Here is a 288,358-nt window from a genome sequence, read left to right on the forward strand (position 1 = left end):
ACGACGCTTTAAAGAGACTTGAGACACGACATACTAACCTAGCAACAATTTCCACGCACACATTGCGTAATATAACCTAACCATGCTTTGGTAATCGGAACTACGCGTTAAAGAGACTTGAGACGCGAAATACTAATCTAGCGTCACTTTTCACGCACACTTTGCGAAAAATAACCTCACCATGCTTATGTAATCGGAACGAAATGTTAAAGAGACTTGCGGCACGATATACTAATCTATTGTCACTTTTCACGCACACTATGGGTTTTATAACCTAACAATGCTTTGGAAATCGGAACGTTATGTTAGAGAGACTTGTAGCGTGACATAAGCATGGAATCGAAACGATGCTTTAAAAGACTTAAGACGCACCACACTAATCTAGCGTCACTTTTTGCGCACACTGCGTAATATAACTTAAGCATGCTTAGGTAATCGTAACAACGCGTTAAAGAGACTTGTGACGCGACATACTAATCTAGCGACACGTTTAACGCGCACTTGGCTTAATATAACATAGCCATGCATTGGTAATCCTGAACGACGCGTTAAAAAGACTTGAGACGCGACATACTAATCAATTGTCACTTTTTAAGCACACTTTGCATAATATAACGTAACCATTCTAAGGTAATCGGAACGACGCATTAAAGAGACTTGAGACGCGACATACTAATCAAGCGTCACTTTTCACGCACACTTTGCGTAATATAACCTAACCATGCTTAGGTAATCGGAACGACGCGTTAGAGAGACTTGAGACGCAACATAAACATTGTAATCAAAATGACGCGTTAAAGAGACTTGAGACACGCCATACTAATCTAGCGTCACGTTTTCCGCAGACTTTGCGTAATATAACCTAACCATGCTTAGGTAATCGGAACGACGCTTTAAAGAGACTTGAGACGCGACATACTAATCTAGCGTCACTTTTCACGCACACTTGGCGTAATATAGCCTAATGATGCTTAGGAGACGCGTTAGAGAGACTTGTGACGCAACATATTAATCTAGTGTCACTTTTCACGCACACTTTGCGTTATATAACTCAGCCATGCTTAGGTAATCAGAACGACGCTTGGTTAGAGAGACTTGTGACGCGACATAAGCATGGTAATAAAAACGACGTGTTAAAGAGACTTGAGACACGCCATACTAATCTAGTGTCACTTTTTACGCAAACTTTGCGTAGTATAACCTAACCATTCTTAGGTACTCGGAATGACACATTAAAGAGACTTGAGATGCGACATACTAATTTAGCGTCACTTTTCACGCACACTTTGCGTAATATAGCCTAATGATGCTTAAATCAGAACGACGCATTAGATAGACTTGTGACGCGACATACTAATCTAGCGACACGTTTAACGCGCACTTGGCGTAATATAACATAGCCATGCATTGGTAATCGGAACGACGCGTTAAAAAGACTTGAGACGCGAAAGACTAATCAATTGTCACTTTTTAAGCACACTTTGCATAATATAACGTAACCATTCTAAGGTAATCGGAACGACGCATTAAAGAGACTTGAGACGCGACATACTAATCAAGCGTCACGTTTCACGCACACTTTGCGTAATATAACCTAACCATGCTTAGGTAATCGGAACGACGCGTTAGAGAGACTTGAGATGCAACATAAACATGGTAATCAAAATGACGCGTTAAAGAGACTTGAGACACGCCATACTAATCTAGGGTCACGTTTTACGCAGACTTTGCGTAATATAACCTAACCATGCTTAGGTAATCGGAACGACGCTTAATAGAGACTTGAGACGCGACATACTAATCTAGCGTCACTTTTCACGCACACTTTGCGTAATATAGCCTAATGATGCTTAGGAGACGCGTTAGAGAGACTTGTGACGCAACATATTAATCTAGTGTCAGTTTTCACGCACACTTTGCGTTATATAACTCAGCCATGCTTTGGTAATCAGAACGACGCTTGGTTAGAGAGACTTGTGATGCGACATAAGCATGGTATTAAAAACGACGTGTTAAAGAGACTTGAGACACGCCATACTAATCTAGCGTCACTTTTTACGCAGACTTTGCATAGTATAACCTGACCATTCTTAGGTACTCGGAATGACACATTAAAGAGACTTGAGATGCGACATACTAATTTAGCGTCACTTTTCACGCACACTTTGCGTAATATAGCCTAATGATGCTTAAATCAGAACGACGCGTTAGATAGACTTGTGACGCGACATACTAATCTAGCGTCACTTTTCACGCGCACTTTGCGTAACATAACCTAAACATGTTTTGGTAATCGGAACACGCGTTAAAGAGACTTGTGACGCGACATAAGCATGGTAATCGAAACGACGTGTTAAAGAGACTTGAGACGCGCCATACTAATCTTGCGTCACTTTTTACACAGACTTTGCATAATATAACATAACCATACTTAGGTAATCGGAACGACGAGTGAAAGAGACTTGAGATGCGACATACTAATCTAGCGTCACTTTTCACGCACACTTTGCGTAATATAATTAAACCATGCTTAGGTAATCGGAACGATGAGTTAAAGAGATTTGAGACGCGACATACTAATCTACCGTTACTTTTCACGCACACTACCTAACCATAATTAGGTAATTGGAAGAACGCGTTAAAGAGACTTGAGACGCGACACACTAATCTAGCGTCACTTTTCCAGCACACTTTCTGTAGTATAACCTAACCATGCTTAGGTAATTGGAACGACGCGCTAAAGAGACTTCAGACGCGTCATACTAATCTAGCGTCACGTTTCACGCACTCTTTTTGTAATATAACCTAACCATGCTTAGGTAATCGGAACACGCGTTAAAGAGACTTGAGACGTGACATTCTAATCGAGCGTCACTTTTGACTCACACTTTGCGTAATATAACCTAACCATGCTTAGATAATCGAACAACGCGTTAAAGAGACTTGATACGCGACATACTAATCCAGCGTAACTTTTCACGCTCACTTTGCGTAAAATAACCGAACCATGCTTAGGTAATCGGAACGACGCATTAAAGAGACTTAAGACGTGACATACTAGTCTAGCGTCACTTTTCACGCACACTTTGCATAATATAACCTAACCATGCTTAGGTAATCGGAACGACGCATTAAAGAGACTTGAGACGCGCCATACTAATCTACCGTCACATTTGCGAGCACACTTTGCGTAATACAACCTAACCATGCTTAGGTAATCGGAACAACGTGTTAAAGAGACTTCAAAAGCGACATATTAATGTAGCGTCCCTTGTTACGCATACTTTGCCTAATATAACCTAACCATGCTTAGCTAATCGGAATGACATGTTAAAAAGACTTGAGAGGCGCCATACTATTTTAGCGTCACTTTTTACGCCAATTTGCGTAATATAACCATACCATGCTTAAGTAATTGGAACGACGCATTAAAGAGACTTGAGACACAACATACTAATCTACCGTCACTATTCACTCACTCTTTGATTAATATAACCTAACCATGCTTAGGTAATCGAAACGATGCGTTAAAGAGACTTGAGAAGCAACATACTAATATATTTTAACTTTTACCGCAAACTTTGAGTAATATAACCTAACCATGCTTTGGTTATCGGAACGACGCATTAGATAGACTTGTAACGCAACATAAGCATGGTAATCGATACGACGCGTTAAAGATACTTGAGACGCGACTTACTAATCGATTGTCACTTTTCACGCACACTTTGCGTAAGATAACCAAACCATATGCTTAGATAATAAGAACGACGCATTAAAGAGACTTCAGACGCGATATACTAATCTATCGTCACTTTTCACGCACTCTCTGCGTAATATTACCAAACCATGCTTAGGTAATCGGAACGACGCATTACAGAGACTTGCGACGCGACATACTAATCTAGCGTACATTTTCACGCACATTTAGCTTATAACCTAACCATGCATAGGTAATCGGAATGAGGTGTTAGAGACACTTGTGACGCGACATACTAATCTAGCGTCACTATTCACGCACTCTTTGCGTAATATAACCTAACCATGCGTAGGTAATTGGAATGAAGCATTAGAGACACTTGAGACGCGACATACTAATCTGGCATCGCTTTTCACGCCCACTTTGCGTAATATAACCTAACCATGCTTCGGTAATCGTAACGATGACTTGTGATGCGACATAAGCATGATAATCGAAACGACGCCTTAAAGAAACTTGAGACGCGACTTACTAATCTAGCGTCACCTTTCACGCACACTTCGCGTAATATAACCTAACCATGCTTAGGTAATCGGAACGAGGCATTAAAGAAACATGAGACGCGACATACTAATATGCTGTCACTTTTCACGCACACTTGCGTAATATAACCAAACTATGCTTAGGTAATCAGAACGATGACTTGTGATGCGACATAAGCATGGTAATCGATACGACGCGTTAAAGAGACTTGAGACACGACTTACTAATCTATTGTTACTTTTCACGCACACTTTGCGTAAGCTAACCTAACCATGCTTTGATAATAAGAACGACGCATTAAAGAGACTTGAGACGCGACATAGTAATCTAGCGTCACTTTTCACGCACTGTCTGCATAATATAACCTAAACATGCTAAGGTAATCGAAACAACACGTTAAAGAGACTTGCGACGTGACATACTAATCGAGCGTCACTTTTCACGCACACTTAGTTTAACATAACCTAACCATGCATAGGTAATCGGAGCGAGGTGTTAGAGAGACTTATAACTTAACCATGGTTAGGTAATCGGAACGAGGCATTAAATACTAATATGCCGTCGCTTTTTAACCATGCTTCGGTAATCGGAATGATGATTTGTGATGCGACATAAGCATGATAATCGAAATGACGCCTTAAAGAGACTTGATATGCGACATACTAATCTAATGTCATTTTTCACGCACACTTTGCGTAGTATAACCTAATGATGCTTAGGAAATCAGAACGACGCGTTAGAGACACTTGAGACACTACATACTAATCTAACGTCACTTTTCACGCACAGTTTGCGTAATAAAACCTATCCATGCTAAGGTAATCGGAACGACGCGTTAAAGAGACTTCTGACGCGATATACTAATCCGGCGCCACTATTCATGCACACTTTGCGTAATATAACCTAACCATGCTTAGGTATTCGGAACGAATCGTTAAATAGACTTGAGACGCGACATACTAATGTACTGTTACTTTTCACGCACACTTTCCGTAACGTAACCTAACCGTCCTTAGGTAATCGGTACAACGTGTTAAAGAGAATTGAGATGCGACATACTAATCTAGCGTCACTTTCCACGCACACTTTGCGTAATATGACCTAACCAAGCATAGGTAATCGTAACAACGTGTTATATAGACGTGTGACTCGACATACAAATTTTTTGTTAATTATCACGCACAGTTTGCGTAACATAACATAACCATGCTTAGGTAATCGAAACGACGCGTTAGAGAGACTTGTGATGCGACATAAGCATGGTAATCGAAACGAGGCGTTAAAAAGACTTGAGATGCGATATACTAATCTACGTCACTTTTCATGCACACTTTGCGTAATATTAACCTCACCATGCTTAGGTAATCGGAACGACGCGTTAAAGAACCTTGAGATGCGAAATACTAATCTAGCGTCACTTTTCACGCACACCTTGCATAATATAACCTAACTTAGATAATCAGAGCAACACATTAAAGAGACTTGAGACGCGATATACTAATCTAACGTCACTTTTTACGCACTTTGTGTAATACCTAACCATGCTTAGAAAATCAGAAACACGTGTTAGAGAGACTTTACACGGTACATACTAATCTAGCGTCACTTTCACGCACACTTCGCGTAATATAACCTAACCATGCTTAGATAATCAGAACGACGCGTTAAAGAGACTTGAGACGCGACATACTAATTTAGCATTACTTTTTACGCACACTTTGTGTAATATAACCTGACCATGCTTAGGAAATCAGAACCACGTGTTAGAGAGACTTTACACATGACATACTAATCTAGCGTCACTTTTCACGCATACTTTACGTAATATAACCTAACCATGCTTGGATAATCGGAACGACGCGTTAAAGAGACTTCAGACGCGACATACTAATCTAGCGTCACCTTTCACGCCAACTTTGGTTAATCTAACCTAACCATGCTTAGATAATCAGAACGACGCGTTAGAGACATTTGTGACGCGACATATGCATGGTAATCGAAACGACGCGTTAAAGAGACTTGAGAGACTTGAAACGCGCCATACTAATCTAGTGTCACTTATTACGCACTCTTTGCGTAATATAACCTAACCATGCTTAGGTAATTGGAACGACGCGTTAAAGAGACTTGAGACGCGACATACTAATCTACCGTAATTTTTCACGCACACTTTGCGTACTATAATCTAACCATGCTTAGGCAATCGGAACGACGCGTTAAAGAGGCTTGAGACGCGACATACTAACCTAGCGACAGTTTTCACACGCACATTGCGTAATATAACCTAACCATGCATAGGTAATCGGAACGACACGTTAACGAGACTTGACATGCGACATACTAATCGAGCGTCACTTTTCACGCACAATTTGCGTAAAATAACCTAACCATGCTTAGGTAATCGGAACGACGTGTTAAAGAGACTTGAGACATACTAACAAATTGTCACTTTTCACGCACATTTTGCGTAATATAACCTAACCATACTTAGTTAATCGGAACGACGTGTTAGAGAGACTTGTAACGTGACATAAGCATGGTACGTGCCATACTAATATAGCGTCATATTTTACGCACACTTTGCGTAATATAACCTAACCATGCTTAAGTAATCGTGACAACGCGTTAAAGAGACTTGTGACGCGACTTACTAATCTAGTGACACTTTTAACGCGCACTTACATAACTATGCTTAGGTAATCGGAACGACATGCTAAAGAGACTTGCGATGCGACATACCTATTGTCACTTTTCACGCACACTATGTGTAATATAACCTAACCATGCTTTGGAAATCAGAACGATGTGTTAGAGAGACTTGTAACGTGACATAAACATGGAATCGAAACGATGCGTTAAAAGGACTTGAGACGCGACACACTAATCTAGCTTCTTTTTACGCACACTGCGTAATATAACATAAGCATGCTTAGGTAATCGTAACAACACGTTAAAGAGACTTGTGACGCGACAAACTAATCTAGCGACACTTCTAATGCGCACTTGACGTAACATAACATATCCAAGCTTTGGAATCGGAACGACGCATTAAAGAGACTTGACACGCGACATACTAATCTATGGTCACATTTCACGCACACTTTGCGTAATATAACTAACCATTCTTAGGTAATCGGAACGACACATTATAGAGACTTGAGAAGCGACATACTAATAAAGCGTCACTTTTCACGCACACTTTGCGTAATATAACTTAACCATGCTTAGATAATAGGAACGACGCGTTTTAGAGACTTGAGACGCGACATAAGCATGGTAATCAAAACGACGCGTTAAAGAGACTTGAGACACGGCATACTAATCTAACGTCATGTTTTACGCAGACTTTGCGTAATATAACCTAACCATGCTTAGGTAATCGGAACGACGCATTAAAGAGACTTGAGACGCGACATACTAATCTAGCATCACTTTTCAAGCACACTTTGCGTAATATAACCTAACAATGCTTAGGTAATCGGAACGACGCGTTAGAGAGACTTGAGACGGGACATAAGCCTGGTAATTAAAACGACGCGTTAAAGAGACTTGAGACGCGACATACTAATTTAGCGTCACTTTTCACGCACACTTTGCGTAATATAGCCTAATGATGCTTAGGTGACGCGCTAGTGAGATTTGTGATGCGACATATTAATCTAGTGTCACTTTTCACGCTCACTTTGCGTAATATAACTCAGCCATGCTAAAGTAATCAGAACGACGCATTAGAGAGACTTGTGACGCGACAGAACCATGGTAATAGAAACGACGCGTTAAAGAGACTTGAGACACGCCATACTAATCTAGTGTCACTTTTTTCACAGACTTTGCGTAATATAACATAACCATGCTTAAGTAATCGGAATGACATATTAAAGAGACTTGAGACGCTACATACTAATTTAGCGTCACTTTCACGCACACTTTGCGTAATATAGCCTAATGATGCTTAGGTAATCAGAACGACGCGTTAGATAGATTTGTGACGCGACATACTAATCTAGTGTCACTTTTCACGCACACTTTGCGTAATATAACCTAACCATGCCTAGGTAATCGGAACAGAGGTTAAAGAGACTTGTGACGCGACATAAGCATGGTAACCGAAACGACGCGTTAAAGAGACTTGAGTCGCGTCATACTAATCTAGCGTCACTTTTTATGCACACTTTGCGTAATATAATTAACTGTGCTTAGGTAATCGGAGCGACGAGTTAAAGTGACTTGAGACGCGACATACTAATCTAGCGTCACTTTTCACGCATACTTTGCGTAATATAACATGCTTAGGTAATCGGAACGAAGAGTTAAAGAGACTTGTGACGCGACATAAGCATGGTAATCGAAACGACACGTTAAAGAGACTTGTGACTCGACATACTAATCTAGCGTTAGTTTTCACGGACACTACCTAACCATGCTTAGGTAATTGGAAAGACGTGTTAAAGAGACTTGTGACGCGACATACTAATCTAGCGTTACTTTTCACGGACACTACCTAACCATGCTTAGGTAATCGGAACGACGCGTTAAGGAGACTTGAGACGCGACATACTAATCCAGCGTAAATTTTCTCGCATACTTTGCGTAAAATAACCTAACCATGCTTAGGTAATCAGAACGACGCGTTAAAAGAGACTTATGACGTGACATACTAGTCTAGCGTCACTTTTCACGCAAACTTTGCGTAATATAACCTAACCATGCTTAGGTAACCGGAACGACGCATTAAAGAGACTTGAGACGCGACATACTAATGTAGCGTCCCTTTTTACGCACACTTTGAGTAATATAACCTAACCATGCTTAGGTAATCAGAATGACACGTTTAAAAGACTTGAGACGCGCCATACTATTTTAGCGTCACTTTTTACGCACACTTTGCGTAAAATAACCTTGCCATGCTTAAGTAATCGGAACGACGCGTTAAAGAGACTTGAGACACGACATACTAATCTACCGTCACTATTCACTCACCCTTTGAGTAATATAACCTAACCATGCTTAGGTAATCGAATCGATGCGTTAAAGAGACTTGAGACGCGACATACTAATCTATTTTCACTTTTACCGCACACTTTGTGTAATATAACCTAACCATGCTTAGGTAATCGGAACGATGCGTTAGATAGGCTTGTGACGCGACATAAGCATGGTCGATACGACGCGTTAAAGAGACTTGAGACGCGACTTACTAGTCTATTGTCACTTTTCACGCACACTTAGCGTCAGATAACCTAACCATGCTTAGATAATAAGAACGACGCATTAAAGAGATTTGAGACGCGACATACTAATCTAGCGTCACTTTTCAAGCAGTCTCTGCGTAATATAACCTAACCATGCTTAGGTAATCGGAACAACGCCTTAGACTTGCGACGCGACATACTAATCTAGCGTCACTATTCACGCACTCTTTGCGTAATATAACCTAACCATGCGTAGGTAATTGGAATGAAGCATTAGAGACACTTGAGACGCGACATACTAATCTGGCATCGCTTTTCACGCCCACTTTGCGTAATATAACCTAACCATGGTTCGGTAATCGTAACGATGACTTGTGATGCGACATAAGCATGATAATCGAAACGACGCCTTAAAGAAACTTGAGACGCGACTTACTAATCTAGCGTCACCTTTCACGCACACTTCGCGTAATATAACCTAACCATGCTTAGGTAATCGGAACGAGGCATTAAAGAGACATGAGACGCGACATACTAATATGCTGTCACTTTTCACGCACACTTGCGTAATATAACCAAACTATGCTTAGGTAATCAGAACGATGACTTGTGATGCGACATAAGCATGGTAATCGATACGACGCGTTAAAGAGACTTGAGACACGACATACTAATCTATTGTTACTTTTCACGCACACTTTGCGTAAGATAACCTAACCATGCTTAGATAATAAGAACGACGCATTAAAGAGACTTGAGACGCGACATACTAATCTAGCGTCACTTTTCACGCACTGTCTGCATAATATAACCTAAACATGCTAAGGTAATCGAAACAACACGTTAAAGAGACTTGCGACGTGACATACTAATCGAGCGTCACTTTTCACGCACACTTAGTTTAACATAACCTAACCATGCATAGGTAATCGGAGCGAGGTGTTAGAGAGACTTATAACTTAACCATGGTTAGGTAATCGGAACGAGGCATTAAATACTAATATGCCGTCACTTTTTAACCATGCTTCGGTAATCGGAATGATGATTTGTGATGCGACATAAGCATGATAATCGAAATGACGCCTTAAAGAGACTTGATATGCGACATACTAATCTAATGTCATTTTTCACGCACACTTTGCGTAGTATAACCTAATGATGCTTAGGAAATCAGAACGACGCGTTAGAGACACTTGAGACACTACATACTAATCTAACGTCACTTTTCACGCACAGTTTGCGTAATAAAACCTATCCATGCTAAGGTAATCGGAACGACGCGTTAAAGAGACTTCTGACGCGATATACTAATCCGGCGCCACTATTCATGCACACTTTGCGTAATATAACCTAACCATGCTTAGGTATTCGGAACGAATCGTTAAATAGACTTGAGACGCGACATACTAATGTACTGTTACTTTTCACGCACACTTTCCGTAACGTAACCTAACCGTCCTTAGGTAATCGGTACAACGTGTTAAAGAGAATTGAGATGCGACATACTAATCTAGCGTCACTTTCCACGCACACTTTGCGTAATATGACCTAACCAAGCATAGGTAATCGTAACAACGTGTTATATAGACGTGTGACTCGACATACAAATTTTTTGTTAATTATCACGCACAGTTTGCGTAACATAACATAACCATGCTTAGGTAATCGAAACGACGCGTTAGAGAGACTTGTGATGCGACATAAGCATGGTAATCGAAACGAGGCGTTAAAAAGACTTGAGATGCGATATACTAATCTACGTCACTTTTCATGCACACTTTGCGTAATATTAACCTCACCATGCTTAGGTAATCGGAACGACGCGTTAAAGAACCTTGAGATGCGAAATACTAATCTAGCGTCACTTTTCACGCACACCTTGCATAATATAACCTAACTTAGATAATCAGAGCAACACATTAAAGAGACTTGAGACGCGATATACTAATCTAACGTCACTTTTTACGCACTTTGTGTAATACCTAACCATGCTTAGAAAATCAGAAACACGTGTTAGAGAGACTTTACACGGTACATACTAATCTAGCGTCACTTTCACGCACACTTCGCGTAATATAACCTAACCATGCTTAGATAATCAGAACGACGCGTAAAAGAGACTTGAGACGCGACATACTAATCTAGCATTACTTTTTACGCACACTTTGTGTAATATAACCTGACCATGCTTAGGAAATCAGAACCACGTGTTAGAGAGACTTTACACATGACATACTAATCTAGCGTCACTTTTCACGCATACTTTACGTAATATAACCTAACCATGCTTGGATAATCGGAACGACGCGTTAAAGAGACTTCAGACGCGACATACTAATCTAGCGTCACCTTTCACGCCAACTTTGGTTAATCTAACCTAACCATGCTTAGATAATCAGAACGACGCGTTAGAGACATTTGTGACGCGACATATGCATGGTAATCGAAACGACGCGTTAAAGAGACTTGAGAGACTTGAAACGCGCCATACTAATCTAGTGTCACTTATTACGCACTCTTTGCGTAATATAACCTAACCATGCTTAGGTAATTGGAACGACGCGTTAAAGAGACTTGAGACGCGACATACTAATCTACCGTAATTTTTCACGCACACTTTGCGTACTATAATCTAACCATGCTTAGGCAATCGGAACGACGGGTTAAAGAGGCTTGAGACGCGACATACTAACCTAGCGACAGTTTTCACACGCACATTGCGTAATATAACCTAACCATGCATAGGTAATCGGAACGACACGTTAACGAGACTTGACATGCGACATACTAATCGAGCGTCACTTTTCACGCACAATTTGCGTAAAATAACCTAACCATGCTTAGGTAATCGGAACGACGTGTTAAAGAGACTTGAGACATACTAACAAATTGTCACTTTTCACGCACATTTTGCGTAATATAACCTAACCATACTTAGTTAATCGGAACGACGTGTTAGAGAGACTTGTAACGTGACATAAGCATGGTACGTGCCATACTAATCTAGCGTCATATTTTACGCACACTTTGCGTAATATAACCTAACCATGCTTAAGTAATCATGACAACGCGTTAAAGAGACTTGTGACGCGACATACTAATCTAGTGACACTTTTAACGCGCACTTACATAACTATGCTTAGGTAATCGGAACGACATGCTAAAGAGACTTGCGATGCGACATACCTATTGTCACTTTTCACGCACACTATGTGTAATATAACCTAACCATGCTTTGGAAATCAGAACGATGTGTTAGAGAGACTTGTAACGTGACATAAACATGGAATCGAAACGATGCGTTAAAAAGACTTGAGACGCGACACACTAATCTAGCTTCTTTTTACGCACACTGCGTAATATAACATAAGCATGCTTAGGTAATCGTAACAACACGTTAAAGAGACTTGTGACGCGACAAACTAATCTAGCGACACTTCTAATGCGCACTTGACGTAACATAACATATCCAAGCTTTGGAAATCGGAACGACGCATTAAAGAGACTTGACACGCGACATACTAATCTATGGTCACATTTCACGCACACTTTGCGTAATATAACTAACCATTCTTAGGTAATCGGAACGACACATTATAGAGACTTGAGAAGCGACATACTAATAAAGCGTCACTTTTCACGCACACTTTGCGTAATATAACTTAACCATGCTTAGATAATAGGAACGACGCGTTTTAGAGACTTGAGACGCGACATAAGCATGGTAATCAAAACGACGCGTTAAAGAGACTTGAGACACGGCATACTAATCTAACGTCATGTTTTACGCAGACTTTGAGTAATGTAACCTAACCATGCTTAGGTAATCGGAACGACGCATTAAAGAGACTTGAGACGCGACATACTAATCTAGCGTCACTTTTCAAGCACACTTTGCGTAATATAACCTAACAATGCTTAGGTAATCGGAACGACGCGTTAGAGAGACTTGAGACGGGACATAAGCCTGGTAATTAAAACGACGCGTTAAAGAGACTTGAGACTCGACATACTAATTTAGCGTCACTTTTCACGCACACTTTGCGTAATATAGCCTAATGATGCTTAGGTGACGCGCTAGTGAGATTTGTGATGCGACATATTAATCTAGTGTCACTTTTCACGCTCACTTTGCGTAATATAACTCAGCCATGCTAAAGTAATCAGAACGACGCATTAGAGAGACTTGTGACGCGACAGAACCATGGTAATAGAAACGACGCGTTAAAGAGACTTGAGACACGCCATACTAATCTAGTGTCACTTTTTTCACAGACTTTGCGTAATATAACATAACCATGCTTAAGTAATCGGAATGACATATTAAAGAGACTTGAGACGCTACATACTAATTTAGCGTCACTTTCACGCACACTTTGCGTAATATAGCCTAATGATGCTTAGGTAATCAGAACGACGCGTTAGATAGACTTGTGACGCGACATACTAATCTAGTGTCACTTTTCACGCACACTTTGCGTAATATAACCTAACCATGCCTAGGTAATCGGAACACAGGTTAAAGAGACTTGTGACGCGACATAAGCATGGTAACCGAAACGACGCGTTAAAGAGACTTGAGTCGCGTCATACTAATCTAGCGTCACTTTTTATGCACACTTTGCGTGATATAATTAACTGTGCTTAGGTAATCGGAGCGACGAGTTAAAGTGTCTTGAGACGCGACATACTAATCTAGCGTCACTTTTCACGCATACTTTGCGTAATATAACATGCTTAGGTAATCGGAACGAAGAGTTAAAGAGACTTATGACGCGACATAAGCATGGTAATCGAAACGACACGTTAAAGAGACTTGTGACTCGATATACTAATCTAGCGTTAGTTTTCACGGACACTACCTAACCATGCTTAGGTAATTGGAAAGACGTGTTAAAGAGACTTGTGACGCGACATACTAATCTAGCGTTACTTTTCACGGACACTACCTAACCATGCTTAGGTAATCGGAACGACGCGTTAACGAGACTTGAGACGCGACATACTAATCCAGCGTAAATTTTCACGCATACTTTGCGTAAAATAACCTAACCATGCTTAGGTAATCAGAACGACGCGTTAAAAGAGACTTATGACGTGACATACTAGTCTAGCGTCACTTTTCACGCAAACTTTGCGTAATATAACCTAACCATGATTAGGTAACCGGAACGACGCATTAAAGAGACTTGAGACGCGACATACTAATGTAGCGTCCCTTTTTACGCACACTTTGAGTAATATAACCTAACCATGCTTAGGTAATCAGAATGACACGTTAAAAAGACTTGAGACGCGCCATACTATTTCAGCGTCACTTTTTACGCACACTTTGCGTAAAATAACCTTGCCATGCTTAAGTAATCGGAACGACGCGTTAAAGAGACTTGAGACACGACATACTAATCTACCGTCACTATTCACTCACCCTTTGAGTAATATAACCTAACCATGCTTAGGTAATCGAATCGATGCGTTAAAGAGACTTGAGACGCGACATACTAATCTATTTTCACTTTTACCGCACACTTTGTGTAATATAACCTAACCATGCTTAGGTAATCGGAACGATGCGTTAGATAGGCTTGTGACGCGACATAAGCATGGTCGATACGACGCGTTAAAGAGACTTGAGTCGCGACTTACTAGTCTATTGTCACTTTTCACGCACACTTTGCGTCAGATAACCTAACCATGCTTAGATAATAAGAACGACGCATTAAAGAGATTTGAGACGCGACATACTAATCTAGCGTCACTTTTCAAGCAGTCTCTGCGTAATATAACCTAACCATGCTTAGGTAATCGGAACAACGCCTTAGACTTGCGACGCGACATACTAATCTAGCGTCACTTTTCACGCACACTTAGCTTAATATAACCTAACCATGAATAGGTAATCGAAACGAGGTGTTAGACCGATTTTTGACGCGACATACTAATCTAGCGTCACTATTAACGCACTCTTTGCGTAATATAACCTAACCATGCTTAGGTAATTGGAACGACACGTTAGAGACACTTGAGACGCGAAATACTAATCTAGCGTCCCTTTTCTCGCACACTTTGCGTAATATAACCTAACCATGCATTGGTAATCGGAATGATTACTTGTTATGCGACATAAGCATGATAATTAAAACGACGCCTTAAAGAGACTTGAGACGCGACATACTAATCAATTGTCATTTTTCACGCACACTTTGCGTAATATAACCTAACCATGCTTAGGTAATCGTAACGACGCATTAAAGACACTTGAGACGCGACTTACTAATCTAGGGTCACCATTAACGCACACTTTGCGTAATATAACCTAACCATGCTTAGGTAATTGGAACGAAGCGTTAAAGAGACTTGAGACGCGACATACTAATATGCCATCACTTTTCACGCACACTTTGCGTAATATAACCTAACCATTAGGTAATCGGAACGATGACTTGTGATGCGACATAAGCATGGTAATCGATACGACGCGTTCTTGAGACTCAACTTACTAATCTATTGCTACTTTTCAAGCACACTTTCCGTAAGATAACCTAACCATGCTTAGATAATTAGAATGACGCATTAAAGAGACTTGAGACGCGACATACTAATCTAGCGTTACTTTTCACGCACTCTCTGCGTAATATGACCTAACCATGCTTAAGTAATCGGAACGACGCGTTAAAGAGACTTGCGACGTAACATACTAATCGAGCATCACTTTTCACGCACACTTAGCTTAACATAACCTAACCATGCATAGGTAATCAGAACGAGATGTTAGAGAGACATATAACTTGACCATGCTTAGGTAATCAGAACGAGGCGTTAAAGAGACTTGAGACGCGACATACTAATATGGCGTCACTTTTAAGGCACACTTTGCGTAATATAACCTAACCATGTTTCGGTAATCAGAATGATCATTTTTGATGCGACATAAGCATGATAATCAAAATGACGCCTTAAAGAGACTTGAGACGCGAAATACTAATCTATTGTCACTTTTCACGCACACTTTGCGTAATATAACCTAACCATGCTTAGATAATCGGAACACGCGTTAAAGCGACTTGCGATGCGACATACTAATCGATTGTCAGTTTTCACGAACACTATGCGTAATATAACCTAACCATGCTTAGGTAATCGGAACGACTCATTAAAAATACTTGAAACGTGCCATACTAATCTAACGTCCCAATTACCTAAGCATGGTTAGGTTATATTACTTAATACAAACTAACCATGCTTAGGTAATTGGAACAATAAATTAAAGAGACTTCAGAAGCGACATATTAATTTACCGTCACTTTTCACGCTTAGGTAATCAGAACGACGCTTTAATGAGACTTGAGACGCGATATACTAATCTAGCGTCACTTTCACGCACACTTTAACAATGCTAGGTAATCGGAACGACTCGTTTAAGAGACTTCTAACGCGACATACTAATCTGGCGTTACTATTCAGGCACACTTTGTGTAATATAACCTAACCATGCTTGGGTAATCGGAACGACGCGTTAAATAGAATTGAGACGCAACATACTAATGTATTGTTACTTTTCACGCACACTTTCCGTAAAGTAACCTAACAATCCTTCGTTAATCAGTACAACACGTTAAAGAGAATTGAGCGCGACATCCTAATCATGCGTCACTTTCCAGACACACTTTGCGTAATATAACCTAACCATGCTTAGGTAATCGGGACGACGCGATAAATAGAAGTGTGATGCGACATACTAATTTATTGTTACTTTTCACGCACAGTTTGCATAATAAAACCTATACATGCTTAGGTAATCGGAACGACGCGTTAAAGAGACTTCTGACGCGAAATACTAATATGGCGTCACTATTCACGTACACTTTGCGTAATATAACCTAACCATGCTTAGGTATTCGGAACGACGCGTTAAAAAGACTTGAGACGCGACATACTAATGTATTGTTACTTTTCATGCACACTTTCTGTGTTAAAGGGAATTGTGACGCGACATACTAATCTAGCGTCACATTCCACGCACACTTTGCGTAATATAACCAAACAATGCTTAGGTAATCGGAACGATGTGTTAAATAGATATGTGATGCGACATACTAATTTACTGTCAATTATCACGCACAGTTTGCGTAATATAACAGAACCATACTTAGGTAATCGAAACGACGCGTTAGAGAGACTTGTGACGCGACATAAGCATGGTAATCGAAACGACGTGTTAAAAAGACTTGAGACGCGACATACTAATCTAGCGTCACTTTTCAAGCACACGTTGCGAAATATAATCTAACCATGCTTAGGTAATCGGAACGACGCGTTAAAGAACATTGAGATGCGACATACTAATCTAGCTTCACTTTTCACGCACACGTTGCGAAATATAACCTAACCATGCTTAGGTAATCGGAACGACGCGTTAAAGAACATTGAGATGCGACATACTAATCTAGCTTCACTTTTCACGCACACCTTGCGTAATATAACCTAGCCATGCTTATATCAGAACAACGCGTTAAAGAGACTTGAGACACAACATACAAATCTAGCGTCACTTTTTACGCACACTTTGTGTAATATAACCTAACCATGCTTAGGAAATCAGAAGAAGGTGTTAGAATTTATACGTGACATACTAATCTAGCGTCACTTTTCACGCACACTTCGCGTAATTTAACCTAACCATGCTTAGATTATCAGAACGACGCGTTAATAAGACTTGAGACGCGACATACTAATCTAGCGTCACTTTTGACGCACACTTTGTGATATATAACCTAACCATGCTTAGAAAATAAGAACCATGTGTTAGAGAGACTTTACACGTGACATACTAATCTAGCGTCACTTTTAACGCACACTTTGCGTAATATAACCTAACCATGCTTAGATAATCAGAACGACGCGTTAAAGAGACTTGAGACGTGACATACTAATCTAGCGTAACTTTTCACGCCCACTTTGTTTAATCTAGCCTAACCATGCTTAGATAATCAGAACGACGCGTTAGAGACAATTGTGATGTGACATAAGTATGGTAATTGATACAACGCGTAAAAGAGACTTGAAATAAGCCATACTAATCTAGTGTCACGTTTTACGCACTCTTTGCGTAATATAACCTAACCATGCTTAGGTAATCGGAACGACGCGTTAAAGAGACTTGAGACGCGACATACTAATCTACCGTAATGTTTCACGCACACTTTGCGTAATATAATCTAACCATGCTTAGGTAATCGGAAAGACGCGTTAAAGAGGCTTGAGACGCGACATACTAACCTAGCAACAGTTTTCACGCACACATTGCCTAATATAACCTAACCATGCATAGGTAATCGAAACGACACATTAAAGAGACTTGAGACGCGACATACTAATCAGCGTCACTTTTCACTCACAATTTGTGTAAAATAACCTAACCTTGCTTAGGTAATCGGAACGACGCATTAAAGAGACTTGAGACACGACAAACTAATCAATTGTCACTTTTCACGCACATTTTGCGTAATATAACATAACCATACTTAGGTAATGGGAACGACGTGTTAGAGAGACTTGTAATATGGTAATCGAAATGACGCGTTAAAGAGACTTGAGACATGCCATACTAATCTAGCATCATATTTTACGCACACTATGCGTAATATAACCTAACCATGCTTAGGTAATCGTAACAACGCGTTAAAAAGACTTGTGACGCGACATACTAATCTAGCGACACTTTTAACGCACACTTCCATAACTATGCTTAGGTAATCGGAACGACGCGTTAAGTAGACTTGAGACGCGACATACTAATCTATTGTGTTCCTTTTCACGCACACTTTGCGTAATATAACCTAACTATGCTTAGTTAATCAGAACAACGCGTTAGAGACACTTGAAAAGACGCGTTAAAGAGATATGAAACGCGCCATACTAATCTAGAGTCACTTTTTACGCACACTTTGCGTAATATAACCTAACCATGCTTAGGTTATCGGAACGATGCGTTAAAGTGACTTGAGACGCACTTACTAATTTAGCGTCACTTGTCACTCACCATGCTTAGGTAATCGGAACGACGCGTTAAAGAGACTTAAGACGCAACATACTAATCTAGCGTCACTATTCACGCACTCTTAATATAACCTAACCATGCGCAGGCAATCGGAAAGACGCGTTAAAGAGACTTGAGATCCAACATACTAATCTATTTTCAATTTTCACGCACACTTTGCATAATATAACATAACCATGCTTGAGTAATTGGTACAACACGTTTGAGACACTTGTGACCTGACATAAGCATTGGTAATCGAAACGACGCGTTAAAGAGACTTGAGACGCGACATACTAAGCTAGCGTCACTTTTCACGCACACTTTACGTAATATAACCTAACCATGCTTAGGTAATCGCAATATGCATTAAAGAGACTTGAGGAGCGACATACTAATCTAGCGTAACTTTTCACCCACACTTTGCGTAAAATAACCTAACCATGCTTAGTTAATCGGAACGACGCGTTAAAGAGACTTAACACGTGACATACTAATCTATTGTCACTTTTCACGCACACTTTGTGTAATATATAAACTAACCATGCGTAGGTAATCAAAACGACGCGTTAGAGACACTTGTGACATGACATAAGCACAATAATCAAAACGACGCGTTAGAGACACTTGTGACGTGACATAAGCACAATAATCAAAACGACGCGTTAAAGAGACTTGAGACACGGCATATTAACCTAGCAATTAGTTTTCACGCACATATTGCGTAATATAACCTAACCATGCTTAGGTAATCGGAATGACGCGTTAAAGAGACTTGATACGCAACATACTAACCTAACAACAGTTTTCACGCACACATTGCGTAATATAACCTAACCATGCTTAGGTAATCGGAGCGACAGGTTAAAGAGACTTGAGACGCGACATTCTAATCTAGCGTCACTTTTTACGCACACTTTGCGTAAAATAACCTAACCATGCCTAGATAATCGGAACGACGCGTTAATGAGACTTGAGACGCGACATACTAATCTAGCAACTCTTTCTACGCACACTTTGCGTAATTTAACATAACCATACTTTGGTAATCGGAACGACGTGTTAGAGAGGCTTGTAACACGACATAAGCATGGTAATTGTAACAACGCGTTAAAAAGACTTGTGACGTGACATACTAATCTAGCGACAGTTTTAACGCGCACTTGGCGTAATATAACATAACCATTCTTAGGTAATCGGAACGACGCGTTAACGAGACTTGTGACGCGGTATTCTAATCTACCGTAATTTTTCACGCACACTTTGCGTACAATAACCTAACCATACTTAGGTAATCGGTACGACACGTTAAAGATACTTGAGATGTGACATACTAATCTAACGTCACTTTTCACGCACACTTTGTGCAATATAACCTAACCATGCTTAGGTAATCGGAACGACGCATTAAAGAGACTTAGGACGCGCCATACTAATCTAAAATCACTTTTCGAGCATATTTTGCGTAATACAACCTAATCATGCTTAGGTAATCGGAACTACGCGTTAAAGAGACTTGAGATGCGACATACTAATGTACCGTCACTTTTAATGCGCACTTGGCGTACTATAACATAACCATTCTTAGGTAATCGGAACGACGAGTTAAAGAGACTTGAGACGCGATATACTAATCTCGCGTAACTTTTCACACACACTTTGCGTAAAATAACCTTACCATGCTCTGGTAATTTGAACGACGCGTTAAAGAGACTTAACACGTGACATACTAATCTATTGTCACTTTTCACGCACACTTTGTGTAATATATAAACTAACCATGCGTAGGTAATCAAAACGACGCGTTAGAGACACTTGTGACATGACATAAGCACAATAATCAAAACGACGCGTTAGAGACACTTGTGACGTGACATAAGCACAATAATCAAAACGACGCGTTAAAGAGACTTGAGACACGGCATATTAACCTAGCAATTAGTTTTCACGCACATATTGCGTAATATAACCTAACCATGCTTAGGTAATCGGAATGACGCGTTAAAGAGACTTGATACGCAACATACTAACCTAACAACAGTTTTCACGCACACATTGCGTAATATAACCTAACCATGCTTAGGTAATCGGAGCGACAGGTTAAAGAGACTTGAGACGCGACATTCTAATCTAGCGTCACTTTTTACACACATTTTGCGTAAAATAACCTAACCATGCCTAGATAATCGGAACGACGCGTTAATGAGACTTGAGACGCGACATACTAATCTAGCAACTCTTTCTACGCACACTTTGCGTAATTTAACATAACCATACTTTGGTAATCGGAACGACGTGTTAGAGAGGCTTGTAACACGACATAAGCATGGTAATTGTAACAACGCGTTAAAAAGACTTGTGACGTGACATACTAATCTAGCGACAGTTTTAACGCGCACTTGGCGTAATATAACATAACCATTCTTAGGTAATCGGAACGACGCGTTAACGAGACTTGTGACGCGGTATTCTAATCTACCGTAATTTTTCACGCACACTTTGCGTACAATAACCTAACCATACTTAGGTAATCGGTACGACACGTTAAAGATACTTGAGATGTGACATACTAATCTAACGTCACTTTTCACGCACACTTTGTGCAATATAACCTAACCATGCTTAGGTAATCGGAACGACGCATTAAAGAGACTTAGGACGCGCCATACTAATCTAAAATCACTTTTCGAGCATATTTTGCGTAATACAACCTAATCATGCTTAGGTAATCGGAACTACGCGTTAAAGAGACTTGAGATGCGACATACTAATGTACCGTCACTTTTAATGCGCACTTGGCGTACTATAACATAACCATTCTTAGGTAATCGGAACGACGAGTTAAAGAGACTTGAGACGCGATATACTAATCTCGCGTAACTTTTCACACACACTTTGTGTAAAATAACCTTACCATGCTCTGGTAATTTGAACGACGCGTTAAAGAGACTTAACACGTGACATACTAATCTATTGTCACTTTTCACGCACACTTTGTGTAATATATAAACTAACCATGCGTAGGTAATCAAAACGACGCGTTAGAGACACTTGTGACATGACATAAGCACAATAATCAAAACGACGCGTTAGAGACACTTGTGACGTGACATAAGCACAATAATCAAAACGACGCGTTAAAGAGACTTGAGACACGGCATATTAACCTAGCAATTAGTTTTCACGCACATATTGCGTAATATAACCTAACCATGCTTAGGTAATCGGAATGATGAGTTAAAGAGACTTGAGACGCGATATACTAATCTCGCGTAACTTTTCACACACACTTTATGTAAAATAACCTTACCATGCTCTGGTAATTTGAACGACACGTTAAAGAGACTAGAGATGTGACATACTAATCTAGCGTCACATTTCACGCACTCTTTTCGTAATATAACCCAACCATGCTTAGGTAATCGAATATGCATTAAAGAGACTTGAGGCGCGACATACTAATCTAGCATAACTTTTCATACACACTTTGCGTAAAATAACCTAACCATGCTTAGGTAATCGGAAAGACGCGTTAAAGAGACTTGAGACCTGACATACTAATCTATTGTCACTTTTCACTCACACTTTGCGCAATATAACCTAACCATACTTAGGTAATCCGAACGATGCGCTAGAGACACTTGTGACGTGACATAAGCACAGTAATCAAAACGACGAGTTAGAGAGACTTGTGACGCAACATACTAATCTAGCGTCATTTTTCACGAACAGTTTGCGTAATATAACTCAACAATCCTTAGGTAATCGAAACGACGCGGTACAGAGACTTGTGACGCGACATAAGCATGGTAATTGAAACGACGCGTTAAAGAGACTTGAGACGCGTCATACTAATCTAACATCACTTTCTACGCAGACTTTGTGTAATATAACCTAACCATGCTTAGGTAATCGGAACGGCGCGTTAAAGAGACTTGAGACGCGACATATTAATCTAGCGTCACTTTTCACGCAAACTTTGCCCAATAGTTACCATGCTTAGGAAATCAAAACGACGCGTTAAAGAGACTTGAGTGGCGACATACTAATCTAGCGAAACTTTTCACGCACGCTTTATGTAATATAACCTAACCATGATTAGGTAATCGGAATATGCATTAAAGAGACTTGAGGCGCCACATACTAATCTAGCGTAACTTTTCACGCACACTTTGCGTAAAATAACCTAGCCATGCTTAGGTAATGGGAACGACGCGTTAAAGAGACTTGAGACGCGACATACTAATCAATTGTCACTTTTCACGCACACTTTGCGTAATATAACCTAACCATGCTTAGGTAATCAGAACGACGGGCTTGAGACACTTGTGACGTGACATAAGCACAGTAATCAAAACGATGCGTTAAAGAGACTTGAAACGCGCCATACTACTCTAGCGTTACAACCTAACAATGATTAGGTAATCGAAACGACGCATTAAAGAGACTTGAGACACGACATACTAACCTAGCAATAGTTTTCACGCACACATTGCGTAATATAACCTAACCATGCTTAGGTAATCGAAACGATGCGTTAAAGAGACATGATACGCGACATACTAATCTAGCAACACTTTTCACGCACACTTTGCGTAATTTAACATAACCTTACTTTGGCAATCGGAACGACGTGTTAAAGAGACTTGCAACGCGACATAAGCATGATAATCGAAATGACGCGTTAAAGAGACTTGAGAGGCACCATAGTCTAGCTTCACTTTTTACGCACACTTGGCGTAATATAACCTAACCATGCTTAGGTAATCGTAACAATGCGTTAAAAAGACTTGTGAGACGACATACTAATCTAGCGACACTTTTAACGCGAACTTGGCGTAATATAATATAACCATTCTTAGGTAATCGGAACGATGCGTTAACGAGACTTGAGACGCGGTATACTAATCTACCGTAATTTTTCGGGCACACTTTGCGTAAAATAACCTAACTGTGCTTAGGTAATCGGAACGACGCGTTAAAGATACTTGAGACGTGACATACTAATCTAGCGTCACTTTTCACGCACACTTTGCGTAATTCAACCAAGGTAATTAAAATGACGCAATAAAGAGACATAGGACGCGCCATACTAATCTAACGTCACTTTTCGAGCACACTTTGCGTAATACAACCTAGACATGCTTAGGTAATCGGAACGACGTGTTAATGAGACTTGAGATGTGACATACTAATGTAGCGTCACTTTAACGCGCACTTGGCGTAATTTAACATAACCATTATTAGGTAATCGTAACGACGCGTTAAAGAGACTTTAGATGCAATATACTAATCTCGCGTAACTTATCACGCACACTTTGTGTAAAACAACCTAATTGCTTATGTAATTTGAACGACACGTTAAAGAGACTAGAGATGTGACATACTAATCTAGCGTCCCTTTTCATGCACTCTTTGCGTAATATAACCTAACCATGCTTTGGTAATCGAAATGATGTGTTAGAGACACTTGAGTCGCGACATAAGCATGATAATTGAAGCGAAGCCTTAAAGAGACTTGAGACGCGACATACTAATCTATTATCACTTTCACGCAGACTTTTCGAAATATAACCTAACCATGCTAAGATACTCGGAACGACGCATTAAAGAAACTTGAGACGTGATACACTAATCTAGCGTCACTTTTCACGCACACTTTGTGTAGTATAACCTAACCATGGTTAGATAATCGGAACGAGGCGTTAAAGAGACTTGAGACGCGAATACTAATATACCGTCACTTTTCACGCACACTTTGCGTAATGTAGCCTAACCATGCTTAGGTAATCGGAACACGCGTTAAAGAGATTTGAGATGCGACATATTAATCTATTGTCACTTTTCACGCACACTATGCGTAGTATAACCTAACCATGCGTAGGTAATCGGAACAACGCATTGAAAATACTTGAGACGTGCCATACTAATCTAACGTCACTTTTCACGCACACTTTGCGCAATACTACCTAACCATGCATAGGTAATCGGAACGACGTATTAAAGAGACTTGAGACGCGACATATTAATCTAGCGTCACTTTTCATGCACACTTTGCGTAACATAATCTAGCGTCACTTTCACGCACATACTTATGTAATCGGAACGACGCGTTAAAGAGATTTCTGACACGACATACTAATTTGGCGTCACTATTCAAGCACACTTTGCGTAATATAACCTAACCATGCTAAGGTAAACGGAACGACGCGCTAAATAGACTTGAAATGCGACATACTAATGTATTGTTACTTTTCTTGCACACTTTCCATAAAGTAATTTAACCATCCTTAGGTAATCGGTGCAACGCGTTAAAGAGAATTGATACGTGACATACTAATCTAGCGTCACTTTCCACGCACACTTTGCGTAATATAACCTAAACATGCTAAGCTAATTGGAACGACGCGTTAACTAGAAGTGTGATCAGAACAACGCGTTAAATATAATTGAGACGCGACATACTTATCTAGCGTACCTTTTCACTCACACTTTGCATATATTATAATCAAACCATGCTTCGGTAATCAGAACGACGCGTTAAATAGACTTGAGACGCGACATACTAATGTATGGTTACATTTCGCGCACACTTTCTATAAAGTAACCTAACCATCCTTAGGTAATCGGTACAACGCGTAAAGAGAATTGAGACGCGACATAAGCATGGAAAGGACGCGTTAAAAAGACTTAAGATGCGACATACTAATCTAGCATCACTTTTCATGCACACGTTGCGTAATATAACCTAACCATGCTTAGGTAATCGAAACGACGCGTTAAATAGACTTGAGACACGACATACTAATCTATTGTCATTTCTCAAGTACACGTTGCGTAATATAACCTAACCATGCGTAGGTAATCGGAACGACGCGTTAGAGAGACTTGTGACGCGACATAGGCATGGTAATCGAAAACGACGCATTACAGAGATTTGAGACGCACAATACTAATTTAGCGTCACTTTTTTGCACACTCTGCGTATAATCTAACCATGCTTAAAAATCGGAACAATGCATTAGAGAGACTTGAGATGCGACGTACTAATCTAGCATCACTTTTCACTCACACTTTGCGTAATATAACCTAGGTTATGCATAGGTAATCGGAACGACGTGTTTAATAGACTTGAGACGCGACCTACTAATCTATTATCATTTTTCACGCACACGTTGCGTAATATATCCGTAGGTAATCGGAACGACGCGTTAGAGAGACTTGTGACACGACATAGGCATGGTAATCGAAAACGACGCGTTACAGAGATTTGAGACGCGTAATACTAATCTAGCATCACTTCTTTTTTTGCACACTTTGCGTAATATAACCTAACCATGCTTAGAAATCGGAACGTCGCATTAGAGAGACTTGTGACGCGACGTACTAATCTAGCTTCACTTTTCAAGCACACTTTTCGTAATATAACCTAACTGTTCTTAGGAAATAGGAACGACGCATTAAATCTACTTGAGACACGACATACTAATTTATTGTTACTTTGCACGCACACTTTGTGTAATATAACCAAACCATGCTTAGAAATCGGAACGACGCGTTAGACTTGTGACGTGACATAAGCATGGTAATTGAAACGACGCGTTTAAAAGACTTGAGACACGACATACTAATCTAGCGTCACTTTTCATGCGAACGTTGCGTAATATAACCTAACAATGCTTAGGTACTCGGAACGACGCGTTAAAGAGCCTTGAGACGCAACATACTAATCTACCGTCAATTTTCACGCACACCTTGCGTAATATATAACCTAACAATGCTTAGATAATCAGAACGACGCGTCAAAGAGACTTGAGACCCGACATACTAATCTGGCGTCACTTTTCACGCACACCTTGCGTAATATAACCTAACCATGCTTAGGTAATCGAAACGACGCGTCAAAGAGTCTTGAGACGCGACATACTAATCTAGCGTCACTTTTCATGCACACCTTCTGACATGACATACTAATCTGGCGTCACTATTCAGACACATTTTGCGTAATATAACCAAACCATGCTTAGATAATCGGAACGACGTGTTAAATAGACTTGAGATGCGACATACAAATGTATTGTTACTTTTCACGCACACTTTTCGTAAAGTAACCTAAGCATCCTTAGGTTATCGTACAACGAGTGAAAGAGAATATAGACGCGACATACTAATCTAGCGTCACATTCCACGCACACTTTGCGTATTATAACCTAACCATGCTTATGTAATTGGAACGACGCGTTAAATAGAAAGGTGATCAGAACAATGCGTTAAAGAGAATTGATACGCGACATATTTGTCAAGCGTAACATTTCATGCACACTTTGCGTAATATAACCTAACCATGCTTAGGTAATCGAAATGACGCTTTAAAAAGACTTGAGACACGACATACTAATCTAGCTTCACTTTCCATGCAAACGTTGCGTAATATAACCTAACCATGCTTAGGTAATCGGAACGACGCGTTAAACAGACATTAGACACGACATACAAATCTATTGTCATTTTTCACACACACGTTGCGTAATATAACCTAACCATGCGTAGGTAATCGGAAAGACGCGTTAGAGAGGCTTGTGACGCGACATAGGCATGGTAATCGAAAACGACGCGTTATAGAGATTTGAGACGCGTAATACTAATCTAGCGTCACTTTTTTTGTGCACACCTTGGCGTAATATAACCTAACCATGCATAGAAATCGGAACGACGCATTAGAGCGACTTGAGACGCGACATACTAATCTAGCGTCATTTTTCACGCACACTTTGCGTAATATAACCTAACCATTCTTAGGAAATAGGAACGACGTGTTAGAGAGACTTGAGACGCGATCTACTAATCTAGCGTCACTTTTTATGAACACTTTGTGTAATATAACCTAACCATACATAGGTAATCGGAACGACGCGATAAAGAGACTTGTGACGCGAGCTAAGAATGGTAATCGAAACGACGCGTTAAAGAGACTTGAGACGCGACATACTAATCTAGCGTCACTTTTCACGCATGCTTAGTTAATCGGAACAACGTGTTAAAGAGAATTGAGACGTGACATACTAATCTAGCGTCACTTTTCACGCACACTTTCCGTAATATAACCTAACCATGCTTAAGTAATCGGAACGACGCGTTAAATCTACTTGAGACACGACATACTAATTTATTGTTTTTTTTCACACACAATTTGTGTAATATAACCTAACTATGCTTAGGAAATCGGAACGACGCGTTAGAGAGACTTGTGATGCGACATAAGCATGGTAATCGAAATGACGCGTTAAAGAGACTTGAGACGCGACATGCTAATCTAGCGTCACTTTTCATGCACACGTTGCGTAATATAACATAAGCATGTTTAAGTATTCGGAACGACGCATTAAGGAGCCTTGAGACGCGACATAATAATCTAGCGTCACTTTTCACGCAGACCTCGCGTAAAAATATAACCTAACCATGCTTAGGTAATCAGAACGACAAGTTAAAGAGACTTGAGACGCGACCTACTAATCTAAAGTCACTTTTCAAGCACAAGTTGTGTAATATAATATAGCCATGCTTAGGTCATCGGAACGACACGTTAAATAGCCTTAAGACGCGACATACTAATCTAGCATCACTTTTCATGCACACCTTGCGTAATATAAGCTAACCATGCTTTGGTAATCGGAACGATGCGTTAAAGAGACTTGAGACGCGACATACTAATCTAGCGTTACTTTTCACGCACACCTTGCGTAATATAACCTAACCATGCTTAGGTAATCCGAACGACACGTTTAAGAAACTTGAGACGCGACATACTAATCTAGCGTCACTTTTCACGCACAATTTGCGTAATATAACCTAACCACTCTTAGGTAATCGAAACGAGTGTTCAATAGACTTGAGATGCGACATACTAATCTAGCGTCACTTCTCACGCACTCTTTGCGTAATATAACCTAACCATGCTTAGGTAATCGGAACGACTCGTTGAAGAGACTTTAGATGCGACATACTAATATCTATTGTTATTTTTCACACACACTTTGCGTCATGTAACCTAACCATGCTTAGGTAATCGGAACGACGCGTTAGAGAGACTTGTGACGCGACATAAGTATGGTAATCGAAACTACGCGTTAAAGAGACGCGTCACTTTTCACGCACACTTTGCGTAATATAACCTAACCATGCTTATGTAATCGAAATGACGCGTTAAAGAGACTTGAGACGCGACATACTAATCTAGCGTCACTTTTCATGCATACGTTGCGTATTATAACCTAACCATGTTTAAGTACTCGGAACGGCGCGTTAAAGAGCCTTGAGACGTGACATAATAATCTAGCGTCACTTTTCACGCAGACCTCGCGTAATATAACCTAACCATGCTTAGGTAATCAGAACGACGCTTTAAAGAGACTTGAGACACGACATACTAATCTAGCTTCACTATTCACGCCTACTTTGCGTAATATTACCTAATTATGCTTAGGTAATCGGAACGACGCGTTAAAGAACCTTGAGACGCGACATACTAATCTAGCGTCACTTTCACGCACACCTTGCGTAATATAAGCTAACCATGCTTACGTAATCCGAACGACGCGTTAAGTAGATTTGAGACGCGACATACTAATTTAGCGCCACTTTTCACGCACACTTTGCGTAATATAACCTAACCATTCTTAGTTAATCAAAACGACGTGTAAACGAGACTTGAGATGCGACATACTAGTCTAGCTTCATTTTTCACGCACTCTTTGCGTAATATAACGTAACCATAATTAGATAATCGGAACGACTCGTTAAAGAGACTTTAGATGCGACATACTAATCTATTGTTACTTTTCACGCACACTTTCCGTAGTATAACCTAACCATGCTTAGGTATTCGGCACGACGCGTTAGAGAGACTTGTGACGCGACTTAAGAAAGGTAATCGAAACGACGCGTTAAAGAGACTTGAGACGCGACATACTAATCTAGCGTCAAATTTAACGCACACTTTACGTAATATAACCTAACCATACTTAGGTAATCGGAACGACGCGTTGAATACACTTGATACGCCACATACTAATCTATTGTCATTTTTCATGCAAACTTTGCGTAATATAACCCAAGCATGCGTCGGTAATCGGAACGACGAGTTAGAGAGACTTTTGACGCGACAAAGGCATGGTAATCGAAACGATGCGTTACAGAGACTTGAAACGCGTAATACTAATTTAGTGTCACTTTTTTCGCACACTTTGCGTAGTATAACCTAACCATGCTTAGGAAATAGGAACAATGCGTTAGAGAGACTTGGACGCGACATACTAATCTAGCGTCACTTTTCTTGAACACTTTGTGTAATATAACCTAACATACTTAGGTAATCTGAATGACGCGTTAAAGAGACTTGTGACACGAGATAAGCATGGTAATCGAAACGACGAGTGAAAGAGACTTGAGTTGCGACATACTAATCTAGCGTCACTTTTCACGTACACTCTACGTAATATAACCTAACCATGGTTAGGTAATTGCAACGACGCGTTAAATCGACTTAATATATAGTTACTTTTCGTGCACACTTTGCGTAATATAACCTAACCATGCTTAGGTAATCGAAACGACGCGTTAAAGAGACTTGAGAGAGGACATACTTATCGAGCGTCAGTTTTCACGCACACTTTTCATAATATAACCTAACCATTCTTGGGTAATCAGAAAGACGCGTTAAAGAGACTTGAGATGCGACATACTAATCCTGCGTCACTTTTCACGCACACCTTGCGTAATATAACCTAACCATTCTTAGGTAATCGGGACGAAGCGTTTAAGAGACTTGAGACGCAACATATAATCTTGCGTTACTTTTCCCGCACACTTTGCGTGATATAACCTACCCATTCTTGGGTAATCGGATCGACGCGTTAAAGAGACTTCAAACGCGACATACTAATCTAGCGTCACTTTTCAAGCACTCTTTGCGTAAAATAACCTAACCATGCTTAGGTAATCGGAACGACGCGTTAAAGAGACTTGTGACGCGCCATACTTATCTAACGTCACTTTTCAGGCACACTTTGCGTAATATAACCTAACCATGCTTAGGTAATCGGAACGGCGCGTTAAACAGACTTGAGACGCGACATACTAATATAGCGTCACTTTTCACAGACGCTTTGCGTAATATAACCTGACCATGCTTAGGTAATCGAAACAATGCGTTAAAGAGAATTGAGACGCGACATACTAATCTAGCGTCACTTTTCACAAACCCTTTGCGTAATATATCCTAACCATGCTTAGGTAATCGGAACGACGCGTGAGAGAGACTTGTGACGCGGCATAAACATGGTAACTAAAACCACGCGTTAAAAGACTTGAGACGCGAAGTACTAAATTGGCGTCACTTTTTACGATGACTTTGCATAATATAACCTAACCATGCTTAGTTAATTGGAACAACGCGTTAAAGAGACTTGAGACACGACATACTAATCTAGCGTCACTTTTTACACACACTTTGCCTTATATAACTTAACCATGCTTAGGTAATCGGAACGACGCCTTAAAAAGACTTGAGACGCGACATACTAATCTAGCATCGCTTTTCACGCCCACCTTGCGTAATATAACCTAACCATGCTTACGTAATCGGAACGACATGTTAAATAGACTTGAGACGCGACATACTAATCTATTGTCATTTTGCACGCACACTTTGCGTAATATAACGTAACCATACTTAGGTAATCGGAACGACGCGTTAAAGAGACTTGTGACGCGACATAAGAATGGTAATTGAAACGACGCGTTAAAGAGACTTGAGACGCGCACTTTGTGTAATATAACTTAAGCATGCTTCGGAAATCTGAACGACGCGCTAAAGAGACTTGAGATGCGACATACTAATCTAGCGTCACTTTTCACGCACACTTTGCGTAATATAACCTAACCATGCTTAGGTAATCGGAACGACGTGTTAAAGAGACTTGAGACGCGACATATTAATCTAGCGTTACTTTTCATGCACGCTTTTGAATCATCCATGAATGATGGGGACCACCGGTTGGCATAATACTCACCTTTATCCGTATTCTTGTCCTTTTCTGAATCGATATCCGTATCCGAGGCTTGCGAAAAACCTGCTATGGGATTAAATTCAGTATCCAATAGATGATTTTCGGAATTGAATCTTGAACTGATGCTTTCTGTTTGTTGATGTTCCGCAGAGGAGAGTATAGTGTTGAACTTGATGAAGAAGGATGATCTGGATGATTTTTTCTCCAAAAATTCTTATCATCTTACATCTTTAAGCAGTAAGCCGGAGGATATGTGTCCCATGGTGCAGCTTATTGATAAGGAGGCCATAACCCTTTAGGGATTACATTATTCTGTTGAAAAATATAATACTGGAACTCTCTCCATTCATTCTCATGCTCATCCATATGTGTGAGTATAGAATAAGAAAAATGTTGGTAGACATGGAATGTTGGACATGTAGTAAAACTATCTGATAGCTTAAGATGAGGACGATGAAGGATAAGGATCGAATAAGGATCTTTTCCAATATGTTTTTCTTTTTCTGGAAAGGCCTTATCTAGATATAGACACCATTGAGGGATGGTTTGAAACCATTTAAGAAAGGTCAAAAGATGAGACTTTTGTTTTTTCCCTTGGAGGACCAGGTGAATTTAACGACAAAGGTGAGGGGGTCGGAAAACGAAAGCTATCGAATAAAGATGGAGGAAAAACCAAAGGAAACAAAGTAACTCCGGAGGCCATTCAAAATCTTCATCTCTTGGGCTTAGATCTAACAAGGTGAATGGTTTGCAGAATGGATATGTAGGATGGATCCCTAGCTCATAAAGGAACCTATGACCATAGTTCCGGACAAGCTCAGTTTGATAGTAGAACAACTATGCTTTAACAAATGTATGTAGCTGTCTCGGAGACATATTATCAAGAACTCCTAGAGGTGGCCGCATCAAAAGAAAATTTGTTGCCGACATGATAGAATTAAATGTATAGATCATCGGAACGACTTGTGACACTTGCTGAGGAGGTCGGCTGAGAAAAATCTGGAATAAGATTTTGATTTCCTTTAATATGTTCTACCATGAAATCAGACTTGCTGAACCATTCACTCCATCGAAGTAGTTGATTGTTAGGAACAATTTTTCTTTTAAAATTGAGCATTTTTGGAAATGAAGAACAATCCATAAGCACTTTGAACTTGTGACCGATCAGATGAAATTCAAACTTCTTGATCCCATATTTGACCGCTAACACTTCTTTAAATGTGGAATGGTCTTGTTCTTCTAACAGAATAGCACCCAAAATTTATCACTGGCATCTGTCTGCAATATTCTGGTTCCTAACTGAGGAATCTGAAGAGGTGGAATTCCTTGTGTGAAGCTTGATTGCTTGTGTTTGTTTGTCAGACCAGAGAGGAGGATTCTTCCTTAATAATTTATATAACGGGGCAGCCTTTTGAATGAAATTTGGAATGAAGTCTCTCAATTAATTAAGGATTGGGATGTTAGTAGTTTGTGCCCTAGGGCCATTTCGTATTTATTCTTGTATAAACAAATCCCATTGGCAATGATATATATGTTTTTATTTGAACTAAGTGTCTCATCAACTAAGTGTTTATTTAATACATATTGTCCTTATCACATTGTGATAGAATCTATTCTTAAGGTAGTAAGAATATGAGTGACAGATTCTATTATACAAGTGATCTAAATTATCGTTCACGATCGATGGGGTCCTACGAATAAGGGCATCGCATTATCCCGAAAAGATCGTCACCTCTGTTTATTCTCCTGATTAGTAAAGAGTTACTAATTATAGGAAGTAGTGAGTCTCATACTACTTGATGGGGATCAGAATAAACATGTGGACACTCAAGGTGTTGAGTGAGTCGAACAAGTGACGCTAGATGACTTATACATGGTAATTCATTAAAGTCAATTTAATGTCATCTAGTTCATAATTGTACATATGTCCTTTGACTTGCGGTAACACTATCTTGTATATAGGTGATTAGAGTTTGATACTCCTTAACTCTAGATCTTTCATGAGCTAGAGCCGCGGGATGTGTTGGCTCTAGTTAGTTGTATATGGAGATAGGGGTTTAACCTAGAAAGGATTCATCACTCTGGATGAACGGAGACAAGATTCTATGCTATCTCAAATTGTTCTTGATGGATGATAAAACCTGCGCAGGTGTATATGACTTACATAGAAAGTTGTTTCTAGTGGAAGTCATATTTATCAAGAATTAGAACTGAGAGATGAGGTCATATGATCAAGACAAACAGTGTTTGACTTAACCGTGACACTAGTCGAGATTGGAATCTTAGATGAAGGGAATTTTGAGTGTACGGTATTATGAACAATGGTTCATAAAGAATGCATCGAAACATTCATCTCTATTTGGGGGTCGTGATATGTTGCTAGACGTCACTCTCGATCTACGAGAATTAATAATTAAATGGGATTTAATTATTTAATATAAGAAAGGCGTTTCTTATGACTCTCGTTGCCATATAGATGTGAACCTAGTTAGTCACACACAATAGAGTGTGCAACCGATTGAGTTTACAAAAGATCGATTTCATATAGATACTAGCATATCTCGGAAATTAATCTAAGATGAAAAACAAGTACAAATTAGGGACTAATTTGTAAGAGTTATAAATTAGTAGGAACCTAATTGTACTATGTCCAAGTTAATTAGGGACTAATTTATAAGAGTTATAAATTAGTAGGAACCTAATTATATTTTAACCAAGTTTTATGATTAAATGGCTTAAGTAATTAATTAGTGTAATTAATGATACTTAAATCATTAATCATAAGCTAATGGAATGATGATGTCATGGTGAAGTAATGAGATAAGGAAATAAGCTTATATGTGATGTCATATGATGACATCACCTATATGATGTCACCTATGTGATGTCACCACATGAAAGGTGTCATGTGGTGGCAACACCTTTGCTTGGTGAGTGACACCTAGCATGCAAGGTGTTGCATTCTTAAGGCATGCTCTAGCCTATAAATAGAGCATGTCCTTGCTCATTTAAACAACACACAACACACATCTCACTACAAAGTTGTAGAGAGAGAAAGCACTTGAAGGAGTTCAAGTATTCATCAATCACGGGAAAAACTTGGCGACGTTTTTCATACATCCGAGCAAGGTAGTGATCGCGGCGAGAGTTTGAGCTTAGGGCTGCTCGGCAAGAGGAACTCTTGCAGGATTACTTCAAGGCGAGGATTCAATCGGACGCATACTCGTGTGGACGAGCTTGAGGTCGCCGTACTTTCGGGACTACAAGAATCGTTGGAGAATCGACATAGGTATTCTTCTTACGATTCCTAGATGCGTGCTTTAATTAATAAATGATACGACGATCCATTTGTTGTTGATATGATCAACTTTAGGATCCGGATTGTTGGAATTTCGATTTTGAATTGAAATATACGATCCGGACCCGCGCCTCCCGCTGCGCCAACATGGGATTCCCTCAAGTTCATTTTCAACTTGACGGGGTCATGTTTAAATCTACACCGTTCATTATAAAATGAACGGCGTAGATTAATTTAATTAAAATTGTATCTTTTTTATCTACACCGTTCATTTTATAATGAACGGTGTAGATCTGAACATGACCCCCTCAAGTTGAAAATGAACTTGAGGGAATCCCAATCCATTAATTAACAATTCCAAGAAATTGTTGAACCTATTTTTGAGAGAGACCTTGATCTGGAAACTTGAGCAATTCAGCAGCAAAATGTTATCCAAGTTGATAAGCACCATCTTTGAAATTCATGCCGAGATACTCCATTTCTGGTTTTCCAATATACATCTTAGTAGGAGACAACATAACTCCAAATTGCTTAGTGATGTCAAAAAAATGTTGGAGTAATTTGTCATGAATGGATGTATCAGAAGAAAACAATAGAATATCATCAATATAAATGAGTGCTGATGGGAGAAGAGGCTCATAAATTTTGACCATGGCTTTTTGGAAATTGGAAGGAGCAACCTTAAGACCAAATGGCATGACTGTCCATTGATAATGATGGTTTGGTATACAGAAGGCTGTTTTATATCTTTACGATCAAACTTAGAGAAAATTCTTGCTCCTGAAAGATAGGTAAAAAGAGAGGAAATCTTTTAAAGAGGAAACTTATCATCTCTAAGAAAGTGGTTTAGAGGTTGATAGTCTATGACAAGTCTTTTTTTTCATCTCATTTGTTCTGACCTTTATTGACATAAAAAGCTTGACATGCCCATTCATACTTAGTGGATTCTATTAGGTTTTGTGAAAGTAGTTGGGCACATTCATCAATGGCTAATGTAAGATCCGAAGGTCACATTCCTGGATGGGTGGCTTTAGTATGATTAATATCTTCATTTTGTTTGAAAGGTAATGAAATGAAGAAATCAGGATTTTTCCAAAGAGGGTTGGGACATTTAGAGAGAAACTCTGTGTGGGAATTGGCGGAACATAGACCTTTTAGAGTTTCTTGAATATCAGAAAAGAATGGAACAACAGAGGGCTGAATTGTGAAAAAAGATGATACCTCTGTATAAGGTTTAAAATACTTCTGGTATTTGATTATATTCGATAAAAGTTGCAGTCCACTGATACCCCAGAAAATGTCAAATCCAAGGACTATGTCTTTGTTTGGAAGAGAAGAACCAAGAACTTGAGTCCATATGTCACCAGGAAAGAACTGGATTTTGATTGGATTCTTCGTTTTCCAGTCTATATAGAAACTCTTTCCATCCGCTGCCCTGAAGTATTCTTTATGGATACCCAATATTGCGGTGGGAGCACATCAGGATTGATGATCGTCTTACGAGCACCAGTATCCATGAAAGCTATGGCCTTGATAGGTCGTGCAAACTTTTTTGGATATATCTGTACGACAACATGTGGAACAGGTTGAGAAGAAGTAGCATAAACATTATCAGCTGGATGCTGGATGGAGAATTGAAGATCATCATCTGAAGGATCGTCGTCGCATCTGCTAATAGCGAATAAACTATGTGGACCAGGCTCATCTTCTTTAGAAAATAAGGATTCAATATCAACATCATCGAGATCAACTGAAGTCATTTGCTGGATTTGCTGAATAAGTTTCGAAGATTTTTTTTCTTTGGTAGGACAACTTTTTGCAAAGTGACCTTCTTTTCCACACAGGAAGCACTTATTTGATTTATTCCTTCCTCGGAACTTCTTCTTCTTAAAATAGCGCCATCTTTTGGAAGATCGTTTATGGAACCTTTTCTGTCCTTTCATCTTGAAGGAATGGCTCTTCTTCTTTGACAGACAAGTGCATGATGTAGAGGAAGAATCACATTTGACCATTAGACCCGGTCTGTTGCATGAGAACTTCATCAATGGATTCTTCTGTCTTGAAAAATACATATTCAAGACCTTTTTCTGTTCACAGAGTTGAGATAAAGCTCTGAGCATAATTTGATAGAGTTCTCCAAGACTAAGATCATTTATCTTCTTATCTGTCTTGTGGATCAGAGTGAACATCTTTGTAGACAGCAATTCTGGCAAAGAGGCTAAAAAGGCTTGCTTTAAATCAGGATTATTGTTGCCAGAAAGACGATAAAATCTCTTAGAGATTCTCTGAAAGTGAATTTCAAGATCTAATTATTGTTAGCTAATCGAAAAACCTCGCTAAAGAGATTTGAGACGCGACATACAAATCTATTGTCACTTTTCACGCGCACTTTGCGTAATATAATCTAACCATGCTTAGGTAATCGAAACGACGCATTAAAGAAACTTGAGACGCGACATACTAAACTAGCGTCACTTTTCACGCACACTTTGCGTAATATAATATAACCATGCTTAGGTAATTGGAACGACGCGTTAGAGAGACTTGTGACGCGACATACTAATCTATCGTCACTTTTTACGTACACTTTGCGTAATATAACCTAACCATGCTTAGGTAATCGGAACAACGCGTTAAAGTCACTTGAGATGTGCCATACTATTTTAGCGTCACTTTGTACTCACACTTTAAGTAATATAACCTAATTATGCTTAGGTAATCGGAACGACGCCTTAAAAAGACTTGAGACGCGACATACTAATCTAGCGTCACTATTCATGCACTCTTTGCGTAATATAACCTAACTATGCTTAGGAAATAGGAACAACGCGTTAAAGAGACTTGAGAAGTGACATACTAATCTATTTTCAATTTTCACGCTCAATTTGCGTTATATAACCTAACCATGCTTAGGTAATCGGAACGACGCATTAAAGAGACTTGTGACGCGACATAAGCATGGTAATCGAATCGACGCGTTAAAGAGACTTGAGACGCGACATACTAATCAAGCGTCACTTTTCACGCACACCTTGTGTAATATAATCTAACCATGCTTAGGTAATGGAAACTACGCATTAAATAGACTTGAGACGCGACATACTAATCTATTGTCATTTTTCACGCACAATTTGCGTAATATAACCTAACCATGCTTAGGTAATCGAAGCGACGCGTTAGAAAGACTTGTGACTCGACATAAGCATGGTAATCAAAACGACGCGTTAAAGATACTCGAGACGGACCATACTAATCTAGCGTCACTTTTTACGCACACTTTGTGTAATATAACCTAACCACGCTTAGGTAATCCGAACGACGCGTTAAAGTGACTTTAGACGCGAGATACTAATCTAGTGTCACTTTTCACGTACACTTTGCATAATATAACCTAACCATGCTTAGATAATAGGGACGATGCTTTAGACGCGACATACTAATCTAGCGTTACTTTTCACGCATGCTTTGCGTAATATAACCTAACCATGCTTAGGTAATCGGAACAACACGATAAAGAGAATTGAGACGCGACATACTAATCTAGCGTCACTTTTCACGCGTGTCCGTAATATAACCTATCCACGCTTAGGTAATAAGAACGACGCGTTAGAGAGCCTTGAGACGCGACATACTAATCTAGCGTCACTTTTCACGTACACTCTGCGTAATATAACCTAACCATGCTTAGGTAATAGGAACGACGCGTTAAATAGACTAGGGACGCGACATACTAATATATTGTCATTTTTCACGAACACTTTGCATAATATAACCTAACCTTGCTTAGGTAATCGGAACGACGCGTTAGAAAGACTTGTGACTCGACATAAGCTTGATAATCGAAACGATGCGTTAAAGAGACTCGAGACGGGCCATACTAATCTAGCGTCACTTTTTACGCACACTTTGTGTAATATAACCTAACCACGCTTAGGTAATCGGAACGACGCGTTAAAGTGACATTAGACGCGACATACTAATCTAGTGTCACTTTTCACGTACACTTTGCATAATATAACCTAACCATGCTTAGATAATCGGAACAACGCTTTAAAAAGACTTGAGACGCGACATATTAATCTAGCGTTACTTTTTACGCACACTTTATGTAATATAACCTAACCATGCTTAGGTAATCGGAACAACGCGATTAAGAGAATTCAGACGCGACATACTAATCTAGCGTCACTTTTCACACACATTTGCGTAATACAACCTAACCATGCTTAGGTAATAAGAACAACGCGTTAGATAGACTTAAGACGCGACATACTAATCTATTGTCATTTTTCACGTACACTGTGCGTAATATAACCTAACCATGCTTAAGAAATTGAAACTACGCGTTAAATAGATTTAAGACGCGATATACTAATCTATTGTCATTTTTCACGCACACTTTGCCTCATATAACCTAACCATGCTTAGGTAATCGGAACGACGCGGTAGAGAGACTTGTGACGCGACATAAGCATGGTAATCGAAACGATGCGTTCAAGAGACTTGAGACGCGCAATATTAATCTAGCGTCACTTTTTACGCATGCTTTGTGTAATATAACATAACCATGCTTAGGAAATTGAAACGACGCATATGGAGACTTGAGACGCGACATACTAGTCTAGTGTCGCTTTTCACGCATGCTTTGCGTAGTATAACCTAACCATGCTTAGGAAATCGGAACGACGTGTTAGAGAGACTTGAGACGCGACGTACTAATCAAACGTCACTTTTCACGCACACTTTGCTTAATATAACCTAACCATGCTTAGGTAATCGAAACGACGTGTTAAAGAGACTTGTGACGCGAGATAAGTATGGTAAGCAAAACGACGCGTTGAAGATTGAGATGAAACATACTAATCTAGCGTCAGTTTTTACGCACACTTTGCGTAATAGAACCTAACCATGCTTAGGTAATCAGAACGACGCGTTAAAGTGATTTAGACTTGACATACTAATCTAGCGTCACGTTTCACGCACACTATGCGTAATAAAACCTAACCATGCTTAGGTAATAGGAACGACGCGTTAAAGAGACTTGAGACGCGACATACGAATCTAGCGTCACTTTTCACGCAAACTTTGCATAATATAACCTTACCATCATGCTTAGGTAATCAAAACGACCCATTAAAGAGCCTTGAGACGTGACATACTAATCTAGTGTTACTTTTCTCGCACACTTTGTGTAATATAACCTAACCATTTAGTGATAATCGGAACGACGCGTTAAAGAAACTTGGGACACGACATACTAATCTTGCGTCACTTTTCACGCACTCTTTGAGTAATATAACCTAAGCATAAGCGTAATCGGAACGACGCGTTAAATAGACTTGAGACGAGACATACTAATTTATTGTCATTTTTCACGCACACTTTGCGTAACCCAACCATGCTAAGGTAATCGGAACGACGCGTTATATAGACTTGCGACACGACATACTAATCTAGCGTCACTTTTCACGCACACTTTGCGTAATATAACCTAACCATGCTTAGTTAATCGAAACGACGCTTTAAAGAGACTTGAGACGAAACATATTAATCTAGCGTCAGTTTTTACGCACAATTTGCGTAATATAACATAACCATGCTTAGGTAATCGGAATGACACATTAAAGAGACTTCTGGACATACTAATCGAGCGTCACTTTTCACGCATATTATGCGTAGTATTACCTAACCATGCTTAGATAATCGTAATGGCGCGTTAAAGAGACTTGAGACACGACATACTAATCTATTGATCCTTTTCACGCACACTTTGCGTACAATAACCTAACCATGCATAGGTAATCGGAACGACGCATTAAAAGAGCCTTAAGATGCGACATACTAATCTATTTTTACTTTTCACGCACACTTTGCGTAATATAACCTAACCATGTTTAGGTAATCAGAACGACGAGTTAAAGAGACTTGAGACGCGACATACTAATCTATTGATCCTTTGCACGCACACTTTTGCGTACTATAATCTAACCATGTTTAGGTAATTGGAACGACGTGTTAGAGATACTTTTGATGCGACGTAAGCATGGTAATCGAAACGACGCATTATAGAGACTTGAGACGCGACATACTAATCTAGCGTCACTTTTCATGCAAACTTAGCGTAATATAACCTAACCATGCTTTGGTAATCAGAACGACGCATTAAAGCGCATTGAGACGCGACATACTAATCTAGCGTCACTTTTCACGCACACCTTGCGTAATATAACCTAACTATGCTTAGGTAATAGGAACGACGCGTGAGATAGACGTGAGACGCGACATACTAATTCTATTGTCATTTTTCACGCACGCTTTGCGTAATATAACCTAACCATGCTTAGGTAATCGGAACGGCTCGATAGAAAGACTTGTGACTTGACATAAGTATGGTAATCGAAACGACGCGTTAAAGAGACTCGAGCCGAGCCATACTAATCTAGCACCAGTTATTACGCACACGTTGTGTAATATAACCTAACCATGCTTAGGTAATCGGATCGACGCATTAAAGAGACTTTAGACGCAACATACTATTCTAGATTAACTTTTCATGCACACTTTGCGTATTATAACCTAACCATGCTTAGGTAATCGGAACAACGCGTAAAAGAGACTTGAGACGCGACATACTAATAGCGTCACCTTTCACGCACGCTTTGCATAATATAGCCTAACTTAGGTAATCGGAACAACGCGATAAAGAGAATTGAGACGCGACATACTAATCTATTGTCACTTTTCACGCACACTTTGCGTAATATAACCTAACCATGCTTAAGTAATCGGAACGATGCGTTAAAGAGACTTGAGACGTGACATACTAATCTATTGTTACTTTTCACGCACACTTTGCATACTATGACCTAACCATGCTTAGGTAGTCGGAACGACGCGTTAGAGAGGCTTGTGATGCGACATATGCATGGTAATCGAAACGACTCGTAAAAGAGACTTGAGACGCGATATACTAATCTACCGTCGCTTTTCATGCCAACTTTGCATAATATAACCTCATCATGCTTAAGGTAATCGGAACGACGCATTAAAGAGCCATGAGACGCAACATACTAATCTAGCGTCACTACCTAACGGAACGACGCGTTAAAGAGACTTGAGACAGGACATACCAATCTAGCGTTACTTTTCTCGCACACTTTACGTAAATCAAACAATTCTTGGGTAATCGGAACGACAAGTTAAGAGACTTGAGACGCGACATACTAATCTAGTGTCATTTTTCACGCACTTTTGGCGTAATATAACATAACCATGCATAGGTAATCGGAACGACGCGTTTAAAGAGTCTTGAGACGCGACATACTAATCTAGCGTCACTTTTCACGGACACTTTGCTTAATATAACCTAACCATGCTTAGAAAATCGGAATGACGCGTTCGATAGACTTAAGACACGACATACTAATCAATTGTCATTTTTCACACATACTTTGCATAATAATATAACCTAACCATACTGAAGTAATTGGAACAAGGCGTTAAATAGACTTGAGACGCGACATACTAATCTATTGTCATTTTTCACGCACACTTTGCGTAATATAACCTAACCAGGCTTAGGTAATCGGAACGACACGTTAGAGAGACTTGTCACGTGACATAAGCATGGTAATCGAAACGACGCGTTAAAGAGACTTGAGATGCACCATATTATTCTAGCGTCACTTTGTACGCACACTTTGCGTAATATATCATACCCATGCTTAGGAAATCGGAACGACGCTTTAGAGAGACTTGACATGCGACATACTAATCTAGCGTCACATTTCACGCACACTTTGCATAAAATAACCAAACCATGCTTAGGAAATAATAACGACGCATTAGAGAGACTTGAGATGCGACATACTAATATAACGTCACTTTTCACGCACACTTTGCATAATGTAACCAAACCATGATTAGGTAATCGGAACGATGCGTTTAAGAGACTTGTGACGCGAGATAAGCATGGTAATCGAAACGACGCGTTAAAGAACTTGAGAGAAAACATACTAATCTAGCTACAGTTTATACGCACACTTTGTGTAATATAGCCTAACCATGCTGAGGTAATCGGAACGACGCGTTAAAGAGACTTGAGACTCTGGACATACTAATCTAGCGTCACTTTTCACGCACACTTTGCGTAATATACCCTAACCATGCTTAGGTAATAGAACGATGCGTTAAAGAGACTGGAGACGCGACATACTAATGTATTGATACTTTTCACGCACAGTTTGCGTACTATAACTTAACCATGCTTAGGTAATTGATAGGAGTAAAATACTCCTATATTTAGAGTGCTATTCCGTATGCTTTTGTATGTTTTCACCTCGCTTTTCTATGAAAATGTATACCTTATAGCGTGTGTGTATGTTTCAGAGAATCAAGAGCATTGCGGAGTGTTTTGAGGCCAAAAGAGTGAACAATCGTCAAAAGCGAAAGTCGAGTGTGAAAGACGGAATCGAGCGAAAAGTTCCTCCCCTTCCCAGAGGGTGTCTCGACCACTTTTAGAAGCATCTCGATTCGAGACACCAAGGAAGCCAAGGTAGTAGCTTTTCTCATGTTTGTCTCGAATCGAGACAACTCCTTAAGTTGCAAGTCTCGATTCGAGACAAGAGAAAAAGAAGGACTTCAGATTTTTGCTCAACACTTGCACATGGTTTCCTCATTTGGCCAAGCACCCTTTTATGAATTGTCTCCTATTTCCTCCTTTGTAAATACTATATAAACACTTTTATCTCTTTTTAGGTTAAGTGTGATGTGATAGAGAATCATAGTCACCCTTCATTACTGTAGCAACAACTTTTCTCTCAAATTATTAGTATTGTTCTTATTGTTCTTACTATTTTTAGTAATAGATTATCATAGTTCTTTGTGTTCTTAAGGTTTAATTCCAGATTTTGCTACTTTGGGAAAGATCCTTTAATACAAGTTTTAGTTTATTTATTGAAGCTTCATTATCTAGTTCATGCTTTTAAGGTTCATTTATTATTCCAAGGTACTTAATCTTTACTCTATGCTTAATCTTTGTTATTGTTTAATTAGTTGTGTTATGATGATGGTTAGTTGCTAGACCCTTTGTTTAGGGGTTGTTATGATTGTCATGTTGCTTTGATAGGTGATTAAGGTTAGGGTTGTGGATTGAGTTGGTAGTTGTGCTCCTTGGACCTAGTGCTTAGATTAAAGTGATCTCTTAATCTATGATTTATGATTTAATTATGAGGGCGAGAGCTAACTAATTAGATTATACCTAAGGGAGTACAAGGTTTAATCCTAGATGCACAAGCGTGATTTAGGATTATCTCGGTTGTGAAGTTTGCTTGATTAGTTGACTTGATTAGTTCTATCGAATTCTATGAGCACGAGAGTGGATTAGATTTCAGTTTTGTTAATCAAGATTCGACTCGTTCACTTCCGGCTCGAGAGAGCGGAATTAGTTCCGTAGAATAGCTTGACCCGGCCTAGAATCCAATTATCTTGACCCGAACCACTTAGTTATTACTTTGGCATGACTAGCAACCTCTAAGCTTTTACTCTTATTAATTTAAATCTTGTGTTAATTAGTTGATTGTGTAGTCAATTGTTTTAATCAAGTAGCGTGTTTAATTAATAGTTTGTTTGTGTGTTCCTTTTAATCGAAACCATAACCAATCTTTCTATTGCTTTCCGAATTGAATTTCACAATCAATTTCCTTCACTTTAAACCTCTAGTCCTTGTGGGTTCGACCTCGACTTGTCGAGTACTACGAGTTGGCTTTTTGCTAACAAGTTTTTGGCGCCGTTGCCGGGGACTAGGTTGCGTTTAATTGATTGAAAGTATTTTGAAATTCGGTCGAGTTAGCGTTATTTTCTGTTTTTACTTTTTGTTGTTCCTCTAGCGTGTTTTTGTGATTTACGCTCGGTTCTCTTGCTTTTGTTGGTTTAGGAAATTGCCTTTTGTGTATGCATAACACACGACGCGCCAATCTTCCACTAGAACCTTTTCAAGAGGATCTCGGTAGTTACGAAAGAGGCGTGAGAAGAAGAGCCCGGATTCCTTTAGTTATGGAGGGTGACGGGCATGATTATGAGGTAGAAGAAGGATTCAATCCTCTAGAGAACGAAGGGGAACAACAATATCCACCCCCTCCTCCACTTGATGATGTGAATCAACAAAGGCAACAAGAGCGACCAAGGGATGTTCGCCCTCGGGTGCAACCGCAAGTGCAAAATCAACCGACGCAAACTTTGGGCGAGTTCATCTTGCCGGATGTGGATAATGCCACATTCGGATGTTTCACTATGCCGGTTCAAGCGGCGACTTTTGAGATCAAGCCTAGTACTATCCAACTCTTGGAGAACCGTTGTGCTTTTTATGGGTTGAAACATGAGGATCCAAATGCACAAATAGCCAAGTTTTTGGGTGTTCTTAACACGTTCAAGCTTCATGGGATAACCGCGGACCAAATCAAGCTCCGGATGTTCCCATTCTCCTTGAGGGATAAAGTGAGTTTGTGGCTCCAATCTCTACCCACCGAATCGATCCATACTTGGCGAGAGTTAGCTCAAGCTTTTCTTAACAAGTACTTCCCACATGGCAAGACAACAAAGCTCACCAAAGACATTCTCGAGTTTGTGCAATTCGACGGGGAGTCGCTCTATGAAGCATGGGAGCATTTTAAGGACTTACAAAGGAGTGTCCCCCATCATAAGCTTAACAAGGAGCATGTGATTCAAATTTTTTATGACGCAACGAATGTCACCACTAGAGCCACTATCGATGCGGCTTCGGGTGGGTCTTTGATGCAAAAGACGCATGAAGAGGCTCTTGAGTTGGTAGAAAAGTTGGCCATGGTTAGTAGCACATGGGGGCCCATGGATAGAAGGGCACCGGCTAGTCAAAAGTTGGTAATGACGCTTGACCAAGTTCGAGAGATGGAGGCTATCAAGGAGAAAAATGCTTCACTCCAAGCACAATTGGATGCTTTGAAGAAACAAGTTGCACCTAGAAATGCGCCGGTGGCTTATGTTCAAGTCGGTTGTGAGTTTTGTGGTGATTTCAACCATTCGGGGGGAGAATGCCTAGTCACGGGGCAAGCTTTGAGTGAGCAAGTGAACTACATTGGGGGTCAACGGCAAGATAATGATCCTTATTCTAACACTTACAATCCGGGGTGGAGAAACCATCCTAACTTCGGGTGGAGGAATAATGAAGGGCAAGGCAATGCTCAAGGGTCTAATCAAGCGGGTTCAAGCTTTCAAGGTCCAAATAGACCTCCACAACAACAAGGTCACTATCAAGGCAACCCAAACCATGGGAACAATTATGGTGGTAGACAGCAACACCCTCCCGGGTTCCAACAACCAAGGAATACGGATGAGGGAAATGTGATGGCAAGGATGATGGAGAAGTTAGAAAAGATGGAGCTTGAGAATAGACAACTTCACAAGAATCAAGCCGCTACTAACCAAATCCTTGAGACTCAAATCTCCCAACTTGGCCTAGCCCTTCAAGGTAGACCTCAAGGGGGATTGCCCTCTACAACGGAGAACAACCCAAGGGAGCACCTTAAAGCGGTAGAGTTTCGAAGTGGGAGAAACTTGGAAAAATCCAATGGTAAGAAGCATGTTGTTGAGGAGGATGAGCCTCAAGTGGTTGTTGACATAGGAAGCTCAAGTCAAGACCCACCTAGTGCTTGTGAGGAGGTGACTATTGAGGTTGAAGAACCATATGTGAGACCGCCGCCTCCTCCACCATTTGTACCACCGGTCCAGTTCCCAAGCCGCTTGAGGAAAGCTCAAGGGAATGAAAAGTTTCATAAGTTCCTTGAGATCTTCAAGAAATTGCAAATTAACCTTAGCTTGGCGGATGCGCTTCGAGAGATGCCATAATATGCCAAGTTCTTGAAGGACATCATTACCAACAAAAGAAGTTGGGATAGTGGCGCAACGATTCCCATTCCGGAAGTGTGTAGCTCCATTATTTTGAATGACTTACCGGCTAAGTTGAAGGATCCAGGGAGTTTTTCTATACCTTGTACTATAGGAAACATGAGTTCAATAAATTGCTTATGTGATCTTGGTGCTAGTATTAATCTTATGCCTCTAACTCTTTTCAGGACTTTATGTGGCGATCAAACCGTGAAGAGCACCTCGATGGTACTCCAACTAGCGGATCATTCATTGAAGAGGCCATATGGGATTGTTGAGGATGTTCTTGTGAAAGTGGATAAGTTCATATTCCCGGTCGATTCTGTTATCTTGGATTATGCGGTGGATAAGGAATGCCCAATGATCCTAGGGCGGCCCTTTATGAACACCGTGAGAGCTTTGATTGATGTGCATGGTGGAAAATTGACTTTGCGAATCGACGAAGAAACGGTTGAGTTTGATATGAAGAAGGTCATGAGGGGTACCATCGAGGAGGAAGATTGCATGAGGGTCGATTTGGTTGATGAACTTGTTAGGGATATACTTGAAGCAAGTATGGAAGTGTTTAATCAAGACGGATCAAGAAAATTTCAGCTTCTGGGTTCCCTAGATGAGTGTCTCGATTCGAGACACCCTACTTATGAGTGTGTCTCGATTCGAGACACTACAAAGAAGCAAACAGTAGCTTCTGAAGGACTTGTCTCGAATCGAGACAATCCCATAAATATATTGTCTCGAATCGAGACAAGACCAAAAGAGGGGGAATCACGTTTTTCTGAAATTTCGAAGGTCACGTTCCATTCCGAAGAGTTTGTTGATGAGTTGTCCGAAGAAGACGAGCCCGAACAAGAGAATTTGAGCAAGAACGAGGGAGTTACTCCTCCTTCCTCCGTTGTGCCTCCTATTGTGGAAATGAAGCCCTTGCCGACACATCTCCGGTACACCTTTGTTGGAAAAAACAACACTCTTCCGATCATCATTTCCAACAAACTATCGGCGGCTCAAGAGAAACAAGTAGTGCAAGTGGTGAAGAGTAATGTGCTAGCCATGGGGTGGCAAATTTCCGACATCTGAGGGATAAGTCCTCAAATGGTAATGCATAAAATCCACTTGGAAGATGAATCTAAGAAATGTACACAAAGGCAAAGGAGGTTGAACCCGAACATGAAGGAGGTTGTGCACAAGGAAATAGTGAAGCTTCAAGACGCCGGGATTATATATCCGATTTCGGATAGTGGTTGGGTTAGTCTGGTTCAATGCGTACCTAAGAAGGGAGGAATGACAGTTGTGGAAAACGACAAGGGGGAATAAATCTCTACAAGAACGGTCACCGGATGGAGAGTTTGTATCAACTACCGGAGATTGAATGCGGAGACTCGCAAGGACCACTATCCCCTACCGTTCATTGATCAAATGCTCGAAAGAGTAGCGGATCACAAGTATTATTGTTTTCTCGATGGATACTCTGGCTACAACCAAATTTTGATCTTTCCAGACGACCAAGAGAAAACGGCATTCACTTGCCCCTACGGTACTTTTGCTTATAGACGGATGCCCTTTGGATTGTGCAATGCCCCCGCGACCTTCCAACGATGTATGACCTCGATCTTCAACAATATGGTAGAAGACATAATGGAGGTATTAATGGATGATTTTTCTGTTTTTGGTGATTCGTTTGATGATTGTTTGGCCAACCTTGAGCGTGTGTTGGCAAGATGTGAGGAGACCAACTTGGTGCTTAATTGGGAGAAATGCCATTTTATGGTGGAAGAGGGAATTGTACTTGGGCATAAGATCTTGGAAGCGGGCATTGAGGTTGATAGAGCGAAGACGGAGGTTATTGAGAAATTAGTTGCTCCGGTCACGGTTAAAGGAGTCCAGGCATTCTTGGGCCATGCGGGTTTCCATCGCCGGTTCATCAAGGACTTCTCGTCTATTGCACGGCCATTGACAAGTTTGCTAGTGAAGGATGCGCCGTTTGAGTTCACAAGGGAGTGTCACGTTGCTTTTGAGAAACTAAAGGAGGCGCTTGTAACCGCTCCTATTATTACATCTCCGAATTGGAATCTTCCTTTCGAGCTCATGTGTGATGCAAGAGACCAAGCTTTGGGATGCGTATTGGGACAACGGAAGGACAAGCGAGTGTATGTGCTCTATTATGCGAGCCGGACAATGGCGGGAGCGCAATTCAATTACACTACCACCGAAAAGGAGATGTTGGCGGTAGTCTTTGCCTTGGATAAATTTCGACAATACTTGCTTGGATCCAAGTGTATCATCTACACCGATCATGCCGCTTTGAAATACCTGTTCACCAAGCAAGATGCCAAGCCAAGACTCATCTGATGGATCCTCCTAATGCAAGAATTCGATATTGAGATTCGGGATAAGAAGGGCATGGAGAATGTGGTAGCGGACCATTTGTCAAGATTCGAGAATCCGGAGCCAATTCCTATCGGTATGGAAATCAACGAGTGGTTTCCGGACGAAACACTTATGGTGATCCGGGAAATGGAAACTCCATGGTATGCCGATATTGCTAATTTTCTCTCATCTAAGGAAATGCCTCTGGATTTGACACACCATCAAAGGAAGAAGTTCCTTTCCGATGCTAAGAGGTTTCTTTGGGATGAACCTTATTTGTTTAAGGAATGTGGAGACGGAATGTTGAGGCGATGTGGTGCTTTGAAGGAAATGATGCCCATCTTGGAAGCTTGTCATACATCCGATTACGCCGGTCACTACGGAGTGGCGAGGACCGCCGCTAAGGTGTTGGAGAGCGGATTCTTTTGGCCTACCTTATTCCGGGATGCCAAAGACTTTGTGAGCCATTGTGATAGGTGCCAACGGGTTGGGAACATTTCCAAAAGGGATGAGATGCCATTAACTTCCGTACAAGAGGTAGAGATCTTCGATGTTTGGGGGATTGACTTCATGGGTCCTTTTCCGATGTCGCATGGGAACCTATACATTTTAGTCGGCGTGTGCTATGTGTCGAAATGGGTGGAAGCGGAAGCTCTACCTACCAATGATGCCAAAGTAGTTTTGAAGTTCCTTAAGAGGTTGATGAATAGGTTCGGTACCCCACGAGTTATGATTAGCAACGGTGGATCCAATTTTTGTAACCGGCTATTCGATGCCTTATTGAAAAAGTACAATGTGTATCACCGGGTGGCTACCCCCTATCATCCGCAAACAAGTGGGCAAGTTGAGGTCTCTAACCAGGAGTTGAAGCGGATATTAGAGAAGACGGTGAATGGCACTCGAAAGGATTGGAGTTTGAAGCTTGACGATGCATTGTGGGCATATCGCACGACATTCAAAACGCCACTAGGTATGACCCCTTATCGCATTGTGTATGGGAAAGCATGCCATTTACCCTTGGAATTAGAGCACCGAGCTTATTGGGCAATTAAAAAGTTGAATTTTGATCTTAAAGCGGCGGGGGAAAAACGCTTATTGCAATTGAATGAATTGGAGGAATTTCGGTTTTTAGCATATGAAAATGCGAAGCTCTATAAGGAGAAGACCAAGCGTTGGCATGACGCCCACATTTCCCCTAAAAATTTTGAGGTAGGAGCTTACGTTTTGGTGTACAATTCGCGGTTGAGACTATTTCCGGGCAAGCTTAAGTCTCGATGGGGTGGGCCATATAGAATTCGGAGTGTGGCGAATCATGGTGCCATCGAGTTGGAGAATCAAGGAGGGGAAACGTTTAAGGTCAACAGACACCGTTGCAAGCCTTGCTTGGGGCCTTTGATGGATCAAATTGGGGAGCAATGTTATCTCGACCCCGCTACTTGAGTTCACCATGTGACGGTCAAGCTTCCGACCTTAAACAAGCGCACTTGGGAGGCATTCCCAGGAGGTTCGATTTTATTGCTTTCTTTATTTTTCGTTGGTTTTCATTATTTGTTTTTCATCTTGTTTTCTTTTGGAATTTGATGTTTGTTATTTTTACATGTTTTGTTCAAGATAACACGTGGTGTGTTCGGTTTTTGGATGTGTAGGAGTTAGGGCAAAGTAATTCTCCGGAAAAACCAAGGTCCCTCAAGACAAGAGGAACAGATTTTTCAGTTTCCTCTTGTCTCGAATCGAGAAAAGCCTCTTAGGAAGCTGTCTCGATTCGAGACAGAGTGAGGAAACTAATCTGTTCCTCAGATTAGGGTGTCTCGAATCGAGACACCTCACTTACAAGGGTGTCTCGATTCGAGACATGCTTATTAAAAAGAGGGGCTTTGTTTTTTCTCATTGGTTCTTCATTGTTTCAATTGGATTGATGACGTGGCGCGATCCTAGCCTTTTAAGATTCAAAAATTTGACATGGATCACCAACTTTTAACACATCTTGGCCATTCAATCCATTGCTTTGAATTTAGCCATAAAAAGGACCCCATCACTTCATCTTCTCCATCATTAGTTTCCAAAATTAGAAAACCTCCATATCCAAAAGCTTCATTCTCTTTCATCTAGCCAAAGCTTCCACCACCTCTAGCCACCACATAGTCCGGCCAAACTCAAAACCGAAACCACTCTCGGACACCCTTTACGCCACTCTAGCCATGTCACGAGTTACACGATCAAAGACCGACGCGCAAACATCGAACTTACCACCACCGGAGGTTGAACCAACGCTAGGGACCTTCCATTCCAATCGCAAGAAAAGTGCTTCCGGGTCCAACGTTTTCGGAGTTAACACTCCGGGGGTTCTTCGACACCGTTTTTTACGCCTTTTGATATCCGTACCTAGGCGGAAGGGAATTTGTTCAAAAGCCTTAAAAAAGAAAGGTATTTCCGTTCCATATAAGATTTGTTGGGAGAGCATGAAGAAGTTGGGAATCCATGGGATTGTAGAACCCTATCTCGCTTGGTTGGACTTCACAAAAATGGAGGCTTCTCCACATGAGTATTTTGAGGACCTTACCTATGAGTTCTTCACCATGATCAAGCCTTCACCAACAAGCGAGACAACTATCACTTTTCGGCTAGGAGGGAAAGAGCGGGAATACACTTTGGCAAACTTGATAAAAGATTTTTCGTTGTGGGATATGGGATTGAAGTTTATGCCGGAAGAATTTGATGACAATTTGGCTTGGAATGGGGCATCGGGTAAAGCGCCGTTTCATAGCCACAATGCGAAGCTCAATGAAGTGAGGGATATCGGTGTCGTAGTCTTGCTCAAGTGGTATGCTCACTCCTATGCCGGGCGCCATGAGTCCAACAAGGTAACACGATCAGATTTGCTAATTCTTCGGGTACTTAAGGATCAAACCAACCCGGATGTGCAAGTTAATGTGGGCTACCGGTTCATGAAGATTTTATTAGAAGCTCCTGAGAAGAAGAAGAAAATCGGCCATGGTTGGTTTGTGATGCACTTGGCAAGAAAAGACCCCGAGTTTGATGAAAGCACATACAAGTTGTTGCCTCCAAGGATGATCAATGTGGACCATCTCTCACATGGGGGCTATGCAAGGAAACAACGGGTTGTTGGAAAATACTTGCAAGATCATTGGGAAGATACCCATCCCGGCGTTCCTTTCCCTAGAGCGGGTGGGTGTGAGCCAAGAGAAGAGCCCATTCCGAGGCGGCCAAAGGAGCAACCTAGAAGAAAAGATAAGCATATGGCCGGCACTAGTGCCGAAGGTGGAGAAGAATTCGCGGGTGTTCCGGAGGGAGTCCGATGGGAGCAACCGGCTCCTTATGATTTCGAAGCGGCTCATAAGGCATTTGTGGAGGAACAAAGGAAAATGTGGAAGAGGATGGAGTACAAACAAGACCGCACGCATGCTAGGCTAAGGAGGCACGAACAAAAAGTTCAATAATTTTACAATGCTCAAGGCGGTCCACGGTTTCCGTCTCCAACTCCATCGCCCGAGCCACCCGAGTTCGATTGAACTCTAAGATTTGCTTTCTCCAACTCTAACTCATGCAATTTTCTGTTTTATTTCATTGCAATGTGGACATGGCATTGAAATAGTGTGAGGAGGGTTGAAAAGTGAGTGTGTTAGAGTTTTATTTGTGTTATCTTTATTGCTTTCTTGTGTTAGGATTGTTTAGTTTATTTTCTTGCAAGCTTTGTTATTTTGATAAGTGTTTAGGTTGTAGTGTTGCCTAGCACTAATCTCTTGTCTTGAAATCATGTTTATGGAAATGAGAATTTATGCAATTTTCGAAAATTTGTCAACAATTAGCATCTCTCGGTTTATGAATGTCTAAATGCTTTTGTCTAGTTTAAGCAATTTATGGTTGATGCTTGCTTAATGAAATGCAACGGAATTCGACATGTTTAGTTGGCATTAGGGCGAGTATGTAATGGTGTGATTTTTGGGCATGATCGAGGTACTTGATTCGGATTCATGATATGTGCCTTAAATTGAAATTTTTTGTGTCACTTTGAATATGAGCATATTTTGGCATGAATTCATAGAATTTAAGCATTTGAGCAAGACACCACTTTTTATGTGAGCATTTTGAGCCTAATTGATTATTGTGAGTATCGTTTTGTCCGGAATTTCTAGAATTTGCTCGGTGTCCATTCGAGATTGCATTGTTGAATGATTGATGATTAGATGAGTATGGCATTAGGTATAACTATTTCTAGAGACCACTTTAAACTCTAGAAACACAAGTTTGGGCCTATATCTTTGTTGATATGACCGTATTCACGCACTAATCCCGTTCTTCCATTTCCACTTTAAACACCCGAACTTGACTTGAGAACTAGTGTGAGGAGGATGCGGTAGTAGCTTGATGAAAAGAGAGTTTGAACTTGAATTTAAAAGAGAAATTCTATGCCTAGAAAGTTAGAAGAGAAAGCAAAATACAAAAAGAAAAAGAAAAAGAATAAAATAAAGAGAAAAAAAAGAAAAAATACAAAAAAATAGAAAAAGAAAAGAAAAGAAAAATAAAGGCATTAGAATGAAATAAGGGTCAAAAGGAGTTCAAGTGTGCTAAATTCCAAGCTAGCGCAAGTGTTTGATAATTAATGTTTTATCTAGTTCCAAGTCAAGTTTTAGCATAAATATCAACTTCGACCTACCCCAACCCTTGGCCACGTTGCAACCCGGAAAAGTCCATATGATAATTATCGATCACCGAGCTAAGTAGTGGAGTTTAGGACTATGAGCAAACATATGGGAATTCCGTGTTTTGTGTGCTTTACTTCTTTGACTTAAACACTTGCGTGTGAGAGCGAAATCTTGTGAGAAATATTTGCTTGTGTTTAATACTTATAAGTGATTGCCATTGTGTTCATGTTCTAAGATTGAACAAATGCTCTCATGTCCCTTAAGTGATAGTACTCTCGTGATTGCCGTTTGAAATGTTTGTTAATGTGCGGCTTGTCTTGATGCCGGCTAAATATGTCTTGTCTATTGCATTCTTCATTTGTTTGCATGAAACATGAGTTGTTGACACTAGACGATTGCATTTGCATCTTCATCGGTAGGGAGTATATTTGTTGACAAGTAGTCGGTTTTTGCTAAGTTCTTGATTCCTAGTTGTTAAGTGAGTCTTGTTCTTACTTGAGGACAAGCAAGAGTTTAGTGTGAGGAGGTTTGATAGGAGTAAAATACTCCTATATTTAGAGTGCTATTCCGTATGCTTTTGTATGTTTTCACCTCGCTTTTCTATGAAAATGTATACCTTATAGCGTGTTTGTATGTTTCAGAGAATCAAGAGCATTGCGGAGTGTTTTGAGGCCAAAAGAGTGAAGAATCGTCAAAAGCGGAAGTCGAGTGCGAAAGACGGAATCGAGCGAAAAGTTCCTCCCCTTCCCAGAGGGTGTCTCGGATCGAGACACCCCACTTTTAGAAGCATCTCGATTCGAGAAACCAAGGAAGCCAAGGCAGTAGCTTTTCTCATGTTTGTCTCGAATCGAGACAACTCCTTAAGTTGCAAGTCTTGATTCGAGACAAGAGAAAAAGAAGGACTTCAGATTTTTGCTCAACACTTGCACATGGTTTCCTCATTTGGCCAAGCACCCTTTTATGAATTGTCTCCTATTTCCTCCTTTGTAAACACTATATAAACACTTTTATATCTTTTTAGGTTAAGTGTGATGTGATAGAGAATCATAGTCACCCTTCATTACTGTAGCAACAACTGTTCTGTCAAATTATTAGTATTGTTCTTATTGTTCTTACTATTTTTAGTAATAGATCATCATAGTTCTTTGTGTTCTTAAGTTTAATTCCAGATTTTGCTACTTTGGGAAAGATCCTTTAATACAAGTTTTAGTTTATTTATTGAAGCTTCATTATCTAGTTCATGCTTTTAAGGTTCATTTATTATTCCAAGGTACTTAATCTTTACTCTATGCTTAATCTTTGTTATTGTTTAATTAGTTGTGTTATGATGATGGTTAGTGGCTAGACCCTTTGTTTAGGGGTTGTTATGATTGCCATGTTGCTTTGATAGGTGATTAGGGTTAGGGTTGTGGATTGAGTTGGTAGTTGTGCTCCTTGGACCTAGTGTTTAGATTAAAGTGATCTCTTAATCTATGATTTGTGATTTAATTAGGAGGGCGAGAGCTAACTAATTAGATTATACCTAAGGGAGTACAAGGTTTAATCCTAGATGCACTAGCGTGATTTAGGATTATCTCGGTTGTGAAGTTTGCTTGATTAGTTGACTTGATTAGTTCTATCGAATTCTATGAGCACGAGAGTGGATTAGATTTCGGTTTTGTTAGTCAAGATTCAACTCGTTCACTTCCGGCTCGAGAGAGCGGAATTGGTTCCGTAGAATAGCTTGACCCGGCCTAGAATTCAATTACCTTGACCTGAACCACTTAGTTATTACTTTGGCATGACTAGCAACCTCTAAGCTTTTACTCTTATTAATTTAAATCTAGTGTTAATTAGTTGATTGTGTAGTCAATTGTTTTAATCAAGTAGCGTGTTTAATTAATAGTTTGTTTGTGTGTTCCTTTTAATTGAAACCAAAACCAATATTTCTATTGCTTTCCGAATTGAATTTCACAATCAATTTCCTTCACTATAAACCTCTAGTCCTTGTGGGTTCGACCTCGACTTGTCGAGTACTACGAGTTGGCTTTTTGCTAACAGTAATCGGAATGACGCGTTAGAGAGACATGTTACGTGACATACTAATCTAGTGTGAATTTTAACGCACACTTTGCGTAATATAATCTAACCATGCTTAGGTAATCGGAATTACGCGTTAAAGAGACCTGTGACGCGACATACTACTAATCTAGCGTTACTTTTAACGCACACTTTGCGTTATATAATCTAACCATGCTTACGTAATCGGAACGATGCGTTAAAGAGACTTGTGACGTGACATACTTATCTAGCGTCTCTTTTCACGCACACATTGCATAATATAACCTAACTATGCATAGGTAATCAGAACGACGTGTTAAAGAGACTTGTGATGCGACATAATAATCTAGCGTCATTTTTGACCTATTGCTTAGGTAATCGGAACGACGCGTTAAAGAGACTTGGGACGCGGCATACTACTAATCTAGAGTCACTTTTGATGCACACTTTGCGTTATATAATCGATACCATGCCTAGGTAATCGGAACAACTCGTTAAAAAGACTTTTGAAGCAACTTACTAATCTAGCATCACTTTTCACGCACACTTTGCGTAATATAATCTAACAATGCATAGTTAATCAGAACAACGCGTTAAACTTGTGATGTGACATACTACTAATCTAGCGTCACTTTTAACGCACACTTTGTGTTATATAATCGAACCATGCTTAAGTAATCGGAACGACGCATTAAAGAGACTTGAGACTCGACTTACTAATCTAGCTTCACTTTTAACACACACTTTGCGTTATATAACCTAACCATGCTTAGGTAATCGGAACTATGCGTTAAAGAGACTTAAGACGCGACATACTAATCTAGCGTCACTTATATTGCGCACTTTGTGTTATTCACGAACACATTGCGTAATATAACCTAACCATGCTTAGGTAATCGGAATGACGCATTAAAGAGACTTGATACGCGACATACTAACCTAGCAACAGTTTTCACGCACACATTGCGTAATATAACCTAACCATGCTTAGGTAATCGGAGCGACGGGTTAAAGAGACTTGAGACGCGACATTTTAATCTAGCGTCCATTTTCACGCAGATTTTGCGTAAAATAACCTAACCATGCCTAGGTAATCGGAATGACGCGCTAAAGAGACTTGAGATTCGACATAGTAATCTAGCAACACTTTTCACGCACACTTTGCGTAATATAACATAACCATACTTTGGTAATGGGAACGACTTGTTAGAGAGACTTATAACACGACATAAGAATGGTAATCAAAACGACGCGTAAAAGAGACTTGAGAGGCGCCATACTAATTTAGCGTAACTTTTTACGCACACTTGGCGTAATATAACCTAACCATGCTTAGGTTATCGGAACGACGCGTTAAAGTGACTTGAGACGCGCCATACTAATTTAGTGTCACTTTTAACGCGCACTTGGCGTAATATAACATAACCATTCTTAGGTAATCAGAACGACACGTTAACGAGACTTGAGACGCAATATACTAATCTACCATAATTTTTCACGCACACTTTGCGTAAAAGAACCTACCCATGCTTAGGTAATCGGAATGACGCGCTAAAGATACTTGAGACGTGACATACTAATCTAGCGTCAGTTTTCATGCACACTTTGCGTAATACAACCTAACCATGCTTAGGTAATCGGAACGACGCATTAAAGAGACTTAGGACGCGCCATACTAATGAAACGTCACTTTTCGAGCACACTTTGCGTAATACAACCTAACCATGCTTAGGTAATCGGAACTACGCGTTAAAGAAACTTGAGATGCGACATATTAATGTAGTGTCACTTTTAACGCGCGCTTGGCGTACTATAACATAACCATTCTTAGGTAATCGGAACGACGCGCTAAAGAGACTTAAGATGCGATATACTAATCTCGCGTAACTTTTCACGCACACTTTGTGTAAAATAACCTAACCATGCTTAGGTAACTGGAACGAAACGTTAAACAGACTAGAGATGTGACATACTAATCTAGCGTCACTTTTGACGCACTCTTTTCGTAATATAACCTAACCATGATGAGGTAATCGGTATATGCATTAAAGAGACTTGAGCCGCGACATACTAATCTAGCGTAACTTTTCACGCACACTTTTCGTAAAATAACCTAACCATGCTTAGGTAATCGGAACGACGCGTTAAAGAGACTTGAGACGCGACATACTAATATATTGTCAATTTTCACGCACACTTTGCGTAATATAACCTAACCATGCTTAGGTAATCAGAACGACGCATTAGAAACACTTGTGACGTGACATAAGCACAGTAATCAAAATGACGCGTTAAAGAGACTTGAAACGCGCCATACAAATCTAGCGTCACTTTTACGCACAGTTTGCGTAATACAACCTAATAATGATTAGGTAATTGGAACGACGTTTTAAAGAGAATTGAGAAACGACATACAAACCTAGCAATAGTTTGCACGCACACATTGCATAGTATAACCTAACCATGCCTTGGTAATCGGAACGACGCGTTAAAGAGAGTTGATACGCGACATACTAACCTAGCAACAGTTTTCACGCACACATTGCGTAATATAACCTAACCATGCTTAGGTAATTGGAGCAACTCGTTAAAGAGACTTAAGACGCGGCATACTAATCGAGCGTCACTTTTCATGCACACTTTGCGTAAAATAGCCTAACCATGCTTAGGTAATCGGAATGACGCGGTAAAGAGACTTGAGACACGACATACTAATCTAGCTACACTTTTCACGCATACTTTTCATAAAATAACCTAACCATGCTTTAGTAATCGGAACGACGCGTTAGAGAAACTTATGATGCGACATACTAATCTAGCGTCACTTTTCACGCACACTTTGCGTAATATAACTCAACCATCCTTATCTAATCGGAACGACGCGGTAGATACACTTGTGACGCGACATAAGCATGGTTATTGAAACGACTTGTTAAAGAGACTTGAGACGCGCCATACTAATCTAACATCACTTTCTACGCAGACTTTTTCTAATATAACCTTACCAGGGTTAGGTAATCGAAACGACGCGTTAAAGAGACTTGAGATGCGACATACTAATCTAGAGTCACTTTTCACGCAAACTTTGCCTAATAGTCACCATGCTTAAAAAATCGAAACGACGTGTTAAAGAGACTTGAGCGGCGACATACTAATCTAGCGCCACTTTTCACGCATACTTTACGTAATATAACCTAACCATACTTAGGTAATCGGAACGACGGGTTAGATACACTTGTGATGTGACATAAGCACAGTAATCAAAACGACGCGTTAAAGATACTTGAAACGCGCCATACTAATCTAGCATCACTTTTACGCACACTTTGAGTAATATAACCTAACAATGATTAGGTAATCGGAACGACGCATTAAATAGACTTGAGACACGACATACTAACCTAGCAATAGTTTTCACGCACACATTGCGTAATATAACCTAACCATTCTTTGGTAATTAGACGACGCGTTAAAGAGACTTGATACGCGACAAAGTAAACTAGCAATAGTTTTCACGGACACATTGCGTAATATAACCTAACCATGCTTAGGTAATCGGAGCAACGCGTTAAGGAGACTTAGGACGCGACATTCTAATCTAGTGTCACTTTTCACGCACACTTTGCGTAAAATAACCCAACCATGCCTAGGTAATCGGAACGACGCGTTAAAGAGACTTGAGACGCGACATACTAATCTAGCAACACTTTTCACGCAAACTTTGCATAATTTAACATAACCATACTTTGGTGATCCGAACGACGTGTTAGAGAGACTTGTAACGCTAAGCAAGGTAATCGAAACGACGTATTAAAGAGACTTGAGAGGCGCTATAGTCTAGTGTCACTTTTTACACACACTTGGCGTAATATAACCTAACCATGCTTAGGTAATCGTAACAACACGTTAAAAAGACTTATGACATGACATACTAATCTAGCGACACTTTTAACGCGCACTTGACGTAAAATAACATAACCATTCTTAGGTAATCGGAATGACGCGTTAACGAGACTTGAGACGCGATATAATAATCTACCGTAATTTTTCACGCACACTTTGCCTAAAATAACCTAGCCATGCTTATGTAATCGGAACGACGCGTTAAAGATACTTGAGAGGTGACATACTAATATAGCGTCACTTTTCACGCACACTTTGCGTAATACATCCTAATCATGCTTAGGTAATCGGAACGACGCATTAAAGAGACTTAGGACGTGCCATACTAATCTAACGTCACTTTTCGAGCACACTTTGCGTAATACAACCTAGCCATGCTTAGGTAATTTGAACGACGCGTTAACGAGACTTGAGATGCGATATACTAATGTAGCGTCACTTTAACGGGCACATGGCGTAATATAACATAACCATTCTTAGGTACGGAACGACGCGTTAAAGAGACTTGAGACGCGATATACTAATCTCGCGTAACTTATCACGCACACTTTGTGTAAAATAACCTAACCATGCTTAGGTAATTGGAACGACGCGTTAAAGAGACTAGAGATGTGACATACTAATCTAGCGTCACTTTTCACGCACTCTTTTCGTAATATAACCTAACCATGCTTAGGTAATCGGAACGACGCGTTAGAGACATTTGAGACGCGACATAATAATCTAGCATCACTTATCACGCACACTTTGCCTAATATAACCTAACCATGGTTTGATAATCGGAACGATGCGTTAGAGAGATTTGTGATGCGACATAAGCATGATAATCGAAACGAAGCCTTAGAGAGACTTGAGATGCGACATACTAATCTATTGTCACTTTCACGCAGAATTTGCGTAATATAACCTAACACTACTAAGATAATCGGAATGATGCATTAAAGAAACTTGAGACGCCACATACTAATCTAGCGTCACTTTTCACGCACACTTTGTGTAATATAACCTAACCATGCTTAGGTAATTGGAACGAGGCGTTAAAGAGACTTGAGACGCGACATACTAATATACCGTCACTCTTCACGCACACTTTGTGTAATGTAACGTAACCATGCTTAGGTAATCGGAACACGCGTTAAAGAGACTTGAGATGCGACATACTAATCTATTGTCACTTTTCACGCACACTATGCGTAGTATAACGTAACCATGCTTAGCTAATCGGAACAACGAATTGAAAATACTTAAGACACGCCATACTAATCTAACGTCACTTTTCACGCACACTTTGCGCAATACTACCTAACCATGCACAGGTAATCGGAACGGCGCATTAAAGACACTTGAGACGCGACGTATTAATCTAGCGTCGCTTTTCATGCTCACTTTGCGTAACATAATCTAGCGTCACTTTCACGCACATTTTGCGTAATAAAACCTAACCATGCTTAGGTAATCGGAACGACGCGTTAATGAGACTCCTGACACGACATATTAATCTGGCGTCACTATTCAGGCACACTTTGCGTAATATAACCAAACCATGCATAGGTAATCGGAACGACGCGTTAAATAGACTTGAGATGCGTTATACTAATGTATTGTTACTTTTCACGCACACTTTCCGTAAAGTAACCTAACCATCCTTAGGTAATCGAAACAACGTGTTAAAGAGAATTGAGACGTTACATACTAATCTGGCGTCACTTTCCACGCAAACTTTGCGTAATATAACCTAACCATGATAAGGTAATTTGAACGACGCGTTAATTATAAGTGTGATCAGAACAACGCATTAAAGATAATTGAGATGTGACATACTTATCTAGCGTACCTTTTCACGCACACTTTGCATAATATAACCTAACCATGCTTAGGTAATCGGAACGACGTGTTAAATAGTCTTGATACGCGACATACTAATGTATTGTTACATTTCACGCACACTTTCTGTAAAGTAACTTAACCATCCTTAGGTAATCGGTACAACGCGTTAAAGAGAATTGAAACGCGACATAAGCATGGAAACGACGCGTTAAAAAGACTTGAGACACGACATACTAACCTAGGGTCACTTTGCATGCACACGTTGCGTAATATAACCTAACCATGCTTAGGTAATCGAAACGACGTGCTAAATATATTTGAAACGCGACATACTAATCTATTGTCATTTCTCAAGCACATGTTGCGTAGTATGACCTAACCATGCGTAGGTAATCGGAATGACGCGTTAGAGAGACTTGTGACGCGACATAGTCATGGTAATCCAAAACGATGCATTACAGAGATTTAAGACACGTAATACTAATCTAGCGTCACTTTTTTTGCACACTTTGCCTAATATAACCTAACCATGCTTAGAAACCGGAACAACGCATTAGAGAGACTTGAGATGCGACGTACTAATCTAGCATCAGTTTTCACGCACACTTTGCGTAATATAACCTAGGTTATGCTTAGGTAATCGGTACGACGCATTAAATAGACTTGAGATGCGACCTGCTAATCAATTGTCATTTTTGACGCACACGTTGCGTAATATAGCCGTAGGTAATTGGAACGACGCGTTAAAGAGACTTGTGACGCGACATAGGCATGGTAATTGAAAACAACGCGTTACAGAGATTTGAGACGCGTAATACTAATCTAGCGTCACTTTTGTTTGCACACTGCGTAATATAACCTAATCATGCTTAGTAATCGGAACGACGCATTAGAGAGACTTGAGACGCGACATACTGATCTGGCTTTACTTTTGACGCACACTTTGTGTAATATAAATTAATAATTCTTAGGAAATAGGAACGATGCGTTAGACATGTTACACGACATAACCTAACCATGCTTAGGAAATCAAAATGACGCGTTAGACTTGTGACACGACATAAGCATGGTAATCCAAACGACGCGTTAAAAAGACTTGAGACACGACATACTAATCTAGCATCACTTTTCATGCACACGTTGCGTAATATAACCAAACAATGCTTAGGTACTTGGAACGACGCGTTAAAGAGCCTTGAGACGCGGCATACTAATCTAGCGTCACTTTTAACGCACACCTTGCGTAATATATAACCTAACAATGCTTAGGTAATCAGAACGTCGCGTTAAAGAGACTTGAGACGCGACATACTAATCTAGCGTCACTTTTCACGCACACTTTGCGTAATATAACCTAACCATTCTTAGGTAATCGGAACGACACGTTAAAAATCCTTGAGACGCGACATACTAATCTAGCGTCACTTTTCATGCACACCTTCTGACATGACATACTAATCTGGCGTCACTATTCAGGCACACTTTGCGGAATATAACCTAACCATGCTTAGATAATCGGAACGACGCGTTAAAATAGACTTGAGATACAACATACTAATGTATTGTTACTTTTCACGCACACTTTCCGTAAAGTAACCTAAGCATCCTTAGGTAATCGGTACAACGAGTTAAAGAGAATTGAGACGCGACATACTAATCTAGCGTCACTTTCCACGCACACTTTGCGTAATAGAACCTAACCATGCTTAGGTAATTGGAACGACGTGTTAAATAGAAGTGTGATCCGAAAAACGCGTTAAAGTGAATTGAGACGCGGCATACTTATCTAGCGTAACTTTTCACGCACACTTTGAGTAATATAACCTAACCATGCTTAGGTAATCGGAACGACGCGTTAAATAGACTTGAGACGCGACATACTAATGTATTGTTACATTTTACGCACACTTTCTGTAAAGTAACCTAACCATCCTTAGGTAATCGGTACAACGTGTTAAAGAGAATTGAGACGCGACATAAGCATGGAAACGACGCGTTAAAAAGACTTGAGACGCGACTTACTAATCTAGCGTCACTTTTCATGCACATGTTGCGTAATATAACCTAACCATGCTTAGGTAATCGAAACGACGCATTAAATAGACTTGAGACGCGACATACTAATCTATTGTCATTTCTCAAGCACACATTGCGTAATATAACCTAACCATGCGTAGGTAATCGGAACGACGCGTTAGAGAGACTTTAACGCGACATAGGCATGGTAATCCAATACGACGCGTAATTCTAATCTAGTATCACTTTTTTGCACACTTTGCGTAATATAACCTAACCATGTTTAGAAATCGGAACAACGCATTAGAGAGACATGAGATGCGACGTACTAATCTAGCATCACTTTTCACGCACACTTTGTCTAATATAACCTAGGTTATGCTTAGGTAATCGGTACGACGCGTTAAATATACTTGAGACGCGACCTACTAATCAATTTTCATTTTTCACGAACACGTTGCATAATATAACCGTAGGTAATCGGAACGACGCGTTAGAGAGACTTGTGACGCCACATAGGCATGGTAATCGAAAACGATGCGTTACAGAGATTTGAGACGCGTAATACTAATCTAGCGTCACTTTTTTCTGCACACTTTGCGTAATATAACCTAATCATGCTTAGAAATCGGAACGACGCACTAGAGAGACTTGAGACGCAACGTACTAATCTAGCGTCACTTTTCACGCACACTTTGCGTAATATAAATTAACAATTCTTAGGAAATAGGAACGACGCGTTAAATCTACTTGAGACACGACATAATAATTTATTGTTACTATGCACGCACACTTTGTGCAATATAACCTAACCATACTTAGGAAATCGGAACGACGCGTTAGATTTGTGACGCGACATAAGCATGGTAATCGAAACGACGCGTTAAAGAGACTTGAGACACGACCTACTAATCTAGCGTCACTTTTCATGCACACGTTGTGTAATATAACCTAACAATGCTTAGGTCTTCAGAACGACGCGTTAAAGAGCCTTGAAACGTGACATACTAATCTATCGTCACATTTCACGCACACCTTGCGTAATATATAACCTAACAATGCTTAGATAATTAGAATGAGGCGTTAAAGAGACTTGAGACGCGACATACTAATCTAGTGTCACTTTTCACGCACACTTTGCGTAATATAACCTAACCATGCTTAGGTAATCGGAACAACGCGTTATATAGCCTTGAGACGCTACATACTAATCTAGCGTCACTTTTCATGCACACCTTTTGACACGACATACTAATCTAACGTCACTATTCATGCACACTTGGCGTAATATAACCTAACCATGCTTAGATAATCGGAACGACGCGTTAGAGAGGCTTGTGACGTGATATAGGCATGGTAATCGAAAACGACGCATTACAGATATTTGAGACGCGTAATACTAATCTAGCGTCACTTTTTTTTCGCACACTTTGCGTAATATAACCTAACCATGCTTAGAAATCGGAACGACGCATTAGAGTGCCTTAAGACGCCACGTACTAATCTAGCGTCACTTTTCACGCACACTTTGCGTAATATAATCTAACCATTGTTAGGAAATAGGAACGGCGCGTTAGAAAGACTTGAGACGCGACCTACTAATCTAGCGTCACTTTTCATGAACACTTTGTGCAATATAACCTAACCATACATAGGTAATCGGAACGACGCGTTAAAGAGACTTGTGACGCGACATGAGCATGGTAATCGAGATGACGCATTAAAGAGACTTGGACGCGACATACTAATCTAGCGTCACTTTTCGTACACAAGTTGCGTAATATAACCTAAGCATGTACACGGAACGACGGGTTAAAGAGCCTTGAGACGCGACATAATAATCTAGCGTCACTTTTCACGCACACCTCGTGTAATTTAACCTAACCATGCTTAGGTAATCACAACGACGCGTTAAAGAGACTTGAGACCCGACATACTAATCTAGCGTCACTTTTCAAGCACACTTTGTGTAATATAATATAACCATGCTTAGGTAATCGGAACGACACGTTAAATAGCCTTGAGACGCGACATACTAATCTAGCATCACTTTTCATGCACACCTTGTGTAATATAACCTAACCATGCTTTAGTAATCGGAACGACGCGTTAAAGAGACTTGGGATGCGACATACTAATCTAGCGTCACTTTTCACGCACACCTTGCGTAATATAACCTTACCATGCATAGGTAATCTGAACGACGCGTTAAAGAGACTTGAGACGCGACATACTAATCTAGCGTCACTTTTCACGCACTCTTTGCGTAATATAACCTGACCATGCTTAGGTAATCGGAACGACTCGTTAATGAGACTTTAGACGCGACGTACTAATATCTATTGTTACTTTTCACGCATACTTTGCGTCATATAACCTAACCATGCTTCGGTAATCGGAACGACGCGTTAGAGAGACTTGTGACGCGACATAAGCATGGTAATCGATTCTAAGCGTTAAAGAGACTTATAACACGACATACTAATCTAGCGTCACTTTTCACTCACACTTTGCGTAATATAACCTAACCATACTTATGTAATCGGAACGACGCGTTAAATAGACTTGATACTCGACATAGTAATCAATTGTCATTTTCCGCGCACACTTTGCGTAATATAACCTATCTATGCTTAGGTAATTGGAACGACGCGTTAAATAGATTTGAAACGCGACATAGTAATCTATTGTCATTTTTCACACACACGTTGCGTAATATAACCTAACCATGCTTAGGTAATCGGAACGACGCGTTAGAGAGACTGTGACGCGACTTAGGCATGGTAATCGAAACGACGCGTTACAGAGACTTGAGATGCGTAATACTAATCTAGCATAACTTATTTCGCACACTTCGCGTAATATAACCTTACCATGCTTAGAAATCGAAATGACGGATTAGAGAGACTTGAGACGCGACGTACTAAGCTAGCGTCACTTTTCAAGCACACTTTGCGTAATATAACCTAACAATTCTTAGGAAATAGGAGGGACGCGTTAGAGAGCTTGAGACGCGACATACTAATCTGGCGTCAGTATTCATGAAACTTTGCGTAATATAACCTAACCATAAGGGTGATCAGAACGACGCGTTAAAGTTAATTGTGACCCGAGATAAGCATGGTAATCGAAACGACGAGTTAAAGAGACTTGAGAAGCGACATACTAATCTAATGTCACTTTCCATGCACACTTTTCGTAATATAACCTAACCATAATTAGTTAATAGGATTAACACGTTAAAGAGAATTGAGACGCCACATACTAAGCTAGCGTCACTTTTCACGCTCACTTTGCGTAATATAACCTAACCATGATTAGGTAATTGTAACGACGCGTTAAATCTACTTGAGACACGACTTACTAATTTATTGTTACTTTTAACGCACACTTTGTGTAATATAACCTAACCATGGTTAGGTAATCGAAACAACGCGTTAGAGAGACTTGTAACGCGACATATGCATGGTAATCGAAACAACGCATTAAAGATACTTGAGACACGACATACTAATCTAGCGTCACTTTTCAAGCACACGTTGCGTAATATAACCTAACCATGCTTAGGTACTCAGAACGACGCGTTAGAGAGCCTTGTTACGCAACATAAGCATGGTAATCGAATCGACGCGTTAAAGAGACTTGAGATGCGCCATACTAATCTAGCGTGAGTTTTTACGCACACCTTGCGTAATATAACCTAACTATGCTTAGGTAATTGTAACAACGCGTTAAAGAGAATTGAGACGCGACATACTAATCTAGTGTCACTTTCACGCACACTTTGCGTAATATAACCTAACCATGCTTAGGTAATCAGAACGACGCGTTAAAGAGACTTGAGACGCGACATACTAATCTAGCTTCACTCTTCACGCACACTTTGCGTAATATAACCTAATCATGCTTAGGTAATCGGAACAACGCGTTAAACAGCCTTGAGACGCGACATACTAGTCTAGCGTCAATTTTCACGCACTCTTTGCGTAACATAACCTAACCATGATTAGTTAATCGGAACGACTCGTTATACTAATCTATTGTTACTTTTCATGCACAGTTTGCGTAATATAACCTACCCATGCTTAGGTATTCAGAACGACGCGTTAGAGAGACTTGTGACGCGACTTAACAAAGGTAATCGAAACGACGCGTTAAAGAGACTTGAAACGCGACATATTAATCTAGCGTCACGTTTAACGCACACTTTGCTTAATATAACCTAACCATGATTAGGTAATTGGAACGACGCGTTAGAGAGACTTTTCACGCGACATAGGCACGGTAATTGCAACGACGCGTTACAGAGACTTGAAACGCGTAATACTAATTTAGTGTCACATTTTTTCGCACACTTTGGGTAATATAACCTAACTATGCTTAGGAAATAGGAACAATGCGTTAGAGAGACTTGAAACGCAACATACTAATCTAGCGTCACTTTTCTTGAACACTTCGCGTAATATAACCAAACCATACATAGGTAATCAGAATGACGCATTACAGAGACTTGTGACGCGAGATAAGCATGGTAATCGAAACAACACGTGAAAGAGACTTGAGACGCGACATACTAATCTAGCGTCACTTTTCACGCACACTTTTCGTAATATAATCAAACCATGCTTAGTTAATCAGAACAACGCGATAAAGAGAATTGAGATGCGACATACTAATCTAGCTTCATTTTTCACGTACACTTTACGTAATATAACCTAACCAGGGTTAGGTAATTGCAACGGCGCGCAAAATCGACTTGAGACACGACATACTAATTTATAGTCACTTTTCGTGCACACTTTGTGTAACATAACCAAACCATGCTTAGGTAATCGAAACGACGCGTTAAAGAGACTTGAGACACGACAAACTTATCTAGCGTCAGTTTTCATGCACACTTTTCATAATATAACCTAACCATGCTTAGGTAATAGGAATGACGCATTAAAGAGCCTTGAGACACTACATACTAATCTAGCGTTACACTTTCCACGCACACCTTGCGTAATATAACCTAAAAAAGCTTAGCTAATTAGAACGACGCGTTAAAGAGACTTGAGACGCAACATACTAATCTTGCGTTACTTTTCTCGCACACTTTGCATAATATAGCCTACCCATTCTTGGGTAATTAGAACGACGCGTTAAAGAGACTTGAAGCGCGACCTACTAATCTAGCGTCACTTTTCAAGCACTCTTTGCATAATATAACCTAACCATGCTTAGGTAATCGGAACAACGCGTTAAAGAGACTTGTGATGCGACATACTTATCTAGCGTCACTTTTCATGCACACTTTTCGTAATATAACCTAACCATGCTTAGGTAATCGGAACGACGCGTTAAACAGACTTGAGAGGCGACATACTAATCTAGAGTCACTTTTCACGCACGCTTTGCGTAATATAACCTAAACATGCTTAGGTAATCGAAACAACGCGTTAAAGAGAATTGAGACGCGACATACTAATCTAGCGTCACTTTTCACAAACCCTTTGTGTAATATATCCCAGCCATGCTTAGGTAATCGGAACGACGCGTGAGAGGGACTTTTGACGCGGCATAAACATGGTAACTAAAACCACGCGTTAAGAGACTTGAGACGCGACATGCTAATCTTGCATCACGTTTTACGCTCATTCTGCATAATATTACCTAACCATGCTTAGTTAATCGGAACGACGCGCTAAAGAGACTTGAGATGCGACATACTAATCTAGCGTCACTTTTCACGCACACTTAGCGTAATATAACCTAACCATGCTTAGGTAATCGGAACGACGCGTTAAAGAGACTTGAGACGCGACATACTAATCTAGCGTCACTTTTCATGCACGCTTTGCTTAGTATAACTTAACCATGCTTAGATAATCGGAACAATGCGATAAAGAGAATTGAGACGCAACATACTCATCTAGCGTCAATTTTCACGCACACTTTTAATAATATAACCTAACCATGCATAGGTAATCGGAACGACGCGTTAAATAGACTTGAGACGCGACATACTAATCTATTGTCACTTTCTTTTTGTTATATAACCTAACCATGCTTAGGTAATCAGAACGACGCGTTAATGAGACTTGAGCTACGACATACTAATCTATTATTACTTTTCACGCACACCTTGCATAATATTACCTAACTATGTTTAGATAATCGGAACGACGCATTAGAGAGACTTGTGACGCGACATAATCATGGTAATAGAAACACGCCATACTAATCTAGCGTCCCTTTTGACCTATACTTTGCATAATATAACCTAACCATGCTTAGGTAATCAGAACGACGCATAAAAGAGCCTTGAGACGCGACATACTAATCAAGCATCACTTTTCAGGCACACCTTGCGTAATATAACCTAACCATGCTTAGGTAATCAGAAGGATGCGTTAAAGAGACTCGAGACACAAAATACTAATCTAGCCTTACTTTTCTTGCAATCTTTGCGTAATATAACCTAACCATTCTTGGGTAATCGGAACAACGCGTTAAAGAGATTTGAGACACGACATACTAATCTAGCGTCACTTTTCACGCACTCTTTGCGTAATATAACCTAACCATGCTTAGGTAATCGGAATGACGCGTTAAGGAGAACGCGACATACTTATCTAGCGTCACTTTTCACGAACACTTTGCGTAATATAACCTAACCATGCTTAGGTAATCGAAACGACGCGTTAAACAGACTTGAGAACGCGACATACTAATCTAGAGTCACTTTTCACGCACGCTTTGCGTAATATAACCTAACCATGCTTAAGTAATCGAAACAACGCGTTAAAGAGATTTGAGACGCGACATATTAATCTAGCGTCACTTTTCACGCACCCTTTGCGTAATATAATCCAACCATGCTTAGGTACTCGGAACGACGCGTTAGAGAGACTAGTTACGCAACATAAGCATGTTAATCGAATCGACGCATTAAAGAGACTTGAGATGCGCCATACTAATCTTGCGTCACTTTTTCTGCACACTTTGCGTAACATAACCTAACCATGCTTAGGTAATTGGAAAGACTAGTTAGAGAGACTTGTGATGCGACATAAGCATGGTAATTAAAACGACGCGTTTACGAGACTTGAGATGCGCCATACTAATCTAGCATCACTTTTTCACGCACACTTAGCGTAATGTAACCTAAACATGCTTAGGTAATCGGAACGACACACTAAAGAGACTTGAGACGCGACATACTAATCTATTGTTACTTTTCACGCACACTTTTTGTAATATAACCTAACCATGCTTAGGCAATCGGAACGACGCGTTAAAGAGACTTTAGACGCGACATGCTAAGCTAGCTCAACTTTTCGTGCACACTTTACGTAATATAACCTAACCATTCTTGGGTAATCGGAACGACGCGTTCAAGAGACTTGAGACGCGACATACAAATGCTGCGTCACTTTTCAAACACTCTTTGCGTAATATAACATAACTATGCATAGGTAATCGAAACGACGCATTAAAGAGCCTTGAGACGCGACATACTAATCGAGTGTCACTTTTCACGCACACCTTGCGTTATATAACCTAACCATGCTTAGCTAATCAGAACGACGCGTTAAAGAGACTTGAGATGTGACAGACAAATAGCGTTACTTTTCTCGCACACTTTGCGTAATATAAATTAATTATTCTTGGGTAATCAGAACGACACGTTCAAGAGACTTGAGACGCGACAGACTAATCTAGCGTCACTTTTCACGCACTCTTTGCGTAATATAATCTAACCATGCTTACGTAATCGAAACGACGCGTTAAAGAGAACGCGACATACTTATCTAGCGTCACATTTCACGCACACTTTGCGTAATATAACCTAACCATGCTTAGGTAATCGGAACGATGCGTTAAAGATACTTGAGACGCGACGTACTAATCTAGCGTCACTTTTCAAGTATGCTTTTTTTTATTATACCCTAATCATGATCTGATAATCGGAACAACGCGATAAAGAGAATTGAGACAGAACATACTAATCTAGCGTCAGTTTTCACGCACACTTTTCATGATATAACCTAACCATTCATAGGTAATCGGAACTACGCGTAAAATAGACTTGAGACGCGACATACTAATCGATCGTCACTTTTCACGCACACTATGCTTAGGTAATTGGAACGACGCGTTAAATAGACATGAGACATGACATACTAATCTATTGTCATTTTTTACGCACACGTTGCGTAATATAACCTAACCATGCTTAGGAAATCGGAACGACTCGTTAGAGAGGCTTGTAACGGGACATACTAATCTAGGGTCACTTTTCACGCATACTTTGCGAAAAATAACCTAACCATGCTTAGGTAATCGGAACGGCGCGCTAAAGAGACTTGAGACGCGACATACTAATCTAGCGTCACTTTTCAAGCACACTTTGTGTAACCTAATCATGCATAGATAATCGGAACAACATGATAAAGAGAATTGAGACGCAACATACTAATCTAGCCTCTTTTTTCACGCACACTTTTCATAATATAACGTAACCATACTCAGGTAATCGGAATGATGAGTTAAATAGACTTGAGACGCGACATACTAATCTATTGTCACTTTTCACGCACACTTTGCATAATATAACCTAACCATTCTTAGGTAATCGGAACGACGCGTTAAAAAGACTTGAGACGGGTTATACTAATCTATTGTTACCTTTCACGCGTCGTTCCGATGGTTAGGTTATTTTACTCAAATTGTGCGTGAAAAGTGACCCTAGATTAGTATGTCACTTCTCAAGTCTCTTTAACGCGTCGTTTCGATTACCTACGCATGGTTAGGTTATATTACGCAATGTGTGTGTGAACACTGTTGCTAGGTTAGTATGTCGTGTCTCAAGTCTCTTTCATGCGTCGTTCCGATTACCTAAGCATGGTTAGGTTATATTACGCAAAATGTACTTTAAAAGTGACGTTTGATTAGTATGTCGCGTCTCAAGTCTCTTTAAATCGTCGGAAAACATGGTTAAGTTATATTACGCAAAGTGTGCTTGAAAAGTGACGTTAGATTAGTATGTCGCGTCTCAAGTCTCTTTAATTCGTCGTTCCGATTACCTAAGCATGGTTAGGTTATATTACGCAAAGAGTGCGTTAATAGTGACGCTAGATTAGTATGGCACATCTCAAGTCTCTCTAACACGCCGTTTCGATTACCTAAGCATGGTTAGGTTATATTACGCAAAGTGTGCGTGAAAAGTAATAATTGATTTATGTCGCATCTCAAGTCTGTTTAACGGGTCGTTATGATTATCTAAACATGGTTAGATTATTTTACGCAAATTGTGCGTGAAAAGTGACGCTAGATTAGTATGTCGCATCTCAAGTCCATTTAACACGTCGTTCTGATTACCTATGCATGGTTAGGTTATATTACGCAAAGTGTGCGTGAAAAGTGACGCTAGATTAGTATGTCGCGTCTCAAGTCCATTTAATGCGTCGTTCCGATTAACTAAGCATGGTTAGGTTATATTACGCAAAGAGTGCGTAAAAAGTGACGCTAGATTAGTATGGCGTGTTTCAAGTCGTTTCGATTACCATGCTTATGTCGCGTCACTAGTGTCTCTAACTCGTCGTTCTGATTACCTAAGCATGGTTGGCTATATTACGCAAAGTGTGCGTGAAAAGTGACAATAAATTAGTATGTCGCGTCATATGTCTCTTTAGCTCGTCGTTCCGATTACCTAAGCATGGCTAGGTTATTTTACGCAAAGTGTGCATGAAAAGTGACGCTAGATTAGTATGTCACGTCTCAAGTCTCTTTAACATGTGTTCCGATTACTTATGCATGGTTAGGTTATATTACGCAAAGTGTGCATGAAAAGTGACGCTAGATTAGTATGTCGCGACTCAAGTCTCTTTAACTGGTCGTTCCGATTACCTAAGCATGGTCAGGTTATATTACGCAAAGTGTGCGTAAAAAGTAACGTTAGATTAGTATGGCGCGTCCCATATCTCTTTAATGCGTCGTTCCGATTACCTAAGCATGGTTAGGTTATACTACGAAAAGGGTGCGTGAAAAGTGACACAAGATTATTATGTCGGGTCTCAAGTCTCTTTATCGCGTCGTTCCGATTACCTAAGCATGGTTATGTTATATTACGCCAAGTGCACGTTAAAAGAGTCGCTAGATTAGTATGTCGCGTCACAAGTCTCTTTAACGAGTCGTTACGATTACCTATGCATGGTTAAGTTATATTACGAAAAGTGTGCGTAAAAAGTGATGCTAGACTAGTATGTCTCGTTTCAAGGCTCTTTAGCGCATCGTTTTGATTACAATGTCTTATGTCACGTTACAAGTCTATCTAACACGTCGTTCCGATTACCAAAGCATGGTTAGGCTATATTACGCAAAGTGTGCGTGAAAATTGACTATAGATTAGTATGTCGTGTCTCAAGTCTCTTTAACGCATCGTTCCGATTACCTAAACATGGCTAGGTTATATTACACAATGTGTGCGTGAAAAGTGACGCAAGAATAGTGTGTCGCGTCTCAAGTCTATGTAACGCGTCGTTCCGATTACCTAAGCATGGTTAGGTTGTTATATGTAAAGTGTGCGTAAAAATTGACAGTAGATTAATATGTTGTGTCTCAAGTCTCTTAAACGCGTCGTTCTGATTACCTAAGCATGGTTAGGTTATATTATGCAACGTGTGCGTGAAAACTGTTGTTAAGTTAGTATGTCGCATCTCAAGTCTCTTTAATGCGTCGTTCCGATTATCTAAGCATGGTTAGGTTATATTAAGAAAAATGTGCGTGAAAAGTGACGCTAGATTAGTATGTCGCATCTCAAGTCTCTTTAATGCGTCGTTCCAATTACAAAAGCATGGCTAGGTTATTTTACGCAAAGAGTGCGTGAAAAGTGACGCTAAATTAGCATGACGCTTCTCCAATCATTTTAACGTGTCGTTCCGATTAGCTAAGCATGGTTAGGTTATATTACGTAAAGTTATAATGTCGCGCATCAAGTCTCTTTTATACGTCGTTCTGATTACCTAAGCATGGTTAGATTATATTACGCAAAGAGTGCGTTAATAGTGACGCTTGATTAGTATGTCGCATCATAAGTCTCTCTAACGCGTCGTTCCAATTACCCATGGTTAGGTTATATTTAGCAAAGTGCGCGTTAAAAATGACGCTAGGTTAGTATGTCGCGTCGCAAGTCTCTCTAACGCGTCGTTCCGATTACCTATGCATGGTTAGGTTATATTACGCAGAGTGTGCGTGAAAAGTGACTCTAGATTAATATGCCACGACTCAAGTCTCTTTAACGCGTCGTTCCGATTACCTAAGCATGGTTTGGCTGTTATACGCAAAGTGTGCGTTAAACGTGACGCTAAATTAGTATGTCGCTTCTTAAGTCTCTTTAACGCATCGTTTCGATTACCTAAGCTGGGTTAGGTTATATTACGCAAAGTGTGCGTAAAACGTGACGCTAGATTAGTACGGTGCGCTTCGATTACCATGCTTATGTCGCTTAACAAGTGTCTCTCACGCGTCGTTCGAATTACCTACGAAAGTGTGCGTGAAAAGTGACGCTAGATTAGTATGTCGCGCCTCAAGTATCTTTAACGTCGTTACGATTACCTAAGCATGGATATGTTATATTACGCCAAGTGCGTGTTAAAACTGTCGCTCGATTAGTATGTCGCGACACAAGTCTCTTTAACGCGTTGTTACGATTACCTAAGCATGGTTAGGTTATATTACGCAAAGTATGCGTAAAAAGTGATGCTAGATTAGTAGGTCGCGTCTTAAGTCTCTTTAACGCGTCGTTATGATTATCTAAGCATGGTTAGGTTATTTTACGCAAATTGTGCGTGAAAAGGGACGCTAGATTAGTATGTCGCGTCCTAAGTCTCTTGAACGCGTTGTTCGGATTACCTAAACATGGCTTGGTTATTTTACACAAAGTGTGCGTGAAAAGTGACGCTAGATTAGTATGTCGCGTCTCAAGTCTCTTTAACGCGTCGTTCCGATGACCTAAGCATGGTTAGGTTATATTGCGCAAAATGTGCGTGAAAAGTGACGCTAAATTAGTATGTCGCATCTCAAGTCTCTTTAACGCGTCGTTCCGATTACCTTAAGAATGGTTATCTCTTTAACGCGTCTTTCCGATTACCTAAGCATGGTTTCGTTGTTAGTAGTATGTGCCCTAGGGCAATTTTTTATTTATACTTGTATAAACAAATCTCATTGGCAATGATATATATGTTTTATTTGAACTAAGTGCCTCATCAACTAAGTGTTTATTTATTGCATATTGTCCTTATCACATTGTGATAGAATCTATTCTTAAGGTGTTGAGAATATGAGTGACAGATTCTATTATACAAGTGATCTAAATAACCGTTCATGATCAATGGGGTCCTGCGAATAAGGGCATCGCATTATCCCGGAAAGATTGTCACCTCTATTTATTCTCCTGATTAGTAAAGAGTTGCTAATTATAGGAAGTAGTGAGTCTCATACTACTTGATGGGGATCAGAATAAACATGTGGACACTCAAGGTGTTGAGTGAGTCGAACAAGTGACGCTAGATGACTTATACATGGTAATTCATTAAAGTCAATTTAATGTCATCTAGTTCATAATTGTACATATGTCCTTTGACTTGCGGTGACACTATCTTGTATATAGGTGATTAGAGTTTGATACTCCTTAACCCTAGATATTTCATGAGCTAGGGCCGCGGGATGTGTTGGCTCTAGTTAGTAGTATATGGAGATAGGGGTTTAACCTAGAAAGGATTCATCACTCTGGATGAACGGAGACAAGATTCTATGCTATCTCAAATTGTTCTTGATGGATGATAAAACCTGCGCAGGTGTATATGACTTACATAGAAAGTTGTTTCTAGTGGAAGTCATATTTATCAAGAATTAGAACTGAGAGATGAGGTCATATAATCAAGACATACAGTGTTTGAATTAACCGTGACACTAGTCGAGATTGGAATCTTAGATGAAGGGAATTTTGAGTGTACGGTAATTATGAACATTGGTTCATAAAGAATGCATCGAAACATTCATATCTATTTGGGGGTCGTGATATGTTGCTAGACGTCACTCACGATCAACGAGAATTAATAATTAATGGGATTTAATTATTTAATATAAGAAAGGCGTTTCTTATAACTCTCGTTGCCATATAGATGTGAACCTAGTTAGTCACACACAATAGGGTGTGCAACCGATTGAGTTTACGAGAGATCGATTTCATATAGATACTAGCATATCTCGGAAATTAATCTAAGATGAAAAACAAGTATAAATTAGGGACTAATTTGTAAGAGTTATAAATTAGTAGGCACCTAATTGTATTTTATCCAAGTTAATGTGATGATGTCATGTGATGATGTCACGATGATGTCACGATGATGTCATGTGATTATGTCACGATGATGTCATGTGATGATGTCACGATGATGTCATACGATGATGTCACGTGATGATGTCATGTGATGATGTCATGTATGTCTCTGTGTGTGACACCTAGCATCCGACGTGTCAGAAGGTGGCAACACCTATGCTTGATGTGTGACACCTAGCATGTGAGGTGTCGAATGGTGGCAACACCTTTGCTTGGCGTGTGACACCTAGCATGTGAGGTGTTGCATTCTTAAGCAAAGCTCTACCCTATAAATAGAGGTTGCCTTTGCTCATTCTAAACACACCACACTTAAGAGAGCATATTTGAAGGAGTTCAAGTAGTCATCAATCACAGAAAAGCTTGGAGAAAGTTTTTCATACAACCCAGCAAAGACGTAATCGAGGCGAGAGTTTGAGCTTAGGGTTGCTCGGCAAGAGAAACTCTTGCAGATTACTTCAAGGCGAGGATTCAATCGCACGCATACTCGTGTGGACGAGCTTGAGGTCGCCGTACTATCGGGACTACAAGAATCGTTGGAGAATCGACATAGGTATTCTTCTTACGGTTTCTAGATGCGTGCTTTAATTACTAGATGATACGACGATCCATTTGTTATTGATATGATCAATTTCTGGATCCGAATTGTTGGAATTCCAATTTCGAATTGAAATATACGATTCGGACCCTCACGTCCTGCTGCACCAACAGTGGTATCGGAGCCACCGTATCAGCAAGTATTAAAGCTTTACGATTGAATGCATGTATTAATAATCATGGACTTAGGAATTATTAATTGGCATGTAATTTATAATTCCGAGGGCTTAGGTCTTGTTTGCAAAAACGAGCAAACGGTATTGTGACATTAATTATATTTGATTAAATTCTGTCTAGGAGATTGGTACTTAAGTGGTCCGCTCGTGACCCTCCAATCTATCCTGGGAATTTTTCTAATGTGATTATTTAACACAATACGTGACTCGCTTGTGCATTATATTGTCATCAACAAAACATGCGGAACAAGTAATAATTTGCTCATTCTTTTATGGCTAAAGAATGAGACCTAGGAAGTCCATGATGATACATGTGTGATTGCATGATTCATTTTAGCTTTAATATGTATGAGATGCATGCTAAAATGTGTTGTGGGCTTAGTGAGACCGGAATAACTTAAAACCCTAAGAAATCTTCCTAAAAGTAAAAAGATTAAGTTTATATTGATTAATCATTAAATTGATTTATCAATGGCTCTCCATTGGAGCAATAAACTAACACGCTTTGAGTTATCATCTTGTCGGCTATGGATACATAGGGGTGAGATGATATCGTCAAGAGATGTTGACGAGTTTATTGTTAAGCATGCGATGTTGCGGGTGTAGTCGATATAATATACGGCGAGAAAGGCAATTAGGCGTACCTGAGTCGTATATTATTCAAATCGATACATCTTAGTTGATTCAATGGGTTAAACTTAACTAATGTGGAAACCCAAGAATAGCATTAAGTACTTGAGGGTGAAAGCATTAGGAGCCGGAAATGATTGAACCTCATATGAGATATGATGAACAAGTAGTTGTTCACTTATATATCATTTTGATCCCAAGAATAGCATTAAGTACTTGAGGGAAAGATAAATGAGTATAAGAATTCAATCACCCGCTTGAATCTTTTTCCAACAAAGATTCACGTTTCCTATTTTGGAAGTGTAGGATTCGAAAAAGATAGTGGGAGGCCATTTTGATAAAGACCAAATCATTATGGTTTAAATATACAAGACAATAATACTAATTAGAAATCTTTGCTTTCTATAGGTTGATAAGATAAGATGAAATCGAATCCGTTAAGTAGCATTCTCGACAATAATCGCTTAGTGGGTCCTAACTTTGTTGATTGGTTAAGAAATCTCAAAATAGTTCTTGCAAGTGAACACATAGCATATGTTCTTGAGACAAATGTTCCGGGACCATTGCCGATTGAGGCACCTCCCGAGGAACATGAGGCATTGCGCAAGTGGAAGTTAGATGACGAACAAGCCAAGTGCTATATGTTGGCATCTATGAATAACGAGTTGCAAAAGCAACACGAGAAATATCCGGGAGCTCGCGAAATATTGTTTCACTTACAAGAGTTGTATGGTGAATCAAGTCGTTTTGCTAGATATGAGATATCTAAGCAATTATTTCGGGCAAAGCACTCCGAAGGAAAGGGTATTGGAGAACATGTGAACATGATGATTCGATGTATCGAACGGCTAGAGGGTCTAGACTTCATCATGGACTTCAATCTCCAAATGGATATGATCCTTCAATCCCTTCCGGAATCATATGGTAATTTCATCACGAATTACTATATGAATCGGATAGAATGTACACTTGCCGAGTTATCAAACATGTTGATAACTGCTGAAAAGAATAATGTTAAGGGAAAGGAAGTTTCTCTTGTGGTTGCTTCTTCTAGTAAGACTAAAAGAAAAAAACTAAGAAGAATGTTTTGAAGGCCCAAAAAGCCATTGCGAAAAAGAAGGGCACCTCAGAGAACAAAGGAAAATGTTTCTTTTGTGAAGGCGAGGGACATTGGAAACGAAATTGCCCCAAGTATTTGGAATCCAAGGGCAAGAACAAGAAGAATGAGAATCCCGGTGAGGGTATGTCAATTTCTTGTTATTTCAATTCCAATAACGATAGCTCGTCCAAAGCTTGGGTATTAGATACCGGAGCTAGTTCTCACATTTGTTCATCCTTACAGGATCTAGTAAATGAGAGGAAGTTGGACAAGGACGAAGTGATCTTGAAGCTTGGAAATAACGCAAGCGTTGCGGCTAAAGCTATAGGATCATCTTTTATTTTGTTGTATAAACATGTTTTGTATTTGAATAATGTTTTGTACTTACCAAACGCTTATAGAAATATCATGTCCATATCTTGTATGACAAGATTAGGGTATGATTTCCTATTTACAAAGGATGTTTATAAAATTATCTATGATAATAAAATCGTTGGTTATGGTTATGTACAAAACGGTCTTTATTGTATAAATGAAGATGTTAGCAATACAAATAATGTTTTAGAAATAAATACCATAAGTGATCAAACCTCGAAACAATTATGGCACTTACGATTAGGACATATTGCGGAAGATAGACTTAACAAGTTGGATAAGATGGGAATCTTGGGCAATCTTGATTCAGCATCAATTTCAACTTGTGAGTCATGTCTTAAAGGCAAAATGACCCGATCACCCTTTGTGGGACAAAGTGGTAGAGCCAAAGATATTTTGGAAATCATACATAGTGATGTATGTGGTCCATTTAAAGAAATGGCACGAGGTGGTTATTTATACTTCATTACCTTCACCGATGATTTATCACGGTATGGGTATGTTGTTCTTATGAAGAACAAGAGTGAAGCTTTTGAAAAATTCAAAGATTTCAAAAATGAAGTAGAAAACCAAATTGGAAAAGGTATTAAAATCCTACGATCTGATCGAGGAGGTGAATACTTGAGTACGGAGTTTGGTACATTCTTAAGAGAATGCGGTATTATTTCCCAACTGACTCCTCCGGGAACACCACAGTTGAATGGTGTATCGGAACGGAGGAAGCGTACATTGTTAGACATGGTACGATCAATGATGAGCTATACTGATTTACCCATTTCATTATGGGGTCATGCACTTCTTAGCGCAAATTATATTCTAAATCGAGTACCAACTAAATCCGCTCCGAGAATACCTTATACGGTATGGTATGGTAAGGAACCAAGTCTTAAGCATATTAAGATTTGGGGATGTTCGGCATATATCAAAAAGTTGATAACCGACAAGTTGGAATCAAGATCAATCATGGGAAGGTTCGTTGGTTATCCTAAAAACAGTTTAGGATATTATTTCTATATTCCGTCAGAGCAAACAATCGTTGTTAGTCGGGATGCCCATTTTCTTGAAAAAGAGTTTATTCAAGAAGGTGGAAAAGGAAGGAATATTGAATTAGATGAGGAGTCATCTAAAAACCAAGAAAATGATACAATGGAGATTGATCAAACCCATAGTGAACCAAAATTAGTAAAATCTACAGAAACACCTCGAAGATCAAGTAGAGTATCTTATCCACCGGAGAGATATGGTTTTCTTCATGATATTCAGGAGTTGTTTATTCATGGAGAAAATGATCAAATTGTTGATCCTTCTACTTATGAAGAAGCTATATGTGATATAGATTCTTCAAGATGGCTTGAAGCTATGAAATCCGAAATGGATTCCATGTACAGTAACCAAGTTTGGGAGCTAGTCGATCCACCCAATGGTATTATACCAATAGGGAACAAATGGATCTTCAAGCGTAAAATTGGTGCTGATGGAAAAGTGGAGACTTTTAAAGCTAGGCTTGTTGCGAAAGGGTTTCGCCAAAGGCAAGGAGTCGATTATAAAGAGACTTTCTCGCCTGTTGCCATGCTTAAGTCCATCCGGATTCTTCTTGCCATAGCTGCACATTTAGATTATGAGGTTTGGCAAATGGATGTCAAAACCGCATTCCTTAATGGATATATTGAGGAAGAAATCTATATGGAACAACCTAAGGGTTTTGAATCCGAAGAAGGTTCCAAGATGTGTAAGCTTAAACGATCCATATATGGATTGAAGCAAGCTTCGAGAAGTTGGAATCGTCGTTTTGATGAAGCTATAAAGAGTTACGAGTTTATCAAAAACGAAGATGAACCATGTGTTTACAAGAAGGTTAGTGGGAGCGCAATCACGTTCCTAGTCTTGTACGTAGATGACATTTTACTAATAGGAAATGATGTCGGTATGTTAACCTCTGTAAAGCTTTGGTTATCCAAAACTTTCTCCATGAAAGACCTCGGAGAAGCAACTTATATTCTCGGTATTAGACTCTATAGAGATAGATCTAAGAGAATAATAGGTCTCTCCCAAAGGCTTTACTTAGAAAAGATATTGAAGAAGTTCAATATGGAAAATTCTAAGAGAGGACTGATTCCCGTTAGGCATGGAATTCACCTTTCAAAGGATATGTCTCCAAAGACATCTGAGGAAAGAGATGAAATGGCAAAGATACCATATGCTTCGGCAATTGGTAGTCTTATGTACGCTATGTTGTGTACCAGGCCGGATATTGCCTATGCGGTTAGTTTAACTAGCCAATATCAATCCAATCCAGGTTCGGAACACTGGATGACTGTTAAGAATATCTTTAAGTACTTGAGAAGGACTAAAGATATGATCTTAACATATGGAGGAGGTGATCTACAAATAGACGGCTTTACAGATTCTGATTTTCAATCAGATATAGACGATCGTAAGTCTATATCCGGATTCGTATTCACATGTAATGGAGGAGCAGTGAGTTGGAAGAGTTCCAAACAAGAAACCACTGCAGATTCCACCACAGAGGCTGAGTATATTGCGGCATCAGATGCTGCAAAGGAAGCTGTTTGGATTAGGAAGTTCGTTTCTGAACTTGGTGTGGTTCCTACCATTGAGTCGGCGGTTCCTCTTTTCTGCGACAACAATGGTGCTATAGCCCAGGCAAAGGAACCCCGGTCTCACCAGAAATCCAAACACATAGAAAGGCGCTATCATATCATCCGAGAGATTGTTGGAAAGGGAGATGTGTCTCTCCAAAAGATAGCATCAGCCGATAACACGGCTGACCCACTGACAAAGCCCATGACCCAGAGTCAATTAGATTTACATCTTGAGAAGATGGGGCTTAGATATAGTAGCCAATGGCACTAGTGCAAGTGGGAGATTGTTAGTAGTATGTGCCCTAGGGCCATTTTTTATTTATACTTGTATAAACAAATCTCATTGGCAATGATATATATGTTTTATTTGAACTAAGTGCCTCATCAACTAAGTGTTTATTTATTGCATATTGTCCTTATCACATTGTGATAGAATCTATTCTTAAGGTGTTGAGAATATGAGTGACAGATTCTATTATACAAGTGATCTAAATAACCGTTCATGATCAATGGGGTCCTGCGAATAAGGGCATCGCATTATCCCGGAAAGATTGTCACCTCTATTTATTCTCCTGATTAGTAAAGAGTTCCTAATTATAGGAAGTAGTGAGTCTCATACTACTTGATGGGGATCAGAATAAACATGTGGATACTCAAGGTGTTGAGTGAGTCGAACAAGTGACGCTAGATGACTTATACATGGTAATTCATTAAAGTCAATTTAATGTCATCTAGTTCATAATTGTACATATGTCCTTTGACTTGCGGTGACACTATCTTGTATATAGGTGATTAGAGTTTGATACTCCTTAACCCTAGATATTTCATGAGCTAGGGCCGCGGGATGTGTTGGCTCTAGTTAGTAGTATATGGAGATAGGGGTTTAACCTAGAAAGGATTCATCACTCTGGATGAACGGAGACAAGATTCTATGCTATCTCAAATTGTTCTTGATGGATGATAAAACCTGCGCAGGTGTATATGACTTACATAGAAAGTTATTTCTAGTGGAAGTCATATTTATCAAGAATTAGAACTGAGAGATGAGGTCATATAATCAAGACATACAGTGTTTGACTTAACCGTGACACTAGTCGAGATTGGAATCTTAGATGAAGGGAATTTTGAGTGTACGGTAATTATGAACATTGGTTCATAAAGAATGCATCGAAACATTCATATCTATTTGGGGGTCGTGATATATTGCTAGACGTCACTCACGATCTACGAGAATTAATAATTAATGGGATTTAATTATTTAATATAAGAAAGGCGTTTCTTATAACTCTCGTTGCCATATAGATGTGAACCTAGTTAGTCACACACAATAGGGTGTGCAACCGATTGAGTTTACGAGAGATCGATTTCATATAGATACTAGCATATCTCGGAAATTAATCTAAGATGAAAAACAAGTATAAATTAGGGACTAATTTGTAAGAGTTATAAATTAGTAGGCACCTAATTGTATTTTATCCAAGTTAATGTGATGATGTCATGTGATGATGTCACGATGATGTCACGATGATGTCATGTGATTATGTCACGATGATGTCATGTGATGATGTCACGATGATGTCATACGATGATGTCACGTGATGATGTCATGTGATGATGTCATGTATGTCTCTGTGTGTGACACCTAGCATCCGACGTGTCAGAAGGTGGCAACACCTATGCTTGATGTGTGACACCTAGCATATGATGTGTCAGATGGTGGCAACACCTATGCTTGGTGTGTGACACCTAGCATGTGAGGTGTCGAATGGTGGCAACACCTTTGCTTGGCGTGTGACACCTAGCATGTGAGGTGTTGCATTCTTAAGCAAAGCTCTACCCTATAAATAGAGGTTGCCTTTGCTCATTCTAAACACACCACACTTAAGAGAGCATATTTGAAGGAGTTCAAGTAGTCATCAATCACAGAAAAGCTTGGAGAAAGTTTTTCATACAACCCAGCAAAGACGTAATCGAGGCGAGAGTTTGAGCTTAGGGTTGCTCGGCAAGAGAAACTCTTGCAGATTACTTCAAGGCGAGGATTCAATCGGACGCATACTCGTGTGGACGAGCTTGAGGTCGCCGTACTATCGGGACTACAAGAATCGTTGGAGAATCGACATAGGTATTCTTCTTACGGTTTCTAGATGCGTGCTTTAATTACTAGATGATACGACGATCCATTTGTTATTGATATGATCAATTTCTGGATCCGAATTGTTGGAATTCCAATTTCGAATTGAAATATACGATTCGGACCCTCACGTCCCGCTGCACCAACATTCGTTATATTACGCCAAGTGCGCGTCAAAAGTGTTACTAGATTAGTATGTCGCGTCACAAGTCCCTTTAACGCGTTGTTACGATTACCTAAGCATGGTTAGGTTATATTACGCAAAGTATGCGTAAAAGATGACGCTCTAGATTAGTATGGCGAGTCTCAAGTATCTTTAGGGCGTTGTTTCGATTACCATGCTTATGTCATGTTACAAGTCTCTCTAACACGTCGTTCTGATTACCAAAGCATGGTTAGGTTATATTACGCAAAGTGTGCATGAAAATTGACAATAGATTAGTATGTCACATCTCAAGTCTCTTTAACCAGTCATTTCGATTACCTATGCATGGTTAGGTCATTTTACATAAAGTGTGCGTGAAAAGTGACGCTATATTAGTATGTCGCGTCTCAAGTCTCCTTAATGCGTCGTTCTGATTACGTAAGCATGGTTAAGTTATATTACGCAATGTGTGCGTGAAAACTGTTGCTAGGTTAATATGTCGCGTCTTAAGTCTCTTTTACGTGTCGTTCCGATTACCTAAGCATGGTTAGGTTATATATGCAAAATGTGCGTGAAAAGTGATGCTAGATTAGTATGTCGTGTCTCAAGTCTCTTTAATGCGTCGTTCCAATTATCTAAGCATGGTTAGGTTATACTACGCAAAGCGTGCGTAAAGAGTGACGCTAGATTAGTATGGCGCATTTCAAGTATCTTTAACGCGTCATTTTGATTACCATGCTTATGTCGCGCCACAAGTGTCTCAAACGCGTCGTTCTGATTACCTAAGTGTGCATGAAAAGTGACAATAGATTAGTATGTCGCATCTTAAGTCGCTTTAACGTGTCGTTCCGATTACCGAAGCATGGTGAGGTTATTTTACGCAAAGTGTACGTGAAAGGTGACGCTAGATTAGTATCGCGTCTCAAGTCCCTTTAACGTGTGTTATGATTACCTAAGCATTGTTAGGTTATATCACGCAAAGTGTGCGTGAAAAGTGACACTAGATTAGTATATCGCGTCTCAAGTATCTTTAACACGTCGTTTTGATTACCAAAGCATGGTTATGTTATATTAGGCAAGTGCGAGTTAAAAGTGTCGGTAGATTAGTATGTCGCGTCAGTAGTCTCTTTAACGCGTTGTTACGATTGCCTAAATATTGTTAAGTTATATTACCCAAAGTGTGCGTAAAAAGTGTCGTTAGATTAGAATGGCACGTCTCAAATCTCTTTAACGTATTATTTCGATTACCATGCATATGTCACATTACAAGTCTCTCTAACACATCTTTCCGATTACCAAAGCATGGTTAGGTTAAATACACAAAGTGTGCGTGAAAAGCGACAATATATTAGTATGTCGCGTCGCATGTCTCTTTAACGCGTCATTCCAATTACCTAAGCATGGTTGGGTTATTTTACGCTAAGTGTGCGTGAAAAGTGACGCTAGATTAGTATGTCGTGTCACAAGTCTCTTTAACGGGTCGTTCCAATTATCTAAGCAAGGTTTGGTTATATTACGCAATGTGTGCGTGAAAACTTTTGCTAGGTTAGTATGTCGCATCTCAAGTCTCCTTAAAGCGTCGTTCTAATTACCTAATCATGGTTAGGTTATTTTACGCAAAGTGTGCGTGAAAAGTGACACTAGATTAGTATGTCGCATCTCAAGTCTCTTTAACACGTCGTTTCGAATCCCTAAGCATGGTTAGGTTATATTCCGCAAAGAGTGCGTCAAAAGTGATGCTAGATTAGTATGGCGCGCTTTAAGTCTCTTTAACGTGTCATTTCAATTACCGTCGTTCTGATTGCCTAAGCATGGTTAGGTTATATTACGCAAAGTGTGCGTAAAAGGTGACGCTAGATTAGTATGTCGCATCTCAAGTCTCTTTAATGCGTGTTTCGATTACCTAAGCATGGTTAGGTTATATTACGTAAAGTGTGCGTGAAAAGTGACGCTAGATTAGTATGTCGCGTCTCAAGTCTTTTTAACGCGTCGTTCCGATTATCTAAGCATGGTTAGGTTATATTACGCAAAGTCTGTGTAAAAAGTGACGCTAGATTAGTATAGCGCGTCTCAAGTCTCTATAACGCCTCGTTTCGATTACCATGCTTATGTCGCTTAACAAGTGTCTTTAACGCGTCGTTCTTGTCACGACCCAAATTATTGAGCCGCGGCCGGCGCTAGGGAATGGGAGTGGTAGCTCCAAATCCCATAGCAAGCTTAAACCACTATAAAAAATTTCACGATTAAAACATATCTTTTTATATAATACGTTTTCGGAAACTTTCTTTATATAATATAATTATAAATATCAAAATATCATGTCCCTTTTCTGAAAACGTTCATAAAACAATTCTCAGAAACCAAGGTCTTACAGCGCGATATCTTATATCCAGCACTGCCCTGTTTCTATTCACAACCATAACCAATTCCTCTCTAGGCAATTGGTATCGAATGCAAACGGATAACATATCATCTTTTCAAATAACGTATTCATAAAATTATATCAAAGTTTATACAAAATACCGTTTGAAATCCATTCATCAATATTATACTGACACCTACTGACTACTGCAGCTTTAAGGACTTGAACTTTGTGCAAGTCAGAAGACTTCCAACACAAAAGAGATGGTCTGTCTGATCCGATTCCGATCACCTGAAACGAAACACTGTGAGGGGGGTCAGTATTTTGGAAAATACTGAGTGAGTTTACATATTACTAACGGTATTATAAAAACATAACATCGCATTGCAAATAAAGCTTTAGTATAAAATATATATATAATCAAGCATTTGATCCGTTCGAAACTAAAATCCTAAAACTCAACGCAACTTACGAATATTCAAATCGTACAGATCCAAATGGTCCGACTCGGGAGTGTTCACACTCAACCACGTCAGTCGCGGCCAATCTTTTAATATCAGAGCGTGGGTCCAACCCACTAGATACGGGGCTCAAGTTACACTGTAACCGAGTTCTCGCTCTTATCGTATTCATATCATACGTGCATCTCATAATATTTCTGACAATCTAGACTCGCTAGACTAACTCAATTACTGGTGATCACACAGCTTATTGACACCCAATAGGTGGCTAGTTTCTTCGGATCGCATACTAGAGTTTCAATTCAAAACAATCATTCAATCATCGAATCATATAAATGCGATGTATAAATTCATAATATATGAAAATAACTTTTATAAACAAGGCACGAAAGTAAAATGCAACTCACAGAACTTGCTATCCCAAAACTGCTCTATCGTCACTCAGTCAGGTAGATTCCACGCGTCATTCAATCTCGTAGCTGTTCCAGCTCGTCGGCCTGGTAGCTCGTCGGTACGTCAGTTACCGAGTCGAGTTACCTGTACGTTTAATCCATAAACGTAGGCTTAGTACTAAAACCCTAAGTTATAAACTTAGGATAACACATTCGTATTTCAAATACGACTCTTAACTTTGATAATCTCTTAATCACATTTCCTTTTTATCGATATCAGACTATATATTTCTTATATCTCGAAACCCTAATCGAACACGTCAGGTTCGATATCCAAATTTCATGTTTTCGGGGTTCGTGTTTCCTTTTCAATGTCCGACATTCTTAAAGTCGGAAAACTAGGTCGAAACGGGACGAAAACGTATAAACAGGTAGCTCCATCGGTTGTGCGAGCGCACGAGGGGTTGTGTGTGTTTGCACACATAGGTGTGCGCTCGCACACCTTGGTGTGCTATCGCACACAATTCTTGCGCACGACCCGGAATCCGCTTCCGGGCGGATTCTGACGTGCTCTAACATTCAAAACAATCTTAAAACGTCGTTTCCTACTGAATTCACAATTTTGTTATTCTAAAAATGCTAAAACCGAGCTAGAAACGTCAAATTCGATAATAACTCAATATAACTCTAAAACAGCCCTTGTTTTATCAATTTCCGACATAATAACAAATTTCTTACCTTGTTTTGAAGCTCAATCATGATAGAAGATTGAATTCCGATTGAATAGATATAAAGAACGCGCGATTTGAACGAGAAACGGCGAAATCGCAGCGGATCGAAATCGTTTGCCATATTTTTCCTTTTCTCTGAAGCTTTCGCCATTCTTCTGGATCATTCTTTGAATGATCAGCATATATATATATATATATATGTGTGTGTGTGTGTGTGTGTGTGTGTAGGCCTGTGCATCAGTCGATTTCGGTCGGTTCGGTGAACCGAACAGAAGAAATCGAAACCGAAAATAGGCCAAAATCCAAAACCGAGTCGGTTCCGGAATAGACCAAAAATCGAAATTGAACCGAACTGAAAAATTCGGTTCTGTTCGGGTTCGGTTCGGTTAAAAACCGATTTTTTTTAATTTTTTTTTTCAATTTTTTAATATAAAAAATTAAAAAAATATTGATTAATATAATTTTACATATGTTATTCGTATAGTTTCGCTATTATAATAAATTTATTAACTTATATATTACATATTATTAAAGAATAAATACTAAAAACGTATAAATAAATATATAAATTTTAAGTTTTTCAAAAAAAAAAATTGTTATTCAGTTTTTCGGTCGGTTCGGTTTACAAAAACCTAAAACCAAATTGAAAACCGAATATCAAATTTTTAGGTTGACAAAAACCAAATTAAACCGTTTTAACTAAAAATCCGAACCAATATTAAAACTTCGGTTTGGTTCGGTTTTTCGGTTCAATTCGGTTTTTGCACACCCCTATGTGTGTGTGGTTAATTGTTCACTTTAATCTTTCAATTTCTTAACTTAATCTTTTAATTGCTATTTCCGAGGCTTAAGTGGCTAATTTACACTTTGGTCCTTGAATTTTTCAAAAATTGCACTTTATCCCAAAACGCATCCGCGTCCAAATTTTAAAAGGTCTCCGATTGACTCGAGACTTTTATCACAATTACTATAAAATATTTCGCGGACCTTGGCGAAATAATATCCACCACGGGATTTATATTTGATTTTATATTAATTTTCTAACCTTATCCTCAAATCCCGCTAATACGCTTAATAAAGTTTACTCTAAATTCCTGATACTATTAAATTAAATCCATTCTGATTTAATGTACTGGAATTCGCGACACATGGCACGATTTAATTACCTAAAAATATTTGGGGTATTACATTCTTCCCCCCTTATAAAAATTCGTCCTCGAATTTTCATGTAACTTCTTGACTTATCTTAAACTCTTAACCTCTTGCACTTCCTCATAATATGTATACCGTATTCATTTCACGATGCGTGTTGATGCGTGGAATTATTATTCCGATTCTGTACCTCTTGTACTATAACGTCAACTGTCGTTGACTATTTTCATATCATTATCTCATTGATCTTGTATACCTGACCTTTTTATATGTCCTTTGTCTGACATTCCATACTATAAACTCTTGTCCTTGTAATTGAACTTTCAGTTCTTTTCTGATATATCCAATGGTGATTTGTTCTAGTGATATTTTATCACTAGGGACGATGATTATCTTTATTAGGATTCTTCATTCATCGTTGAATGATATAGACAATCCATTAGCTCGTACTTCTTAATCCTCTTTGTCTGGTCGTTGTCACGACTTGCTCTTAATTCTGAGACATCTTCTCTTATGACAGTATCAGTCACATTTATATATACTTATGATCCTTTGTTTATGATTCTTTCTCTTTTTGTCCAATACATTTAATCCCATAATCTTTCCTTGTTGAATGATGTGGACATTCAAATAACTCGTGCTTCACTACTTACGTAGTCTCTTTCGTATTGTTGTTGTCACCATCCGGTCGTTTTTCATCGTGGTGTTGGGAATATAATCTCATTATCCACCATCCTCTTTTATCTCATTATTCCGCTTTTCGTACGAACATCCTTTTGCTATCGTCGCTTTATCACGGTCCTTCATGAGGTGAATTCTCATGATGTATTCTCATAAGGGTTTTGCTTTCCTTGTAAGGGTTACTTTGATCTTCTTTTTGCGTCTTTACTTCCCGTATACTCCTTTACTCACCGGATATTCATTGATCTACTTCCTTTCCTTAAGTGTGATGCACTGTTCTTAAAATTTCTAGTCTTTTCTTTCTTTTCATCAATCTGTCTTATTCTTCATTTTTCATAATCTTGGATAATTGTCCTTGTTATCCTGTCCTTTACTTCCTCTTACAATCCTTGCTGTCATCTTTTAAAGGTTGTTACTCTTTCATTATGCCTCTTTACATCACAGTTTCCCGTGCATTAATGCTTAATTTCCTATAGGAAAGAGATGTTTAGTCTCTTCGTGAACCTTCTTGGTTCTGGCGCAGCTGTTACATATACGGTCTTCGTACTAGGGGAAAACGATTGTTGTCGCGTTGGACTTTTACTCCCGATTTATTCGATGTACCTTATTTACTCATTCCCAATGAGAATCCTCGATTCTTTCAATTTTCGTTGTCATGTATTGCCTCGAATAGTGTCGTTACTGTTATCATCTTCATTTATCGCGTATATCTCTCACTAATCTTTCAATTAGTTGATCCATTCTCTTACTTGTCCAATTCTTCTCCACACTTTTACGAAGTCCTTTGCTTATACGTATCATGAATGTAAACAATTCCTTACGACTTTCATGGCATACTGATCCTTATGATCATTACGATATTTGAATCCTAGTTGCCATATTTGGCACTTAACAACCTTTTTACCTTAACCTCTTTCGATGTTTCTTCCTCCTTTTAGTGAGTATCTTACTATATGCCTCATGGTAGTCCATCTTTTGAAACTTAAATGTTGACCTTAGTATTAATCCTAAGGTTAAACTTGTTCTTAACTTCTTATTTACTTTTTCATTTCATCTTATCTATGTTCTTCTTTCTTTTTTCGGCTTCTCGACATCATTCATCTTCCAATCTTTTAAAGATACTTTTAGCATTCATCTTTAAAATTCACTATTCTATTCCATTCTTCCTTTCTAATATCGTATCTTAGTTTGACTCTTAATTTCCAAACTATTTCTCTTTCCCATAGCATGGTGTGAGGTTTATTCCTTATTATCTATAGTCTTGTCATTTTCACTCGTTACTTCATTCTTCTACCTATAACGTAAATATATTTCTTCATGTTTCTCCTTTGACTTCTTGTTCCTAATCAACCATCAGGATTAATAGTCGTAATGATATAACCCTATGGTACCTTTCTTGTGTTCCATATTCACGCTCTTATTATGCGTCTCGATCCTCTTCTGTTGCATCTCTTGCATTCTTCTTCATTGCATCTTGTACACCGTGTACTTCTTCTTTTAGCATTCACAACATCGATCATGAGTGGTGGTCGTAGCCTATTTCGTTTGAATTCCTCGACATGGTACGCTCTTGATTACTTGCGTCATATCGTACTTTTACTGACACCTTGACTGTCAGTGAAGCCGATCCTATGTTCAAATCGCCTTTATTCCTTTTCGTTTCTATGTGTCTGCGGCTACATAGAGTTCCATTTCTTTAATATCCTTGTCCGTTCTCCACGTGGTTTCTCTTTTTCTTACCTCGATCTCTCTTATAGAGTTCCTTGCGACATACACCGGTTATTCACACTTTCTTAATGCTTATTACCTTAAATAATTTCTTAGTATCCTTAATCCCATCTTTAATTCTCATCGTATGATTTTATACCTTTAGCATATCTTACTTTCACTTCTTATCTTCTCATTTGATTTATCTGATATTACTTCTTTTCGTATGGCTCAATTCCAATATTGAGTCTCTTCTTTACATTCGATGTCATATACCACCTCTTAACCATTTATATATTATATCTACGCCTTCCTTCAAGGGTTACTATTAACCTTCTAGATCAATCGCACTATTCACTTTACCCCTTATTAGTCAAACTCAAAACTTAGGATCACGTGCTTCGCGTACATCTATCATACTTATATTTACTCTGATCTTTTCATTCGCTTTATAATCACAACCTATGGTGGAGGTTCCAACTTGTTGTCGTTCATCTCTTGATCTTTCTTATTGTGTACCTCCAACTATTCATTCTCATACAGGGTTGGTGTTGGTTGTATTCAGTAAGCCAAATCTTACACTTTAAACTATTCAATCCCATGTAACTCTAACGTTAACTGTACTTAGTTAATTAAATTCTATACTCTGTCTTTCGTATTCTCGTCACAAGCCCTCTTGGCTCGTCATCTTTATCCATATATATGTTCTATTGATACTCTTATTAAACTAATTAAAGCTCTTAATTCAACGATCGAAGCGATTAATACTTAGATAACCGTCTTAAAAACATCATATTCCGATATCATATTGATCCAACGGCTCAATCTAAAGTCATCACAGTTTTACTAAACCTTTACAACTTATAGATCATATCTAAAGCTTATCGCGTTGATGCATAGTAAACTATGAATGTTCCTTGCACTATAATATGCATCCGTCAATCTTTCGATTATATCTTCTTATATACTTCTTCTCTTATATCATAGTTTAATATCTTTGACGTCCCGTCAAAGAGATACTCACTTTCTAGCTTACCACTAATCGGGTACACATTACTTTCCAATACATTAGTGATTTTAGCTATATTCTAATAACATAACTTCTATGTCCTCACAATTATACGTATTCATTCACCTCGTGGCCTTGATCGTAGCTTGCTCGCGAGCACTTCCCTTCCGTCACAGAGTTCTGGTCTAGGTGTACTTACATAAAAACAAAACTTCTTGAAAACTCTTCCAAACAAAACGACTCATTTTGAAATTTATATTCAAAATTCCATTTAAATCTTAGCAAAATTGTGCGCTAGGGTGATGACGTCTCTCATCCCCAAAGAGTTGCCACATCTCACCTCTTTGTCTGAGCATAATGCATATGATGCATGTCCTATTAATGCATGTATTTATGTATGTAGTGATGCATTTCTATCAATGTCATGGCAATTATCAATATCTATCGCGGGTCTAGGCACAATTATGCTTTCAAAATCATTTAAACAATTAACTTTAGAAAGTTATAAACTTCGAGTTTTGTTAGTTCCCTAGACCTTTAAACTCTGCACCCGGTAAGTTCTTCCACTTCTGTAGCTTCGTACCTCTTCTTCATCCGCCTCCTGACGTTTCAATCGATTGTTGCGATAATATCTGGTCTAGACATGCCGAAACATAAACTGCCTTATCGTAGAATCTCATCTCCTCGAGGTTCCATCTGGATATGCATATCACATATACATATCTTATCAAAAACGAAATACGCACGTGTATCTCATATACGTGTGTCACAACAAACAAACAAGCACTTCATAAACCAATCAATCATACTTATCGCAAAACAGCAATGCAAACTACTTGGATCAGACATAAATCAACTCTATAGCTGCAGTAGTTCCTAGGTCACTCAAATGACAAAACTCATATTAGCAGAGGTAACTGGACCAACTGCTCTGATACCACAATTGTCACGACCCAAATTATTGAGCCGCGACCGGCGCTAGGGAATGGGAGTGCTAGCTCCAAATCACATAGCAAGCCTAAACCACTATAAATTTTTTCGCAATTAAAACATATCTTTATATATAATACGTTTTCGGAAACCTTCTTTATATAATATAATTATAAATATCAAAATATCATGTCCCTTTTATGAAAACATTCGCAAAACAATTCTCAGAAACCAGGGTCTTACAGCGCAATATCTTATATCCAGCACTGCCCTGTTTCTATTCACAACCATAACCAATTCCTCTCTAGACAATTGGTATCGAATTCAAACGGATAACATATCATCTTTTCAAATAACATATTTATAAAATTATATCAGAGTTTATACAAAATATCGTTTGAAATCCATTCATCGATATTATACTGACACCTAATGACTACTGCAGCTTTAAGGACTTGAACTTTGTGCAAGTCAGAAGACTTCCAACACAAAGGAGATGGTCTGTCTGATCCGATTCCGATCACCTGAAACGAAACACTGTGAGGGGGGGGGTCGGTATTTTGGGAAATACTGAGTGAGTTTACATATTACTAACAGTATTATAAAAACATAACATCGCATTGCAAATAAAGCTTTAGTATAAAAATATATATATAATCAAGCATTTGATCCGTTCGAAACTAAAATCCTAAAACTCAACGCAACTTACGAATATTCAAATCGTACAGATCCAAATAGTCCGACTCGGGAGTGTTCACACTCAACCACGTCAGTCGGGCCAATCTTTTAATCTCAGAGTGTGGGTCCAACCCACTAGATACGGGGCTCAAGTTACACTGTAACTGAGTTCTCGCTCGTATCGCATTCATACCATACGTGCATCTCATAATATTTCTGACAATCTAGACTCGCTAGACTGACTCAATTACTGATGATCACACAGCCTATTAACACCCAATATGTAGCTAGTTTCTTCGTATCGCATACTAGAGTTTCAATTCAAAACAATCATTCGATCATCGAATCATATAAATGCGATGTATAAATTCATAATGAACAAAGGATCACTTTACCCCCTGAACTTGGCACAAAGTATCAAAAACGTCCAAATTAGCAAAACGGGATCACTTTTACCCTGAACTTATCAAATTTAGTACAAAAACCCCCCTCCCCACTCTCACCCTAGAGAGTGTACCCCACTCTCCGGTTTTAATAGGGGTTTTGGTTTTCTAAGGTGGTTTTTGATTGAAAAAAGTTTAAAATAGTCCTAATTTTTTTTAAACATTTTAAATTAATACCTAATAATTTAAAAAAATAACAATTTCATCCTTTTAATTTCAAACTTAAAATTACAAATTAATCCTCCAACTTTTACTTATATTCCAAATTAATCCCCAAAAATTATATTTTTTAATAAAAAAATTAAAAAAATTTAAACATTAAATCAGACCCATGGGTCAAAAAATTGACCCATGGGTCTCAGAGGAGCTGCCGGCAGCAGCTCCTCCGTTCTTGCTCGTCTGAGACGAGCAAGCACCTTGCTCGTCTGAGACGAGCAAGCACCTTGCTCGTCTGAGACGAGCAAGAACCTGCTCGTCTGAGACGAGCAGAGACCTGCTCGTCTCAGACGAGCACGAACCTGCTCGTCTGAGACGAGCAGAGATCTGCTCGTCTGAGACGAGCAGAGATCTGCTCGTCTGAGACGATAGTATTTTAGTATGATTAATGAGTATTTAATTAGAATTAATGAGTATTTAGAATCTCACTCTCCAATTAGGATGCCACATCAGCATAGGGGTGTTTTTGAAACGGTTTTGCCAAGTTCGGGGTAAAAGTGATCCGGTTTCGCTAATTTGGACGTTTTTGATACTTTGCGCCAAGTTCGGGGGGTAAAGTGATCCTTTGTTCAATTCATAATATATGAAAATAACTTTTATAAATAAGGCACGAAAGTAAAATGCAACTCACAGAACTCGTTATCCAAAAACTGCATTATCCTCACTCATTCACGTAGATTCCACGCGTCAGTCAATCTCGTAGATATTCCAGCTCTTCGGCCTGGTAGCTCGTCGGTACGTCAGTTACCGAGTCGAGTTACCTGTATGTTTTAATCCATAAACGTAGGCTTAGTACTAAAACCCTAAGTTATAAACTTAGGTTAACACATTCGTATTTCAAATACGATTCTTAACTTTGATAATCTCTTAATCACATTTCCTTTTTATCGATATCCAACTATATATGTCTTATATCTCAAAACCCTAATCGAACACGTCAGGTTCGATATCCAAATTTCATGTTTTCGGGGTTCGTGTTTCCTTTTTAATGTCCGACATTCTTAAAGTCGGAAGACTAGGTCGAAACGAGACGAAAACGTATAAACAGGTAGGTCCATCGGTTGTGCGAGCGCACGAGGGGTTGTGTGCGTTCGCACACAATTCTTGCGCACGACCCGGAATCCGCTTCCAGGCCGATTCCGACGTGCTCTAACATTCAAAACAATCTTAAAACAGCCCTTGTTTTATCAATTTCCGACATTATAACATATTTCTTACCTTGTTTTGAAGCTCAATCATGATACAGGATTAAATTCCGATCGAATCGATATAAAGAACGCGCGCTTTGGACGAGAAACGGCGAAACCGCGGCAGATCGAAATCGTTCGCCATATTTTTCTTTTTCTCTGAAGCTTTCGCCATTCTTCTGGATCATTCTTTGAATGATCAGCATATATATATATATATATATATATGTGTGTGTGTGTGTGTGTGTGTGTGGTTAATTGTTCACTTTTATCCTTCAATTCCTTAAACCATTTCTCTTTTAAACTTTATAAAATTATTATTTTCCGTCAATAATCTTTTAATTGCTATTTCCGAGGCTTAAGTGGCTAATTTACACTTTGGTCCTTGAACTTTTCAAAAATTGCACTTTATCCCAAAACGCATCCGCGTCCAAATTTTAAAAGGTCTCCGATTGACTCGAGACTTTTATCACAATTACTATAAAATATTTCGCGGACCTTGGCGAAATAATATCCACCACGGGATTTATATTTTATTTTATATTAATTTTCTAACATTATCCTCAAATCCCGCTAATACGTTTAATAAAATTTACTCTAAATTCCTGATACTATTAAATTAAATCCATTCTGATTTAATGTATTGGAATTCGCGACAAGTGGCACGATTTAATTACCTTAAAATATTTGGGGTATTATAGTTCTAATTACCTAAGTATGGTTAGGTTATATTATGCAAAGTGTGCGTGAAAATTGACAATAGATTAGTATGTCGCGCCTCAAGTCTCTTTAACGCGTCGTTCCGATTACCTATGTATGAATATGTTATATTACGCCAAGTGAGCGTTAATAGTGTCGCTAGATTAGTATGTCGCGTCACAAATCTCTTTAACGCGTTGTTACGATTACCTAAGCATGGTTAGGTTATATTACGCACAGTATGCGTAAAAAGTGACGCTAGATTAGTATGTCGCATCTCAAGTCTCTTTAAGGCATCATTTCGATTACCATGCACATGTTACGTTACAAATCTCTCTAACACGTCGTTCCGATTACCTAAGCATGGTTAGGTCATATTACGCGAAGTGTGTGTGAAAAATGACAATAGATTAGTATGTCGCGTCTCAAGTCTCTTTAACGCGTCGTTACGATTATGTAAGCATGGTTAGGTCATTTTATGCAAATTGTGCGTGAAAAGTGACGCTAGATTAGTATGTCGCGTCTCAAGTCTTTTTAACGCGTCCCGATTGCCTAAGCATAGTTAGGTTATATTACGCAATGTGTGCGTGAAAACTGTCGCTAGGTTAGTATGTCGTATCTCAAATCTATTTAACGCGTCGTTCCGATTAACTAAGCATGGTTAGGTTATATTAAGCAAAGTGTGCGTGAAAAGTTACGCTAGATTAGTATGTCGCGTCTCAAGTCTCTTTAACGCGTTGTTCCGATTACCAAAGAATGGTTAGGTTAAATTACGCAAAGAGTGCATAAAACGTGACGTTAGTTTAGTATGGCGCGTTTCAAGTCTCTTTAACACGTCATTTTGATTACCATGCTTATGTTGCGTCACAAGTGTCTCTAACGCGTCTATCTGATTACCTAAGCATGGTTAGGTCATATTACGCAAAGTGTGGTCGATAAGTGACAATAGATTAGTATGTCGTATCTTAAGTCTCTTTCACGCATCGTTCCGATTACCTAAGCATGGTTAGGTTATTTTACGCAAAGTGTGCGTGAAAAGTGACGCTAGATTAGTATGTTGCGTCACAAGTCTCTTTAACGCGTCGTTCCGATTACCTAAGCATGGTTAGGTTATATTAAGAAAAATGTGCGTGAAAAAAGACGCTAGATTAGTATGTCGCGTCTCAAGTCTCTTTAACTCGTTGTTCTGATTACTTTTTTTTTGACAATCAAGTTAAGATTTCATTAAATAGAATCAGAAATAAAAACATCCAACATAAAATTCGGAGGATCTTCCGACCACACCCTTCTTCCTGACATAGAATACGTTGCTCTCGCCAAAGTGTGAGCAGCACGATTCGTAGAACGGTACACAAACATGACCTTAACATTAGTCAAGGCTTTCAACAAACACACACAATCAAATAATAAGCATAATAATACAGAAGTACTTAAGCATGGTTAAGTTATATTACGCAAAGTGTGCGTGAAAAAAGACGCTAGATTAGTATGTCACATCTCAAGTCTCTTTAATTCGTCGTTACGATTACCTAAGCATGGTTAGTTTATATTACGCAAAGTTTGCGTAAAAAATGACACTAGATTAGTATGGCGCGTCTCCAGTCTCTTTAACGCGTCGTTTTGATTACCATGCTTATGCCGCGTCTCAAGTCTCTAAAGCGTCGCTCTGATTACCTAAGCATGGCTAGGTTATATTACGCAAAGTGTGCGTGAAAAGTGACGCTAGATTAGTATGTCGCGTCTCAAGTCTCTTTAAAGCGTCGTTCCGATTATCGCGTTAAAAGTGTCGCTAGATTAGTATGTTGTTGGTAAAAATACGCATGCGTACGTAGCCAACTTGTAATATAGACTGTGAAGTCCGGATATCGTACCCACAAGGAAAGCTTTAAAGACAACCAGTTAAGAAACTCAATTTGGATAGTCGAAAAGACAATTTTTGTTGGTTTTGTAAATTAAAAGGCAAATATTGATTAATGTAGATTAAAGTAAAGTAAAGCTGTAATTCAAATGTTGTTTTAATAATAATGGAAAAAGCAGGGATTATTAATCTTTGTTATGCTGTTTATTTAATTTGGATTATGGATTGTATTGTTCTGATATGGTTCGGACTAATCTGAAGCACCTAAAACTCTCTCTTGAGCAATTGCAGGCAAAAGCATAAAACTAATGAATAGTAGGTTAATTACTCACTCTCGCACAATGATTAACCTAATTACTGATTAATTGAATGATTATGAAGTGAATCCTAAGAACACGCATTCGTTAATTCAGTCTCGCGCAATTAACTCATATGTTCCTAATTATATTGTTCTATTCCAATTTTACTCTCTCGAGCTAAAATTAAAAAAATTGGCAAAGACTAAGTGATCAATTCAGACTAGGCATTAAGTACAATAATTAAGAACATATCAAAAACAAAAACCCATAATTCCGATTTAACTAAACAGACATAATTTGATTAATAATCCCCAACGAAGGGTTTAGCTACACATAATAATAAAAATACTAAAAACAATCATTAAAGAATTCATGCTAAGGTTAAATAAAATACTGAATATGAAATTGATAATAATCGTACCTTGTTCGAAAGTAAACTAATGATAATCGATAATAAAATAATGAAGAACTGATAAATTTGATAATCGAACGATAAGAAAACTCTAATCTAGGGTTTATGTCTAATGAAAATTGAGCGAACCCTTGTTCAATGTTACAAACTAGTATTTATACGGCTCCCGACTCTAAAATCTGATATTAGGTCGAAATTGGTCAAAACCCAGAAGTACCCTCTTGTTTCACGGCTTTTAGAACTCATTCGGGGGTATTTTTGTCAGTTGAGTCGTGTATTTGAAGCAGGTGTGCGACCGGGTACAGGAGTGTGCGTTCGCACACTCCTTTCCTTAGCCAAAACTCCATTTTTTCCCGATTTCTACTGTAACTCCTCATTTTGCTCGCACACCACTTCAACACTGAGTGTGCGAGCGGGTAAGTGTGCGAACGGGTCATGGGGTGTGCGTTTGCACACCTCCAGACTTGGCCAATTCTCCCATTTCTTCCATCTTGGCATTTGGCTACTGAGTTCCTCTAATTTAGCTCGCACACTGATCCGTCATTGAGTGTGTGAGCGGGTTGCTTCTAACTTGGCCCCAAAATGACATTCCTCAATTCTGAATTCTGCTTAATCGTGCTTTTTGACCCCGGGACTTCTAGAAAACACCAAAAACGCTCCAAAAGTCGCCATATTTGTATTTTTCTCTTGAAACACTCAAAATGATAATAAGCCACTAATAAAATCTAAAATGATGAATATAATGCAAATAATGACTCAAAATCGACCTACAAATAGGAGTATTTCTACTCCTATCAAACATCCTCACATTTACCTTTTACTTGTCCTCAAGCAAATACAGAACAATGCTACAGTGTCAAATGTCATAAGTTGTCAAAATCAAAGAAATCAAAGTGTTCTCAATCCCCCTAAATAATGAACCAATCAAAATATGTTTTTGAATCAAACAACATCAATGTGAAAAACATCAAATAACCAAAACAATTGCTACACATGATTTACTAACACCGAGACTACTTTGATGAATTCCTTCAAACACGGTTTCAAAATCACATTGGTCAAAGTGACAGTCCACGCAAGTCAAAAACAACTAAAGAAACTTCAAGCAATTGAGCAACATCATAAATTTGTATAGTAAAATCACCAAGTACTCCTCACTAGGTATTCTCTCGCACACAAGTGTTTGAGGTTAAACAATTTAGACTCTCAAATCAATACATGTAATTTTACCATAAGCTTTCCCATAGTCCACCATTCCACTACTAAGTTAAGCTAAACAAAAAGAATCAAAATGGACTTATTTAAAGGGTTGTAACGGGGTTTAGGTTAGGGTGCGATAAAAGGATAAAATAAATGGTACATGTGACTTGACAAACTAAACAAAATATGCAAGGAACAAATTTCTACTTTCTAAGCTCAGCCATACTTTCAATCTCTTTTTCTATCTTTTTCATGCCTTCAGTTCATTTTTCTCTTTTCATTCTTTTCAATTCAATTTTTTTTTTTGCTTTTTAATCATCCTTCTTTTTCTTTCTTTCTTTTTCTGAACTTCACAAGGCAATTATTCACATAATCAAGAGATAATTACATAACCCATAATCTTAGGATGTTTCCATCCTCACACTAGTTCTTTTACTACTTATTCAATTTGCCAAGCCAAAACATGGTAAAAAAGAGAGAAATGTAAAACAGTAGATGCGTAAAAATTCTGGAAAATCAACAAAAATTAGGCTAAGGCTCAAGTTGGGTCAATTAAGGGAAAAGGGGTAGTATATTTAAAGTGGTCTAAAGAATTGGTTATCCTAAATGCCATTTATCATTTTCTAAATTGTTCAACCTACAATGCAATTTCACAGCGGACACAAGGCAAGTTCTAGAAAATCACAAGTATCGACTCACACCACAATAAAATGAGACATAAAAAGTTTGCTCGATAAGGCTCAAATAAAAATACATCTCACAAATTGGGTAAAAACCAGGTGATTTGTTACAAATACAAACTTGTTCAAATTGCTCAAAATTTTTGTTTTTCAGAATATTGTTCCTGTCAAGATTTTCATGCCAAAATTTGCAATGATTAAAAGAAAATCGAGCTTTTCAGAATACAAAATTTCATCCCAATCCTGTTAAATCATGTTAGCTAAGGGCTTTGTTATTTAAAAGTTTTTCACATTCCATTGTTTAACAACAAAAACACAATTAACCAACTCATTACAAAGGGGGAAAGGCAACACAATTATTTCAAAGATTTTGACATGACAATACTGCAGCAATAATAACAAGGATAAAACGCAAAATAAGCCTGAACATGTCTGTACTATCAGAATAACAAACATACACCCCACGGGTTCACCATATCAATACATAGACATAACAAAAACAAGGGAAATCCGAAAACAAACTACTGACATAAAAAAAACATAAACATAAAGACAAAACAAAGTTTCCTCCCCTCCCTCACACTAAAACATGCATTGTCCCCAATGCATCAAAAATAGATAAAGCATGAAAAACAGAAAATAAAGTGAAAGGGATAAAAAGAAAAACTCTAGATGTCCTCCGGTGGTGGTGAGTAGACTGGCGATGGATGTGTGGCACGCATGTGCGCCCTCTGCATGCGGAAATGATCCCGCTGCTTGCTGTGCATCCTCTGCACTCTCTCCTCCATCTGTGACTGTTTCAGCTCCATCCGCTGTCTCCACTCAGAATCAGACTGTGGCGGTGCAGGTGCGTCTCTAGTACGTGGAATGCCAGCTTCTCTCGCCGCAAGTTCCTCCTCTCTCGCCTCATTATGCCTCGAGGTGCCCGGATAATCAAATGCCTGCCTGTGTGCTAGACCAAGTCGTCGTACCGTGGCGGTACCTCTCTCGGGCACCGCCTGAAGGTTTCCGCTCTTATCCAGTAAAGCAGTGGCCTTCAAATGCTTCTGGCTAAACCAGACTGGTGCGTGGTGTTCCATAGCCTTGCACTCGTCCTCTGTGTAGGCATCCACACTGATAGCTATGGCCCTGACAATGTTCCCCATACCCAGACACCGTTCCTTTCCTGTCTTGTTGTTCATCCCCAACAGCATGTCAAAAATGCGAAAGCCCATGTCAATCGCAGGCGACTCAGGATGCATCAGACTGTTCAGAATAAATAAATCACCCCTGTTAACCTTATTGGACTCCAGATGTCCACAGACAGTCTCAGCATACCATTTCTGCATAAGATACAAGGATTGATCTATGATTGACTTCGTCTTTGCTGTCCTTGTATTGAATTTCTGGTGTCCACTGAGGTCTTTCCATATGGCATCTTCATTAAACTGAGGTGGTATGCGCTGTAACCCTTTTCGCTGAGTCTCAAACAGTCGCTTGATCTCTCCAATAGTGATGGAGTATTCCTGTCCCTTGAGGCGAAATGACAGAGACCCGACACCTGGCTCAGGCTGACAAACAGTAGTGAAGAACTATTTCACAATAGCAGGCACAAAATCATGGCTCATGTCTCCCAACGAATCCAAACCCCAGCGGTCTAAATGGTTCCTAATCTCGCCATCCAATTCTAACGCCTCTAGAACCTCATAATCAAACGCCCTAGGAAGAATAACCTGACGCTTATCAATACACTGAAACAATTCACCCTCCTCCTCCGACCAGATGTCGAAGGGACGGCCATAATTATCTTTCAAATTCACCCGCTCATCCTCACTTGACGAGTCTGATTCCCTAGATGAACTACCTATCTGAACCCTAGGCATAATTATAGTTCCTAGCACCAAAATCACTGGAGGAAGGAGTATGGAGACTTACTGATTAACAAAAACAATGATTTCCTTTACTGAACTGTTGCCCCAACTGCTTTTTGGCTGAACGGAGATGGCGGTTGTGAACGGTGGTGTGGTGACTCCGGCGAAGGAGAGATGGATGGTTGCAGCGGCGTTGATGAGGTGGTGGGTGTGGCGTCTAGCAGCAGCTGTGGTTAGAATTGGTGATGAGGGGTGTTGCGGCGGTGGCGAGGTAGAGAATGCCGGCGATGGTGGTGCCGAACGGTGGTGGTGAGCGATGATGATGAGTGGTGCGATGGTGGTGAGGAATTAGGGTTTCTTTTGTTTTGGGAGTTGAAGAACTGAAATGGGTCGGATGAGACCCGTTTATTTCCCTCGATAGCTGACCTAGCATCCCCTTTAAATGGCAGTGTGCGAACGGGTTATAGGTGTGCGTTCGCACAATGTCACACCATAGTGTGCGAACGGGTTCTACAATGTGCGTTCGCACACTATGGAATTTCTGCAGCATTTCTGAAATTTTTGCCTAAACCTGCACAACACCAAACACAACTACCGGGATCAATCTGAACTAACAAATAAACATATAATGACAACATGAAACGACTCAATAAAAATATAAAAGTCTGAACTAACAAAATTAAAACATGCAAGAAACATAAATGATTTGGAATGTAATCCAAATACCGCTTGTTTAATGTCGCTAGCGTTGACCGTGTGGTACCTGACTTAGTTTGGAACATCGAGAGTGTAGCACTCTCGTCCTTCATCTGTCAACGGACGTAAGTACGGTTTGCACCGCTGACCATTGACTTTAAAAGTCTCTCCATTTGCGTTTTCAAGCTCAATCGCGCCATGTTCAGCTACATGTCGCACCTTGAAGGGCCCGCTCCATCTCGACTTTAGCTTGCCAGGGAATAGACGCAAACGAGAGTTATACAGTAGCACATGACTGCCTTCTGTAAACGTCTTAGGCACAATATGAGCATCGTGCCATTTTTTGGTCTTTTCCTTGTATAGCTTTGCGTTCTCATACGCGGACAAGCAAAACTCATCAAGTTCGTTCAGTTGCAGGAGACGCTTCTGCTTCGAGAGCCTCGAGTCAAAATTAAGCTCTTTAATAGCCCAGTATGCGCGATGCTCACGCTCTCGAGGTAAGTGACATGCCTTTCCGTAAACAAGTCTGTAAGGGGACATACCGGTTGGCGTTTTGAATTCCGTTCGATATGCCCATAGCGCGTCACCCAATTTCTGAGACCAGTCTTTTCGAGAGCTACTTACTGTCTTTTCAAGGATGCGCTTCAATTCTCTATTGGACACCTCAACTTGTCCACTCGTCTGGGGGTGATATGGGGTTGCCACTCTACGGTAGACGTTGTATTTCTTCATCAGTGCTGCAAACTGTCGATTGCAGAAGTGTGAACCCCCATCACTGATGATCGCCCGTGGTACCCCAAACCGATTTATCAACTTCTTCAAGAATGCTATGACCACCTTTCCATCATTAGTAGGTAGAGCAGCTGCTTCCACCCATTTCGACACATAGTCGACACAAACCAGGATGTAAAGGTTGCCACATGACATAGGGAATGGTCCCATGAAGTCAATGCCCCAGACGTCAAAAATCTCTACTTCCTGAATGGAAGAGAGAGGCATCTCATCGCGCCTCGAAATATTGCCTGTCCGCTGGCATCTATCACAGTGCTGCACAAAGTCTCTCACATCCCTGTACAAAGTAGACCAGTAGAAGCCACTCTCTAGTACCCGTGCTGCCGTCCTGCCTGACGCATAATGACCCCCATAATCCGAAGAATGGCACTGAGTCATAATAGCTAACATCTTCTCCTCAGCAACACATCTACGAATCATCTCATCTGCACACACTCTGAATAGATATGGCTCATCCCATAGATAGCGTTTGACATCAGAGAGAAACTTCTTGCGCTGGTGACTGCTCATGTCAGGAGGCATAATATCAGCTGAGAGATAGTTAGCGAAGTCAGCATACCATGGATTCATCGTGTCCTTAATGAGCATAAGTGCCTCATCAGGAAACCTTTCATTGATGACCTCGCCTTCTATCACTGGCTCAGGAACCTCTAAACGCGACAAGTGGTCTGCTACCACATTCTCTGTCCCTTTCTTATCTCTGATCTCCAAGTCAAACTCTTGCAGGAGCAACAGCCACCGAATCAACCTAGGCTTTGCATCTTGCTTGGCAAAAAGGTATCGCGAAGCAGCGTGATCTGTGTAAATGATAACCTTTGAGCCAAGCAGATACTGCCTAAATTTATCCAGAGAGAACACCACCGCTAACATTTCTTTCTCAGTGATAGTGTAGTTCAGCTGTGCTCCTGCTAGTGTGCGACTAGCATAGTAGATGACGTGAAGCTTCTTATCCTTCCTCTGCCCCAGAATGCTTCCCAAAGGTTGATCACTTGCATCGCACATGATCTCAAAGGGCAAATCCCAATCCGGACTAGATATGACTGGGGCAGTAACCAATGCTTCCTTTAACCTGAGAAAAGAAGCTAAACAGGCATTAGTAAACAAAAAGGGCGCGTCTTTGACAAGTAAGTTAGTCAAAGGACGCGCTATGGAAGAAAAATCCTTTATGAACCTGCGATAAAAACCTGCGTGCCCAAGAAAAGCACGGACTCCCTTCACTGTGATTGGAGGTGGAAGCTTCTCAATCACCTCTGTCTTTGCCCTGTCAACCTCGATACCCTCTCTAGATATCTTGTGCCCCAAAACAATGCCCTCTTCCACCATGAAGTGGCATTTTTCCCAGTTCAGCACCAGATTTGTCTCCTCGCATCTCTGAAGGACTCGGTCTAAATTTCAAAGACAACACTCTAAGGAGTCCCCGAAGACTGAAAAGTGGTCCATGAACACTTCCATGATGTCTTTGATCATATCATTGAAGATCGAAGTCATGCACCTCTGAAATGTGGCAGGCGCATTGCAGAGACCGAATGGCATGCGGCGGTAGGCAAAAGTGCCATATGGGCAAGTAAATGTGGTCTTCTCTTGGTCCTCTGGAAAAATAATGATATGGGTATAACCAGAGTAACCATCGAGAAAGCAGTAAAAAGCATGCCCTGCCACTCGCTCTAGCATCTGATCAATGAAAGGAAGCGGGAAGTGATCCTTCTGAGTTTCTGCGTTCAGCTTCCTGTAGTCAATGCACACTCGCCACCCAGTAACTGTGCGAGTAGAAATCTGTTCTCCCTTGTCGTTCTCTACGACTGTCATCCCGCCTTTCTTAGGCACACACTGAATTGGGCTCACCCATGAACTATCTGAAATGGGATAGATGATGCCCGCATCAAGTAGCTTCACGATTTCCTTGTGAACCACTTCTTTCATGTTTGGGTTCAGCCGTCTCTGTCTCTGCGCGGATGCCTTAGACTCATCCTCCAAATGAATCCGATGCATCACCACTGAAGGGCTGATCCCTCTGATGTCTGAAATCTGCCATCCAATGGCCAAAATACGTCCCTTGACTACATCAATAACCCTCTGCTCTTGCTTCTTGGTGAGCTTGTTGCTGATGATGATCGGTAAAGTACTATCAGCTCCCAAGAAAGCATATCGCAAATGTGCAGGGAAGGTCTTTAATTCAACTTTTGGTGGCTTCTCTGAAGAGGGAGGAGTAATGTGCTGGCTTTTTAATAATGGTTCGAGGACTGGTTCCTCTACATACTCCTCCTCTTCAGCATCTCCCTCTCTACTCGGCATAGACTGCAAGATGACTTTGTTTTCTGCTAGTTGTTCTTCTACTAACTCATCCACCATGTCTACCCGCATACATTCTCCTTTGGAATTGGGATGTCGTGTGATCTTCCTCATATCAAACTCGACGCTTTCATCCCCAATCCTCAGAGTCAGCTTGCCATCATGAACATCAATGAGAGCTCTGCCAGTGTTCATGAATGGTCGCCCCAAAATCATCGGGCACTCCTTGTCCGCTGCGTAGTCAAGGACAACAAAATCCACAGGGAATATGAATTTGTTGACCTTAACTAGGTCATCCTCCACAATCCCATGTGGCTTCTTCAGAGAGTGATCCGCTAGCTGTAGCATCATCGGCGTGGCCTGTACCTGTTGATCACTAAACATACTACGAAAAAGGGATAAGGGCATCAAATTAATACGAGCTCCTAAATCGCAAAGGCAATTAACAGACTGCATGTTACCAATAATAAAAGGGATAGTAAAACTCCCTGGATCCTTGAGCTTGGTCGGTAGGTTGCTCAATATGATTGAGCTGCAGTTCTCTGTCATTGGTATTGGTCCCTCTGCATCCCAACTCCGCTTGTTGGTGATGATCTCCTTGAGAAATTTCGCATAGTGCGACATCTCTCTCAGTGCGTCTGCCAGGCTGATGTTGATCTGTAGCTTCTTGAAAGTTTCAAGAAATTTATGAAACTTCCAAGTGTCTTGCGGCTTCTTCACTCTATGTGGAAATGGCCCCTTTGGCACAAAAGGAGGTGGTGGAGGTGGTTTAGCAACTACCTTTTCAGGCTCGCCACCCTCACACTGTTCCTTTTCCGCCTCAACTGTAGCACGTCCTGCATATGGATCATCCAGTGCTTTCCCACTTCTCAACTCAATAACCTTGAGATGCTCTCTGGGGTTTTCCTCAGTAGTGGATGGTAAACCCCCCTGACTTCTGCTTTGTAGTGCTTTAGCCATCTGCTGATTCTGCACCTCAAGGTTATGAATTGTGGCAGCATGATTTTTAAATGTTTGCTGCGTCTCGGCATCCTTCTTCATCATCATCTCCATCATTTTATCAAACTTGCTGTGGAGAGACTCGCCTTGCTCTCTTTGTTGGAAGCCAGGTGGATGCTGCGGTCGGTTGTTCTGATGTTGGAAATTCCCTTGATTCTGAAAGTTTCCTTGATTTTGGAAGTTTCTCTGATTGTGCTGTGGCCTCTGTCCGCCCTGATAGCTCGGACCTGCCTGATTGTTGGCATTACCCCCATTGTCCTTCCATGAGAAATTCGGGTGATTCCTCCATCCTGGATTGTAAGTGGAAGCGTATGGATCATTGCCCTGTCTTTGCCCTCCCACGAAGTTGACTTGCTCATTGTTAGGCTGACCCCATATAGAACATTCATTCGACATATGACCATGCTCTCCACATACCTCGCAGTTACTCTGAATGGCAGCTACACTGTTAATATTAACTCCTGCAGCCTGCCGTGTAAGAAAATCCACCTGATTTTGCAGTGCTGCAGTCTTCGATTTTAAAGCCTCCATTGCAGAATCAACAGTAACTGCCATAATTCCTCGCTGCGCAGGTGCTTTCGCCCTTTCAGATGGCCAGAAACAGCCATTTACTGCCATCTCATCTAGCAGATCGAATGCTTCATCCGCTGTTTTTCTCATCAGAGACCCTCCTGCGCCCGCATCAATAGTGCTTCTCCCCAGTTCATTTGCTCCATTATAGAAGGTTTGGATCAGATTCTCCCGAGTGGTGTTTTGATGCGGAACTTGCCTCTGCATCTCCTTATAGCGCTCCCACGCTTCATGAACTGATTCCCCATCAAGTTGCCGATAGAGCATAATATCCCTTGTCAGCTTTGCAGTCTTTGCCATGGAGAAGTACTTGTGCAAGAAAGCTTTCGCCAAATCTGACCAAGTGTTAATACCTGCTCTAGGTAGAGCGTGAAGCCATTGTTTCGCCTTATCCCTCAGAGAAAATGGGAACAGGCGCAACCACACTTTGTCGTCAGTCATGTTGTTCATCTTGAATGTGCTACATACTTCCAAGAAGTTTGCAAGATGTGCGTTAGGATCTTCCTTGAGTAGCCCATAGAACTGGCTGTTATCCTTCAACAGCTGAATGACACTCGTTTTGATTTCATAATGAGTAGTTGGCACAGGATGTGCAAAATAGCCATGGGTGCTGTTTCCTACATTCGGCTGAAATATCTCCATCAGTGTTTTCACTCTAGGCCCCTCATTGTTCTGTTCTTGTGCATTCTGCTGATTCTGATTCTGCTAATTCTGATTCTGCGGGATCACTTTGTTATCACCCGCATTATTGAATCCAGGAGGAGCATCATTTTCGTTCTCCATATTGAGATTCCTTTGAGTTGAGTGTGTTGCTTTTCTGACACTGCGCTCAAAGGTAGTGAGGTCTTACTGAAACGGTTCTAGCGGTAGTCCTTTGCGTCGTGTATTATGCATACACTAAGAGAAGGGTACCTGAAACAACAAAATCAACAAACCACACGCGTAAAACAAGAAAAATAAAGACTAAAACAAGCCAAGCAATCTCAACTTAGTTGTTAAAGAAAAACTTTCCCCGGCAACGGCGCCAAAAACTTGTTGGTAAAAATACACAAGCGTATGTAGCCAACTTGTAATACAGACTGTGAAGTCCGGATATCGTACCCACAAGGAAAGCTCTAAAGAAAACTAGTTAAGAAACTCAATTTCGATAGTCGAAAAGACAATTTTTGTTGGTTTTGTAAATTAAAAGGAAAATATTGATTAATGTAGATTAAAGTAAAGTAAATATGTAATTCAAATGGTGTTTTAACAATAATGGAAAAATCAGGGATTATTAATCTTTGTTATGCTGTTTATTTAATTTGGGTTATGGATTGTATTGTTCTGATATGGTTCGGACTTATCGGAAGCACCTAAAACTCTCTCTCGAGCAATTGCAGGCAAAAGCATAAAACTAATGAATAACAGGTTAATTACTCACTCTCGCACAATGATTAACCTAATTACTGATTAATTGAATGATTATGAAGTGAATCCTAAGAACACGCATTCGTTAATTCACTCTCGCGCAATTAACTCCTACGTTCCTAATTATATTGTTCTATTCCAATTTTACTCTCTCGAGCTAAAATTAAAACAATTGGCAAAGACTAAGTGATCAATTCAGACTAGGCATTAAGTACAATAATTAAGAACATATCAAGAACAAAAACCCATAATTCCGATTTAACTAAACAGACATAATTTGATTAATAATCCCCAACGAAGGGTTTAGCTACACATAATAATAAAAATACTAAAAATAATCATTAAAGAATTCATGGTAAGGTTAAATAAAATACTGAATATGAAATTGATAATAATCGTACCTTGTTCGAAAGTAAACTAATGATAATCAATAAAAAAATAATGAAGAACTGATAAATTTGATAATCGAACGATAAGAAAACTCTAATCTAGGGTTTATGTCTAATGAAAATTGAGCGAACCCTTGTTCAATGTTACAAACTAGTATTTATACGGCTCCCGACTCTAAAATCTGATATTAGGTCGAAATTGGTGAAAACCAAAAAGTACCCTCTTGTTTCACGGCTTTTAGAACTCATTCGGGGGTATTTTTGTCAGTTGAGTCGTGTATTTGAAGCAGGTGTGCGCCGGGTACAGGAGTGTGCGTTCGCACACTCCTTTCCTTAGCCAAAACTCCATTTTTTCTTGATTTCTACTGTAACTCCCCATTTTGCTCGCACACCACTTCAGCACTGAGTGTGCGAGCGGGTAAGTGTGCGAACGGGTCATGGGGTGTGCGTTCGCACACCTCCAGACTTGGCCAATTTCTCCTAATTCTTCCATCTTGGCATTTGGCTATTGAGTTCCTCTAATTTAGCTCGCACACTGATCCGTCATTGAGTGTGCGAGCAGGTTGCTTCTAACTTGGCCCTAAAATGACATTCCTCAATTCTGAATTCTGCTTAATCGTGCTCTTTGACCTTGGGACTTCTAGAAAACACCAAAAACGCTCCAAAAGTCGCCATATTTGCATTTTTCTCCTGAAACACTCAAAATGATAATAAGCCACTAATAAAATCTAAAATGACGAATATAATGCAAATAATGACTCAAAATCGACCTACAAATAGGAGTATTTCTACTCCTATCATATGTTGCGTCAAAAATCTCTTTAACGCGTTGTTACAATTACATAAGCATGGTTAAGTTATATTACGCGAAGTGTGCGTAAAAAGTGACGCTAGATTAGTATGGCGCGTCTGAAGTCTCTTAAATGCATCATTTCAATTACCATGCTTATGTCACATTACAAGTCTCTCTAACAAGTCGTTCCGATTACCAAAGCATGTTTAGGTTATATTACGCAAAGTGTGCGTGAAAATTGACAATAAATTAGTATGTCGCGTCTCAAGTCTCTTTAACGCGTCGTTCCGATTACCTAAGTATGGTTTGAGTATTGTACACAATGTGTGCGTGAAAAGTGACGCTAGATTAGTATGTCGCGTCTCAAGTCTCTTTAACGCGTCATTCCGATCACCTAAGAATGGTTAGGTTATTTTACGCAAAGTGTGCGTGAAAAGTGACGCCAAATTAGTATGTCGCGTCACAAGTCCCTTTAACGCGTTGTTACAATAACCTAAGCATGGTTAAGTTATATTAGGCAAAGTGTGCGTAATAAGTGACGCTAGATTAGTATGGCGCGCCATAAGTCTCTTTAACGCATCGTTTCGATTACCTAAGCATGGTTAGGTTATTGCTTTAATACCAATTAGAGATACAACGATAAACCTTAACAGATTACATGTATGACTAGCCAGGATCACAGCCTCACCGTGGGCATTTTATCAACCGGCCTGTCCTCTTAGTATCTGTTGAAATTTATCGCATTACCATGTTTATGACACAAGATTTTGATTCATAGGATCCTCAGGAGAGGCAAGTGAAGAGCATACCCTTATGCCTTTTATGGCTGGATATGAAGAGAAACAAACATATATAACTATACCTTACTTATAGAAAATTGGAGAAGAGAGATGTTTAGAAACAAGGCATTTTTATTGAAGCGTAAAATATTACAAAGGTTGTGTGTCCTTCTTTCTTCCTACCAAGAATCTATTTATAGAGGTGGGAAGAAAGCTTGCCTAGATAAGCATGCTAAGCATGCATTGTACAAACACGACACATGGATAAGCACATGTACCTATACTAAACATGCACTGCATGCGATACAACACATGGATTAAAAGATAAGGATAACTAAACATAACTAATACAAAATATTGACATGTAGCACTTGATATTGACATGTGGAGAGTTGGAGCCTTTGTTGAGGACATGTGGAAAGTTTGAGCCTTTGTTGAGGACATGTGGAAGTTGCCATTTTTGTCTTTATTTGTTGATTGGCTCATGTGATGGTGATAGATTCGAATCATCCATGAATGATGGGGACCACCGGTTGGCATAATACTCATCTTCATCCGTATTCTTGTCCTTTTCTGAATCCATATCCGTATCCGAGGCTTGTGAATAACCTGCCATGGGATTAAATTCAGTATATAATAGATGATCTTTCGGAATGGAATCTTGAACTGCTGCTTTCTTCTTGTTGATGTTCCGGATAGGAGAGTATAGTGTAGAACTTGATGAAGAAGGATGATCTGGATGAGTTTTTCTCCAAAAATTCTTATCATCTTCCATCTTTAAGCAGTAAGCAGGAGGATATGTGTCCCATGGTGCAGATTCTTGATAAGGAGGCCATAACTCTTTAGGGATTACATTATTTCGTTGGAAAATATAATATTGGAACTCTCTCCATGCATACTCATGCTCATCCATATGTGTGAGAATAGAATAAGAAAAATGTTGGTAGATATGGAATGTTGGACATGCAGTAAAACTGTCTGATATGAGGACGATGAAGGATAAGGATCGAATAAGGGTCTTTTCCAATATGTTTTCCTTTTTCTGGAAAGGCCTTATCCAGATATAGACACCATTGAGGGATGGTTTCAAACCACTTAAGAAAGGTCAAAAGATGAGAGTTTTGTTTTTTTTCCTTGGAGGACCAGGTGAATAAAAGATGAGGGGGTCGGAAAATGAAAGCTATCGAATAAAGATGGAGGAAAAACCAAAGGAAATAAAGTAACTCCGGAGGCCATTCAAAATCTTCATATTGTGGGCTTAGATCTAACAAGGTGAATGGTTTGTAGAATGGATATGTAGGATGGATCCCTAGCTCATAAAGGAACCTAGGACCATAGTTCCGGACAAGCTCAGTTTGATAGTAGAACAACTGTGCTTTTGCAAATGTCTGTAGCTGTCCCGGAGACATATTATCAAGAACTCCTGGAGGTGGCCGCATCAAAAGAAAATCTTCTGCAGACATGATAGAATTAAAAGTATAAATCATCGGAATGACTTGTGACACTTGTTGAGGAGGTCGGCTGAGAAAATTTGGAATAAGATTTTGATTTCCTTTAATATGTTCTACCATGAAATCATACTTGCTGAACCATTCACTCCATCGAAGTAGTTGATTGTTAGGAACAATTTTCCCTTTAAAATTGAGCATTTTTGGAAATGAAGAACAATCCAAAAGCACTTTGAACTTTTGACCGATCAGATGAAATTCAAACTTCTTGATCCCATATTTGACCGCTAACACTTCCTTAAATGTGGAATGATAATGAGTCTCTGCTTCTGAGAATTTTCCACTAGCATAAGCGCATATCCTTTGTTTGCTGTCTTGTTCTTCTAACAGAATAGCACCCCAAAATTTATCACTGGCATCTGTCTGCAATATTCTGGTTCCTGACTGAGGAATCTGAAGAGGTGGAATTCCTTGTGTCTCTTTTTTGAGAAGCTTGATTGCTTGTGTTTGTTTGTCAGACCAGGGAGGAGGATTCTTCCTTAATAATTTATATAACGGGGCCGCCTTTTGAGTGAAATTTGGAATGAAGTCTCTCAAATAATTAACAATTCCAAGAAATTGCTGAACCTGTTTTTGAGAGAGACCTTGATCTGGAAACTTGAGCAATTCAGCAGTAAAATGTTGTCCAGGCTGATAAGCAACATCTTTGAAATTCATGCCGAGATACTCCATTTCCGGTTTGCTAATATACATCTTAGTAGGAGACAACATAACTCCAAATTTCTTAGTGATGTCAAAGAAATGTTGGAGTAATTTCTCATGACTGGATGTATCAGAAGAAAACAATAGAATATCATCAATATAAATGAGCGCTGATGGGAGAAGTGGCTCATAAATTTTCACCATGGCTTTTTGGAAAATGGAAGGAGCAACCTTAAGACCAAATGGCATGACTGTCCATTGATAATGATGGTTTGGTATACAGAAGGCTGTTTTATATCTTTCCTCTGGTTTGATACCTAATTGCCAGAAGCCTGCTTTAAGATCAAACTTAGAGAAAATTCCTGCTCCTGAAAAATAGGTGAAAAGAGAGGAAATCTTTGGAAGAGGAAACTTATCATCTCTAAGAATGTGGTTTAGAGGTTGATAGTCTATGACAAGTCTTTTTTTTCCTCTTACCTGTTCTAACCTTTTATTGACATAAAAAGCTTGACATGCCCATTCAAACTTAGTGGATTCTATCAGATCTTGTGAAAGAAGTTGGGCACATTCATCAATGGCTAATGTAAGATTAGAGGGTGACATTCCCGGATGGGTGGCTTTAGTAGGATTAACATCTTCATTTTGTTTGAAGGGTAACGAAATGAAGAAATCAGGATTTTTCCAAAGAGGGTTGGGACATTTAGAGAGAAACTCTGTGTGGGAATTGGCGGAACATAGACTTTTTAGAGTTTCTTGAATATCAGAAAAGAATGGAACAACAGAGGGTTGAATTGTGAAAAAAGATGATACATCTGTATAAGGTTGAAAATACTTCTTGTATTTGATCCCATTCGATAAAAGTTGCAGTCCACTGATACCCCAGAAAATGTCAAATCCAAGGACTATGTCTTTGTTTGGAAGAGAAGAACCAAGAACTTGAGTCCATATGTGACAACCAGGGAAGAACTGGATTTTGATTGGATTCTTCGTTTTCCAGTCTGCATAGAAAATCTTTCCATCCGCCGCCCTGAAGTATTCTTTATGGGATACCCAATATTGCGGTGGGAACACATCAGGATTGATAATCGTCTTGCGAGCACCAGTATCCATGAAAGCTATGGCCTTGATAGGTCGAGCAAACTTTTTCTGGATATATCTGTACGACAACATGTGGAACAAGTTGGGAAGAAGTAGCATAAACATTGTCAGCTGGATGTTGGATGGAGAATTGAAGATCATCGTTGAAGGACCGTCGCCGCATCTGCTGATAGCGAATAAACTATGTGGACCTGGCTCATCTTCTTCAGAAAATAAGGATTCAATATCAGCATCATCGAGATCAACTGAAGTCATTTGCTGGATTTGCTGAATAAGTTTCGAAGATTTTTTGGCTTTGGTAGGACAACTTTTTGCAAAGTGACCTTCTTTTCCACATAGGAAGCACTTATTTGATTTTGTCCTTCCTCAGAACTTCTTCTTCTTAAAATAGCGCCATCTTTTGGAAGATCGTTTATGGAACCTTTTTTGTCCTTTCATCTTGAAGGAATGGCTCTTCTTCTTTGACGGACAAGTGCATGATGTAGAGGAAGAATCACATTTGACCATTAGATCCGGTCTGTTGCATGATAACTTCATCAATGGATTCTTCTGTCTTAAAAAATACATATTCAAGACCTTTTTCTGTTCACAGAGTTGAGATAAAGCTCTGAGCATAATTTGATAGAGTTCTCCAAGACTAAGATCATTTATCTTCTTATCTGTCTGCTGGATCAGAGTGAACATCTTTGTAGACAGCAATTCTGGCAAAGAGGCTAAAAAGGCTTCCTTTAAATCAGGATTGTTGTTGCCAGAAAGACGATAAAATCTCTTAGAGATTCTCTGGAAGTGAATATCAAGATCTCTTTTCTTTAAAGACCAACACTTCATTTGATAGAACTCTTTTCGTGCAATCTCCTCATCATCATTGATTTTTTCCAAGAATTCATTATAAATACATCCCAAGAAAGCTGTAGCCGTGGGTGCATTTATAAGAGTAAATCTGGATTCTTGAGGTAATCCATTAAACCAATCTTGTAACTTTCCAGTGAATCTAGAGCAGAAAAACTGGAGGATATCATGAAGAACAACATCTGGTTTAAGCAATTGACTTTCCAGCCAAGCACTGAACTCTTAAATTCTATCCCTATATTGGGAAGGAGGGATATTATCCAAGGTAAAGAATACTCCAGTAGCTTTAGTATATTCACCTGAAGCGGGTGCATATGTGGTTTATGGACTGGAGAATTCAAAGGTGTTTGCATCATTGTCATCTTCTGGAGGTTCTTCATAATAAGATTGCTGAGAAGTACTAGGTGGTGCTGCCATGAATTGTATCTGATCCTCACTATCTGAGTCAGAACTACCCAGACTTTCTGAATGGCTAGATGAAGAGGATTCTGTATCAATCTGACCAATATCAAAAGTAGGCATCTTGTTGGTGGCACAAGTCTGAAAAAAATTCTGGATCGGATTGCCATCATTGTATCATAGGTGGGAAAAGGGGTTTTTGGTTTAGTGTCTTGATCGGCCGAGTCAGCCGAAGATGAAGAAATTGTTTTGGTGGAGGGAAATTTTCCTTTTCGAAGCCTTTTATTAAACAATTCTCTTTCAAGACCAAGACTTCTAAGCTCATCTTCAAAAGGCATTTTAAGCTCATAGACACGGTTATTTGTGGTAGTTGGTAAGGAAAAATTCTGTGTATAAAAGGAAGAAAAAGGGTTTAAGGGATCTAATGTATCCATAGAAGAAGATCTTTGTTTCAGATGTTTTTCAAGGGCTTGAATGTTTGCCTTTAATTTGCCTATTTCAATCTCCTTAGCACTAAGAGCATTCAAAGATAATTTTTGAATTAACACCTTCATCTCATCTTGGCCTGCTTGAACTTTGCTTTGAAGACCAGCAATTCTATTTTTGATATCTTTCTGAAACTTGTCATCAATATCATTAAGTTTAAGAGAGACCTGATCGATCTTTCCTTCAAGATTAGTGAGCTTTTGGTTCTGAGCAATAGCATTTTGTGTTTGCCAGTTCAAGACTGCTTCTGCTTGAGAAACTTGTTTGAGTGTACCATCTGGCTCGACAGTGGAGGGATTTTGTATAAATGTGGTTGATTTGATGGGTTGGGTGGAGGTTAAGGTTTCTGTTAAAGGAGGGTATTCCTTTTCATATGAAGGGGATTGAAACATATAGATTTGAGGGATTTCTGTCACAATAGGGTTTCTATGTATTGGTTCTTCCTTCCTTATCCATTTCAGGGCTTTTTTGTAGCAAGGAAGTGGTGGTGAAGTTTTTGGTGGTTTAGGTGGATTATGACAGGGTGAGTTTGATGGTTTTTGTGGGGAAGGCGTTGTCAAACCTGCTGGAGGAGAGTATGAAACTAAATAATCATATTTTCCAGATGGTTGGCCAAGCATTCCAATAAAAGGATCATTGTCATCATATCTCCTGTGAAAATCAGCTTCAGAACAACGGCTTGAGTTTTGGAGATCATCTTCGATTTCTTCATCCTCCGAATCCGTTAAGCAATCATCACAATCACAGGCATCGAAGAAACAATGACCATCCCGTTGAAAGGCATATATAGGACGCCCTTCAAAATCAAAAGAGACGACATGAACTCCTTTTTCTTGTGGAAATGGTTCAAGCATGAACTGTGTAGAAAATACCTGAGGAGTGACATCAGTATGTTTTGCAAAGGACGTCTCAACAGTGCCATCAGGTTTTTTTGTGAATACTGGAGTACAGGATTGAACAGGTTGAGTAGATTCATGCATTGTTTCATAGTTGGTGATCCACTTTTCAGGAAAAGGTGTAGGAGTTCATTTCTAGTGATTTGTTTGGGTATATGGACACAAGAAGGGGTGTTTTGGGAATCTGTTTTTATCAAAAGGGCATCATTATGGCTGGCGGGTAAAGTGAGATTTAAAGCATGGTTTTGCAAACGATACACCATTTGATAGTGAAGAGTAGCTGCAATTGAATCAGCAACTTGTTGAGCTCCAGCAATTTGTATTTGCACCTTTAAAGCCGTAAGAGCCATCGGATCAGAGAGGGCAAGATTGTAATTTGGGAAAAAGGTGAAAAACACTGAGCCTGCATTCAAGGAAGTTTCAACTGTACCAATCACTGCATGTTGATACTGTAGATACCGAGAATCTACCAGAGCAATTCTTGTAAAGACTGGTAGACCGACACGACCATGGTAACTGAGACCAAGTCGGATAGCTCCAAAGTGAGTATGAGTATAACCCTGAGCTAACCATACTTTTAGAAATTCAGGTGGAATTTCAAGAGTAATAAATTGTTCAGCTTGAGAGGCATGAATTGCGCATTGATCACAGCTGGATGACTGAACATATTCTTTGATAGGTTTGTAAGGCTTTTTTTATCAAGGACTTGATATTATGGATAAAAGGGGTAGTGGTTTTAGAAAACGCATCATAAGGATTGAGAAGAGGGGCTTTTGTATCAGATAGTTTTTGATTTTCTGGAAGATAAGTAAACTCATAAAGATAATCATTTTTATTTACAGTAGTAAGAGCAGTACTAGAAGGCGTAGAACAACAACTTTTTGTGAGCATGGTTGTAAAGTACTGACCCAATTTTCACAAAGGAAGAACTAGTATATGTAGTCTCTTCAATGCGTCGTTCCGATTACGTAAGAGTGGGTATGTCATTTTACGCAAAGTGTGCGTGAAAAGTGGCGCTAGATTAGTATGTTGCGTCTTAAGTCTCTTTAACGCGTCCTTCCGATTACCAAACCATGGTTAGGTTATATTACGCAAAGAGTGTGTGAATAGTGATTCTAGATTAGTATGGCGCGTTTCAAGTCTCTTTAACGCGTCGTTTCGATTACCATACTTATGTCGCTTAACAAGTGTCTCTAACGCGTCGTTCTGATTACAAAAGCATGGTTAGATTATATTATGCAAAGTGTGCGTGAAAAGTAACAATAAATAAGTATGTCGTGCCTCAAGTCTCTTTAACACGTCGTTCCGATTACCTAAGCATGATGTTATAATACGCCAAGTGAGAGTTAAAAGTGTCGCAAGATTAGTATGCCGCGTCACAAGTCTCTTTAACGCGTTGTTGTGGTTACATAAGCATGGTTAGGTTATATTACGCAAAGTATGTGTAAAAAGTGACGCTAGATTAGTATGTCGCGTCTCAAGTCTCTTTAACGCGTCGTTTCGATTAACACGCTTATGTTTCGTTACAAGTCTCTCTAACATGTCATTCTGATTACCTACGCATGGTTAGGTTATATTACGCAAAGTGTGCTTGAAATGTGACAATAGATTAGTATGTCGCGTCTCAAGTTTCTTTAACGCGTCGTTACGATTATCTAAGAATGCTTAGGTTATTTTACACAAATTGTGCGTGAAAAGTGACGCTAGACTAGTTTGTCGCGTCTCAAGTCTATTTGACGCGTCGTTTCGATTACCTAAGCATGGTTAGATTATATTACGCAATGGGTGCGTGAAAACTGTCGCTAGGTTAGTATGGCGAGTCTCAAGTCTATTTAACGCGTCGTTCCGATTACCTAAGCATGGTTAGGTTATATTACGCAAAGTGTTGGTGATAAGTGACGCTAGATTAGTATTTCGCGTCTCAAGTCTCTTTAACGCGTCATTCCGATTACCTAAGCATGGTTAGATTATATTACGCAAAGAGTGCTTAAAAAGTGACGCTAGATTAGTATGGTGCGTTTCAAGTCTCTTTAATACGTCGTTTCGATTACCATGCTTATGTCGCATCACAAGTGTCTCTAACGCGTCGTTTTGATTACCTAAGCATGGTTAGGTTATATTACGCAAAGTGTGCGTGAAAAGTTACAATGGAATAGTATGTCACATCTTAAGTCTCTTGAACGCGTCGTTCTGATTACCTAAGCATGGTTAGGTTATATTACGCAAAATGTGCGTGAAAAGTGACAATAGATTAGTATGTTACGTCCTAAGTCCCTTTAACGCGTCATTCCAATTACCTAAGCATGGTTAGATTATTTTACGCAAAGTGTGAATGAAAAGTGACGCTAGATTAGTATGTCGTCTCAAGTTTCTTTAACGTGTGTTCCAATTACCTAAGCATGTTTAGGATATATTACGCAAAGTATGCGAAAAAAGTGACGCTAGATTAGTATGTCACAACTCAAGTCTCTTTAACGCGTCGTTCCGCTTACCTAAGCATGGTTAGGTTCTATTACGCAAAGTGGGCGTGAAAAGTGACGCTAGATTAGTATGTCGCGTCTCAAGTCTCTTTAACTCATCGTTCCGATTACCTAAGCATGGTTAGGTTATATTACGCAAAGTGTGCGTAAAAAGTGACTCTAGATTAGTATGTCGCGTCTCAAATCTCTTTTACTCGTCGTTCCGATTACCTAAGCATGGTTAAGTTATAATACGCAAAGTGTGCGTGAAAAGTGACGCTCGATTAGTATGTCGCGTCTCAAGTCTCTTTAACGCGTCGTTCCGATTACCTAAGCATGGTTTTGTTATATTACGCCAAGTGCGCGTTAAAAGTGTTGTTAGATTAGTATGTCCCGTCACAAGTCCCTTTAACGCGTTGTTACAATTAACTAAGCATGGTTAGGTTATGTTACACAAAGTATGCGTAAAACGTAACGCTAGATTAGTATGGCGCGTCTCAAGTCTTTTTAACGCGTTGTTTCCATTGCCATGCTTATATCACGTTACAAGTCTCTCTAACACGTCGTTCTGATTACCAAAGCATGGTTAGGTTATATTACGCAAAGTGTGCATGAAAATTGACAACAGAATTAGAATGTCACGTCTTAAATCTCTTTAGCGAGTCATTTCGATTACCTATGCATGGTTAGGTCATTTTACACAAAATGTGCGTGAAAAGTGACGCTAGATTTGTATGTGGCGTCTCAAGTCTCCTTAACACGTCATTCCGATTACCTAAGCATGGTAAGGCTATTTTACGCAAAGTGTGCGTGAAAAGTGACGCTAGATTAGTATTTCGCTTCTCAAGTCTCTTTAACGTGTCGGTCCGATTACCTAAGCATGGTTATGTTATATTACGGAAAGTGTGCGTAAAAAACGACGCTAGATTAGTATGGTGCGTTTCAAATCTCGTTTGTCACGATCCGAAATCACGAGCCGAGACCGGCGCTAGGGAATGGGAATGGTTGTTCCAAAACCTGTAGCAAGCCTAAAATTCAGTAAAAAAAATTTCGCAAAACATCAATCATACATTGACCTTATAAGCGGAAGCATTTACACACACATATTTATACACTAGTAACTTACTAATACAAAATACTTGGGCTTCCTTATTCCGTATCTTGTACGTACTTGCCTGACACATAATAGTGTTCAAAACCATAATATCAGGGGTATTTACCTTTCGTGTACAAAACATATATAACTACAAAGACATCATATGAAAATACAATACTAGACCCTAACTCTGGTCAGACAAAACACTACTGCAGCAACTACAGAAATTCGGACTGTATACTTCAATATTGACTTATGATCAAAGAATGGACTTCTAGCCAAATCTAGAGTCTATGTACCTGAAAACAAACACTGTGCGGGGGTCAGCTTTTAGCTGAGTGAGTTATACGTTACTCACCCTATTATCAAAATAGCATCGCATTTTTAAAACATTTTATGCAAACACAATCATCTCGTATTCATATACTTTGAATCAATTCAAATAGGCAAAATAGGCAATTCAAGCAAGTCTTAGTCTTAAACTTATATCGCTCTAGGTATTTGCCTAGTCTTAACGAAGGTATTGCCTTTTCTGTCCATCACAAATTCTGGGCTAATCACCAGACACAAAATTCATAATGCCCGAGATAATTCAACCGAGCTCACACCACACAACTTCATAAAACATCCACACCATACTAAATATACACATTCATAAACATTCCAAGTAACTAAAATATAGCTCAAGCGATGATCCATTCAACATAAGCAATAACCATAACAAACATAAAAGTCCAATGTTCAAGTCAAACCAAACATATTCACACATTTTCAATCAACGTCAAGCTTACAGAAGGATATTCAATTATGCGCATAATTCACATGTTGGCCCAAATCGCCATATAGGCAACCAATATATTGTTATTGGCCCGAATTGCCATTTAGGCAACCAATAACTGAATTATCACAATGTTGGCCCAAATCGCCATATAGGCAACCAACATTACATTATTGGCCCGAATTGCCCTTTAAGCAACCAATAACTTAATCTCACGTCGTTGGCCCAAATCACCATTTTAGGCAACCAACGACTATTATCAATTATCAGTAAATATTCAAATATAAGCATGAAATGATTATCACAACCAAACATTACTCACTTGAACATTTCAACCATAATTGACAAGCGCATTTACATCTCAATTTAACACCACACATTCACACCATGCATTAACAAAGCAATATAAATAATACAATACAAGATAAACCATTCCAATACAATTTAGTCGTATACAAACGACACAAACCAATCCAATCAATTCAAGCCAACAAAAACAATCCAAACCAAATAATACAAATCAATCCAAACAACTCATTCCAAACAATTCATGCAATGCATTTAAATACTATTCATATAGTATATTAAATAATTTTAATATGATAATGCGAGTAAGTAAAATATACTCACTTCTTGCTTATCCAAAATCCTCGTTAGTTATAGCGTAAGCTCCCTGAGCTCCTTGTCATCTATTAGGTTTCCTTGTCGAACTTAGGACAAATCATATAGATCTCGAGTGAGATTCTAACTCAATAGATACTTAGACTCGAGATAAACAAGTTGCATAACTTGTCGCGCTATTTACCCCGTAATCGACTCTGATTTCTAATCGTAAAATAATCCGACCTCTAAACAAAACTAACATTCTTAAAGTTCAGAATGTCCTCTACAAGTTCGTTTAGGTCTCAGACTAATACTAGCACCCGAAGGTGTCGGAAACTAGCCCTTAACTTATTAAGTTGGGCTGTCCAGAAAATCAGAACTGTTACGCGCGTCGTAATGTTCTGACCTGTTTGGGCCATTAAGAGGCCGAATCTACAGAAACTTAAACCTAGACATATTTATACGACACTCTTAAGTTTCTATACAAACAAAGGGAACTTAATTAGGAGCTATATAGCCTGAGATATAACCCTCTCAACAAGGCTGTTTTGCAGGGCAAATTTCTGCAATATTTATCTAACTTTCATAACATTCAAACTTAACTCAATTCTATTCTAATTCAGCCAATTCATCATCATTTTAAGGCCTAGAACACATATATACTCATGTATTAATGGCTTAGGTCCTTGGTCGAACCCTTCATCCATTGCCTATCCAAAATTTCCGACTATACAACACATATTGACATAGGCAATTCATTAAACACTTAATACTCATGACTATAACCAAATTCATATTCTAAGACATCACTTAAATACTTCCATCAAAGACTCAATGATTTCAGATTTTCCTTACCCTTGATGGTTCCTCAAAGCCGATTGATATTAGCCTTCAAATCATCATGAGAGTCCTTCTCACAAGCTCAATATCATCTATAAACATCAAACATCACAAAACCTCAACTTAATCACTAAAACTGAAATAATTCAGCTGAAACCCTAACCAAAATCACTCATCCTTACCTCAAATGGAAGCCATAATCCGGTAGAAGATCCTTTTTTTCGTTCCGTGGCCGCGAGAATCGCTCAATTCCGTTGAGAAACGAGAGAGATATGACAATTTGAAGGTTTGATGTATTTGGGGAAGAACACATACGGGTTTCTTCTTATTTTAGCAAAAGAAATGAGTTCTTGGCTTATTTAAGCTTAATGTCTTTGTTTTTATCTTTATGGCAAAAATTCCTCTTTGATCCTTAAGTTTGCCACCTCCTTACTTCACAATCCGTAACTTTTCTTTGGTCAAATTTAGTATGTTGAACGCTAAATCTTTTAGGTCCGATCAATTCCGTATTATTTATTTCTAAGTAAATAATATTAATCCCCTACCTTATAATTCTACTCTCCGATAATGTATTTTGGCAATTTTAGCAAAACGCTCAAATTCCATTTTTGGGCTAAAGTGTACTTTTAGCCACTTTCTCTTAAATACCTTCTTAATCCAATTCCATTTCTCTTATGGACTATTACTATTGAAATTTTCTTATTAAAATTTTAATGTCGACCTACCCGGGTCCTCTTTCCAAACATACTAGGCCTAAATTTCATAATTTAAGACTTGTGGCACGGTCCAATTATCATATCACATTCAGGGTTATTACATTAACCCCACCTTATAATGAATTCGTCCTCGAATTAAAATCTTTGCCACTTCCTTAAAATATACATATATGAGTATTTCCTTCGCATACTCATTTTGACTTTTCATATACACTCTTTTATTAGGTGTTCCTTCTCCTTATGACACTTCTCCATATATAACTTGAATAACTGTCTTTGTTATCAAGTACCTGACTTATCTTATGACAATTACTAATATCTTCATTAAGATGATTAGTCTTGTCACTACATCCTTTCGTATCTTATTCTTAAGCCTTTAGTCTTCCTTATGATCTATCTCGTTGTGAACTTCTTAGTTCACACGTAGTTACTTCGCATATGATCTCCGTAATGATAGGATAACAATTATTGTCGCGTTGGGATTTTACTCCCATCGTCTATTAACTTCTTGCCTTACTAGGCTCATATCTTTTCACTTCGTATCGCATATATTTCTTTATTCTTTATCTATTACTTGTGGATATAACTTTGACTTACCAATTCAAATTACCTTAACTTGTCCAAAGTTGGCTTTCTTTAGCTTTCTTTGGTTATTCAAACCGCTTATTCGAAAGCGTTTTTTTAGCAAACAAGGTTAACATTCTTATAGTTAACAATGTTGTCTACGACTTCCATTCAAACTTCGGGTTGTCAAAAATACCCAGAAGTGTCGAAAACTGGCCCAGAAATTGCTTCCCTGGGCTAACATTCTTTTCGTGAAATAAATTCAGGATCCTTATACCCTATATTCTTGTCTACAACTTTCGTTTAGAGTCGAACTATTTTCAACATCTCCTTAATCTCCAACACTATCTGTTTAGTTGTTGCCAATTATGCTTATCGGAGTTGGCTTAACGAAGTCCTTTACTTCTTTTGATATATGTGATGAACTATTATTCCATAATAGTCTCATTGATTCCCCTTCGACTGTCTCTCGAAGTCGTAACTCGTAGTGCTAAATTTTATTCATTAGGTCATACCACTTCTTGATGAATCTCTATTTTCTTCTCATCTCATACTAGATCGCGTACAGGTTCATCTTTTACTTTCACGCTTTCACTGCGCTACTCTGATAAACTATTTTGTCTTTACAGTTAGATGTATACGATCTTTCATGAGATATCCATGTTGATATCTTATGATATATAGGAATACTTTTCTCTTTATACCATCGCATCCTTCATGGCTTTCTAGCGTTGAATTCCATGAAGTTGAATGCTTAACAAGCATTACTCACTATACTTTGCGTCCATCTTTCGTGTCGTACTCCTTATCTCTCGATCTTTTAACTTTGATCGTCCATATGAGATTGATAACCTTTTTACCATTGTGCGATGTACTCCTTTCCCTTCTCCTTATTTCTATGTGTCTTGATCATCTTATACTTCTTATCTCGATATTTCTAATATCGACTATCGATAGGAGGTATAACTTCTCCCTTCTAGAATCTATCGACGTATTGCATTCTCGCTCGTGCGTGCATCCTTATATCCAACTCTTACTGATATATATTCTATCAGTAAGGTCCATCTTAGAGTGATATCAAGTCCTTCCACTTGGCTCTCTTGGCCTATGGCTATTCTGAATCCATTTCCTCATATCTTACTTCCTTACTCTTTATGTTAGGTGTCTTTCCAATAGACTACCTTATCATGATCTACTGCCTTTCTCGTTTACTCTTTATAGAGTACTAAGCGTCCTACGCGTATTACTCAATCCTTCTTATCATCACATGGTCTTTCCATGGCCCGTACTCTGTTTGGTCTTTTATTTTTCCTTTCTTTTTATTTTATACTTTCTATCTTTACCCCATCTCAATCTGGAGTAACTACCAGTCTTAGGTATCTTACTAACAATTCTTGTGTCTCGCCTCAATTAGTTTGATAGTATCTTACTATCATTAGGGCTCAATTCTTATACCGGGGTACATTTTATCACATATGTTCATTCTTGTTTATCAAGAATCTTTTTATTTTATTGTCGCAGGGTTTTACATCTAGGTTTCTTACAAAACAAATACATTTCAAACATTCTTGATATTGCTGATCGATCAGCCTTTCAATCTTTTCTTTTATTTCAAACCATTTCTATCTAGGAACTACTCATCATTAAAGAGTTGCTCAGTAAAATCACGTTTCTTTCACTACTTGTGAAGATATGATGCATGATTTTTTGAAAATCATCTTTTATATGCATTGCTTAACGTGATCATGACATATCATATGCGAGGTCTGAGCACAATTGCACTGTTTAAAATCATGGGATTTTCTCTTTTTGAAAATCACAGTAAGTCCCTCCAGATTACCCACTTTGCGACATTAACGGCTTTTCATTATTCTTTATTGGGTTTTATAATAGTTTTTATATTGGACTTATCGTTGTCCTTTAAAACTTATCGAAGTGTTTTATAGCTAATGTTATCCTTTTATCATTGTTAACCAAATCTTTCGTTTCCCCGTTTCGATACTCATTCATCTCTATTGTTCACCATCCCGATCACATTTTGATACCTTGCAGCCCTTAGGCTTATGGATCTATCTTTCATAGGCTTCTTCCTTTTTATCTCGTTTACCATCCTCGTGGTAAATAAAAACGTAATATAGGGGATTACGTTCCACGTCATATGTTCATTATGTATTTTTATGTGTTCTTTGTTCAATTCCTATACTAGCATTTATGTATAGGATAAATCTTATGTGCGTGGGTTTCTCAATCCAGCACTTTAAGCTTTCATCTCATCAATGCACATCTTATCAATTAATTACATAACAAACAATCAATGCAAACATATCAATCATATATGCACGAATGGCATATAAACATGCTAATCATATAAGCATGTATGGCACATAACACAAAATCAGGTCATACCTAGTGGTGCCTAACTAGACTCGCCCCTTTCTCAAGTCACGATGCCACTTTCACGTTTTTCAGCGCGTCTAATATTACTTCTACCTCTTTACACGAGTGCAAGGTTATGCCAAGTACTACTCGCACAATCCTTATGCAGATGTATATGTTACCGAAACGTAGTACGCATCCTCGCCTCAACCATATACTTCACGAAAAGCACACAACATCTCGCAAATCGATCGATCAACCTTAGTAAAAACAATCAATCAATGACAATCAAACTCAGGTACGACTTTTTTTATAGCTGCAGTAGTTCATAGGTAACCTTATAACAAAACCTAGGGTCAAACAAATACTTATCACAGACTGGCAGTGATATCAATCTGCCCCAAACCATATTAGCAGTAGTAATTGGACAACCTGGCTCTGATACCAACTTTGTCACGACCCGAAATTACAAGCCGAGACCGGCGCTAGGGAATGGGAATGGTTGTTCCAAAACCTGTAGCAAGCCTAAAATTCAGTAAAACCTTTTTTTGCAAAACATCAATCACACATTGACCTTATAAGCGGAAGCATTTACACACATATTTATACACTAGTAAATTTATGATACAAAAATACTTGGGCTTCCTGATTCCGTATTTTGTACGTACTTGCCCGACACATAATAGTGTTTAAAACCATATCATCACGGGTATTTACCTTCCGTGTACAAAACATATATAACTACAAAGACATCATATGAAAATACAATACTAGACTACAACTCTGGTCAGACAAAACACTACTGCAGCAACTACGGAAATCCGGACTGTATACTTCAATATTAACTTATGATCAAAGAAAGGACTTCTAGCCAAATCCAGAGTCTATGTACCTGAAAACAAACACTGTGGGGGGGTCAACTTTCAGCTGAGTGAGTTATACGTTACTCACCATATTATCAAAATAGCATCGCATTTTTAAAACATTTTATGCAAACACAATCATCTCGTATACATATACTTTGAATCAATTCAAATAGGCAAAATAGGCAATTCAAGCAAGTCTTAGTCTTAAACTTATATCGCTCTAGGCATTTGCCTAGTCTTAACGTAGGTATTGCCTTTTCTGTCCATCACAAATTCTGGGCTAATCACCAGACACAAAATTCATAATGCCCGGGATAATTCAACCGAGCTCACACCACACAACTTCACAAAACATCCACACCATATTAAATATACACATTCATAAGCATTCCATGTAACTAATATATAGCTCAAGCGATGATCCATTCAACTTAATTAATAACCATAACAAACATAGTAGTCCAATATTCAAGTCAAACCAAACATATTCACACATTTCAAATCAACGTCAAGCTAACAGAAGGATATACAATTATAGGCATAATTCACATGTTTGGTTATATTACACGATGTGTGCGTGAAAAATGTTGCTAGGTTAGTATGTCGCGTCTCAAGTCTCCTCAAAGCGTCGTTCCGAATACCTAAGCATGGTTAGGCTATATTCCGCAAAGCGTTCGTGAAAAGTGATGCTAGATTAGTATGGCGCGTTTTAAGTGTCTTTAACGCGTCATTTCAATTACCGTCGTTCTAATTACCTAAGCATGGTTAGGTTATATTATGCAAAATGTGCGCTAAAAGTGATGCTAGATTAGTATGTCGCGTCTCAAGTCTCTTTAATGTGTGTTTTGATTACCTAAGCATGGTTAGGTTATTTTACGTAAAGTGTGCGTGAAAAGTGATGCTAGATTAGTATGTCGCGTCTCAAGTCTCTTTAACGCGTCTCAAGTCTCTTTAATGCATGTTCCGATTACCTAAGCATGATTAGGTTTTGTTACGCAAAGCGTGTGTGAAAAGTGACATTAGATTAGTATGTCGCGTCTCAAGTTTCTTTAACGCGTCGTTACGATTATGTAAGCATGATTAGGTTATTTTACGCAAATTGTGCATGAAAAGTGACGCTAAATTAGTATGTCGCGTCTCAAGTCTCTTTAACGCGTTGTTCCGATTACCTAAGCATGGTTAGGATATATTACGCAATGTGTGCATGAAAACTGTCGCTAGGTTTCGTATCTCAAGTCTATTTAACACGTCGTTCCGACTACCTAAGCATGGTTAGGTTATATTACGCAAAGTGTATGTGAAAAGTGACGCTAGATTAGTATGTCGCGTGTCAAATTTCTTTAACGCGTTGTTCCGATTACCTAAGCATGGTTAGGTTATATTACGCAAAGAGTGCTTAAAAAATAATGCTAGTTTAGTATGGCGCGTTTTAAGTCTCTTTAACACGTCATTTCGATTACCATGCTTATGTCGCGTCACAAGTGTCTCTAACGCGTCGTTCTGATTACCTAAGAATGGTTAGGTCATATTACGCAAAGTGTGGGTGATAAGTGACAATAGATTATTAGTATGTCGCGTCCTAAGTCTCTTTAACGCGTCGTTCCGATTACCTAAGCATGGTTATGTTATTTTACGCGAAGTGTGCATGACGCTAGATTAGTATGTCGCGTCTCAAGTCTTTAACGCGTGTTCCGATTACCCTATGGTTAGGTTATATTTTGCAAAGTGTGCATGAAAAGTGACGCTAGATTAGTATGTCGCGACTCAAGTCTGTTTAACGCGTCGTTCCGATTACCTAAGCATGGTTAGGTTATATTACACAAAGTGTGCGTAAAAAGTGACGCTAGATTAGTATGGCTCGGCTCGAGTCTCTATTACGCGTCGTTTCGATTACCATACATATGTCGAGTAGCAAGTTTTTCTATCCCGCCGTTCCGATTACCTAAGCATGGTTAGGTTATATTACACAAAGTGTGCGTGAAAAATGAAAATAGATTAGTATGTCGCGTCTCAAGTCTATTTAACGCTTCGTTCCTATTATCTAAGCATAACAGTTATATTTCGCAAGGTGTGCGAGAAAAGTGACGCTAGATTAGAATGTCGCGTCTCAAGGCTCTTTAATGCGTCGTTCCAATTACCTAAGCATAGTTAGGTTATATTACGCAAAGTTTGCGTGAAAAGTGCCGCTAGATTAGTATGTCGCTTCTCAAGGCTCTTGAATGCGTCGTTTTGATTACCATGCATATGCCACGTCACAAGTCTCTCTTACGCGTCGTTCCGATTACCTAAGCATGGTTAGTTATAGTACGCAAAGTGTGCGTGAAAAGGATCAATAGATTACTATGTCGCGTCTTAAGTCTCTTTAACGCGTATTTCCTATTACCTAAGCATGGTTAGGTTATATTACGCAAAGTGTGCGTGAAAAGTGACACTAGATTAGTATGTCGCGTCTCAAGTCTCTCTAACGCGTCGTTCCGATTTCCTAAGCATGGTTATGTTATATTACGCAAAGTGCGCGTTATAAGTGACGCTAGATTAGTCTGTTGCTTCACATGTCTATTTAACGCGTCGTTCCGGTTACCTAAGCTTGGTTAGGTTATATTACGCAGAGTGTGCATGAAAAGTGATGCTAGATAACTATTTGTAACGTTTTAACATTTTGGCTACAATCGCTAAAAAGGTGAAATGTTTGGATTTGTTTCGTAACATTTTAAACGTTTGGATTGTTTCATAACTTTTGTAAATGTTTGGCTTGAATTGATAAAAAGGTGAAACGTTTGAATTTGGTTCGTAGCGTTTTAAACGTTTGGAATTGTTTCGTAGTGTTTGTAAACGTTTGGCTTAAATAGCTAAAAAGGTGAAACGTTTAGTTTCATTTCGTAACGTTTGTAAATGTTTGACTTCAATCGCTAAAAAGGTGATACGTTTGGATTTGTTTCGTAACATTTTAAACGTTTTGATTTGTTTCGTTACGTTTGTAAAGGTTTGACTTAAATCGCTAAAAAGGTGAAACGTTTGGATTTGTTTCATAACCAATCCAAACGTTTAAAACGTTACGAAACAAATCGAAACGTGTCACCTATTTAGCGATTAAAGCCAAACGTTTAAAAAATTACGAAACAAATGGAAACGTGTCACCTATTTAGCGTTTAAGCCAAACGTTTACAAACGTTACGAAACCAATCCAAACGTTTAAAACGTTACGAAACCAATCCAAACGTTTAAAACGTTATGAAACCAATCCAAACGTGTCACCTTTTTAGCTATTTAAGCCAAAAGTTTAAAACGTTACAAAACAAATCCAAACGTTTACAAACGTTACGAAACAAATCCAAAAATTTCACCTTTTTAGCTATTTAAGCCTGACGTTTACAAACGTTACGAAACAAATCCAAACATTTTACATTTTTATCGATTTAAGCCAAACGTTACGAAACAAATCCAAATGTGTCACCTTTTTAACGATTTAAACCAAACGTTTACAAACGGTACGAAACAAATCCAAATGTTTCAACTTTTTAGAGATTTAAGCCAAATGTTTACAAACGTTATGAAACAAATCCAAACATTTCACCTTTTTAGCGATTTAAGCCAAACATTTAAAACATTACGAAACGAATCCAAACGTTTACAAACGTTACGTAACAAAACCAAACGTTTAACCTTTTAGCAATTTAAGCCAAACATTTACAAACGTTACGAAACAAAACAAAACGTTCACATTTTTAGCAATTTAATCCAAACGTTCACAAACGTTTCGAAACAAAACAAAACGTTTCACCTTTTTAGCGAATTAAGCCAAATGTTTACAAATGTTACGAAGCAAATCCAAACGTTTCGCTTTTTTACCGATTAAAGCCAAACGTTTAAAACGTTACGAAACAAGTCCAAATATTTCACCTTTTTAGCGATTTAAGCCAAACATTTAAAACGTTACGAAACCAATCCAACCGTTTACAAAAGTTACGTAACAAAACCAAACGTTTCCCTTTTTAGCAACTTAAGCCAAACGTTTACAAACATTACGAAACAAAATCAAACGTGTCACCTTTTTAGCGATTTAAGCCAAATGTTTACAAACGTTACGAATCAAATACAAACGTTTCACCTTTTTGGCGATTGAAGCCAAATGTTTAAAACGTTACGAAACCAATCCAAACGTTTCACCTATTTAGCGATTTAAGCCAAACGTTTACGAACGTTACGAAGCAAATCCAAACGTTTCACCTTTTTAGCGATTGAAACCAAATGTTTACAAACGTTACGAAACAAATCCAAGCGTTTCACCTTTTTAGCAATTTAGACCAAACGTTTACAAATCCAAATGTTTCACTTTTTAGCGATTTAAGCCAAAAGTTTAAAACAGTACGAAACAAATCCAAACATTTAAAACGTTACGAAACAAATCCAAATGTTTCACCTTTTTAGCGATTTAAGCCAAACGTTTACAAATATTACGAAACAAATCCAAACGTTTTACCTTTTAGCAATTTAAGCCAAACGTTTAAAACGTTACGAAACAAATCCAAACATTTCACATTTTTAGCGATTTAAGCCAAATGTTTACAAACGTTATGAAACAAAACCAAACTTTTCACCTTTTTAGCGATTTAAGCCAAACGTTTAGAAACGTTATGAAAAAATCCAAACGTTTCACCTTTTTAGCGATTTAAGCTAAAAGTTTAAAACGTTGCTAAACCAATCCAAGCGTCTACAAACGTTACGAAACAAACCCAAACGTTTTACCTTTTTAGCGATTTCAGCCAAACGTTTACATACGTTAAGAAACAAATGCAAACATTTCACCTTTTTAGCGACTTAAGCCAATCTTTTAAAACTTTACGAAACCAATCCAAACGTTTAAAACAAATCCAAACGTGTCACCTTATTAGCAATATATGCCAAACGTTTCTCCTTTTTAGCGATTTAAGCCAAATATTTACAAACGTTACCAAACAAAACCGCCTTTTTTATCTATTTAAGTCAAACGTTTAAAAGATTACGAAACAAATCAAAACGATTAAAACGTTACGAAATAAAATCAAACGTTTCATCTTTTTAGCAATTTAAGCCAAACGTTTACAAATGTTACTAAACAAATCCAAACGTTTCACATTTTTAGTGATTTAATCCAAACGTTTAAAACGTTACAAAAAATCCAAACGTTTAAAACGTTACGAAACAAAACCAAACGTTTCACCTTTTTAGCGATTTAAGCCAAATATTTAAAACATTACAAAATCAATCCAAACGTTAGAAACATAACGTTTCATTTATTTAGCGATTTAAGACAAATGTTCTCCGCAATGTTCGCCCTAAACCCTAAAACCCCATCAACACCTACACATCACCATGGCCTGAGATCACGCCAGTCAGCCGCCGCCGACCAGCAACCTCCGCCTCCAGTCTTATACTTCGAGAACTTCCCTCCCCATTGGTTTTACTCAGATTTGCAAAGAGCTTTTGCAAAATACTTGATCAGAGGCAGAGTTACCATTGCACGTAAACTCAATCGCACGAATCGCATATTTGGATTTCTCTATTTAGAACAAGATCACGACGTCAAGGACACCTTATACCGATTGAATCACGTTTACATTGGGGCTATGAATATCAGAGCTTTTATTTCAAAATTCCCCAACCCTAATTTTCAACCCATGCAGACTCGTTCACCACGACCCACTACTGCTCATCCAGCTAAGGTTCATGAATTCAAACCTTCATTGAGGGACTCCAGGTCTTATGCCCAGGCGGTCGATAAGCGACCTATTATTTATGAACCAAAATCTGATTCTTCACACCATGTTGATTGTTCAGTTATTGTTACGGTTAAGGATTTTGAAAACCTATTGAATGTGGCTTCCTTCCTCCATAATAGGGGTATTCTATACGAATCGTTTTCACTTCTTGGCGATCCCAATGTCCTTCTTAATTTCTTTAATCTCGATGACAGAGTACAGTTGAAAATATTTTCCCTTCACTGTCGATATTTTTTAGTTCTCTATCACCATGGAATGATCTTTTTGTCTCAGGAGAACGTTTCACCTGAATCAATATCTCACGTAGGAACCATGGAACCATCACGTAGGAACGTTCTCTATCACCATGGAACCATCGACCATGGAACGTTTCACCTGAAGAGGATTTTTTTAAGACAGTGGGAAACCGATTGGGTAATACCATCGGTGTTCACCCGACTATTTCAGCAAGACCCGTATGGAGTCAGGTTCTGTCCTTATTTCAAATTCAGTTCAACACAGTGATTGTGAGCTTCTTATCTCAGTTAATGGTTCGGAGTTCACTATTAATGTCCAGGATTCTCAAATCCCAGTTGACATGCACAATTCAAAATAAACTTCCATAAGCCTTCCAGACTCTGATTATGAGGATCAGTCCAATGCGATTGGTACTATTCAGTCAGCAAGAAATTCCATCCCAACACCCAGTAGCCTCAGTCCTGTTGCTGTTATTCAGGAAGTCAGAGATGCCTCCCACCATTCACCGAGTAGCAAACTTGAGTTATCTGAGGATGATGTTAATTCTATCAACTCCAAAGCAACTTTCCCAAACCCTGATATGGTTTTCATTACTCAACGTAAGAAATTCAAAGCATTGGACAATGCAGGCTCTTTGGCTTCAAAGGATTTTCGAGCAGAATCAGAGAATGTTATAAAAGACTGTAACAGACGCAATCCTCCGTCTCAGGTTCCTTCTACAGTGCCAGAAGATGAAGTCAAGAAAACATGGGATGCATGACTGAGTTTGGGGCTTTTTTCATCTGCTAATGAAGAAGGAATTATCAGACTTCTCACTCAGAGTATCTCTCAAGGAAATTGCAACCGGACCTCCCAGGTTTAATTCGGTTGGTTATTCTCTAGGATTTGCAGATCTTTTAATGTCGTTTCCTTTAAATTTTGTTTCTTGGAACTGTAGTGGTGGTGTTACTTTTTCTAGGAAGCAAAGGACTATTCGTTCTTTTATCTCTAAACACAATTTATCTTTAATGGGTATTATTGAAACACACAGAGAATCGATTGATGATTTTGTTGCTAGCAGGTTCTGGCCTAATTCAGATTACAACTTCTGTTTTTCTCCTTCAATTGGTGCTTCTAGAGGCCTTTTTTGCATTTGGGATAATCAGCTTATTTCAGTAACAAGAATTCTTACTTTTCCTAGATGGCTTTGCATTGATTTTGAATCTCATGGATCCCCTTTTCGCTTCATCTTGGTTTATGGCTATACCCTAGCAACAGATAGAGCTGCTCTCTGGAGTTTAATTCTGCATGAACTCCAAACTGACAGGCTTTGCATCATGATGGGGGATTTCAATGAGATTCTCTATCCGTCTAACAGGTTGCATTGTTCGCTTTATTCTAACGGTATGAAAGATTTCATGGATTTCATTCAGTCTTCCAATCTTGTGGAGGTCAATCTTCAAGGTCGACTCTTTACTTGGTATAATACTCAATCTCGCTCAAAGATTGATCGTTGCTTTATCTCTGCTAATGCTTTCACTTCCTGCTGAATTTGACATTGGAAACTTTATCAAGGAATTACTCTGACCATCATCCTCTTTTATTTCGTTCTGCTGTGGCTATCGATTGGGGTCCTAAACCATTTAAATCTATTAACGCTTGGTGGAGTAACTCTTCTTTCCTTGACTTTGTTGCTACCTCTTGGAGAGGTGTTTCGGCAAATCCAGTGAATATCAGCCTTGTTAGTAAGATTAGAGCTTTGAGACAAATTATTAGAGTTTGGAATGTTAACTCTTTTGGCAATCTAAACTCCAAGTTAGCTGCAACGCAACTTTCGGTGGAGACATTAGAATTGGCTGCAGACTTCCGTCCTTTTTCTACTTCAGAATGTGACGAGTTAGCTGCTTCTCGGAGTGACCTTCACTCGGTTTCTAAGCAAACTGGAAAGTCTATGGCAACAAAAATCGAGGTTAGATTGGAATGTTCATGGGGATAAGAATACTAAATTCTCTCATACGATTGCCTCCGTTCGTGCTAAAGACAACTTTATTTCTGAGATATGGGTTGATAATCAGCGCTTTTCTACTCCGGAGACTATTAAAACCAACGTTCAACTCTATTACAAGAATCTTTTCAAACCTCCTTGTCATGCGCTGTACAATTATGCGCACGTGATGGAGGTTATGTCTCGAATTTCTCCGAAAACACTCTCTAATCTCATGTTCCGGAATCCACCGGAACATTCTAGAAACTTTATATTCTGGAATTCTCTAGAACATTCTAGAATCATCTAAAACACTCTAGAATCATCCTGAACACTCTAGATCATTCTAGAATCCTCCGGAATATCCTAGAACCCTCTGGAACACCCTAGAATTCTCATGAATACTCTAGAATATTCTGGAACATTCTAGAAGCTTCTTCACGAGACTATTCCGGAATTATCTAGAATTCTTTAGACTAATACAGAATACTCTAGAACTTTCTAGAAGGTACTACATGTATATAATAGCTTCTTGCATTATATAGAATAATGTAGATAGTTCTATAATGTAGAATATAAACAGTTGGATCAAATAGATCCTAACCATTCATTAAGGAGGTAGAAACTTTATAAATAGGAAAACCCCCTCATTTGTATACATACATGAATCATTGTAAAGCTCTCTATTTACTATCAATACAAGTGGTATTATTCAAGCTCTTATTGTCCCTATTTGCTACTAAGTTACTATCGTACTAAAATTCAAGGCTTACTTAGCATCTTCACAAGCAAGATCGCCTAGGTGCCGCGCGGGTTAGCGTGTGAAATTCCTAACTCCGTGACAGGTGGTATCAGAGCAAAGGTTTATCCTAGGTATTCCTGTTTTGCAAACTAGCAAATATGGCAAGTGAGGGAGCCATTAATGTTAGTGTGGGTGTGCAACAAGAGCAAACTAGTGGGCAATCTGACGTTCGTGGATGACCTACTCAACGTACCAACACCAAACGTAGCAAATCTAAGGTTCCAACGGGTGATGCAACCGGGTTGACTCTTGAGCCTAGAATTGTTATGTTGGAGAAACAGGTTGAGGATGTTCAACATGTTGTTGGCAATATCTCAGATGACCTTGAAAACTTGGTCGAAGAGAATGCCGAAATTAGTAGAGCTGCAAAATCCATGATGGGTGAACTTGGTAAGACCCTAGAGGGTGAAATAAAATCTTTTGCAAAAGAACTCACAAATCTTCTTGGATTTGTTGAGAGAGCGCTTCGCAGACTAAGAATGGAGGTTGATGAGATTCGTACTGATTTTGAATCTCATCGTAGAGCAAGTAAACCTTGCTCTACCAATAATGTCCCTATTGCGCACAATCTCAAACTGCCAAAGCCAGCGATGTACAATGGTACTCGCAATGCGACTATGGTGGAAAACTTCCTTTTTGGCCTCGAACAATACTTTGACGCCATGGGAGTGTTGGATGATGCAACTAAGCTTAGCAATGCTCCTACATTCCTACGTGATGTTGTCCAACTCTGGTGGCGAAGGAAGTATTCTGATAAGGAAAAGGGCTTATGTGTTCTCAATACGTGGGAACAATTTAAAATAGAGTTACGGAAGCATTTTATGCCGCATAATGCTGACAATGAAGCAAGGGGAAAGTTGCGATGGTTGAGACAATCAGGTACCGTTTCTGACTATATTAAAGAATTCACTACTCTCATGCTTGAAATCGAGGACTTGTCTGATAAGGACTCCCTCTTCTACTTCAAAGACGGGTTGAAAGATTGGGCACGAGTTGAGCTAGATCGACGCGGTGTTCAGTTTCTCGATGATGCTATCGCTGCGGCTGAATCTCTCGTTGACTACTCTTCTCAATTCAAAAGCAAGAAGTCTAATTTGAATAAGAATGGGGGAGATGAAGATGGACAAAAAGGGGACAAAGTCCGCAAGGATGACAAGCACAAGCCTTCGAGTAGCTATAAAAGTGATAAGCGATTCGGTACTAAACGTGATGCTTTGAAGCCGCCTAAACCCTGCTTCATATGTGATGGACCGCATTGGACTCGAGATTCTCCTAACAAGAAGGCCATTAATGCCATGGCCGCAGAGTTCCAAAAGGACAAACAACAAGAGGAATCCCAAGCTGCCATGGGATCTCTCCAACAATTAAATGCTATAAGCAAACTTTTCTCCTCAAAACCCTCAAAGGAGGAAGGCCTTTTATATGTCGACGCTGTGATTGAAGGAAAATATGTGAGTGCAATGCTCGACACGGGAGCCACTCACAACTTCATCAATGAGAAAGAAGCCAAACGATTAGGCATAAAAATTAAGAAAGGGAATGGCACTATTAAGGCAGTCAACTCAGATCCGAAACCAATATACGGCATTGCTCGTGGCGTTAAAGTGTGCCTAGGTAAGTGGTCCGGCCTAGTTGATTTTGGAAATTCTGTGACCATGTTCGACTTTACAAGGAAGAAAGCGCAACGAGGGCGTTGCGATATTAAGTGGGGGAGAATGTCACGCGCTGTACAATTATGCGCACGTGATGGAGGTTATGTCTCGAATTTCTCCGAAAACACTCTCTAATCTCATGTTCCGGAATCCACCGGAACATTCTATAAACTTTATATTCTAGAATCCTCTAGAACATTCTAGAATCCTCTAGAACATTCTAGAATCCTCTAGAACATTCTAGAATCATCTAAAACACTCTAGAATCATCCAGAACACTTTAGATCATTCTAGAATCCTCCGGAATATCCTAGAACCCTCTGGAACACCCTAGAATTCTCATGAATACTTCTAGAATGTTCTGGAACATTCTAGAAGCTTCTTCACGAGACTATTCCGGAATTATCTAGAATTCTTTAGACTAATCCGGAATACTCTAGAACTTTCTAGAAGGTACTACATGTATATAGTAGCTTCTTGCATTATATAGAATAATGTAGATAGTTCTAGAATGTCGAATATAAACTGTTGGATCAAATAGATCCTAACCATTCATTGAGGAGGTGGAAACTTTATAAATAGGCAAACCCCCTCATTTGTATACATACATGAATCATTGTAAAGATCTCTATTTACTATCAATACAAGTGGTATTATTCAAGCTCTTATTGTCCCTATTTTCTACTACTATCGTACTAAAATTCAAGGCTTACTTAGCATCTTCACAAGCAAGATCGCCTAGGTGCCGCGCGGGTTAGCATGTGAAATTCCTAACTGCGTGACATCCTGCTCATGTTATTTATTCTCTTGAGGACTTGCCTTTTTGCCATTTGTCTGAGGAGCAAGCAGCAAGTCTTTCTGCCATTTTTACAGAAGAAGAGATTTATTTAACCCTCTTAGGGTGTGATGACAATAAAGCGCCAGGTCCGGATGTTTTCAATTACTTTTTTTACAAGAAGGATTGGAAGATTATGAAGCAGGACATCCTTGCCTTGTTTTTTAATTTTCATGAGAGTGGTTCATTCCACGCAGGCCTGAACACTGCTTTTCTGGTCCTAATCCCAAAGTTGAGAGGCGCAACAGATTTAAAAGATTTTCACCCTATTAGTTTGATCAATGGGATTTTCAAGCTTCTCTGCAAGGTTCTAGTTAACAGGTTAGCCCCTTTACTCCCTCAGCTTATCTCTGAGAATCAATTTGGTTTTATCCAAGGGAGGAACATTCATGATTGTCATATGATTGCCTCTGATTTGATACATCTAGTCAACAGGAGAAAAGATCAAGTTTTGTTGATTAAGCTTGACTTTAGGAAAGCATTTGACTCTATTTCTTGGGATTTCATTCTAAAAATGCTAGCTAGAATGTATTTTGACACTACCTGGATTAACTGGATCTTTTCTTTCTATAAGTCATCTCAATTATCAGTTCTAGTTAATGGTAGCCCGGCGAAGAATTTTAGTATGTGTAGAGGTGTTAGACAGGGTGATCCTATCTCTCTTATGCTTTTTGTGTTAGCAGTTGAAGGTCTAATATCCTTATTTACAAAAGCCATTAACCTGGGTATGATCGATGGTATTCATGTAGATGTCTTGTCTGAGCCAATTTATATCTTTCAATTTGCAGATGACATGCTGTTATTTGTGCCTAACGACATGGAGATGATCAGGAATTTATTGCGAATTCTTCGTTGCTTTGAACTAGTTTCTGGTCTCGAGATTAATTATCAGAAATCATCTATCATTGGTATTAATGTAGATGACGCTTCCCTCTCTGAAGCTTATGACATTCTTAATTGCAAAATAGAGAAGCTGTCGATTACTTACCTGGGCCTCCCTCTCTCTGAAGTCAGTCAAAGCAAAACAATGGGATCCAATTGTTAGCAACTTTTCCTCTCAGTTAGCAGGATGGAAAGGAAAGTTATTATCTCCAGCAGGTAGACTGATTTTGATCAAGTCCGTTTTATGCATCCTTCCTGTCTATTTTCTCTCTTCCCTTCACATTCCTAATTCTGTGGTGTTATCTCTGGAGCAATCTATGCGCCGCTTTTTATGGAGTGGTTCAGTGTCTAGTACTGGGTTTAGCAAAGTTTTTTAGGAGAATGTCTGCTTGTCTTTTGCAAATGGGGGATTGAATATTACTCCTTTGAAAGTGAGAAACCAAAACTTACTCTCAAAATGGATATGGAAGATAATTAATGCTGACAAGCTCTCTCTCTGGTTCAAAGTCATTTCATGTAGTTCAGGTTTATTTTTCTGGTATGATATTGAAGATATAGATGCGTTGTCTCATTTGTGGAAAGGGATCCGGTCAGTTTGCTCTAAAAATCAGCAGGTTTGGGACTTATTTAAAAGCGGAATTTTTGTCAAAATGGGTTCAGGTACCTCTATTCGGTTTTGGATCGATCAATGGGCAGCGAATGAGCCTCTTAGCCTGTTATTTCCAGGTCTGTTTAATCTCAGCCGGACTCAATTTATATCAGTGGCAGATTTATTTGTTTCTGATCAGCATACTTTTCGATTCACTTGGAATCGTCGTCTTCGTCTCGGCGAACAGACTCACCTCAGCAACTTATTGGCGTTGATTTCAGCTCACACTCCTTCTTCAAGTCCTGATCTTGCTAGTTGGAATGGCAAGTTGTTTTCTCCGGCAGCTTTTCACCTCTCCCGACAAGCTTTATTACAGACTCAGAACTGTAGTTATGGCAGATTTTGGAAATTCAAAATTCCACCTTGCATCAGTTTCTTTATGTGGCTTCTAGCTCGAGATAGGGTTTCCTCGAATTCTTGGCTAGTCCGGCGTGGAGTTCTTCCTTCATCAGATTCCATTTGCCTTCTATGCTCGGAGGAAAAGACGAGCATGCACATAATTCTCCACTGTCGCTTCGCTTGGCACATTTGGAATTTACTCTTGTTCTCCTGCAATCTTAAATGGGCAGCCCCAGGTACTCTCCATCAATTCTTTGACTTGTGGTGCTCTTTTCCTAGTAAGCGATATCGCTTTCTTTGGTAGACAATATGGTTTTTTGGCATTTGGGAATTGTGGAAAATCAGAAATAAAAGGGTTTTTAGAGAGGAAACTGTCACGACCCAAAATATCGAGCGCAACCGGCGCTAGGGAACGGGAGTGGTAACTCCGAAACCCGTAGCAAGCCTCAAACCACTATCAATTTTTTTGCATATAATAAACAAATAACATCAAACAACGGAAGCAAATATACATATAATCAATTATTTACACTAACTCTTCAGAAACCTCACGGGCTCTAGTTACCGTACCCTGTACGAACTGGCCTCGCGATACTATATACATCAGTTAGTGTATCAAAACATATCACCGGCATCTCGGGCCGTGAACCAAAATATAATATACATAGCCTACCAAAACATATAAATAAGACATCAAGTAATATGCACAACCAAAATATACTGCTGTCTAGACTACGACTCTGTTAACTCTGGACCACTACTGCAGCACTAAACGCGTCGTTCCGATTACCTATGCATGGTTAGGTTATATTACGAAAAGTGCGCGCAAAAGGTGACAATATAATACTATGTCGTGTCTCAAGTCTCTTTAACGCGTCGTTCCGATTACCTAAGCATGGTTAGATTATATTACTTAATTTGTGCGTGAAAATTACGCTAGATTAGTATGTCACCTCTCAAGTCTCTTTAATGCGTTGTTATGATTACCTAAGCATGGTTAGGTTAAATTACGCAAAGTGTGCATGAAAACTGACGCTAGATTAATATGTCGCGTCTCTGGTGTCTTTAGCGCGTCGTTCCGATTACCAAAGCATGGTTAGGTAATATTACGCAAATCGTGCATGAAAAGTGGCACTAGATTAGTATGGTCCGTCTCAAAATCTCTTTAACGTGTCATTTCGATTACCATTCTTATGTCGCTTCACAAGTCTCTCTAACGTGTCATTCCGATTACCTATGCATGGTTAGGTTATATTACCCATAGTGTGCGTGAAAAGTGAGGCTAGATTAGTATGTCGCGTCACAAGTCTCTCTAATGCGTCGATCCGATAACCTAAGCATGGTTAGGATATATTACGGAAAGTGCGCGCAAAAGGTGACAATATAATAGTATGTCGCGTCTCAAGTCTCTTTAACGCGTCGTTCCGATTAACAAAGAATGGTTAGGTTATATTATGTAAAGAGTTCATGAATAATGATGCTAGATTAGTATGTCGCGTCTCAAGTCTCTTTAACACGTCGTTCCGATTACCTAAGCATGGTTAGGTTATATTACGCCAAGTGCGCGTTAAGAGTGCCGCTATATTAATATGTCACGTCACAAGTTTCTTTAATGTGTCGTTCCGATTACTTAAGCATGGTTAGGTTATATTAAGCGAAGTGTGCGTGAAAACTGACACTAGATTAGTATGTCGTGTCACAAGTCTCTCTAACGCGACCGTCCATTACATAAGCATTGTAAGGTTATATTACGCCAAGTACTTGTTAAAGGTGCCACTAGATTAGTATAAAAGTTACAGCAACCACACAAGTCCTAATTTTAATATTTTAGTTACATATTTCACCCAGAAAAAGCATGTATTATTTCATTCAATGATAATTAGGATAAGCTTATTATAATGAACTCAATTCAGTACTTCATTTAAATCATTATAACACCAAAGAGAAAGCATTATAACAAAAGTAAACAAAAAAAATAATTTGGCACCTTTCTTGGAGCTGTGAGAGTTCCATCAACATCAAACAAAGCAATTACACCAAGTGTCCTTACAGCCATGAAATGGATTGACATCCTGCAATGAAGTGTTTTTTTAAATGTGAATAGCAAACAATTGAATTATTAAAGATACATGCCAAATTTCAAGTACCAATTATCAATAAATAAAAAGTAGTAAAACTAAAGTCAACAATTTAAAATCCAACCAAGTACGAGAATATGAATAAATGGGTCATAAGATTTATACATAAGAGAACAGATATAGAGATGCATTGTTGATGTTATCCAACTAATTTTCTTATGGAAATGCAAACAACCAAGAAACGAGCTTTGAAGGATACCCATTTATAATAATCATGGCTAGTCACTTGGCATGTAAAATGTATCACTTAGTCGGAAAAAACAAAATACTAATGCCAATGAGCCAAATAGAAGAATTTAGCATAAAACAGAACATAGTGTAGGCTTGAACAAAATTAAGCCAACATAAGAGATTGATGAGATTTAGTTAGTTCATGGTACAATGATCTCAGTTCTTAATCACTTACTTTGTATATCTTCTAAAAATTGATGAAGGCATGTCGTAATCATCTCAGTTTGACCGAGTTTCTCTGCTTGCTTTGGTTCTGGTTTCCAGCAAGCATTAATGAAGGAATATGCCTAATTTCAGGTACCCATTATCAATAAAGAAAAAGCAGTAAAACTACAGTCAACAATTTGAAATCAAACCCTGTTTGAGAATATGAATACTTTTTGAATATGAATAAACAAATACTTACCATTTTAGCTCAATTGTTTTTGTCATTAAGTTCTAGACCAATGATCTTCAATGCAGCAGGAATAGCAACAGCTCTGCCCGAGTCTATGATTCACAATATCCACAACAATAAATGCAATGTAGGTCAAAAAGAATGCTTTAAGGTAAAATAAAAAGTTGATCTTCGTAATTGTTATCGTTGCTCTACTATGTATGATTACTTTCGCTAGATCTAACAATGATCTAAGGAAAAATTTGACAACCATACAATATAAATAATGAAATCCTAAAAGATGTATAGACCAATTAGACTTTTAAGCTTTACTTTGCAATCAAACCTTGATTAAATAGCTATATCATAGATTGCATAATGCATATGTTTCAATTTTTTATTTCTTTTTCTTTCAAACTACCATATTGCTTATAATTTGCACTTAAAAGTTCGAACATTAAATCTACAAATTGAGGGAAAGTCTTTGAAACTATCAGTTTTATGCAAGTTTTGTGACAATCAAGGACCCTTTGAAAGCCTAAGAACCCTTTAAGTGTAAGGTAACAACTGTGAATAATAACTCTATTACTACTATACCCATTCTATACAAGTATTTGGTGAAATGAAATTCTATACAAAAGGAAAGGCAAGGAGATGCAATCTATACATGTATTTTTACTGTTTCCTACAAGCACAAATGATCATGTTTCTTAGACACAAAATAATTTCAATATAAACATATATTTTTTAACAGACTCCAAAAAAAAGAACAAAAAGATTATGGTTCAGAATACGTTGAGTCTAAAATTCCATTGTACACACGAATTATTACAGAATAATTGAATAAAATATTCAAAACCCCCACATAAGTTGAAATAACAAAAAATCACTCATAAGAACAGAAGAATACCAAAGAGGTGCTTGAAGTTTAAAACTCCTCAATGTCCATATATTTCTTGTTCTTTCCCCAAACAAGATTTCATCATATGCTAGTGATTTGCTAACATGGTCTGTACCCAAAATTGCCCCTGCAATCCCCAAACCGCATTTAGATACTAAAAATCAAATCTTAAGCATTGTAAATAACACAAAATCTGACCCTACTTTCAAAAAACAATCAAAATATTAAAAGAGAAAATCATAATAGATTCTGCTGAGCTCTTTACCTGTTTGATATCAGAAAACTTCTAAGGATTTTACCTACAAATCAAACACATTGGCCTTAGTGCAGCTCCACCAAGCTCAAGGGCGTAAGCCTCCTAAATGTACTACTTAACATACTGAGATATCGTATGAGGCATGAAGGGAAGTGCTAAACATCATATTTGAAAACTATAGTTATTATTTAACTATGGCCAAGGCTGCAAGCATAAGCAGCAAATTTTTCCAGCTAGACATTTTGGCAAACTCTATACTAATTAAAACTGGAAATCACCATTCGCTTACTATTGAAACTCATATACTAAGTTATGAATCAAGAAGCAGAAGACATATACTTTTGTTGATATTATGGTCAAACAGAAAACATGACCAGAACAGGTTCAAGTTCATCAAAAAGAAGTAAACAACCATATGGCAATCCATACATTGCGTTTTTTATGGTGACCTAATTTGGTATTAAACATATACCATCAGTGTAAACAGATGACTAATAATTTGGTATTATACATATAACATCAGATTAAACTCACCATAATATAAATAGATGTAATAACAATCATTATTAATTTATACTAAAGAACTTACCTTTGATAATAATGGAGCTGAATCGTTGAAACAGCAGAGACAGAGGCGAAGAGCAGTGGAGCCGACGAAATGGAGTTGAATTGTTGCTGAGGCGACGAAATGGAGCTGAATCGTTGGAGCAGCTGAGGCGACGAAATGGAGATGAATCGTTGGAGCAGCTGAGGCAACGAAATGGAGATGAATCGTTGGAGCAGCTGAGGCGACCAAATGGAGCTGAATCGTTGGAGCAGCTGAGGCAACCAAATGGAGCTGAATCGTTGCTGCAGCAGAGGCGACGAACAATGGAGCCGAATCGTTGAATCAAGCAGTATATGAGCGATTCAGACCGGCGTTGTGGCAATTTCAAGAAGTCACCGGCGTTGTGTAGCTAATGCATAAAAGAAATCGAAGAAGAGAGTGGAGAGGCTGCAGAAACACAATAGATTTAGGGTTATTTTAGTTTCAGACTTGAAACTTTAGGTATATTATTTTAGGGTTTTAAATTTTCTTATATCAAAACTACGTAGTTTTGGTATAATATATCAAAACTACGTAGTTTTGGTATAATATATCAAAACTACGTAGTTTTGATAAACATGTATAATCTTAAAAATTTATTTGATAATTATATAAATTAATTAAATATATGTTATTACGCGAATACCTAATCGGGTTTTTAAACGAGCTTGTTCACGAATTCTTATTCTAACTCGTTCATGAGCTTGTTCGCGAACTACTAATCGAGCTGTTCGTGAACGTAAACGAGCCGAACACGGTCTTCAAGCATTTCATCGATCAGAGCTCTCGAAAGAAAAACAAGGAGATTTTTGGTTCAGGTATCTTGATCTCTCAATTTGTTTTTTTATATTTTTGACATCACAATATTTTTATATCTTGCTTTAGTTTTTTCATGATTATAAAATAACGTCAAAGTATATATAATCAATTAATTTCAGTTTTTTGAAAATTAATATCGAAATTCAATATCTCTGATTTAATTAAGTGTGTCGTTTGAACATGTAATTGATGACTAATTAAATTAGTAAAAAGGAAGAAGGGACTTTTTAGACCTTTAGCCATATATATATATATATGTATATGTATATGTATATATGTATGTATGTATATATATGTATATGTATATGTATATATGTATGTATGTATATATATGTATATGTATATGTATATATGTATATGTATATACATGTATATGTATGTATATGTATATATGTATATGTATATGTATATACATGTATATGTATATGTATATATATATGTGTGTATATATATATATATATGTGTGTATATATATATATATATATATATATATATATATATATATATATATATATATATAAGAGAATATATATTTACAGGGCTAAAAACGTGAAACCATAATTCCACTTCTTCATAAACGTGAAAACATAGTTCCATTTACTATATATTGGTTAATTCATTATCAGTATATTAATAATTTACTAACAAAAAGTTTATTGCCAGTTTATTGACTGTTTAATGAATTTATTTTTCGTGCAAGCTACTCGAAAATTCAGAAGAAATTAAACATTATTTTTGAAATCATCTCTTCGCTTATAGTTCCATTATTTTTTCTGAAGGAGCAACTAGTAATTTATTACCTTTTGCAATCGAAGTTCCATCGAATAGAAAACGACAAAATCAATCCTCTCTTTTTTGCCGAATTCTCCATTTTTTTCTCGATTCTTTCTTGATGCTGTCTTCTAATCTCTGTTATATTTTTGCCTCTTCTCTATTATGTTTATTTTAGCAGAATCTCTCAAATTTTCTCTATTTTCAGTAGCATTTTTGCTCTATTTTTCTCCTCCTCATCAACTTTCTGCTCTATTACTTTTATGCCTCTCTCAATTGGACACATGTCAGATTATTTTCATATTGTACTATAAAAAAGACGTTCATTAGCGATTATTATTTTGTGAAAGAAAAAATATCCGATCGCAATAAGCTATTAACAGCGACCGAAATTATATTTGATCGTTTAATTTAGTTTGAGGAGTAAACAATAGCATCTCCAACAATCTCTTTAAAAGAGTTTAACTCTTTATTTTAGAGAGTTTAACATTACAATAGAAGTCCAAAGGATTCTCTATAATACAAATTTTAAATAGAGAGTGAATTTGACTCTCTGCATGTGGAGAGCCAAACTCACTATTTATTTCTTATCTCTCTAACATAACTTCAAATTTAAAACACATAAATTATCATTTTATTTTTTTAAAAAAATTTTTTAATTTTTTTACTCAACATAAAATATATAAAAATAAAATTATAACAAAATAAATAAATAAAAGAACTGAATAAAGTATTTAAATTCGGTCATTAAAAACAAAACAAAACGTGGGAACATCAAATTGGGCTAAAAAAATTGGCTCCAACTTTTCCTCCTAGATTTTTCATTTTTTCCGTCATCTAACCTAATTATCAAATCTAATTGTCTCAGTGATCTCCTCCTCATTTCCTCTCATCCGATTCTCAATTTTCCGCCGTCAGTTTCAGTCATTGGATTCATTCAATTGTTGCACCCAGTTTTTACATTTCTTAGATCTCATATCCTCTCCTCTCGCACATCTCATCCAACTCTCAGTTTGCAGCCATCGTATCATTAAGAGTGGTGAACCTGCTTTTAGTGGCTTGGTTTCAAGGTTCCTATTGGGTTCCGATTCGCTCCAGATCCGGCTATCTCCGATAACTCTCTTTAACCTCCTTAAATTAACCGCCGGCAACAAAAATTCTCCACCGGAGCTCCATTTTTTGTTTGAAGCTTACATACACTCCACTTCATCAGCCACTGTAACATTAATTTCAAATTTAAAATTAGCTGCTGGTTACATAGTTTTGCTTTTTAATCGCGGAAATGGCGATTGTTTCTGTAATCTTTTTTTGCTTGCATGAATTTTTATCTTCTCGCATTTTGCTGTTGAGCTTCTTGTATGTTTTTTTGTGACTGGTGGTGTCGTTTCATGCCTTTTCAGTATGCGTTTCTATCTATTGCGGTTTCACATATATTTTTGTTGTACTCAATTGCTTAAATTTGTTTCCGTTTTGTTGTTGCAGCGGATTTTGTTTGAGTGTTGGTTGTTATACTTGTTTTAAAGTTTGAGAGTAGATTGGAGTTTAGTGAGGCTTAATTTATGGAATTGCTATGATGATTAGATTCCTCCGCTGTTTAGCTTATGAAAACATGAACCATAAGGAGCTGCTAATTACTGAATTTTTTTGGATTCTATATGATCAAGTAATCTAATGGTTAGAAATGTTGCAAGAGTTCAAAATGACATGATTTTGCAATAATTGAATTCATTTCAAATGCTTTATCCTGAATGAGATTCAAAATTTGTTATTTTAGTATAGATGAATGATGCTAATGGACAAATAGCATGGTTCTTCTTTGAGCTAAAGGATGAAATGGTGCTACCATTTTGTATTATATTTTTTTGCTACTTAGTTTTGTCGAAATTACATTACACGATTTGTTCTCTTTATACTATCTTACTCTAAGATTTTCTTTTTGTTTCACTCTGTTTTTTGCCTTTATACTAATCCTTGTCCTACTTGTCTTCTTTTGCTGCCATTTTCATGCATGGTATAGCTCTTTCACTTATGTAGCTGAACTTAAATTGATTAGCAATGATAATTAGACTTTAAACATTAAGAAAAATATGGAAATCATGAAATTTAAAATAGAAAAGTTGGAAAGAACTAAACATAAGAAACACTAATTTTTTCCTTTGTTTTTTCTCTATACTCTGTTCTTTGTGTAGTTCAGGACCTTAGGTTTACTAGCAGCCAGTCATTTTAATATACCTATGATTTCCTTTCTACTTCCAAAAATAAAAAATTTAAACTCTACTAAAACTCTGTATTTATTACAGGTTGCTAATTCTCTGTTATCTCGTAGTGGCAGCAAGCTTCATTGCACGTTGACCCTGCAAGTGGTAAGTAAGTTATTGGAAGAACTTGATTTTCAGTGGCTGATAAGTTGAGATCAAATGGAAGAAATTGTTGGCTCATGTCACTTCGTTTTGTGGGTTCACTTACATTCAGTTCTTTATTTTGACAGTGATTATCTGTTTAAGCTTTTGCTCATCGGAGACTCTTCCGCCTGAAAACCGTGTCTTCGCTGATTCGCTGTGAGCTTTCTTTTCCTTTTTGCTCATGCATTTTAGCTCTTGTTTACTATATGTTGTTGCTCATGCTGCATTGGCTGAAATTACAAGATATATCTTAACTCTCCTTAGTTGTTTAGATTGTTAACTTTCCTTAGTTGTCATCTACGTGTAGATACATACCATAGTTATATTATTTAGCTGAGATTAGGGGATATGATTTGTGTATTGCATTAATTAAGAAGATTTGTAGTGTTATTTAAGGAGATTTGCTGTAATCAAGAAGATTTGTTGTCCCTACAATTCTGCTAGTAGATGTTAGCAGGTTCATATTTGAATTTGATCTTGCATTCATGTCAAAATGCTAATTGGCATTATTGTAGATTCACATTGATATTTCACATTGCTGAATTTTTAATGTTTTGTTTTATTTTGGTCTCTTTTGTCAACTGTAGTTGTCTAAATTGTCATTCCTTAAAATAGTATATAACTTGAATGTGAAGCATTTATGAACAAGTGTATATGGGTGTTTGTGCACTAAAACTAACACTACAAAATGAAAGCATTTATGAATTTCTGTGTATTTAGAACTATATGGTTATGACTTGTGCCTGATGATGTGTATGTGATTTAATAAGTTACCAAGCAGTCTGTCTATTTAGGTGGGTAGTGTGGTGATATTGGAACTTTTTGGTTATGACTTGTGCCTGATGATTTGTTCTTTTGGATGCATCTGAATAGATTTTTTATTTGCTTACTCAATCATCATTCATTTTGTGCAAGTAGGAGTTCAATCTATGGCCTGTAACTGCGGTAACTAATTATTGTTGATTATTTCAGTTTCAAGGGGCATGATATGTTGGCTCCTTTCACTGTTGGGTGGTAGTATACTGATTTGAATCCTCTAGTTATAGACAAGTTTGAGGTATATTTTGATCAGAATGTATCTTTTTTTATTTCTTTTGGATTTTGATGTATTTGTATGACTAAATGTTGCTTTTGTAACCTTTTCATTTCTTTTGCATTTTGATGTCTTTTAAGAGACCAAGTGTTCAATGCCGAGAGATGAATATAGGTGCAGCGGAGTCAGAATTGAATGAGATTCTACATTTTAAACTATGGAATCAACTTAAAGATTTAGAGAAGGCAAAGGACCAAAAGCTGACAGAAAATGAAGGAAAATTGGATTTAGCTTAATGTATAACTTTGGTATTTTTAGTTTCGATTTCTTCCAAACAATACATTCTAATACCAGTAACAAGTTCAGTTGAACATATTCATTTGAAGGTATAGTCTATACATTACAATTACAATTTATGTATTTCTTTTTGTTATTGTCGATTCAGATGATATTTTATAAAATATGACTTATATTAGGATCTTTTCAAAAGATTAATAATTTATTTAGTAAAACCAATTTTAGCTTATAGGGGCGGTTTTAAACGTCCCAACAAACTGCAAATAATAAAATACATATTGCGACAGTTAATAAAATCGTTGCTATAAGTTAGATTATGTTAAATAGTAGTTAGCTCATAGAGGCGGTTATATACAAACCGTAGCAAATAAAATAATTGCGGTACTTTTTTTGTAGTGATAAATACATTTGACACAATATTTGTTTATTAAAATATCATTTAATTTCACTCAATTGCTGCAAAAATAAATTTGTCGCAATTTATTTACATATTATGATAAAATTCATTTTATCATTTTAACTGTATTTTTAATGTACAGTGACAAACTGTTTTTTTTGTCAAAACACTTTGTCACAACAAACATAATTAATTTTTATAGTGACAAAAATATTTGACACAATATTTAATTTTAATTAATTGCTGCAAAATAAAATTTTCACCATTGTATTTAAACATTATGATAAAATTTATTTTATTATTATAACTGTATTTTTAATATACGGGGACAAAGCATTTATTTTGGCAAACTACTTTGTCACAAAAATATATTTACTTTTATTATAGTGACAAATAAATTTGACACAATAAACTGCAGTAAAAAGATTGTTTTTCGAGTTATAATTTATCATATATTTTCTGCAATTCGTTTTTCTTTCTCTATTTTGTGTTTATTTTGTGTTTCATAAGATTGACGTAAGATTGACATAAGGTTCATATTCTGTCATTATAACTGTATTTTTAAAATACAGACACAAAATTATTTGTTTTGACAAAATACCTTGTCACAAAAAACATATTTTTTTTTATAGTGATAAATAAATTTGACACAATACAATATCATTTAATTTCACTTAATTGATGTAAAAATAAATTTGTCACAATAATTTTACATATTATAATAAAATTCATTTTTAGCATAATAATTGTATTTCTAATATACAGTGATAAAATGTTTTTTTGTCAAAATATTTTGTTACAATAAACATAATTAATTTTTATAATGATAAAATATATTTAATTGCTTCAAAATAAAATTTGTCACCACTTTTTTAAATCTTATGATAAAATTTATTTTGTCATAGTAAAAATATTTTAAATTCCGGCGACAAAATATTTTTTTGTCAAAATAGTTTGTCACAACAAAGATAATTAATTTTTATAGTGACAAAAATGGTTGACACAATATGTATTTATCACATGATATCATTTTATTTAACTCTCATTGTGACAAATTGTTTTTTTCCGTCACAATTAACATGTTTATTATGACAAAATATAATTTGTCACATATGTTTTTGTCACAACAAACATAATTAATTTTTATAGTGACAAAAATATTTGACACAATATTTAATTATCACAATATTATTTAATTTTAATCAATAACTGCAAAATAAAATTTGTCACCACTGTATTTAAACATTATGCTAAAATTTATTTTATCATTATAACTGTATATATTTTCTTCTTTACCGTTTATTTTCTGGAATTTGTTTTTCTTTCTTTATTTTGTGTTTCATAAGGTTGACAAATGGTCGACATAAGGTTCATTTACAGTCATTATAACTTTATTTTTAAAATACAGGCACAAAACATTTATTTTGGCAAAATACTTCGTCACAAAAATATATTTACTTTTTTTATAGTGACAAATAAATTTGACACATTAAACTATAGTGGAAAGTTTATTTTTCGAGTTATTCTTTATCATAGATTTTCTGCAATTCCTTTTTCTTTCTCTATTTTGTGTTTCATAAGGTTGACATAAGGTTCATATGCGGTCGTTATAACTGTACTTTTAAAATACGGGAACAAAACATTTGTTTTGGCAAAATAGTTTGTCACAAAAACATATTTACTTTTTTTGTAGTGACGAAAAAATTGGACACAATATTAATTTATTATAATATCATTTAATTTCACTTAATTGCTGCAAAAATAAATTTGTCACAACATTTTTACAAATTATGATAAAATTCATTTTATCATCATAACTTTATTTCTAATATATAATAACAAAATGTGTTTTTTGGCAAAATACTTTGTCACAATAAACATAATTAATTTTTATAGTGACAAAATATATCTAATTACTGCAAAATAAAATTTGTCACAACTTTTTTAAATATTATGATAAAATTTAGTTTGTCATAATAAAAATATTTTAAATTACGGCGACAAAACATTTTTTTATCAAAATAGTTAGTCACAACAAACATAATTAATTTTTATAGTTACAAAAATGGTTGACACAATATGTATTTGTCATAATATCATTTCATTTAACTCTCATTGTGACAAAATATTTTTTTTGTCACAATTAACCTATTTATTATGACAAAATATAGTTTGTCATATAATGTTTTGTCACAAGAAGCCAAATTTTTTGTAGTGATAGGTGATTAGAGTTTGATACTCCTTAACCCTAGATCTTTCATGAGCTAGGGCCGCGGGATGTGTTGGCTCTAGTTAGTTGTATATGGAGATAGGGGTTTAACCTAGAAAGGATTCATCACTCTGGATGAACGGAGACAAGATTCTATGCTATCTCAAATTGTTCTTGATGGATGATAAAACCTGCGCAGGTGTATATGACTTACATAGAAAGTTGTTTCTAGTGGAAGTCATATTTATCAAGAATTAGAACTGGGAGATGAGGTCATATAATCAAGACATACAGTGTTTGACTTAACCGTGACACTAGTCGAGATTGGAATCTTAGATGAAGGGAATTTTGAGTGTACGGTAATTATGAACATTGGTTCAAAAAGAATGCATCGAAACATTCATCTCTATTTGGGGGTCGTGATATGTTGCTAGACGTCACTCTCGATCTACGAGAATTAATAATTAAATGGGATTTAATTATTTAATATAAGAAAGGCGTTTCTTATGTCTCTCGTTGCCATATAGATGTGAACCTAGTTAGTCACACACAATAGAGTGTGCAACCGATTAAGTTTACGAAAGATCGATTTCATATAGATACTAGCATATCTCGGAAATTAATCTAAGATGAAAAACAAGTACAAATTAAGGACTAATTTGTAAGAGTTATAAATTAGTAGGAACCTAATTGTATTATGTCCATATTAATTAGGGACTAATTTATAAGAGTTATAAATTAGTAGGAACCTAATTATATTTTAACCAAGTTTTATGATTAAAAGGTTTAAGTAATTAATTAATGTAATTAATGATACTTAAATGACTAATCATTAGCTAATGGAATGATGATGTCATGGTGATGATGTAATGAGATAAGCCTATGTCATATGATGACATCACCTATATGATGTCACCTATGTGATGTCACCACATGAAAGGTGTCATGTGGTGGCAACACCTTTGCTTGGTGTGTGACACCTAGCATGCAAGGTGTTGCATTCTTAAGGCATGCTCTAGCCTATAAATAGAGCATGTCCTTGCTTATTTCACAACACCACACAACACACATCTCACTACAAAGTTGTAGAGAGAGAAAGCACTTGAAGGAGTTCAAGTTGTCATCAATCACGGGAAAAATTTGGCGACGTTGTTCATACATCCGAGTAAGGTCGTGTGGACGAGCTTGAGGTCGCCGTACTTCCGGGACTACAAGAATCGTTGGAGAATCGACATAGGTATTCTTCTTACGATTCCTAGATGCGTGCTTTAATTACTAAGCGATACGACGATCCATTTGTTGTCGATATGATCAACTTTAGGATCCGGATTGTTGGAATTTCAATTTTGAATTGAAATATACGATTCGGACCCGCGCCTCCCGCTGCGCCAACAGTGGTATCGGAGCCACCATATCATCGAGTATTAACGCTTTACGATTGAATACATGTATAAATAATCATGGACTTAGGAATTATTATTGGGCATGTAATTTAAAATTACGAGGGCTTAATTTTTTTTTTCAAAACGAACAAACGCTATTGTGATATTAATTACATTTGATTAAATTCTGTCTAGGAGATTGGTACTTGAATGGTCCGCTCGTGACCCTCCAATCTATCCTGGGAGTTTTTCTAATATGATAATTTAACACAATACGTGATTTGCTTGTGCATTATGTTATCATCAACGGGATGTGAGGAAAAAGCGAAACCCGAAAAAAAAAACCGAAAAAAAAATAATTTTTTTTTCATAAAAACAAAAAATGCTGAAAAACGGGTTTTACACCCGGGAAAAAGTTTTCGGCTCGAAAAAAATATATATATTTTTTTTCGTAAAAAACCGAAATGCTGAAAATGGGGTTTTACACCCGGGAAAAAGTTTCCGACTCGAAAAAAAAAACCGTAAAAAAAAACGTAAAAAAAAAATTAATTTTTTTTCGAGGATTAGCAATCGGTTGAGGCTTTCGGAGGTTCTAGGATGAATCCTCGATACCTAAAGAAAGTAGATATTACATAGTAAATGATTAGAGAATCATTTCCGAGATATGTAATAGTTTGTTCATTCTTTTGTGCCTAAAGAATGAGACCTAGAAAGTCCATGATCATACATGTGTGATTTCATGATGTAATTTAGCTTTAATATGTATGAGATGCATGCTAAAATGTGTTGTGTGCTTAGTGAGACCGAAATAACTTAAAACCCTAAGAAATCTTCCTAAAAGTTTAAAGATTAAGTTTATATTGATTAATCATTAAATATATTTATCAATGGCTCTCCACTGGAGCAATAAACTAACACACTTTGAGTTATCATTTTGTCGGCTATGGATACATAGGGGTGAGATGATATCGTCAAGAGGCTGCTGTTGAGTTTATTGTTAAGCATGAGACGTTACAGGTGTATCGATATAGTACACGGCAATAACGGCAATTAGGCGTACCTGAGTCGTGTATTATTCAAATTGATACGTCTTAGTTGATTCAATGGGTTAAACTTAACTAATGCAGAAACCCAATAACGATAATGGGTATTTGAGGGTGAAAGCATTAGGAGCCGGAAATGATTGAACCTCATATGAGAAATGATGAACAAGTGTTGTTCACTTGTAGTACATTGTGATCCCAATAACGGCAATTAGGCGTACCTGAGGGAAAGATCAATGACTATAAGAACTCAATCACCCGCTTGAAATCTTTTCCAACAAAGATTCACGTTTCCTATTTTGGAAGTGTAGGATTCGAAAAAGATAGTGGGAGGCCATTTCGATAAAGACCAAATCATTATGGTTAAATATACAAAATAACACGAATACTAATTAGAGATCTTTGCTATCTAAGGGATAATAAGATTAAATAGAATCCTTTTAAGTGACATTCACGATAGTAATCGGCTAGTGGTTTAAAACCATTTTTTTGATTGATTAAGATATTTAGATGCCTCCAAGGCTATTGCGAAAAAGAAATGCACATTGGTTAACAAAGAAAAGTGTTTTCGTTTGTTAAGATGTAGGACATTATAAGTCATAGCCGGAAATATTTAAAAGGCGGTTTGGTCAATAAAAGAAATTGTTTCTTTTGTCAAAACAAAAGACATTGAAATGGAAATTGTATTAAGTATTGTGAATACTTAAAGGGCAATGACGAGAGGAACGACAATTTCATCAAGAATGTGTCTATCTCATGTTCCAATGTCAATTGCTCATTTAAAAGTTTAGGTATTGGACACCGATGCTAATTCTCATATTTGTTTATCTTTTACGGATTTAGTAAAAGTGAGAAAGAAAGGAAAAAGATGAAGTAATCTTAAATCTCGGGAATGACGCAAGCGTTGCGACAAGAGCTATAGGATCAACTTCAATTTTCTTAAATAAACATAAGTTGTAATTAAACAAGTTTTTTGTACTTACCCAATATATATAGAAATATCATATCCGAATTTGTATGACAAATTTGGTAGTTGATTTTCTATTTACAAAGGATGTTTGTAGTATTATGTTTGATAATACGGAGTTGGGTATGGATATGTACAAAATGTTCTTTATGACTTGAATAAAGATGTTTAATGCAAAAGATGTTTTGGAAATTAATACCATAAGTTATCAAACTTCTAAACAACTTTGGCATTTATAATTAGGACATATTGCAAAAGATAGACATAACAAGTTAAATAGGATGGGAATCTTGAGCAATCAAGATTTTTCATCTCTTCCGATTTCTGAGTCGTATCTTAAAGGCAACATGGCCTGATTATTCTTTGTGGGACAAAGAGGTAGAGCTAAAGCCGTTTAAGAGATCATACATAGTAATGTATATGGTACGTTTAAAGAAACGGACCAAGGTAGATACTTATAATTCATTTTCTACATCGATGATTTATCACGATATAGTTAAGTTTGTCTTATGAAGAACAAACATGAAGATTTTGAAATGTTCAAATGACTTCAAGAATGAAGTAGAAAACCAAATTGGAAAAGGTATTAATACTTTACGATGTGATCGAAAAGGGAAGAATACTTGAGTACAAAATTTGGTATGTTCCTAAAAGGAATGTGGTATTATTTTTGAACTTACTCCTTGGGAACACCATGTTTGAATGGTGCATTTGTCAAGAAGGAGGTATCGTACATTGTGGGAAATGATACGATCAATAATGAGCTATATACTGACTTATCCATCTCGTTATAGGGTCAAGCACTTCTTACCGCAAATAAAATTCTAAATTAAATTCCAACTAATTTGCACCATAGATACCTTATGAGATATGGTATGGAATCAAGTCTTAAGGATGTTAATATTTGAGGGTGTTCGGAACATATCAGGAAACTGATATCCAATAAATTTGGAATCAAAATCAATCATGGAAAGGTTATGTTGGATATCCTAAAGACAGTTTAGGATATTGTTTCTATATTCGAACCGAACAAACAATCGTTGTTTATCGGTGGTAGTCTTTCTTGATAAAGCGTTTATTCAAGAGGACACTAAGAAAGGAATATAGAATTAGATGAGGAGTCATCTAGTTACCAACAAAATAATGAATCAATGAAGATTGATCAAACCCACTAAAAGCCGGAGTTAGTAAAAGATGTATCTACATTAACAACTCGAAGATTAAGTAGAGTATCTCGTCCACCGGAGAGAGATGGTTTTCCCGCATGATAAACAAGAGTTGTTTAGGAGTAAAAGATCAAGTGTTGATCCCTCTACTTATGAGGAAACTATATGTGATATAGATTCTTCAAAATTGGTTTGAAGGAATAAAATCTGAAATGGATTCCATATAAAGAAACCAAATTTTAGGAGCTAGTCGATCCATCCAAAGGTATTATACCAATAAGGTTTAAATGGATCTTCAAGTGTAAAATTGGTACTAATGGAAAGGTGGAGACCTTTAATGCTAGGCTTGTTGTAAAAGAGTTTTGCTAGAGGCAAGAAGTTGTATTGTGAATACACTTTATCGCCGGTAGCCATGCTTAAGTCCATCAAGATTTTTCTTACCAAGGCTACACATTTAGATTTTGTGGTTGGACATATGGTTGTAAGAACCACATTCCTTAATGGTTAAATTAAGGAGTATATCTATATGGAACAAGTCGAGGATTTTGAATCCGAAGAAGGTTCCAAGGCGTGTAAGCTAAAATGATCCCTAGTGGATGGAAAGAAAGCTTCGAGTTTCGTCATCTTGATAAATCCGTAAGGAGTTATGAATTTAATAAAAACGATGATAAACCCAATGTTTACAAGAAGGTTAGTGGGAGCAGACTCACTTTCATGATCTTGCATGTAGATAACTTATTACTAATAAATAATAATATCGGAATGTTAACTTTTGTAAAACTTTGGTTTATCTAATACGTACTCCATCAAAGACCTCGGAGAGGTAGCATAAATTCTCAGTATTAGACTCTATAGAGATAGATCTAAGAGAATAATTGGTTTCTCCTAAAGGCTCTTCTTAGAAAAGATATTGAAGTAGTTCAATATGGAAGTTCTAAGAGAGGATTGATACTAGTTAGGCATAAAATTCTTCTTTCAAAGGGAGTGTCTTCCGAAACTTCTGAAGAAAGAAAGAATATAGCAAAGATACCATAAGCTTCGGCAATTGGTAGTCTGAGGTATGTGTTGCCACATACAAAGCTAGAAATTGTCTATGCGGTTAGTGGGACTAATTGGTTTTAATCCAATCTATGTTGAGAACATTGGATGGTTGTTAAAGGTATCTTTAAGTACTTTTATAGAACTAAAGATATGGTATTAACAAATGGAGAAAGAGATTTTTAAGTAGACCGTTTTACAGATTCTGATTAATAATCAGATATGGATAATAGAGAGTCTATCTCCAGATTCATATTTATCTATAATGAAGGAGTAGTGAGCTAGCAGTGTTCTAAACAAGAATCAACTTCATACTCCATTATAGAAGCCGAGTATATTATGACATGAGATGTCGTAAGAGAAGGTGTTTGGATAAATTAGTTTATAACTGAACTAAGTACGGTTTTCTTCCATTAAGTCGAAAGTTCCTCTTTTCTGCGACCACAATGGTGCTACTGCCCTAGCAAAAGAAACCGGGTCTCACAACTTATCCGAACATAAAGAAAGGCATTATCATATTAACTAAAGAAATTGTTGGAAAGAGAAAATTGTTTCTCTAAAAGATAGCATTAGCCAGTAAGACGGCTAACCCACTGACAAAGCCCATGACTTGGAGTCATTAAGGTTTACATGACTTAGAGTCATTAAGGTTTACATGACTTAGAGTCATTAATATTTACATCTTGTGAAGATGGGGCTTAGATATAGTTGTCAATGGCACTAGTGCAAGTGGGAGATTGTTAGTAGTATATGACCTAGGGCCATTTGGTCGTGTATATTTGTAGAACTAATCCCAATGGAAAAGATATATATGTTCTATTTGAACTAAGTGTCTCATCAACTAAGTGTTCATGTATTACGTATTGTCCTTATCACATTGTGGTAGAATCTATTCTTAAGGTGTTAAGAATATGAGTGACAGATTCTATTATACAAGTGATCTAAATAACCGTTCGCGATCGATGGGGTCCTGCGAATAAGGGCATTGCATTATCCCAGAAAGATCGTCACCTCTGTTTATTCTCCTGATTAGTAAAGAGTTACTAAATTATAAGAAGTAGTGAGTCTCATACTACTTGATGGGGATCAAAATAAACATGTGGACACTCAAGGTGTTGAGTGAGTCGAACAAGTGACGCTAGATGACTTATACATGGTAATTCATTAAAGTCAATTTAATATCATCTAGTTCATAATTGTACATATGTCCTTTGACTTACGGTTACACTATCTTGTATATAGGTGATTAGAGTTTGATACTCCTTAACCCTAGATCTTTCATGAGCTAGGGCCGCGGGATGTGTTGGCTCTAGTTAGTTGTATATGGAGATAGGGGTTTAACCTAGAAAGGATTCATCACTCTGGATGAACGGAGACAAGATTCTATGCTATCTCAAATTGTTCTTGATGGATGATAAAACCTTCGCAGGTGTATATGACTTACATAGAAAGTTGTTTCTAGTGGAAGTCATATTTATCAAGAATTAGAACTGGAAGATGAGGTCATATAATCAAGACATACAGTGTTTGACTTAACCGTGACACTAGTCGAGATTGGAATCTTAGATGAAGGGAATTTTGAGTGTACGGTAATTATGAACATTGGTTCAAAAAGAATGCATCGAAACATTCATCTCTATTTGGGGGTCGTGATATGTTGCTAGACGTCACTCTCGATCTACGAGAATTAATAATTAAATGGGATTTAATTATTTAATATAAGAAAGGCGTTTCTTATGTCTCTCGTTTCCATATAGATGTGAACCTAGTTAGTCACACACAATAGAGTGTGCAACCGATTGAGTTTACGAAAGATCGATTTCATATAGATACTAGCATATCTCGGAAATTAATCTAAGATGAAAAGTACAAATTAAGGACTAATTTGTAAGAGTTATAAATTAGTAGGAACCTAATTGTATTATGTCCATATTAATTAGGGACTAATTTATAAGAGTTATAAATTAGTAGGAACCTAATTATATTTTAACCAAGTTTTATGATTAAAAGGTTTAAGTAATTAATTAGTGTAATTAATGATACTTAAATGAATAATTATTAGCTAATGGAATGATGATGTCATGGTGATTATGTAATGAGATAAGCCTCTGTCATATATGTGATGTCATATGATGACATCACCTATATGATGTCACCTATGTGATGTCACCACATGAAAGGTGTCATGTGGTGGCAACACCTTTGCTTGGTGTGTGACGCCTAGCATGCAAGGTGTTGCATTCTTAAGGCATGCTCTAGCCTATAAATAGAGCATGTCCTTGCTCATTTCACAACACCACACAACACACATCTCACTACAAAGTTGTAGAGAGAGAAAGCACTTGAAGGAGTTTAAGTTGTCATCAATCATGGGAAAAACTTGGCGATGTTTTTCATACATCCGAGTAAGGTCGTAATCGCGGCGAGAGTTTGACCTTAGGGCTGCTCGGCAAGAGTAACTCTTGCAGGATTACTTCAAAGCAAGGATTCAATCGGACGCATACTCGTGTGGACGAGCTTGAGGTCGCCGTACTTTCGGGACTACAAGAATCTTTGGAGAATCGACATAGGTATTCTTCTTACGATTTCTAGATGCGTGCTTTAATTACTAAACGATACGACGATCCATTTGTTGTCGATATGATCAACTTTAGGATCCGGATTGTTGGAATTTCGATTTTGAATTGAAATATACGATTCGGACCCGCGCCTCCCGCTGCGCCAACAGTGAAATGGTTGGATTTGTTTCGGAACGTTTTAAACATTTGGATTTGTTTCGAAACGTTTGGATTTGTTTCGCAACGTTTGTAAACGTTTGGCTTCAATCACTAAAAAGGTGAAATGTTTGGTTTTGTTTTGTAACGTTTGTAAACGTTCGGCTTAAATTGCTAAAAAGATGAAACGTTTGGATTTGTTTCATAACGTTTGTAAACGTTTGGCTAAAGTTGCTAAAAAGGTGAAACGTTTGAAATTTTTAACGTTTGTAAACGTTTAGCATAAATTGCTAAAAAGGTGAAACGCTTGGATTTGTTTCGTAACGTTTGTAAACGTTTGGCCAAAATTGCTAAAACGGTGAAACATTTGGATTTGATTCGTAATGTTTTAATCGTTTGGTTTTGGTTCGTAAAGTTTATAAACGTTCGGCTTAAATCGCTAAAAATGTGAAACGTTTGTATTTGTTTTGTAACGTTTGTAAACGTTTGGCCTAAATCGCTAAAAAGGGGAAACGTTTAGATTTGTTTCGTAACGTTTGTAAGCGTCTCGCTTAAATTGCTAAAAAGGTGACACGTTTGGATTTGTTTCGTAACCTTTGTAAACGTTTGACTTAAATTGCTAAAACGGTGAAACGTTTGGTTTTTTTTCATAACCTTGGTAAACATTTGGCTTAAATCACTAAAAAGGTGAATCGTTTGGATTTGTTTCGTAACGTTTGTAAACGTTTTTCTTAAATTGCTAAAAAGGTGACACGTTTTGATTTGTTGAGTAACCTTTGTAAACGTTTGGCTTAAATTGCTAAAAAGGTGAAACGCTTGGATTTGTTTCGTAACGTTTGAAAACGTTAGGCTTAAATCGCAAAAAAGGTGAAACGTTTGGTTTTTTTTCGTAACGTTTGTAAACGTTCGGCTTAAATCGCTAAAAAGGTCAAACGTTTGGATTTATTTTGTAACATTTGTAAAAAGGTGAAATGTTTGGATTTGTTTCGTAACGATTGTAAAATTTTGGCTTAAATTGCTAAAAATGTGAAACATCTGGATTTGTTTTGTGAAGTTTTAAGCATTTGGTTTAAATTGCTAAAAAGGTAAAAGGCTTGGATTTGTTTTCTAACGTTTGTAAACGTTTTGCTTAAATTTCTAAAAAGTTGAAACGTTTGGATTTGTTTCATAACGTTTGTAAACGTTTGCCTTAAATCGCTAAAAAGGTGAAACGTTTGGATTTGTTTCATAACGTTTGTATACGTTTCGCTTAAATTGCTAAAAATGGGAAACGTTTGGATTTGTTTAGTAAAGCTTTAAACGTTTGGCTTAAATTGCTAAAAAGGTGAAACGTTTGAATTTGTTTTGTAACGTTTGTAAACATTTGGCTGAAATCGCTAAAAAGGTGAAATGCTCGGATTTGTTCCGTAACGTTTGTAAACGTTTGGCTTATATAGCTAAAAAGGTCAAACGTTTGGGTTTGTTTTATAACCTTTGTAAACGTCCGGCTTAAATTGCTAATAAGGTGAAACAGTTGGATTTGTTTCGTAACGTTTTAAACGTTTGAATTTGTTTCGAAACGTTTGGATTTGTTTCGTAACGTTTGTAAACGTTTGGCTTCAATCACTAAATGGGTGAAACGTTTGGATTTGTTTCGTAACATTTTAAGCAGTTGGCTTAAATCTCTAAAATTGTGAAACATTTGGATTTGTCTCGTAACATTTACAAACGTTTAGTTTTGTTTCGTAACGTTGATAAACGTCTGGCTTAAATCGCTTAAATGGGGAAACGTTTGTGTTGTTTTGTAACGTTTGTAAATGTTTTGCTTAAATCGCTAATAGGTGAAACATTTGGATTTGTTTCGTAAAGTTTGTAAATGTTTGGGTTCAATCGCTAAAAAGGTGAAACGTGTGGATTTGCTTCGTAACGTTTGTAAACGTTTGGGTTCAATCGCTAAAAAGGTGAAAAAAAAGGTGAAACGCTTGGATTTGTTTTGTAACGTTTGTAAACGTTTGGCCAAAATTGCTAAAAAGGAGAAATGATTGGATTTGATTCGTAATGTTTTAATCGTTTTGTTTTGTTTCATAAAGTTTGTAAACGTTCGGCTTAAATCGCTAAAAATGTGAAACATTTGTATTTGTTTCGTAACGTTTGTAAACGTTCGGCTTAATTCGCTAAAAAGGTGAAACGTTTGGTTTGTTTCGTAACGTTTGAAAACGTTTGGCTTAAATCGCGAAAAAGGTGAAACGTTTGGTTTTGTTTTGTAACATTTGTAAACGTTTTGCTTAAATAGCTAAAAGGTGAAACATTTGGATTTGTTTCGTAAAGTTTGTAAACGTTTGAGTTCAATCGCTAAAAAGGTGAAACGTGTGGATTTGTTTCGTAACGTTTGTAAACGTTTGGGTTCAATCGCTAAAAAGGTGAAACGTTTGGATTTGTTTCGTAGCTTTTGTAAACGTTTGGCTTAAATAACTAAAAATGGGAAACGTTTGGTTTTGTTCCGTAACGTTAGTAAACGTTTTGCTTAAATTGCTGAAAAGGTTAAACGCCTGGATTTGTCTCGTAGCGTTTGTAAACGTTTGGCTTAAATCTCTAAAAAGGCGAAACGTTTGGTTTTGTTTCATAACGTTTGCAAACGTTTGGCTTAAATTTCTATAAAGGTTAAACGCTTAGATTAGATTCATAACATTTGTAAACGTTTGGTTTTGTTTCGTAAAGTTTGTAAACGTTTGGCTTAAATCGCTAAAAGGGCGAAATGTTTGGATTTGCTTCGTAACATTTGTAAAGGTCTGGCTTAAATCGCTAAAAAGGTGAAACGTTTGGATTTGTTTCGTAACGTTTGTATACGTTTGGCTTAAATTGATAAAAATGGGAAATGTTTGGATTTGTTTAGTAAAGTTTTAAACGTTTGGCTTAAATTGCTAAAAAGGGGAAACGTTTGAATTTGTTTTGCAACGTTTGTAAACGTTAGGCTTAAATCGCTAAAAAGGTGAAACGTTTGGATTTGTTCCGTAACGTTTGTAAACGTTTGGCTTAAATAGCTAAAAACGTCAAACGTTTGGGTTTGTTTTATAACCTTTGTAAACGTCCGGCTTAAATCGCTAATAAGGTGAAACAGTTGGATTTGTTTCGTAATGTTTTAAACGTTTGAATTTGTTTCGAAACGTTTGGATTTGTTTCGTAACGTTTGTAAACGTTTGGCTTCAATCACTAAAAAGGTAAAACATTTGGATTTGTTTCGTAACGTTTTAAGCAGTTGGCTTAAATCTCTAAAATTGTGAAACGTTTGGATTTGTCTCGTAACGTTTACAAACGTTTAGTTTTGTTTCGTAACGTTTATAAACGCTTGGCTTAAATCGATTAAATGGGGAAACGTTTGGTGTTGTTTTGTAACGTTTGTAAACGTTTTACTTAAATCGCTAATAGGTGAAACGTTTGGATTTGTTTCGTAAAGTTTGTAAACGTTTGGGTTCAATCGCTAAAAAGGTGAAACGTGTGGATTTGTTTTGTAACGTTTGTAAACGTTTGGGTTCAATCGCTAAAAAGGTGAAACGTTTGAAACTTCGTAACGTTTGTAAACGTTTGGCTTAAATTGCTAAAAAGGTGAAACGCTTGGATTTGTTTTGTAATGTTTGTAAATGTTTGGCCAAAATTGCTAGAAAGGAGAAACGATTGGATTTGATTCGTAATGTTTTAATCGTTTGGTTTTGTTTCATAAAGTTTGTAAACGTTCGGCTTAAATTGCTAAAAATGTGAAACATTTGTATTTGTTTCGTAACGTTTGTAAACATTTGGCTTAATTCGCTAAAAAGGTGAAACGTTTGGTTTGTTTCGTAACGTTTGTAAACGTTTGGCTTAAATCGTTAAAAAGGTGAAACGTTTGGTTTTGTTTTGTAACATTTGTAAACGTTTTGCTTAAATGGCTAAAAGGTGAAACATTTGGATTTGTTTCGTAAAGTTTGTAAACGTTTGAGTTCAATCGCTAAAAAGGTGAAACGTGTGGATTTGTTCCGTAACGTTTGTAAACGTTTGGGTTCAATCGCTAAAAAGGTGAAACGTTTGGATTTGTTTCGTAGCTTTTGTAAACGTTTGGCTTAAATAACTAAAAATGGGAAACGTTTGGTTTTGTTCCGTAACGTTAGTAAACGTTTTGCTTAAATTGCTGAAAAGGTTAAATGCCTGGATTTGTCTCGTAGCGTTTGTAAACGTTTGGCTTAAATCTCTAAAAAGGCGAAACGTTTGGTTTTGTTTCATAACGTTTGCAAACGTTTGGCTTAAATTTCTATAAAGGTTAAACGCTTAGATTAGATTCATAACATTTGTAAACGTTTGGTTTTGTTTCGTGAAGTTTGTAAACGTTTGGTTTAAATCGCTAAAACGGCGAAATGTTTGGATTTCCTTCGTAAAATTTGTAAAGGTCTGGCTTAAATCGCTAAAAAGGTGAAACGTTTGGATTTGTTTCGTAACGTTTGTATATGTTTGGCTTAAATTGCTAAAAATGGGAAATGTTTGGATTTGTTTAGTAAAGTTTTAAACGTTTGGCTTAAATTGCTAAAAAGGTGAAACGTTTGAATTTGTTTTGTAACGTTTGTAAACGTTTGGCTTAAATCGCTAAAAAGGTGAAACGTTTGGATTTGTTCCGTAACGTTTGTAAACGTTTGGCTTAAATAGCTAAAAAGGTCAAACGTTTGGGTTTGTTTTATAACCTTTGTAAACGTCCGGCTTAAATCGCTAATAAGGTGAAACAATTAGATTTGTTTCGTAACGTTTTAAACGTTTGAATTTGTTTCGAAACGTTTGGATTTGTTTCGTAATGTTTGTAAACGTTTGGCTTCAATCACTAAAAAGGTAAAACATTTGGATTTGTTTTGTAACGTTTTAAGCAGTTGGCTTAAATCTCTAAAATTGTGAAACGTTTGGATTTGTCTCGTAACGTTTACAAACGTTTAGTTTTGTTTCGTAACGTTTATAAACGCTTGGCTTAAATCGCTTAAATGGGGAAACGTTTGGTGTTGTTTTGTAACGTTTGTAAACATTTTACTTGAATCGCTAATAGGTGAAACGTTTGGATTTGTTTCGTAAAGTTTGTAAACATTTGGGTTCAATCGCTAAAAAGGTGAAACGTGTGGATTTGTTTTGTAACTTTTGTAAACGTTTGGGTTCAATCGCTAAAAAGGTGAAACGTTTGAAACTTCGTAACGTTTGTAAACGTTTGGCTTAAATTGCTAAAAAGGTGAAACGCTTGGATTTGTTTTGTAACGTTTGTAAATGTTTGGCCAAAATTGCTAAAAAGGAGAAACGATTGGATTTGATTCGTAATGTTTTAATCGTTTGGTTTTGTTTCATAAAGTTTGTAAACGTTCGGCATAAATCGCTAAAAATGTGAAACATTTGTATTTGTTTCATAACGTTTGTAAACATTTTGCTTAATTCGCTAAAAAGGTGAAACTTTTGGTTTGTTTCGTAACATTTGTAAACGTTTGGCTTAAATCGCTAAAAAGGTGAAACGTTTGGTTTTGTTTCGTAACATTTGTAAACGTTTTGCTTAAATGGCTAAAAGGTGAAACATTTGGATTTGTTTCGTAAAGTTTGTAAATGTTTGAGTTCAATCGCTAAAAAGGTGAAACGTGTGGATTTGTTTCGTAACCTTTGTAAACGTTTGGGTTCAATCGCTAAAAAGGTGAAACGTTTGGATTTGTTTCGTAGCTTTTGTAAACGTTTGGCTTAAATAACTAAAAATGGGAAACGTTTGGTTTTGTTCCGTAACGTTAGTAAACGTTTTGCTTAAATTGCTGAAAAGGTTAAACGCCTGGATTTGTCTCGTAGCGTTTGTAAACGTTTGGCTTAAATCTCTAAAAAGGCGAAACGTTTGGTTTTGTTTCATAACGTTTGCAAACGTTTGGCTTAAATTTCTATAAAGGTTAAACGCTTAGATTAGATTCATAACATTTGTAAACGTTTGGTTTTGTTTCGTAAAGTTTGTAAACGTTTGGCTTAAATCGCTAAAAGGGCGAAATGTTTGGATTTGCTTCGTAACATTTGTAAAGGTCTGGCTTAAATCGCTAAAAAGGTGAAACGTTTGGATGTGTTTCGTAACGTTTGTATACGTTTGGCTTAAATTGATAAAAATGGGAAATGTTTGGATTTGTTTAGTAAAGTTTTAAACGTTTGGCTTAAATTGCTAAAAAGGGGAAACGTTTGAATTTGTTTTGCAACGTTTGTAAACGTTAGGCTTAAATCGCTAAAAAGGTGAAACGTTTGGATTTGTTCCGTAACGTTTGTAAACGTTTGGCTTAAATAGCTAAAAACGTCAAACGTTTGGGTTTGTTTTATAACCTTTGTAAACGTCCGGCTTAAATCGCTAATAAGGTGAAACAGTTGGATTTGTTTCGTAATGTTTTAAACGTTTGAATTTGTTTCGAAACGTTTGGATTTGTTTCGTAACGTTTGTAAACGTTTGGCTTCAATCACTAAAAAGGTAAAACATTTGGATTTGTTTCGTAACGTTTTAAGCAGTTGGCTTAAATCTCTAAAATTGTGAAACGTTTGGATTTGTCTCGTAACGTTTACAAACGTTTAGTTTTGTTTCGTAACGTTTATAAACGCTTGGCTTAAATCGCTTAAATGGGGAAACGTTTGGTGTTGTTTTGTAACGTTTGTAAACGTTTTACTTAAATCGCTAATAGGTGAAACGTTTGGATTTGTTTCGTAAAGTTTGTAAACGTTTGGGTTCAATCGCTAAAAAGGTGAAACGTGTGGATTTGTTTTGTAACGTTTGTAAACGTTTGGGTTCAATCGCTAAAAAGGTGAAACGTTTGAAACTTCGTAACTTTTGTAAACGTTTGGCTTAAATTGCTAAAAAGGTGAAACGCTTGGATTTGTTTTGTAATGTTTGTAAATGTTTGGCCAAAATTGCTAGAAAGGAGAAACGATTGGATTTGATTCGTAATGTTTTAATCGTTTGGTTTTGTTTCATAAAGATTGTAAACGTTCGGCTTAAATCGCTAAAAATGTGAAACATTTGTATTTGTTTCGTAACGTTTGTAAACATTTGGCTTAATTCGCTAAAAAGGTGGAACGTTTGGTTTGTTTCGTAACGTTTGTAAACGTTTGGCTTAAATCGTTAAAAAGGGGAAACGTTTGGTTTTGTTTCGTAACATTTGTAAACGTTTTGCTTAAATGGCTAAAAGGTGAAACATTTGGATTTGTTTCGTAAAGTTTGTAAACGTTTGAGTTCAATCGCTAAAAAGGTGAAACGTGTGGATTTGTTCCGTAACGTTTGTAAACGTTTGGGTTCAATCGCTAAAAAGGGGAAACGTTTGGATTTGTTTCGTAGCTTTTGTAAACGTTTGGCTTAAATAACTAAAAATGGGAAACGTTTGGTTTTGTTCCGTAACGTTAGTAAACGTTTTGCTTAAATTGCTGAAAAGGTTAAACGCCTGGATTTGTCTCGTAGCGTTTGTAAACGTTTGGCTTAAATCTCTAAAAAGGCGAAACGTTTGGTTTTGTTTCATAACGTTTGCAAACGTTTGGCTTAAATTTCTATAAAGGTTAAACGCTTAGATTAGATTCATAACATTTGTAAACGTTTGGTTTTGTTTCGTGAAGTTTGTAAACGTTTGGCTTAAATCGCTAAAACGGCGAAATGTTTGGATTTCCTTCGTAAAATTTGTAAAGGTCTGGCTTAAATCGCTAAAAAGGTGAAACGTTTGGATTTGTTTCGTAACGTTTGTATATGTTTGGCTTAAATTGCTAAAAATGGGAAATGTTGTGATTTGTTTAGTAAAGTTTTAAACGTTTGGCTTAAATTGCTAAAAAGGTGAAACGTTTGAATTTGTTTTGTAACGTTTGTAAACGTTTGGCTTAAATCGCTAAAAAGGTGAAACGTTTGGATTTGTTCCGTAACGTTTGTAAACGTTTGGCTTAAATAGCTAAAAAGGTCAAACGTTTGGGTTTGTTTTATAACCTTTGTAAACGTCCGGCTTAAATCGCTAATAAGGTGAAACAATTAGATTTGTTTCGTAACGTTTTAAACGTTTGAATTTGTTTCGAAACGTTTGGATTTGTTTCGTAATGTTTGTAAACGTTTGGCTTCAATCACTAAAAAGGTAAAACATTTGGATTTGTTTTGTAACGTTTTAAGCAGTTGGCTTAAATCTCTAAAATTGTGAAACGTTTGGATTTGTCTCGTAACGTTTACAAACGTTTAGTTTTGTTTCGTAACGTTTATAAACGCTTGGCTTAAATCGCTTAAATGGGGAAACGTTTGGTGTTGTTTTGTAACGTTTGTAAACATTTTACTTGAATCGCTAATAGGTGAAACGTTTGGATTTGTTTCGTTAAGTTTGTAAACATTTGGGTTCAATCGCTAAAAAGGTGAAACGTGTGGATTTGTTTTGTAACTTTTGTAAACGTTTGGGTTCAATCGCTAAAAAGGTGAAACGTTTGAAACTTCGTAACGTTTGTAAACGTTTGGCTTAAATTGCTAAAAAGGTGAAACGCTTGGATTTGTTTTGTAACGTTTGTAAATGTTTGGCCAAAATTGCTAAAAAGGAGAAACGATTGGATTTGATTCGTAATGTTTTAATCGTTTGGTTTTGTTTCATAAAGTTTGTAAACGTTCGGCATAAATCGCTAAAAATGTGAAACATTTGTATTTGTTTCATAACGTTTGTAAACATTTTGCTTAATTCGCTAAAAAGGTGAAACTTTTGGTTTGTTTCGTAACATTTGTAAACGTTTGGCTTAAATCGCTAAAAAGGTGAAACGTTTGGTTTTGTTTCGTAACATTTGTAAACGTTTTGCTTAAATGGCTAAAAGGTGAAACATTTGGATTTGTTTCGTAAAGTTTGTAAACGTTTGAGTTCAATCGCTAAAAAGGTGAAACGTGTGGATTTGTCTCGTAACGTTTGTAAACGTTTGGGTTCAATCGCTAAAAAGGTGATACGTTTGGATTTGTTTCGTAGCTTTTGTAAACGTTTGGCTTAAATAACTAAAAATGGGAAACGTTTGGTTTTGTTCCGTAACGTTAGTAAACGTTTTGCTTAAATTGCTGAAAAGGTTAAACGCCTGGATTTATCTCGTAACGTTTGTAAACGTTTGGCTTAAATCGCTAAAAAGGCGAAACGTTTGGTTTTGTTTCATAACGTTTGCAAACGTTTAGCTTAAATTTCTATAAAGGTTAAACGCTTAGATTAGATTCGTAACGTTTGTAAACGTTTGGTTTTGTTTCGTAAAGTTTGTAAACGTTTGGCTTAAATCGCTAAAAGGGCGAAATGTATGGATTTGCTTCGTAACATTTGTAAAGGTCTGGCTTAACTCGCTAAAAAGGTGAAACGTTTGGATTTGTTTCGTAACGTTTGTATACGTTTGGCTTAAATTGCTAAAAATGGGAAATGTTTGGATTTGTTTAGTAAACTTTTAAACGTTTGGCTTAAATTGCTAAAAAGGTGAAACGTTTGGATTTGTTCTCTAACATTTGTAAACGTTTGACTTAAATAGCTAAAAAGGCGAAACGTTTTGTTTTGTTTCATAACTTTTGTAAACGTCAGGCTTAAATCGCTAAAAAGGTGAAACAGTTGGATTTATTTCGAAACGTTTTAAACGTTTGGATTTGTTTCGAAACGTTTGGATTTGTTTCATAACGTTTGTAAATGTTTGGCTTCAATCACTAAAAAGGTGAAACGGTTGGATTTGTTTCGTGATGTTTTAAACGTTTGGCTTAAATCTCTAAAAATAGGAAACATTTGGATTTATTTCGTAACGTTTACAAATGTTTGGTTTTGTTTCGAAACATTTATAAACATTTGGCTTAAATCGCTTAAATGGGGAAACGTTTGGTGTTGTTTTGTAACGTTTGTAAATGTTTGGCTTAAATTGCTAAAATGGTGTAACGTTTGATTTGTTTCGTAATGTTTGTAAACATTTGGCTTAAGTTGCTACAAATTTGAAACCCTTGGATTTGTTTCGTAAATTTTTAAACGTTTTGTTTAAATTGCTAAAATGGTGAAACTTTTGGATTTCTTTCGTATCCTTTGTAAACGTTTCGCTAAAATTGCTAAAAAGGTGAAAAACTTTTATTTCGTAATGTTTGTAAACATTTGGCTTAATTTGCTAAAAAGAAGAATTGCTTGGATTTGTTTCATAATGTTTGTAAACGTTTGGCTTATATCACTAAAAAGGGGAAACGTTTGGATTTGTTTCGTAGCATTTCTAAACGTTTGGCTTAAATCGCTAAAAAGGTGAAACGTTTGGATATGCTTCGTACGAGTTGTAAATGTTTGGCTAAAATCGCTAAAAAGGTGAAACGTTTGGATTTGTTTCGTAGCGTTTGTAAACGTTTGGCATAAATCGCTAAAAAGGTGAAACGTTTGGTTTTGTTTCATAACCTTTGTAAACGTCCGGCTTAAATCGCTAGAAAGGTGAAATGGTTGGATTTGTTTCGTAACGTTTTAAACGTTTGGATTTGTTTCGAAACGTTTGGATTTGTTTCGTAACGTTTGTAAACATTTGGGTTCAATCACTAAAAAGGTGAAATGTTTGGTTTTGTTTCGTAACGTTTATAAACGTTCGGCATAAATCGCTAAAAAGGTGAACCGTTTGGATTTGTTTCTTAACGTTTGTAAATGTTTGGCTTAAGTTGCTAAAAGGGTGAAACGTTTGATATGTCGTAACTTTAACGTTTGGCTTCAATTGCTAAAAAGGTGAAATACTTGGATTTGTTTCGTACCGTTTGCAAACGTTTGACAAAATTGCTAAAAAGGTGAAACGTTTGGATTTGATTCCTAATGCTTTAATCGTTTGGTTTTGTTTCGTAAAGTTTTTAAACGTTCGACTTAAATCGCTAAAAATGTGAAACGTTTGTATTTGTTTCGTAACGTTTGTAAACGTTTGGCCTAAATCGCTAAAAAGGGGAAACGTTTAGATTTGTTTCATAACGTTTGTAAACGTTTGGCTTAAAATGCTAAAGAGGTGAAACACTTGGATTGGTTTCGTAACGTTTGTAAACATTTGGCTTAAATTGCTAAAAAGGTGAAACATTTGGATTTGTTTCATAACCTTGGTACACATTTGGATTTTGTTTCGTAAAGTCTTTAAACGTTCGGCTTAAATCGCTAAAAATGTGAAACATTTGTATTTGTTTCGTAACGTTTGTAAACGTTTGGCCTAAATCGCTAAAAAGGGGAAACGTTTAAATTTGTTTCGTAACGTTTGTAAACGTTTGGCTTAAATTGCTAAAAAGGTGACACGTTTGGATTTGTTTCGTAACCTTTGTAAATGTTTGCCTTAAATTGCTAAAAAGGTGAAACGTTTGGTTTTGTTTCATAACCTTGGTAAACATTTGGCTTAAATCGCTAAAAAGGTGAATCGTTTGGATTTGTTTCGTAACGTTTGTAAACGTTTTGTTTGGATTTGTTGCGTAACCTTTGTAAATGTTTGGCTTAAATTGCTAAAAAGGTGAAACACTTTGATTTGTTTCGTAATGTTTGTAAACATTTGGCTTAATTTGCTAAAAAGAAGAATTGCATGGATTTGTTTCATAATGTTTGTAAACGTTTGGCTTATATCATTAAAAAGGGATAGCGTTTGGATTTGTTTCGTAGCATTTCTAAACGTTTGGCTTAAATCGCTAAAAAGGTGAAACGTTTGTATATGCTTCGTACCATTTGTAAACGTTTGGCTAAAATCGCTAAAAAGGTGAAACGTTTGTATTTGTTTCGTAGCGTTTGTAAACGTTTGGCTTAATTCGCTAAAAAGGTGAAACGTTTGGTTTTGTTTCATACCCTTTGTAAACGTCCGGCTTAAATCGCTAGAAAGGTGAAATGGTTGGATTTGTTTCGTAACGTTTTAAAAGTTTGGATTTGTTTCGAAACGTTTGGATTTGTTTCGTAACGTTTGTAAACGTTTGGCTTCAATCACTAAAAAGGTGAAATGTTTGGTTTTGTTTCGTAACGTTTGTAAACGTTCGGCATAAATCACTAAAAAGGTGAAACGTTTGGATTTGTTTCTTAACGTTTGTAAACGTTTGGCTTAAGTTGCTAAAAAGGTGAAACGTTTGAAATTTTGTAACGTTAACGTTTGGCTTAAATTGCTAAAAAGGTGAAACGCTTGGATTTGTTTCGTAACGTTTGTAAATGATTGGCCAAAATTGCTAAAAAGGTGAAACGTTTGGATTTGTTTCCTAATGTTTTAATCGTTTGGTTTTGTTTCGTAAAGTTTGTAAACGTTCGGCTTAATTCGCTAAAAATGTGAATTGTTTGTATTTGTTTCGTAACGTTTGTAAACGTTTGGCCTAAATCTCTAAAAAGGGGAAACGTTTAGATTTGTTTCGTAACGGTTGTAAACGTTTGGCTTAAATTGCTAAAAAGGTGACACGTTTGGATTTGTTTCGTAGCCTTTGTAAACGTTTGGCTTAAATTGCTAAAAAGGTGAAACGTTTTGTTTTGTTTCATAAACTTGGTAAACATTTGGCTTAAATCGCTAAAAAGGTGAATCGTTAGGATTTGTTTCGTAACGTTTGTAAACGTTTTGCTTAAATGGCTAAAAAGGTGACACGTTTGGATTTGTTGCATAACCTTTGTAAACGTTTGGCTTAAATTGCTAAAAAGGTGAAACACTTTGATTTGTTTCGTAATGTTTGTAAACATTTGGCTTAATTTGCTAAAAAGAAGAATTGCATGGATTTGTTTCATAATGTTTTTTAGCGTTTGGCTTATATCACTAAAAAGGGGAAACATTTGGATTTGTTTCGTAGCATTTCTAAATGTTTGGCTTAAATCGCTAAAAAGGTGAAACGTCAAGATATGCTTCGTACCATTTGTAAACGTTTAGATAAAATTGCTAAAATGGTGAAACGTTTGGATTTGTTTCGTAGCGTTTGTAAACGTTTGGCTTAATTCGCTAAAAAGGTGAAACGTTTGGTTTTGTTTCATACCCTTTGTAAACCTCCGGCTTAAATCGCTAGAAAGGTGAAATGGTTGGATTTGTTTCGTAACAGTTTAAACGTTTGGATTTGTTTCGAAACATTTGGATTTGTTTCGTAACGTTTGTAAACGTTTGGGTCCAATCACTAATAAGGTGAAATGTTTGGTTTTGTTGCGTAACGTTTCTAAACGTTCGGTTTAAATCGCTAAAAAGGTGAAACATTTGGATTTGTTTCATAATGTTTGTAAACGTTTCGCTTAGGTTGCTAAAAAGGTGAAACATTTGAAATTTCGTAACGTTTGTAAACGTTTGGCTTGAATTGCTAAAAAGGTGAAACGCTTGGATTTGTTTCGCAACGTTTGTAAACGTTTGGCCAAAATTGCTAAAAAGGTGAAACGTTTGGATTTAATTCGTAATGTTTTAATCGTTTGGTTTTGTTTCGTAAAGTTTTTAAACGTTCGGTTTAAATCGCTAAAAATGTGAAACATTTGTATTTGTTTCGTAACATTTGTAAACGTTTTGGCCTAAATCGCTAAAAAGGGGAAACGTTTAGATTTGTTTCGTAACGTTTGTAAACGTTTGTCTTAAACTGCTAAAAAGGTGACACGTTTGGATTTGTTTCGTAACCTTTGTAAACGTTTGGCTTAAATTGCTAAAAAGGTGAAACGTTTGGTTTTGTTTCATAACCTTGGTAAACATTTGGCTTAAATCGCTAAAAAGGTGAATCGTTTGGATTTGTTTAGTAACGTTTGTAAACGTTTTGCTTAAATTGCTAAAAAGGTGACACGTTTGGATTTGTTTCGTAACCTTTGTAAACGTTTGGCTTATATTGCTAAAAGGGTGAAACGCTTGGATTTGTTTCGTAACGTTTGAAAACGTTAGGTTTAAATCGCAAAAAAGGTGAAACGTTTGGTTTTGTTTCCTAACGTTTGTAAACCTTTGACTTAAATCGCTAAAATGGTGAAACGTTTGATGTGTTTCGTAATGTTTGTAAACGTTTGGCTTAATTTGCGAAAAATTTGAAACCCTTGGATTTGTTTCGTAAAGTTTTAAACGTTTGGTTTGAATTTCTAAAAAGGTGAAACTTTTGGATTTGCTTCGTAACCTTTGGAAACGTTTTGCTAAAATTGCTAAAAAGGTGAAACACTTTGATTTGTTTCGTAATGTTTGTAAACATTTGGCTTAATTTGCTAAAAAGAAGAATTGCATGGATTTGTTTCATAATGTTTGTAAACGTTTGGCTTATATCACTAAAAAGGGGAAACGTTTGGATTTGTTTCGTAGCATTTTGTAAACGTTTCGCTTAAATAGCTAAAAAGGTGAAACTTTTGGATATGCTTCGTACCATTTGTAAACGTTTGGCTAAAATCGCTAAAAAGGTGAAACGTTTGGATTTGTTTCGTAGCGTTTGTAAACGTTTGGCTTAATTCGCTAAAAATGTGAAACGATTGATTTTGTTTCATACACTTTGTAAACGTCCGGCTTGAATCGCTAGAAAGGTGAAATGGTTGGATTTGTTTCATAACGTTTTAAACGTTTGGATTTGTTTCGTAACGTTTGTAAACGTTTGGCTTCAATCACTAAAAAGGTGAAATGTTTGGTTTTGTTTCGTAACGTTTGTAAACGTTCGGCTTAAATCGCTAAAAAGGTGAAACGTTTGGGTTTGTTTCATAACGTTTGTAAACGTTTGGCTTAAGTTGCTAAAAAGGTGAAACGTTTGAAATTTCGTAACGTTTGTAAATGTTTGGCTTAAATTGCTAAAAAGGTGAAACGCTTGGATTTGTTTCGTAACGTTTGTAAACGTTTGGCCAAAATTGCTAAAAAGGTGAAACGTTTGGATTTGATTCCTAATCTTTTAATCGTTTGGTTTTGTTTCGTAAAGTTTGAAAACATTCGGCTTAAATCGCTAAAAATGTGAAACGTTTGTATTTGTTTTGTAAGGTTTGTAAACGGTTGGCCTAAATCACTAAAAAGGGGAAATGTTTAGATTTTTTTCGTAACGTTTGTAATCGTTTGGCTTAAATTGCTAAAAAGGTGACATGTTTGGATTTGTTTCGTAACCTTTGTAAACGTTTGGTTTAAATTGCTAAAAAGGTGAAACTTTTGATTTTGTTTCATAACCTTGGTAAACATTTGGCTTAAATCGCTAAAAAGGTGAATCGTTTGGATTTGTTTCGTAACGTTTGTAAACGTTTTGCTTAAATTGCTAAAAAGGTGACATGTTTGGATTTGTTGCGTAGCCTTTGTAAACGTTAGGCTTAATTTGCTAAAAAGGTGAAACACTTTGATTTGTTTCGTAATGTTTGTAAACATTTGGCTTAATTTACAAAAAAAGAAGAATTGCATGGATTTGTTTCATAATGTTTGTAAACGTTCGGCTTAAATCGCTAAAAAGGTGAAACGTTTGGATTTATTTTGTAACATTTGTAAAAAGGTGAAATGTTTGGATTTGTTTCGTAACGGTTGTAAAATTTTGACTTAAATTGCTAAAAATATGAAACGTTTTGATTTGTTTTGTAAAGTTTTAAGCGTTTGGTTTAAATTGCTAAAAAGGTAAAAGGCTTGGATTTGTTTTCTAACGTTTGTAAACGTTTGGCTTAAATTGCTAAAAAGGTGAAACGCTTGGATTTGTTTCGTAACTTTTGTAAACGTTTGGCCAAAATTGCTAAAAAGGTGAAACGTTTGGATTTGATTCCTAATGTTTTAATCGTTTGGTTTTGTTTCGTAAAGTTTGTAAACGTTCGGCTTAAATCGCTAAAAATATGAAACGTTTGTATTTGTTTCGTAACGTTTGTAAACGTCTGGCTTAAATTGCTAAAAAGGTGAAACGTTTGGAATTGTTTCGTAACGTTTGTATACGTTTGGCTCAAATTGCTAAAAATGGGAAACATTTGGATTTGTTTAGTAAAGTTTTAAACGTTTGGCTTAAATTGCTAAAAAGGTGAAACGTTTGAATTTGTTTTGTAACGTTTGTAAACGTTTTGGCTTAATTCGCTAAAAAGGTGGAACGTTTGGATTTGTTCCGCAATGTTTGTAAACGTTTGGCTTAAATTGCTAAAAAGGTCAAACGTTTGGGTTTGTTTTATAACCTTTGTAAACGTCCGGCTTAAATCGCAAATAAGGTGAAACAGTGGGATTTGTTTCGTAACGTTTTAAACGTTTGAATTTGTTTCGAAACGTTTGGATTTGTTTCGTAACGTTTGTAAACGTTTGGCTTCAATCACTAAAAAGGTGAAACGTTTGGATTTGTTTCGTAACGTTCTAAGTAGTTGGCTTAAATCTCTAAAATTGTGAAACGTTTGGATTTGTCTCGTAACGTTTACAAACGTTTAGTTTTATTTTGTAACGTTTATTAACGTTTGGCTTAAATCGCTTGAATGGGGAAACGTTTGGTGTTGTTTTGTAACGTTTTACTTAAATCGTTAATAGGTGAAACGTTTGGATTTGTTTCGTAAAGTTTGTAAACGTTTGGGTTCAATCGGTAAAAAGGTGAAACGTGAGGATTTGTTTCGTAACGTTTGTAAACGTTTGGGTTTAATCGCTAAAAAGGTGAAACGTTTGAAATTTCGTAACGTTTGTAAACGTTTGGCTTAAATTGCTAAAAAGGTGAAACGCTTGGATTTGTTTCGCAACGTTTGTAAACGTTTGGCAAAAATTGCTAAAAAGGAGAAACGTTTGGATTTGATTCGTAATGTTTTAATCGTTTGGTTTTGTTTCGTAAAGTTTGTAAACGTTCTGCTTAAATCGCTAAAAATGTGAAACGTTTGTATTTGTTTCGTAACGTTTGTAAACGTTTGGCTTAAATTGCTAAAAAGGGGAAACGTTTGGTTTTGTTTCGTAACGTTTGTAAACGTTTGGCTTAAATCGCTAAAAAGGTGAAACGTTTTTTTTTGTTTCGTAACATTTGTAAACTATTTCCTTAAATCGCTAAAAGGTGAAACGTTTGGATTTGTTTCGTAATGTTTGTAAATGTTTGAGTTCAATCGCTAAAAACGTGAAACGTGTGGATTTGTTTCGTAACGTTTGGGTTCAATCACTAAAAAGGTGTGTGGATTTGTTATGTAACGTTTGTAAACGTTTGGGTTCAATCGCTAAAAAGGTGAAACATTTGGATTTGTTTCATAGCTTTTGTAAACGATTGGCTTAAATAACTAAAAATGGGAAACGTTTGGTTTTGTTCCGTAACGTTAGTAAACGTTTTGCTTAAATTGCTGAAAAGGTTAAACGCCTGGATTTGTCTCGTAACGTTTGTATACGTTTGACTTAAATCGCTAAAAAGGCGAAACGTTTGGTTTTGTTTCATAACGTTTGCAAACGTTTGGCTTAAATATCTATAAAGGTTAAACGCTTGGATTAGATTCGTAACGTTTGTAAGCGTTTGGCTTTGTTTCGTAACGTTTATAAACGTTTGGCTTAAATCACTAAAAATGCAAAATGTTTGGATTTGATTCGTAACTTTTTAAACGTTTGGCTTCAATTACTAAAAAGGTGAATTGTTTGGATTTGTTTCGTAACGTTTGTAAACGTTTGGCTTAAATTGCTAAAAAGGTGAAACATTTGGATTTGTTTCCTAACCTTTGTAAACGTATGGCTTAAATCGCTAAAAAGGTTAAACGTTTGGATTTGTTCCGTAACATTTGTAAACGTTTGTCTTAAATAGCTAAAAAGGTGAAACGTTTGGTTTTGTTTCATAACCTTTGTAAACGTCAGGCTTAAATCGTAAAAAAGGTGAAGCAGTTGGATTTATTTCGAAACGTTTTAAACGTTTGGATTTGTTTCGAAACGTTTGGATATGTTTCGTAACGTTTGTAAACGTTTGGCTTCAATCACTAAAAAGGTGAAACGGTTGGATTTGTTTCGTGATGTTTTAAACGTTTGGCTTAAATCTCTAAAAATAGGAAACATTTGGATTTGTTTCGTAACGTTTACAAATGTTTGGTTTTGTTTCGAAACATTTATAAACATTTGGGTTAAATCGCTTAAATGGGGAAACGTTTGGTGTTGTTTTGTAACGTTTGTAAACGTTTGGCTTAAATCGCTAAAATGGTGTAACGTTTGATTTGTTTCGTAATGTTTGTAAACGTTTGGCTTAAGTTGCTACAAATTTGAAACCCTTGGATTAGTTTCGTAAATTTTAAACGTTTGGTTTAAATTTCTAAAAAGGTGAAACTTTAGGATTTGTTTCGTAATCTTTGTAAACGTTTGGCTAAAATTGCTAAAAAGGTGAAACACTTTGATTTGTTTCGTAATGTTTGTAAACATTTGGCTTAATTTGCTACAAAGAAGAATTGCATGGATTTGTTTCATAATGTTTGTAAACGTTTGGCTTATATCACTAAAAAGAGGAAACATATGGATTTGTTTCGTAGCATTTCTAAACGTTTGGCTTAACTCGCTAAAAAGGTGAAACTTTTGGATATGCTTCGTATCATTTGTAAACGTTTGGCTAAAATTGCTAAAAAGGTGAAACATTTGGATTTGTTTCGTAGTGTTTGTAAACGTTTGGCTTAATTCGCTAAAAAGGTGAAACATTTGGTTTTGTTTCATACCCTTTGTAAACGTCGGGCTTAAATCGCTAGAAAGGTGAAATGGTTGGATTTGCTTCGTAACGTTTGGAAACGTCTGGCTTCAATCACTAAAAAGGTGAAATGTTTGGTTTTGCTTCGTAATGTTTGTAAACGTTTGGCTTAAATCGCTAAAAAGGTGAAACGTTTGGATTTGTTTCTTAACGTTTGTAAACGTTTGGCTTATGTTGCTAAAAAGGGGAAACGTTTGAAATTTCGTAACGTTTGTAAACGTTTAGCTTAAATTGCTAAAAAGGTGAAACGCTTGGATTTGTTTCGTAACGTTTGTAAACGTTTGGCCAAAATTGCTAAAAAGGGGAAACGTTTGGATTTGATTCGTAATGTTTTAATTGTCTGGTTTTGTTTCGTAAAATTTGTAAACGTTGGGCTTAAATCGCTAAAAAAATGAAAGGTTTGTATTTGTTTCGTAATGTTTGTAAACGTTTGCCCTAAATCTCTAAAAAGGGGAAACGTTTAGATTTGTTTCGTAACGTTTGTAAATGTTTGGCTTAAATTGCTAACAAGGTGACACGTTTGGATTTGTTTCGTAACCTTTGTAAACGTTTGGCTTAAATTGCTAAAAAGGTGAAACGTTTGGTTTTGTTTCATAACCTTGGTAAACATTTGGCTTAAATCGCTAAAAAGGTGAATCGTTTGGATTTGTTTCGTAACGTTTGTAAACATTTTGCTTAAATTGCTAAAAAGGTGACACGTTTGGATTTGTTGCGTAACCTTTGTAAACGTTTGGCTTAAATTGCTAAAAAGGTGAAACACTTTTATTTGTTTCGTAATGTTTGTAAACATTTGGCTTAATTTGCTAAAAAGTAGAATTACATGGATTTGTTTCATAATGTTTGTAAATGTTTGGCTTATATCACTAGAAAGGGGAATCGTTTGGATTTGTTTCGTAGCATTTCTAAACGTTTGGCTTAAATCGCTAAAAAGGTGAAACGTTTGGATATGCTTCGTACCATTTGTAAACATTTGGCTAAAAATCGCTAAAAAGGTGAAACATTTGGATTTGTTTCGTAGCGTTTGTAAACGTTTGGCTTAATTCGCTAAAAAGGGGAAACGTTTGGTTTTATTTCATACCCTTTGTAAACGTCCGGCTTAAATCGCTAGAAAGGTGAAATGGTTGGATTTGTTTCGTAACGTTTTAAACGTTTGGATTTGTTTCGAAACGTTTGGATTTGTTACTTAATGTTTGTAAACGTTTGGCTTCAATCACTAAAAGGTGAAATGTTTGGTTTTGTTTCGTAACGTTTGTAAACGTTCGGCTTAAATCGCTAAAAAGGGGAAACGTTTGGATTTGATTCATAACATTTGTAAACGTTTGGCTTAAGTTGCTAAAAAGGTGAAACGTTTGAAATTTCGTAACGTTTGTAAACGTTTGGCTTAAATTGCTAAAAAGGTGAAATGCTTGGATTTGTTTCGTAACGTTTGTAAACGTTTGGCCAAAATTGCTAAAAAGGTGAAACGTTTGGATTTGATTCGTAATGTTTTAATCGTTTGGTTTTGTTTCATAAAGTTTGTAAACGTTCGGCTTAAATCGCTAAAAATGTGAAACGTTTGTATTTGTTTCACAACGTTTGTAAACGTTTGGCCTAAATCGCTAAAAAGGGGAAACGTTTAGATTTGTTTCATAACGTTTGTAAACGTTTGGCTTAAATTGCTAAAAAGGTGACACATTTGAATTTGTTTCGTAACCTTTGTAAACGTTTGGCTTAAATTGCTAAAAAGGTGAAATGTTTGGTTTTGTTTCATAACCTTGGTAAACATTTGGCTTAAATCGCTAAAAAGGTGAATCGTTTGGATTTGTTTCGTAACGTTTGTAAACGTTTTGCTTAAATTGCTAAAAAGGTGACACGTTTGGATTTGTTTCGTAACCTGTCACGACCCATTTTCATGAATCGTGACCGGCGCTAGGGTATGGGTAATTTAGTACCAAAACCCGTAGCTAGCCTTTCGGTTAACATACAATTATAATAAACCTGCAAGAAACCAATGCTCGGGGGCAACCGAGACTTCAGCCTAATTCTAGCAGTTATAATATTCAACCTTTAATATTAAAAATACTCGTTCAACTACGAGTTTTCCAATATGGCATAAAAGTAAACAGAGTAAACAATATAAACATGCCAAAGAAATATATCCAGTCGGACCAATCCGACAAACAACTATAATAAAAATAAAGACGTCTAGTCAACTACTGCGGTCTAAGAATAAAACAGTTTGATAGTTTTACTAAAATAAATGAAACCTCCGAGGAAAGTAAATACGAAGATCACCAGACTCTCTCAGATCATAACCCTGGGGAAAATTGGGAAAACAACAGGGTCAGATATACTGAGATGAGTTTATACCACTATTTACATTTATCAAGTGGAAAACCTTTAAAACCGTTTAAATCATTTAATAACGATATTACGAATAATAGTTGGAACCCTAATCCACAATTCTAAATAATAAACATAATCCAATAGGCCTGGTGCCGGGAGCTGAGCTACACCGAGTTACCACTGACCACACTTTGACCATATCCAGAGTCCCGAGAGCTGTGCTACACCGAGTTACTCTATTTGGTCCCGAGAGCTATGCTCACACCGAGTTACCACATTTCTATATATACCTTATCCAGATCATTACCGGTGCGCACACAGTCCTAATGATGCCCATTAGGTAGCATGTTCCAACTAAGAGCCATAATATAAAAACAGTTCGCAATATACGTACAATATATATATTTAATATTAAAATAACAATTTACTTAATAAAGCGGTAAATAGTAAGTACAAACTCACTGCTTGCTAATCCACGTGATAACCTGGCAAGCAACTAATCCCGATTCGTCTCCGAAATACGAACAGTCGACGAGTCTAGACAATATAAATCAGAATTAAAACATGTCCTAACTCTAGAGAGCACTAGACAACACATATGAGTAACACAAACATCAACGAGTCAAGACATTCATCAAACACAAATCAAACACACTTACTTAATCCATAACCAAAGCATAAACCAAAGTAGAGTAATCATAGATACTCAATATAACCTAAGTCATACGATAGCCAAGTCAAATTGAGTTCCCACTTTGAAAACATAATCTGGAAATCATTTCAATAACTTAGTTAAAATTATAAAACCAAGTTTAAACCAAAGTGGTGAGCTAGCCGAGTTATCACAACTGCCAAGCCTATACTCACAAATTGGGCGACCCAAGTTTAACGCATACCAAACATCCAACCAAAGTAAAACAATTCTTTTAATGTCCGGAATCATTTAAATATACCAAAGTATCAATTTAGAAAACAAGGGAATTCAATTAAACATTAAAACCTAAGTATAACATCATAATTATAAAGTGTTCGATAAAAGTCCCCAAAGGACAAACACAACCAAATAAGCCAAACACCAATATACAACAGCCCTAGCATGCTTAATAATCACATTTTATATGACACAAGTCATAGCAAAACATTTGGAATCAACATATTTTTCACAACATCAAGCCAATTAAGCATTCATGGCACTTAGCCCAAAACGAGACCGAACATGAATCGGCAACTAAAATACCTTAGATCAGTTCATATACATGCCATAATCAATAATATGAAAGTAATTCAGATTTTAGGTCATTACAAAGTATCGAATCCGAAATCAAAGCATTTTAGCGTAAAACTACCTAGTTTGCAAACTGAGCCAACACGTACCAAAACATTTATGATTCAAACTCCCAAACTCATTTAGATCAGTATTATATCATACATAATATCAAAATAGCAAACAAACTCAGATCTAAACTCATGCCAACATCCCTTAAACAATCGATAACGCAATTTCGCTAGAAATTGCCTAAACATGCTAAACAAGCCAAATCATGCATTCGACAATCCAAATCATATAGCCACTGATCCTAAATCATATAAACATCATATATATCATCTTAGAACAGTAGGTGCATCATCTCAAAAATATTTATGCGATTACAACTCTTAAACAACCCAAATTCACCATTTTACGCAATTTCAGCTAAAACAATCGAGGGCATGCCAAAGTGTTGATACAACTAACAAGATCAGTTCATAAACATAAAATCCATCAAAAATATCATACATATTAGTAACCTTAGCATAGAATCTCAATTTCATAGATTCAAACCACCAAATCGATTAGAATACAACAATTTCTAGAAAAAGCCTAACATTGATGAATCATGCCAAATGCTTTCCAAAACATGTAACATCAATTTATATATGTACAAACCATCATTTTATCCATATAAACTCAGTAGCATAAGCATAGCATAACAATAGCAAGAATTCACTTTATTAAAATCCTATATTATGCATTTATAGGCAAAATCACACAATAATGAATCCATGAATCAAAAGGATACAAAAACAATACCTAAGGATGATGAATAATAATATAAATGATGTATTAACCCAAGGTTCAAGGGGCTGGATCAAATTCAATTGAATCCACAAGCTTCCAACTAAGAACGCAACGTAGAAATCGCGTAGATCTTGCGAGTAGGATGTAAAATAATATTCTAAGCGGAATGAATCGCATTCGGACTTTTTAGAAAGAAGAAATCAAGTTCTTTGAGTGAAGAAATTCGTTTTTAGGGTTTGAAGTTGAATGGGGGCTAGGGTTTGCAACTTAAGGGTCTATTTATAGACTCATGCGGGCTTTACTTGGGCTGCAATTAAAGCCCACGGTTTAACAGGTATTTTTAGAGTTAGAAACCTCCGAAATACAATCCAACCGACCGGATTTTAGCAAATCCTCTTAGGAACAACATATCCAAAGATGAGCCCGATCCGACCGTTCAATTGTGAGATATCAACGCTTTACTAACACGTGGCAGTTTTCGAAAATATGGGAAAACAACTTCAATAAATACCCAAAAATGAATCGAATTAATATCTAGTACCCACACGATACATATGACACATACAAGATACAAAAAAAAGACTCAATCAAGGTGTCACAATGCTCAACCCAATCTGAAACCATGTCGAAAACATAACAAAAAAAATAAGGGGTATTAAATTCTCCCCAACTTATAAAAAATTCGTCCTCGAATTTAAAACTAAAACAATCATCGTACAACATAACAGAAAACTACACGCCAATCTGAACAGAACGCCCGTAACCAATGTGGAAACGCATCCACAAGATACTCAACATAAAAAAAAGACTACAATAACAACAATAACGCAAACAAAACGTTTGAAATTTCGTAACGTTTGTAAACGTTTGGCTTAAATTGGTAAAAAGGTGAAACGCTTGGATTTGTTTCATAACGTTTGTAAACGTTTAGCCAAAATTGCTAAAAAGGAGAAACGTTTGGATTTGATTCGTAATGTTTTAATAGTTTGGTTTGGTTTCGTAAAGTTTGTAAACGTTCCGCTTAAATCGGTAAAAATGTGAAACGTTTGTATTTGTTTCGTAACGTTTGTAAACGTTTGGCTTAAATCGTTAAAAAGGGGAAACGTTTGGTTTTGTTTCGTAACGTTTGTAAACGTTTGGCTTAAATCGCTAAAAAGGGGAAACGTTTGGTTTTGTTTCGTAACATTTGTAAACGTTTTGCTTAAATCGCTAAAAGGTGAAACGTTTGGATTTGTTTCGTAAAGTTTGTAAACGTTACAGTTGAATCGCAAAAAAGGTGAAACGTGTGGATTTGTTTCGTAATGTTTGTAAACGTTTGGGTTCAATCGCTAAAAAGGTGAAACGTTTGGATTTGTTTCGTAACTTTTGTAAACGTTTGGCTTAAATTACTAAAAATGGGAAACGTTTGTTTTTGTTCCGTAATGTTAGTAAACGTTTTGCTTAGATTGCTGAAAAGGTTAAACGCCTGGATTTGTCTCGTAACGTTTGTAAACGTTTGGCTTAAATAGCTAAAAAGGCGAAACGTTTGGTTTTGTTTCATAACGTTTGCAAACGCTTGGCTTAAATTTCATTAAAGGTTAAACGCTTGGATTAGATTCGTAACGTTTGTAAACGTTTGGCTTTGTTTCGTAACGTTTGTAAACGTTTGGCTTAAATCGCTAAAAGGGCGAAACGTTTGGATTTGCTTCGTAACATTTTAAACGTTTGGCTTCAATTACTAAAAAGGTGAAATGTTTGAATTTGTTTCGTAACGTTTGTAAACGTTTGGCTTAAATTTCTAAAACGGTGAAACATTTGGATTTGTTTCCTAACCTTTGTAAACGTATGGCTTAAATCGCTAAAAAGGTGAAATGTTTGGATTTGTTCCGTAAAATTTGTAAATATTTCGCTTAAATAGATAAAAAGGTGAAACGTTTGGTTTTGTTTCATAACCTTTGAAAACGTCAGGCTTAAATTGCTAAAAAGGTGAAACAGTTGGATTTGTTTCGAAACGTTTGAATTTGTTTCGTAACGGTAGTAAACGTTTGGCTTCAATCACTAAAAAGGTGAAACGGTTGGATTTGTTTCGTGATGTTTTAAACGTTTGGCTTAAATCTCTAAAAATAGGAAACGTTTGGATTTGTTTCGTAACGTTTACAAATGTTTGGTTTTGTTTCGAAACGTTTATAAACATTTGGCTTAAATCACTTAAATGGGGAAACGTTTGGTGTTGTTTCGTAACATTTGTAAACGTTTGGCCAAAATTGCTAAAAAGGAGAAACGTTTTGATTTGATTCGTAATGTTTTAATCGTTTGGTTTTTTTTTTGTAAAGTTTGTAAATGTTAGGCTTAAATCGCTAAAAATGTGAAACGTTTGTATTTGTTTCGATACGTTTGTAAACGTTTGGCTTAAATCGCTAACAGGGTGAAACGTTTGGTTTTGTTTCGTAACGTTTGTAAACGTTTGGCTTAAATCGCTAAAAAGGTGAAACGTTTGGTTTTGTTTCATAACATTTGGAAATGTTTTGCTTAAATCGCTGAAAGGTGAAACGTTTGGATTTGTTTCGTAAAGTTTGTAAACGTTTGAGTTCAATCGCTAAAAAGGTGAAACGTGTGGATTTGCTTCGTAACGTTTGTAAACGTTTGGGTTCAATCGCTAAAAAGGTGAAACGTTTGGATTTGTTTCGTAGTTTTTGTAAACGTTTGGCTTAAATAACTAAAAATGAGAAACGTTTAGTTTTGTTCCGTAACTTTAGTAAACGTTTTGCTTAAATTGCTGAAAAGGTTAAACGCCTGGATTTGTCTCGTAACGTTTGTAAATGTTTTGGCTTAAATCGCTAAAAAGGCAAAACGTTTGGTTTTGTTTCTTAACGTTTGCAAACGTTTGGCTTAAATTGCTATAAAGGTTAAACGCTTGGATTTGTTTCATAACGTTTGTAAACGTTTGGCTTTGTTTCGTAACGTTTGTAAATGTTTGGTTTAAATCGCTAAAAGGGCGAAACATTTGGATTTGCTTCGTAACATTTTAAACGTTTGACTTCAATTACTAAAAATCTGAAATGTTTGGATTTATTTCGTAACGTTTGTAAACGTTTGGCTTAAATTTCTAAAAAGGTGAAACATTTGGGTTTGTTTTCTAACATTTGTAAACGTATGGCTTAAATCGCAAAAAAGTCGAAACGTTTGGATTTGTTCCGTAACATTTGTAAATGTTTGGCTTAAATAGCTAAAAATGTGAAACGTTTGGTTTTGTTTCATAACCTTTATAAAGGTCCGGCTTAAATCGCAAAAAAGGTGAAATAGTTGAATTTGTTTCGAAACATTTTAAACGTTTGGATTTGTTTCGAAACGTTTGGATTTGTTTCGTAACGTTTGGCTTCAATCACTAAAAAGGTGAAACGGTTGGATTTGTTTACTGAGATTTTAAACGTTTGACTTAAATTTCTAAAAATGTGAAACATTTTGATTTGTTTCGTAACGTTTACAAACGTTTGGTTTTTTTTCGAAATGTTTAGAAACATTTGGCTTAAATCACTTAAATGGGGAAACGTTTGGTGTTGTTTCGTAATGTTTGTAAACATTTGAATTTGTTTCGTATTGTTTTAAACGTTCGGTTTGGATCGTAACATTTGTAAATGTTTGGTTAAATCGCCAAAAAGGTGAAACGTTTGTTTTTGTTTCGTATCGTTTTTAAACGTTTGGCTTAAATCGCTATAATACCCCATATCTTTAAGAGTACCTAATAAGATGCCATGAGGCATAAGTGCGAGAATTAAGCAAGGACATCAGAATTAAATTCGAGAAATAAGAATCTAGACCGACGCATAACTATTAAAAATTACCATAAAATAATAATTTAAGTGGAGATTATTATTTAATAAATTGGATTTTAGCGGGAATAAAGGAAAGTCAATAAAATAAAATAAAATAAATAGTGAGTCCCGAGCAAATATATTTTACAATAAAATTCGTAAAATAAAATTAAAGAGCTAAGAGTAAGTTTTATAAATTTGGAAGAAAGGATTTTAATTAGACGAAACTTTATTATCGGAAAAGAAAAAGGACATAAATAAATTAATTGGATCCAGATAAATAAATAATGGATAAAGTCTATAATTTATCGATAAGGAATAATCGTCAAGGTTCCGTTTAATAACAATAACATTTAGGAATTTAATTGGAAAAATTAAAAGTTGAAGGATTTAGTGGGAAGAGGTGCCAAATCTAAGCACTTATATGGACTTATTTCCCCACAAAACCCCCACCTCTTGATCATTTCAATTGCCATCTAAAAATCAGAAAATAGGAATTAGAAACCCCAATTCTTATCTTCTCCACCAAAGCCATCTTCTCCATCTTCATCATCTTGCGCAACCACCACGGCGGCACCAATATCTTCACAATCCGGCCACCAAATTCAGCGATTCAAGCTCGGTTGGAGAGCTAACACACACACGAACAAGGTATCCTCTTTAGTTTTGAATTTGATTGCGATTTTGATGGTGTCTTGCTTAGTTAGAATCAGGTGTAGTTGCTGCCCTGTTTTTAGTTGTTATTTAATTTGAGTTTTGAGTTATGTTTTAAGTTGTTTGTGATTGATTAATGGAGATTAAGGTTCGGTTATGGTTAGGAGTAGAAGCTAGCATGTCGGAGTGAGGATTAGGGGCCGGAACAGCAGCGTTTGGCTGCCGTAATTGCAGCGTGTTGCTGTTGCAATTTTGCAGCAACACCGCTGCAAAACTGCTGCAACCCGCAGCAGTTCAGCAGCCCATGGGGACTGTTTGGGCAGTCCCCGACCCCTCTAGGATGTTATATTTCGAATATACAACGAGTCTAAATCATGACGTGTTGAATTGGAGTTAAAATCATGGTTTAAAGTGGGTTAAAACTGATTTGGTAAAATGCAGAAAATGAAAGTTAAAAACAGTTTATGGTGCTGTGTTTGGATTAAGATACGAAGGCCGTTGAGCGATGATTTTTGAGAAATCTTGAGTAGTATATCGTAAGGGATATACAGAGAGTGATACGTGATAGTCGGATTAGAATTTGAATGATTGAATAGGGATGTGATGATTGAAATAGATGGGGCGTTCAAAATTATGAAATCTGGAAATTTGTAATCAAGCCACGAAGGCTACTTCGCCTATAAAAACGGACCTCGAACTATTATAATTTTAACCCGAAAGTGAGTAGAATACATAGAGGACGTTACGTAGATGAGATATGGTTAAAATAATAGTATTATTGTTAAGTCGCATTAAAAATTATCCGTGTTTGAAGTTAAGTCAAAAACTGGAAATATAAGTTAGAAAAATAAACTAAGTGTTAAAACATAACAAAAGGGCAACTTTGGAATTAAATTGTGAGCAAATGGTTAGTCAAAATTAGTTGAAATATTCACGGATATTGTAGATGGAAGTGTGAAGTTTAAGAATGTCAGATTTATTTTGGAAAATATCCGCCGTAGTTACCCTGTTCCGCTGTCTGAAACAACAGCGTTAGAAGGCTGTTTTTAACAGCCTTAATTTTCAGATTAGAGGTACCAATTTCAGGACTAATTTCCGACACCTTCGGGTGCTAGTTTCAGTCTGAGGTCTAAACAAAAGTTGTAGAAGACATTCTGAGCTTTAGGAATGTAAATTTTATTTAGAATTTGGACTGTTTTAAGTCACATTTTTAATAGCTGAAAAATTGTCCAAAACCATGAAATAAATAGGAAAATTTAAGAAGCAAACTTTGAGGAAAAGTTTGGAAACTTTAAAGACGTCGAATGAAGTTCGAGTCTAAATGAATGTCGTAGACGATGCTGCGGACAATGGAAATGTCCAATTTATTTTGAGTATGGGCTATTTTAAATATGCGGTTTCGATAGCCGAAGTTGGCTAGAAACCCAATTTTTGGATAAGTGATTCTAGTTAGATTTTTATTAATTAGTGCAATTATCAAATTTTCATTGACCCGGCGAGACGATTACTAACGGGACTCGGAATGTGATGAACGTTATACCGCTTTGTTAATTCTGAAAGATTATGGATAGCAAGTGGTGAGTTTACAATTTACTTTTGTGTGTTATTAATAAAATCTATTTATTTTAATTATCATTATTATTAATGCATCGCATAAAGCATTATTAATCATAATGATTATTATTTCTTATTGAATATTTATTTCTTATAAAATAAAACTAGCATAGTGATCCGAGGAAACGAGCTACCTGTTGGGCGTCAATAGGCTGTGTGATCACCAGTGTCCAGTCAGTCATAGAATTAGTTTTCAAACGTTACGAGACAAATCCAAGCGTTTAACATTTTCAGCAATTAAGCAAAACGTTTACTAACGTTACAGAACAAACCCAAACGTTTCCCATTTATAATGATTTAAGCCAAACGTTTACAAAAGCTACAAAACAAATCCAAATGTTTCCCCTTTTAGCGATTGAACCCAAACGTTTACAAATTTTACGAAACAAATCCACACTTTTCACCTTTTTAGCGATTGAACTCAAACGTTTACAAAGTTTACGAAACAAATCCAAACGTTTCACCTTTAAGCGATTTAAGCAAAACGTTTACAAAGGTTACGAAACAAAACCAAACGTTTCACCTTTTTAGCGATTTGAGCCAAATGTTTACAAACGTTACGAAACAAAACCAAAGGTTTCACCTTTTTTAGCGATTTAGGCCAAACGTCTACAAACGTTACGAAACAAAACCAAACGTTTAAAACGTTACGAAACAAACATAACAAAACAAATCCAAACCTGTACAAACGCTACAAAACAAAGCAAAACGATTAACTTTTTTAGCGATTTAAGCCAAACGTTTACAAACGTTACGAAACAAAACCAAACCAAACGTTTCACCTTTTTAGCGATTTATGCCGAATGTTTACAAACGTTAAGAAACAAATCCAAACGTTTCACCTTTTTAGCGATTTAAGCCAAACGTTTACAAACTTTACGAAACAAATCCAAACGTTTCCCCGTTTTAGCGATTTAAGCCAAAAGTTTACAAACGTTACGAAACCAAACCAAACGTTTCACCTTTTTAGCGATTTAAGCCAAAACATTTACAAATGTTACGATCAAAACCGAACTTTTAAAACGTTATGAAACAAATCCAAACGTTTACAAACGTTACAAAACAACACCAAACGTTTTCCCATTTAAGTGTTTTAAGCCAAACGTTTATAAACGTTGCAAAACAAAACCAAACGTTTGTAAACGTTACGAAACAAATCCAAACGTTTCACATTTTTAGAGATTTATGCCAAACGTTTAAAACGTTACGAAACAAATCCAAATGTTCCACCTTTTTAGTGATTGAAGCCAAACGTTTACAAACGTTATGAAACAAATCCAAACGTTTAAAACGTTACGAAACAAATGCAATTGTTTCACCTTTTTAGAGATTTAAGCCGGACGTTTACAAAGGTTATGAAACAAAACCAAACGTTTCACCTTTTTAGCTATTTAAGCCAAAAGTTTACAAACGTTATGAAACAAATCCAAACGTTTCACTTATTTAGCGATTTAAGCCATACGTTTACAAAGGTTAGTAAACAAATCCAAATGTTTCACCTTTTTAGCAATTTAAGCCAAACATTTACAAACGTTACGAAACAAATCCAAACGTTTCACTTTATTAGTAATTGAAGCCAAACGTTTACAAATGTTACGAAAGAAATCCAAATGTTTCGAAACAAATCCAAACGTTTAAAATGTTACGAAGCAAATCCAAATGTTTCACCCTTTTAGCGATTTAAGCCAAACGTTTACAAACATTACGAAACAAACCCAAACGTTTACAAACGTTACGAAACAAATCCAAGCGTTTAACCTCTATAGAAATTTTAGCCAAACGTTTACAAACGTTATGAAACAAAACCAAATGTTTCACCTTTTCAGCGATTTAAGCCAAACGTTTACAAACATTACGAAACAAAGCCAAACGTTTACAAACGTTACGAGACAAATCCAAGCGTTTAACCTTTTCAGCAATTTAAGCAAAACGTTTACTAACGCTACGGAACAAACCCAAACGTTTCCCATTTTTAATGATTTAAGCCAAACGTTTACAAAAGCTACGAAACAAATCCAAACGTTTCACCTTTTTAGCGATTGAACCCAAACGTTTACAAACGTTACAAAACAAATCCACACGTTTCACCTTTTTTAGCGATTGAACTCAAATGTTTACAAAGTTTACAAAAAAAATCCAAACGTTTCACCTTTTAGCGATTTAAGCAAAACGTTTACAAACGTTATGAAACAAAACCAAATGTTTCACCTTTTTAGCGATTTAAGCCAAATGTTTACAAACGTTACGAAACAAAACTAAATGTTCACATCGTCATTCCTTGGTGATCTTCCATTTACTTGCTGTGAGCAAAGTATCTGAACTTTTCATTACTCGAATTACTTATCTACAACAATTGCTTCACTTGTAGTTTTATTAACATTACTTTCCTTCTTATGCTACTTTACTTTACTCTAGTTTCTTATACAGTGAAAAGATACTATATCCTTGTTAATTGTTATTAACTTTGTTTCGTTAACTTGTTAACATCATGATCTTGTATCATGAGTCAAATCTTTCTTAGAATTGAGCCATCTTTATTTCTACGTCTTTATCGAAGTGATCTTACTTAGACCATGCAAATCTCTTCATAGCGTCTGCCCCTTCTACGCTATTCGTACACATTCTCCTAAACGCGTAAAGTTTAACTTAATATTTCTTAATCATACTTCATGGTTTCCTGGTATTGAGTCTCATGAAGTTGAGTGCACTCTTGGCATTATTTGATTTGTTTCGGGTCCATCTTCCATGGTATATCTCATTTCCCGACCCTTTAATTCCATTACTATTTATCGGACTAGTATCACCTTTTCCTTCCTTAAAGCTGTATTTCATATTTTCAAGTTGCGGGTTAGTTTAGTAGTCTATTTTTGTTAATGGATACCAGTGTTCTCTTTACCTTAGTGTCTTATTGTTTTCATTAGATATCTTCATCTAATGATAATTTTCTGCATTTGATCTTATCCTTAGCGTTGTTATACTTTTATATCATAAATTACCTTGTGATTCTCAAACAATCTTGGTTTGATCCTTCATAAAGTTCTTTAATTGCGAAATGCATCAAGTTTAACTAATTAAACTTGATTATTCTTTTGACTTCCATTTTTGATAGATACTTTACCTTTGTTCCGATATACGTCCTTTACAAAAATTTATTCTCCGTTGATTCTTTTATCTCATAAATAAATAATATTCTGAATTATAGAATTAACATCTTTAGACTCCAATATTAATTCTCTGTTTTTTTTCGTAGTTTCCTTATAATCAAATTACTTATGAATACTTTTACTTACGACTTGTCGTTGTCATAATTTGTTACATCGTTTCTTACGTCTTAGTTCCTGTCACGACCCAAATTCGTGGATCGCGACCGGCGCTAGGGTATGGGTATGGTCGTACCAAAACCCGTAGCAAGCCTCGCGGAAAATCTAATAAACAAATAAACCTGCAAGAAAACCAATGCTCGGGGGCAACCGAGACTTCAGCCTAAGTCTAACAACTTATATAGCAGTTCTAATATACGCTTTCAATAACAATCCGAAACTATGAAACATGCCTCATATATATATAAATTATCCAATGAAACATACCAAAGTATAATAATATAAAAGTCGTACCACTACGAAAAACCCAAGTATAATATTAAGACAACTAGTTCTACTGCGGTCTAAGAGGTAAAACAGTAACTAGTCTGATATCATAAAAAGACCTCCGAGGAATCAAAAGATCGGAGATGACCAACGCTCTCAAAATCATAAACCTGGAAAGTTGGGAAAACAACGGGGTCAGATATACTGAAATGAGTTCATAATGCTATTTACATTTATTAAGTTTAAAACCCTTAAAACAAATCCGTTTATACTAATATATATACTTGATTATGGAAAACAGTATTGAAATGAAATTCCAAAGTATATAACCCAAAGTAGATGGGAACATATCCTCATCGATTCCCAAAGTAGACCAGACATTAGTCAGCCAATCCCAAAGTACATACCGGTGCACACAGTCTCGATACAAGCCTATCGAGTAGCTCGTTTCAATCCAGATCCATAATCCTTAAAACAGTTCACAAACATTTGATATACTAAAATAATGTGCGGTACTTAATAAAGCAGTAAATAACACTATAAACTCACTGCTTGCTTATCCACGTAAGTCTTGGCAACAGCTAACCCTGCGTAGACTCCGTAGCACGAGCAGTCGACAGGTCTAAAATATAATATAAGTTAAATTCCGGAGAACCCCTATCTTTAAGAATACTAGACTCCACATAGGACTAGCATTGCAACCAACAATCAAACAAGGTAATCAAAGTACAACTAAACATCCATACAACTAATTATCCAAATAAGGCAAGTTCAGTTTAGGTGAGTACTTATCTTTAAAAACAAAACCAAAGTCTTACATACTTAAATAATCTTCAAAACAATAACAGTTCCCCAAGTAGTGTGTTGGCCTTACTGCAGTATAGCCTAACACAACATGTCGGAAGACCACGTCTAACCCGACCCAACCATAAACCAAATTTAAAACCAAAGTCTTTAATCAAACCTTAAATGAAACCAAAAAAAAGTTTTTAAATAAGAACTCACACCGAAACTTAATAATGCCATAAACAATTAAGCTTGCTAACACTTAGCAAGTAGCACCCCAAGTACATTGAAATATAACACCTTAAATAGAAACAATAAGATTCAACATCTTTTAAGTATCAACTTGAAAATAGAATAAATCAATCAAAACCTTACATGACAAATAACACCCTTATATGCCTTATATAGTTTAATCAAAATCAAACCACAACATAAGATAGAACTAACATCCTGAAATAAGTTTAAACCAATTGGTAAACAATTTCCGGCCCTTAGTAACTTGATTAAAATCACCCTAAGTATGTCTCAAACCTAGGACAAAACCACAACACTTAGGAAATTCAGCCAACAACCAAAAGAGACCCAAAGTATTCGATTTTACTTTATAAAATAAATTCTTAAACTTACAAATTTCCAGACACATATATATGTTCTTAAAACAGCGATTTAAACCATCAAAACCATATTTAACATATGTTTTAGCCATTAGACAATTACTTCAAATAACTCAATGAAACAATTGTTAACAAACACCCTTTTAACCTTTTTAAAAGAAATTTCCAGATTTTAGTTTTTAAATCAAAACAGAGTTTAACCAAAAATAAATGTTAGCAATTTGATAAACCTTTCAATTGTAACATCTAAACCAAACCACCCAAGGTACAAGTAATATGAACAAGCCAATAACACCTTAAATCAACCATTTACAGATTTAAAATCAATACAAACAGAAAATATACTCAAACCACCCAATGTATCGAATCCAATCGAAAAGCTAACAATCTCAAGAACACAAAATAAGGGATTAGATCTACTAACCTTTTGAGATAACACACAACAAGAAAACCCAGCAATAAGAACAATCCAAATCAGCCTAAGAACGAACAACAACCCAAAGCTAATGAGCACACAACCCAAAGATAGATAAAACATGAATTAAACCTTAAAGAAATGATAAAAATACTTACTAATGATCACCAAAGGCTTAAGAATAGGTGGAATATGAAAATCAGAGAGTATGTGCCGTTTTAGGGTTTTTAGAAAAGTGTAAAATCAGTTTAGGTCGAATTAGGTGAGTTTAAATAGAAATCAGCGAACTGCACAATGCACGCGTCGCGCCCGCTACACCTCCTTCGTGCCCGCGATACATGAATCACGCACGTGATTCATGCATGTCGCGCCCGCGAAATGCTACTGCCTCCGATGAAATTTTGAGATTTTAAAATTTAAATCGAAAACGTTTCAAACTCCGAGGTTACTTCTAATACATCTTAAAACACATTTTAAAAGGTTTGGAACCTTCGACACGCGAATCTAAGTGGTCGAACCACTCAATGAACCCAAAGTATCGTTTGGGCTAACGGAACAAGTTAAAAAAAAATACGGGGTGTTACAGTTCCATTTATTAGTAATATCCTCTTATAACTTCCGCAACTTATACCATATACTTTCACTTATTTCCTTGACTGTATACTCATTTATTGTCGTTTTTAATTATATTTCTCATTGTTTATATTTCCAATTGTTGATGAAAATCTTAAACATTTCTCCCTTTAGATCACTTCGACACCCAATACGTTAATCTTTGCTAATATTTATGTGATGCATTCAATACTAACATTTGCTTTGTTAGTAAGACTAATTTTCAATCTCCTATTGAAATCGTACCATTTACTATAATATTGCCTCGATCTGTCCAGGTGTCTCTTAAGACCTTCTGCATCCTAAACAAACATCATTGTCATTAGACAAGTTTGACTTTGTTCCATCAACCCCTCAAAAGTTGAAGCACTGATCATTAATGTTCTCTGTGTTCTGTCTTCTTATCCAAATTATTTACGGACCACTATTAAACTTCTGACAATAGTCAAAGAACAAATATATTTCATACTTTGATATACTGTTTAGATACAGTTGATGTATCTGTTAGCTTTAGAGTTACATAATGTCAAACTCATTGTGTCGTCCATTGGTATGATGTCTATTGGCACGATGTCCTTATATCACAACTTCATTCTCGATATCATAACTTTAACTATTCACTTCCTCCTTCTTTAATTCATTCATTAAGTGCCTTTTCCATTTACCCATTCCTTCGTATCAAATGAGCGGTTTTAATTTATCCGCATATTCAATCCATCATAATTTTACTTATTCTTTATCGCTTCTCGCATCAAACTTTAAGACCCTTGCATCTTTATTAATCTTATATCTTTCTCTCTTTTTAAGTCCTAATATAACTCAACTTTCCTTTATGTAGCGCTTGCTTCACTTTCTTACTTCCGTTAAGTTATCTCCATTGCTATCACAAAATTCCTTATCCGGATATCTCCGTTCTTAACACGTTACATAGGTCAAGCACTGACTTATTCTAACTCCTTTATTGATTCCACCATTTAATCCTTTAGACTCTTTATATTCAATATGATCTTTGCCATTCATATTCAATATTGTGGTCTTATACTTCGTATACATTCCGTATACATATACTTGTTCCTTAATTTGTTGGTTAAAATGTCCTAATCACAAAGCATTTTCTCAGTCTTCTCAACTTCTTAACATACTCCGATGCAGCTTATGCAATTAATCTTTTAACTTCATTAATCATATATTACACACCATACACATCTTGTACATATCTTATGTTCATAACCCCTATATACTTTATACTTTCGCAATTTATTGTCTAAATCGATCCTTTATATAGACCCCCCCGTCAATACTCTTATAAAAATTGCCACTTTGTTCTCCGTTCGACGATCGCAACGGTTAACTCCTAAGCAATCTTCATAGGAACAACATACTCCGATATTTAAATCGATCCAACGGTTCAATCAAAAGATATTTTAGTTTTACTAGACTTGACGATTTTATGATATCGCGTAAAACCCGCGTCATCCATTTGTAGAGATTACCTTCAATCTCTAATTTTTAAGCTATGGGTCGATTTATATGTTCAACTATCACCTTTCATACTTCTATTGTTTTGTAGCATGGTTCTCTAACGACCTCGTCCAAAGATAGGGACATCCTAGTTCATAGTTCAATCTATTTCACTTTACTACTAGTGCTCACCTCTTTCTTCTAATCCCATAATGGATTAGGGAACTTCGGCTAGCTTTGTGCCTTTTCAAAATATAAATCCTAATTCACGCTCTTATGCACGTTCGCTGTGTCTTTGAGAGTTTCTTGTAGCTTGTGCTCGAACATTTCACCTTCGTTACAGAGTTTCGGTCTAGGTTTACTTACATTAAAACAAGTCTCTTTAAAACATAGTTCAATCATCCTTGAAATTCAAAGAAAAGGGCCCTTTTTTCGAAAATCATATTTAAATCTTTTAAACATTAGTATAATTGTGACCTAGGGTGATGACATCTCTCATCCCCAAATAGTTGCCACAACTTACCTCTCGTCTAAGTAAAATGCATATGATGTATGTCCTATTGATGCATGTATTCATGTATGTGGTGATGTCATTCTAGTTATGTCGTGGCAGTAATGCAATTCTATCTTGGGTCTAGGCACAATTATGCTTATAAAACAGTTTAAACAAAGAACTTTGAACGAGTTATAAATCTTTAGTTTTGTAAGTTCTCCAGACCTTAGACTCTGTAACTTGAAGGTTATTCCACTTCCTTGGATCCACGCCTTTCTATCGATCATTCCTTAGTGTCTCCATCGTATGACTTCGATAGCATGTCCATATCGCACAACCCTTAATACACTAGGTTCGTCATCGAGTCGTATAAATACTGTTTATCCAGTTTGCATGTCATGACTTACAACAATCGCAACATGACTATGTCGTACTAAGATGCCAAGCATATATCCATGTATCAAACCCGAACGCGAAAGCGACATATCAACGCTTAAACGAAGCATCTAAACAAAACCCAAACATCTAGGCATAAGCGAAATACTTACGCATGCGTATCTCGTCAATCAACCCTATTGAACTTACAAACAGACCCACATCCTAGAGAGGAGAGTTGAAAATTTTGAAATCAAAAGGAAACCGATGAAAGACATGACTCGAATCTTATGTGCTGCAGTAGTTCCTACGTAGACTGACACACAAAGCAGTGGTATCCTGGACCAATTGCTCTGATACTACATTTGTCACGACCTAAAATCGAGGGTCGAGACCGGCGCTAGGGAACGGGAGTGGTTGCTCCGGAACCCGTAGCAAGCCTAAAAACAAGTAATTTTTTTTCGTAAATCAAACATAAAATTATGCACAAAACGTTTTCGGAAAAACATCGTAAAACAATATTTCATATGCGTCGAAAACGTTCTTTGAAAACCGATGAATAATCGATAGGAACAAGGGTCTTACTCTGAGATAACATAGCTCAGCATTGCCTTGTTCCGAATCAAACAATTTCATACCAATTTCATTCATAGACAATTGGTGAAAATATCAAACTAGTAAAAACATAGTTTTATAAACCGTGTATGTATAATTTATAAAATCAGAGTTAACGATTTGACCTTATTTGATACAAACAATCAAATCTAGACTGCTATCTACTGACTACTGCAGTGCTACGAATTGAAGCGTACTTCAATACATACTTTATATATTGCAGACTTCCGGAACAAGAATGGAAGTCCATCTCTTCAAATACTATCACCTGAAATAAAACACTGTTGGGGGTCAGACAACGCTGAGTGAGTTTACACGTTACTAATGGTGTTATATAAAATAACATCGCATTTAAAACATAATATATATATATGAACATAATATATATCAAGTATTATATCCGATTGAAACCTTAATCTTAAACTCGTACTATTTCCTATCTGTATCTTACTCATATTGTATTCATTAATATTATATCAAATCATTTTAATCCAAGTGGTATGGTCCCGAGATAGTTCGACCGAATTACTGCTACCACGTGACATAGTCCCGAGATAGTTCAACCGAGTTACTCATGTCACTGCTTAATCCCGAGGCGTGAGTCCCGAGATAGTTCAACCGAGTTACTCACTAGATACGGGTTCCGAGATAGTTACACCGAGTTACCTCGTATCTACCTAAAAAAAATCCTCATCATTCCCAAACATTTAGTTTTGTTTCGTAACGTTTGTAAACATTTGGCTTAAATCGCTAAAAAGGTGAAAAATTTGGTTTTGTTTCGTAACGTTTGTAAACGTTTTGCTTAAATCGCTAAAAGGTGAAACGTTTGGATTTTGTACGTAAAGTTTGTAAACGTTTGAGTTCAATCGCTAAAAAGGTGAAACGTGTGGATTTGTTTTGTAACGTTTGTAAATGTTTCGGTTCAATCGCTAAAAAGGTGAAACGTTTGGATTTGTTTCGTAGCTTTTGTAAACGTTTGGCTTAAATCATTAAAAATGGGAAACGTTTGGGTGTGTTCTGTAACGTTAGTAAACGTTTTGCTTAAATTGCTGAAAAGGTTAAACGGTTGGATTTGTCTCGTAACGTTTGTAAACGTTTCGCTTAAATCGCTAAAAAGGTGAAACATTTGGTTTTGTTTCATAACGTTTGTAAACATTTGGCTAAAATTTCTATAGAGGTTAAACGCTTGGATTTGTTTCGTAACGTTTTTAAATGTTTGGCATTGTTTCGTAATGTTTGTAAATTTTTGGCTTAAATCACTAAAAGGGTGAAACATTTGGATTTGCTTCGTAACATTTTCAACGTTTGGATTTGTTTCGAAATATTTGGATTTCTTTCGTAACATTTGTAAACGTTTGGCTTCAATTACTAATAAAGTGAAACGTTTGGTTTGGTTTCGTAACGTTTGTAAATGTTTGGCTTAAATTGCTAAAAAGGTGAAACATTTAGATTTGTTTACTAACCTTTGTAAACGTATGGCTTAAATCGCTAAATAGGTGAAACGTTTGGATTTGTTCCGTAACGTTTGTAAACGTTTGGCTTAAATAGCTAAAAAGGTGAAACGTTTGGTTTTGTTTCATAACCTTTGTAAACGTCCGGCTTAAATCGCTAAAAAGGTGAAACAATTGCATTTGTTTCGTAACGTTTTAAACGTTTGGATTTGTTTCAAAACGTTTGGATTTGTTTCATAACGTTTGTAAACGTTTGGCTTCAATCACTAAAAAGGTGGAACGTTCGGATTTGTTTCGTAACGTTTTAAACGTTTGGCATAAATCTCTAAAAATGTGAAACGTTTGGATTTGTTTCGTAACGTTTACAAATGTTTGGTTTTGTTTTGCAACGTTTATAAACGTTTGGCTTAAATCGCTTAAATGGGAAAACGTTTGGTGTTGTTTTTGTAATGTTTGTAAACGTTTGGATTTGTTTAGTAACGTTTTAAAAATTCTGTTTTGATCGTAACATTTGTAAATGTTTGGCTCAAATCGCTAAAAAGGTGAAACGTTTGGTTTTGTTTCATAACGTTTGTAAACGTTTTGCTTAAATCGCTTAAAGGTGAAACGTTTGGATTTGTTTCGTAAACTTTGTAAACGTTTGAGTTCAATCGCTAAAAAGGTGAAACGTGTGGATTTGTTTCATAACGTCTGTAAACGTTTGGGTTCAATCGCTAAAAAGGTGAAACGTGTGGATTTGTTTCATAACGTCTGTAAACGTTTGGGTTCAATCGCTAAAAAGGTGAAACGTTTGGATTTGTTTCGTCGCTTTTGTAAACGTTTGGCTTAAATCATTAAAAGTGGGAAACGTTTGGGTTTGTTCCGTAACGTTAGTAAACGTTTTTCTTAAATTGCTGAAAAGGTTAAACGCTTTGATATGTCTCGTAACGTTTGTAAACGTTTGGCTTACATCGCTAAAAAGGTGAAACGTTTGGTTTTGTTTCATAACGTTTGTAAACGTTTGGATTAAATTTTTATAAAGGTTAAACGCTTGGATTTGTTTCGTAACGTTTGTAAACGTTTGGCTTTGTTTCGTAAGGTTGGTAAACGTTTGGCTTAAATCGCAAAAAGGCCGAAACGTTGGGATTTGCTTCGTAACATTTTAAATGTTTGGATTTGTTTCGAAACGTTTTGATTTCTTTCGTAACATTTATAAACGTTGGGCTTCAATTACTAAAAAGGTGAAACATTTGGATTTGTTTCGTAACGTTTGTAAACGTTTGGATTAAATTGCTAAAAAGTTGAAACATTTGGATTTGTTTACTAACCTTTGTAAACGTATGGCTTAAATCGCTAAAAAGGTGAAACGTTTGGATTTGTTTCGTAACGTTTGTAAACGTTTGGCTTAAATAGCTAAAAAGGTGAAACGTTTGGTTTTGTTTCATAACCTTTGTAAACGTCCGGCTTAAATCGCTAAAAAGGTGAAACAGTTGGATTTGTTTCGTAACGTTTTAAACGTTTGGATTTGTTTCGAAACGTTTGGATTTGTTTCATAACGTTGTAAACGTTTGGCTTCAATCACTAAAAAGGTGGAACGTTTGGATTTGCTTCGTAACGTTTTAAACATTTGGCATAAATCTCTAAAAATGTGAAATGTTTGGATTTGTTTCGTAACGTTTACAAACGTTTGGTTTTGTTTCGCAACGTTTATAAACGTTTGGCTTAAATCGCTTAAATGGGAAAACGTTTGGTGTTGTTTTGTAATGTTAGTAAACGTTTGGATTTGTTTCGTAACGTTTTAAACGTTCGGTTTTGATCATAACGTTTGTAAATGTTTGGCTTAAATCGCTAAAAAGGTGAAACTTTTGGTTTTGTTTCGTAACGTTTGTAAACGTTTGGCTTAAATCGCTAAAAAGGAGAAACGTTTAGTTTTGTTTATTAACGTTTGTAAACGTTTGGCTTAAATCGCTAAAAAAGTGAATCGTTTGGCTTTGTTTCGTAGCGTTTGTAAAGGTTTGGATTTGTTTCGTAATGTTTGTTTCGTAACGTTTCAAACGTTTGACTAAAATCGCAAAAATGGTTAAACGTTTGGTTTTGTTTCGTAACGTTTGTAAACGTTTGGATTTTTCTTTGTAACGCTTGTTTCGTAACGTTTTAAACGTGTGGTTTTGTTTCGGAACGTTTGTAAACGTTTGGCTTAAATCTCTAAAAAGGTGAAACGATTGGTTTCGTTTCGTAACGTTTGTAAACGTTTTCCTTAAATCGCTAAAAGGTGAAACGTTTGGATTTGTTTCGTAAAGTTTGTAAATGTTTGGGTTCAATCGCTAAAAAGGTGAAACGTGTAAATTTGTTTCGTAACGTTTGTAAACATTTGGGTTCAATCGCTAAAAAGGTGAAACGTTTGGATTTGTTTCGTAGCTTTTGTAAACGTTTGGCTTAAATCACTAAAAATGGGAAACGTTTGGTTTTGTTCCGTAATGTTAGTAAACGTTTTGCTTAAATTTCTGAAAAGGTTAAACGCTTGGATTTGTCTCGTAACGTTTGTAGACGTTTGGCTTAAATTGCTAAAAAGGTGAAACGTTTGGTTTTGTTTCATAGCGTTTGTAAACGTTTGGCTTAAATTGCTATAAAGGTTAAACGCTTGGATTTGTTTCGTAACGTTTGTAAACGTTTGGCTTTGTTTCATAACGTTTGTAAACGTTTGGCTTAAATCGCTAAAAGGGCGAAACGTTTGGATTTGCTTCGTAACATTTTAAACGTTTGGATTTCTTTCGTAACATTTGTAAACATTTGGCTTCAATTACTAAAAAGGGGAAACGTTTGGATTTGTTTCGTAACGTTTGTAAACATTTGGCTTAAATTGCTAAAAAGGTAAAAGGCTTGGATTTGCTTCGTAACGTTTGTAAACGCTTGGGTTATATTGCTAAAAGGGTGAAACATTTGGATTTGTTTTCTAACCTTTGTAAATGTATGGCTTAAATCGCTGAAAAGGTGAAACGTCTGGATTTGTTCCTTAACGTTTGTAAACGTTTGGCTTAAATAGCTAAAAAGGCGAGACGTTTGGTTTTGTTTCATAACCTTTGTAAACGTCTGGCTTAAGTCGCTAAAAAGGTAAAACAGTTGGATTTGTTTCGTAACGTTTTAAACGTTTGGATTTGTTACAAAATGTTTTGATTTGTTCTTTAACGTTTGGCTTCAATCACTAAAAAGGTGAAACGTTTGGATTTTTTTCGTAACGTTTTAAACTTTTGGCTTAAATCTCTAAAAATGTGAAACGCTTGGATTTGTTTCGTAACGTTTACAAATGTTTGGCATAAATCGCTAAAGAGGTGAAACGTTTGGTTTTGTTTCGTAACGTTTGTAAACGGTTGGCTTAAATCGCTAAAATGGTGAAACGTTTGGATTTGTTTCGTAACGTTTGTAAACGTTTTCCTTAAATTGCTAAAAAGGTGAAACGTTTGGATTTGTTTCTTAACGTTTGTTAACGTTTGGCTTAAATCGCTAAAAAGGTGAAACTTTTGGTTTTGTTTCGTAACGTTTGTAAACATTTGGCTTAAATCGCTAAAAAAGTGAATCGTTTGGCTTTCTTTCGTAGATTTTGTAAAGGTTTGTATTTGTTTCGTAATTTTTGTTTCGTAACGTTTTAAACGTTTGGTTTTGTTCCGTAACGTTTGTAAACGTTTGGCTTAAATAGCTAAAAAGGTGAAACGTTTGGTTTTGTTTCATAACTTTTGTAAACGTCCGGCTTAAATCGCTAAAAAGGTGAAACAATTGCATTTGTTTCGTAACATTTTAAACGTTTGGATTTGTTTCAAAACGTTTGGATTTGTTTCATAACGTTTGTAAACGTTTGGCTTCAATCACTAAAAAGGTGGAACGTTCGGATTTGTTTCGTAACGTTTTAAACGTTTGGCATAAATCTCTAAAAATGTGAAACGTTTGGATTTGTTTCGTAACGTTTACAAATGTTTGGTTTTGTTTTGCAACGTTTATAAACGTTTGGCTTAAATCGCTTAAATGGGAAAACGTTTGGTGTTGTTTTGGTAATGTTTGTAAACGTTTGGATTTGTTTCATAACGTTTTAAAAGTTCGGTTTTGATCGTAACATTTGTAAATGTTTGGCTCAAATCGCTAAAAAGGTGAAACGTTTGGTTTTGTTTCGTAACGTTTGTAAACGTTTTTCTTAAATCGCTTAAAGGTGAAACGTATGGGTTTGTTTCGTAAACTTTGTAAACGTTTGAGTTCAATCGTTAAAAAGGTGAAACGTGTGGATTTGTTTCATAACGTCTGTAAACGTTTGGGTTCAATCTCTAAAAAGGTGAAACGTTTGGATTTGTTTCGTAGATTTTGTAAACGTTTGGCTTAAATCATTAAAAGTGGGAAACGTTTGGGTTTGTTCCGTAACGTTAGTAAACGTTTTGCTTAAATTGCTGAAAAGGTTAAACGCTTTGATTTGTCTCGTAACGTTTGTAAACGTTTGGCTTACATCGCTAAAAAGGTGAAACATTTGGTTTTGTTTCATAACGTTTGTAAACGTTTGGATTAAATTTTTATAAAGGTTAAACGCTTGGATTTGTTTCGTAACGTTTGGCTTTATTTCGTAAGGTTGGTAAACGTTTGGCTTAAATCGCAAAAAGGCCGAAACATTGGGATTTGCTTCGTAACATTTTAAATGTTTGGATTTGTTTCGAAACGTTTTGATTTCTTTCGTAACATTTATAAACGTTGGGCTTCAATTACTAAAAAGGTGAAACATTTGGATTTGTTTCGTAACGTTAGTAAACGTTTGGATTAAATTGCTAAAACGTTGAAACATTTGGATTTGTTTACTAACCTTTGTAAACGTATGGCTTAAATCGCTAAAAAGGTGAAACGTTTGGATTTGTTTCGTAACGTTTGTAAACGTTTGGCTTAAATAGCTAAAAAGGTGAAACGTTTGGTTTTGTTTCATAACCTTTGTAAACGTCCGGCTTAAATCGCTAAAAAGGTGAAACAGTTGGATTTGTTTCGTAACGTTTTAAACGTTCGAAACGTTTTAAACGTTCGAAACGTTTGGATTTGTTTCATAACGTTTGTAAACGTTTGGCTTCAATCACTAAAAAGGTGGAACGTTTGGATTTGCTTCGTAACGTTTTAAACATTTGGCATAAATCTCTAAAAATGTGAAATGTTTGGATTTGTTTCGTAACGTTTACAAACGTTTGGTTTTGTTTCGCAACGTTTATAAACATTTGGCTTAAATCGCTTAAATGGGAAAACGTTTGGTGTTGTTTTTGTAATGTTAGTAAACGTTTGGATTTGTTTCGTAACGTTTTAAACGTTCGGTTTTGATCGTAACGTTTGTAAATGTTTGGCTTAAATCGCAAAAAAGGTGAAACTTTTGGTTTTGTTTCGTAACGTTTGTAAACGTTTGGCTTAAATCGCTAAAAAGGAGAAACGTTTGGTTTTGTTTATTAACGTTTGTAAACGTTTGGCTTAAATCGCTAAAAAAATGAATCGTTTGGCTTTGTTTCGTAGCGTTTGTAAAGGTTTGGATTTGTTTCGTAATGTTTGTTTCGTAACGTTTCAAACGTTTGGTTTTGTTTCGTAACGTTTGTAAACGTTTGACTAAAATCGCAAAAAAGGTGAAACGTTTGGTTTTGTTTCGTAACGTTTGTAAACGTTTGGATTTTTCTTTGTAACGCTCGTTTCGTAACGTTTTAAACGTGTGGTTTTGTTTCGGAGCGTTTGTAAACGTTTGGCTTAAATCGCTAAAAAGGTGAAATGATTGGTTTCGTTTCGTAACGTTTGTAAACGTTTTCCTTAAATCGCTAAAAGGTGAAACGTTTGGATTTGTTTCGTAAAGTTTGTAAATGTTTGGGTTCAATCGCTAAAAAGGTGAAACGTGTAAATTTGTTTCGTAACGTTTGTAAACATTTGGGTTCAATCGCTAAAAAGGTGAAACGTTTGGATTTGTTTCGTAGCTTTTGTAAACGTTTGGCTTAAATCACTAAAAATGGGAAACGTTTGGTTTTGTTCCGTAACGTTAGTAAACGTTTTGCTTAAATTTCTGAAAAGGTTAAACGCTTGGATTTGTCTCGTAACGTTTGTAGACGTTTGGCTTAAATTGCTAAAAAGGTGAAACGTTTGGTTTTGTTTCATAGCGTTTGTAAACGTTTGGCTTAAATTGCTATAAAGGTTAAACGCTTGGATTTGTTTCGTAACGTTTGTAAACGTTTGGCTTAAGTCGCTAAAAGGGCGAAACGTTTGGATTTGCTTCGTAACATTTTAAACGTTGGATTTGTTTCAAAACGTTTGGATTTCTTTCGTAACATTTGTTAACATTTGGCTTCAATTACTAAAAAGGGGAAACGTTTGGATTTGTTTCGTAACGTTTGTAAACATTTGGCTTAAATTGCTAAAAATGTGAAAGGCTTGGATTTGCTTCGTAACGTTTGTAAACGCTTGGGTTATATTGCTAAAAGGGTGAAACATTTGGATTTGTTTTCTAACCTTTGTAAATGTATGGCTTAAATTGCTGAAAAGGTGAAACGTCTGGATTTGTTCCGTAACGTTTGTAAACGTTTGGCTTAAATAGCTAAAAAGGTGAGACGTTTGGTTTTGTTTCATAACCTTTGTAAACGTCTGGTTTAAGTCGCTAAAAAGGTAAAACAATTGGATTTGTTTCGTAACGTTTTAAACGTTTGGATTTGTTTCGTAACGTTTTAAACGTTTGGATTTGTTTCGTAACGTTTTAAACGTTTGGATTTGTTTCAAAATGTTTTGATTTGTTTTTTAACGTTTGGCTTCAATCACTAAAAAGGTGAAACGTTTGGATTTTTTTCGTAACGTTTTCAACGTTTGGCTTAAATCTCTAAAAATGTGAAACGCTTGGATTTGTTTCGTAACGTTTACAAATGTTTGGTATAAATCGCTATAGAGGTGAAACGTTTGGTTTTGTTTCGTAACGTTTGTAAACGTTTGGCTTAAATCGCTAAAATAGTGAAACGTTTGGATTTGTTTCGTAACGTTTGTAAACGTTTTGCCTTAAATTGCTAAAAAGGTGAAACGTTTGGATTTGTTTCTTAACGTTTGTTAACGTTTGGCTTAAATCGCTAAAAAGGTGAAACTTTTGGTTTTGTTTCGTAATGTTTGTAAACATTTGGCTTAAATCGCTAAAAAAGTGAATCGTTTGGCTTTCTTTCGTAGATTTTGTAAAGGTTTGTATTTGTTTCGTAATTTTTGTTTCGTAACGTTTTAAACGTTTGGATTTGTTTCAAAATGTTTTGATTTGTTTTTTAACGTTTGGCTTCAATCACTAAAAAGGTGAAACGTTTGGATTTTTTTCGTAACGTTTTAAACGTTTGGCTTAAATCTCTAAAAATGTGAAACGCTTGGATTTGTTTCGTAACGTTTACAAATGTTTGGCATAAATCGCTATAGAGGTGAAACTTTTGGTTTTGTTTCGTAACGTTTGTAAACGTTTGGCTTAAATCGCTAAAATGGTGAAACGTTTGGATTTGTTTCGTAACGTTTGTAAACGTTTTGCCTTAAATTGCTAAAAAGGTGAAACGTTTGGATTTGTTTCTTAACTTTTGTTAACGTTTGGCTTAAATCGCTAAAAAGGTGAAACTTTTGGTTTTGTTTCGTAACGTTTGTAAACATTTGGCTTAAATCGCTAAAAAAGTGAATCGTTTGGCTTTCTTTCGTAGATTTTGTAAAGGTTTGTATTTGTTTCGTAATTTTTGTTTCGTAACGTTTTAAACGTTTGGTTTTGTTCCGTAACGTGTGTAAACGTTTGGCTTAAATAGCTAAAAAGGTGAAACGTTTGGTTTTGTTTCATAACCTTTGTAAACGTCCGGCTTAAATCGCTAAAAAGGTGAAACAATTGCATTTGTTTCGTAACGTTTTAAACGTTTGGATTTGTTTCAAAACGTTTGGATTTGTTTCATAACGTTTGTAAACGTTTGGCTTCAATCACTAAAAAGGTGGAACGTTCGGATTTGTTTCGTAACGTTTTAAATGTTTGGCATAAATCTCTAAAAATGTGAAACGTTTGGATTTGTTTCGTAACGTTTACAAATGTTTGGTTTTGTTTTGCAACGTTTATGAACGTTTGGCTTAAATCGCTTAAATGGGAAAATGTTTGGTGTTGTTTTGGTAATGTTTGTAAACGTTTGGATTTGTTTCATAACGTTTTAAAAGTTCGGTTTTGATAGTAACATTTGTAAATGTTTGGCTCAAATCGCTAAAAAGGTGAAACGTTTGGTTTTGTTTCGTAACGTTTGTAAACGTTTTGCTTAAATCGCTTAAAGGTGAAACGTTTGGATTTGTTTCGTAAACTTTGTAAACGTTTGAGTTCAATAGCTAAAAAGGTGAAACGTGTGGATTTGTTTCATAACGTCTGTAAACGTTTGGGTTCAATCGCTAAAAAGGTGAAACGTTTGGATTTGTTACGTAGCTTTTGTTAACGTTTGGCATAAATCATTAAAAGTGGGAAACGTTTGGGTTTGTTCCGTAACGTTTGTAAACGTTTTGCTTAAATTGCTGAAAAGGTTAAACGCTTTGATTTGTCTCGTAACGTTTGTAAACGTTTGGCTTACATCGCTAAAAAGGTGAAACGTTTGGTTTTGTTTCATAACGTTTGTAAACGTTTGGATTAAATTTTTATAAAGGTTAAACGCTTGGATTTGTTTCGTAACGTTTGTAAACGTTTGGCTTTGTTTCGTAAGGTTGGTAAACGTTTGGCTTAAATCGCAAAAAGGCCGAAACGTTAGGATTTGCTTCGTAACATTTTAAATGTTTGGATTTGTTTCGAAACGTTTTGATTTCTTTCGTAACATTTATAAACGTTGGGCTTCAATTATTAAAAAGGTGAAACATTTGGATTTGTTTCATAACGTTTGTAAACGTTTGGATTAAATTGCTAAAAAGTTGAAACATTTGGATTTGTTTACTAACCTTTGTAAACGTATGGCTTAAATAGCTAAAAAGGTGAAACGTTTGGATTTGTTCCGTAACGTTTGTAAACGTTTGGCTTAAATAGCTAAAAAGGTGAAACGTCTGGTTTTGTTTCATAACCTTTGTAAACGTCCGGCTTAAATCGCTAAAAAGGTGAAACAGTTGGATTTGTTTCGTAACGTTTTAAACGTTTGGATTTGTTTCGAAACGTTTGGATTTGTTTCATAACGTTTGTAAACGTTTGGCTTCAATCACTAAAAAGGTGGAACGTTTGGATTTGCTTCGTAACGTTTTAAACATTTGGCATAAATCTCTAAAAATGTGAAATGTTTGGATTTGTTTCGTAACGTTTACAAACGTTTGGTTTTGTTTCGCAACGTTTATAAACGTTTGGCTTAAATCGCTTAAATGGGAAAACGTTTGGTGTTGTTTTGTAACGTTTGTAAACGTTTGGCTTAAATCGCTAAAAAGGTGAAACGTTTCCATTTGTTTCTTAAAGTTTGTAAACGTTTGGCATAAATCGCTAAAAAGGTGAAACGTTTGGCTTTGTTTCGAACGTTTGTAAACGTTTGGCTTAAATCGCTAAAAACGTGAATCGTTCGACTTTTTTTCGTAGAGTTTGTAACGTTTGGATTTGTTTCGTAATGTTTGTTTGGTAACGTTATAAACGTTTGGTTTTGTTTCGTAACGTTTGTAAACGTTTGGCTTAAATCGCTAAAAAGGTGAAACAGTTGGATTTGTTTCGTAACGTTTGTAACGTTTGGATTTGTTTCGAAACGTTTGGATTTGTTTCATAACGTTTGTAAACGTTTGGCTTCAATCCCTAAAAAGGTGGAACGTTTGGATTTGCTTCGTAACGTTTTAAACATTTGGCATAAATCTCTAAAAATGTGAAATGTTTGGATTTGTTTCGTAACGTTTACAAACGTTTGGTTTTGTTTCGCAACGTTTATAAACGTTTGGCTTAAATCGCTTAAATGGGAAAACGTTTGGTGTCGTTTTGTAACGTTTGAAAATGTTTGGCTTAAATCGCTAAAAAGGTGAAACGTTTGCATTTGTTTCTTAAAGTTTGTAAACGTTTGGCATAAATCGCTAAAAAGGTGAAACGTTTGGCTTTGTTTCGAACGTTTGTAAACGTTTGGCTTAAATCGCTAAAAACGTGAATCGTTCGACTTTTTTTCGTAGGGTTTGTAAACGTTTGGATTTATTTCGTAATGTTTTTTTGGTAACGTTATAAACGTTTGGTTTTGTTTCGTAACGTTTGTAAACGTTTGGCTTAAATCGCTAAAAAAGGTGAAACGTTTGGTTTTGTTTCGTAACGTTTGTAAACGTTTGGCTTAAATCGCAAAAAAGGTGAAACGTTTGGTTTTGTTTCGTAATGTTTATAAACGATTGGCTTCAATTGCTAAAAAGGTGAAACGTTTGTTTTTGTTTCGTAGCGTTTGTAAACGTTTTGCTTAAATCGCTAAAAGGTGAAACGTTTTTATTTGTTTCGTAAAGTTTGTAAACGTTTGGGTTCAATCGCTAAAAGGTGAAACGTTTGGATTTGTTTCGTAACGTTTGTAAACGTTTCGGTTCAATCGCTAAAAAGGTGAAACGTTTGGATTTGTTTTGTAGCTTTTGTAAACGTTTGTCTTAAATCACTAAAAATGGGAAACGTTTGGTTTTGTTCCGTAACGTTAGTAAAGTTTTGCTTAAATTGTTGAAAAGGTTGAACACTTGGATTTGTCTCGTAACGTTTGTAAACGTTTGGCTTAAATAGCTAATAAGGTTAAACATTTGGTTTCGTTTCGTAACGTTTGTAAAACGTTTGGCTTAAATTTCTATAAAGGTTAAACGCTTGGATTTGTTTCATAACGTTTGTAAATGTTTGGCTTTGTTTCGGAACGTTTGTAAACGTTTGGCTTAAATCGCTAGAAGGGTGAAACGTTTGGATTTGCATCATAACATTTTAAACGTTTGGATTTGTTTCGAAACGTTTGGATTTCTTTCGTAATATTTGTAAACGTTTGGCTTCAATTACTAAAAAGGTGAAACGTTTGGATTTGATTCGTAACGTTTGTAAACGTTTGGCTTAAATCGCTAAAAAGGTGAAACGTTTGGATTTGTTTCTCAATGTTTGTAAACGCTTGGCATAAATCGCTAAAAAGGTGAAACGTTTGGTTTTGTTTCGTAACGTTTGTAAACGTTTGGCTTAAATCGCTAAAAAAGTGAATCATTTGGCTTTTTTTCGTAGCGTTTGTAAACGCTTGGATATTTTTCGTAATGTTTGTTTCGTAACGTTATAAACGTTTGGTTTTGTTTCGTAACGTTTGTTAACGTTTGGCTTAAATCGCTAAAAAAGGCGAAACGTTTGGTTTTGTTTCGAAACGTTTGCTAACGTTTGGCTTAAATCGCAAAAAAGGTGAAATGTTTGGTTTTGTTTCGTAATGTTTGTAACCGTTTGTATTTGTTTCGTAACGCTTGTTTCGTAATTTTTTAAACGTTTGGATTTGTTTCGTAACGTTTGTAAAAGTTTGGCTTCAATCACTAAAAAGGTGAAACATTTGGATTTGTTTCATAACGTTTTAAATGGTTGGCTTAAATCTCTAAAAATGTGAAACGTTTGGATTTGTTTCGTAACGTTTACAAACGTTTGGTTTTGTTTCGTAACGTTCATAAACATTTGGCTTAAATCGCTTAAATGGGAAAACGTTTGGTGTTATTTTGTAACGTTTGTAATCGTTTGGATTTCTTTCGTAACGTTTTAAAAGTTCGGTTATGATCGTAATGTTTGTAAATGTTTGGCTTAAATCGCTAAAAAGGTGAAACCTTTGGTTTAGTTTCGTAACGTTTGTAAACGTTTGGCTTCAATCGCTAAAATGGTGAAACATTTGGATTTGTTTCGTAACGTTTGTAAACGTTTGGCTTAAATTGCTAAAAAGGTGAAACGTTTGGATTTTTTTTCTTTACGTTTGTAAACGTTTGGCATAAATCGCAAAAGAGAGGAAACGGTTGGTTTTGTTTCGTAATGTTTGTAAATGTTTGACTTAAATCGCAAAAAAAGAGAATTGTTTGGCTATGTTTTGTAGGGTTTGAAAACGTTTGGATTTGTTTCGTAATGTTTGTTTCGTAACATTTTGAACGTTTTGTTTTGTTTCGTAACGTTTGTAAATGTTTGGCTTAAATCGCTAAAAAAAGGGAAACGTTTAGTTTTGTTTCGTAACCTTTGTAAACGTTTGGCTTAAATCGCAAAAAAGGTGAAACATTTGGATTTGTTTCGTAACGTTTGTAAACGTTTGGATTTGTTTCGTAACACTTGTTTCGTAAAGTTTTAAACGTTTGGTTTTGTTTCGTAACGTTTGTAAACGTTTGTCTTAAATCACTAAAAAGGTGAAACGTTTGTTTTTGTTTCGTAACGTTTGTAAATGTTTTGCTTAAATCGCTAAAAGGTGAAACGTTTGGATTTGTTTCGTAAAGTTTGTAAATGTTTGGGTTCAATCGCTAAAAAGGTGAAACGTGTGGATTTGTTTCGTAATGTTTGTAAACGTTTGGGTTTCATCGCTAAAAAGGTGGAACATTTGGATTTGTTTTGTAGCTTTTGTAAACGTTTGGTTTAAATCACTAAAACTGGGAAACGTTTGGCTTTGTTCCCTAACATTAGTAAATGTTTTGCTTAAATTGCTGAAAAGGTTGAACGCTTGGATTTGTCTCGTAACGTTTGTAAACGTTTGGCTTAAATCGCTAATAAGGTGAAACGTTTGGTTTTGTTTTATAACGTTTGTAAAACGTTTGGCTTAAATTTCTATAAAGGTTAAACGCTTCGATTTGTTTTGTAACGTTTGTAAACGTTTGTAAACGTTTGGCTTAAATCGCTAGAAGGGCGAAACGTTTGGATTTGCTTCGTAACATAATAAACGTTTGGATTTCTTTCGTAACATTTGTAAATGTTTGGCTTCAATTACTAAAAAGGTGAAACGTTTGGATTTGTTTCGTAACGTTTGTACACATTTGGCTTAAATTGCTAAAAAGGTGAAATGCTTGAATTTGTTTCGTAACGTTTGTAAACTTTTGGCTTAAATTGCTAAAAAGATGAAACATTTGGATTTGTTTCCTAACCTTTGTAAACGTATGGCTTAAATCGCTAAAAAGGTGAAACGTTTGGATTTGTTACGTAACGTTTGTAAACGTTTGGCTTAACTAGCTAAAAAGGTGAAACGTTTGGTTTTGTTTCATAACCTTTGTAAACGTCCCGCTTAAATCGCTAAAAAGGTGAAACAGTTGGATTTGTTTCGAAACGTTTTAAACGTTTGGATTTGTTTCGTAACGTTTCAAACGTTTGGCTTAAATCTCTTAAAATATGAAACGTTTGGATTTGTTTCGTAACATTTACAAACATTAGGTTTTATTTCGTAACGTTTATAAACGTTTGGCTTATATCGCTTAAATGGGGAAACATTTGGTGTTGTTTTGTAACGTTTGTAAACGTTTTGATTTGTTTCGTAACATTTTAAACGTTCGGTTTTGATCGTAAAGTTTGTAAATGTTTGGCTTCAATCGCTAAAAAGGTGAAACATTTGGTTTTGTTTCGTAACGTTTGTAAACATTTGGCTTAAATCGCTAAAACGGTGAACCGTTTGGATTTGTTTCGTAACGTTTGTAAACATTTGGCTTAAATCGCTAAAAAGGTGAAACGTTTTGATTTGTTTCTTAACGTTTGGAAACGTTTGGCTTAAATCGTTAAAAAGGTGAAATGTTGGTTTTGTTTCGTAACGTTTGTAAACGTTTGTCTTAAATTGCTGAAAAGGTGAATCGTTTGGCTTTGTTTCGTAGCGTTTGTAAACATTTGGATTTGTTTCGTAGTGTTTGTTTCGTAACGTTTTAAACGTTTGGTTTTGTTTCGTAACGTTTGTAAACGTTTGGCTTTAATCGCTAAAAAAGGGGAAACGTTTTGTTTTGTTTCGTAACATTTGTAAACGTTTGGCTTAAATCGCAAAAAAGGGGAAACGTTTGGTTTTGTTTTGTAACATTTCTAAACGTTTGGATTTGTTTCGTAAAGCTGGTTTCGTAACGTTTTAAACGTTTGGTTTTATTTCGTAACGTTTGTAGACGTTTGGCTTAAATCGCTAAAAAGGTGAAACGTTTGGTTTTGTTTCGTAACGTTTGTAAAGGTTTTGCTTAAATCGCTAAAAGGTAAACGTTTGGATTTGTTTCGTGAAGTTTATAAACATTTGGGTTCAATCGCTAAAAAGGTGAAACGTGTGGATTTGTTTCGTAACCTTTGTAAACGTTTGGGTTCAATCGCTAAAAAGATGAAACGTTTGGATTAGTTTCGTAACTTTTGTAAACGTTTGGCTTAAATCACTAAAAATGGGAAACGTTTGGTTTTGTTCCATAACGTTAGTTAATGTGTTGCTTAAATTTCTGAAAAGGTTAAACGCTTGGATTTGTCTCGTAACGTTTGTAAACGTTTGGCTTAAATCGCTAAAAAGGTGAAACGTTTGGTTTTGCTTCGTAACGTTTGTAAATGTTTTGCTTAAATCGCTAAAAGGTGAAACGTTTGGATTTGTTTCGTAAAGTTTGTAAATGTTTGGGTTCAATCGCTAAAAAGGTGAAACGTGTGGATTTGTTTCGTAATGTTTGTAAACGTTTGGGTTTAATCGCTAAAAATGTGAAACATTTGGATTTGTTTTGTAGCTTTTGTAAACGTTTGGTTTAAATCACTAAAAATGGGAAACGTTTGGCTTTGTTCCCTAACATTAGTAAATGTTTTGCTTAAATTGCTGAAAAGGTTGAACGCTTGGATTTGTCTCGTAACGTTTGTAAACGTTTGGCTTAAATCGCTAATAAGGTGAAACGTTTGGTTTTGTTTTGTAACGTTTGTAAAACGTTTGGCTTAAATTTCTATAAAGGTTAAACGCTTCGATTTGTTTCGTAACGTTTGTAAACGTTTGGCTTTGTTTCGTAACGTTTGTAAACGTTTGGCTTAAATCGCTAGAAGGGCGAAACGTTTGGATTTGCTTCGTAACATAATAAACGTTTGGATTTCTTTCGTAACATTTGTAAATGTTTGGCTTCAATTACTAAAAAGGTGAAACGTTTGGATTTGTTTCGTAACGTTTGTAAACATTTGGCTTAAATTGCTAAAAAGGTGAAATGCTTGAATTTGTTTCGTAACGTTTGTAAACTTTTGGCTTAAATTGCTAAAAAGATAAAAACATTTGGATTTGTTTCCTAACCTTTGTAAACGTATGGCTTAAATCGCTAAAAAGGTGAAACGTTTGGATTTGTTACGTAACGTTTGTAAACGTTTGGCTTAACTAGCTAAAAAGGTGAAACGTTTGGTTTTGTTTCATAACCTTTGTAAACGTCCCGCTTAAATCGCTAAAAAGGTGAAACAGTTGGATTTGTTTCGAAACGTTTTAAACGTTTGGATTTGTTTCGAAACGTTTGCATTTGTTTCGTAACGTTTCAAACGTTTGGCTTAAATCTCTTAAAATATGAAACGTTTGGATTTGTTTCGTAACATTTACAAACATTAGGTTTTATTTCGTAACGTTTATAAACGTTTGGCTTATATCGCTTAAATGGGGAAACCTTTGGTGTTGTTTTGTAACGTTTGTAAATGTTTTAATTTGTTTCGTAACGTTTTAAACGTTCGGTTTTGATCGTAAAGTTTGTAAATGTTTGGCTTCAATCGCTAAAAAGGTGAAACATTTGGTTTTGTTTCGTAACGTTTGTAAACGTTTGGCTTAAATCGCTAAAACGGTGAACCGTTTAAATTTGTTTCGTAACGTTTGTAAACATTTGGCTTAAATCGCTAAAAAGGTGAAACGTTTGGATTTGTTTCTTGACGTTTGTAAACGTTTGGCTTAAATCGTTAAAAAGGTGAAATGTTGGTTTTGTTTCGTAACGTTTGTAAACGTTTGTCTTAAATTGCTGAAAAGGTGAATCGTTTGGCTTTGTTTCGTAGCGTTTGTAAACATTTGGATTTGTTTCGTAGTGTTTGTTTCGTAACGTTTTAAACGTTTGGTTTTGTTTCGTAACGTTTGTAAACGTTTGGCTTAAATCGCTAAAAAAGGGGAAACGTTTTGTTTTGTTTCGTAACATTTGTAAACGTTTGGCTTAAATCGCAAAAAAGGGGAAACGTTTGGTTTTGTTTTGTAACGTTTCTAAACGTTTGGATTTGTTTCGTAAAGCTGGTTTCGTAACGTTTTAAACGTTTGGTTTTATTTCGAAACGTTTGTAGACGTTTGGCTTAAATCGCTAAAAAGGTGAAACGTTTGGTTTTGTTTCGTAACGTTTGTAAAGGTTTTGCTTAAATCGCTAAAAGGTAAACGTTTGGATTTGTTTCGTGAAGTTTATAAACGTTTGGGTTCAATCGCTAAAAAGGTAAAACGTGTGGATTTGTTTCGTAACCTTTGTAAACGTTTGGGTTCAATCGCTAAAAAGATGAAACGTTTGGATTAGTTTCGTAACTTTTGTAAAAGTTTGGCTTAAATCACTAAAAATGGGAAACGTTTGGTTTTGTTCCATAACGTTAGTTAATGTGTTGCTTAAATTTCTGAAAAGGTTAAACGCTTGGATTTGTCTCGTAACGTTTGTAAACGTTTGGCTTAAATCGGTAAAAAGGTGAAACGTTTGGTTTTGTTTCGTAACGTTTGTAAACGTTTGGCTTAAATTGCTATAAAGGTTAAACGCTTGGATTTGTTTCGTAACGTTCGTAAACGTTTGGCTTTGTTTCGTAACGTTTGTAAACGTTTGGCTTCAATCGCTAAAAGGGTGAAACGTCTGGATTTGCTTCGTAACATTTTAAACGTTTGGATATGATTCGAATCATTTGGATTTGTTTTGTAATATTTGTAAAAGTTTGGCTTCAATTGTTAAAAAGGTGAAATGTTTGGATTTGTTTTCGTAATGTTTGTAAACGTTTGGCTTAAATTGCTAAAATGGTGAAACGTTTGTATTTGTTTCGTACCGTTTGCAAATGTTTGGCTTAAATTGCCAAAAAGGTGAACGTTTGGATTTGTTTCCCAACCTTTGTAAACGTATGGCTTGAATCGCTAAAGAGGTGAAACGCTTGGATTTGTTTCGTAACGATTGTAAACGTTTCGCTTAAATAGCTAAAAAGGTGAAACGCTTCGATTTGTTTCGTAACGTTTGTAAATGTTTGGCTTAAATTGCTAAGAAGGTGAAACGCATGGATTTGTTTCATAACGTTTGTAAACGTTTGGCCTAAATTGCTAAAAAGGTGAAACATTTGGATTTGTTTCGTAATGTTTGTAAACAGTTGGCTTAAATTGCTAAAAAGGTGAAACACTTGGTTTTTTTTTCGTAACGTTTGTAAATGTTTGGCTTAAATGCTAAAAATGTGAAACGCTTGGATTTTTTTCACAACGTTTTAAACGTTTGGTTTTGTTTCGTAATGTTTGTAAACGTTTGGCTTAAATCGGTATAAAGGTGAAACGTTTGGATTTGTTTCGTAATGTTTATAAACGTTTGGCTTAAATCGCTAAAAAGGTGAAACGTTTGGATTTATTTGGTAACGTATGTAAACTTTTGGCTTAAATCACTAAAATGGTGAAACGTTTGGATTTGTTTTGTAACGTTTAGCTAAAATCGCTAAAAAGGTGAAACATTTGGATTTGTTTCGTAGCGTTTGTAAACGTTTGACTTAAATCGCTAAAAAGGTTAAACAGTTGGATTGGTTTCATTACATTTGTAAAAGTTTGGCTTAAATTGCTAAAATGGTGAAACGCTTGGATTTGTTTCGTAAAGTTTGTAAACGTTTACCTTAAATTGCTAAAAAGGTGAAACGCATATTTTTCGTTACGTTTGTAAATGTTTGGCTTAAATTGCAAAAAAGATGAAAAATTTGGATTTATTTCATAACCTTTGTAAACGTTTGGCTTAAATTGCTAAAAAGGTGAAACGTTTGTATTTGTTTTGTAACGTTTGTAAACGTTTCGCTTAAATTTCTAAAATGGTGAAATTGTTTTGTAACGTTTGTAAACGTATGGCTTAAATTTCTAAAAAGTTGAAACGCTTGGATTTGTTTCGTAATGTTAGTAAACGTTTGGTTTAAATCACTAAAAATGCGTAACGTTTGGATTTGTTTCGTAAACTTTTAAACGTTTGGTTTTTTTTCTCGCAACGTTTGTAACCGTTTGTCTTAAATCGCTAAAAAGATGAAACATTTGGATGTGTTTCGTAACGTTTGTAACCGTTTGGCTTATATCGGTAAAAAGGTGAAACGTTTGGATTTGCTTCCTAACGTTTGTAAACGTTTGGCTTAAATCGCTAAAAAGGTGAAACATTTGGATTTGTTTCGTAACGTTTGTAAACGTTTGGCTTAAATCGCTAAAAAGGTGAAACATTTGGATTTGTTTCGTATCGTTTGTAAACGTTTGGCTTAAATCGCTAAAAAGGTGAAACGTATGGATTTGTTTCGTAACCTTTGTAAATGTTTGGCTTAAATTGCTAAAAAGGTGAAACACATTGATTTGTTTCGTAACGTTTGTAAACGTTTGGCTTAAATTGCTAAAAAGGAGAAATGCTTGGATTTGGTTCGTAATGTTTGTAAACTTTTGGCATAAATCGCTAAAAAGGGGAAACGTTTGGATTTGTTTCATAGGGTTTATAAACGTTTGGCTTAAATCGCTAAAAAGGTGAAACATTTGGATTTGTTTCGTAAAGTTTGTAAACGTTTGGCTTAAATTTCTAAAAAGGTGAAACGCTTGGATTTGTGTCGAAATATTTTTAAATGTTTGGGTAAAATTGCTAAAAAGGTGAAACACTTTTATTTGTTTCGTAACGTTTGTAAACGTTTGGCTTAAATTGCTAAAAAGGTGAAATGCTTGGATTTGTTACGTAAAGTTTGTAAACGTTTAGCTTAAATTGCAAAAAAGGTGAAACATTTTAATTCGTTTCATAACCTTTGTAAACGTTTGGCTTATATCGCTAAAAAGACAAAACGTTTGAATTTTTTTCGTAACGTTTGTAAACGTTTGGCTTAAATTGCTAAAAAGGGTAAACACTTGGATTTGTTTCCTATCGTTTGTAAACGTTTGGCTAAATTGCTAAAAAGGTTAAAGGCTTGGATTTGTTTCGTAGCGTTTGTAAACGTATGGCTTACATTGCTAAAAAGGGGAAACGTTAGGATTTGTTTCGTAGCGTTTGTAAAGGTTTGGCTTTAATCGCTAAAAAAGTGAAACGTTTGGATTTGTTTCGTAGCATTTGTAAACGTTTGGCTTTAATCGCTAAAATGGGGAAACGTTTGGCATTGTTTCGTAACGTTATTAAACGTTTGGCTTAAATTTATAAAACGGTGAAACGTTTTGTTATGTTTCGTAACGTTTGTTAACGTTCGACTTATATCGCTAAAAAGCTGAAACGTTTGGATTTGTTTCGTAACGTTTGTAAATGTTCGGCTCAAATTGCCAAAAAGGTCAAACGCTTGGATTTGTTTCGTAACGTTTGTAAACGCTTGGCTTTAATTACTAAAAAGGGGAAACGCTTGGATTTGTTTCGTAACGTCTGGCTTAAATCGCCAAAAATGCGAAACGTTTGGATTTGGTTCGTAAAGTTTGTAAACATTTGGCTTATACCGCTAAAAAGGTGAAACGTTTAGATTTATTTCATAACGTTTGTATACGTTTGGCTTATACCGCTAAAAAGGTGAAACATTTGGATTTGTTTCGTAATGTTTGTAAATGTTTGGCTTAAATCGCTAAAAAGGTGAAACGTTTGGATTTGTTTCGTAACGTTTGTAAGCATTTGGCTTAAATAGCTAAAAAGGTGAAACATTTGGATTTGTTTCGTATCGTTTGTAAACGTTTAGCTTATATAGCTAAAAAGGTGAAACGTTAGGATTTATTTCGTAACCTTTGTAAACGTTTGCCTAAAATTGCTAAAAAGGTGAAACACATTGATTTGTTTCGTAACGTTTGTAAACGTTTGACTTAAATTTCTAAAAAGGAGAAACGCTTGCATATGTTTCGTAATGTTTGTAAACGTTTGGCTTAAATCGCTAAAAAGGGGAAACATTTGGATTTGTTTCGTAGCATTTATAAACGTTTGGCTTAAATCGCTAAAACGGTGAAACGTTTGGATATGTTTCGTACCATTTGTAAACATTTGGCTTAAATCGCTAAAAAGGTGAAATGCTTTGATTTGTTTCGTAAAGTTTGAAAATGTTTGGCTTAAATTGCAAAAATGGTGAAACATTTTGATTTGTTTCATAACCGTTGTAAACGTTTGTCTTGAATCCCTAAAAAGGCAAAACGTTTGGATTTTTTGTTTGGCTTAAATTGCTAAAAAGGTGAAACGCTTGGATTTGTTTCGTAACGTTTGTAAACGTTCGGCTTAAATAGCTAAAAAGGTGAAACATTTGGATTTGTTTCGTAACGTTTGTATACGTTTGGCTTATACCGCTAAAAAGGTGAAACGTTTGGATTTGTTTCATAACGTTTGTAAATGTTTGGCTTAAATCGCTAAAAAGGTGAAACGTTTGGATTTGTTTCGTACCGTTTGTAAACGTTTGGTTTACATTGCTAAAAAGGTAAAACGTTTGGATTTTTTTTGTAGCGTTTGTAAATGTTTTGCTTAAATCGCTAAAAAGGGGAAACGTTTGGCTTTGTTCCCTAACATTAGTAAATGTTTTGCTTAAATTGCTGAAAAGGTTGAACGCTTGGATTTGTCTCGTAACGTTTGTAAACGTTTGGCTTAAATCGCTAATAAGGTGAAACGTTTGGTTTTGTTTCCTAACGTTTGTAAAACGTTTGGCTTAAATTTCTATAAAGGTTAAATGCTTCGATTTGGTTCGTAACGTTTGTAAACGTTTGGCTTAAATCGCTAGAAGGGCGAAACGTTTGGATTTGCTTCATAACATAATAAACGTTTGGATTTCTTTCGTAACATTTGTAAATGTTTGGCTTCAATTACTAAAAAGGTGAAACGTTTGGATTTGTTTCGTAACGTTTGTAAACATTTGGCTTAAATTGCTAAAAAGGTGAAATGCTTGAATTTGTTTCGTAACGTTTGTAAACGTTTGGCTTAAATTGCTAAAAAGATGAAACATTTGGATTTGTTTCCTAACCTTTGTAAACGTATGGCTTAAATCGCTAAAAAGGTGAAACGTTTGGATTTGTTACGTAACGTTTGTAAACGTTTGGCTTAACTAGCTAAAAAGGCGAAACGTTTGGTTTTGTTCCATAACCTTTGTAAACGTCCCGCTTAAATCGCTAAAAAGGTGAAACAGTTGGATTTGTTTCGAAACGTTTGGATTTGTTTCGTAACGTTTCAAACGTTTGGATTTGTTTCGTAACGTTTCAAACGTTTGGCTTAAATCTCTTAAAATATGAAACGTTTGGATTTGTTTCGTAACATTTACAAACATTAGGTTTTATTTCGTAACGTTTATAAACGTTTGGCTTATATCGCTTAAATGGGGAAACCTTTGGTGTTGTTTTGTAACGTTTGTAAACGTTTTGATTTGTTTCGTAAAGTTTTAAACGTTCGGTTTTGATCGTAAAGTTTGTAAATGTTTGGCTTCAATCGCTAAAAAGGTGAAACATTTGGTTTTGTTTCGTAACGTTTGTAAACATTTGGCTTAAATCGCTAAAACGGTGAACCGTTTGGATTTGTTTCGTAACGTTTGTAAACATTTGGCTTAAATCGCTAAAAAGGTGAAACGTTTGGATTTGTTTCTTAACGTTTGTAAACGTTTGGCTTAAATCGTTAAAAAGGTGAAATGTTTGGTTTTGTTTCGTAACGTTTGTAAACGTTTGTCTTAAATTGCTTAAAAGGTGAATCGTTTGGCTTTGTTTCGTAGCGTTTGTAAACATTTGGATTTGTTTCGTAGTGTTTGTTTCGTAACGTTTTAAACGTTTGGTTTTGTTTCGTAAAGTTTGTATACGTTTGGCTTAAATCGCTAAAAAAGGGGAAACGTTTTGTTTTGTTTCGTAACATTTGTAAACGTTTGGCTTAAATCGCAAAAAAGGGGAAACGTTTGGTTTTGTTTTGTAACGTTTCTAAATGTTTGGATTTGTTTCGTAAAGCTGGTTTCGTAACGTTTTAAACGTTTGGTTTTATTTCGTAACGTTTGTAGACGTTTGGCTTAAATCGCTAAAAAGGTGAAACGTTTGGTTTTGTTTCGTAATGTTTGTAAACGTTTTGCTTAAATCGCTAAAAGGTAAACGTTTGGATTTGTTTCGTGAAGTTTATAAACGTTTGGGTTCAATCGCTAAAAAGGTGAAACGTGTGGATTTGTTTCGTAACCTTTGTAAACGTTTGGGTTCAATCGCTAAAAAGATGAAACGTTTGGATTAGTTTTGTAGCTTTTGTAAACGTTTGGCTTAAATCACTAAAAATGGGAAACGTTTGGTTTTGTTCCATAACGTTAGTTAATGTGTTGCTTAAATTTCTGAAAAGGTTAAACGCTTGGATTTGTCTCGTAACGTTTGTAAACGTTTGGCTTAAATCGGTAAAAAGGTGAAACGTTTGGTTTTGCTTCGTAACGTTTGTAAACGTTTGGCTTAAATTGCTATAAAGGTTAAACGCTTGGATTTGTTTCGTAACGTTCGTAAACGTTTGGCTTTGTTTCGTAACGTTTGTAAACGTTTGGCTTCAATCGCTAAAAGGGTGAAACGTTTGGATTTGCTTCGTAACATTTTAAACGTTTGGATATGATTCGAATCATTTGGATTTGTTTTGTAACATTTGTAAAAGTTTGGCTTCAATTGTTAAAAAGGTGAAATGTTTGGATTTGTTTTCGTAATGTTCGTAACCGTTTGTCTTAAATCGCCAAAAAGATGAAACGTTTGGATGTGTTTCGTAACGTTTGTAACCGTTTGGCTTATATCGGTAAAAAGGTGAAACGTTTGGATTTGCTTCCTAACGTTTGTAAACGTTTGGCTTAAATCGCTAAAAAGGTGAAACATTTGGATTTGTTTCGTAACGTTTGTAAACGTTTGGCTTAAATCGCTAAAAAGGTGAAACATTTGGATTTGTTTCGTATCGTTTGTAAACGTTTGGCTTAAATCGCTAAAAAGGTGAAACGTATGGATTTGTTTCGTAACCTTTGTAAATGTTTGGCTTAAATTGCTAAAAAGGTGAAACACATTGATTTGTTTCGTAACGTTTGTAAACGTTTGGCTTAAATTGCTAAAAAGGAGAAATGCTTGGATTTGGTTCGTAATGTTTGTAAACGTTTGGCATAAATCGCTAAAAAGGGGAAACGTTTGGATTTGTTTCATAGGGTTTATAAACGTTTGGCTTAAATCGCTAAAAAGGTGAAACATTTGGATTTGTTTCGTAAAGTTTGTAAACGTTTGGCTTAAATTGCTAAAAAGGTGAAACGCTTGGATTTGTTTCGAAATATTTTTAAATGTTTGGGTAAAATTGCTAAAAAGGTGAAACACTTTTATTTGTTTCGTAACGTTTGTAAACGTTTGGCTTAAATTGCTAAAAAGGTGAAATGCTTGGATTTGTTACATAAAGTTTGTAAACGTTTAGCTTAAATTGCAAAAAAGGTGAAACATTTTAATTCGTTTCATAACCTTTGTAAACGTTTGGCTTATATCGCTAAAAAGACAAAACGTTTGAATTTTTTTCGTAACGTTTGTAAACGTTTGGCTTAAATTGCTAAAAAGGGTAAACACTTGGATTTGTTTCGTATCGTTTGTAAATGTTTGGTTAAATTGCAAAAAATGTTAAATGCTTGGATTTGTTTCGTGGCGTTTGTAAACGTTTGGCTTACATTGCTAAAAAGCTGAAACTATAGGATTTGTTTCGTAGCGTTTGTAAAGGTTTGGCTTTAATCGCTAAAAAAGGGAAACGTTTGGATTTGTTTCGTAGCGTTTGTAAACGTTTGGCTTTAATCGCTAAAATGGGGAAACGTTTGGCATTGTTTCGTAACGTTATTAAACGTTTGGCTTAAATTTATAAAACGGTGAAACGTTTTGTTATGTTTCGTAACGTTTGTTAACGTTCGACTAATATCGCTAAAAAGCTGAAACGTTTGGATTTGTTTCGTAACGTTTGTAAATGTTCGGCTCAAATTGCCAAAAAGGTCAAACGCTTGGATTTGTTTCGTAACGTTTGTAAACGCTTGGCTTTAATTGTTGGCGCAGCGGGAGGCGCGGGTCCGAATCGTATATTTCAATTCAAAATCGAAATTCCAACAATCCGGATTCTAAAGTTGATCATATCAACAACAAATGGATCGTCGTATCATTTATTAATTAAAGCACGCATCTAGGAATCGTAAGAAGAATACCTATGTCGATTCTCCAACGATTCTTGTAGTCCCGAAAGTACGGCGACCTCAAGCTCGTCCACACGAGTATGCGTCCGATTGAATCCTCGCCTTGAAGTAATCCTGCAAGAGTTCCTCTTGCCGAGCAGCCCTAAGCTCAAACTCTCGCCGCGATCACTACCTTGCTCGGATGTATGAAAAACGTCGCCAAGTTTTTCCCGTGATTGATGAATACTTGAACTCCTTCAAGTGCTTTCTCTCTCTACAACTTTGTAGTGAGATGTGTGTTGTGTGGTGTAGTGAAATGAGCAAGGACATGCTCTATTTATAGGTTAGAGCATGTCTTAAGAATGCAACACCTTGCATGCTAGGTGTCACACACCAAGCAAAGGTGTTGCCACCACATGACACCTTTCATGTGGTGACATCACATAGGTGACATCATATAAGTGATGTCATCATATGACATCACACATATGACATAGGCTTATCTCATTGCATCATCACCATGACATCATCATTCCATTAGCTTATGATTAATGATTTAAGTATCATTAATTACACTAATTAATTACTTAAACCTTTTAATCATAAAACTTGGTTAAAATATAATTAGGTTCCTACTAATTTATAACTCTTATAAATTAGTCCCTAATTAACTTGGACATAGTACAATTAGGTTCTTACTAATTTATAACTCTTACAAATTAGTCCCTAATTTGTACTTGTTTTTCATCTTAGATTAATTTCCGAGATATGCTAGTATCTATATGAAATCGATCTTTCGTAAACTCAATCGGTTGCACACTCTATTGTGTGTGACTAAATAGGTTCACATCTATATGGCAACGAGAGACATAAGAAACGCCTTTCTTATATTAAATAATTAAATCCCATTTAATTATTAATTCTCGTAGATCGAGAGTGACGTCTAGCAACATATCACGACCCCCAAATAGAGATGAATGTTTCGATGCATTCTTTTTGAACCAATGTTCATAATTACCGTACACTCAAAATTCCCTTCATCTAAGATTCCAATCTCGACTAGTGTCACGGTTAAGTCAAACACTGTATGTCTTGATTATATGACCTCATCTCCCAGTTCTAATTCTTGATAAATATGACTTCCACTAGAAACAACTTTCTATGTAAGTCATATACACCTGCGCAGGTTTTATCATCTATCAAGAACAATTCGAGGTAGCATAGAATCTTGTCTCCGTTCATCCAGAGTGATGAATCCTTTCTAGGTTAAACCCCTATCTCCATATACAACTAATTATAGCCAACACATCCCGCGGCCCTAGCTCATGAAAGATCTAGGGTTAAGGAGTATCAAACTCTAATCACCTATATACAAGATAGTGTCACCGCAAGTCAAAGGACATATGTACAATTATGAACTAGATGACATTAAATTGACTTTGATGAATTACCATGTATAAGTCATCTAGCGTCACTTATTCGACTCACTCAACACCTTGAGTGTCCACATGTTTATTCTGATCCCCATCAAGTAGTATGAGACTCACTACTTCCTATAATTAGTAACTCTTTACTAATCAGGAGAATAAACAGAGGTGACGATCTTTCCGGGATAATGCGATGCCCTTATTCGTAGGACCCCATCGATCGTGAACGGTTATTTAGATCACTTGTATAATAGAATCTGTCACTCATATTCTTAACACCTTAAGAATAGATTCTATCACAATGTGATAAGGACAATACGTAATAAATGAACACTTAGTTGATGAGACACTTAGTTCAAATAGAACATATATATCTTTGCCATTGGGATTAATTCTACAAATATACATGATCAAATGGCCCTAGGGCACATACTACTAACAATCTCCCACTTGCACTAGTGCCATTGACAACTATTTCTAAGCCCCATCTTCACAAGATGTAAATATTAATGACTCTAAGTCATGTAAACCTTAATGACTCTAAGTCATATAAACCTTACTGACTCCAAGTCATGGGCTTTATTAGTGGGTTAGCCGTGTTATTGGCTAATGCTATCTTTTAGAGAAACAATTTTCTCTTTCCAACAATTTCTTTAGATAATATGATAATGCCTTTCCTTATGTTCGGATAAGTTGTGAGACCCGGTTTCCTTTGCTAGGGCAGTAGCACCATTGTGGTCGCAGAAAAGAGGAACTTTCGACTTAATGGAATAAAACCGTACTTAGTTCAGTTATAAACTAATTTATCCAAACACCTTCTATTACGACATCTCATGTCATAATATACTCGGCTTCTATAATGGAGTATGGAGTTGATTCTTGCTTAGAACACTGCTAGCTCACTACTCCTTCATTATAGATAAATATGAATCTGGAGATAGACTCTCTATTATCCATATCTGATTATTAATCAGAATCTGTAAAACGGTCTACTTAAAAATCTCGTTCTCCATTTGTTAATACCATATCTTTAGTTCTATAAAAGTACTTAAAGATACCTTTAACAACCATCCAATGTTCTCAACATAGATTGGATTAAAACCGATTAGTCCCACTAACCGCATAGACAATTTCTAGCTTTGTATGTGGCAACACATACCTCAGACTACCAATTGCCGAAGCTTATGGTATCTTTGCTAGATTCTTTCTTTCTTCAGAAGTTTCGGAAGACACTCCCTTTGAAAGAAGAATTTTATGCCTAACTAGTATCAATCCTCTCTTAGAACTTCCATATTGAACTACTTCAATATCTTTTCTAAGAAGAGCCTTTAGGAGAAACCAATTATTCTCTTAGATCTATCTCTATAGAGTCTAATACTGAGAATTTAGGCTACCTCTCCGAGGTCTTTGATGGAGTACGTATTAGATAAACCAAAGTTTTACAAAAGTTAACATTCCGATATTATTATTTATTAGTAATAAGTTATCTACATGCAAGATCATGAAAGTGAGTCTGCTCCCACTAACCTTCTTGTAAACATTGGGTTTATCATCGTTTTTAATAAATTCGTATCTTCTTACGGATTTATCAAGACGATGAAACTCGAAGCTTTCTTTTCATCCACTAGGGATCATTTTAGCTTACACGTCTTGGAACCTTCTTCGGATTCAAAATCCTCGACTTGTTCCATATAGATATACTCCTTAATTTAACCATTAAGGAATGTGGTTCTTACATTCACATGTCTAACCACAAAATCTAAATGTGTAGCCTTGGTAAGAAAAATCTTGATGAACTTAAGCATGGCTACCCGCAATAAAGTGTATTCACAATACAACTTCTTGCCTCTAGCAAAACTCTTTTGCAACAAGCTTAGCTTTAAAGGTCTCCACCTTTCCATTAGTACCAATTTTACACTTGAAGATCCATTTAAACCTTATTGGTATAATACCTTTGGATGGATCGACTAGCTCCTAAAATTTGGTTTCTTTATATGGAATCCATTTCAGATTTTATTCCTTCAAACCAATTTTGAAGAATCTATATCACATATAGTTTCCTCATAAGTAGAGGGATCAACATTTGATCTTTTACTCCATGACTAAACAACTCTTGTTTATCATGTGGGAAAACCATCTCTCTCTCCAGTGGACGAGATACTCTACTTAATCTTCGAGTTGTTAATGTAGATACATCTTTTACTAACTCCGGCTTTTAGTGGGTTTGATCAATCTTCATTGATTCATTATTTTGTTGGTAACTAGATGACTCCTCATCTAATTCTATATTCCTTTCTTAGTTTCCCTCTTGAATAAACGCTTTATTAAGAAAGACTACCACCGATAAACAACGATTGTTTGTTCGGTTCGAATATAGAAACAATATCCTAAACTGTATTTAGGATATCCAACATAATCTTTCCATGATTGATTTTGATTCCAAATTTATCGGATATAAGTTACATGATATGTTCCGAACACCCTCAAATCTTAACATCCTTAAGACTTTATTCCATACCATATCTCATAAGGTATGTATGGAGCGGATTTAGTTGGAATTTGATTTAGAATTTTATTTGCGGTAAGAAGTGCTTGACCCTATAACGAGATGGATAAGTCAGTATATAGCTCATTCTTGATCGTATCATTTCCCACAATGTACGATACGTCCTTCTTGACAGACGCACCATTCAACCATGGTGTTCTCAAGGAGTAAGTTGAAAAATAATACCACATTCCTTTTAGGAACATACCAAATTCTGTACTCAAGTATTCTTCCCTTTTCGATCACATCGTAAAGTATTAATACCTTTTCCAATTTGGTTTTCTACTTCATTCTTGAAGTCATTTGAACATTTCAAAATCTTCATGTTTGTTCTTCATAAGACAAACTTAACTATATCGTGATAAATCATCGATGTAGAAAATGAAGTATAAGTATCTACCTTGGTCCGTTTCTTTAAACGTACCATATACATCACTATGTATGATCTCTTAAACGGCTTTAGCTCTACCTCTTTGTCCCACAAAGAATAATCAGGCTATGTTGCCTTTAAGATACGACTCACAAATCGGAAGAGATGCAAAATCTTGATTGCTCAAGATTCCCATCCTATCTAACTTGTTATGTCTATCTTTTGCAATATGTCCTAATTATAAATGCCAAAGTTGTTTAGAAGTTTGATTACTTATGGTATTAATTTCCAAAACATCTTTTGCATTAAACATCTTTATTCAAGTCATAAAGAACATTTTGTACATATCCATACCCAACTCCGTATTATCAAACATAATACTACAAACATCCTTTGTAAATAGAAAATCAACTACCAAATTTGTCATATAAATTCGGATATGATATTTCTATATATATTGGGTAAGTACAAAAAAAACTTGTTTAAGTACAACTTATGTTTATTTAAGAAAATTGAAGTTGATCCTATAGCTCTTGTCGCAACGCTTGCGTCATTCCCGAGATTTAAGACTACTTCATCTTTTTCCTTTATTTCTCACTTTTACTAAATCCGTAAAAGATAAACAAATGTGAGAATTAGCATCGGTATCCAATACCTAAGCTTTTAAATGAGCAATTGACATTGGAACATGAGATAGACACATTCTTAATGGAATTGTCGTTCCTCTCGTCATTGCCCTTTAAGTATTCACAATACTTAATACAATTTCCATTTCAATGTCTTTTGTTTTGACAAAAGAAACAATTTCTTTTATTGACCAAACCGCCTTTTAAATATTCCAAATATTTCCGGCTATGACTTATACTGTCCTACATCTTAACAAACGAAAACACTTTTCTTTGTTAACCAATGTGTATTTCTTTTTCGCAATAGCCTTGGAGGCATCTTAATCAATCAAAAAATAGTTTTAAACCACTAGCTGATTACTATCGTGAATGTCACTTAAAAGGATTCTATTTAATCTTATTATCCCTTAGATAGCAAAGATCTCTAATTAGTATTCGTGTTATTTTGTATATTTAACCATAATGATTTGGTCTTTATCAAAATGGCCTCCCACTATCTTTTTCGAATCCTACACTTCCAAAATAGGAAACGTGAATCTTTGTTGGAAAAGATTTCAAGTGGGTGATTGAATTCTTATATTCATTTATCTTTCCCTCAAGTACTTAATGCTATTCTTGGGATCAAAATGATATATAAGTGAACAATTACTTGTTCATCATATCTCATATGAGGTTCAATCATTTCCGGCTCCTAATGCTTTCACCCTCAAGTACTTAATGCTATTCTTAGGTTTCCACATTAGTTAAGTTTAACCCATTGAATCAACTAAGATGTATCGATTTGAATAATATACGACTCAGGTACGCCTAATTGCCTTTCTCGCCGTATATTATATCGACTACACCCGTAACATCTCATGCTTAACAATAAACTCAACAACATCTCTTGACGATATCATCTCACCCCTATGTATCCATAGCCGACAAGATGATAACTCAAAGCGTGTTAGTTTATTGCTCCAATGGAGAGCCATTGATAAACAATTTAATGATTAATCAATATAAACTTAATCTTTTAACTTTTAGGAAGATTTCTTAGGGTTTTAAGTTATTCAGGTCTCACTAAACACACAATACATTTTAGCATGCATCTCATACATATTAAAGCTAAAATTAATCATGCAATCACACATGTATGATCATGGACTTCCTAGGTCTCATTCTTTAGCCACAAAAGAATGAGCAAACTATTACATATCTCGGAAATGATTCTCTAATCATTCACTATGTAATATCTGCTTTCTTTAGGTATAGAGGAATCGTCCTAGAACCTCCGAAAGCCTCAACTGATCGCTGATCCTCGAAAAAAAAAATTTATTTTTTATTTTACGTTTTTTTTTTTTTTTTTTTCGAGTCGGAAACTTTTTCCCCGGTTGTAAAACCCCTTTTTAAGCATTTCGGTTTTTACGGAAAAATTTTTTTTTTTTTTTCTTTCGGGCCGAAAACTTTTTCCCGGGTGTAAAACCCGTTTTTCAGCATTTTTGTTTTTTATGAAAAAAAAATATTAATTTTTTTTTTTTCGGTTTTTTTTTTCGGGTTTCGCTTTTTCCGCATATTCCGTTGATGACAACATAATGCACAAGCGAATCACGTATTGTGTTAAATGATCACATTAGAAAAATTCCCAGGATAGATTGGAGGGTCACGAGCGGACCACTTAAGTACCAATCTCCTAGACAGAATTTATTCAAATGTAATTAATATCACAATAGCGTTTGTTCATCTTGAAAAAAAAAATCCCTTGGAATTATAAATTACATGCCCAATAATAATTCCTAAGTCCATGATTATTTATACATTTATTCAATCGTAAAGCGTTAATACTTGATGATACGGTGGCTCCGATACCACTGTTGGCTCCCAGCCAATAGTGAGGTTGTGGACCAATATGGACTCGATCCTATCTCATAGGGTGACATCCATATGTACCTATCAAAGCACGCATCTCATACGCTCTAGGGTGGAGAGCCTCACTTCGTCACACGATCATGAGTGAGAGTTCCCTAGAATCGGATAATCGACACATCTCCATGTGTTGCATCTCCATGCACATTATCCTTTGCTCCGATACCACTGTTGGCGCAGCGGGAGGCGCGGGTCCGAATCGTATATTTCAATTCAAAATCGAAATTCCAACAATCCGGATTCTAAAGTTGATCATATCAACAACAAATGGATCGTCGTATCATTTATTAATTAAAGCACGCATCTAGGAATCGTAAGAAGAATACCTATGTCGATTCTCCAACGATTCTTGTAGTCCCGAAAGTACGGCGACCTCAAGCTCGTCCACACGAGTATGCGTCCGATTGAATCCTCGCCTTGAAGTAATCCTGCAAGAGTTCCTCTTGCCGAGCAGCCCTAAGCTCAAACTCTCGCCGCGATCACTACCTTGCTCGGATGTATGAAAAACGTCGCCAAGTTTTTCCCGTGATTGATGAATACTTGAACTCCTTCAAGTGCTTTCTCTCTCTACAACTTTGTAGTGAGATGTGTGTTGTGTGGTGTAGTGAAATGAGCAAGGACATGCTCTATTTATAGGTTAGAGCATGTCTTAAGAATGCAACACCTTGCATGCTAGGTGTCACACACCAAGCAAAGGTGTTGCCACCACATGACACCTTTCATGTGGTGACATCACATAGGTGACATCATATAAGTGATGTCATCATATGACATCACACATATGACATAGGCTTATCTCATTGCATCATCACCATGACATCATCATTCCATTAGCTTATGATTAATGATTTAAGTATCATTAATTACACTAATTAATTACTTAAACCTTTTAATCATAAAACTTGGTTAAAATATAATTAGGTTCCTACTAATTTATAACTCTTATAAATTAGTCCCTAATTAACTTGGACATAGTACAATTAGGTTCTTACTAATTTATAACTCTTACAAATTAGTCCCTAATTTGTACTTGTTTTTCATCTTAGATTAATTTCCGAGATATGCTAGTATCTATATGAAATCGATCTTTCGTAAACTCAATCGGTTGCACACTCTATTGTGTGTGACTAAATAGGTTCACATCTATATGGCAACGAGAGACATAAGAAACGCCTTTCTTATATTAAATAATTAAATCCCATTTAATTATTAATTCTCGTAGATCGAGAGTGACGTCTAGCAACATATCACGACCCCCAAATAGAGATGAATGTTTCGATGCATTCTTTTTGAACCAATGTTCATAATTACCGTACACTCAAAATTCCCTTCATCTAAGATTCCAATCTCGACTAGTGTCACGGTTAAGTCAAACACTGTATGTCTTGATTATATGACCTCATCTCCCAGTTCTAATTCTTGATAAATATGACTTCCACTAGAAACAACTTTCTATGTAAGTCATATACACCTGCGCAGGTTTTATCATCTATCAAGAACAATTCGAGGTAGCATAGAATCTTGTCTCCGTTCATCCAGAGTGATGAATCCTTTCTAGGTTAAACCCCTATCTCCATATACAACTAATTATAGCCAACACATCCCGCGGCCCTAGCTCATGAAAGATCTAGGGTTAAGGAGTATCAAACTCTAATCACCTATATACAAGATAGTGTCACCGCAAGTCAAAGGACATATGTACAATTATGAACTAGATGACATTAAATTGACTTTGATGAATTACCATGTATAAGTCATCTAGCGTCACTTATTCGACTCACTCAACACCTTGAGTGTCCACATGTTTATTCTGATCCCCATCAAGTAGTATGAGACTCACTACTTCCTATAATTAGTAACTCTTTACTAATCAGGAGAATAAACAGAGGTGACGATCTTTCCGGGATAATGCGATGCCCTTATTCGTAGGACCCCATCGATCGTGAACGGTTATTTAGATCACTTGTATAATAGAATCTGTCACTCATATTCTTAACACCTTAAGAATAGATTCTATCACAATGTGATAAGGACAATACGTAATAAATGAACACTTAGTTGATGAGACACTTAGTTCAAATAGAACATATATATCTTTGCCATTGGGATTAATTCTACAAATATACATGATCAAATGGCCCTAGGGCACATACTACTAACAATCTCCCACTTGCACTAGTGCCATTGACAACTATTTCTAAGCCCCATCTTCACAAGATGTAAATATTAATGACTCTAAGTCATGTAAACCTTAATGACTCTAAGTCATATAAACCTTACTGACTCCAAGTCATGGGCTTTATTAGTGGGTTAGCCGTGTTATTGGCTAATGCTATCTTTTAGAGAAACAATTTTCTCTTTCCAACAATTTCTTTAGATAATATGATAATGCCTTTCCTTATGTTCGGATAAGTTGTGAGACCCGGTTTCCTTTGCTAGGGCAGTAGCACCATTGTGGTCGCAGAAAAGAGGAACTTTCGACTTAATGGAATAAAACCGTACTTAGTTCAGTTATAAACTAATTTATCCAAACACCTTCTATTACGACATCTCATGTCATAATATACTCGGCTTCTATAATGGAGTATGGAGTTGATTCTTGCTTAGAACACTGCTAGCTCACTACTCCTTCATTATAGATAAATATGAATCTGGAGATAGACTCTCTATTATCCATATCTGATTATTAATCAGAATCTGTAAAACGGTCTACTTAAAAATCTCGTTCTCCATTTGTTAATACCATATCTTTAGTTCTATAAAAGTACTTAAAGATACCTTTAACAACCATCCAATGTTCTCAACATAGATTGGATTAAAACCGATTAGTCCCACTAACCGCATAGACAATTTCTAGCTTTGTATGTGGCAACACATACCTCAGACTACCAATTGCCGAAGCTTATGGTATCTTTGCTAGATTCTTTCTTTCTTCAGAAGTTTCGGAAGACACTCCCTTTGAAAGAAGAATTTTATGCCTAACTAGTATCAATCCTCTCTTAGAACTTCCATATTGAACTACTTCAATATCTTTTCTAAGAAGAGCCTTTAGGAGAAACCAATTATTCTCTTAGATCTATCTCTATAGAGTCTAATACTGAGAATTTAGGCTACCTCTCCGAGGTCTTTGATGGAGTACGTATTAGATAAACCAAAGTTTTACAAAAGTTAACATTCCGATATTATTATTTATTAGTAATAAGTTATCTACATGCAAGATCATGAAAGTGAGTCTGCTCCCACTAACCTTCTTGTAAACATTGGGTTTATCATCGTTTTTAATAAATTCGTATCTTCTTACGGATTTATCAAGACGATGAAACTCGAAGCTTTCTTTTCATCCACTAGGGATCATTTTAGCTTACACGTCTTGGAACCTTCTTCGGATTCAAAATCCTCGACTTGTTCCATATAGATATACTCCTTAATTTAACCATTAAGGAATGTGGTTCTTACATTCACATGTCTAACCACAAAATCTAAATGTGTAGCCTTGGTAAGAAAAATCTTGATGAACTTAAGCATGGCTACCCGCAATAAAGTGTATTCACAATACAACTTCTTGCCTCTAGCAAAACTCTTTTGCAACAAGCTTAGCTTTAAAGGTCTCCACCTTTCCATTAGTACCAATTTTACACTTGAAGATCCATTTAAACCTTATTGGTATAATACCTTTGGATGGATCGACTAGCTCCTAAAATTTGGTTTCTTTATATGGAATCCATTTCAGATTTTATTCCTTCAAACCAATTTTGAAGAATCTATATCACATATAGTTTCCTCATAAGTAGAGGGATCAACATTTGATCTTTTACTCCATGACTAAACAACTCTTGTTTATCATGTGGGAAAACCATCTCTCTCTCCAGTGGACGAGATACTCTACTTAATCTTCGAGTTGTTAATGTAGATACATCTTTTACTAACTCCGGCTTTTAGTGGGTTTGATCAATCTTCATTGATTCATTATTTTGTTGGTAACTAGATGACTCCTCATCTAATTCTATATTCCTTTCTTAGTTTCCCTCTTGAATAAACGCTTTATTAAGAAAGACTACCACCGATAAACAACGATTGTTTGTTCGGTTCGAATATAGAAACAATATCCTAAACTGTATTTAGGATATCCAACATAATCTTTCCATGATTGATTTTGATTCCAAATTTATCGGATATAAGTTACATGATATGTTCCGAACACCCTCAAATCTTAACATCCTTAAGACTTTATTCCATACCATATCTCATAAGGTATGTATGGAGCGGATTTAGTTGGAATTTGATTTAGAATTTTATTTGCGGTAAGAAGTGCTTGACCCTATAACGAGATGGATAAGTCAGTATATAGCTCATTCTTGATCGTATCATTTCCCACAATGTACGATACGTCCTTCTTGACAGACGCACCATTCAACCATGGTGTTCTCAAGGAGTAAGTTGAAAAATAATACCACATTCCTTTTAGGAACATACCAAATTCTGTACTCAAGTATTCTTCCCTTTTCGATCACATCGTAAAGTATTAATACCTTTTCCAATTTGGTTTTCTACTTCATTCTTGAAGTCATTTGAACATTTCAAAATCTTCATGTTTGTTCTTCATAAGACAAACTTAACTATATCGTGATAAATCATCGATGTAGAAAATGAAGTATAAGTATCTACCTTGGTCCGTTTCTTTAAACGTACCATATACATCACTATGTATGATCTCTTAAACGGCTTTAGCTCTACCTCTTTGTCCCACAAAGAATAATCAGGCTATGTTGCCTTTAAGATACGACTCACAAATCGGAAGAGATGCAAAATCTTGATTGCTCAAGATTCCCATCCTATCTAACTTGTTATGTCTATCTTTTGCAATATGTCCTAATTATAAATGCCAAAGTTGTTTAGAAGTTTGATTACTTATGGTATTAATTTCCAAAACATCTTTTGCATTAAACATCTTTATTCAAGTCATAAAGAACATTTTGTACATATCCATACCCAACTCCGTATTATCAAACATAATACTACAAACATCCTTTGTAAATAGAAAATCAACTACCAAATTTGTCATATAAATTCGGATATGATATTTCTATATATATTGGGTAAGTACAAAAAAAACTTGTTTAAGTACAACTTATGTTTATTTAAGAAAATTGAAGTTGATCCTATAGCTCTTGTCGCAACGCTTGCGTCATTCCCGAGATTTAAGACTACTTCATCTTTTTCCTTTATTTCTCACTTTTACTAAATCCGTAAAAGATAAACAAATGTGAGAATTAGCATCGGTATCCAATACCTAAGCTTTTAAATGAGCAATTGACATTGGAACATGAGATAGACACATTCTTAATGGAATTGTCGTTCCTCTCGTCATTGCCCTTTAAGTATTCACAATACTTAATACAATTTCCATTTCAATGTCTTTTGTTTTGACAAAAGAAACAATTTCTTTTATTGACCAAACCGCCTTTTAAATATTCCAAATATTTCCGGCTATGACTTATACTGTCCTACATCTTAACAAACGAAAACACTTTTCTTTGTTAACCAATGTGTATTTCTTTTTCGCAATAGCCTTGGAGGCATCTTAATCAATCAAAAAATAGTTTTAAACCACTAGCTGATTACTATCGTGAATGTCACTTAAAAGGATTCTATTTAATCTTATTATCCCTTAGATAGCAAAGATCTCTAATTAGTATTCGTGTTATTTTGTATATTTAACCATAATGATTTGGTCTTTATCAAAATGGCCTCCCACTATCTTTTTCGAATCCTACACTTCCAAAATAGGAAACGTGAATCTTTGTTGGAAAAGATTTCAAGTGGGTGATTGAATTCTTATATTCATTTATCTTTCCCTCAAGTACTTAATGCTATTCTTGGGATCAAAATGATATATAAGTGAACAATTACTTGTTCATCATATCTCATATGAGGTTCAATCATTTCCGGCTCCTAATGCTTTCACCCTCAAGTACTTAATGCTATTCTTAGGTTTCCACATTAGTTAAGTTTAACCCATTGAATCAACTAAGATGTATCGATTTGAATAATATACGACTCAGGTACGCCTAATTGCCTTTCTCGCCGTATATTATATCGACTACACCCGTAACATCTCATGCTTAACAATAAACTCAACAACATCTCTTGACGATATCATCTCACCCCTATGTATCCATAGCCGACAAGATGATAACTCAAAGCGTGTTAGTTTATTGCTCCAATGGAGAGCCATTGATAAACAATTTAATGATTAATCAATATAAACTTAATCTTTTAACTTTTAGGAAGATTTCTTAGGGTTTTAAGTTATTCAGGTCTCACTAAACACACAATACATTTTAGCATGCATCTCATACATATTAAAGCTAAAATTAATCATGCAATCACACATGTATGATCATGGACTTCCTAGGTCTCATTCTTTAGCCACAAAAGAATGAGCAAACTATTACATATCTCGGAAATGATTCTCTAATCATTCACTATGTAATATCTGCTTTCTTTAGGTATAGAGGAATCGTCCTAGAACCTCCGAAAGCCTCAACTGATCGCTGATCCTCGAAAAAAAAAATTTATTTTTTATTTTACGTTTTTTTTTTTTTTTTTTTTCGAGTCGGAAACTTTTTCCCCGGTTGTAAAACCCCTTTTTAAGCATTTCGGTTTTTACGGAAAATTTTTTTTTTTTTTTTTCTTTCGGGCCGAAAACTTTTTCCCGGGTGTAAAACCCGTTTTTTCAGCATTTTTGTTTTTTATGAAAAAAAAATATTAATTTTTTTTTTTTCGGTTTTTTTTTTCGGGTTTCGCTTTTTCCGCATATTCCGTTGATGACAACATAATGCACAAGCGAATCACGTATTGTGTTAAATGATCACATTAGAAAAATTCCCAGGATAGATTGGAGGGTCACGAGCGGACCACTTAAGTACCAATCTCCTAGACAGAATTTATTCAAATGTAATTAATATCACAATAGCGTTTGTTCATCTTGAAAAAAAAAATCCCTTGGAATTATAAATTACATGCCCAATAATAATTCCTAAGTCCATGATTATTTATACATTTATTCAATCGTAAAGCGTTAATACTTGATGATACGGTGGCTCCGATACCACTGTTGGCTCCCAGCCAATAGTGAGGTTGTGGACCAATATGGACTCGATCCTATCTCATAGGGTGACATCCATATGTACCTATCAAAGCACGCATCTCATACGCTCTAGGGTGGAGAGCCTCACTTCGTCACACGATCATGAGTGAGAGTTCCCTAGAATCGGATAATCGACACATCTCCATGTGTTGCATCTCCATGCACATTATCCTTTGCTCCGATACCACTGTTGGCGCAGCGGGAGGCGCGGGTCCGAATCGTATATTTCAATTCAAAATCGAAATTCCAACAATCCGGATTCTAAAGTTGATCATATCAACAACAAATGGATCGTCGTATCATTTATTAATTAAAGCACGCATCTAGGAATCGTAAGAAGAATACCTATGTCGATTCTCCAACGATTCTTGTAGTCCCGAAAGTACGGCGACCTCAAGCTCGTCCACACGAGTATGCGTCCGATTGAATCCTCGCCTTGAAGTAATCCTGCAAGAGTTCCTCTTGCCGAGCAGCCCTAAGCTCAAACTCTCGCCGCGATCACTACCTTGCTCGGATGTATGAAAAACGTCGCCAAGTTTTTCCCGTGATTGATGAATACTTGAACTCCTTCAAGTGCTTTCTCTCTCTACAACTTTGTAGTGAGATGTGTGTTGTGTGGTGTAGTGAAATGAGCAAGGACATGCTCTATTTATAGGTTAGAGCATGTCTTAAGAATGCAACACCTTGCATGCTAGGTGTCACACACCAAGCAAAGGTGTTGCCACCACATGACACCTTTCATGTGGTGACATCACATAGGTGACATCATATAAGTGATGTCATCATATGACATCACACATATGACATAGGCTTATCTCATTGCATCATCACCATGACATCATCATTCCATTAGCTTATGATTAATGATTTAAGTATCATTAATTACACTAATTAATTACTTAAACCTTTTAATCATAAAACTTGGTTAAAATATAATTAGGTTCCTACTAATTTATAACTCTTATAAATTAGTCCCTAATTAACTTGGACATAGTACAATTAGGTTCTTACTAATTTATAACTCTTACAAATTAGTCCCTAATTTGTACTTGTTTTTCATCTTAGATTAATTTCCGAGATATGCTAGTATCTATATGAAATCGATCTTTCGTAAACTCAATCGGTTGCACACTCTATTGTGTGTGACTAACTAGGTTCACATCTATATGGCAACGAGAGACATAAGAAACGCCTTTCTTATATTAAATAATTAAATCCCATTTAATTATTAATTCTCGTAGATCGAGAGTGACGTCTAGCAACATATCACGACCCCCAAATAGAGATGAATGTTTCGATGCATTCTTTTTGAACCAATGTTCATAATTACCGTACACTCAAAATTCCCTTCATCTAAGATTCCAATCTCGACTAGTGTCACGGTTAAGTCAAACACTGTATGTCTTGATTATATGACCTCATCTCCCAGTTCTAATTCTTGATAAATATGACTTCCACTAGAAACAACTTTCTATGTAAGTCATATACACCTGCGCAGGTTTTATCATCCATCAAGAACAATTCGAGGTAGCATAGAATCTTGTCTCCGTTCATCCAGAGTGATGAATCCTTTCTAGGTTAAACCCCTATCTCCATATACAACTAATTATAGCCAACACATCCCGCGGCCCTAGCTCATGAAAGATCTAGGGTTAAGGAGTATCAAACTCTAATCACCTATATACAAGATAGTGTCACCGCAAGTCAAAGGACATATGTACAATTATGAACTAGATGACATTAAATTGACTTTGATGAATTACCATGTATAAGTCATCTAGCGTCACTTATTCGACTCACTCAACACCTTGAGTGTCCACATGTTTATTCTGATCCCCATCAAGTAGTATGAGACTCACTACTTCCTATAATTAGTAACTCTTTACTAATCAGGAGAATAAACAGAGGTGACGATCTTTCCGGGATAATGCGATGCCCTTATTCGTAGGACCCCATCGATCGTGAACGGTTATTTAGATCACTTGTATAATAGAATCTGTCACTCATATTCTTAACACCTTAAGAATAGATTCTATCACAATGTGATAAGGACAATACGTAATAAATGAACACTTAGTTGATGAGACACTTAGTTCAAATAGAACATATATATCTTTGCCATTGGGATTAATTCTACAAATATACATGATCAAATGGCCCTAGGGCACATACTACTAACATTAATTACTAAAAAGGGGAAACGCTTGGATTTGTTTCGTAACGTCTGGCTTAAATCGCCAAAAATGCGAAACGTTTGGATTTGGTTCGTAAAGTTTGTAAAAATTTGGCTTATACCGCTAAAAAGGTGAAACGTTTAGATTTATTTCATAACGTTTGTATATGTTTGGCTTATACCGCTAAAAAGGTGAAACATTTGGATTTGTTTCGTAATGTTTGTAAATGTTTGGCTTAAATCGCTAAAAAGGTGAAACGTTTGGATTTGTTTCGTAACGTTTGTAAGCATTTGGCTTAAATAGCTAAAAAGGTGAAACATTTGGATTTGTTTCGTATCGTTTGTAAACGTATAGCTTATATAGCTAAAAAGTTGAAACGTTAGGATTTGTTTCGTAACCTTTGTAAACGTTTGCCTAAAATTGCTAAAAAGGTGAAACACATTGATTTGTTTCGTAACGTTTGTAAACGTTTGACTTAAATTTCTAAAAAGGAGAAACGCTTGCATATGTTTCGTAATGTTTGTAAACGTTTGGCTTAAATCGCTAAAAAGGGGAAACGTTTGGATTTGTTTCGTAGCATTTATAAACGTTTGGCTTAAATCGCTAAGAAGGTGAAACGTTTGGATATGTTTCGTACCATTTGTAAACATTTGGCTTAAATCGCTAAAAAGGTGAAATGCTTGGATTTGTTTCGTAAAGTTTGAAAATGTTTGGCTTAAATTGCAAAAATGGTGAAACATTTTGATTTGTTTCATAACCTTTGTAAACGTTTGTCTTGAATCCCTAAAAAGGCAAAACGTTTGGATTTTTTTCGTAACGTTTGTAAACGTTTGGCTTAAATTGCTAAAAAGGTGAAACGCTTGGATTTGTTTCGTAACGTTTGTAAACGTTCGGCTTAAATAGCTAAAAAGGTGAAACATTTGGATTTGTTTCGTAACGTTTGTATACGTTTGGCTTATACCGCTAAAAAGGTGAAACGTTTGGATTTGTTTCATAACGTTTGTAAATGTTTGGCTTAAATCGCTAAAAAGGTGAAACGTTTGGATTTGTTTCGTACCGTTTGTAAACGTTTGGTTTACATTGCTAAAAAGGTAAACCGTTTGGATTTTTTTTGTAGCGTTTGTAAACGTTTGGCTTTAATCGCCAAAAAGGTGAAACGTTTGGATTTGTTTCGCAACGTTTTAAACGTTTGGCTTAAATCGCTAAAATGGGGAAACGCTTGGATTTGTTTCGTAACGTTTTTAAATGTTTGGCTTAAATTTCTAAAAAGAAGAAAAGTTTTGTTTTGTTTCGTAACGTTCATAAACGTTCGACTTAAATCGCTAAAAAGGTGAAACTTTTGGATTTGTTTCGTAACGTTTGTAAACGTTCGACTTAAATTGCCAAATAGGTGAAACGCTTGGATTTTATTCGTAACGTCTGTAAACGTTTGGCTTTAATTACTTAAAAGGGGAAATGCTTGGATTTGTTTTGTAACGTTTGTAAACGTTTGGCTTAAATCGCTGAAAATGCCAAACGTTTGTTTACGTTAGACTTATACCGCTAAAAAGGTGAAACATTTGGATTTGTTTCATAACGTTTGTAAATGTTTGGCTTAAATCGCTAAAAAGGTGAAACGTTTGGATTTGTTTCGTACCGTTTGTAAACGTTTGGCTTACATTGCTAAAAAGGTGAAACGTTTGGATTTTTTCGTAGCGTTTGTAAACGTTAGGCTTTAATCGCCAAAAAGGTGAAACGTTTGGATTTGTTTCGTAACGTTTTAAACGTTTGGCTTAAATCGCTAAAATGGGGAAATGCTTGGATTTGTTTCGTAACGTTTTTAAACGTTAGGCTTAAATTTCTAAAAAGAAGAAACGTTTGGTTTTGTTTCGCAACGTTTATAAACGTTCGACTTAAATCGCTAAAAAGGTGAAACGTTTGGATTTGTTTCGTAACGTTTGTAAACGTTCGACTTAAATTGCCAAAAAGGTGAAACACTTGGATTTGATTCGTAACTTTTGTAAACGTTTGTCTTTAATTACCTAAAAGGGGAAATTCTTGGATTTGTTTCATAACGTTTGTAAACGTTTGGCTTAAATCGCTGAAAATGCGAAACGTTTGGATTTATTTCGTAACGTTTGTAAATGTTTGGCTTATATCGCTAAAAAGGGGAAACATTTGGATTTATTTCGTAACGTTTGTAAATGTTTGGCTTAAATCGCTAAAAAGGTGAAGCGTTTGGATTTGTTTCGTAACGTTTGTATACATTTGGCTTAAATCACTAAAAAGGTGAAACGTTTGGATTCGTTTCGTATCATTTGGAAACGTTTGGCTTAAATCACTAAAAAGGTGAAACGGTTGAATTTGTTTCGTAACCTTTGTAAACGTTAGGCTAAAATTGCTAAAAAGGTGAAACACTTTGATTTGTTTCGTAACGTTTGTAAACGTTTGGCTTAAATTGCTAAACAAGGGAAACGCTTGGATTTTTTTCGTACTGTTTGTAAACATGTGCCTTCCATCGCTAAAAAGGGGAAACGTTTGGATTTGTTTCATAGCGTTTATAAACGTTTGGGTTAAATCGCTAAAAAGCTTAAACGTTTGGATATGTTTCGTAACGTTTGGATATGTTTGTAAACGTTTGGCTTAAATCGCTAAAAAGGTGAAACGTTTGGATTTGTTTCGTAACGTTTGTAAACGTTTGGCTTAACTTGCTAAAAAGGTGAAACGCTTGGATTTGTTTCGAAATATTTGTAAATGTTTGGGTTAAATTGCTAAAAAGGTGAAACGCTTGTATTTGTTTCGCAACGTTTGTAAACGTTTGGCTTAAATTGCTAAAAAGGTGAAATGCTTGGATTTATTTCGTAAAGTTTGTAAACGTTTGGCTTAAATTGCAAAAAAGGTAAAGCATTTTAATTTGTTTCATAACCTTTGTAAACGTTTGGCTTATATCGCTAAAAGACAAAACGTTTGAATTTTTTTCGTAACGTTTGTAAACGTTTGGCTTAAATTGCTAAAAAGGGGAAACGCTTGGATTTGTTTGGTATCGTTTGTAAACGTTTGACTTAAATTGCTAAAAAGGTTAAACGCTTGGATTTGTTTCGTAGCGTTTGTAAACGTTTGGCTTACATTGCTAAAAAGGTGAAATGTTTGGATTTGTTTCGTAGCGTTTGTAAAGGTTTGGCTTTAATCGCTAAAAAGGTGAAACGTTTGGATTTTTTTCGTAGCGTTTGTAAACGTTTGGCTTTAATCGCTAAAATGGGGAAACGTTTAGCATTGTTTCGTAACGTTATTAAACGTTTGGCTTAAATTTCTAAAAAGGGGAAACGTTTTGTTATGTTTCGTAATGTTTGTAAACTTTCGACTTAAATCGCTAAAAAACTGAAACGTTTGGATTTGTTTCATAACGTTCGTAAACGTTCGGCTCAAATTTCCAAAAAGGTCAAACGCTTGGATTTGTTTCGTAACATTTGTAAACGCTTGGCTTTAATTACTAAAAAGGGGAAACGCTTGGATTTGTTTCGTAACGTTTGGCTTAAATCGCCAAAAATACAAAACGTTTCTATTTCTTTCGTAAAGTTTTTAAATGTTTGGCTTATACTGCTAAAAAGGTGAAACGTTTGGATTTGTTTCGTAACGTTTGTATACGTTTGGCTTATACCGCTAAAAAGGTGAAACATTTGGATTTATTTCGTAATGTTTGTAAATGTTTGGCTTAAATCGCTAAAAAGGTGAAACATTTGGATTTGTTTCGTAACGTTTGTAAGCATTTGGCATAAATAGCTAAAAAGGTGAAACGTTTGGATTTGTTTCGTATTGTTTATAAGCGTTTTGCTTATATAGCTAAAAAGGTGAAACCTTAGGATTTGTTTCGTAACCTTTGTAAATGTTTGGCTAAAATTGCTAAAAAGGTGAAACACATTGATTTGTTTTGTAACATTTGTAAACGTTTGACTTAAATTGCTAAAAAGGAGAAACGCTTGGATATGTTTCGTAATGTTTGTAAACGTTTGGCTTAAATCGCTAAAAAGGGGAAACGTTTGGATTTGCTTCGTAGCATTTATAAACGTTTGGCTTAAATCGCTAAAATGGTGAAACGTTTGGATATGTTTCATACCATTTGTAAAAATTTAGCTTATATCGCTAAAAAGGTGAAATGCTTGGATTTGTTTCGTAAAGTTTGTAAATGTTTGGCTTAAATTGCAAAAATGGTCAAACATTTTGATTTGTTTCATAACCTTTGTAAACGTTTGGCTTGAATCCCTAAAAAGGCAAAACATTTGGATTTCTTTCTTAACGTTTGTAAACGTTTGGCTTAAATTGCTAAAAAGGTGAAACGTTTGGAATGTTTTCGTACCGTTTGTAAACGTTTGGCTTACATTGCTAAAAAGGTGAAACGTTTGGATTTGTTTTGTAGCGTTTGTAAACGTTTGGCTTTAATCGCCAAAAAGGTGAAACGTTTGGATTTGTTTCGTAACGTTTTAAACGTTTGGCTTAAATCGCTAAAATGGGGAAACGCTTGGATTTGTTTCGTAACGTTTTTAAACGTTTGGCTTAAATTTCTAAAAAGAAGAAACGTTTGGTTTTGTTTCGTAACGTTTATAAACGTTCGACTTAAATCGCTAAAAAGGTGAAACGTTTGGATTTGTTTCGTAACGTTTGTAAACGTTCGACTTAAATTGCCAAAAAGGTGAAACGCTTGGATTTGATTCGTAACGTTTGTAAACGTTTGGCTTTAATTACTTAAAAGGGGAAATGCTTGGATTTGTTTCATAACGTTTGTAAACGTTTGGCTTAAATCGCTGAAAATGCGAAACGTTTGGATTTATTTCGTAACGTTTGTAAATGTTTGGCTTAAATCGCTAAAAAGGGGAAACGTAAACATTTGGCTTAAATCGCTAAAAAGGTGAAACGTTTGGATTCGTTTCGTATCATTTGGAAACGTTTGGCTTAAATCGCTAAAAAGGTGAAACGTTTGAATTTGTTTCGTAACCTTTGCAAACGTTAGGCTAAAATTGCTAAAAAGGTGAAACACTTTGATTTGTTTCGTAACGTTTGTAAACGTTTGGCTTAAATTGCTAAAAAGGGGAAACGCTTGGATTTTTTTCGTACTGTTTGTAAACGTTTGCCTTCCATCGCTAAAAAGGGGTAACTTTTGGATTTGTTTCATAGCGTTTATAAACGTTTTGCTTATATCGCTAAAAAGCTTAAACGTTTGGATATGTTTCGTATCATTTATAAACGTTTGGCTTAAATCGCTAAAAAGGTGAAACGTTAGGATTTGTTTCGTAACGTTTGTAAACGTTTGGCTTAACTTGCTAAAAAGGTGAAACGCTTGGATTTGTTTCGAAATATTTGTAAATGTTTGGGTTAAATTGCTAAAAAGGTGAAACACTTGTATTTGTTTCGCAACGTTTGTAAAAGTTTGGCTTAAATTGCTAAAAAGGTGAAATGCTTGGATTTGTTTCGTAAAGTTTGTAAACGTTTGGCTTAAATTGCAAAAAAGGTAAAACATTTTAATTTGTTTCATAACCTTTGTAAACGTTTGGCTTATATCGCTAAAAAGACAAAACGTTTGAATTTTTTTCGTAACGTTTGTAAACGTTTGGCTTAAATTGCTAAAAAGGGGAAACACTTGGATTTGTTTGGTATCGTTTGTAAACGTTTGGCTTAAATTGCTAAAAAGGTTAAACGCTTGGATTTGTTTCGTAGCGTTTGTAAACGTTTGGCTTACATTGCTAAAAAGGTGAAATGTTTGGATTGTTTCGTAGCGTTTGTAAAGGTTTGGCTTTAATTACTAAAAAGGTGAAACGTTTGGATTTGTTTCGTAGCGTTTGTAAACGTTTGGCTTTAATCGCTAAAATGGGGAAACGTTTAGAATTGTTTCGTAACGTTATTAAACGTTTGGCTTAAATTTCTAAAAAGGGGAAACGTTTTGTTATGTTTCGTAACGTTTGTAAACGTTCGACTTAAATCGCTATAAAACTGAAACGTTTTGATTTGTTTCATAACGTTTGTAAACGTTCGGCTCAAATTTCCAAAAAGGTCAAACGCTTGGATTTGTTTCGTAACGTTTGTAAACGCTTGGCTTTAATTACTAAAAAGGGGAAACGCTTGGATTTGTTTCGTAACGTTTGGCTTAAATCGCCAAAAATACGAAACGTTTCGATTTGTTTCGTAAAGTTTGCAAACGTTTGGCTTATACTGCTAAAAAGGTGAAACGTTTGGATTTGTTTCGTAACGTTTGTATACGTTTGGCTTATATCGCTAAAAAGGTGAAACATTTGGATTTATTTCGTAATGTTTGTAAATGTTTGGCTTAAATCGCTAAAAAGGTGAAACATTTAGATTTGTTTCGTAACGTTTGTAAGCATTTGGCATAAATAGCTAAAAAGGTGAAACGTTTGGATTTGTTTCGTATCGTTTGTAAACGTTTGGCTTATATAGCTAAAAAGGTGAAACCTTAGGATTTGTTTCGTAACCTTTGTAAACGTTTGGCTAAAATTGCTAAAAAGGTGAAACACATTGATTTGTTTTGTAACATTTGTAAACGTTTGACTTAAATTACTAAAAAGGAGAAACGCTTGGATATGTTTCGTAATGTTTGTAAATGTTTGGCTTAAATCGCTAAAAAGGGGAAACGTTTGGATTTGTTTCGTAGCATTTATAAACGTTTGGCTTAAATCGCTAAAATGGTGAAACGTTTGGATATGTTTTGTACCATTTGTAAACGTTTGGCTTATATCGCTAAAAAGGTGAAATGCTTGGATTTGTTTCGTAAAGTTTGTAAATGTTTGGCTTAAATTGCAAAAATGGTCAAACATTTTGATTTGTTTCATAACCTTTGTAAACGTTTGACTTGAATCCCTAAAAAGGCAAAACATTTGGATTTCTTTCTTAACGTTTGTAAACGTTTGGCTTAAATTGCTAAAAAGGTGAAACGCTTGGATTTGTTTCTTAACGTTTGTAAACGTTCGGCTTAAATAGCTAAAAAGGTGAAACGTTTGGATTTTTTTCGTAATGTTTGTATACGTTTGGCTTATATCGCTAAAAAGGAGAAACGTTTGGATTTGTTTCGTAACGTTTGTAAATGTTTGGCTGAAATCGCTAAAAAGGTGAAACGTTTGGATTTGTTTAGTACCGTTTGTATACGTTTGGCTTACATTGCTAAAAAGGCGAAACGTTTGGATTTTTTTTGTAGCATTTGTAAACGTTTGGCTTTAATCGCCAAAAAGGTGAAATATTTGGATTTGTTTCGTAACGTTTTAAACGTTTGTCTTAAATTGCTAAAATGGGGAAACGTTTGGATTTGTTTCTTACCGTTTTTAAAACGTTCGACTTAAATCGCTAAAAAGGTGAAACGTTTTCGCATTTTTAGCGATTTAAGCCAAACGTTTATAAACGTTTCGAAACAAAACCAAACATTTCACCTATTTAGCGATTTAAGCCAAACGTTTGTAAACGTTACGAAACAAATACAAACGTTTCATTTTTTTAGCGATATAAGCCAAACGTTTCCAAACGTTACGAAACAAATTCAAATGTTTCGCCTTTTTAGCGATTGAAGCCAAACGTTTACAAATGTTACGAAACAAATCGAAACGTTTGCCCATTTTAGCGATTTAAACCAAATGTTTACAAACGTTACGAAAAAAATCCAAACGTTTCCCCTTTTTAGCAATTTAAACCAAACGTTTACAAACGTTACGAAACAAATCCAAATGTTTCACAATTTTGGCGATTTAATCCAAACGTTTTAAATCCAAGTGTTTGGGTTCAATCACTAAAAAGGTGAAACATTTTGTTTTGTTTCGTAATGTTTGTAAACGATTGGCTTAAATCGCTAAAAATGTGAGACGTTTGGATTTTTTTTATAACGTTTTAATCGTTTGGTTTTGTTCCGTAACGTTTGTAAACGTTTTGTTTAAATCGCTAAAAATGTGAAACGTTATGATTTATTTCATAACGTTGGCAAACGTTTGGCTTAAATCGGTAAAAAGGTGAAATGTTTTAAACGTTTGGCTTAAATCGCTAAAAATGTAAGCCAAACGTTTACAAACGTTACGAAACAAAACCAAACGTTTCACCTTTTTAACAATTTAAGTCAAACGTTTACAAACATTGCGAAACAAAACCAAACGTTTCACCTTTTTAGCGATTTAAGCCAAATGTTTACAAACGTTACGAAACAAATCCAAAGGTTTCATCTTTTTAGCGATTTAAGCCAAACGTTTACAAACGTTACAAAGCAAAATCAAACCCTTACAAACGTTATGAAACAAAACCAAACGTTTCCCCTAATTAGTGATTTAGGCTAAACGTTTACAAACGTGAGTAAACAAATCCAAACGTTTCACCTTCTTAGCGATTTAAGTCAAACGTTTGCAAACGTTACGAAATAAAACCAAACGTTTAAAATGTTACAAAACAAAACTAAACATTTCACCATTTTTGAAATTTAAGCCAAACGTTAACAAACCTTACGAAACAAATCCAAGCGTTTACCTTTTTAGCAATTTAAGCCAAACGTTTACAAACGTTAAGAAACAAAACCAAATGTTAAAAACGTTACGAAACAAATCCAAATGCTTCCCTTTTTTAGTGATTAAAGCCAAACGTTTACAAACGTTAGGAAAGAAATCCAAGTGTTTCACCTTTTTAGCAATTTAAGCCAAACGTTTACAAACACTACGAAACAAATCCAAACATTTCACCTTTTTATTGATTGAAGCCAAACGTATACAAACGTTAAGTAACAAAACCAAACGTTTTACCTTTTTATCGATTGAATCCAGATGTTTATAAACATTACAAAACAAATCCAAACATTTCACATTTTTAGCAATTTAAGCCAAAAGTTTACAAACATTACAAAACAAATCCAAAAGTTTCACCTTTTTAATTTAAGCCAAATGTTTACAATAGTTACGAAACAAATCCAAACGTTTCACCATTTTAGCGTTTGAAGTCAAACGTTTACAAACGTTACGAAACAAATCGAAACGTTTCACCTTTTTAACGATTGATGCCAAACGTTTACGAACGTTACGAAACAAAACCAAACGTTTATAAACGTTACAAAACAAATCCAAACGTTTCACCATTTTAGAGATTTAAGCCGAACATAAAAATGTTACAAAACAAAAGCAAACGTTTTACCTTTTTAGCTATTTATGGCAAACATTTACAAACAAAGCCAAACGTTTACAACCGTTACAAAACAAATCCAAATGTTTCCCCTTTTTAGCGATTAAAGCCAAACGTTTACAAATTTTACAAAAAAATCCAAACGTTTCACCTTTTTAGCGATTTAAGCCGAACATTTACAAACGTTACAGAAGAAATCCAAACGTTTTCCCTTTTTAGCGATTTAAGCCAAACGTTTACAAATGTTACAAAAAAATCCAAACGTTTCACCTTTTCAGCAATTTAAGCCGAACATTTACAAACGTCACAAACAAATCCAAACATTTCTCCTTTTTATCAATTTAAGCCGAATGATTACAAACGTTACGAAACAAAAGCAAACGTTTCACTTTTTTTGCGATTTAAGCCAAACGTTTATAAACGTTACGAAACAAAACCAAACGTTTAAAACGTTACGGAACAAAAATCCAAATGTGTCAAATTTTTAGCGATTTAAGCCAAGCTTTTACAAACATTACGAAACAAATCCAAACATTTCATCTTTTTAGCGATTTAAGCAAAACATTTACAAAGGTTACGAAACAAATACAAACGTTTCCCCATTTTAGCGATTTAAGCCAAACGTTTGGCTTTGTTTTGTAGCCAATCCAAATGTTCACCTTTTTAAAATCTAATTCCATATACGATTCAATTATGATGCTAACAATGAAATAAACATTTGGCTTAAATTGCTAAAAAGGTGAAACGTTTGGATTTGTTTCGTAACGCTTGTAAACGTTTGGCTTAATTCGCTAAAAAGGGTGAAACATTTGGATTTGTTTCGTAACGTTTGTAAACGTTTGGTTTAAATCGCTGAAACGTTTGGATTTGTTCCGTAACGTTTGTAAACATTTGGCTTTAATTGCTAAAAAGGTGAAACACTTGGATTTGTTTCATAACGTTTGTAAACGTTTGGCTTAAATTGTTAAAAAGGTAAAACTCTTGAATTTGTTTCGTAACATTTGTAAACGTTTGGGTTAAATCTCTAAAAAGGTGAAACGTTTGAATTTGTTTTGTAGCGTTTGTAAACGTTTGGCTTAAATCGCTAAAAAGGTGAGACATTTGGTTTTATTTCGTAACCTTTGTAAACGTTCGTCTTAAATTGCTAAAAAGGTGAAACGTTTGGATTTGTTTCGTAACGTTTTAATCATTTGGATCTGTTTCGAAACGTTTGGATTTTTTTCATAAGATTTGTAAACGTTTGGCTTCAATCACTAAAAAGGTTAAATATTTGGATTTGTTTTGTAACATTTGTAAACGTTTGGCTTAAATCGCTAAAAAGATGAAACGTTTGGATTTGTTTCGTAACGTTTGTAAACGTTTGGCTTAAATTGCTAAAAAAGTTAAATGTTTGGATTTGTTTCGCAACGTTTGTAAACGTTTGGCATAAATTGCTAAAAGGTGAAGCGCTTGGATTTGTTTCCTAGCGTTTGTTTACGTTGGCTTAAATCGCTAAAAAGGTGAAACATTTGGTTATGTTTCATAACCTTTGTAAACGTTTGGCTTAAACCGCTATAAAGATGAAACGTTTGGATTGGTTTCATAATGTTGTAAACGTATGGTTTTGTTTCGTAACGTTTACAAACGTTGCGAAACAAATCCAAACGTTTAACCTTATTAGAGATTTAAGCCAAACGTTACGAAACAAAACCAAATGTTTAAAACATTACGAAACAAATCCAAACGTTTTACCTTTTTAGCGATTTAAGCCAAACGTTTACAAAGGTTATGAAACAAAACCAAACGTTTAAAACGTTACGAAACAAATCAAAACATTTTACATTTTAGCGATTTAAGCCAAATGTTTACAAACGTTACAAAACCAAATTGAACGTTTCACCTTTTTAGCGATTTAAGCCATACTTTTATAAACGTTAAGAAACAAATCCAAACGTTTCCCCATTTTAGCGATATAAGCCAAAAGTTTAAGACGTTACGAAACGAATCCAAACGTTTCCCCATTTTAGCGATTTAAGCAAAACATTTAAAAACGTTACGAAACAAATCCAAACGTAACCTTTTTAGCAATTTAAGCCAAATGTTTACAAACGTTGCGAAAAATCCAAACGTTATCAAACATTATGAAACAAATCTAAGCGTTTCACCTTTTTAGCGATTTAAGAAAACGTTTATAAATGTTACGAAACAAAACCGAACGTTTCATCTTTTTAGCAATATAAGCCAAACGTATACAAACATTACAATATAATGCCAAACGTTTACAAACATTATGAAATAAATCCAAGCGTTTCACCTTTTTAGAGATTAAGCCAAATGTTTATAAACGTTACGAAACAAAACCGAACGGTACGAAACAAATCCAAACGTTTCACATTTTTTGCGATTTAAGCAAAACGTTTGTAAACATTACAGAAAAAACCAAACGTTTCACCTTTTTATCGATTTAAGACAAATGTATACTAACGTTTCGAAACAAAACACAACATTTTGCCTTTTTTGCGATTTAAGCCAAACGTTTACAAACCTTAAGAAACAAAACCCAACGTTTCCCCTAGCTATTTAAGCCAAACGTTACAAAACAAATCCAAATGTTTCACCTTTTTAGCGATTTAAGCGAAACGTTTAAAAAAGTTACGAAACAAATCCAAACGTTTCCCCTTTTTAGCAATTTAAGCCAAACGTTTACAAATGCTACGAAACAAATCCAAACGTTTCACCTTCTTAGCGATTTAAGCCAAACGTTTACAAACGTTACTAAAAAATTCCAAACGTTTCGAAACAAAACCAAACATTTCACCTTTTAGCGATATAAGCCAAACATACAAACGTTTCAAAACAAATCCAAATGTTTTACCTTTTTAGCGATTTAAACCAAACGTTTAAAAACGTTATGAAAAAAATCCAAACGTTTCACTTTTTTAGCGATTTAAGCCAAACGTTTACAGAGATTACGAAACAAGCCAAATGTTTACAAATTTTACGAAAAAAATCCAAACATTTCACATTTTTACCGATTAAAGCCAAACGTTACTGAACAAAACCAAATGTTTGGATTTTTTTAGCGATTTAAACCAAACATTTACAAATGTTATGGATCAAACCCAAACGTTTCACCTTATTAGCAATTTAAGCTAAAAGTTTACAAACGTAAGCCAAACATTTACAAGCGTTATGAAACAAATAAAAACATTTTACCTTTTTAGCGATTTAAGCCAAACGTTTAACGGTACGAAACAAATCCAAACGTTTCACCTTTTTAGCAATTTAAGTCAAACGTTTACAAATATTACGAAACAAAACCAAACGATTATAAACATTACGAAACAAATCCTAACGTTTCACCTTTTCAGGGAATTAAGCCAAACGCTTAAAAACGTTTCGAAACAAAAACAAACGTTTCACCTTTCTACTGATTTAAGCCAAACGTTTATAAACGTTGTAAAACAAATACAAACGTTTACCCATTTTAGCGATTTAAGCCAAACATTAAAACATTATGAAACAAATCCAAGGGTTTCCTTTTTTTAGCAATTTAAGCCGAACGTTTACAAACTTTATGAAATAAATCCAAACGTTTCACCTTTTTAGTGATTAAAGCCAAACGTTTACAAACGTTACGAAACAAATCCAAGCGTTTCAAACGTTTTAAATTCAAGCTTTTGGCTTCAATCGCTAAAAAGGTGAAACGTTTGGTTTTGTTTCATAGCGTTTGTAAATGTTTGGCTTAAATCGCTAAAAATGTGAAACGTCTATATTTGTTTCGTAACGTTTGGTTTTGTTTCGTAATGTTTGTAAACGTTTGGTTTAAATCGCTAACAATGTAAAACATTTGGATTTATTTCATAGCATTTGTAAACGTTTGGCTTAAATCGCTAAAAAGGGGAAACATTTTAAACGTTTAGCCTAAATCGCTAAAAATGTAACCCAAATGTTTACAAACGTTACGAAACAAAACCAAACGTTTCACCTTTTTAGCAATTTAAGCCAAACGTTTACAAAACGTTACGAAACAAAACCAAACGTTTCACCTTTTTAGCGATTTAAGACAAACGTTTATAAACGTTTCTAAACAAATCCAAACGTTTAACCTTTTTTTTGCGATTTGAACCAAATGTTTACAAATGTTACGAAACAAATCCGAACGTTTCACCTTTTTAGTGATTAAAGCCAAACGTTTACAAACGTTACGAAGCAAATCCAAGCGTTTTAAACGTTTTAAATTCAAGCGTTTAGCTTCAATCGCTAAAAAGGTGAAACGTTTGGTTTTGTTTCGTAACGTTTGTAAATGTTTGGCTAAAATCGCTAAAAATATGAAACGTCTAGACTTGTTTCGTAACATTTTAAACGTTTGGTTTTGTTCCATAACGTTTGTAAATGTTTGGTTTAAATCGCTAAAAATGTGAAATGTTTGGATTTACTTCATAACATTTGTACACGTTTGGCTTAAATTGCTAAAAAGGTGAAACATTTTAAACGTTTCGCTTAATTCGCTAAAAATGTAAGCCAAACGTTTACAAACGTAACGAAACAAAACCAAACGTTTCCCCTTTTTAGCAATTTAAGCCAAACGTTTACAAACGTTGCGAAACAAAACCAAATGTTTAACCTTTTTAGCGATATAAGACAAACGTTTTTAAACGTTACTAAACAAATCTAAACATTTCACCTTTTTAGCGATTTTAGCCAAATGTTTACAAACACTACGAAACAAATCCAAACGTTTCACCTTTTTAGCGATTTAAGCCAAACGTTTACAAACGTTACAAAACAAAACCAAACGTTTACAAATGTTACGAAACAAAACCAAAAGTTTCACCTCTTTAGCGATTTATGCAAAACGCACGTTACGAAACAAATCCAAACGTTTCACCTTTTTAGCTATTTAAGCAAAACGTTTACAAATGTTACGAAATAAAACCAAACGTTTAAAACGTTACGAAACAAATCCAAACGTTTCACCATTTTAGCTATATAAGCCAAACGTTTACAAACGTTACAAAATAAATCCAAACGTTTCACCTTTTTAGCAATTTAAGTCAAACACAAACGTTACGAAACAAATCCAAGCGTTATACCTTTTTAGCCATTTAAGCCAAACGTTTATAAACGTTACAAAACAAAACCTAACGTTTAAAACATTACGAAACAAAACCTAACGTTTAAAACATTACGAAACAAATCCAAACGTTTCACTTTTTTTAGCGATTTAAGCCAAACATTTACAAACGTTACGAAACAAATCCAAGTTTTTCATCTTTTTAGCAATTTATGCACAACGTTTACAAAACATTATGAAACAAATCCATACGTTTCACCTTTTTATCGATTGAAGCCCAATGTTTACAAACGGTATGAAACAAAACCAAACGTTTCATTTTTTTGCAATTTAACAAACGTTTACAAACGTTACGAAAAAATCCAAACGTTTCACCTTTTTTGTAATTAATTCCAAACTATTACAAATGTTACAAAACAAATTCAAATGGTTCACCTTCTTAGCGATTTAAGCCAAACGTTCACAAACGTTGCGAAACAAATCCAAATGTTTCACCTTTTTAGCGATTGAAGTCAAACGTTTACAAACGTTACGATATAAAACCAAACGTTTAAAACATTACGAAACAAATCCAAACATTTCCCTTTTTTAGCGATGTAAGCCAAAATTTACAAACGTTAAGAAACAAATCCAAGCTTTTCACCTTTTTAGCAATTTAAGCCAAACGTTTACAAACGTTACGAAACAAATCCAAACGTTTCACCTTTTTAGCGATTGAAGTCAAACGTTTACAAACATTACGAAACAAAACCAAACGATTATAAATTATGAAACAAATCAAAACGTTTCACCTTTTCAGCGATTTAAGTTAAACGCTTGCAAACGTTTCGAAACAAAAACAAACGTTTCACCATTCTACTGATTTAAGCCAAAACATTTATAAACGTTGTAAAACAAATCCAAACGTTTACCAATTTTAGCGATTTAAGCCAAACTTTAAAACATTATGAAACAAATCCAAGGGTTTCCTTTTTTTTAGCGATTTAAGCCGAACGTTTACAAACGTTATGAAATAAATCCAAATGTTTCACCTTTTTAGTGATTAAAGCCAAACGTTTACAAACGTTACGAAACAAATCCAAGCGTTTCAAACGTTTTAAATTCAAGCTTTTGGCTTCAATCGCTAAAAAGGTGAAACGTTTGGTTTTGTTTCATAGCGTTTGTAAATGTTTGGTTTAAATCGCTAAAAATGTGAAACGTCTATATTTGTTTCGTAACGTTTTAAACGTTTGGTTTTGTTTCGTAATGTTTGTAAACGTTTGGTTTAAATCGTTAATAATGTAAAACATTTGGATTTGTTTCATAGCATTTGTAAACGTTTGGCTTAAATCGCTAAAAAGGTGAAACGTTTTAAACGTTTAGCCTAAATCGCTAAAAATGTAACCCAACGTTTACAAACGTTACGAAACAAAACCAAACGTTTCACCTTTTTAGCGATTTAAGCAAAACGTTTGTAAACATTACAGAAAAAACCAAACGTTTCACCTTTTTATCGATTTAAGACAAATGTATACTAACGTTTCGAAACAAAACACAACATTTTGCCTTTTTTGCGATTTAAGCCAAACGTTTACAAACCTTAAGAAACAAAACCCAACGTTTCCCCTAGCGATTTAAGCCAAACGTTACAAAACAAATCCAAACGTTTCACCTTTTTAGCGATTTAAGCGAAACGTTTAAAAAAGTTACGAAACAAATCCAAACGTTTCCCCTTTTTAGCAATTTAAGCCAAACGTTTACAAATGCTACGAAACAAATCCAAACATTTCACCTTCTTAGCGATTTAAGCCAAACGTTTACAAACGTTACTAAAAAATTCCAAACGTTTCGAAACAAAACCAAACATTTCACCTTTTAGCGATATAAGCCAAACATACAAACGTTAGCGATTTAAACCAAACGTTTAAAAACGTTATGAAAAAAATCCAAACGTTTCACTTTTTTAGCGATTTAAGCCAAACGTTTACAGAGATTACGAAACAAGCCAAATGTTTACAAATTTAACGAAAAAAATCCAAACATTTCACATTTTTACCGATTAAAGCCAAACGTTACGGAACAAAACCAAATGTTTGGATTTTTTTAGCGATTTAAACCAAACATTTACAAATGTTATGGATCAAACCCAAACGTTTCACCTTATTAGCAATTTAAGCTAAAAGTTTACAAACGTAAGCCAAACATTTACAAGCGTTATGAAACAAATAAAAACATTTTACCTTTTTAGCGATTTAAGCCAAACGTTTAACGGTACGAAACAAATCCAAACGTTTCACCTTTTTAGCAATTTAAGTCAAACGTTTACAAATATTACGAAACAAAACCAAACGATTATAAACATTACGAAACAAATCCTAACGTTTCACCTTTTCAGGGAATTAAGCCAAACGCTTAAAAACGTTTCGAAACAAAAACAAACGTTTCACCTTTCTACTGATTTAAGCCAAACGTTTATAAACGCTGTAAAACAAATACAAACGTTTACCCATTTTAGCGATTTAAGCCAAACATTAAAACATTATGAAACAAATCCAAGGGTTTCCTTTTTTTAGCAATTTAAGCCGAACGTTTACAAACTTTATGAAATAAATCCAAACGTTTCACCTTTTTAGTGATTAAAGCCAAACGTTTACAAACGTTACGAAACAAATCCAAGCGTTTCAAACGTTTTAAATTCAAGCTTTTGGCTTCAATCGCTAAAAAGGTGAAACATTTGGTTTTGTTTCATAGCGTTTGTAAATGTTTGGCTTAAATCGCTAAAAATGTGAAACGTCTATATTTGTTTCGTAACGTTTTAAAAGTTTGGTTTTGTTTCGTAATGTTTGTAAACGTTTGGTTTAAATCGCTAACAATGTAAAACATTTGGATTTATTTCATAGCATTTGTAAACGTTTGGCTTAAATCGCTAAAAAGGGGAATCATTTTAAACGTTTAGCCTAAATCGCTAAAAATGTAACCCAAATGTTTACAAACGTTACGAAACAAAACCAAACGTTTCACCTTTTTAGCAATTTAAGCCAAACGTTTACAAAACGTTACGAAACAAAACCAAACGTTTCACCTTTTTAGCGATTTAAGACAAACGTTTATAAACGTTTCTAAACAAATCCAAACGTTTAACCTTTTTTTTGCGGTTTGAACCAAATGTGTACAAATGTTACGAAACAAATCCGAACGTTTCACCTTTTTAGTGATTAAAGCCAAACGTTTACAAACGTTACGAAGCAAATCCAAGCGTTTTAAACGTTTTAAATTCAAGCGTTTAGCTTCAATCGCTAAAAAGGTGAAACGTTTGGTTTTGTTTCGTAACGTTTGTAAATGTTTGGCTAAAATCGCTAAAAATATGAAACGTCTAGACTTGTTTCGTAACATTTAAACGTTTGGTTTTGTTCCATAACGTTTGTAAATGTTTGGTTTAAATCGCTAAAAATGTGAAATGTTTGGATTTACTTCATAACATTTGTACACGTTTGGCTTAAATTGCTAAAAAGGTGAAACATTTTAAACGTTTCGCTTAATTCGCTAAAAATGTAAGCCAAACGTTTACAAACGTAACGAAAAAAAACCAAACGTTTCCCCTTTTTAGCAATTTAAGCCAAACGTTTACAAACGTTGCGAAACAAAACCAAATGTTTAACCTTTTTAGCGATATAAGACAAACGTTTTTAAACGTTACTAAACAAATCTAAACATTTCACCTTTTTAGCAATTTTAGCCAAATGTTTACAAACACTACGAAACAAATCCAAACGTTTCACCTTTTTAGCGATTTAAGCCAAACGTTTACAAACGTTACAAAACAAAACCAAACGTTTACAAATGTTACGAAACAAAACCAAAAGTTTCACCTCTTTAGCGATTTATGCAAAACGCACGTTACGAAACAAATCCAAACGTTTCACCTTTTTAACTATTTAAGCAAAACGTTTACAAATGTTACGAAATAAAACCAAACGTTTAAAACGTTACGAAACAAATCCAAACGTTTCACCATTTTAGCTATATAAGCCAAACGTTTACAAACGTTACAAAATAAATCCAAACGTTTCACCTTTTTAGCAATTTAAGTCAAACACAAACGTTACGAAACAAATCCAAGCGTTATACCTTTTTAGCCATTTAAGCCAAACGTTTATAAACGTTACGAAACAAAACCTAACGTTTAAAACATTACGAAACAAAACCTAACGTTTAAAACATTACGAAACAAATCCAAACGTTTCACTTTTTTTAGCGATTTAAGCCAAACATTTACAAACGTTACGAAACAAATCCAAGTTTTTCACCTTTTTAGCAATTTATGCACAACGTTTACAAAACGTTATGAAACAAATCCATACGTTTCACCTTTTTATCGATTGAAGCCCAATGTTTACAAACGGTATGAAACAAAACCAAACGTTTCATTTTTTTGCAATTTAACAAACGTTTACAAACGTTACGAAAAAAATCCAAACGTTTCACCTTTTTTGTAATTAATTCCAAACTATTACAAATGTTACAAAACAAATTCAAATGGTTCACCTTCTTAGCGATTTAAGCCAAACGTTCACAAACGTTGCGAAACAAATCCAAATGTTTCACCTTTTTAGCGATTGAAGTCAAACGTTTACAAACGTTACGATATAAAACCAAACGTTTAAAACATTACGAAACAAATCCAAACATTTCCCTTTTTTAGCGATGTAAGCCAAAGTTTACAAACGTTAAGAAACAAATCCAAGCTTTTCACCTTTTTAGCAATTTAAGCCAAACGTTTACAAACGTTACGAAACAAATCCAAACGTTTCACCTTTTTAGCGATTGAAGTCAAACGTTTACAAACATTACGAAACAAAACCAAACGATTATAAATTATGAAACAAATCAAAACGTTTCACCTTTTCAGCGATTTAAGTTAAACGCTTGCAAACGTTTCGAAACAAAAACAAACGTTTCACCATTCTACTGATTTAAGCCAAAACATTTATAAACGTTGTAAAACAAATCCAAACGTTTACCAATTTTAGCGATTTAAGCCAAACTTTAAAACATTATGAAACAAATCCAAGGGTTTCCTTTTTTTTAGCGATTTAAGCCGAACGTTTACAAACGTTGTGAAATATATCCAAATGTTTCACCTTTTTAGTGATTAAAGCCAAACGTTTACAAACGTTACGAAACAAATCCAAGCGTTTCAAACGTTTTAAATTCAAGCTTTTGGCTTCAATCGCTAAAAAGGTGAAACGTTTGGTTTTGTTTCATAGCGTTTGCAAATGTTTGGTTTAAATCGCTAAAAATGTGAAACGTCTATATTTGTTTCGTAACGTTTTAAACGTTTGGTTTTGTTTCGTAATGTTTGTAAACGTTTGGTTTAAATCGTTAATAATGTAAAACATTTGGATTTGTTTCATAGCATTTGTAAACGTTTGGCTTAAATCGCTAAAAAGGTGAAACGTTTTAAACGTTTAGCCTAAATCGCTAAAAATGTAACCCAAACGTTTACAAACGTTACGAAACAAAACCAAACGTTTCACCTTTTTAGCAATTTAAGCCAAACGTTTACAAAACGTTACGAAACAAAATCAAACGTTTCACATTTTTAGCGATTTAAGACAAACGTTTATAAATGTTTCAAAACAAATCCAAACGTTTAACCTTTTTTTTGCGATTTGAACCAAATGTTTACAAACGTCACGAAACAAATCCAAACGTTTCACCTTTTTAGCCATTTAAGCCAAATGTTTAAAATCATTACAAAACAAAACCAAACGTTTACAAACGTTACGAAACAAAACCAAAAGTTTCACCTCTTTAGCGATTTAAGCCAAACGTTTACAAACGTTACGAAACAAAACCTAACATTTAAAACATTACGAAACAAATCCAAGCGTTTCACCTTTTTTAGCGATTTAAGCCAAATGTTTACAAACTTTACGAAACAAATGCAAGTGTTTCACCTTTTTAGCAATTTAAGCCAAACGTTTCACCTTTTTATCGATTGAAGCCAAAATTTACAAACAGTATGAAACAAAACCAAACGTTTCGCTTTTTAGCAATTTAACCAAACGTTTACAAACGTTACGAAAAAAATCCAAACATTTCACCTTTTTTGCAATTTATGCCAAACGTTTACAAATGTTACAAAAAGAATCCAAACGTTTCATCTTTTTAACGATTTAAGCCAAACGTTTACAAACGTAACGAAACAAATCCAAACGTTTCACCTTTTTAGCGATTGAAGTCAAACGTTTACAAACGTTACGAAATAGAACCAAACGTTTAAAACATTACGAAACAAATTCAAACGTTTCCCTTTTTAGCGATTTAAGCAAAACGTTTACAAACGTTATGAATCAAATCCAAGCGTTTCACCTTTTTAGCAATTTAAGCCAAACGTTTACAAACGTTACGAAATACATCCAAACGTTTAACCTTTTTAGCGATTGAAGCCAAACGTTTACGAACATTACGGAACAAAACCAAACGTTTATAGCCGTTACAAAACAAATCCAATCACCTTTTTAGTGATTTAAGCCAAAACGCTTACAAACGTTTCGAAAGAAAAACAAACGTTTCACCTTTTTACCGATTTAAGCCAAACGTTTATAAACATTACAAAACAAATCCAAACCTTTGCCTATTTTAGCGATTTAAGCCAAACGTTAAAACATTATGAAACAAATCCAAGTGTTTCACCTTTTTAGCAATATAAGCAAAATATTTACAAATATTACGAAATAAAACCAAACGTTTCACCTTTTTTGCGATTTAAGCCAAACGCTTATAGATATTACGAAACAAATCCAAAAATTTCCCCATTTTAGCGATTGAAGCCAAACGTATACAAACGTTAAGAAACAAAACCAAACGTTTCACCTTTTTATCGATTGAAGCCAGATGTTTATAAACATTACGAAACAAATCCAAATATTTCACATTTTTAGCAATTTAAGCCAAACGTTTACAAACAATACAAAACAAATCCAAAAGTTTCACCTTTTTAATTTAAGCCAAACATTTACAATCGTTACGAAACAAATCTAAACGTTTCACCATTTTAGCGATTGAAGTCAAACGTTTACAAACGTTACGAAACAAATCGAAACGTTTCACCTTTATAGCGATTGATGCCAAACGTTTACGAACGTTACGAAACAAAACCAAACGTTTATAAACGTTACAAAACAAATCCAAACGTTTCACCATTTTAGCGATTTAAGCCAAACATTTACAAATGTTACAAAACAAAAGCAAACGTTTTACCTTTTTAGCGATTTATGGCAAACGTTTACAAACAAAGCCAAATGTTTCCAAACAAAGCCAAACGTTTACAACCGTTACGAAACAAATCCAAATGTTTCCCCTTTTTAGCGGTTCAAGTCAAACGTTTACAAATGTTACAAAAAATCCAAACTTTTCACCTTTTTAGCGATTTAAACCGAACGTTTACTAACGTTACAGAAGAAATCCAAACGGTTCCCCTTTTTATCGATTTAAGCCAAACGTTTACAAATGTTACAAAAAAATCCAAACGTTTCACCTTTTTAGCGATTTAAGCCAAACTTTTACAAACGTCACGAAACAAATTCAAACGTTTTTCCTTTTTAGCAATTTATGCCGAACGATTACAAACGTTACGAAACAAAAGCAAACGTTTCACTTTTTTAGCGATTTAAGCCAAACGTTTATAAACGTTACGAAACAAAACCAAACGTTTAAAACATTACGAAACAAAAATCCAAATGTGTCAAATTTTTAGCGATTTAAGCCAAGCGTTTACAAACGTTACGAAACAAATCCAAACATTTCATCTTTTTAGCGATTTAAGTAAAACGTTTACAAAGGTTACGAAACAAATACATACGTTTCCCCCATTTTAGAAATTTAAGCCAAACATTTGGCTTTGTTTTGTAGCTAATCCAAATGTTCACCTTTTTAAAATCTAATTCCATATACGATTCAATTATGATGCTAACAATGAAATAAACATTTGGCTTAAATTGCTAAAAAGGTGAAACGTTTGGATTTGTTTATAACGCTTGTAAACGTTTGGCTTAATTCGCTAAAAAGGGTGAAACATTTGCATTTGTTTCGTAACGTTTGTAAACGTTTGGTTTAAATCGCTGAAAAGTTTGGATTTGTTCTGTAACGTTTGTAAACGTTTGGCTTCAATTGCTAAAAAGGTGAAACACTTGGATTTGTTTCATAACGTTTGTAAACGTTTGGCTTAAATTGCTAAAAAGGTGAAACTCTTGGATTTGTTTCGTAACATTTATAAACGTTTGGCTTAAATCTCTAAAAAGGTGAAACGTTTGAATTTGTTTTGTAGCGTTTGTACGCTAAAAAGGTGAAACGTTTGGTTTTATTTCATAACCTTTGTAAACGTTCGGCTTAAATCGCTAAAAAGGTGAAATGTTTGGATTTGTTTCGTAACGTTTTAATCATTTGGATTTTTTTCAAAACGTTTGGATTAATTTCGTAACATTTGTAAACGTTTTGCTTCAATCACTAAAAAGGTGAAATATTTGGATTTGTTTTGTTACATTTGTAAACGTTTGGCTTAAATCGCTATAAAAAAGATGAAACGTTTGGATTTGTTTCGTAACGTTTGTAAACGTTTGGCTTAAATTGCTAAAAAAGTTAAATGTTTGGATTTGTTTCGCAAGGTTTGTTAACGTTTGGCATAAATTGCTAAAAAGGTGAATCGCTTGGATTTGTTTCCTAGCATTTGTTTACGTTTGGCTTAAATTGCTAAAAAGGTGAAACATTTGGTTATATTTCATAACCTTTGTAAACGTTTGGTTTAAATTGCTAAAAAGATGAAACGTTTGGATTGGTTTCATAACATTGTAAACGTATGGTTTTGTTTCGTAACATTCACAAACGTTACGAAATAGGGTTATCCCCTTAAAAAACCCCCACCTTTTAACCCCAATTCGTTTGCACCCTCACGTTGTAAAACCACCAAATATACCCAAATTACGACCTTTCACTTTCAATTGCACCCTCAAGCATCAAATTGACATCTTTTCACTTGAAAAATGTTCAAAAAAATAGTTTTATTTTCGTTTTAAATATAATATTAAGACCTATTTAGAATATATGTTAAAATTTAAAGTATTCATTTGAACATTTTTCAAGTGAAAATAGGTCAATTTAAGGCTTGAGGGTGCAATTGAAAGTGAAAGGTCGTAATTTGGGTATATTTGGTGGTTTTACAACGTGAGGGTGCAAACGAATTGGGGATAAAAGGTGGGGGTTTTTTAAGGGGATAAGCCTACGAAATAAATCCAAACGTTTAATCTTTTTAGAGATTTAAGCCAAACGTTACGAAACAAATCCAAACGTTACGAAACAAAACCAAATGTTTAAAACATTACGAAACAAATCCAAACGTTTTACCTTTTTAGCGATTTAAGCCAAACGTTTACAAAGGTTATGAAACAAAACCAAACGTTTAAAACGTTACGAAACAAATCCAAACGTTTTACCATTTTAGCGATTTAAGCCAAATGTTTAAAAACGTTACAAAACCAAATTGAACGTTTCACCTTTTTAGTGATTTAAGCCATACATTTATAAACGTTACGAAACAAATCCAAACGTTTCCCCATTTTAGCGATATAAGCCAAACGTTTAAAACGTTACGAAACGAATCCAAACGTTTCCCCATTTTAGCGATTTAAGCCAAACATTTACAAACGTTACGGAACAAATCCAAACGTAACCTTTTTAGCAATTTAAGCCAAACGTATACAAAAGTTGCGAAAAATCCAAACGTTATCAAACATTATGAAAGAAATCCAAGCGTTTCACCTTTTCAGCGATTTACGCAAACGTTTATAAACGTTACGAAACAAAACCGAACGTTTCACCTTTTTAGCAATTTAAGCCAAACGTATACAAACGTTACAATATAATGCCAAACGTTTACAAATGTTACAAAATAAATCCAAGCGTTTCACCTTTTTAGAGATTAAGCCAAATGTTTATAAACGTTACGAAACAAAACCGAAATTTACGAAACAAATCCAAACATTTCACATTTTTTGTGATTTAAGCAAAACATTTGTAAACGTTACGGAAAAAAACGAAACTTTCACCTTTTTAGCAATTTAAGCCAAATGTATACAAACGTTTCGAAACAAAACAAAACATTTCACCTTTTTTGCGATTTAAGCCAAACGTTTACAAACCTTACGAAACAAAACCAAACGTTTCCCGTAACAATTTATGCCAAACGTTTACAAACGTTACAAAACAAATCCAAACGTTTCACCTTTTTGGCGATTTAAGCGAAATGTTTAAAAACGTTACGAAACAAATCCAAACGTTTCTCCTTTTTTTAGCAATTTAAACCAAACGTTTACAAACGCTACGAAACAAATCCAAACGTTTCACCTTCTTAGCGATTTAAGCCAAACGTTTACAAACGTTACTAAACAATTCCAAACGTTTCGAAACAAAACCAAACATTTTACCTTTTTAGCAATAGAAGCCAAACGTACAAATGTTTCAAAACTAATCCAAATGTTTCACCTTTTTAGCGATTTAAACCAAACGTTTAAAAATGTTATGAAAACAATCCAAACGTTTCACTTTTTTAGCGATTTAAGCCAAACGTTTACAGAGATTACAAAACAAGGCAAACGTTTACAAATGTTACGAAAAAAATCCAAACGTTTCACCTTTTTACCGATTGAAGCAAAACGTTTCGGAACAAAACCAAACTTTTGGATTGTTTAGCGATTTAAACCAAACATTTACAAATGTTATGGATCAAATCCAAACGTTTCACCTTATTAGCAATTTAAGCCAAAAGTTTACAAACGTAAGCCAAACATTTACAAGCGTTATGAAAGAAATCAAAACATTTTACCTCTTTAGCGATTTAAGCCAAATGTTTAACGGTACGAAACAAATCCAAACGTTTCACCTTTTTAGCAATTTAAGCCAAACGTTTACAAACGTTACGAAACAAATCCAAATGTTTCACCTTTTTTGCGATTGAATTCGAACGTTTACAAATATTACGAAATAAATCTAATCGTTTCACCTTTTTAGCGATTTAAACCAAACGTTTGGTTTTGTTTCATATGGGGAAACATTTGGATTTTTTCGTAACGTTTGTAAACATTTGGTTTAAATCTCTAAAAAGGTGAAACGCTTAAATTCGTGTCGTAATGTTTGTAAATGTTTGGCTTAAATCGCTTTAAAGGGGAAGCGTTTGGATTTGTTTCGTAACGTTTGTAAACGTTTGGCTTAATTTGCTAAAAAGGTGAAACATTTGGATTTGTTTCGTAATGTTTGTAAACGTTTGGCTTAAATCGCTAAAAAGGGGAAACGTTAGCATTTTTTTGTAACGTTTGTAAACGTTTGGCTTAAATCGATAAAAAGAAGAAATGTTTGGTTTCATTTTGTAACGTTTGTAAAATTAATTAAATTGGATTTGTTTCGTAACGTTTGTAAATGTTTGACTTAAATTGCTATAAAGGTGAAACGTTTGGATTTGTTTCGAAACGTTTGTAAACGTTGGGCTTAAATCGCTGAAAAGGGAAAACATTTGGATTTGTTTTGTAACATTTGTAAACGTTCGGCTTAAATCGCTGAAAAGGAGAAACATTTGGTTTTTGTTTCGTAACGTTTGCAAATGTTCGGCTTAAACCGCTAAAAATGTGAAACGTTTTTTTTTGTTCTGTAACGTTTGTAAATGTTTGGCTTAAATCGCTAAAAAGGTGAATCGTTTGGTTTTGTTTCGTAATGTTTGTAAACGTGGCTCAAATCGCTAAAAAGGCGAAACGTCTGGATTTGTTTCGTAACGTTTGTAAATGTTTGGCTTCAATTGCTAAAAAGGTGAAACATTTGGATTTGTTTCGTAACGTTTGTAAACGTTTGGCTTAAATCCCTAAAAAGGTGAAATGTTTGGATTTGTTTCCTAACGTTTTAAACGTTTGGCTTAAATCGCAAAAAAGGTGAAACGTTTGGATTTGTTTTGTAACGATTTAAGCCGAACGTTTACAGACGTTACGAAACAAATCCAAGCGTTTAACCTTTTTAACAAATTAAGCCAAAACGTTTACAAACGATACAAAACAAATCCAAGCGTTTCACCTTTTGAGAAATTTAAGCCGAACGTTTACAAACGTTAGGAAACAAATCGAAACGTTTCACCTTTTTAGTTATTGCAGCCAAACTTTTACAAACGATACGAAACAGATCGAAACGGTTCGCCTTTTTAGAGATTTAAGCCAAATGTTTACAAAAGTTACGAAACAAATCCAAACGTTTCACCTTTTTAGCGATACAAGCTAAACGTTTACAAACGTAACGAAACAAATCCAATTGTTTCATCTTATTAGCAATTTAAGCCGAACGTTTACAGTAGTTATGAAATAAATCTAAACGTTTAAATTTATTAGTGATTGAAACCAAACGTTAACGTTACGAAACAAATCCAAATGTTTCACCTTTCTAGCGATTAAAGCCAAATGTTTACAAACGTTGCGAAAAATCCAAACGTTATCAAACATTATGAAACAAATCTAAGCGTTTATCCTTTTCAGCGATTTAAGCAAACGTTTATAAATGTTACGAAACAAAACCGAACGTTTCACCTTTTTAGCGATTTAAGACAAACGTATAAAAACGTTACAAAATAATGCCAAACGTTTACAAACGTTACGAAATAAATCCAAGCGTTTCACCTTTTTAGCGATTAAGCCAAATGTTTATAAACGTTGCGAAACAAAACCGAACGTTACGAAACAAATCCAAACGTTTCACATTTTTTGCGATATAAGCAAAACGTTTAGAACCGTTAAGGAAAAAAACCAAACATTTCACCTTTTTAGCGATTTAAGCCAAATGTATACAAACGTTACGAAACAAAACAAAACATTTCGGTTTTTTGCGATTTAGCCAAACGTTTACATACCTTACGAAACAAAACCAAACGTTTCCCCTAGCGATTTACAAACGTTTCAAAACAAATCCAAACGTTTCACCTTTTTAGCGATTTAAGCGAAACGTTTAAAAACGTTACGAAACAAATCCAAACGTTTTCCCTTTTTAGCAATTTAAGCTAAACGTTTACAAACGCTACGAAATCCAAACGTTTCACCTTCTTAGCGATTTAAGCCAAACGTTTACAGATGATACTAAACTATTCCAAACGTTTCGAAACAAAACCAAACATTTCACCTTTCTAGCGATATAAGCCAAACGTACAAACGTTTCAAAACAAATCCAAATGTTTCACCTTTTTAGCGATTTAAACCAAACGTTTAAAAACGTTATGAAAAAAATCCAAACGTTTCACCTTTTTAGCGATTTAAGCCAAACGTTTACGAAGATTACGAAACAAGCCAAACGTTTACAAATGTTACGAAAAAAATCCAAACGTTTCACCTTTTTACCGATTGAAGCCAAACGTTACGGAACAAAACCAAAAGTTTGGATTTTTTTTAGTGATTTAAGCCAAACGTTTACGAATGATATGGAACAAATCCAAACGTTTCACCTTATTAGCAATTTAATCCAAAAGTTTACAAACGTAAGCCAAACATCTACAAGCGTTATGAAACAAATCAAAACATTTTCACTTTTTAGCGATTTAAGCCAAACGTTTAACGGTACGAAACAAATCCAAATATTTCACCTTTTTAGTAATTTAAGCCAAACGTTTACAAACGTTATGAAAAAATTCCAAACATTTCACCTTTTTTGCGATTGAATCCGAACGTTTACAAATGTTACGAAATAAATCCAAACGTTTCACCTTTTTAGCGATTTAAACCAAACGTTTGGTTTTGTTTCATATGGGGAAACATTTGGATTTTTTTCGAAACGTTTGTAAACATTTGGTTTAAATATCTAAAAAGGTGAAACGCTTGGATTTGTGTCGTAACGTTTGTAAATGTTTGGCTTAAATCGCTAAAATAGGGAAGCGTTTGAATTTGTTTCGTAACGTTTGTAAACGTTTGGCTTAAATTGCAAAAAGGAGAAACGTTTGGATTTGTTTCGTAACGTTTGTACACGTTTGGCTTAAATCGCTAAAAAGGGGAAACGTTTGGATTTTTTTCGTAACGTTTGTAAATGTTTGGCTTAAATCGCTAAAAAGATGAAACGTTTGGTTTTATTTCGTAACGTTTGAAAAATTAATTAAATTGGATTTGTTTCGTAATGTTTGTAAATGTTTGACTTAAATTGCTATAAAGGTGAAACGTTTGGTTTTGTTTCGAAACGTTTGTAAACGTAGGGCTTAAACCGCTGAAAAGGGGAAATGTTTGGATTTCGTTTATAAACGTTTGGCTTAAATCACTAAAAAGGTGAAACGTGTGGTTTTATTTCGTAACGTTTGCAAACGTGGCTTAAATCGCTAAAAAGGCGAACCGTCTGGATTTGTTTCGTAACGTTTGTAAACGTTTGGCTTAAATTGCTAAAAAGGCGAAACATTAGGATTTGTTTCGTAACGTCTGTAAACGTTTGGCTTAAATCCTTAAAAAGGTGAAACGTTTGGATTTATTTCCTAACGTTTTAAACGTTTGGCTTAAATCGCTAAAAAGGTGAAACATTTGGATTTGTTTTGTAATGATTTAAGCCGAACGTTTACAAACGATACGAAACAAATCCAAGTGTTTAACCTTTTTAGCAATTTAAGCCAAAACGTTTACAAACGATACGAAACAAATCCAGGCGTTTCACCTTTTTAGAAATTTAAGCCGAACGTTTATAAATGTTAGGGAACAAATCGAAACGTTTCACCTTTTTAGTGATTGCAGCCAAACGTTTACAAACGATACGAAACAAATCCAAACGTTTCGCCTTTTTAGCGATTTAAGCTAAATTTTTACAAATGCTACGAAACAAATCCAAACATTTCCCCCTTTTAGCGATATAAGCAAAGCGTTTACAAACGTAATGAAACAAATCCAACCGTGTCATCTTATTAATAATTTAAGCCGAACGTTTACAGTCGTTATGAAACAAATCCAAACGTGTAAATTTATTAGTGATTGAAACCAAACGTTAACGTTACGAAACAAATCCAAACGTTTCACCTTTCTAGCGATTTAAGCCAAACGTTTACAAACGTTACGAAACAAATCCAAACGTTTTACCTTTTAAGCTATTTAAGCCAAACGTTTACAAACGTTACAAAACAAATCCAATCGTTTCCTTTTTTTTAGCAATTTAAGCCGAAAGTTTACAAACGTTATGAAATAAATCCACAAATCAAAACGTTTCGCCTTTTTAGCGATTTATGCCAAACGTTTATAAACGTTACGAAACAAATCCAAACGTTTCCCCTTTTTAGCGATTTAAGCCAAAAGTTTACAAACGTTACGAAACAAATCCAAATGTTTCACATTTTGAGCAATTTAATCCAAACGTTTTAAATCCAAGCGTTTGGCTTCAATCGCTAAAATGGTGGAACATTTTCTCTTGTTTTGTAACGTTTGTAAACGATTGGCTTAAATCACTAAAAATGTGAAAACGTTTGGATTTGTTTTGTAACGTTTTAATCGTTTGGATTTATTCCGTAACGTTTGTAAATGTTTTGTTTAAATCGCTAATAATGTGAAACGTTATTACTAAACAAAACCAAATGTTTATAAACTTTGCGAAACAAATCCAAACGTTTCACCTTTTTAGCGATTTAAGACAAACGCTTACAAATGTTTCACCTTTTTACCGATTTAAGCCAAACGTTTATAAACGTTACAAAACAAATCCAAACGTTTACCCATTTTAGCTATTTCAGCCAAACGTTGAAACATTATGAAACGAATCCAAGTGTTTCACCTTTTTAGCGATTTAAGCCAAAAATTTACAAACGTTACGAAACAAAAACAAAAGTTTCACCTTTTTAGCGATTTAAGCCGAACGTTTATAAATGTTACGAAACAAATCCAAAAGTTTCCCCATTTTGGCGATTTAAGCCAAACGTTTACAAAAGTTACGAAACAAATCCAAGCGTTTCACCTTTTTATCGATTTATGCCAAACGTTTACAAACGTCACGAAACAAATCCAAACGTTTCATCTTTTTAGCAATTTAAGCCAAACGTTTACAAACGTTACGAAACAAATTCAAATGTTTCACCATTTTAGCGATTTAAGCCAAACATTTACAAACGTTACGAAACAAATCCAAACGTTTCCCCATTTTTGCAATTTAAGCGAAACATGTACAAACGTTAGGAAACAAATCCAAGCGTTTCACCTTTTTGGAAATTTAGGCCAGACTTTTACAAATGTTACGAAACAAAACAAAACATTTCACAATTTTAGCGATTTAAGCCAAAGGTTTATAAACGTTACGAAAAAAAAACCAAACATTTCATCTTTTTAGCGATTTAAGCCAAACGTTTGTAAAAGTTGCGAAACAAATCCAAACGTTTCGCCTTTTTAACAATTTAAGCCAAACGTTTAGAAACGTTACAAAAAAAATCCAAACGTTTTGCCTTTTTAGCGATTTAAGCCAAACGTTTACAAACGTTACGAAACAAATCCAAACGTTTGCCAATTTTTGCGATTTAAGCCAAACATTTACAAACATTACGAAACAAATCCAAACTTTTCCCCTTTTTAGCGATTTAAGCCAAAAGTTTACAGACGTTATGAAACATAACCAAACATTTCATCTATTTAGCGATTTAAGCCAAAAGTTTACAAACGTTACAAAAAAAATCCAAGCGTTTCACCTTTTTAGCAATTTAAGCCAAACATTTATAAACGTTACGAAACAAATCCAAATGTTTCACCTTTTTAGCGATTGAAGCCAAACGTTTACGAATATTACTAAACAAAACAAAACGTTTATAAATGTTACGAAACAAATCTAAACGTTTCACCATTTTAGTGATTTAAGCCAAACGCTTACAAACGTTTCCCTTTTTTACCGATTTAAGCGAAACGTTTATAAACTTTACAAAACAAATACAAACGTTTACCCATTTTAGCGATTTCATCCAAACGTTAAAACATTATGAAACAAATACAAGTGTTTCACCTTTTTAGCAATTTAAGCCAAACATTTACAAACATTACGAAACAAAACCAAATGTTTCACCTTTTTAGCGATTTAAGCTAAACGTTTATAAACGTTACGAAACAAATCCAAAAGTTTCCCCATTTTAGCGATTTAAGCCAAACGTTTACAAAAGTTACGAAAAAAATCCAAGCGTTTCCCCTTTTTAGCGATTTAAGCCAAACGTTTATAAACGTCACTAAAGAAATCCAAACTTTTCACCTTTTTTGCAATTTAAGCCAAACGTTTACAAATATTACGAAACAAATCCACATGTTTCACCGTTTTAGTGATTTAAGCCAAGCGTTTACAAACGTTACGAAACAAATCCAAGCATTTCCCCATTTTAGCAATTTAGGTTAAACGTTTACAAACGTTAGGAAACAAATCCAAATGTTTTCCCATTTTAACAATTTAAACCAAGCCTTTACAAACGTTACAATCAAATCTAAACTTTTCACCTTTTTAGCGATTTAAGCCAAACGTTTACAAACGTTACGAAACAAATCCAAATGTTTCCCCTTTTTAGCCATTTATGGTGTCACGACCTGGTTTCCACTCAGAAACTCGTGTCGAGACCGGCGCTATGAAATGGGAATGGTTGTTCTGAAACCCATAGCAAGCCTAGGAAAAACAGTAAAAAAAATTCGCGTTTTGAAAAAATAAAATGTCTCAATCTCTTTTTGCAAGTATTTGAAAACCTTTAGATAAACGTGTAATCAAAACTGTGCGTTTTCATTTCTGGACTCAGGGTAGGACGTTTACACTGCACGTATCCTAACACAACCCTGTCCGAAAACAATGCCTGCGGTGCAAACCAGTTATCACATCAAGTAACCGGTTTAAGCATGTCAAACAAATAATCATAAAACTTTTATCAAAACCAGGTTCTTTATAAACATCTGGAAAAAGCCCTTTTTGTATAAAACATGCCTTTGTCCCAAAATGATACTGACAGTAGTTTCACATCAGAGTTTAAGCATTTACAAATGAACTACTGTGCGGAGCTAGAACTACTCTACAGCTCTAGAGTGACCTGTATTTAATTACAACTTTCGGAGAAAGAACTGGAAGTCTTGTCATGTCAAAATATCATTTACCTTTGAAAGGGAAATCAACGGGGGTCAAATATGGGTGAATTCAGATAGTTACTTAAGCATATTAATAAAAGCAGAAATCGCATGTAAACACACTTTGTGCATCCAAATAACCGATCCAAATGAAACCCTAAGAGAAACCCCATTTGGTTAACTATGGTTAATACCAAAGTTTATGCTCACGTGTTTACATAGGATGAACTGTGAACTCATGTCATCACAGTCATCTTATCTTTGTGTAAGGTTTGTTGGGCCGTAAATTGAATTACTGGCTCCCAAGGATAACCCGTTAGGTCTAGGCCGCTTTGGAAGCATCTGGCCAAAGAATCCAACTAGTATGCAATGCAATGATTTATTAACACCGGTGATCACACAGTCCTATTGCTGCCAAATAGATAACACATTCCAGTGGATCTATATGTTGGTTTCAAATCGATTCTATGCAATGCAATTTCAAACACATTTTTAGTTATAAATGTTTTGACATCAATATTCAAAAGTAAATATGCGAACTCATAAAACCGTACTTCACAAAACCGTTTTCAGTCACCCTCTACTCTCCTGGTCTGGTAGCTTGCTTGCTCTTCGGATCTAGTTAGAAAACAATCGTTAAACACAATTGAAACAAGAATTCTAACTCTACAGACAATAATAGACATATAATATATATAGGCTATTCTTATCATCGATACAAACTCATAGTCCTCTAACTATTCTTATCATCGATACAAACTCCCTTAAATGTCCAAGTTCTTGTAATCCTTTAATCGTCCAGGTTTAAGGTTTAAAGTCCATTTGAATCATCCACAATTCGACAATTACTTGCGTCGAAAGTTAGGGCAAAAAGCCCCAAAACACTCCTCCCTTCGAGTCATGGAAACACGATTGTGCAACCCCGTGCACGGTCGTGCTGCCTGGTGCACGTTCGTACACAAGGCTAGTGCACGATCGTGCACTTTGGTGCACGTTCGTGCACCATTGCTGGTTCACGGTCGTGCACCATGGCTGGTACACGTTCGTGCACTATAAGTGCACGTTCGTGCACCAGTCGTGCACAGCCCCGAGAAATTTCCCGGGCTTTCCGACGTGCTTAAACGTCAATTTTTGATCCTAAACACATATACAAACACCAATCTATCCATTTCTGCTATTGGAACGTAAAATCATTACGTATTCGTTTGATTCGATACAGTAACCATTATATATTCGAATATAATCCATTTTCTATATATTAATGAATTACCAAAGAAATTTGAGTTAGAAACGAGAAATCGGATCGAAAACGGATAAGATACCGTCGCGTGCGTTCTTCGCCGTTTCTCTGAACCTAAACCTAATGTTTTAGGTTTCTGAAACCAAATGAAACATTTCATTTGAAATGTTTAAATATATAGTTTGGCTAAAAGCCAAACTAGCCCCTAGGTATTTACGCGTTGCTTTAACCCAAATTCTTAAATACTCGTCCGTAACTAAAACGGACAACGAACTCCAAATTTTATGAAATTTTAACCACGAATTCCATAATTCGTAATTAGAATAAAAACGTAATTTTTTATTCTCACGGGACTTATATTTTATTTTTAATAAATCATTTAAGATTTATTAGGGCTAAATTAGACCCACTTAATAAAATTCCTATCTCCAAATTCTATAAAATTTTAGGATTTACCGCTTAAAAATATTCCGTGAATATTGACTCCAGAAATATTCACACAGGACTTATAAATTATTTTATTTTAATTTATAAGCATTTCTTAATTCCCGTTAGTTAAAATATAAATATCCAAATTTTATATTTTAACTTCTATTGCTATTTTATATTTCCGGAGATACTATAAATTAAATTTATCCTAAAATTTAATTTACGTTCTCCGGGTTCTATAAATTATTCCATACGTGGAATAATTTAATCCTTTAATTTTACGGGGTATTACATTCTCCCCACCTTATTAAAATTCGTCCTCGAATTTCAATAAGAACTACGTACCTTGTAGAAACAGGTAAGGATATCGCTAACGCATATCCGCCTCCGTCTCCCGCGTACATTCCTACACCGAATGATTTCTCCACAGCACTTTCACCATAGGAATCTCCTTAGTACGAAGCTTTCGCAGTTGAGTATCTACTATCTCAACAGGTTGCTCCTCGTGAGAAAGTTCCACGTTAACATCCACAACTTATAGTTGAATCACATGAGAAGCATCTGCGATATACTTTCGCAGCATCTATATGTGAAACACCGGATGAACCTGCGACATATCTGGTGGTAAATCTAACTTATAAGTCACCGCTCCTATGCACTCTATGATCTCGTATGGTCCCACATATCTTGTAGATAACTTGCCTCTCTTTCCAAAACGAACAACTCCCTTCAGTGGTCATACTTTCAGAAAGACATAGTCACCAACTGGAAACTCTATCTCTTTTCTCTTTGGATCAGCATAACTTTTCTGGCGACTAAAAGCAGTTTCCAATCGCTATTTAATCAGTGGTACCTTATCTGAGGTAATTTGAATAATCTCCGCTCCTGTCAATTTTCTCTCTCCAACTTCCTCCCAACAAATAGGAGATCGACACCTACGACCGTATAATGCTTCATATGGAGCCATTTCGATACTGGAATGATAGCTGTTGTTGTATGAGAACTCCACCAATGGTACTCCAAAATATAGTACGCACAGTCGAAGCATATTCTCTAAAGTCTGAATAGTCCTTTCAGACTGTACATCAGTTTGCGGATGAAATGCGGTACTAAACTCTAGCTGCGTTCCCATCGCTTCTTGCAAACTTCCCCAAAATATAGATGTAAGCACCGAACCTCTATCTGAAACTATCGACACAGGAACTCCATGTAGACTGACTATCCTGTCAATGTACACTTGTGCCAATTTCGCCGCAGTATACGATATCATAATAGGTATGAAGTGGGCTGACTTCGTCAGACGATCCACTATAACCTATATAGAATCAAAACCTTTCTGCGTCTTAGGTAGTCCAACCACAAAGTCCATCGCAATCCTCTCCCACTTCCATTCTGAAATGGGTAGAGGTTGTAAAAATCCATATGGCCTTTGGTGTTCAAGCTTAACTTGCTGACACACTGGACACTTTGCTACAAACTCCGTAATATCTCGCTTCATTCTGTTCCATCAGTACATCTCCTTAATATCTATATACATCTTCGTAGAACCTGGATGAATACTATAAGTTGACCCATGAGTTTCCTCCATGATCTTCTGTCTCAAATTCTCCACATCTGGTGCACACAATCTGGTACCATACTTCAGTGCTCCGTTGACAACACTAAACTCTTGACACTTTTCTTTCTCTACCTCATCCATCACATACATTAGTTGAGGATCTTCACCTTGTAACTCCTTAATCATGTCAATTAGTGTGGTCGCACACTTAATTGAGCTATCAAGCTTCCAAGATAAGAAACTTCAAATCTGATGTTCTGACTAAACATCGTATATATCTCTTTGATCAATGGCCTTCGCCACTCCGTTGTAACATGTGCTAAACTTCCTGCAGACTTCCTACTTAGCGTATCAGCCACCACATTGGATTTACCCGGATGATACTGTATATTGCAATCATAATCCTTAAGCAACTCTATCCACCTCCTCTATCTGAGGTTCAATTCACGTTGATCAAAGATATACCTCAAACTCTTATGATCCGTGAATATCTCGCACGTTGTACCGTACAAGTAATGTCTCCAGATTTTCAATGCAAAAATCATTGCTGCTAACTCCAAGTCGTGCGTAGGATAGTTCACTTCATGCTTTTTCAGTTGGCGAGAAGCATAAGCTATCACTTGTCCATGTTGCATCAAAACACATCCTAAACCAATCCTTGAAGCATCACATTAAACAGTGAATCCTTCGATACCTTCTGGTAATGCTAGCACTGGAGCTGTCGTTAGACACTCCTTCAGTTTCTGAAAACTGTTATCACATTTATCTGTCTACTCGTACTTCGCATTCTTCTGAGTTAACTTCGTCAATGGTTCATAGAGTTTTGAGAAATCTTGCACAAATCTTTTGTAGTATCCTGCTAAACCAAGGAAACTACGAATTTCAGTCACTAATGTTGGTCGTTTCCATTCCACAACCGCTTCAATCTTCTTTGGATCTACTTTGAGACACAACATGTCCCAAAAATGCCACTTCTTCTAACCAAAATTCACACTTGGAAAACTTGGCGTAAAATTGACGCTCCCTCAATGTCTGAAGAACTATGCGCAAATGATGTGCATGCTCCTCTTCTGTACGCGAGTATATCAGAATATCATCAATAAAGACAATCACGAACTGATCCAAGAATGGTTTGAATATCCTATTCATCAAATCCATGAAAGCCGTTGGTGCATTCGTCAATCCGAATGACATAACTAGGAACTCTTAGTGACCATACCGAGTCCTAAAAGCAGTTTTTAAAACATCATCCTCTCGGATCTTTAACTGATGATATCATGATCGCAAATTAATCTTAGAAAAGTACCATGCTCCTTGCAGTTGATCAAACAAATCATCAATCCTTGGCAAAGGGTACGTGTTCTTGATTGTAACTTTGTTCAGCTGTCTGTAGTCTATACATAGGCGAAACGTGTTATCTTTCTTCTTAACAAATAAGACAGGTGCTCCCCACGGTGAAACACTTGGTCTGATAAAACCACGATCAAGTAACTCCTCTAGTTGATCTTTCAGTTCCTTTAACTCTGTTGGCGCCATCCGATAAGGTGGTATTGATATCGGTTTGGTACCAGGAGCTAACTCAATGCAGAACTCTATCTCCCTGTCTAGTGGTAATCCCGGTAACTCGTCTGGAAAAACATTTGGATACTCTATTACCACTGGTACATTTTGTACAGTTCCTTGAGCTTTCTCTGTATCCAACACAATAGCTAAGAATGCTTGACACCATTTCCTCATCATTCGTTGAGCTTTCATAGCTGAAATTATGCTAGCAGTGGATTTTAATTTTTCATTTTGAATTGAAACCACCTCAATTCCAGGGGTATTGAATGTCACTAACTTCTCGCGACAATCCATACTCGCATAATGTCGAACTAACCAATCCATGCCTAATATAACATCAAATACTAGTACTTCTAGCAAAACCAGATCGGCAAGCAACTCTCGTCCTTGAACATTCACAGGACAAGACGAATAAATTATGTCCGCATCCATACTTTCACCCATTGGCGTGGCTACTGATAATGTATTATCCAAGTAAGCGGGTTGCCTTCCCATCTTAATCGCAAAACTAGGTGAAACAAATGAATGTGTCGCACCCGGATCAAATAATACTAAAGCATCCATAGAAGCTATAGTGAAAATACCTTGCACAACTAGGTTTAGTGCAAACACTCTGGCTTGACTTCCTTCTGCTTGAGAAGTCTGGCCAGTACTTCTTCCTCCACCTCGATTATTGCTAAAACCTCTTCCTCTCTGACCAGTAAATGCACTACTAGTCTGACCTTGCCCACATGCCGTCGGAAACACAGGCCTCCGCTCCTGCTGAAAAGGTTGAGCAACACTGGCAGTAGACCCTTGTGCTCCTGACATCGGACACTGTCTAGCATAATGGCCTGGTTGGCCACAAACAAAGCACGCTCCTGGAGCAAGATGACACACTCCATAGTGTCTCCTCCGACAATTCTGGCAGAATGGAGCTAAAATTCCAGAACTTCCTGAGCTATGTCCACTTGAACTAGCTCCCGGGGTATTGAAGCGCTTATTATTATTTCCTTTAAAAATGTTACGACGTGGTCCAGTAAAACCACTTGGATTAAACCAGATTTGTGTAGTGGCCGTCGCACCAATTTGATCACTCCTTGTTGACATTAGTGCAGTAGAATTTATAATTTTACCAAACTGTACCAACGAAGTCTCCATCTGGCGTGCACTGTCAATCAGCTGAATTAAATCTCGGTTCACATCAGAGACAAGAGACCCTTGATAAAACTAGCATTCACCCTTGCTGGATTAGCCATCAAATCAGGTGCAAATCTTCCCAACCTAGTGAACTCCGTCACATATTCCTTCACTAACCTATCTCCTCTCCTCAAATTCAGCAATTGATCTAGATAACTCTCGGTCACAGAAAATGGCAGATAAAATTCTCTGTATCGATTAACAAAATCTGCCCAGGTCATCTGATTCATCGTAGGTTGAATTCTACATCGAACCCAATATTTTGCTGGTCCTTTCGTTGACATTTCAACTAACAAGATTGACTGTCTCTCGTCAGCCTGCAAACGTTTAGAATTACGCTCAACTTCCTCTAGGAAATCTAATGCATTGCTTGAACCAACAAATTATGTTGGTTTGAGCCGCATGTAAGCTATAACACTGTCTCTATCGTGCACCAACATGTTTTTGTTGTTGCAATAGTTACTCCCTATGCATAGCCTGATTCTCAACTTGGTTGGCCTGCATAGCTGCAACTCCAGCTAAAAACTGATTAAAGTCAAAATCTGGGGCATTAGGTTGTTGTGGCATCCCAGGAGCCTGAACTAGTTCCTGTTCCTCCATTGCCTGACCTCTAGCTCTACCTCTAGGTCTAGCACGCCCACAGCCTCTACCTACCGCATTGGCCGGTTCATGTTTCCCTATATGCGCAGACGACTCATCATGAGCCTCCTCAGGTGCATCTCGTATCATCGCAGCTCGACCGCGAGTTTTTCTTTGGTCAGGCATCCTAATGAAATCAAACCACACTACAATCAAACGATGAATAACAAATACGAGTTCAACATGTACGCATATAACCATCTCAATGGTTACACCTCATGTGCTCATGCGTATCACAACATATAACTCATATCATACACAATATAAACTTACAGCCTAAAGGAAAAGCTGAATATTTCACAATCAAATGATGACATATCAAGGACATGACTCAAATCTTATTGCTGCAGTAGTTCCTTAGACTCTATTACTCTAGTATCAGCAATATTACTGTAGACACTCTAGTCTACAACATTGCTCTGATATCGAGTTTGTCACGACCCGATTTCCACTCAGAAACTCGTGTCGAGACCGGCGCTAGGGAATCAGAATGGTTGTTCCGAAACTCGTTGCAAGCCTAGGAAAAACAGTAAAAACTTTTCGCGTTTTGAAAACATAAAAGGTCTAAATCTTTTTTTGCAAGTATTTCAAAACCTTTAGATAAACATGTAATCAAAACTGTGCGATTGCATTTCTGGACTCAGGGTAGGACGTGTACACTGCACGTATCCTAACACAACCCTGTCTGAAAACAATGCCAGCGGTGCAAACCAGTTATCACATCAAGTAACCGGTTTAAGCATGTCAAACAAATAATCAAAAAGCTTTTATCAAAACCAGGTTCTTTATAAACATCTGGCAAAAGCCCTTTTTGTATAAAACATGCCTTTGTGCCAAAATGATACTGACAGTAGTTTCATATCAGAGTTTAAGCATTTACAAATGAACTACTGTGCGGAGCTAGAACTACTCTGCAGCTCTAGAGTGACCTTTATTTAATTACAACTTCCGGAGAAAGAACTGGAAGTCTTGTCACGTCAAAATATCATTTACTGTGAAAGGGAAATCAACGGGGGTCAAGTATGAGTGAATTCACATAGTTACTTAAGCATATTTGTAAAAGCACAAATTGCATGTAAACACACTTTGTGCATCCAAATAACTGATCCAAATGACCAGAAACCCCATTTGGTTAACTATGGTTAATACCACAGATTATGCTCACGTGTTTAACACAGGATGAACTGTGAACTCCTGTCATCACAGCCATCTTATCTCTGTGTAAGGTTTGTTGGGCCGTAAATTGAATTACTGGCTCCGCAGGATAACCTGTTAGGTCAAGGCCGCTTTGCAAGCATCTGGCCGAAGAACCCAACTAGTATGCAATGCAATTATTTTATAACACCGGTGATCACACAGTCCTATTGTTGCCCAATAGATAGCACGTTCCAGTGGATCTATATACTGGTTTCAAATTGACTCTTTGCAATGCAATTTCAAACACATTTTTAGTTATAAATGTATTGACATCAATATTCAAAAGTAAATATGCGAACTCACAAAACCGTTATTTACAAAACCGTTTTCAGTCACTCTCTACTCTCCTGTTCCGGTAGCTTGCTTGCTCGTCGAATCTAGTTAGAAAACAATTTTTGAACACAATTGAAACAAGAATTCTAACTCTAAAGAGTAGACTCTCTACAAACAATAATAGACATATAACATATAACATATATAGTCTATTCTTTTAATCCTTTAAACGTCCAGGTTTAAGGTTTAAAGTCCATTTGAATCATCCACAGTTCGACAATTACTTGCGTCGAAAGTTAGGGCAAAAAGCCCCAAAAACATTCCTCCCTTCGAGTCATGGCAGCACGATCGTGCAACCCCGTGCACGTTCGTACATCCAGGCTAGTGCACGATCGTGCACTTTGGTGCACGATCGTGCACAATGGCTGGTGCACGTTCGTGCACCAATCGTGCACAGCCCCGGGAAACGCGATTTCTCAGGCTTTCCGACGTGATTACACATCAATTTTTGATCCTAAACATATATACAAACACCAATCTATCCATTTCCGCTATCGGAACGTAAAATCATTACTTATTCGTTCGATTTGATACGGTAACAGTTATATATTCGAATATAATCCATTTTCTATATAATCAAATTCAAAATAATGGTTATAACTTCGAGTAATAATGGATTACCGAAGAAACTTCAGTTAGAAACTAGAAATCGGATCGAAAAAGGATAACCTACCGTCGCGTGCGTGCTTCGCCATTTCTCTAAACCTAAACCTAATGTTTTAGGTTTCTGAAACCAAATAAAACATTTCATTTGAAATGTTTAAATATATAGTTTGGCTAAAAGCCAAACTAGCCCCTGGGTATTTACGCGTTGCTTTAACCCAAATTCTTAAATACTCGTCCGTAGCAAAAACGGATAACGAACTCCGAATTTTAATAAATTTTAACCACGAATTTCATAATTCGTAATTAGAATAAAAACGTAATTTTTTATTCTCACGGGACTTATATTTTATTTTTAATAAATCATTTAAGATTTATTAGGGCTAAATTAGACCCACTTAATAAAATTCCTATCTCCAAATTCTATAAAATTTTAGGAGTTACCCCTTATAAATATTCCGTGAATATTGACTCCAGAAATATTCACACAGGACTTATAAATTATTCTATTTTAATTTATATGCATTTCTTAATTCCCGTTAGTTAAAATATCAATATCCAAATTTTATATTTTAACTTGTATAGCTATTTTATATTTCCGGAGATACTATAAATTAAATTTATCCTAAAATTTATTTTACGTTCTCCCGGTCCTATAAATTATTCCTTACGTGGAATAATCCAATCTTTTAATTTTATGGGTTATTACACAAGGCAAACGTTTACAAACGGTACGAAACAAATCCAAATGTTTCACATTTTTAGCGATTTAATCCAAACGTGAACAAACGTTACGAAACAAATCCTAACGTTTCCCCTTTTTAGCCATTTAAGCCAAACGTTTACAAACGTTACGAAACAAATCAACACGTTTCACCTTTTTAGCAATTTAAGCCACCTTTTTATCGATTTAAGCCAAACGTTTACAAATTTACGAAACAAAACCAAACGTTTCTCCTTTTTAGAAATTTAGGCCAAACGTTTACAAACGTTACGAAACAAATCCCAGCGTTTAACCTTTTTAGCAATTTAAGCCATACGATACGGAACAAAACCAAACGTTTCACATTTTTAGCGATTTAAGCCAAACGTTTACAAACATTACGAAACAAATCCAAACGGTTCACCTTTTAGCGATTTAAGCCAAATGTTACAAACGTTACGAAACAAAACAAAACATTTCATATTTTTAGAGATTTAAGCCAAACGTTTACAAAATTACGAAATAAAACCAAGCGTTTATAAACGTTTGGCTTAAATCGCTAAAATGGGGAAACTATTGGATTTGTTTCGTAACGTTTGTAAGCGTTTGGCTTAAATCGCTAAAAAGGTGAAATGTTTGGATTTGTTTCGTAACATTTGTAACCGATTGGGTGAAATCGCTAAATAGGGGAAACGTTTGGTTTTGTTTCGTAACGTTTGTAAACGTTTGGCTTAATTGGCTAAAATGGGGAAACTATTTGGATTTGTTTCCTAATGTTTGTAAATGTTTGGCTTAAATTGCTAATAAGTTGAAACGTTTGGATTTGTTTCGTAATGTTTGTAAATGTTTGGCTTAAATCGCTAAAAATGTGAAACGTTTGTATTTGTTTCGTAACGTTTTAAATGTTTTGTTTAATTTCGTAATGTTTACAAACGTTACGAAACAAAACCAAATGTTACACCTTTTAAGCAATTTAAGTCAAACGTTTATAAACGTTAGGAAACAAAACCAAATGTTTCACCTTTTTAGCGATTTAAGGCAAAAATTTATAAACGTTACGAAACTGTAATAACCCGGAAATTTAAGAGTTAAAATATAGCCACGTGTCTAATATTTTATTAGACGGGAGTAGGTAAATTAAATTTAAAGATAAATTTGATTTACAAGTGTCCTTAAATTTTTAATATGGCTATAGGATTGCAAATTTAAATTTTTAGAATTTAAATTTGAATAGTTATATAGTTAACGAGAATAATATGGATTTATGAATTGGGTGCAGAATAATTCATAAGTCCCTAGCGAATATTTTTGGTGCCAATATTCGCGAAATATTTTAAAAAGGTTATCGTGAAAATTTGATAAAATTTGGAAGCAGAAATTTTATCAAGCGCAGTTGATGCGGACTTAATAAATCGAAAATGATTTATTAAGAATAAAATATAAGTCGGATGGGAATAAAAATAATATTTTTATTCTTTTTATATTTTATTTGATTTTTGGTAAAATTTTCACGAAATTTGGAAATCGTTTCCGTTTAGGCTACGGACGACTAGTTTAGAAGTTGGTTTAAAGTGCATGATTGAGCTAGTACTAAAGTGCACTTTAACCAATACTATATATATACCTAATTGTTATCAAAAAGAAGGCAACAACTTCATTTCTTCATCTGAAGAAATAAAGGTGAGCTGCTTCCTTTGAAACACAGTGCGACGATTAGGGTTCCGCGCCGCTTCGTCCGTTTCTCGATTCTAACTCCATTTCTTCAACGATTACCCAAGTAATCGAGGTAGTATACCCGTATTAAATGTTTATTTTGATATATATCGATATATTTCGAATATAAACTCGTTTATAAACGGTTACCGTATCGAATCGAACGTAAACGTATTAGTTTTACGTTTCGAACGTGAATATGGATAGATTGGAATGTGTATACGTGTTAGGGGCGGAAAAATGGAGTTAAAGCACGTCGGAAAGCCCGGGAAATCAACTTTCCCGGGGCTGTGCACTCGGGTGCACGAACGTGCACCATTTGGTGCACGAACGTGCACCATGAGAGGGTGCACGAACGTGCACCCAAGGTGCACGAACGTGCACCATCTGGGGTGCACGAACGTGCACCAATTGTGCACGATCGTGCACTGCCCTGGGGTGCACGATCATGCACCCAAGGTGCACGATCGTGCACCGTGCCGAGACGCTGACGGATAGGGATTTGTTTTTGGGCTTTTTGCCCTAAGAACTTGACGTAGTTTCGTTGATTCGAAAACGTTTTAAAACGATAACTTGTGTTAGAAGAAATTGAAAAGGTTTTATATACTAAACCTAAAGACTTTTAAAAGGAGATTTTAAAAGTAAAGTTAAACGTTTATAATGGACTTTAAAAGAGTTAAAGTCAATGTTTAAACGGTTTTAAAGATTTAGCAATCGCTTTTGCTAAATACTTAGTATATGACCGAGAATTGTTTTGACAATTAGGTCTATACTATAAATGGTTTTCTTTAGGTATTGTGATACCTAAAATAACTTCTAGAGAGAAGTTAGAACGTTTTCTCAAAATGAGAATTTATAATATGGTTTTAAAAGAAAACAGACCATAAGTGTTACGTGTTTATATGATTATATGTTTGACCTAGATCTGGGTTTAAGGACCTAGAAGTTTTATAGGAAACATATATTGATGTGTTTTATCCTGTTTGCTTTGTGTGTTTAGTCCGACCAGCTAGCCAGCAGTCTGACCACAACCACAGGATTAAGTTCCAGACCTAGCGGTGTTTGTGAGTTCATTTGTTTACTTTTGAATATTAGTATTCAATTGTTTTTAAATCATAAATCGCACTAAGTATGAAACTTAGCCAAGGAAGATCCACTGAAACGAGCTATCTATTGGGCAACAATAGGACTGTGTGATCACCGGTGTTAATGAACTAGATGAGAGGTAAATATTATAAGCATACATATTGAGATTAGGTTTTAAGCCAGATGCTTATAAAGCGGCTTAAACCTAATGGGTAGTCCTGAGGTGGCAGTGATTTAAGTTCCGGCCCAGCAACCCTATACAGAGTCAAGATGGCTGTGATACATATGTATACAGCTCATCCTGTATTAAACAAGAGTTGTGCATATGCATTATATATATGATAGCACTATAACGTAATCAGGATTAGGGTTTCATTTGGATCGAGGACTGGTAATATTTTTATATACCGATATTTTGTATATACGCGATTTTGATATTTAACTGTAAACCTATCTACTCACTCAGAAATATTTATATTTCTGACCCCGTTGTTGTTTATCATTTTCAGGTACCTAGCTACCGGGTCTGGTCGAGCTTCCACCCTTTTCCATCAGGGAAGCTTATTCGGTTGTTATGTAAATAACACTTTAAACTCTTAGATGCTGCAATAGTGTATATAGGTTTGATATGCCTGTGGCCACGTCATGGTTCCTCTGTCTATATACTCTGATAGGAACCTGACTTTGTCTAGCTCTAATAAGTGGCTACTCAATAGGCATATGTTGTTTTATGGTGTCCCCTACGGGTGGGCCAAGCTTCGTGTCTTTGGTCTGCAAAGACACTGTGT

At 36.3% G+C, this 288,358-nt stretch overlaps 1 long non-coding RNA gene across 2 annotated transcripts; it reads right to left on the reverse strand.

Moving 5' to 3' along the window:
* Window positions 1-144,457: 144,457 nt before the first annotated feature.
* Window positions 144,458-147,581, reverse strand: LOC126676450 (uncharacterized). Of its 2 annotated transcripts, XR_007640297.2 has the most exons (6): window positions 147,159-147,581; window positions 146,579-146,612; window positions 146,323-146,440; window positions 145,443-145,525; window positions 145,212-145,323; window positions 144,458-144,739 (listed from the first exon to the last, which is right to left on the reverse strand). It is a non-coding gene; the product is annotated as an uncharacterized LOC126676450 (long non-coding RNA). The 2 variants fall into 2 exon arrangements; XR_007640298.2 differs by lacking the exon at window positions 146,579-146,612 and having other exon boundaries at window positions 144,459-144,739.
* Window positions 147,582-288,358: the final 140,777 nt, after the last annotated feature.

The sequence above is a fragment of the Mercurialis annua genome, linkage group LG4, assembly GCF_937616625.2.
Source record: "Mercurialis annua linkage group LG4, ddMerAnnu1.2, whole genome shotgun sequence".
NCBI lineage: Eukaryota > Viridiplantae > Streptophyta > Magnoliopsida > Malpighiales > Euphorbiaceae > Mercurialis > Mercurialis annua.